Below are 288358 nucleotides of genomic sequence, written 5' to 3'. Positions count from 1 at the left end.
TGCAGGTGTATTAGGAACTGGGTGTATCACATAACTCACTCACTTGTTTCGAGCTGTGTGCTAAAAGGCCTCCGTCTTGATTGCTTTTACACAGAGAAAGTTGGTCTGATTAATGTGAAACATGTGATTCCTTATGTTTCAATGCTTCACTGAAGTGGTGGTTCAGACTTGTCCCCATATCAAGCCCTAGAAACTAAAACCGTATCATCTCTGCTTGCTAAATTAAATTGACCCCTGTACACTGCATGGTAACTTTACAATATTCATATCTAATCCCTCCATGGCTTTGCCTTTTCCATTTAATATGTTGGGGGAACACAGCAGGTCAGGCAGCAACTTTGGAGGGAAATTGACAGTCGACATTTGGGGCTGAGGCCTTTCATCAGGACTGGAAAGGAAGGGGGCAGAAGCCAGAATGAGAAGATAGGTGAGTCTAGGTGAGGAGGGAAGGTAGGTGAGTGGCAGAGAGGGATAAAAGTGATTGATGTGAGAAGCTAGAAGGCAGTAGGTGGAAGGGGCAAAGGGTTGAAGAAGAAGAAGAGATCTGACAGGAGAGGCCAGTTTACCGTGGAATAAAAGGGAGGAGATGGGGAAACAGAGGGAGATGATGGGCAGGCCATGAGAGAGGGCCACTAAAGTGAGGGAAAACAAAGGATAAGGTGAAACAAGAATAACGAGTTGTGGTTGTGACATTACACAAAATGGAATTCCTGTGCAGGTATTTATTGTCACCTCAAGCTTTGAGGTGCTGCACCTTTTCTCAATGAATAAGTGGCATTAGACTTATGCTGTTAAAGTGAAGTAATTGAAGTGCTATTTTTAAAGACAGCACTAATAAAAGTAGGCATATAGCATCTTACTGTAAAGCTGATCTATATGCAATGGTTATATCCTCAGTCTGAAAAAAAAACATACTTTATGCTATGAATTGATATTATATGAATCCTCAAATGAAAACAAGAAAGTGCTAAAAACACTCACTGTTTCCGTAGAAAGGAAAATGGAGTCAATATTCAGGATAAAAACCTTTATGTGAGAAATAATTCCATATTTTTCTACCTTTACATATTTCATCAATACTGGCTGTACAAGTATTGGAAATTTTATTTTAATTTCTAGGCTGAGGTTTCACAGTTTCTGACTTCCTACACAGTCATAAAGACACTGGCATCAACTTGTCATCTGAAGTCCATTGATTTTGATTTTATGGTCGTTGGCTTATATTATTTTCTTCCAAATGGTTTTTCTATTAAACAATTTTGGTTGTTTCGTTATAAGATAACTAAATAAATAAAATGAACTGGGAGGTTTTTAAAACAATCCGCAGCTCAGACAATATCATAAAAACAAGAGATTCTGCAGATACTGGAAGTCCAGTACAATGCACACAAGTGCTAAGGAACTCAACAGGTCAGGCAGCATCGATGGAAATGAGTAAACAGTCGATGTTTCAGGCGGAGACCCTTCATCAGGACTGGAAGGGAAGGGGGAAGATGCCAGATGAAAAAGGTGGAGGGAGAGGAAGGAGGACAAGCTGGCAGGTGATAGAAGAAGACAGGAGGGTGGGAAAGGTAAGGGGCTGGAGAAGAAAGAATCTGATAGGAGAGGAGAGTGAACCATGGGAGAAAGGGAAGGAGGAGGTGAGATGAAGAGGTAAGAGATCAGAGTAGGCAATAGAAGAAGAAGGAAAGGGAAGGGGAAAATATTACCGGAAGGAGAAATCAATGTTCTAGGAGGCTACCTAGATGGAATATGAGGTGTGCTCCTCCACCCTGAGAGTGGCCTCATCATGGCAGAAGAGACGACCATGGACTGACATGTTGGAATGGGAATGGGGAAATGAATTGAATTATGTTACAATCACCATCATTCTACACCAGCCCAAACACAAGCAACGGGTAAGCTCCCATTGTCTTTCCAATTCTCAATTGGGATTTGAGGTTTGAAAGTTTTTGCTCAGGCAGCTTGGCCAAAGATCTAAGCAAAACGATGTTCACCAAGCTAGTGACAAAACAAAAATCCTAGAACATCAGTACAGAAAGAGGTCAATAGGATTTAAGTGGTGATACCTGTCTGAGTGCACAGTATACTTTAATATCATTATGCCTGTTCTCTAGTGATTCCACTAGACAACAAATTTCATGTGAGATAAGTCAATGATAATAAACCAGATGCTGACTTTGGTTTTAATGGAGTCATACAGCATAAAAGAAAGCCCTTCAGTCCAACAAGTCTACACCAACCTCCAAGCACCTATTCAGAATAATTCTATTAGTCCTGCATTAATCCCATTTATTCTTGCCACCTACTCATCAACTGTCTCCCCACTCCCGATTCTATTACGCACCTAAACATTAGAGACATTTTTTTTTGTTTTGGGATGGTTTGGGATGATGGTGAAGCAGTATTATAGATTCTAACATAATTTTTGAATTGCATCAGTCATTTTAAAAATCTAAAAGAAAATAGATTGATGACATTTCTTGATAGGTTTCTCAGTTAACATGATAGCCTAGAATTTTGCTTCTACTGATGTGAAGAGACTGTGAGGGACATTCACTGTGCCTAAATGGATAGACCCAAGCAGCAATAATATTGAACATCAGATCTCACTGCCATCAGCTCAGCGAGCTACAGATAACTAAAGAGCATCCTCAGTGGGGACAAACTCTTCACAGCTCATGTTCTTGGGATTATTTTTAGGTCTTCTATTGCACATTGGTGCTTGTCAGTCATTGTTCATTTACATAGTCTCAAAAACTATATGAATCCATCATTAAGGACCCCAGTCACCCAGGTCACGCCTTGTTCTCATTGCTACCATCAAGAAAGAGGTACAAAAGCCTGAAGGCACACACTCAACAACTCAACCTTTCAGGAACAGGTTCTTCCCCTCTGCCATCCAATTTCTGAATAGACATTGAACCCGTAACCACTAACTCACTACTTTTAAATCTCTATTTTTGAAAGAGAGGGGTGGGGAGAGAGTGAGTGAGAGAGAGAGAGAAAGAGAGAGAGAGAGAGAGAGAGAGAGAGAGAGAAAGAGAGAGAGAGAGAGAGAGGAGATACTTACAGTAAATCACAGTTTTTTCTCTATTATTATGTATTACATTGTACTGCTGTCGCAAAGACAACAAATTTCACAACACATGCTAGTGATATTAAACCTGAATCTGATTTCTTTTCTTTTTCCTATAAATGGTTGCAAGAAAATGAATCTCAAGTTGTAAATGGTAAAATATATGTACTTTATCATAGAAATCTACAGCACATTACAGGCCCTTCGGCCCACAATGTTGTCCCGACCAAGTAACCTACTCTAAAACACGGCCTAGAATTACCCTACTGCATAGTCCTCTATTTTTCTAAGCTCCATGTGCCTGTCTAAGAGTCTCTTAAAAGACCCTATTGTATCCACCTCTACCACTGTCGCTGGTAGTGCATTCCACGCACCCACCACTCTCTGTGTGAAAAACTTACCTCTGACATCCCCCCTGTACCTACTTCCAAGCACCTTAAAACTATGTCCACTCGTGTTAACCCTTTCAGCCCTGGAGAAAAGCCTCTGACTATCCACACAATCAACGTCTCTCATCATCTTATACACCTCTATCAAGTCACCTCTCATCCTCCATTGCTCCTAGGAGAAAAGGCCGAGTTTGCTCAACCTATTCTCATAAGGCATGCTCTCCAATCCAGACAACATCCTTGTAAATCTCCTCTGCACCCTTTCTATAGTTTCCACATCCTTCCTGTAGTGAGGTGACCAGAACTGAACACAGTACTCCAAGTGGGGTCTGGCCAAGGTCTTATATAGTTGTAACATTACCTCATGGCTCTTGAACTCAATCCCATGGTTGATGAAGGCCATCACAACCATACACCTTCTTAACAACACTGTCAACCTGCACAGCAGCTTTGAGTGTCCTATGGACACAGACCCCAAGATCTTGCTGATCCTCCACATTGCCAAGGGTCTTACTGTTAATCATATATTCTGTCTTCAAATTTGACCTACAAAAATTAACCACTTCACACTTATCTGGTTTGAACTCTATTTGAAACTTCTCAGCCCAGTTCTGCATCCTATCGATGTCCCACTGTAAACTCTGACAATCCTCCAGACTATCCACGATACCCCCAACTTTGATAATAAATTTATGTTGAAATTTGAACTTTTAACTTTCAAAGAACCCTATAACTTTGGGCTGGGCCTATGGTCCTTAAAGTCTGCGATATCCTCTTAAATCACACTTGAAAGTGAAGAAATTGGATAAAATCTATTTACATTCCTTTGGTCTTTTATGCTTTGTTCTACAGAAGCAACAAAGGAAAATTTATAATACCGTCATACCAGTCTTATTTTTTTCTAAAGTAGAAAAGGAAGGCTATGCCTGACCATTTTAACCCACAATGGTCTTCCAAGTATTACCAGTGAAACCAAAACTATGATCTTAACTTTTAAACTATAAGCTATCAGTTTGCTGAATGTTAAAACAGTCAGAACAGGAAGTTGTATTAACATAATGCCAATAAACTAACTTATTTTTCAAAAAAGTATAGAGTGGAATGAAATCAACAAAATGGTTTGTTTACAAATTTGATTTTCTGCTAGTTCTAAGGAAAAAGTCTAAAAGATAAGGACATTTCAAAGTGACAATATCCTTCTCAATGACCTGCAATTATAAAGGTTTTAAAATTTGCAAAATCAACGTGGCCCATGTTATTACTTTTGATGGGAACAAATAGAGGCTGCATGAAGAGAGTGCAGTGGACTTATGTGGAAGTGCTTTGATCATCTAATTAGCATTAGACTTATAGATTGATGGGGTGTACTGATTAAACATATGTGGTGAATCATTATGACTTCCTTCCTGAATCCCCATCCACACACACACGAACTCAGAAACGCAGGATCACAATTTCCTGGAACTGGAAGCACTGACAAATTACATATTTGAAGAAAATTATATTTAGAATTTCAGAATCAGAATCAGAATCAGGTTTATTATCACCGGCATGTGACATGAAATTTGTTAACTTAGCAGCAGCAGTTCAATGCAATACATAATCTAGCAAAGAGAGAGAAAAAAATAATAATAAATAAAATAAAACATAACAATAAATAAACAAGTAAATCAATTATGTATATTGAATAGATTTTTTTTAATGTGTAAAAACAGAAATACTGTATATTAAAAAAAGTGAGGTAGTGTTCAAGGGTTCAACGTCCATTTAGGAATCTGATGGCAGAGGGGAAGAAGCTGTTCCTGAATCGCTGAGTGTGTGCCTTCAGGCTTCTGTATCTCCTACCTGATGGTAACAGTGAGAAAAGGGCATGCCCTGGGTGCTGGAGGTCTTTAATAATGGACACTGCCTTTCTGAGACACCGCTCCCTAAAGATGTCCTGGGTAGTTTGTAGGCTAGTGCCCAAGATGGAGCTGACTAGCTTTACAACCTTCTGCAGCTTCTTTCAGTCCTGTGCAGTAGCCCCTCCATACCAGACAGTGATGCAGCCTGTCAGAATGCTCTCCACAGTACAACTATAAGTACAAGTTTTTGAGTGTATTTGTTGACATACCAAATCTCTTCAAACTCCTAATAAAGTATAGACGCTGTCTTGCCTTCTTTATAACTACATCAATATGTTGGGACCAGGTTAGATCCTCAGAGATCTTGACACCTAGGAACTTGAAGCTGCTCACTCTCTCTACTTCTGATCCCTCTATGAGGTATCCTGATCAACTCTATCCTAATCAAGAAGAAATTGCAAGTATATGATTCATTCCTAAAATATCGCTCTAAATTTGAAAGCCTCTGCCTCCCAACTTCTGCCTCAGAGCTACGGTGACCTGAAACCATTCCTGACGCCTGGCGCTGTCAGTGTGGATTGTACACATTGGCACTGTGACTGCCTGGGTTTTCCTTGGGTGTTCACGTATCCTCCTGTATCCTTAAACTGTGCTGCTTCATAGGTTAATTGGTCCTTGTAAAAAAAATTGTCCCTAATGTGTAGGCGAATAATAGAATTGAGGGAAGTCGACAGGAGTGTGGTGAGAATAAATAAAATTAATGTATGATGAGTGTAAATTGGTGCTTGATGCTTGGTGTAGAAGTTCTGGGCTGAAGGACTTCATAATTCAATTAAATTTATTTTGTACTCAAATGGATAATTCTACCTAAATCCCATTAAATTCTTTATAAAAATAAATACCACCCAGTAACAAACAGATATTCAATCTTCATAGTAAGCCCATCTTCATTTTCTGAACATTTTTTGTATTTTCTTTCTTATTTGGAAAGAGAATCAGTCAGCTGCATCATGGGTTCTAGTCTGCCCACAAATAGGACATCTTCAGAAGGCAGTGCCTCTCGAAGCTGGCATCAATCATTACGGACCCTCACCATCTGGGACATGCCTGGTTTTCAATACTGCATTCAGTACAGGAGCCTGAAAACCCACATTTAACGTTTTAGGGACAGGTTCCTTCCATCTGTCATCAGATTACCAAACAATCCACGGACCCGTGATCACTATTCCTCTTTTGTGTTATTTACTTATTTTATTTTTATTGTAACTGTTCATGTCTTGGTCTGCACTGCTGCCACAAAACAACAAATACCATGACATACTCCAGTGATAACAAAACTGATTCTGATTCTGAAGGGAGGGTCAATGGGATTGGAATTATTGTTTCACAGGGACGGAAAGCACCAGCGTGGACAGTTGAGCCAAATGGTACATTGCGTTTTATGAATCATCTTCTGTAAGTGTAGATGCTTCGTTAAGGTGGAAACACATGCCAAATCATGACTCTCCAAAACTTTATCTCAATGGCCTTGTGAGACCAGATGGCTGACTACTTGAAGAGTGTTATGACCAAGCTGGATCTCATCCAGTGTTGAGACATGCACTTCCAGTGCATGAGTCAAAAACAGGAATCATGGTTATTTTTCAGCATTTTTGACTAATTTTGAGATCTTGTATTTTGTACTAACAGCTGTCTGCAAGGTCAACTCATTCAGAACTTGTCTGGGAATTAAACTGAAATCTTTGGGAGGACAAGGTAGGATCTGTGGAGAATGGAGCAAAGTTAAACCAAAGTTTCTCATCTATGGGCCATCACTTTGGAGTGAATCAGAAAACTAACTTTTTCTGCGCAATGTTGCCTCATCATTTTTTTTTTGTTTAATATAAGAATTCTGACATCGGCATTATTTTTGTTTGCTTCTGGTTTATATTGATTGATAACACACTAAATGTGACAGGGTTGTCACCATTCAAAGCGTAGGATAAGTCTGAACACTGGTACACCACCAGGTTGTGCATTGAGTCCCATACTCTACTCCCTCTTCACTTATGACTGCGTACCTGCATTTAACACCAATACCATCGTCAAATTCGCAGACGACACAACAGTGATTGGGTTGATCTCCAACAGAGACAAATCAGCGTACAGAGCGGAGGTACAGAACCTAGTAAGCTGGTGCTCAGAGAACAACCTGTTTCTTAATACAGCGAAGACTAAGGAGCTAATTATCAACTTTGGAAAGTCACGGGATTACCAGTACGCTCCAGTCTACAGTAACGGAGACACAGTGGAGAGAGTGTCCAGTTTCAGGTTTCTGGGAATACACATCTCAGAAGACCTTACATGGTCCACTAACACCACAACAATAGTTAAGAAAGTACAGCAAAGCTTGTTTTTCCTCAGAACGCTGAAGAAAACCGGTCTACCTGAACAGATGCCGGTGACCTTTTACCGCTGCACAATAGAGAGCATCTTATCATACTGCATCTCTGTGTGGTATCTCGGTTGTACAGCAGCTGATAGGAAAGCACTTCAGTGGGTCATCTCTAGCACACAGAAGATCATCGGGACACAGCTCCCTGCCCTGGAGGACACCTACAGCTCTCACTGCCTAATGAAAGCTACAAGCATCTGTAAGGACAATACACACCCATGCAATCATCTGTTTGAACTTCTTCCATCTGGCAGACGTTATAAGATTTTCTATGCCTGCACTCCCAGACTGAAAAATAGCTTTTCCCCAGGGCTATAATTGTTCTGAACCAATCGATCATCATCCATAAATTTGTTATATTGCTACTTTACTACTCGTTTTATGGCTGTCATGCATCTGAGTTGTGCTTTTGTACTGCTGGACGTTGCTTGTACTGGCTGGTTACTTGATTAATTTATTGTTTATTTATTTTATTTGTTGTTTTATAGCATTGAGTATGAGAGTTGCAAACTCATTTTTGCTGTATTGGTACATGACAACAAAGATATTTAATTTCAAAGTCTAGTTATACAGTTAAAAAGTGGTGTCAAAATGGTTGTTGTGACGCGCCTAGTGTGGGAGTGTAGTGGATAGTGCTTGTCACTCTCACTTTCAGCTTCCACCGCTGGCTAGCAGTCTTGCAAAAAGGAGAGCTGAGTGTATAAGTCTACCCCTGCCAGTACATAACATCTCCAACAGCAAGTCTCATGTAGTGCCTCCTCGCTGGTGACACACGGAAACTGAACTCCTTTCGGACTCAGGCTGAACTACAGAGTACAGGGAGGAGGTCTGGCCCCTGCACACGTAGCACGCAGGCCCACCAGTGTGTGGACACGCCCTGGTGCTCGTGAACTAGATCCACAGCTATGGGTAAATAGCCCCATGGCCCTGTGGGCAGCCTCAGGAGAGATGAAGGCTACGGGAGTAAACCCAGACAGCAAATCCAGAGTGGAGTCCCTAAGGCAGCTGGACGTCATTGAAAATCCTTCCGGCAGCTCCTGCAGCCAAGCTGGTGCCAAACGTATTGCTTCATAAGCTTTCCTTTCGACTACACTGGTGAGGCTGAGAGGGGGATCTCGATAACTGGGCATCTCAGGATCTCCATACCTTCCACCCAGGCTTGTGATGATAATCATCATTACCCATAGTTCTCCGAGACAGACAGATGCCAACCAACAGTTAAAAAATGTTTTCCTTTATTTATATGGAATTACAAAGCTATCATTGCTCATCACTAGGTACCTTGAGGAGGTAATGGTGGACAGTGAATACAGGAAGATCGGTAATACTCTCCTTGAATACTGTCATGCTTATGGTGCTACCTGCCCTGCTCACAAGTACAAGAAGCCCCAAGACATTTCCTCATTACAACCAGACCACCCATAGCTGTTTCTGCTATTTCCTCCTGCCAATCGAGCCAAACCTTCCTCCCAATGTTCTGTCAACGAGCCCACACGCGCCTCTAGTTTCTCCCTTATCTCTCTACTCTGATCTGATTTTTTCCATGAAATCTACCAACTCTTCCCTTGAGCCTAAATTCTGCTAAATCTCTGACCATCGAACCACAGTGGCTGGCTTCCAACTAACCAAGATCATTAATAGTTCAATATACTCGGGCACTTTTGTATTGGTTACAAAGTGGACATTTTGCCACCAACTCTTCCCTTGAAACAACCTCAGTCTGTATTTTTATAAACCACTGGTTAACTCTAACCTTCCTTTCCTCTTGTGAACATTCTAATATAGACCATAAGACATAGGAGCAAAATTAAGCCATTTGGCTCTGTCATTCCATCATGACTGATTTATTATTCTCCACAACACCATTCTCCTGCCTTCTCCCTGTCACCATTGATGCTCTGACTAATCAAGAAACTATCAACTTCCACTTTAAATATACTCAATGACTTGGCTTCCACAGCCACCTGTGGTAATGAATTCCACAGATTCACTACCCTCTGGCTAAAGAAATTCCTCTTCATCTCTGCTCTAAATGGACATCCTTCTAGTCTGAGGCTATGCTCTTGTCTGAAACTTTATCTTCTCTCTCTCAAACTGCAGGGTGAATTCTATCCTGTTATGATCACTGCTTCCTAAGTGTTCCTCTACTTTAAGCTCCCTAATCAAATCTGGTTCATTAATGAAACCCAATCCAGAACTAGGCTCAACCACAAGCTGCTCTAAAAAGACATCTCATAGGCATTCTCCAAATTCCCTCTCTTAGGATCAAGCACCAACCTGATTTTTCCAATTTACCTGCACATTGAAGTCCCCCATGACTATCATAACATTCCACTTTTTACATGCCTTTTCTGTCTCCCGTTGTAATTTGTATCCCACTTCCTGGCCACTGTTCGCAGGCCTGTATATAACTCCTATCAGGGTCTTTTTACCCTTGCAGTTTCTTAACTCTACCAGCAAATATTCTACATCTTCTGCTCCTATATCACCTCCTTCTGAGGATTTGATTTCATTTTTTACTAACAGAGCCACTCCACTCCCTCTGCCTACCTGCCTGTCCTTTCAATACATTGTGTATCTGTGCATTTAAGCTCCCAACTGTGATCTTTTTTCAGCAACGACTCAGTGATGCCCACAATGCTCCAACTGGTGATACAAGATCATCTGCCTTATTCTGCATACTGCATGCATTCACATATAACACCTTCAGTCCTGTATTCATCACCTTTTTGATTTTGCCCCCATATTACACTTCAACTCATCCCACTGACAGCAATTTTTGACCTGTCATTTGCCTGTGCTTCCTCGCGGTCTCACTACACACTGCATCTACTTCTATACCAACTACCCCATCCTCAACCCTATCACTCCAGTTCTCATCCCCTGCCAAAACAATTTTTAACATCCTCAGCAGCTCTAGCAAACCAGCCTACAAGGGTATTGGTCACCTTCAGGTTCAAGTGTAACCTGTCTTTTTTGTACAGGTCATACCTTCCCCAGAAGAAATCTCAATGATCCAGATATCTGCAACCCTGCCCCCTGCAGCAAATCCTCAGCCATGTATTTATCTGTTCTAGCTGGGCAGTCATTCATTGATTCTGTTTTTCAAATTTGTATATGGTGACATATATGTACCTTGATAATAAAATTTACTTTAAATTTTGAAAATTACATTGAAAGTTATCATCTTCCACCTCAATCACAGTTCAGTTATCACACTTTACCCTTTATCAAACAGTTGTGATCTCGGCGTTAGAGACTTAACCACATTATTTCTTTTGTTGTGGCAACAAAGAAAAAAAATCATTGTGGGCCGAAGAGCCTGTAGTGAGTTGTACTGTTCCAAAAATCTACTCAGTCAGTCCAGTGCACTACCAAGGGGCATTGCACTTGGTTGAACCAAGAGCCTAACGCCCCTCTCAGATGGTGAATAAGATATGATGCAGGACTACATCAAAGAGGAAGATATGAATTTATTGACCAATACTTATCCTTCAACTAACATTCTAAAAATAAAATATCTTGTCATTATCACATTACCATTTTGGACAGTTCTGTGCAAAAATTGATTTTAAATTATGCCAATGGTTCTAAAGCTTTTTGGGACGTACTGAAGCCATCAGAGAGTACATTTATTAATTTCCTTTTTTTTTCGTTAATCCTACACAACAAACTTAGGGCATTTGCCGCTGGCTCAAAGATGATATCTGGGCAGTGTGGTGGTGAAATAAGTAGAACTGTGACCTCACTGCTTCAATCCTAACCTCTGGTGATAACTGTGTGGAGTTTGCACGTGAACATTCTCCCTGCGATCGTGTGGGTCTCCTCTAAGTGTTCCAGTTTCCTCCCACATGCCAAAGTCACACCAGTCAGTAGATTACTTGGTCATTGTAAATTACCCTTAGTCTATAAGTTAAGTGATAGAAATTCAGGGGAATAAATGAGTATACTTTATACTTTATACTTCATTGTCGCCAAACAATTGATACTAGAGCATACAATCATCACAGCGATATTTGACTCCGCGCTTCGTGCTCCCTGGAGTACAGGCAGTGTAAAGTGAGAATAACGAATTGGATTAATGTAGGATTATTGCAAGTGGATCATTGGTGGTTGGCATGGACTCAGTAGGCCAAAAGCCTGCTTACCAGGACTCCATTCGCTTCCTTGAATATTCTTCTGCGCCGCCACATCATTCACCACTTCAACATTCAGTTTGACCCTGAGCCGCACACTGTTTCTCCAAGATTCTGAGAATGTAATCAACACGAACATCTTTTTAATTATAAACAAAAGAGATTATGCAGATGCTGGAAATCCAAAGCAACACACACAAAATGCTGGAGGAACTCATCAAGTCAGGCAGCATCCATGGAAAAGAGTACAGCTGCTGTTTTGGGCTGAGACTCTGCTTCAGGACTGAGAAGGAAGGGGGAGGATGCCAGAATAAAATGGTGGGGGGGGGAGGGGAAAGAGGCTAAACTGGAAGGTGATAGGTGAAGCCAGGTGGGTGGGAAAGGTCAAAGGCTGGAGAAGAAGGGATCTGATAGGAGAGGAGAGTAGACCATGGGAGAAAGAGGAGGAAGGGACCCAGAGGTAACTGATAGGCAAGTGAGAAAAGGTAAATGGTCAAAGTGCAGAGTAGAAAGGGGGGAGGGCATATTTGTTTACCGGAAGAATAAATCGATATTCATGCCATCATGCTTTTAATTGTTTAGTTTTTACTTTTGTAATCTGTTTACTGATCAAATGGGTAAAAATAAACTGCTAGAAGGGAAAGAATTGATTGGTTAAATCTGAATTGATGAACTTAAGCAGAAATGAACAGAAAAGACATTTGGTTGAGGGCCAAGCTTACTGTCTCCAATCTATTTGATTAAGTCACCTTGTAAAATTAGTTTGTATGTGCAATAATATATGCTTATTAAGACAAATTGTATGCAGATGAAATAAATGAATGATTACAATCTCAACTTGTAATACTCCTCCTTTTACATATCCCAACAGCCCCATTACCTTGCAGTTAAATCAAATCTTTAAGAAGATGCCAACATTAATCAATAAACAAACCATTTTTTAAAGTCCATTAACAATTATAGATTGCAACTAAACATGAGGCACAACATCACGGATAATTTTTATGAAAAATGACATAGCTTATGGATGCTACTTAAATGTAATTTTAAAATCTAGATGAAGAAAACAGGTTATATGAAAAGTGCAGCATTTCAGTCCATTCACTATATGATACATATCCTATAGAAGAGACCAGTGGGGGGCGGGGGGGCAGAGGGGCTGCAGTGGCTCTTTTGGTAAAAAAAAAATTAACTGATATTCTTGCAAAGAAATGTCACAACATCAAAAGAATCCATGTGGGTAGAGTTAGGAAACAGCGAGAGCAAGAAGATCCTAATGAGGATTATGTATAGGCCTCTGACCAGTAGCCAGCATTTAAGGTACAAATTACATCAAAAGATAGAAAAGGCATGTAAAAACTGTGATGTTTTGATGGGCTTGGGGGATTTCAATATGCAGGTAGTTTGGGAAAATTAGGTTTGTCCTGGATCCCAAGAGACAGAATTTGTAGAATGCCTGCGAGTTTGCCTTTTAAAGCAGCTAATGGTCGGGCCAACTAGAGAAGAGGCATTTCTGGATTTGGTGTACAATGAAACCAGATTTGAATAGGGAGCTTAAGGTAAAGGAACCCTTAGGAGTGGTAATCATAATTCGATAAAATACTCCTGGCATATTGAGAGGGAGAGCTAAAATTGCTTGTATCGCTATCACAGCTGAGTAAACATAACTACGGAGGCATGAGGGAGCGAATGGCCAAAGTTGATTGGAAGGGGATATGAGCGGGGATAATGGTAGAGCAGCAATAGCTTGAGTTTCTAGGAGTAATCTGGAAGACATGAGATCAGTTCATGCTAGAGACGACAAAGTATTCTTAAGGGAGGATGAGGCAACCGTAGCTGTAAGTTCAGTAAGATAACGGTGTGCTTGGACGCAGCAGCTTCTCCAGGTCCAACTAAAGGTGCTATTGTCTTTTTTAAGTGCTGTTTTTATGATCGCAAGACACTGCTGGATATTAAGAACTTCAAGTATTGCAGGTCAGCCCCATGTTGCTGCCGATTAGAAAGGCGTTGGAGTTGGTGCATGAAGGTGGTGTGTGGTCTAACAACAAATGATTGTGTTGGACATTTTTCTTGTGATCACAGGACCCTGGTGGACATTGGTAATGTAGAATACTGCAAGCCCAGTTCATGGTTGATTGGTGAGACCGACAACAGGAGAGTTGCATGGCCTCAGCTGTAACACTGACCAGGCCTCATGACGTGGGGCCAGCTGCTGCAGTCGCCCAGGAGAGGAGATACTGGGGTGTGTGGCATGGCGTCCATTTTGGGCTGGGGGCTGGCCTTTCCCATTAGTGCTGTCCTCCACAGATCGCCTGGTGGAAGACAAACCTGGCTGCATTTATCTGCAGACTCCAGCAGATGCTCTAGCTGACAACATCCATGCATCATCAATCTACGGGACATGACACTCAGTGACTTGAGCAATATTATATGACTGTATGTATGCTGCTATCTTATATGTGCTATATGTGCCATGTGCTGTGTGAGACTGTCGGTACTGTGTTTTATACCTTGCCCTGGAAGAACTCTATTCTGGGTATTCATGCATAGTTGAATGACAACTAAACGTGCACTTAAACTTGACAAGGGAAAGTCAAAGACAACATTAAAGCTAAATTAGTGGACTGGAAAGCTTTTAAAAAACCAACATAAAGCAACCAAAAAAAAAACAATAAGGAGAGAAAAGACAAAATCTGAAGGCAAGCTTGCCAATAATATAAAAAGGGATACCAAACATTTTTTCAGATATATTAAGAGTGAAAGAGAGGTGAGAGTGGACATCGTATTGCTGGAAATTGTCACTGGAGGGGTAGTAATGGGGAACAAAGAAATGGTGGATGTGCTGAAAAAGTATTTTGCATGAGTTTTCACTGTGGAAGACACCGACAACACGACAGAAGCTGGGGAGTCTCGGGGCAGAAATGTGCGTAGTTACTGTTAGTATGAAAAATGTGCATGGGAGGCTGAGACATCTGAGGTAGATAAGTCACATGGACTAGATTGTCTACACCCCAGGGTTCTGAAAGAGGTAGCTGATCAAGGAGGCATTAGTAGTGATAGAACATAGTACAGTACACTACAGGCCATTGAACCCACAGCATTGTACCAACCTTTCAATTTACTCCAAGATCAATCTAACCCTTCCCTGCCACATAGCCCTCCATTTTTCTTTCATCCATGCGCCAATCAAAGAGGCTCTTAAATATTCCTAGTTTATCCTCCTCAGCAGTGCATTCAACTCACTCACCACTCTCTGTATATAAAAAAACTACCTCTGACATCCACCTATACTTTCCTCCAATCACCTTAAAATTATTCCCTCTCATATTACCCATTGCCGCCCTGGGAAAAAGGCACTGGCAGTCCACCCTATCTATGCCTATTATCATCTTATATACCTCTATCATTAATAATAATAACTATTCATTTAACACCTTTCAAATATTAAGATGTAGAATCAAAGTGTTTTACATAGATTGTGAAGATATCAATATAGTCATAAAAGACAAAATTCAAAAACATAAGTAAAGACAAACATTATATAGAATAAACTGTATTTGAATATACCAAATTATATGAATGTAATCAACATCATTAGGCATTAAGTGATCCTATAAGTAGTCCAAATTTTTTAAAAAATAGATTTTTAGAAGTGTTTTGAAATGTTCCACAGAACACAGCCTGGTGTATTTCAGTTTGCAGAGTATTGCAGATTTTTGGTCGTTAAGAGCAAAAGGCCACATCACCAGTTCTTATATGCTTAGCTCTTGCAACACTAAGCAAATTAGTTTTCACAGACCTAAGACTGTGATCAAGTCATCTCTTTCAAGTATCCTCTCATCTATCAAATCAGGTCTCATCCTCCTTCGCAATAAAGGAGTAAATCTCCTCTGAACCCTCTCTAAAGCTTCCACATCCTTCCTGTAATGAGGCAACCAGAACTGAAAATACTCTGTGTGGTCTAACCAGATCTTCATACAGCTGCAACTTGTGTTTCTTGAACTTAATCCCCTGATTAATAAGGCCAACACACCATATACCTTCTTAACCACCCTCCCAACTTATGTGGCAACTTTGAGGGTTCTCTGGTTATGGACCCAAAGATCCCTCTGCTCTCCAAAACTGCTAAGAATCCGGTTATTACCCTGTACTTTGCCTTCAAGTTTGGCCTTCCAAAGTGAATCACTTCACATTTCTCTGGACTGAATTCCATCTCCTGCTTCTCAGCCCAGCTCTGCATCTTATCAATGTCCCGCTGTAACTTACAACAATGTTCTATACTATCCACAACCAACATTCATATCATTTGCAAACTTACTCACCTGCCTTTATGCTTCTTCATCTAAATCATTTATCAAAATCACAAAGATCAGGGAGACCAGAATTAATCCCAGCATAATACCAGCTATCACCGACATCCAGGTAGAACATGCTCTATCTACACTGACACTCCGCCTTCCGTGAACAAGCAAATACTGAATCCATGCAGTCAAGTTTCCCTGGTCTTCATGCCTCCTGACTTTCTGAATAAGTCTACCATGGGGAACCCTATCGAACACTTTAATAAAATCCATATACACAACATCCACTGCTCTACCTTCATCAGTTTGTTCTGTCACTTCTCAAAGGTGTCAGTTGGGCTCACAAGACATCACCTGACCCTCAGAAACCATGTTGACCATCCTTGACCAGATTACATTTCTCCAAAAGCTCATATATCCTGTCTACAAGAATCCTCTCCAATAGTTTTCCCACCACTGATGTAAGACTCACTGAGCTAATTCCCAGGATTACCTCCATTACCCTTTTTGAACAAAAGAGTAACATTTTTCACCCTCCAGTCTTTCTGGTTTGACTCTTGTAGCTAATGAAGATGCAAAAATCATCAGCAAAAGCAAAAGCACAGTAATCTGTTCGCTTGCTTCTTGTAGTAACTTGGGGTATCTCCAACATGAACCTGGGAACCTACTTATTCGAATGTTTTTAGAAAAGGTCCAGCACATTCTCTTTCTTGACGTCAACATGGTTCAGCACATATGTCTGTTCTATGTTGACCTCATATTGCACATATGTCTGTTCTATGTTGACCTCACATTGTCAAGGTCCCCCTCACGGGTTAATAAGTATTCATTATGGAATGGCTTGTTTGAATGTTTCACTGCTGAGGTAACAGTTTCTCTGTAGCAGCAATATTTGGTTTATGACTGGAGATAACAGGACCGTAGCATGCATGTTAGCCATTCGAGGGTTGGTGTTTTGTCTTGTGTATCCGGAAGGATGTTTTTGCAATTCTCTGGCTGCAGTCTCCATCATCATTTGTCTTTGTCTTCCTCTTGCTTTCTTCCCTTCAATGTTTCCCATAACTACCGTGCACTCTAACTCCTCTTTCCTAATCACATGTCCAATAAAGTTACGTTGCCTTTTCATGATCTCATACATTATTTCTCTTTGTGTTTGATCTGTTCATGATATCTTCGTCAGATATTCGTTTCATCCATGGTATTCTTTGCATCCTCCTCAAAAACCACATCTCTGCTGCTTCAATTCATTTCCTCATGTTACTAGATAGTGTCCAACATTCTGTGCCATATAACATAACTGGATAAACGTAACATTTCAGTACTCTGAGGCAGGTTGTCATGCCTAGTTTAGTGTTGGTCAGTATACTCTTCATTCTCGTAAAGGTGTCTTTTGCCATCCCTATTCTTCTTTTGATGTCCAAGTCGCACCTGCCATCTGATGTCACCCAGCTTCCTAAGTAGCAAAAGTCCCGTACTTGTTTTATGTCTTCCCCATTTATTCTCAGCCTGCAGATAGGATTCTCCTTCTTTTTGGATATCACCATACATTCTGTCTTTTTTCAATTGATAAATAGACCCATTTTTGCACTTTCTTCAACAATTATATCAATTGTTTTGTAGTTCTTCCTCTGTACTTACAATTAACACAATGTCATCTGCATATCTGAAATTATTGAAGTTTTCACCACCAACTTTGATTCCTAAGATGTCTCTTATTTTTTGTAATATTGTTTCACTGTACACATTAAATAAATCAGGGGAGAAAACACGCCCTTGTCTAACGCCGCTCTTGCTTTTCGTAAACTGACTCACTTCTCCATCTATGCTTACAGCGGCACTTTGTTCCCAGTACAGATTTCTGATTAGGCGGAGGTCTTTTGAATCTAGATCTAGAGTTTTCTGTACTATTTCAAATAACTTATTGTGCTTCACTTTATCAAATGCATTTGTGTAGTCAATAAAACAAACAAACAAATCTTTTTGCACTTGAATAGCTCGTTCTGATAGTATCCTTAACATCATTATTGCGTTTCTTGTACCTTTGTCTTTCACAAAACCACATTGTTCTTTGCCTATTTCAGCTTGTATCTTACTTTTAGCTCTTGTCATCAAAATTCTTAGAAGTATCTTGGTGATATGACTCAGTAAACTTATGGGCCTATGTAATTCACATTCTATTGCTCCAGCTTTCTTAGGAAGCGTGATAAATACTGATTTTTCATCTCTTCTGGTATTATTCCAGTCTCATAAATGTCATTGATTAAATCAGTAAGTTTTTCAATTCCATAATCTTCAAGGGCAATAATTTGTTCTATTACTAATTCATCAGGACCTGCTGCCTTTCCTTTCTTCATCTTATTTATTGCATTACAAACTTCAGATTTTAAAATACTTGGACCTTCAATGTTTTTCTTAATTTCTGATTTTTCACCTCAATCGTCTTCAAACAATTCCTGAATATACTCAGTCCATCTGTTCATAATCTCATCTTTTTCCATGATGATGAACAAAGAGCTTTTTACTAGTGATATTCTTGATTTGTTGATGTAACCTTTTTGGATCAGTAATAGGGATTCTTTCTATTTGCTCACATTCCTGGTTTAACCATTCGTCTTTGGCTTTTTGACATAAGCTTTTAACTTTTTTATCTAAGGACTTATATTCTATAGGGTTTGCTTTCTTCCATTAGATTTTTAACTTCATCTGTCATCCATTTATTCTTTGTGCTTTTTTCTTTTTTAGGAATCACTGACTTTGCTGATTCGTCCAAGGCATCCTTTAGAGAGTTAAATTTCATTTCTACATGATTACTATCATCTTCAACAGGTTCTATTTCTAGACTTTGAAATCCATTCCTTACTTCAATTGTAAATTTTTGTCTTAAGTTTTCTTGTTTAATTAATTGCAAGTCATCAAGGGATTGCTCAGGTTTTTGCTTCTTTAGTTTTTTAAGTTTTACTTTTAAATGACATACTACTGGGTTGTGGTCACTATTACAGTCTGCACCTGGATATGTTTTGCATTGAGTCACGGAGTTTCTAAATCCTTGGTTTATAGTAATAAAGTCAATCTGATTTCTAGTGTTATCACCTGGACTTTTCCAGGTCCACAAGCATCTTGGATGGCTTTTAAAGTAGGTATTCATAATGACCTGATTATTCATCTTGCACCATTCTACCCATTTCTCACCTTTTTCATTTCTTTCCCCTAGTCCAAATTTTCCTATGGTATTTCCATCAGCACATTGTCCTACTTTAGCATTTAGATCACCCATGACAATAACAATATCTTGAGATTTGCATCCATTCTTTGCTTGTTCAAGCTCCTCATAGAATTTATCTATATCCTCATTTGTTCCATCTGTTGTTGGTGCATATACCTGTGTAATTGCTAAATCAGATGGTTGTCCTCTGAATCTAACAAGGAGCACCCTTTCCGATATTGCCCAATGTCCTAAAACACCTTTTGCCATGTTTTCATCCATTGGAATTCCTACTGCATTAGTATGGGATGTTCCACAAGAATAAATTAATGTTTTATTTCTAGTCTGACATATTCCAGCACCTATCCAACGAACTTCACTAATTCCCATGATGTTAATCTTCAGTCTTTCCATTTCATTTATCACATTGTTCAATCTTCCTGCTTGATATAGGGTTTTTACATTCTAAGTGGCAATAATTTTCTTTTGTGAGCAGTAGCTTGATGACGGTCAGGGATCCCCTGCTGGCCAGAATCAACCCTACCGAGTGAAACGTCTTTGGAGTTGTCTTGAAGATCCTCTTGATGCTGTTGTTGTGTGATACATTTTGTGAGTTTGACCATGGCTTTTTTAGCAAATAGCAACGGTGGTTTGCTATTGCCTACTGTTGGGCGAATCAAAGAAATCGCCACTTCTCTTCCCAAATGTTCATCTGCCTGTACTATAGCCGTCGACATTTGAGGTCCTAGCTCATCCGCCTTCTCCGTCATAAGTTCAGTTATAAGATCAGATCTGCCGTTAGCCTTCGCTCGTATCCTCAGCAGGAACACTTGCAGGTGCTACCATTTTGGGTCAGAGCGGCCCTGGGAGCAATGAATGACTAAGGGGTAACTCCACTTTCACCAGAGCATCCACACAAATGCGATTTCCCAGTTTGGTGGGGCCGAAGGCTGTTTCCCTGGACGAACATGAGCTGGGTGAGCCTGAGGGTTACTTATCACTGATCAAAGTATTCATTCAGAATGTCCCCTGCTGCCACTGTCTCCAGGCACATGTTTCCACTTTACTCTCTGATCAGCCCTAACCTCACTTTAGTCATCCCCCTGTTTTTCACCTACATGTAGAACAGCTTGGGGGTTTCCTTAATCCTACTCACCAAGGTCTTCTCATGTCCCCTTCTAGCTCTCCTAAGTCCATTCCTAAGTTTCTTCCTGGCTATCTTGTAACACTGAAGAGTCCTGTCTGGTGCATGCTTCTTAACACTTAAATGTGCTTCCTTCTTGCTCTCGACTAAATGTTCCACATCTGTTGTCAGCTGCGGTTCCTTCATCCTACCATCCTTTTCCAGTCTCAATGTGACAAACCTGTTGTCAGTACCTTCAGTTGAACTTTGTCTTTTTGTGTGTTTTCCCCCTAGCCGTCAATCTGTGGTTTTGTATTGCTGTGTTCTCTTGTTTGTTTTGATACCCCATGTGCTCCTGTCCCCGCTCCTGCTCTACTCCGGCCCCTGTATTACTGAGTACTCCGTCTCTTACCTGTTTCTCGTTTTTACCTGTATTGCTGTCACCTGTGTCTCATTGTGCTCCACCTATCATCTGCCTCTCTGTTTATTGCTCAGTGTATTTTAGTCCTGTGTTGTTGCCAGATTTTGCCAGTGAGTTTTTCTGAGCTTTTCCGGCATTTGTATCTGAACTCTGTCCTTCTGAATATTGACTTGGCCTGTTTCCTGATTCTGGTATTTGGAATTCTCTGGAATTTTTGATCTCCACCTGAACTTTGACACCGACTTTGTTCCCCCACCGGAATTTGCTACTCAGTAAATAACACAGGGCGCACAGTATGTAGTCTGTGATTGGGTCCCTGCTTTAGCATCCTGACCCTATACAGAGTTGCATGCAAGTGCTCTCTGAACAATCTCCACATTTCTATTGTGCATGTCCTTGAGTACATCGTTCCCAATTTATGTTCCCAAGTTCCTGCCTCATAGCATCATACATCACTATTCCCAATTCAACACTTTACCATACAGTCTGCTGCTCTCCTTGTCCAAGGCTAAAAATGATAAAAGTCTTTAATAACACAACATCCACTGGTCTACCTTCCTCATTTTGTTCTGTCACTTCTCAAAGATATTATTCAGACTCATGAGACATCACCTGACTGACCCTCACTGTCACTGTTGTGGTCACCCACCGACAGATCTGTCACCTGACGAGCTTCATTGTCTAGAACCAGATCCAGCATGGCCTCTCCTCTATTCAGCCTGTCAGAAATCCTTGCTGGACACACCTAACAAATTCAGCCCCATCTAAACATTTTGCACTAAGGAGGTCCCAATCAGTATTAGGGAAATTGAAGTCAGCTATGAAAGAAGAAGAAGAAAGCCCTTAACTCCTAGTGGAGTCATCGCCGTCATGATGGCATTTTTTTTTAGCAGGCTTTCTTTAGCAGGCTTTTATGAGGCCAAGTTGCTAGCTCGACGCACAACCCAGCACAGATAGAAAGCATGCAAGGGAGCCAGCTGGATTCGAACTTGGGAGCCTTCGCTCCGAAGTCCGGCGCCGACGTCACTACGCCACCAGCCGGCTACAGCTATGAAAGCAACCCTATTATTTTCACTTCTTTTCAAAATCTGCATCCAACCTGCACCTCATTGTCTCCTTTGCTATTGAGAGGCCTATAGATACTTGCAACAGAGTGATTGTTCCCTCCCTGTTTATAAGCTCTACCCATACAGACTCAGTAGACGATCCTTCCATAATGTCCTCCCTTTCTGCAGCCCTGATACTATCCCTGATTAGCAATGCCACTACCCAACCTCTTTTACCTCCCTTCCTGTCCCTTTTGAAACATCTGAACCCAGTAACAACCCGCCTCCATTCCTGCCCCCGAGACAGCCTAGTCTCTGTAACGGCCACAATGTCATAGTTCCATGTACTGACCCATGCTCTAAATCCATCACCCCGTCACTGATACTTCTCGCTTTAGACCCATTTCAACCCATCCAACTGGCAGCATTTATGCCCTGTCCACTGTCTATCTTTCCTCACAGTGTCTCTACAGCCTGCATATCCCGTTACAACAACTGCCCCATCCACTGACCTATCACTCTGTTACCCATCCCTCTACCAACCTAGTTTAAACCCTTACCAACAGCTCTAGCAAACCTGGCCACAAGGACATTTTCCCTGCTCAAGACCAGGTGTAACTCATCTTTTTTGTACAGGTCATGCCTTCCCCAGAAGATGTCGTAAAGAACACAAATCTGGAACTTTTCCCGCTGCAGCAATTCTTCAGCTATATACTCATCTGCCAAATCATCTTATTCTTAACCCCATTGGCACATGGCATATGGCACACAGTACAGGCACCAGTCCAGAGATTACGACCCTTGAGGTCCTGCTTTTTTTTAGCTTCCTACCTATATTCGCTCTTCAGGATATCATCCCTTTTCCTAACTATGCCATTGGTACCAACATGTACCAAGAGATGTTTCAAGCATCACCAAGACTCTGGAATGGTTCCAGAGGACTAGAAAATCTCAAATGTCACCCCACTCTTTAAAAAGGGAGGGAGACAAAAGAAATTATAGGCCAACAACAGGAATTCTGCAGATGCTGGAAATTCAAGCAACACACATAAAAGTTGCTGGTGAACGCAGCAGGCCAGGCAGCATCTCTAGGAAGTCCTGACGAAGGGTCTTGGCCTGAAACGTCGACTACACCTCTTCCTAGAGATGCTGCCTGGCCTGCTGTGTTCACCAGCAACTTTGATGTGAAATTATAGGCCAGTTAGCTCAACGACAGTGATTGGTAAGATGTCAGAGTCCATTATTAAGGATGAGGTTTCAGGGGCACTTGGAGGCACATGATAAAACAGGGCAAAGTCAGCAGGGAAAAGTTGTGCCTGACAAATTGCTGGAGTTCTGCAAGGAAGTAACGTGCAGGATAGATCAAGGAGAATCAGTGAATGCTGTTTACTTGGATTTTCTGAAGACCTTCAACAAGGCTGCTTAACAAAATAAGATCTGAATAATAGAATTGGTGGCTTTGTAGCCAGTTTTATGGATAATACAAAATTAGATGGAGGGGCAGGTAGTGTTAAGGAAGCAGGGAGTCTGCAGAAGGATTTGGACAGATTAGGAGAATAGACTAAAAAGTAGTAGATGGAGTACAGCATAGGGAAGTGTACTGTATGGTCGTGTACTTTGGTAGAAGGAATAAAGGCATGGACTAATTCCTAAATCGGCGGGAGGAGAGAGAGCAGCGCGCCGTGCGTGCGCAGCCCTCCGGTGAAAAATGATATTGTTTCCGTTAAATAGGGCCGTGGACAATTCTGATTTGATGGAGACAGACGTGAAAGCACAGAGGAACATCTGGAGAAATTTCTGAAGCGGTCGTTCGCTGCTGTCGTTACTGCGCAGTCTGGAATCTTCCGGAGGGAGGGCCTCAAAATCCCCGGCTTTGCCTACTGTTGGCGACCGAGATTGAGGTCGAATCGTTCAGACAGAGATGGCGCTCAGTACTCGGTGTCGGAGAGCTGATCAGAGCTTGAAGTTTTCGGATGACTCGGAGTCGGATTGTGGCCGGCATGGCAGGGAGAGTTTTTCTTCCTTCTCCTGTCTGCGTGAGATGTGGGACATTTGAGAAACTTTGAACTTTACTGTGCTCATGGACTTCTTCATCAAGTTATAGTATTGTGCACTGTTGTAACTATATGTTATAATTATGTGGTTTTGTCAGTTTTTTTCAGTCTTGGTCCGTCCTGTGTTTTGTGATATCACACCGGAGGAAATATTGTATCATTTCTTAATGCATGCATTACTAAATGACAATAAAAGAGGACTGCGTGTCTTCATAATCTAAAGTGAGTGAATTCAGAAATTAGAGGTGCAAATAGACTTAGGAGCCCTAGTAAAAGTTTCATTTGAAGGTTGAGTCAGTGGTGAGGAATGCAAATGCACAGTTAGCATTCACTTTGAGGGGAACAGAAAAGCAAGGATGTAATGTCGAGGTTCATAAGGTGTTGGTCTGACTACATTTAGAGTATTGTGAGCAGTTTTGGGTCCCAGAGCAGGTTTACAAAAATGATCCAGGACTGAGTGTGAGGAGCATTTGATGCCTCTTGGCCTGCACTCGTCAGTGATCAGAAGAATGATGGGCATCTCATTGAAACATAACCGAATGTTGAAAAGGGCCTGGAAAGAGTGGACATGGAGAGGATGTTTTCAACAGTGGGAGAGTCTAGAATCAGAGGATGCAGCCTCAGAGTAAAAGGATACCCCTTTCAAGTAGAACTGAGGAGGAATTCCTTGCCAGTATGTGGTGAATATAAGGTATTCATTGTAACAGTCATTAGGTATATTTAAAGCAGAGATTGTTAAGTTCTTGATTAAGGACATCAATGGCTACAGGGAGAAGGCAGGAGAATGGGATTGAGTGCAAAAATAAATCAGCCATGATTGAATGTCAGAGCAGACTCAAAGGGGCTGAATGGCCTAATTTTGCTCCAATGCCTTATTGGCTTATGGTCTTATGATACTTTAAAGATTCAAGATTGTTGTAAAATACATCTTTTCGCCATTAAAGTAAGAAATGCGATCATTCTACGGGCTGAAGGGGAAAGATTACTAGAAATTTTAGGTAGTCCAAAGATAGCACTAATAGGGTGAGGAGAGATATCTATATTTAATACCTTAGAAATAATATTAAAAATATCTCTCCAAAAAGTTTCCAAAGTAGGGCAAGACCAAAACATATGAGTTAAAGAGGCTATCTGCCCCGAACATCTATCACAAAAAGGATTAATATGCGAGTAAAAACGCGCTAACTTATCTTTGGACATATGTGCTCTATGAACCACTTTAAATTGAGCTTAATGCTCCAACTACCTTTTTTTGGTTCTCTCAGACGATTTTATGTTTGAATCTGGAGAAAATTAGAAGTAACCTTTATGATTCTTCATTTAAATTTGAACAGATTTGGGGACCTTTTATTCGATATTTTCATTTAATGTAATATATACCCTTCTTGTTTTTTTTTCACTGTTTTTAATGGAGGTCGGGATTGAGGACGTGATTTTAAGTTTAACTCTGTTTGGTTTCAAGTTAGCCCATTGCTTTGCTTTGCTTTTAGTTAGTTGCACGGTGGGTTTTTTTGGGTTTTTTTTTCTTTTTTTCCATTGATATATATAAAATTTAGTATACTATTATGTTATCTTGGTTTCTTATGTTTAAATTACATTGTTTGTAGTATTTTTTTTGTATTGATACCTTCTGGAATTTTATTATATTTTAACATTGTATTAATGTTTATATGGCTTACCTTTTTGTATACTTATTCAATAAAAAGATTTGAAAAGAAAGAAAGAAAGAAAGATTCAAGATTGTTTGTTGTTATTCTTCAGTACATGAATGTAAAGGATAACAAAATGATTATTACTCCAGAACCGATGCAGCATAAAAAACACAATGAGCATAAAGAACACAATAGGAAACAAAAAAAACACAATGAATAGAAATATAAAAGCAATCCGATAAAACACAATGTACACATACATGGAGTTATTGTATGTATGCAAGGTGACACTAGGTGATATGTATATTGTGGTGGTGGAAGTGTTGTGATGGGTCAATGGGTGGAAGTGTTGATCAGCCTGACAGCCTGGGAGAGTAATTTTTTTACATTTACTCGATTAGCAATTGGAATATACACTCAGTGGCCACTTTATTAGGTGCGGGAGTGGCACCCAGAGTGGGCTTCTGCAGCTATAGCTCATCCACTTCAAAGGTTCAAAGTTGAAAGGTCCAAATTAACATGTAATGTATACAATATACTTCCTGAAATGCTGTTTCTTCGCAAACATCCACGAAAACAGAGAAGTGCCCCAAAGAATGAACGACAGTTAAACATGAGAGCACCAAAGTCCCCCCGCAGCTCCCCCCTCCCATGCATAAACAGCAGCGAGTAACAATCCCCCCTCCCCTCACCAGCAAAAAAAAGGATCAGCACTCGCCACAGAGTATCAAGCATGAGCAAAGATACAGACTTGCAGTTACCCCAAAGACTTCACGTTTCATCCAGCATTCGACACACCGCAGGTTCTCTCTCTCCCTAATAAGGGAAAGGGAGGAGTCTCCATTTTCCATTTTCCCATTGAGCAGGGAGACATAACAACAACTCGCTAGTTTACGATGTTAAAAGTCTGCTACGTCGCTTTTTTCAAGCTCTGTGCCTGAAGATCGCAAAGATCTCGGGTCTTCGGGCCCAGAGCAGTAGATTTTCCGACGACATATCGGTCTCCTGCCGTAACACCGACCCTTGATCCGCCCATTTCCAGAGCCCCAAGATCTTAGGCTTCCAGATATGAGCTGGACTCCCAGGCCAAACCCTTGGTGTGTCGAACAACAGCCAGTCCTGAAACCCCGAGAACGGATCCTGTTCCCACAAAGAACCAAAGTCTGCGTGTAACTCCAGGTCAGGGTCTTCAAAAGAACCCTGAAAGGGAAAATTGAAGATATTACAGATGGAAGTAGAGCTGTTTCCAAAGATGCAAGCAAAGGACTCACCGTTTAGCGCCATCTTAACTCTGCCTCCGTCATGTTAATGTTCAAGGTTTGATACGTACATTCAGAGATGCTCTTCTGCACACCAATGTTATGTTAAATGGTTATTTGAGTTACTGTCGCCTTCCTGCAAGCTTGAACCAATCTACCCATTCTCATTTAACCTCTCTCATTAACAAGGCATCTTTGCCCACAGAACTGATGCTCATTGGATGTTTTTTTTGTTTGTCGCACCTGTTACTCTACAACGAAAGGCTCTTGGATCCACCTTGGGTAGCCAGAAAGATGCAATCTTCAATCATCTACTTAAAACTATGTTTATTAGGACTGAACACAGCAAGCATTAAAATACTTGATATGTGTGGGCCACACTCACTGCAGCACACCTCCCACTCTGCACATCCACAGCACCATTCACAACCAGGCCGTTAGTGAAGCTGCAAAGAACTACCTCAAGCTCCGTGAATGGTCTACTTTTACACCAATACGTTAGCACCAGCTCAAATTCCCAAACCAGAAACCAATCATCTCTTGTCACCACACTTCACAAATCCTTGACTGTGTTCACCTGACTTTCATGTTCCCTCACCTGTGCCCCCATAATATATCGCACTCTCGTGCTGTCGTATTCTCACAGTGGCAATCAGAGCTCCTGCAGCTAGTTCTGTTACGTTCAAGGCCATGGTGCTGAGATGTTTGACAAGCACAAAGGTTAACCCTTTACAATACAGTACCATTCTCTGTAAACTCTAGATACTGTTGTGCATGAAAATCCCAGGAGATCAGCCGCTTCTGAAATACTCAAACCACCCGACCGACACCACCAATCATTCCATGGTCAAAACCACTTAGATCACATTTCTTCCCCATTCTGATGTTTGGTCTGAACAACAACTGAACCTATTGACCATGTCTGCATACTTTTATGCATTGAGTTACTACCACATAACTGGCTGATTAGATATCTGCATTAACAAGCAGGTGTACCTAATAAAGTGACCACTGAGTGTAAAACTCAAATTAATAAAATTGTTAGCACTTCAGTTGTTCTTGAAAAATGTATTTTTAATTAAATATTTCCATGTTGCAGATATTGATCAGTTTACTATGAGCGTCCAAATGCATTTTTTGTGTTTGATGCAAAAGTAAATACATGTTTAGTTGGAGATCTATTTCAATATAGATGGTGAAAGCTGAAAATAAATTTACTCCTTGAAGGCACTTGCATTCTATGTACTATAGCTACTAAGTAAACTCAGTCAAAATGTTCTTCTCTACATTGGAACATAGAAAAATAACTTTTTAAATGTGAATCTTTTAAGTTCTATTAACTTGAAAAATTGTCCATAGAATTCCATACAATTTTCAGTAAGGTATAGCAGCAAATTATGTTATCTAGTTCTTCTGATCACCTGCTTGGATGAGAAGCCATTTTGTAGATTTAATTCCCAAAATGTCTGTTGTCAGCTTTCCCAAACAAAATGGCCTCTTCTCTGCTAAACCTGATAAACTATAGTAAATAATGCAGAAGTCCTGGCCTGCTCTCACAACAAATAACATCACCAACAATAAATTATACATCTATTATCACAAAACTAGAGGGAATCAGTGTGCAAAGAGTTTTCCACATTACCTTTCAAAAGTCTATCATCGTCTTGTATTTTAGTGCCCTCAAGAAAATGAATCTCAGGTTTGTACGTGGTGACTCTGATAATAAATTTACTTTGAAATTGAACTTTAAATCCTAAGATTTGGGGGTTAATATAAATACAAGTTCTTCCTTTTGTGGAAAGGTGACCTGATTGGAAAATGTTTGCTTATCCTTCCCGTACAACTCTGAGTTTACTTCCAGCTGTTTTTGCAATGTAGATTTATGATGTCTTCCTCCCCAACCACACCCACCGTCACTTATCCAGTCACCGTGGGGGCTTCTCAGAGAATTGTATGGCATTATTATGACTTTATCATTGTATACTATTGTCAGAGGAAGAGCAGGCAAGATCGTGAAGAGAAGGCGGAATCATTTGAGAGACATTCATCCTACCAGATCTTACCACCCCGCCCCATAAAATATGCAGGCAGTACATGGCAGGATGTGCATTAGACAAATGCACTTCACAAATAAATAATTACTTCACATATTTCACAAAAAGCTGAAGCAACGTAGATCTGCTTGCATTAGTCGATGGCCATGAAAGTGAAAATTGTACTCAACCTTAATAGCAGCGGTTCTTTTCAAGATGCCATGCACAGGAATCCCTAAAATATCACTCAAAGTGAAGAACAAGCATGCATTTATCATGAGACTGATGTACTTTACAGGACGTTTTACAGAGAATTCATTCCAGGATGTCACAGCAAGATGAAATACGGCCAATCAATCTTCGGGAGTTGTTGGCTTCCCCAGATCCAGTGTGTAATAAATGACATCCACTTTGCTTCAAGAGCATGTACCGTTAATCCCACAGCCTCCTCAACAGGAGGATATTAATTAATGAAATTCAGCTCATTTAGCTCAAGGCAAGGAAGAAATTCTTGTCAATGGTTGACCTTTGAATGAGGAAACCTACTACTTGCTCCTGTAGAATAGCCCAAAATATTAGCGATGTTGTAGTTCACTAGGGAATTAGACTCTACCTGGGTTGTCAGTGAGAGAGTTTAAACAGGCTCCAGTACTGCAAACATGAGGAAATCTGAAGCAACACACACAAAATGCTGGAGGAACTCAGCAGGCCAGGTAGAAAGAGTAAACCCTTCGATGCTTTGGGCTGAGACCCTTAGAGTCTTAGCCGGAAAAGTGGACTGTTTCCCCTTTTCCATAGATGCTGCCTGGCCTGCTAAATTCCCCCAGCATTTTGTGTGTGAGGCTCTTGTGCTGGCTTGAGAAAGGGCCTTTTATCCAATTTTTCATGGAACATGGATGTTGATGGCAAAAGTGACGTTCATTGTTACTAGAGAATGAAAAACGCAAGGAAATTCTGCAGATGCTGGAAATTCAGGGCAACACATAAAAATGCTGGAGGAACTCAGCAGGTCGGGCTGTATCAGTGGAGGGGAATAAACAGCCGACGATTCTGGCCGAGACCTTTCATTGGGACGGGAAAGGGAGGGGGAAGAAGCCAGAATAAGAACAAGGGAGGATGGTCTCCTCCATCTTATTCTGTCTTCTTTCCCCTTCCTGTCCAGTTCCGATGAATAGTCTCCGCCTGAGACATCAACTGCTTATTCCCCTTCATAGATACTGCCTGACCTGTTGAGTTCCTCCAGCATTGTGTGTGTGTCTGTGTGTTTGTATGGTTAAGAATCAACTTTGATGTGTCAGGAGATACATTGAGGCCAACCTGGGTAAGGACGGGAGATATCCTTCCCTGAAGAACGGTGATGAACTGGAGGGATTTTTAAAACAATCTGGTAGTTTAGGGGTTACTGTTACAAAAGCAACCTTTTTCTCCCAGATTTATTTAATTGCTATGATATCAATTCCCCAGCTGTCTTGACAGGATTCAAACAGTTGTTTTTGTGTCAATCAGCCAAAACTTTGGCGACTAGTTCAGTAACCATGTTGTTGTACCCTTGATGTATTTTGCTTCATTTTAAGTTGCCCATGGACTTGAAATCTGGAGGTCAGAGGGAATGGCCTCCAGATCTGAAAGTAAGAGAATATTTCAATTTGTTCCAGTTCCCCAGTGTTTGGAAAGTAGGCCAACAAATTATCTGATAATTTACAGAAAACTTCAAAGTCAAGTCAAAGCAAACTTTATTATCAAAGTTCGTATATGTTACCATATACTACCTTAAAACTCATTCTCTTGCAGGCATGGTTTTATGTGCAGACTGGTTGGAAAGTGCTTCAGCTCTGAAGTTCCAGCTGCTATTGCTTTCAGTATGAAGACCATCCAGTTCTATCTGTATAATAGTACCCTCTGCCTCCGTGTCAACCCATCAGCTGCTAAAACTATCCTGTAGGATTTTGTTCCCTCTAGATTTCAGTTTTTCAATGTCCAATATATATAATGTTAACCCCACATTCCTAAGGTTGTCATTAGCTGGGGGTGATAGTGGAGATAAGCTCCCAATACCTATAAAGTGCTCCAAATGGCGTGCGTCTCTAACAGCCTCTGACAACCAAGTCCAACTCTTGGCCTTCACGTGTGGCTTAGCTACTAGGCCCAGCAGAACTGATTCTACTGACAAGAGAAAGGGCAAGGGTGGACCACTGGCACCTCAAAACCCGTTGCTTCAGGCAAGTGGGGCTCGTCAGCCTTGGACAGCAACCTGCCTAGGAAAAGGAAAACTCTGATTTTAAATCTCTGCTGCCTTGCAGCCACACCCACTCATGGGAAAGGCTTCAGGAGTAAACCCCGAGGAAGAAATCCGGAGCCGGGGTCATTAAGGCAGTTTGATGTTGTTTATAACTTCACTCTGGCAACCTCTGCGACGACAGTGGTGCTAAGCTGTATCAGCACTTGCCCTTCCTTTGGACGACATCAGTGATGTGGAGAGGGAGAACCCACTGCATGGGCAATGGCCAGTTCTTCAAATCTTCTCACCCAGGTTTGTGCCCTGGAGAGAAGACAGTCCACCAGAGATGCAAACCCATGATCCCCTGGGATCGACAGCTGCCTACTACTACTACTAACCATGCAAACCCCTCTCACTGATATATTAACTCATGCCAATTTTATTTGAATAAGCACTCCTTTGTTTGAATATTTAACACTTTTAACCCATCACTACCCTATTCATTCTGGCACTGCAACTCTGAATTTCACTAACTATGGTCTTGCTGCATCCTCAACATTTTCCATCTCCTCTCAATCAAATTATTGGAAATCTGAAACAAAAGAAGAAAATCCCGGTCAGTTATCTATGGGAAGATAAACATCTTTTACTTCTTAACCAAAATATTCTTTTTTCTCACCTAATCATTGACCACTAATGTTAAATTCTTGATTTCTGCTCAGAAACTTCTTCAATTCCCCATTTTTCCTCTTCCCATTGTTCTCCTTAGGCAGTCCATTGGCACTGAGGATGCCATGCTGCCTCTCTGGTTTTGTGGATTCTGAGGTGAGTGATGAGTTAAATGTGGGAACTGCAGAGCCCTTCACAGATCAGGCAGGATGTGTTTAATGGTCTGGGCAATGCCCTCCTTCTAAGAAGCAAGGCCTCTATGTACTCCCAACGCATGGACTCTGGGTTCTCAACACTATCCTGAATGGGGCTTCCCCACCTGGAGGCTGTGTACAAGAAGGGCCAGAGTCACCTCTACTTCCTGAGGAGACTGAGGTCCTCTGGAGTATGAAGACCTCTCCTTGACATGTTCTACCAGTCTGTTGTTGTCAGTACAATCTTCTATGCAGTGGTGTGCTGGGGCAATGGCATCAACAAGGATGATGTCAACAGGCTCAATAAATTGATTAGAAATGCTGGCTTTGTTACAGGAGTCAAACCGGACACACTGGAGGCTCTGGGAGAACAAAGGACCAGACAGAAAACCCTGGCAATTCTGGACAGTGTTTCTCACCCTCTGCATTAGATTAGATTATGAGGACATTCAGTCCTTGTTTATTGTCATTTAGAAATGCATGTATTAAAAAATGATACAACATTCTTCCAGAATGATATACAAGAAACACAGGACAAACCAAGACTAAAACTGACAAAAACCACATAATTATAACATATAGTTACAAAAGTGCAAAGCAATACCGTAATTTGATAAAGAGCAGACCATGGGCACAGTAAAAAAAAGTCTCAAAGTCCCAATAGACTCATCATCTCACGCAGACGGTAGAAGGGAGAAACTCTCCCTGCCATGAACCTCCAAGCGCCGCAAACTTGCCGATGCAGCACCATTGGAAGCACCCAACCGCAGTGGACTCTGAGTCCGTCCAAAAACTTCGAGCCTCTGACCAGCCCCTCCGACACAGCCTCTCCGAGCACCGTCCTCTGCCGAGCGCTTTGACCCCGCCCCAGCCGCCGAGCAACAAGCAAAGCTGAGGTCTCGGGGCCTTCTCCTCCGGAGATTCTGGATCACACAGTAGCAGCAGCAGCGAAGCAGGCATTTCAGAAGTTTCACCAAATGTTCCTCCGTGCTCTCACATCTGTCTCCATCAAATCAGGATTGTGCACGGCATCCTACTTGACAAATAATAGACATCACCACCGGAGTGGCCGCTGTGAACTGCATCGCGCCGCCATCTTCTCCTCCCGCCTTGCTGCCTTGGCTGAATAGAGAAGCACTTTTAAGACAACTGTCCTACTCCAAAGAGTGCTATATGAGGTCATTCTTACCCTCAGCCATTGGGCTCTATAATGAGTCAACCTACAGCCGGAGAAGTGATGACTCCCCTCCTGTTAGACTGTGATAACTTATTTTTTTCTTCTTTCTTACTTCTCTTCTAATATTTTTATATTTGTGTACTTGTAATGCTATTGTGACACTCTAATTTCCTTTGGGATAATAATATCTATCTATCTAATACCTTCAATCCTAGCTTAAATTGAATAAATATGTAAGTGTGATAAGTTAAGAGGTTATTAGCATAACTAAAACATTAATGACATTTGAACAATTTTACAATTGCAAATTAAATATTATTTTAGCATCACCGTGTAAATTGAGGACTTTACACAAAGGATTGCAGACAACTTGTTAGCTGTCTAAAGATGGTTAACCAAACCTCCGGGAAAAAAATGTGTGAATTTCTAATACACTTCATTAGCAATGGAAAAAATAAGGGATTCAGGGATTAAGAAATATACTATGAGCTTTGACTTGCTGGTCAATTTACATTGTCATTTATTACAAACACAAACATTATTCACCATGAGTTTCTTTCTTTTTTAAAACTTGCTGATTTTTGCACAGTAATTGTCCATGACAAGCATCCTGTGGAACGTTTGACCTCACTGCTAAAAGTACAACTTTACAATACCAATGTATCTCTCTGGCCCAGAATGATACTATCTAAATTATTTTTTTCTCATTCCTCTATGTAATCAATTGCAGTTAGAGATGTTTTAAAAACCAAAGTCTTCATTTTAAATACATTTCTTATTATCTTTCTTTTCTTCCTCCTCTTAATCTAATTTCTTCTTTGTGTACCTGGTTTCATTCTCATACATCTCTGAGGAATTGATACAGAGGAAGCATTTCAGATTTGTGGATCATTGGGATCTGTTCTAGGGAAGGTATGACCTGTATAAAAAGAATGGGTTACATCTGAACCCGAGGTAGACTAATATCCTTGCAGGCAGGTTTGCTAGAGCTGTTGGGGAGGGTTTAAATAAATTTGGCAAGAGGATGGGAACCAAAGTGATAGGGCAGAGCATGGGACAGTTTGTATTCAAGTAGATGCAGCAGGTAGTGAGAATGTGAGGAAGGATAAACAGTGGATAGAGCATAATTGTAGTCAGTAAGATGGATTGATATGTGTCCACTTTAATGTGAGAAGTATCAGGAACAAGGGCAATGAAGGTAGAGCATGGCCAGTACATGGAATGATGACATTGTGGCCATTACGGAGACTTGGCTATCACAAGGTCAGGAAAGGCTGTTGAATGTTCTGAGATTTAGATGCTTCAAAGGGACAGGGAGGAGGGTAATATGGGGTGGGTGACATTTATAATCGGGGACAGTATCACAGCTTCAGAAAGGGAGGTATCGTCTAGAGTCAGTGTAGGTGGAAGTAAGAAACAGGAAGGGGGCAATCACTCACTTCGGTAAATTCTATAGACTCCACCCCCCAATGGCCACAGAGACTCTGAAATACAGATTGGGAGGCAGATTTTGGAAAATGCAAAAACAACAGGGTATTGTCATAGTCACTTCAACTTCCCTAATATTGATTAGCACCACCTCAATGCAACAGGCTTAGATGGGACAAAATTTGTTAGGTATGTCGAGGGAGGATTCCCGACACATTATGTAGACATGCCGACTAGAGGAGAGGCCAAATTGGATCTAGTACTGGGCAATGAACCAGGTCAGGTGACAAATCTTTCAGTGGGTGAGCATTTTGCAGACAATGACCACAACTCCCTGATTTTTACCACAGCCTTCAGCAGGGATAGGAGCTGATGCTATAGGAAAGTAATTGGGGGAGGGAAAATTATAATACTACTGCAAAGGAAATTGCAAACTTAATTTGGGAATGAATGTACTCATGGAAATGCAAACAGAAATGTGGAGGTTATTTAGAGAGCACTTACATGCAGTTCTGTATAGGTTTGTCCCACTGAGGCAGGGAAAGGATGGTAGGCTAAAGGAATTATAGTTAACAGGAGATGTGGAACAGCTATTCAAGAGGAAGACCAAAATATATTTAAGGTTTGGGAAGGAAAAAAACAGACAGGGCTCTAGCGAGTTACAAGGTAGCTAGGAAGGAGCTTAAGAATGGACTTAGGGGAGCTAGAGACATATATGAGAAGGCTTTAGTGAGTAGGATTAAAGAAAAGTCCAAGATGTTTTTCACATACATGAAGAACAGGAGGATGACTAGACCCTTCATCAGGAATTATAATTAACTTTCAGAATGTTGGTTTTACTGACAGAAACCTTATTTATTGCCTATGCTTAAATTCTTTTTGAGAAGGTGATGGTGAATAAAGTTCCTAAACCCCTGGTGAAGATGCTTTCACAATGTTGTTGGGCACAGAGTTCCTCAATTTAGACCCAGCAACAATGGAGGACCAACAATATGTTCTTAAGTTAGGATGGGAGACATCTTGGAGAGGAACATGCATGTGATGATGTATGTTCCTGGTACACTTGTTGATTTTGGTGACAGATATGAAAGGTTCAGAAGGAACTGTTGGTTTGGATTTGTTGCTTTGCTCAGTGCATTTTGCAGATGTAAGCATTGTAGTCATGCTACGGTGGTGAAAGGGGTAGGACTGGGGTTGTGTGGTGTGGATGGAGGTCTATTCAAATGCGTGTTTTGTCCTGAATGGTCTTGGGCTTCCTGAATACTATTGAAGCAAGATTCATGCAGGAAAGTAGAATCTATTATTTTGCAGTCATAAATTGTTCAAGTTGTTTCTTTTTGTTGTTTGTTTTATCGCTTAGTCAGTCTATTTCCTCATAAGATGATTCGCCCATTCCAGTTATAGTCTGGTAAAATTTCTCTGAACTATTACCTATGCAGTAACACCATTTCACAAATAAGTAGAATATTTTTGTGTACCATGCTCCAGCTGTAGTCTCACCAGTGCCCTTTATTACAGACTCTTACTTCTGTATTTAATTTCCTCAACTGTAAATAATAACATTCCAAATGATTTGCAGTCCTTCCATTCTAGCTCTTTGTGTATACTGTACTCTCAGCATTTCAGAATTCTTTAATCTCTCCCTTTTTATGTAGTAATTTTATATTTTGGATATTGAAAATGTGCATTTTCAGATTTTCCCATGTTATATGACAAATGTCAGATCCTTGCCAAAAATTAATCTATCTTCTGTATCAAAGTTGCTGGTGAACGCAGCAGGCCAGGCAGCATCTATAGGAAGAGGTGCAGTCGACGTTTCAGGCCGAGACCCTTCGTCAGGACTAACTGAAGGAAGAGTGAGTAAGGGATTTGAAAGCTGGAAGGGGAGGGGGAGATGCAAAATGATAGGAGAAGACAGGAGGGGGAGGGATGGAGCCGAGAGCTGGACAGGTGATAGGCAGAAGGGGATACGAGAGGATCATGGGACAGGAGGTCCGGGAAGAAAGACGGGGGGGGGGGGCGGTGACCCAGAGGATGGGCAAGAGGTATATTCAGAGGGACAGAGGGAGAAAAAGGAGAGTGAGAGAAAGAATGTGTGCATTAAAAAGAGTAACAGATGGGGTACGAGGGGGAGGTGGAGCCTAGCGGAAGTTAGAGAAGTCAATGTTCATGCCATCAGGTTGGAGGCTACCCAGACGGAATATAAGGTGTTGTTCCTCCAACCTGAGTGTGGCTTCATCTTTACAGTAGAGGAGGCCGTGGATAGACATGTCAGAATGGGAATGGGATGTGGAATTAAAATGTGTGGCCACTGGGAGATCCTGCTTTCTCTGGCGGACAGAGCGTAGATGTTCAGCAAAGCGGTCTATAAGCCTACTGACTCTCACAACTATCTGGACTATTCCTCTTCTCACCCTGTCTCTTGCAAAAACGCCATCCCCTTCTCGCAATTCCTCCGTCTCCGCCGCATCTGCTCTCAGGATGAGGCTTTTCATTCTAGGACGAGGGAGATGTCTTCATTTTTTAAAGAAAGGGGCTTCCCTTCCTCCACTATCAACTCTGCTCTTAAACGCATCTCCCCCATTTCACGTACATCTGCTCTCACTCCATCCTCCCACCACCCCACCAGGAATAGGGTTCCCCTGGTCCTCACCTACTACCCCACCAGCCTCCGGGTCCAACATATTATTCTCCGTAACTTCCGCCACCTCCAACGGGATCCCACCACTAAGCATATCTTTCCCTCCCCCCCCCTGCATTCCGCAGGGATCGCTCCCTACACAACTCCCTTGTCCATTCGTCCCCCCCATCCCTCCCCACTGATCTCCCTCCTGGCACTTATCCGTGTAAGCGGAACAAGTGCTACACATGCCCTTACACTTCCTCCCTTACCACCATTCAGGGCCCCAAACAGTCCTTCCAGGTGAGGCATCACTTCACCTGTGAGTCGACTGGGGTGATATACTGCGTCCGGTGCTCCCGATGTGGCCTTTTATATATTGGTGAGACCCGACGCAGACTGGGAGACCGCTTTGCTGAACATCTACGCTCTGTCCGCCAGAGAAAGCAGGATCTCCCAGTGGCCACACATTTTAATTCCACATCCCATTCCCATTCTGACATGTCTATCCACGGCCTCCTCTACTGTAAAGATGAAGCCACACTCAGGTTGGAGGAACAACACCTTATATTCCGTCTGGGTAGCCTCCAACCTGATGGCATGAACATTGACTTCTCTAACTTCCGCTAGGCCCCACCTCCCCCTCGTACCCCATCTGTTACTCTTTTTAATGCACACATTCTTTCTCTCACTCTCCTTTTTCTCCCTCTGTCCCTCTGAATATACCTCTTGCCCATCCTCTGGGTCACCCCCCCCCCGTCTTTCTTCCCGGACCTCCTGTCCCATGATCCTCTCGTATTCCCTTCTGCCTATCACCTGTCCAGCTCTTGGCTCCATCCCTCCCCCTCCTGTCTTCTCCTATCATTTTGCATCTCCCCCTCCCCTTCCAGCTTTCAAATCCCTTACTCACTCTTCCTTCAGTTAGTCCTGACGAAGGGTCTCGGCCTGAAACGTCGACTGCGCCTCTTCCTATAGATGCTGCCTGGCCTGCTGCGTTCACCAGCAACTTTGATGTATGTTGCTTGAATTTCCAGCATCTGCAGAATTCCTGTTGTTTGCTATCTTCTGTATATCCCTTTGTAATTTATGTTCTTTTTCACAACTTGTTTTCCTATCGATCCTTGTGTCATCAGCATACTTAGCAACTATACCTTTGGTACTTTCGCCCAAGTGATTTACAAAAATTGTAAAATGTTGAGGCCCTAGCAATATTCCCTGTAGCACATCACCCATTGCACCTTAACTGCCAGAAAAAAAATCCATTTAAGCCTACTGTCCACTTCCTGTCAACCAGTCATTTCCTATCCATGTCAATGTCACTTCCTCCAACATTAGCTGTTATTTTCCACAATAATCATTGATGTGGCATTTTATCAAATGCCTTTTGAAGTCTTAATAATCTGTTGGTTCCCTCTTATCCATAGCACAGATTACTTTAAAGAACTTCAATAAATAGGTCAAACTCACTAAACCACATTGATTTTGACTGATTACCTTGAACTTAGATTAGATTAGATTAGGTTATGAGGACACACAGTCCTCTTTTATTGTTATTTAGTAATGCATTCACTAAGAAATGATACAATATTCCTCCAGTGTGATATCACAGAAACACAAGACAGACCAAGACTGAAAAACTGACAAAAAACACATAATTATAACATATAGTTACAACAGTGCAAGCAATACCATAATTTGATAGAAGAACAGACCATTGGCATGGTAAGAAAAAGTCTCAGAGTCTCTCGAAAGTCCCAACATCTCACGCAGACAGTAGAAGGAAGAAAACTCTCCCTGCCATGAACCTCCAGCGCTGCAAACTTGCCGATGCAGCACCCTGGAAGCACTTGACCACAGTCCGACCAGCCCTCTGACACCAAGCACCAAGCACCATCTCTGCCGAGCACTTCGACCCCAGCCCCGGCCACCAGCAACAGGCAAAGCCAAGGATTTGGGGCCTTCCCCTCCGGAGATTCTCGATCGCACAGTAGCAGCGGCAGCAAACCGGGCATTTCAGAAGTTTCTCCAGATGTTCCTCCGTGCTTCTCACGTCTATCTCCAGCAAATCAGGATTGTGCACGACCCCTATTTAACAAATACGATATCCATGTGCCTTTCTGTAATATTTGTAAAAATAGTTTCTAATGTTTCGTTGTGTCAGCTAACTAGCCTGAAGTTTCCTTTCTCCTGTCCCCTTCCCATTTTGAATCAAGGAGTCACATTTCCTATCTTTCAGTCTAATAGGACCTTCTGCAAATCTAGTGCAGTCTGGAAAACTTGCCATTTATTTTAAGACCCTGGGATAAAATGATGTTTGGGTGCATTTTTAGGAATGTGCTTGTTCATTCACAGGATGTGGGCTTGATGGCAATGCCAACAATGTTATCCATTCTTCATTGCCCCAGAACTGATGGGTGGTTAACCACCAATCAATTCAGAGTTAATATGGATCTGAAATCACACACAGGGCAGATGGCAGACAATGGTGAATGAGATTACTTGTTATAATGTTAGAATAATTACCAATGCCATATTTTACAATTCCAGAGTTCTTAATGCAATTGTACATAACTTCTCCAGCTTCTGTGATAGAATTGAAGTTCATATCTTCGGATACCAGTACAGTAATACAGACTGTCTGATTGCATGTAAGAATAGTAATTGTATATTGGAGTCAATAGCCTTGTTACCAGTGGAAAAACCTAAGTGACCATGTGGCTACCACTTGCTAGTTAAAATACAGATGTAAAAGTATCATAGCTACTGCTATCAAACCCGGCTCTGACAGGGTGCTTTGCTGCATAAAGTGTCTCTCTAACCGGAGGTTGAGTGAATGTACCTACTCTTGGTATAGCGGGGTTAACAAGTGTTCTCTGCTAAGCTATGTGTGTGTAGCAAATAACACTCTGCTCCATGGGGAAACCCTTGGACTACTGAAACCACACTCATGCCTAATGTTTTTCTCTCTACAACGGTTAATGAATGGAGACTGTACTTGACCTTCTGTTAAAGAAAAACAAGGAGAGTAACCTGTGAGATACTGCAGAAAGGGCGAGTTCCAAACAGAAAGGAGCCAAAATGAACTCACCTGACTGGCAATATGGTCTATACCCTGCTGTGAGGGCACTATTGTGACCGATAGATTTCAATGAGATTCACCTTATGGACTGAGGACATCTCACATATTGTCCTCACCAACATTAAAAAAATTACTCCCTGCCTGCCTTGGGTTGGCATGGTCTCCAGCTGAATCCCTGCCATAAATCCTAGCCCTCACTTCCAGCACACGTCATGTTCTGCATAGTTTTTGTTCAATTATTCAATGTTCCAAGGGTAATACTTAACCAAAGCACTCATATCCATGAATTTGAGTAGAGGACTTCAGCACTCATCACACCATATCCTACAGACCTCCCTAACTTGAAACAGTTATAGAAAGCAACAAACTGATGAATTGCAGCAGCAGTCAGGGTAGATCAATAGGAATGAAATGGTAAAGGGAAGACAATCTACTGAAGTTGCATTGCTGGGGTCTTATTCTTGCTGCAGAATGTGCACGTAGTCATGAAAGGTTAAGGGGAGATGCTGGCTGGAACTTTGATGCACATACAGAATAAAATGTGCCTCGTATATTGATTGATGTTGCTACCTGTCTGCACTGCATATGTCCAGTGTGCATTCACTGTGCACATTATAATAGTTTTAACAATATGAAATCCAGTACAATATGCCCCATGAGTTTATCAGTGTGTCACAAACTATTTTGGCACTCTACATTGCTGAAGTGATTTTTTTATGCACCTGTGTTAATTTCAGTGACCTTAATCACTTTTTCAAATCAATTTGAAAAATTATTCAATTTTCTGATGAGTTTTATTCATAATGTTGTATTCTCAACAAATGTAAATGGCCTTATCAACAACACTGACTTCGATCAATATTTTATCTAACAGTGGAGGACAATGAGTTCTAATAAATTACCAGAAATCCTATGACTGATCTTTGTAGGACTCAACTCATAATGATATTATCATGGTCCGGTCCAGGAAATCCACACTCCAGTTCACGGTCCGGTTCATCGATCCTTATTCTGGGTTTTCCTGTTTTCCCCTGTTCCATTGGGTGCCTTAATTGAGGCACCTGATTCTCATTTTGGGATGGCACATAAATACCTCTGAAAACCAAGGGTTCCCTGCTGGACTGTTCCCTTCCCCTGCCTACCTGAATCCCTGGCAGTTTACCTCAGCAGTGAACCTCGGCAAGTATCCTCATCCTGGCCCTGTGTCCTAGAAAGGGTCCCGGCCCTGCATCCAAGAAAGGGTCCTGACCCTGCAAAAGCATCCCAGCCCTGCCTCCTAGAATGGGTCCCGGCCCTGCGTCCTTGAAGGGCCCCGGCCCTACGCTCCAAGAAGGAGTTCCAGCTCCGTATCCAAGAGCCTAATCAAGACGAGTCCAAAAACTGAGCCAAACCTGGTCCAAGAGCCATGTCCTGTGCTGGAGTTCCTCACCCAGCCCAGGAGTACCTCACCCAGCCCGGTGCCGGAGTTCCCTCATTCTGTCCAGGAGTCTCTTGTCCAAGCCACGTCCAAGAACCTCGTCCAGTCCAAGCCACGTCCAAGAACCTCATCCCCTCCAATTCAAGGCTTTGTGTTCTCATCCTGTCCATGTCCCTTGTCCTGTGCAGGAGTTCTACGTCCAGTCCTGTAGCCACGTCCTGTCCTCGCCTAGATCCGGGGTCCGAGCCTGAGTCAAGACCCAGGTTCCAGGTCCCTGTCCAGTCTCTGGCTCGGAGTCCTAGCCCAGTCTCTTTGTTACAAGTTCCTTGACCTGGCCCCGCTTTCCTAGACTTAGTCCTAGCCCAGGCCTTGTCTCATCCAGGGCCTGTGTCCATGTCCAGCATCGTTTCTTCCTGACTCCCCTTGCTTTCTTGATAAACCTTGTCCTGTTCCTAGTACTTCAGTGTCTGTGTCTTGCAGTTGGGTCCACTCCCAATGCCTCCTTATGACAGATATTCCATTAACAAAGTCTCGGTAAATGTTAGCAATAGAGAATATTTCCTTAATTAGGTATACAAATACATACACTCAGTGGTCACTTTATTTGATACCTCCTGTACCAAATGAAGTGACCGTTGATTGCATGTTCATGGTCTTCTGCTGCTGTAGCCCATTCACTTCAAGCTTTGACATGTGTGTTCAGAGATGCTCTTCTGCACACCATTGTTGCAACATATGATTACTTAAGCTATTGTCGCCTTTGTCTTAGCTTGAACTAGTCTGGCCATCCTCCTCTGACCTCTCTCACTAACAAGAGATTTTCACCCAATGAGATCTAACTCATCTTGAGCTCTCCATTTACGGTCAGTATGGATTGGGGCATTGGCACTCCTCACCAGCGGGTCAGTGGACTCCCTCAGCTCAACGACCAGTCGGGCTTTCTCCTGCTCATACCCCAGGCTGATGGATCTCAGCTGCAACACGTTGTCCTGAAGAGGCCGATGTCCAAAGATCACCAGCTATTACTGGATGTAAAAGTTGGCTGTCCCATCCATATAACTGGCTGCTGATAAGGGAATTTTACACATTTTCAGGGGTCACATCACCCTTTAGTACAGTGCGGACTGGTAGTATCACACTTAATACTTTCTGGGTAGTTAGCTCTGGTCGATTCTGGCCAGGCCCTCTGTGAGCTGTTTCTGTGCTACTTTTCCCATCTGCCTGTGAGAGAGCTGTGCAGTGTACTGCCTCCCAAGGCTTTGGATGGGTTGCCTGGCCAACAGTTTGATTTCCCCGGCCCCCTACAACAAAGGTGATGTTGTCACTTCCTACCCCTTTTTGGAGGGTTAGGCCTCACAGCTAGCAGGGCTTGATCTTCATCTTTGCCCATGTCATCAGCTCATCCAGCCTCTTCAGCGGCCTTCTCGTGCATGCAGCCTGCTGAAGAGTGCTTGAGACGTCAGCCATGTAGCTCCTCAGTGGAAGAAGCCTCTGTTCTGACTGCAGCTTTATCCTCCAATCATCAGCCTTGCTGCAATAAGAATAATCTCAAAGATTGCCACAAACAGGGTGGGAGAGATGGAACACCCCATTGCTATGCCTACTTCGAACTGCTGCCACCCCCTTGTAAAGTCTCAAAAAGAGAAGCCCATCGGGAGGTCACTGAAGTAATTGGAAACCAGGCCTCTAATGCAGTGGGGAATGTAAAAGAACTCCGTCGCAAAGTTTATGAGCTGGTGAGGCACAGATCCACAGGCATTCGCAAGATCCAGCCACACAACGTGTAGGTCACCTTACGCTTGGCTCACTGGATCTGGTCCCATACCAATGATGCATGTTCCACACATCCCGGGAAGCCTGGAACTCCTGCCTTCTGGCAGCTGGGGTCAATGTATCCATTGCCCATGAGGTAGCTGGTCATCCTCTTAGCCACAACAGAGAAGATGATTTTCCCCTCGACGCTCAGCAGAGCAACGCTCCTGAACTGGTTGACGGAACTGGAGTTGTGCTCTTTGGAGACGGACAGCACCACAGCTCTTTGCCACTCTGCTGGGATGTGCTGGTTTTTCCAGCCTTCTCATTAGGTTCCACAGGATCTTTAGAGCTTTAAGGAATTCCATTTGGATCTGGCACTGACACTGACTTTGCCTTTTGATGATTTCTCAGACTTCGCTTAACTTGGGGTGGGGGGGGGAATTGTCAAACTGGATGGTTGGAGGAGCAGGAAGTGGAACATACCTTGGTGATCCAAGGGAAGTCTCCTTACTAGATCACTGTACTGCCCCTGATCTATGGCTCCAGATCCTCTTTGGTGGCTTCCAGCTTCCCTCCCTTTTTATCCGCTACCAGCTGTCAGGCTTCGTGAAAAAGCAGGGAATCCTAAAACAAAGCTATTTCTCTCTCTCTCTCCCCCCCCCCCCGCCCCCCAGGATCGCACTGAGGTCCATGACCAGCTTCTGCCACTCGGCCAGTTCATTTCCATTCGGTCCATTTGAACTTGTGCCTCCTTCCCGGTCTCTTCCTCTTAGCTTTGTGGTGTTGCTCCAAAGATCGTGGGGATGTCAGATGTGTCTGTGTGACCACACGGGGGAGGGGGGTTACCCTCCATTGTTGGGCCTTCTTCCCCTACCAACAAATGTAAAAGAACTCCATCGCAGAGCTGGTGAGCTGGTGAGGCACAGATCCACAGGCATTCGCAAGATCCAGCCACACGACGTGTAGGTCACCTTAATGTTGGGATCTTCAGATCGGTGGCTTTCTCTCGGGCTTTGGGCCCCTCTTGTCGATCTGCCGCTGCAGTGCAAGGTCACTGTCGGCCGTTCTTGCTGCGCCTCACTCTCCCCCGATGGATTTATAGCCCCCTATGTGTCGACACAGTCTCCCATCCACACCTGCCCTTCTGAAGGATCTTTATCTCACGGTCTATCTTCATTCCGGTGGTTGCTATGTAATCCATCCTTTTGGGCCCCTCTTTCATCCCACCTCTTGGAGGGTCTTCCGGTTGTCTCTTTTATTTCTCTTCATAGAGCCTCCACTACCAGAGATGAGTGGCAACATACATCAAAGTTGCTGGTGAACGCAGCAGGCCAAGCAGCATCTATAGGAAGAGGCGCAGTCGACGTTTCAGGCCGAGACCCTTCGTCAGGGTGATGAGTGGGTTGGGTGGTCGGATGTTTTTGAGTTAGCATTTCTGAATTTCTTTATTACTTAAAATCGTTTGAGGCAGCTTGTTTTGCCTTGAGTTCTAAGTTAGCCATGGATGAAGCATCAGATAAGATCAGGTTCTGATCATTTACATTTAGGAATATACCTTCCTGGATTCAAGAGCGGCTGGACCGTTTCGTGGGAGCAGGTTGAGCAAAGTAGGTTGTTAGGTGATCTGTTGTTTCCCAGGTCTCGAAAGAAATCAAGTACTTAAGGTTGTACCACAAATATATTTTGGTAGGATGTGCCACCATTGTTAGAAAAGAAGAATTATTACTTTGCAGCTACTAAAGAAAGTTAAGCTATTCTGCATATTGTGGAATAGGCAACCCCCAACAAGTGTTAAATTAGGTCCTCTTGATATATGGAAACATTTATATTCCTCAAGATCTTAAGTACATAAAGTTTTTTTTGTTGGGGGAGGTGATATCTCCCGCAATATTTTTCTGGTGAAGAGGAACAAAACCTGTGATTCTATATTAATATTTCTGCATTTTGAAATTAGTGATTCTAATGTATTGACTCCATTTCCTGCACCATTGGCTGTCGGGTAATGTTATGTCCCCTGGAATCTAAATGTTTCGTTTGGTTCTTGATCAGCCAAGTCAAAGTCCAAAGTTCAAAGTATACTTATTATCAAGGTACATACATGTCACCACATATTACCATGAGGTTCATTTTCTTGCGGGCATTTACAGTGACTACAAAGAAACACAATAGAAACAATGAAAAACCACACACAACCAACAAGAAAAAGGTCAGAATAATAATGTGATGAAACTATGGCCCCAAAAGGCTGGAAGGATAAAAGAAAGCTGATGGGTCACGCCGAAATCTATAAATCAAAAGTAATGAACACACAGAAAAAGAGCTGGAAACACTCAACAGATCAGGCATCATCTCAGGAAAGAGAAATAGTGTTAATACTTCAGGCTGAAATCTGTCAGTCTTAAATTATTGCAGGATTTTGAAGGTGATGCTTCGTTTAGTCATGTGGGGGGGGGGGCAATGAAATTGGCCTCAAGGCTAATGAAAAGACCAGAATCTTGTTCTTGTGGAGTTAATCTAGTCTGATGTTGATTTTTTTTTCATGGCAAACTTGGTGGAGTGAGCCTTTCTGAGATTCTTCCATTATAGCATAATTGGGGAGAGGTGTAATTGTCTTAATGGCGTCTTCAGGAAAGAACAGACTTGGTTGTTTTGTCTCTCTCCCAGTCTCTTGTTCTTTTAATCCTTGCCAAAATTATTTCATTCAATATCGCAGTTATTTTCCCAGCACCTGAAGGCGTCAGTAAAAAATCAATTATAACTCTAAAAAGTCATCAAATATTCTTGTGTAGTTAAAAAAAACATAAGGAGTTAAAAAAACTGGAAATACTCTATAGGAGATCGGGGTTAAAGATATTTTACAAAGCAAGAAACTATGGGAATCACAATAGCAGAATCTATACAAATGCTGATTTAATATTACAAATTAGATCAATGACGATTTGATTAAATATCTTTTTTTCATTTGTCAAAAATATCAGGAACTTTGATGAATTAACACAGATTTGATTTTAAACTTCAGCCTGCTAAAGCCCCCGGCGTAATTTCTATATATAATGGTGTTTAATTAAAAAGAACTCTAACTGTACCGGAAAATGAATGTCCTTTGGAAAATTAGCAATAAGGAACATATAAGTAACTAATGAATCAAGTGCAAGACAAAACGGCGAGGGGACGTTCTGGGGAAGCGGAGCAACATCGCGAAGGTTTCGGATGGGTGGGTGATCGAACAGGCGTTTGTCGCTCCTCCTGGGAAAGTAGTGCGCCGCTCCAGCGGGCTGCTACACGGCGAGCGCGGTGAACAGGCGCAGGCTGGCTGACGCCGGGCTCGGCGCTTTGCAGCTTGTTGATTGAGCCGCATATGGAGTGGAGGTGGCACAGGGCAGGCAGCCTCGGCGGCCCAGGTAACTCACCCGATACCAGTCGTCCCCAGAATGGCTGGTTCCTCATCGCGCTTTTGGCTCCCGTCTGCTTTCTTTCCGTGGGGGTGTTAAACGAGGAAAGTTGTCGCGTTCTTTACCTTCTTTTTCCAAAAGTACTTTTCGACCAACATGGCGTCACCGGGGAAAGGGGCAAAAAGTAGTCAGATCCAGAGGGAAAAAATGTAGCTGATCTCCGGGGAAACTTCGTTTTAGTTTCAACACTCCCCGCTTTCCAGCTGCTGAATTTGCTTGCTGGTCCTTTTGTGTAACTTTATTTTTACCTCCAGTGTTGTGAATTCTGCTGTGAAAGTTTTTCCCCCCTGAAAGTTAAAAGAAAGGATGATTTTTTTTACATTTTTGGAATGGAGTTGTAACAACCACTCACTCCAGTCTCCAACGATGTAAGCTAATGCATTGAATGATTGTATTTGCATTTAACAATTTCTGGTTGTGCGGCAAGTGCTGCTTTGCAGCTTTAAGAATCCTATCTTTTTGATCATATTTCATTTATGTACTTTATTAAATGAAACAGGTTTTGAATGTGATTCGTTTATATCCAGCTTTGATATAAATCTTGTGAAATCATCTTGATTCAATTTCCATTTCACGGGTCATCCAGTAAAACGCAAAGTATCAAAGATGCGGCACATTTATATTTGTAATTAAAGCATTTAGTCTAATACTACGATGAAGAATATTTCAAGTAAATATTCCTTAAAGAATGCCTGTGTTGTAAAGAGACAGAATTTAAATGATGAATATTTGAATATTATCTGAACATGGTAGAATATGGTTTTACGTTCTTGTCGAAGTCTTTTGAATTTGAATTAAAATAATCTTACGTCTGAAAATAACTTAGAGGTTTTGATTTTTTTTGTGTCTATCTCAACTGCAAATCAGTGCAATGACTGAAATGTCCAGTGTGAATTAACATATGCGTTACGATGTAATGTATTCAGTAGATTTCCTTTATCTGTATTGAGGACTTTTTTTGCATGTGGTAGTGCATTATCTGCCAAGCATCCTTTTTGGCATTTTGACAGGAATCGGTTCAAGGCAGAGATTCAGTTACCAAAAGGACAGGAAATTTGTCCTTGTGTTGTTTTTTTTCATTGTATCCTCTCACTATTAGTACCTTTCACCCTCATTTATGTTCTTCCTGCACACAGTGAGTTCAACTATTTATTGTAAAGTATTTTTTCAATTATTTTATCAATGTTACATCCTTAAATTTCAAAGTACATTTATTATCAATGTATACTATATCAACCTCGAAATTTGTCTTTTTAGGGGCAACAAAACCAAAGAAACCCAATAGAACCCATTATAATAAAAGACCTTCAAACACCCAATGTGTGAAAGAAGAACAAATTGTGCAAACAATAAAAAAAAGTAAACAAATAACACTTACTCAGAACTAAAGTTCATGAAAGTTAGTCCACAGCCACAAAGCCAGGTCGTCGCTGTAGCTGATCCAGGACCCTGTTAATTTTTAAAAATTTTAACCCATGAATGTTGGTTTATGTTTAATTAGGTAGTCTCTGATCAAGTTACTAAGCTGATCTACAGTTCATATGCACATTGGCATCAATTTCACCCTCGAATTGATAAATCTCTATATCTTCTGATTTTTTTGATTTAGGTAATTAATCTTGTATTTATTGTAGTGGTGTATTTTCTTAATAGCAAACTTCGTCTCCAGTAACTTTTGAAACCTAGATTAATTTTGGGCATTTAACAAGATTCCAGTGTAAAGTGTACATTGTAGTAATTGTGCTTATACATTCTCTTCTCTACTGGGTTTGTATAGGTTTTGCAAGCAGATAAGTTGCTTGTTGAATGGGCAGTAGAAAAGCAGTTTTGGTTAAGTATAGTAAGCCAGATGTTCGTTGTTTAATCTTTCTATCTGCATGGCTGTGCCAAGTTTGAAAGCATCATCTCAGGCTGGCTGATAAAATTCTCAAATGAATATGGATAATTGGATTTTGTACAAAGATTCTGACTTGGCTAGAAAATGCTGATGGAGTGGCATCATTGGTTCTTTACTACAATGGTGAGTAATTCATTTACTTGTTATTAACTAAAATTATAATTGAATTTGGTATTGAGGTCCTTGAAGGTGTAGTCTTATTACTGCTCAACTGAATGCGAGCAAATGCATTTCAGTTGGTAGGTATTGCAGATATTACTGTTGGGGAACTTTTTTGTCAAATTCTGATTTATGATCTGAATTTTTTTTAAAAAAAAGTCCCCCCCAGAATATTTTTTTAAAGCTGAACCATCTTTCTGGAATTACATCATCTTTGGTCTTGTAAAATTAGATGCAGTGCTGTAAAAAAAACTCAGAAGTTTTGCTAATAATATTGGGTCTTGGGAGACGATTTATCTCAGGATTTTAGTGTAAATGAAAACATAAATAGATTTCAGTGGGCAGCAGATAATTATTTTATTACTGAATGTGGAATTGTGATGTATTTCCCTTTAGTTTGTAAACTGCTATTGTATAGTGCCTATGTCACTTTTCCTCAGTTTGCTCACATTGTCACCTTCCTCCTTTCATTGGGTAGTACTGAGTGAAAAGGGAAAAAAGACTGAGTTTTAACACCATAGTTTATAGAAAACAGGAAATGTCATTTTACATCTTTAAAAATTACACCATGGGGCAAACCTAATGACAGAAGGTTTGATCTTTTATGAAGACTTGTTCTTTTATTGGGTGTAAGTGAGATTGTAGAAGAGCTTTTGCAGCAAATAGATATGTTTTACATCAAGCCTTTCAGGGTTTGAAAGCTCTCTTGCTATTGAAGTATTTTTGGAAATGTGCTGGAAAAGTCTGTTAAATAACTAGGCAGTAAGTGTTCTGAAATGGTAATGTGATAATGACCAGATAATCAGTTTTTAGTGATGTTTGTTGCATCTTAAATGTTGGCCAGTATGTTCTTTTCTAAATTCTGCCTTGGAAATGGAACTTTCTTGTTACTTCAATAAGGTGTCAGCCTAGAATTTGTGCTTGGGTCAATTAAGTGGGACTTTAAACTTGTGGCTTTATCTCAGGAGACCATGACATCAATTGGTTCATGGTTGACAATATATTGGGTGCTTGAAGCATCAAATTTTAGTCTGTTCGTTGAGAAAGTAGAATTGTAGATATTGCTCTGAGCGAAACAAACCAGGATAATTTTAAGTTTTCTTTTAGGTCATCTGCCCTCTTCCTCCTGTAAAATGAAATTTATGGTAATGTTTATTGAGAAAAATCAACCAGACTCCATTCATTATCAGTTGATGTTGGTTGAAGTGTTGTAACTGTATTTTCGGTATGTAAGACAAGACTATCTCAGACCAGTTTGTATCTTAGACATTTTTATCCTTTTTTGAACTAGTCCCAATGACTGAGTATGTTTAGGAGATAAAATTAAACATCAAATCCGTTTTGTAAAGACCAGTAGACAGGGTAAAATCTTGTACTCACTTTAATATTGTTGTGGAATTGTTTTAGGAATAAAATTATGTTAAAAGTATTCAACACTATTTAAAATGTTTTTTTTTCTAGGAAGACAATTTTAAGAAAAGATAACTTTCTCCTTATGGATGTATATGTCTTGTCCACTGAAGCTGTCTAGTGTGAGACCAGACAGTGAAAGGTGTTCTGTAAGCTCTAATCAGTAAGGAAGATGTACTAAACTCCTATTGGAACGCACACAAAATGCTGGAGGAACTCAGCTGGTCAGGCTGCATCAATGGAAAAAAAGTACAGTCAACGTTTCAGGGTGAGACCCACCGGAGACCCAAAACGTCGACCAAACTTATTTTTATTTTCTCTTGTTTTTTTATCCTATTGGGTCAGTTTTCTACAATTACCACTAAAATGAGTTCGTGTCAAAGCCTCCCAGAAGCTGAAATGCCCACATATCTGGTTTAATTGATAGATTTGGTGTCCTTTGAGCTTGAGGCTGAGTAGTCAGGTCTCTTTCAGAAAGCCCAAAATGTCAACAATTTCTTCCCTCTCACAGATGATGCTCAACATGCTGAGTTCTTCCAGCAGATTATCACTCCAGATTCCAATATGTGCAGTCTCTTGTGTCTGAATATTTGCATCTGAATTGATTTTATAATGCACTGTTGTGGATATGGTATCATTTTAGATATGCTGCTTTTTATATATTGAGATGCAGCATGGAGTAGGCCCTTCCAGACCCAGCAACCACTGATTTAACCCTAGCCTAATCATGGGGCGATTTACAGTGACCAATTAATCTACTAACTGGTATGTCTTTAGATTGTGTGAGGAAACCGGTGTGTCTTTGGGGTGGTGGGGGGGGTTGGGGGAGAGGTTGGAAACATGCATTGCACAAGGAAGATGGGCAGAGACTCCTTACACAACTTACAGATGGTGTCAGAATTGAACTCTGAACAATGCCACCCCGAGCTGTAAGTGTGTCGCGCTAACTACTATGCTACCGTGGTTTTGAATGAGACACTTAACCCTGGCTCCATTGTGATACTAATTTGAAGATCCAGTGTTCATCTCCATATTCTAGTGACATTGCAATAGTAACCAAGTACTACTTATTGGCTGTCATTAGCTTTGGGACATTGATGTGAAAGGTTTGTTCGTACTGATTGCTCATTCTAGTTCTACAACCTAGTGGGTTTTGTTTTAATTTTGTTGATATTTACTAGCTTCAGCCTGTTGGCTGTCAGTTTGTCACCTTGTTTGGGTAAAGACGAGGTCTTACCTGATGGTTCGGGTTAAAAATTCTGTGATATTCAGTAGAGTGAAAATGCTGAGCAAACTCCAGGAAAAATACTGGTGATCCTAACAATATCTATGCTACGATTAAACATTTTTCTGGAAACATTTTTATAATGCCATTTTGTGTAATGGGAAGCCACATCATCTGCAAGTACATCAGGAAATACAAGTTCAGGGACAATTAAAATTGACACAAGTTCTGTGAGAGCAAATATTCAACCCTGATCTCGTATTTTTGGTTGTGATTTGTGAATTTCCATTACCTGAACTACTGTAACAGGGTGGTTGCATGCAGCTGATAATTTATAATTGACAGGAGCTATGTAAAGAGAAAATTTAAGAGTGCAGCATAGATTGTGAGGGTTGAAATGCAAACACTCTTGTTTATTCTGAGCCTGAAAGCTTTAATGGACACACCAGCTACTCTTTATAAATAATGTACATTCCTTGTAATGTGGAATCCCAAGAGACTGCAGAGAGAGCATCATTACCAGGCTCTTCAACCTTCTTTGAAATCCTCAATTGATTTACAGCTCAGAAATGGTGCAAAATGATACTCTCGTCTACATCAGGTCAGTCAGTGAAAGTCAAGAAGTGAGCCCATTATCCCAGATGTAGTAATTAAACCATTTGATTGGACAGGAAATCAAAGTGTTTGGTGTGGCCTTAGTGTTCTGAGCAGTGGGTGGCCAATAGATTTGATTATTACTGAGATTTTTTTTTAAAAAGTGCTAGTTTAAACCAGTTTGGTAGATCCGATACAATTTTTAAAAAAGTCTTTGACCTGTGTAAATTAACATTTGGAATAGCAGACTGATAGAAGGTCAGGATAGCTTTGTTTTTAATGTTTGCTCAGGCTATGAAGCATTGTAGCTGAAAAATTGCTGTCCAAGGGGGTTTTGCTTCTACACGCTTGGTCCCATACTCTCATCCACTCCCACCTTTAAAGTGGTGAAAACTGTCATGAGCAATACACCATTGCGTCATTCTCTGCACTGTGGTATCTATATTCTATGCAAGGTAACAAATGTCTGGGAGTGAGTTACAGGGCTTTAGTTCAGTTGTGCTTTACTAATGCTGTACAGTGTGGGTGGTTGGTGAACATCAGATCTGAAAGATTGAATTACTCTTTGCCAGGCTTATTAGTGAGCTCTATGGCTCTAGCAACAGTATAAACTAGAGAGAGAAGCTTTGCTCTTTTGCCTGGTGTCAAGTTGGTTTCCGATTCAGGATCTACAAACAGCTTGACATTTGTGCAAAGTTAACACTTTTTGGTTAAGTCCGTGGTGTAAGTGCAGCTTGAATGCTTTCTACAGTACTTTTCTTTACATTCATATTTTAAAATTATGCTTTGATCACTTTTGGTCTTCAAATTTTAGTTCTTCGTATTTCACAACTATAATAGATGAAGTAGCTTAAAAGTTTCAGAATCAGGTTTAATATCACTGACGTGTGTCATGAAATTCGTTTTGTGGCAGCAGTAAAGTATAATATAAAAACTAAAAACTGCAGTAAAGTATAGTGTATATATTATATTATTAAAAGTGTTCAGCCCCCTTTGTTCACACAAGTGAGTATTATAGCCAGGGATTTTGATCAATTTAACTGAGAATTTTTATTGGTCAGTTGGTAAGGCAATATATAGTACTGCACTGGAGGAAAGTTAACATGGTAATTACAGGGGAATGAATACTTCTGCAGCCTCACAATTTTGATTTTTCATTTTAAGTAAACTGTTGACAAGTTTTTGAAATTTTCTTTTGGTCATGATGCACAATATTTTGATTTGCACAAAAATCCTTTATCAATATATTTTAAATTTAGAAAATAAGACAGTAAATGTGTAATAGTTTGGGGGCTGAATATTTCAAGGCACTGTGTGTACAGTACTGTGCAGAAGTCTTAGGCAAATGTAAAAAAATTCTGTAAAACGATGATTTCAAAAGTAATCAAATAAAGTTTTAAGTATCAAAACAATTACTGATCAGTAAACAAACTAAAATAATAAAACAATATAATAATAAAACTGTAAACAATAAAAAACAGTAAAATCCTGGATTTCAGTGCTTTAAAAGGGATGCGGGGGGAGAGGAGGTGGGGGTGGCATTACTGGTCAGGGATACTATTACAGCTACAGAAAAGATGGGTAATACAGCAAGATCCTCTCTTGAGTCAGTATGGGTGGAAGTCAGGAACAGGAAGGGAGCAGTTACTCTATTGGGGGTATTCTATAGGCCCCCTGGTAGCAGCAGAGATACCGAGGAGCAGATTAGGAGGCAGATTTTGGAAAGGTGCAAAAATAACAGGGTTGTTATCTTTAACTTCCCTAATATTGATTGGCACCTGATTAGTTCCAATGGTTTAGACGGGGCAGAGTTTGTTAAGTCTGTCCAGGGCGGATTCCTGTTACAGTATGTTGACAGGCCGACTAGGGGGAATGCCATACTAGATCTAGTATTAGGTAACGAACTGGGTCAGGTCACAGATCTCTCAGTGGGTGAGCATCTGGGGGACAGTGACCACCGTTCCTTGGCCTTTCGCATTACCATGGAAAAGGATAGAATCAGAGAGGACAGGAAAATGTTTAATTGGGGAAGAGCAAATTATGAGGTTGAGGCTATAAGGCTAGAACTTGCAAGTGTGAATTGGGATGATGTTTTTGCAGGGAAATGTACTAAGGACATGTGGTTGATGTTTAGGGATCTCTTGCAGGATGTTGGGGATAAATTTGTCCCGGTGAGGAAGATAAAGAATGATAGGGTGAAGGAACCATGGGTGACAAGTGAGGTGGAAAATCTAGTCAGGTGGAAGAAGGCAGCATACATGAGGTTTAGGAAGCAAGGATCAGATGGGTCTATTGAGGAATATAGGATAGCAAGAAAGGAGCTGAGGAGAGCAAGAAGGGGGCATGAGAAGCCCTTGGTGAGTAGGGTAAAGGAAAACCCCAGGGCATTCTTCAGTTATGTGAAGAACAAAAGGATGATAGGGGTGAAGGAGGACCGATTAGAGATAAAGGTGGGAAGATGTGCTTGGAGGCTGTGGAAGTGAGCGAAGTCCTCAATGAATACTTCTCTTCGGATTTCACCAATGAGAGGGAACTTGATGACGGTGAGGACAATATGAGTGAGGTTGATGTTCTGGAGCATATACTAAGGGAGAAGGGGTGTTGGAGTTGTTAAAATACATTATGACGGATAAGTCCCCGAGGCCTGACGGAATATTCCCCAGGCTGCTCCACGAGGTGAGGGAAGAGATTGCTGAGCCCCTGGCTCGGCTCTTTATGCCCTCGTTGTCCACGGGAATGGTACTGCAGGATTGGAGGGAGGCAAATGTTGTCCCCTTCTTCAAAAAAGGTAGTAAGGATAGTCTGGGTAATTATAGACCAGTGAGCCTTATGTCTGTGGTGGGAAAGCTGTTGGAAAAGATTCTTAGAGATAGGATCTACGGGCATTTAGAGAATCATGGTCTGATCAGGGACAGTCAGCATGGCTTTGTGAAGGGCAGATCGTGTCTAACAAGCCTAATAGAGTTCTTTGAGGAGGTGACCAGGCATATAGATGAGGGTAGTGCAACGGATATGATCTACATGGATTTTAGTAAGGCATTTGGCAAAGTTCCACATGGTAGGCTTATTCAGAAAGTTAGAAGGCATGGGATCCAGGGAAGTCTGGCCAGGTGGATTCAGAATTGGCTTGCCTGCAGAAGGCAGAGGGTCGTGGTGGATCGAGTACATTCAGATTGGAGGGTTGTGACTAGTGGTGTCCCACAAGGATCGGTTCTGGGACCTCTACTTTTCGTGATTTTTATTAACAACCTGGATGTGGGGGTAGAAGGGTGGGTTGGCAAGTTTGCAGATGACACAAAGGTTGGTGGTGTTGTGGACAGTGTAGAGGATTGTTGAAGATTGCAGAGAGACATCGATAGGATGCAGAAGTGGCAGATGGAGTTCAGCTTGGAGAAGTGTGAGGTGGTACACTTTGGAAGGACAAACTCCAAGGCAGAGTACAAAGTAAATGGCAGGATACTTGGTGGTGTGGAGGAGCAGAGGGATCTGAGGGGTACATGTCCACAGATCCCTGAAAGTTGCCTCACAGGTAGATAGGGTAGTTAAGAAAGCTTATGGGGTGTTAGCTTTCATAAGTCGAGGGATAGAGTTTAAGAGTCGCAAGGTAATGATGCAGCTCTATAAAGCTCTGGTTAGGCCACACTTGGAATACTGTGTCCTGTTCTGGTCGCCTCACTATAGGAAGGATGTGGAAGCATTGGAAAGGGTACAGAGGAGATTTACCAGGATGCTGCCTGGTTTAGAGAGTATGGATTATGATCAGAGATTAAGGGAGCCAGGGCTTTACTCTTTGGAGAGAAGGAGGATGAGAGGAGACATGATAGAGGTATACAAGATATTAAGAGGAATAGATAGAGTGGACAGCCAGTGCCTCTTCCCCAGGGCACCACTGCTCAATACAAGAGGATATGGCTTTAAGGTAAGGGGTGGGAAGTTCAAGGGGTATATTAGAGGAAGGTTTTTACCTCAGAGAGTGGTTGGTGTATGGAATGCACTGCCTGAGTCAGTGGTGGAGGCAGATACACTATTGAAGTTTAAGAGACTACTAGACAGGTATATGGAGGAATTTAAGGTGGGGGGTTATATGGGAGGCAGGGTTTAAGGGTCGGCACAACATTGTGGGCTGAGGGGCCTGTACTGTGCTGTACTATTCTATGTTCTATAAATCAAATATTGCTGTGATTTAGTTTTTTTTACTGTTTGTTGCTCTTTATAGTACTTTTTAATATTTAGAAACTTCACTTTTGCAGGCAGCTTCACTTAGAAGAATTTTTTTTACATGTGCCTAAGACTTTTGCTCTACTGTATGTGTCTGTATGATATATGTAGTTCAAAATGAGAGCAAAATAGACAGTGTTCATGGGCTGGTTCATTGTTCATTCAGAAATCTGAATGGCAGAGGGGAAGAAGCTATTCCAAAAATGTTGGGTGTGTGTTTTCAGGCTTATGTACCATCTCACTCATGGTAGCAGTGAACAGAGGGTATGTCATGGGTGATGGGGTTCTCAAATTTTGGGTGCTGCCTTTGAGACATCGCCTTTTGAATATATTGTTGATGCTGGGAAGGCTAGTGCCCATGATGGAACTGTCTGAGTTTGCAACCCTCTGAGGCCTTTTTCTGATCCTATGCAGGTCTGGTATGGAAACACCAGTGCCCTTGAACAGAAAATCCTACAAAAAGCAGGATGGTGATGCAACCAGTGAATTCCAGTTGCTAATACTTTAGTGTGCTAGTGGGGAGAGATTATTGGGATTGAAATTGGGTGGGATCACTAATGCAAACTTTATTGTAGTCCATCTTAACTTTTTATCAAGTGCTTTGCAATCATTCATGAATCCATAAAGTTTTCATTGTTTTTGAAATTCCATTTTATGTGAAGAAATACTTGGGCTTTAAATTTGCCTGTTACATCTGTTGTCCTCATCGTGCCATTTACTGTGGAAATAGTTCTCAGGATGCGTCCCATACCATGTCACTGAGAGCAGGTTCATGCATTCTATTTTCAATTTTCTTTCCCTTTCACTGGTATTATGTGACTCCCTTTAGTAGGCTTTCGTGCCTTGTGACATTTCCACCACAATCTCCATCAGCACAGGTGCACCACAAGGCTGTGTGCTTAGCCCTCTGCTGTATTTGCTTTACACTTATGACTGTGTGGCGAAACACAGCTCTAATGCCATATTTAAGTTTGATGACACCGCTGTCATTGGTTGAATCAAAGGTCGTGAAGAATCAGTATTTTGGGGGGGGAGTTTGAAAACCTGGCTCAGTGGTGCCACAACAACAACCTATTATTCAATGTCAGCAAGATCAGGTAGCTGATTATTGACCAGAAGGAGGAATCGAGGGTCCATGAGCCAGCCCTCATCAGCAACTTTAAATTCCTTAGTGTTATCATTTCAGAGGACCTGACCTGGGCTCAGCACATAAGTGCAATTACAAAGAAAGTATAGCATTACCTCTACTTAGAAGTTTGCAAAGATTCAGCATGGCATCTAAAACTGACAAATGTCTGAGGATGTGTGGTGGAAAGTATATTGACTGGCTGCATCACAGCCTGGTATGGAAACACCAATGTCCTGAGCAGAAAAACCTACAAAGGGTAGTGGATATGTCCTAGTCCATCATGTGGAAAGCTGTCCCCACTATTGAGCACATGTAGACTGAACATTGTGGCAGGAAAGCAGTATCCATCGTCAGGATCCACCACTGCCCAGGTTATGCTTCTCATCGCTGCCATCAGGAAGAAGTTACAGGAGCTTCAAGACTCATATTGCCAGGTTCAGGGACATTTATTACCTCTCATCCTTCTGGGCATAACTTTATTCAACTTGCCCAATCATTGACCTGTTTCCACAACCTGTGTATAGACTCACTTTCAAGGAGTCTTCATCTTGTGTTCCCGATATTTATTGTTACTTTATCTCTTGTATTTGCATATTTTGTTAGGCACTAGTGTGCCTTACAAACTCTGCAAATACAAGAGATAAAATACTGGAGTATTGTGAGTAGTTTTGGGTCCCTTATTTAAGAAAGGATGATATCCTGAGGTTTCAGAGGAGGTTCACAAGAAAGATGAAAGACTTATCACATGAATAATTGATGGCTCTGGTCCTTTACTTGCTGGAATTTAGAAGAATGGGGTGTGGGGGATCTCACTGAAAGCCTTTGAAGAAGTGGCTGTGAAGAAAATGTTTCCTACGGTGGAGGAGTCTAGGACCAGAGGGCATAGCCTCAATAGAGGGACTTTGCTTTAGAATGGAGATGAGGAATTTCTTTAACCACAATCTGTGGACTTCAGGTGGCTGTGGAGTCCAGGTCATTGTGTATTTACTTGAGGTGGAGGTTGATGGGTTCTTGATTAGTTAGGGTGTGAAAGATTATGGGGAGAAGGCGGGTGAATGAGCTTGAGAGGGAAAATGTATCAGCCATGATCAAATGGTAGAGCAGGTTCGATGGGCCAAGTGGCCTAATTCTGCTCCTATGTCTTATCGTCTTGTATGGTGACATAAGTAATTTGATAATAAATTTACTCTGAACTTTGCATCTCCACTTCCTGGTTATTGCCAACTGGTCTTGTGATGACTTAATGGTAGAGTTTTATTTTGAACCTTTTGGGTTGTATGGGACTTCCAAGTCCAGCAAAATAGTTTTTTTAAAAAAATATATACAATTCTTGCATAATGTTCTTTGGGAAAGGAAATGTATATTATACAATTGGTGATGATGTTTGCTTTTAATTTCTGGATATATTTATTGACCAGTCAATGAAAAACTGCAGATTCTGGAAATCTATATGATTGTGGCTGGTTTTTATCAGAAAAATATGGAGTAGTGTAAATTTGTTTGATCTGCTAATATATTACAGTGATTGCATTGAGTGGTAGGACTTGTGCTTAGTAAAAAAACGAAGTGAGAAATGACACTAATGAATAAAATAGGTACATTGGCTAGTTGTAACTTAAACATTTTTCTGATCATTTTAACTTGGAGTCTTGCATGTTTGGGGTTTTGTTTAAGCATGTAAGTTACAACATATGAACATACTGAATGACTTGCAAAGTCAGCAATGACTTATTCATATTCCAGAGATTTTCCAGTCATTCTTTTATACATGTTTTTAGTGTTATACTTCTGTTGCTGTTCTTCATTAGCACTTCCAATAACATGGAATACATTCATAGACTACATGGATATCTTAAATTGAGACCTTTGACCAATATTGTTACATCATATGGGAATAAGCCTGTATAAATTTTGCTAAAGATCTACTTGTGTTTGCCTTTTTGAAAATTATCAGCATTATTCTGTAGTTCTTGTGTTTCCAATTTCCAGTATTCAAAAGCATCAAAGAATTACTGAAAAGGTTTATGGATCTTGCACCATGTCCCACCTTAAATAAAATTGTGGAACAAATTAGCTAATGTAAATCCTGGGACTCTTTTATTGTTTAGATGCTTGGTTCCTGTGGATTGCATTGGTGTTCGATTGCTGGTGGAGATCAACCATCAACATGAATGTGATTACAAGGGACATTTGAACTTGCCAGCACATAGTACGGTGAATGTTGGCAGTTCGATTTAGAACTGCAGGCAAAGTCTGGATCAATATCAAAGGTGTCCTGTTAAATTGGAAATATGCCTAAATGTATATTTATGGCCATTGTAGTTGTTAACATGGAGAAATCTCTGAGCTGGGCAAAGAGGGCAAGAACAGTTCCATTACTTTGTGCTGAATGTTGTTGAGAGAGACTTTAAGATCCATGCCTAGCAGTAATCTGCACTCACTTTGCTGGTCCGGTGTAGTCCTGAGCCATGTATCTTGGTATTAGGCTATCATTTTGCATTAAAATGGACTTTTTTTGTTTTTTGGGTACAATGTGTATTTCATTTGTTTTTGTGAATGGTGCTCTACAGTGTGCTTGTGCTGCAGTGCGTTTCTCATTGTTTCAGTGCAATAATATACTTGTGTAAGTGACAGTAAGCTCTCACTTTGTTATTGCTCACTATGGTACACCTAGTCACAGGCCTCATAAACAATTGCTTGATCAGGCGTGAATATTTGCTGCTGGGACACCAGGTTCCTGGCACAACAGTGTATGGGGAGGTGGTGAGGGAAGAAGTTCGTCATGTTTTCAGTACAGCAGTACTGTCGATGTACACCAGCGATGCAAATTCATGGTGCTAATAAGTGGAGCTAATTTGTTTAACTTTCTTATTCCTAGGAGTGGATGTTTAATGCTAAGCAAGGTGCTAGTGATCTTTTATAGTCATTATGTATCTATCTTTTCCTTCAAGAGTTTATACCAAGGGAAATAACATTTTAGTTGATCAATGTATTAATACATTGTTTATATGATGTTATACAAACTAGTGAGGAGTATGAATGTCAAGTGGATATCCAGTAATTAAATTGGTACTTCATGTGCTTGCTCCTTTTGTCAGCGTGATTAGCTCTATTGTCTTCACTACTAGTTTTGTGTAACCAGAGAAGGCAAAAAGGTCTGGAGTGTTGTATACATCAGTAAATGCACCTTTTTCGTCATTGACTTCATTGATTTTTTTTATTTTCCGTCTTGGCAGGTGCATCAGTTTCCACTACTATAGAGTTCTTAAAGAATCGGGCAATTAAATCATGTCCAAAATTGACATGGGTATAAATTCCTCACTTTTGCGGGGAAGTTGATAATGGGATTAAGTTTTAGATTTCATTATTGGTTATTTTACTCTTTAGATTTTATTGCAAATTTAAAACTATAATTCTTTTAGGCAGGCACATACTTTTGTGAATTCAGTTATTTGCATTTATTTGAACAATCAAAACTTAGTTTTCAGAGTAAATGCTTTAGCTTCAGAGTTGATTGATTCTGTGCACACGAATCTGAATAGGAAGCAGGAGGCCACTCAGCCCATTGAGCCTGGCATCCCATCTAGTAGGGCTATGGTTTACCTGATAGTAAACTGTATTGCCATCTGTGCATAGTAATCTTACTGTTACTTTGCTTATCCTTGATCCATCTGCCTGGAAATCTTATGAGCGCTATATATATATTATGTTTTTTCTCTGGATCTATTGAATAATTTACTAAATTTTTTGTACGTTTTTCCTTATACTGGAACATGTGAGATTTAATTTAATTTCAGTATTAGACTGACTTTAATTTATTGGAAATTGGCCAAATCTGCAGATCATATTAGACTAAAGCGCAAGTTGTGTGATCTAAGTTTGGTTTTGATCATTAGTATTGATTTTAATTTTGCTATAGGCACTCATTGTTTTATAAGAACTAAAGCACCTGTCCAATTCTCAATAACAATTCTGGAAAGTTTCTGATAAATCCACTCATTTGTAAGGATTCAAGGCCCTTTAAATGGACACAAAACCATCAATAAGTGTGTTTAAATAGTAAAATATATTTACATTTTGATTTTTTGCAGATCAAAGAAGAATTAAGTGGTTTAAGATATTTATAAACCATATCGATAATCTTGATGTTTGCTCTCGGGTGCTAGACTAGACATAGATACTTATTTGTGATGAACATTTCCACCAATGTTGACATAATTGTGACAGTTTATCATTTAAATATGTCATTGAATTAGTTCATTGGGTTATGTTCATTAATGAAAATTAAAGTTATTATACATATAGTATTGTACAATGTTAAGTTCTACTTCATGAATTTGTAAAGTATACATACACATTTTGAACTAAATTGCTCAAATAATGTGGGCACAAAAGCAGTGTTTTCTCCATCTAATCTTGAGCACAATTTTCTAAGAGACCTTATCTGGTTTCTAATAGTTTTGGTTGAACAAAATTAAATTCTGATCATGTGCTTGGTCCATTCATATGCTGCAGCAGACTGAGTATTTAAATGTATTGGAGAGAGTACTTTATAACAGTCTTCAAAACGTGTTTTGTTCTTATTTTGGTTCTTGTCGTTTCTTGCTGACCATAGGTTATTGCTTGATAATTTGTGAATACCCTGATTTTTGAGCCCGATTAGGTAGATATCAGTCTTGGGGAAATTTTCATGAGAAGCATAGCACAAGCATAAATGTAATTTATTACTAAACAAATGCACTTTTATAAAAAGTCATTGTAGAAAGATGATTAGAATATCAGAAGTTTGAGCAAAGAAGTGACTTAAGGAGCTGTGTGTGTCACAAGGAAATTCTAGGGAGTGGATCTACTTGACTGTAGTGAAGTCATTATTGATGGGTCTTGTGAAAGAAACCAAATGGTTTCTTGAGGTGAGGTTATGCTTTTAAACTTGGAGGCTACAGATATAGAGGAAGGCAATATTTAAACAGGGTTGGGTGCTTTAGAAGATTGGGAGCCGATGTAGCATTGTGAGAATTGGATAGTGCAAGGTAAGTATATCTTCAGAGGTGAGGAGGGAGATCTTGTTGATTATCATTAGATTATCAAGTCTTGAAATAGTGACTAAATGAAGATACTGAAACTGAAAGGAGGCAGTCTCTGAGAGGGGAAAGTTATTGGACTGGAATGAGAGCACATGGGTTTCTCTGGTTGCATGCAGAGTAGTTTCTCCTAAGGAGGTGACTGGAGTTTTGATATAGAGAAAGTTTTCAGAGAATTGGATTTTGTCTTCAGGTACATATTGTTTATTTATGCATTGAGAGAAATGGGTGGTTTTGACAAAATAAAGATGATTGATCTAGATATTGTATGGTCAGAATAGAAACAGGTAGTAGCTCCTTGCTGGACCAAGTACTTGGATTGAAGATGGGAAAATATCAGGTAAGATACAAAACATTCCTGGAATTGTAGAACATAAGAACATAAGAAGTAGGAGTGGGAGTAGGCCATCCGGCCCATCGAGCCTGCCCTGCCATTCATTAAGATCATGGCTGATCTGTCCGTAAACTCAGCTCCATCTACCTGCCTTTTTCCCATAACCCTTAATTCCCTTACTATGTAAAACATATCTAACTGTCCCTTAAATATATTTAGTGAGGAAGCCTCAACTGCTTCCCTGGGCAGAGAATTCCGCAGATTCACCTCTCTTTAGGAAAAACAGTTTCTCCTCATCTCCGTCCAAAATCTTCTCTCCTGAATATTGAGGCAATGTCACCTAGTTCTAGTCTCACCTACCAATGGAAACAACTTTCCTGCTATCTTATCTATCCCTTTAAAAATGTTGCATGTTTCTATAAGATCCCCTCTCATTCTTCTGAACTTCAGAGAGTATAGTCCCAGGCAACTCAATCTCTCCTCATAGGTTAACCCCTTCATCCCTGGAATCAACCTGGTGAACCTCCTCTGAACTGCCTCCAAAGCCAGTATATCCTTCCTCAAGTATGGAGACCAGAACTGCACACAGTACTCCAGGTGCGGCTTCACCAGTACCCTGTATAGTTGCAGCATGACCTCCCTGCTCTTGAATTCAATCCCTCTAGCAATAAAGGCCAACTTTCCGTTTGCCTTCTTAATAACCTGTTGTACCTGCAAGCCAGCTTCTTGCAATTCATGAGCAAGCACTCCCAAGTCCCTCTGTACAACAGCTTGCTGCAACCTTTCACCATTTAAATAATAATCTACTCTTCTGTTATTCCTTCCAAAGTGGATGATCTTGCATTTACCAATGTTGTATACCATCTGCCAGACCTCGGCCCACTCACTTAACCTATCTATATCCCTCTACAGAATCTCCACATCCTCTGGACAATTTGCTTTTCCACTCAGTGTTATCAGCAAATTTTGCTACGCTACACTTGGTCCCCTCTTCCAAACCATCAATATAAATGGTAAACAGCTGCGGGTCCAGCACCGACCCCTGCAGCACCCCACTCACCACTGACTGCCAACTGGAGAAACACCTATTTATACCAACTCTCTGCCTTCTGTCGGTTAACCAATCCACTATCCATGCCAATACGCTTCCTCTGTCTCCATGCATCCGTATCTTATTTATCCATATCTTCTGCGGCACCTTATCAAACGCCTTCTGGAAATGCAAGTATACGACATCCATCTGTTCCCCTCTATCCACTGCACTCATTGTGTCCTCAAAGAACTCCAGTAAGTTTGTCAAACAGGACCTGCCCTTTCTGAATCCATGTTGTGTCTGTCTAATGGAACCACTGTTTTCTAAATTTTGCTATTTCTTCAAGCATTTTCCCGACTACAGATGTTGCGCTAACTGGCCTAGAGATTAGATTACTATAACAAGCAGGCATTAATTTTAAGGGCCAAATGACCACCACCTATGCTGTAATGTTTCTGCAGTCCTTTGACAGTACTTATGCCAGCCAGAATGAGATGTTGGGCAATTCTGCTATCAGTCTTATTTGGTGACCCCACTGCATTATGTGCATGAAATTGATTTGGGCACATAATGCATATTCCCTCAATTAAAATGTTCCTGGAGAAATTGCTCCACCTTGTATTGGAATGTTGTTGCATTTTGTTTTCTCCACTATTTAGTCTTGCTCTCTGTGAGAAGTAGTTTACTGTTCACTTTGCTGTGGATAATATGTTCATTGCATTGGTCGAAGATGTTATCAGCAGGTACCATTTGAGGATTCTAAAGAAGATCTTAAATGAGAACTAGGAAGTGCTTTCTTGTGCTTTAGTAATTAATTTATCTGGTGTGTGCCAACATTTTTCAGGTTCACTGTGATAAATTGCAAATATTTTTCCTTGAGAGCATTCTCCTTTGTCAAAAATATCTCTTAACAAGATGCAAACACAAGGAAATCTGCAGATGCTAGAAATTCAAGCAACACACACAAAAAATGCTGGTGAACGCAGCAGGCCAGGCAGCATCTATAGGAAGAGGTACAGTTGACATTTCGGGCATTAACGGAAGTTAGAGAAGTCAATGTTCATGCCATCAGGTTGGAGGCTACCCAAACGGAATATAGGGTGTTGTTCCTCCAACCTGAGTGTGGCTTCATCTTGACAGTGGAGGAGGCTGTGGATAGACATTTCAGAATGGGAATGGGATGTGGAATTAAAATGTGTGGCCACTGGGAGATTAATGTCCCACCTCCCCTTCATATCCCATCCCTTTTTTTAATTTATTATTATTTTTTCCCCCTTTTTTTTTTCTCTTTTTTTCCCCTCTGTCCCTCTCACTATAACTCCTTGCCCATCGTCTGGGCTTCTCCCTCCCTTTCTTTCTCCTTAGGCCTCCCGTCCCACGATCCTCTCCCTTCTCCAGCCTTGTATCCCTTTTGCCAATCAACTTTCCAGCTCTCAGCTCTATCCCTCCCCCTCCTGTCTTCTCCTATCATTTTGGATCTCCCCCTCCCACTTTCAAATCTCTTACTATCTCTTCTTTCAGTTAGTCCTGACGAAGGGTCTTGGCCCGAAGCGTTGACTTTACCGCTTCCTATCGATGCGGTCTGGCCTGCTGCGTTCACCAGCATTTTGTGTGTATGGTTCTTTCAACAAGAGTCTGAATCTTGTATATAATCCAGAAGGGGCTCTTTTGTAGTGCAGATTCTCAGCTGTGAAAGGGATTGATTTAGAAACATTTAATAAAAAGGGGTAAATTGAAATTTTATCAGAAATATAAAAGGGAAGTTACTTAAGGTGAATGTTAGTCACCTTGAGGGTGAGCCTTTCTTTGGAGCTAATACCAGAAAAATGGGAGATATTGAATACTTTTTTTTGCTAGGTGAAAGGTACCAAAAACATACCAGTAATAGAAAATCGGGGAGTGAAGGGTATGGAGGAACTTAAAGCAATTACTACATAGATACAAGTACTAGGCAAGTTCGTGGAACCGAAGGTTAACAGATCCATTGGACTTAGTCCTTCACTTATGCATAGAAAAAAATGTGATCTTCCAAAGTTTACTGGGTTGTAGAAACTTTACAGCTGGCTGGAAGATTACAAATGTAATGTCCCTATTTGAGATATTGATAAAGTTTAAGGGAATTGGATTCTCAGATTCATGTAAATAATGGGTTAAGTGCCCACTATGTCTGTGTATTTTGTGAGTGGCTGCTGTGAATGTGCTGTGAATAATGTCTCACAGCTGCTTCTTTGGAGCAAGACAAGGGTTAAAAGTCACACAGATACACATAAGATGTCTCCTGATTTTTCATACCTTTTGGTTTCAACAAAAGGTGGTACCTGATGGAAATTAGACAGGACATTCCTTTCTTAATTAAAGCATAAATTTGGTGGATGTTCTTATCTTTGTAATTAAGTTTTGGCTCCAACAAACCAGGTAGGACATTCCTTTTTTTAAATTAAAGTGGCTGGAGTGCCTATCAAACTAATTGTTCTTTTTGTATCGGTGGCCTTATAAATTGTAACAATTCTGGAAGTCGAACAGTGAACTTGTTGAACCATGGATGAGAACACTTCTCCCCTGATGTTGGGACCAAGTTCACTCGCTGGCTGAACTCGAAGAAATAAACTGGTGAAAAGATAAGTAACGACCTTTTTGTGCTGTCATTATTTGATCTGGCAAATTTACATTTACAGTTGGTGCTGTGACTTGGATCCCAACATAGGGAACATCTGTCTGGGCTGAGTAAGTGACAGGGGGCTTGAATCGAACACAGTTGAGTGGCGGGGCGCCCCGAGATAGTTTACCTCTGGCTACTCCTTGTGTCCGACCGAGTATTTTTGCCCCTCGCCCATTGGGACTGGTACCTTGACGGGATCAGGCAACCTGTCTGTCTGTATCTTGTTTTACGGCGGTCGGCATCCAGCTTAATGGTGCATTACCGCCACCCTGTGCTCCGGAATGTGCACTAGACATATATTCTAAATCCCTTCACCCAATTGCGCGCGCGTGTGCGCGCACACACACACACACACACACACCCCTACACTTTACCCACCCATCTTTGCCCATCCTAGTACCCTATTCCTGTTTATCCGTCATATCCTATAAAAAACCCCTGTACCCCTTAAAAACGCTAAAAATACCCGGACTTGTGCTCTCTCACCCATGCCCAGCAACCCTTTTAATGTGAATTCCTGCGTCCCCAACTCCCTTAATTTAATTCTCATCATCTCTCTCTGTCTCCCATACTTCCTGCAACACAAAACTACATGTTCTACTGACTCCTCTTCCTGACATTCCTCACACAATCCTGTCTGGTGTTTCCCTATCATTTTCAGTGTTTTGTTTAATGCACAATGCCCCAGCGTTAACCTAGTCCACACAATTTCCTCTCTTCTGTTTCCATTACCTACCCTAGTACCTGCAACACTCTTTTGTATTTGATATAAATGCCTCCCTTTCCCCTCCCTGTCCCATCTTTCTTTCCACATTCGGTTGACTTTTTCCCAGATTACACACTTAACCTCTGCTTTACTGATACTAATGTGCACGTCCACATTTTCTTTCTTTAACGCCCTCTTTGTCAACTCATCCACCCTCTCATTCCCCTTCACCCCTACATGTGCTGGAACCCATAGAAATTTTACCTGACCTCCCTGATTTGCAATTCTTGTAACTAACTGAAGGACTTCATAAAGTACATCTTGCCAACTGTTTGTGTGAAAAGACCTTAAACTTGCTAGAACTGAGGATGAATCTGAACATATCAATGCTTTGACTTGTCTGGCTTTCTGCACCCATTGCAACGCAACCAACACCGCCAGCATCTCCACTGTAAACACCCCTAACTTATTGGATGTTCTTCTGCTGATTCCAATTTCTTTTGCTGGTATAACCACCCCAAACCCTGTCACTCCTGTTTCAGGTTCCTTCGCACTATCCGTATAAATGTGAGTATAATCACTATACTTTTCCATTACATGACAGTTAAATGCATTTACCAAATCAGTTTTATATCTTTCTTTCCTTGTTACCTCTAACAAATGCCAGTCTATGTCAGGCCATACAAGCTTCCATGGAGCTACAACCGGATAAATTACTGAAGGACTTGTCCTCAGATCAAACACTCCACATTCTTTCGCGATATCATTCCCTACCCGACTAAAGGTATCCCTCTGAAACCTCCCATTTTCCCAGCACTCCTGCAACACTCCTTTAGCAGGGTGAGAATCATTGTGTCCCTGCAAGTTAGCCCAGTAGTTTGCCATCAGTTGCATCCTTCTTAGTTCCAAAGGCATTATTCCCATTTCTACCTGTAGGGCTGACACTGGTGACATTTTAAAAGCCCTACTGCACACTCTCAAGGCCTGAGCCTGAATCACATCCAGTTTCCTTATCAGAGACCTAGCTGCTGATCCATATGCTATATTTCCATAGTCCAACGCAGATCTCACTAAAGCCACATACATTCTCTTCAAAGTTGAACAACTTGCTCCCCATTCCCTACCAGTCAAACATCTCATCACATTTATTACTTTTTTACATTTCTCCTCAACTTTCCTGATATGGTCTGCCCCTGTTAATCGTGAATCAAATATAACTCCCAGAAATTTAAATGATGCAACCCTATCTAATTCAACCCCATACATCCTTAACTTCTTCCCTACCTCAACTCTTTTCCTGGTAAAAAAAAATACAGTCTGAGTTTTATCTACTGAAAATCTACATCCCCAATCATAATCCCACTCCACCACTTCATCAATTGCTTCTTGTAGTTTCCTGATTATATAGTCCATGTTCCTGCCTCTTTTCCACAAGGCCCCATCATCCACAAACAGTGACCTACCTATATCCACTGGTACCTTTGTGAAGACATCATTGATCATAATGATGAAAAGTAACGGGCTAATCACACTACCTTGAGGTGTGCCATTTTCCACTATGTACTGTTTTGATAATTCTGATCCAATCCGAACTTGAATTTTTCTACCAAACAAAAAATCTTTAATCCAATTGAAAACTCTCCCACCAACCCCCATCTTGTGCAGTTTAATTAATAATCCTTCCTTCCACATCATATCATAGGCTTTTTCAATGTCAAAGAACACTGCCACTACTGACTCTCTATTTGCCTGGGCCTTCCTTATTTCAGTCTCTAACATTATCACTGAGTCCATGGAATTCCTTCCCTTTCTAAAACTACTCTGGTAACTTGCCAGCATTCCCCTTTTCTCAAGCTCATACGATAACCTTTCTGTTATCATCCTTTCCATTATCTTACATATACCTGTTTGGATACAGGATTCAAGGTAAGTAGTTGTCTCTTTTACGTTGTTGCGGGTGACAGGATATAGCCGGTTGAAATTTAATGATTCGGAAAAGGGGTTGCGCAAGTGTCAAGATATGGCTGGTTGAAATTTGAAAATGATATGAGACTGGCAGCCCCGTAAAATTCTCACCTTGGCAGCAGAAATATGGCCGGTTGAAATTTAATGAGACAAATTCAGGATAAAGGAGGAAGGGCCTCCAGTGTATGTGAGAGTTGTTTTTTTTGCGAGTATTAATGGAAAATAGGCTAGCAGTTTTTGTGAGAATTAAAGGCTGCAGGTGACATTGGGTATTCTGTATTGTTCCTAAGGAAAGAGTCGGGATTGGGGTCCCCGGTCAGGAGAGGCGGCCACCGCTACCTGACAGATTTGACCATATCAGCTGCCTCCTGATGATATGGCCAGTTGAAATTGATTAAGGGGGAGGCAGGGTGGCTGAATTTCTCACCCAGTGGCATAAACAGAGACAGTTTTTTGGCTTGTGCATAGGCCCTTGCGTTGTGTTTTTTGTGCCTATAAGCTGTTTGCCTGGTTGGTTTGTCTGTGTTTTGTGTATTTGCGATTTTAGCTACTTGCTTTGCTTTGTACAGCACTTTGGTCAACATGGGTTGTTTTTAAACGTGCTGTATAAATAAACTTAATTTGACTTGACTTGATAAATAAGATTAACTGGTAATATAATAAGGGCAATAATGGGACAGGCCCTTGATACAGCTGGAAAGGGAACTCCCCTCCAAAGTACAAACGTATATGTGAAAAATTACCTAAATCAGAGGAGGATTTACGAAGATTAAGTTTTGCGCTTACTAAATGTTTGGGATCTGATATTTGGCCCCTTGGAGGGGGGGCGGCGGGACTTGGGATATAGAGTCATGTGAACAAGTGGTTAATTTAATCTGGAAAAAGAACCGTGGAAAGAAATGGGAATTCCTGATTAAAGAATGGAAAGATAAAGCTGATACCATATGAAATAATACTTTACTGGCCAGATAGAGAAACAAAGAAAACAGGCAAAGGCAGATATGGACAGGAAGGTTTAGATCGGCAGTGCCGCGTGCGAGATCCAGGGCAAATACGGGATCCCGAACCCATGTCTGGCGTACAGACCCTGTTTGAGGATAGTGACCGTGATGAGAATTGGACACCCACCGTATCCCCCCATCTTATCAGGGGCCTATTGCACCCAGTGCTCCCGAACCCCCAATCCTCCCAGTACTCAGATATGGTGGCCGCTCAGGTGAAACAGCAGCGAAGGGGAGGTTCTCTATACCCTGAGATTCAGAAAGGGAGTACCAAGAATTATTCCGAGACAGGGAGGGAAGGAGCCAATAAAACCCCAGAGTTAATGGCTCCACAGAGACAATTGCCCACCCGAATGCGGCCCAATCCATGAGCAGCCGAGGAGGGGCAGCCATCAGTGATTCCTGTGTATACAACCTGGAAGCCTCAGGAAATGATAATGATCATGAATCAGGCCCCAGATAGAGAAAAAAAACAACGCAGTTTGCTCAGTAGGTCTGCAGTACTATAGAAATGTATATTGCGACCCTGCAAAATTTATTTGGTCTCTGCTGCATGATGAGGGGTGGAAATTGAAGGCAGAATCAAGATACCAAATCTATCAGGTGAGAATCCATAATGAGAGTGAACAGACACACCAGATTACAGATAATCAGGAGCGATTTGTGGCCTGCGACGGCACTTTCGCAGGAGACCAAGCCTCTAATAATGGGAATTTGTTCCCCCCCCTTCCCCCCAGTTTAATGCCTTACTGCTCCAATGCTTACCAGTTAAGTTAGCCAACATGATTAAAACAAATGCTATGGATTGGCCTGACAATGATCAAAATCGAATACAAAGAGCTGTGACATATTGTTGGGGCTCGGTTTTCGAATCTGGATCAACCCCGGAGGGAACTAATATTAAAAGTGAAAATGTTCGGCAGGAAGAAGGATGCGAGCAGGCTACATCTGGGGGATTAGAAACGGGAACCGAAGCAAGGAACGCACGTATTCACGTCCCCAGCCACTGGGGTGTAATCTAGCAGAATGAGACTTGCTCTGTCCGTTGGAAGTCGAGACTCTATGCATGGACAAGGGTGTCACCCTGTGACTAGCAAACAACTGACAGCTTCCCCAGTTACTGACACCCCCCCGCCAGTGGTGAGCACTTAATTTGGACTCCACTTCCTTTGAACCCCCTCTGCCAGAGGCAGAACCTCATGTGACTCTGCTATGATCCTACAGGGTGCTCAACTGAGGAAAGCCAGTATTATGCACCCCTTCAAGGACAGAAGTTCCCAGTCACGGTGATTGGAGAGGTTAAAGGAAGAGAGGGCAGTGCATTACTGGCCGAAGTTCTGGATTTCCTTTGGCGACAGACAGGATTGGTGTTTCCCCATACCACTAGGCTTTGACCTGGGTTCAAGCCAAAGAGCCTGGGTTCCTTGCCCACACCCTGACAAAACAAGCCTCCAGCACTGAGGGAGACTGGCAAGACTTGGCCGCGGGCCAACTCCGATACTGGAAGGAGTCGAAGGTGAAGACGGGACATCCGGTAAGATACTCTTTTAATATTGACCGAACCCAAGACGTTGTATCACATCTCTGGGAAATTCCAGGCCATGAAGTCGACCGCACCAACTGCCCCCCCGCCCCACCCCGTACGGATCACCATGAAAGAAGGACAGACTCTCCCATCCCTTCCGCAGTACCCCCTCAAGCCCGAGGTGACATTTTATGAGGATGGAAGCTCTTTTGTGGATCCAGCAGGGAAACGATGCAGTAGTGTTGGACAGTGAAGCAATTGAGCAGGCCTCTTTTGAAACAGCTGTCTCCGCCCAGAAAGCTGAGCTGTTTGCTCTGACTCGTGCCTGTGTCCTAGCAACAGACTAAAGTGCGAACTTACAGACTCCCTTTATGCACTGACTACGAAAATTTGGGGATTTCCTGACTTCTTTTGGCTACTCCATTATAATGCTACCTTTGTAAACAACTTATTCACCGCTCTACTGCTACCTCGAGTTTTGGCTATTATTAAATGTGCAGCCCATACTGGGGAATCTGAGCAAGGGTAATGCTCAGGCTGATGCAGCAGCTAAACAGACAGCCTTGGACCCCACACTTTTAGTCCCCTCGGGAGCCCAGCAAACTCTTATTAGACAAAACCTAAGGACGGGTATGCCAGACATGGGGGGAAATACGTAACTAACGGGGACGCCCCTGAAGAAGAGTGCAAACTACAGTCCCAAATGGGTTGCCTCCTTGAACCTCAGACCAATTTATGGGTGACCCCTTGGAACAGGTGTGTTCCCTCTGTGTTCTTATCTATCTTGATAGATTATGTAAATAATTGTACACACTTGGGCAAGGAGGGAATGGTTACTATCTCGGTGGCACCCTGATTTCCAGCAAGCAGCTGAAAAGCGAGCCACAGCATGTAAAAAAAAACGAATGCTGGAAAGTTCTGTGGTTCTGGAACCACCCCCTTGCCCGGTGGGCCTTTTGCTTGTTTGCAATTTGATTTTATATAATTACCTGGAGTACATTGGTATAAGTCTTGTTTAGTGATAGTAGATGTATTTAGTAGATGGATTGAAGCTATCCCCACGACTGACAATCCTGCTACAACCGTGGTAAAAATATTGCTGAGGGAAATAATTCCCCGTTATGGACTCTCGGAAATGATGAGCTCAGACAATGGACTGCTCTTTGTAGCCAAAATAAATGAGGAAATCTGCAAGGAGTTGGCTATAAAGCAACACTTGCACTGCACTCACCACCCAAAGGCAGCTGGTATAGTGGAATGAGCCAATGGTATCTTGAAAGATAAGTTGGCCAAACTTACCCAGGAGACTGGGCTGACCTGGTTAAAGGTTCTACCCTTGGCCTTGTTCCACATGAGAATCACACCCTCAGTTAAAACGGGTTATCCCCCACTGAGATTATCTACGGGAAGGCCATGCAAATCCCACGGGGGTTGGAACTGGCCCAACCTCCCCTTCCTGAAAGGATGGACTTGCATACCTTAGGGGAGGAGATGGGAAAATATTTATGCAAGTTAGCTAAAACTCTCCAAAGCTTGCATTAACAGGTACGACAGACTTATTGAGAGGACAACACCCAACCTAAGAGTGACTACTCCACCATTGAGCCTGGAGATTTAGTCCTGATTAAGAACTGGGATCATAAGAAGTTGGAACCAACGTAGAAAGGACTGTACCAAGTGCTACTGACAACACCTACTGCAGTGAAGGTGGAAGGGCAGCTCCGGTGGATACATTGAACGGACTGTAAACACGTTACTGGCGGAATTGATGAGGACTGAAAAATGTATTGGTTAATGATGATTTTAATGACCCTAAGGGGACCTGCCCCTGTTTTGGGAGGCCCCCAGGTTAACACTTTTCTGTCCCTCTGCCATACCTACGCTAAGCAAGTAGAACAGGGACCATGTTGGGTATGTTTTGTATTATGTTGTAGAAGTGACGGTCTGTTCTGAAAAGTTATCATGTAATGATAAAAAGGAGGGAATGATAAAGTTTAAGGGAATTGAGGGATTTTCAGATTCCTGTGAATAATGGGTTAAGTACCCACTATGTCTGCATATTTTGTGAGTGACTGCAGCATGTTTGAATAATGTCTCACAGCTGCTGCTTTGGAGCAAGATATGGGTTAAAGTTCACACAGATCCACATAAGATGTCTCCTGATTTTTCGCACCTTTCAGTTTCGACAAAAGGCGGTACCTGATGGAAATTAGACAGGACATTCCTTTCTTAATTAAAGCATAAATTTGGTGGATGTTCTTATCTTTGTAATTAAGTTTTGGCTTCAACAAACCAGGTAGGACATTCCTTTTTTAAATTAAAGTGGCTGGAGTGTCTATCAGACAGATTGTTCTTTTGTATCAATAGTTCATTGACTTGGCTGGAATGTTTATCAAACTGATTGTTCTTTTTGCACTGGTGGCCTTATAAATTGTAATAATTCTGGAAGTCGAACAGTGAGTGAACTTGTTGAACCGCCGGAGGGATGAGAATGCTTCTCCCCTGATGACGGGACCAAGTTCACTCACCGGCTGAGCTCGAAAAAATAAACTGGTGAAAAGATAAGTAACAATCTTTTTGTGCTGTCATTATGATCTGGCAAATTTACGTTTACAATATAAATAAAATGGAGGGAGCTACAATCCATTAGTGAAAGAGGAGAAGTTGGATGTTTAGAAATTCATAATACTGGTTGATACAGCTTGATCATATGTTTTTTGAGATCTGGACATTCTAAGCAAGGCCAGTATTTATTGATTATTGGATGGAGTGAATCACATTCACTGTATGTTTCAGTGTTTCGATGTACCTGTGAAAAATGAAAGCTTCATCTTACCTGGGCAATTTTCCACATATGTAAATGCCTGTATTGTAAATTTATTTGGTTATTTAGCACAGGTTGTTAGACTGTTGCAAGGAGGTATTGCAGTTGAGCGCATGTGTACTTGTGCTTATGAGAATAAATTCAAATTTGAGTTTTGGTTTTGACTTTGGAACTTCAGAACTAGTTTGAGATATCTAATTCCATGTCATTTGTCATACCCAACACACAGCCATCACCAATCTCCTGTTATCATGTATGCTGATAGGGTGGTAAGAATTGCCAGTGTGGCTAGTAAGGGTCATCTATTTTTCTGTAATTCCCTACAGTGGTGGCTGTTTCATTGGATTCTTGACATCTATCGAAGCAATCCCTTTGATCTCTCTTCATCTATTCTCCTGTAACTTCACCTCCTCATGTCCATCAGTAGTCTGCTATACTGTCCTAGTTTTCCTTGCAGCTACTGAGAGCAGTGAAGTTAACCCAACTCCCACACCTTTGAAATGTGGGATGAAACAAGTGCTGGAGAAACTTGAAGTCACAGGGAGACATCCCAGTTCCACACAGTACAACAGGTTCAGTCAGAATCAATCTGGTCAGCTGTATTGTCAGTGTGTTACCCTCTTCTGTTTGGCATTATTGGGTGAACAAGGTTTAATAAAAGAGAAATTATTTGACAAATTTATCGGAGCTCTTTAAGGATGTTACATGTGTTGTGGATAAAGAGGAACTGGTAACTATATTGTATTTGAATTTCCTGAAGGTATTTTATAGCTGCCAAATAAAAGCTTAGTAAGTTGGGGGTAATACATAAGAATAGATAGAAAATGGCTAAGTAACAAGAGTCAGGATAATCAGTCATTTGCAGATTGCCAGACTATTTTTGGCTTTGTGCCATAGGGATAGATGTTGGCACATCAATGTTTGCTGTTTATCTTGGACTTGAATAAGGAGACTGAGTGTACTTAGTTAAATTGTGCCATGGTACAAAGGTAGGAAAACATTGAAGACAAGCAATCTGCTGGAAGAACTCAGCAGGTTGAGCTGTATTTAGGAGGAAAGGGATAGTAAGTGTTTCTTGTCAAATCCCTGTACCAGGACTGAGAGTGCAGAGTGAGGTGGCCAGTATAGAGAGAAGGGGAGTGTGGGAAAAGCAAGTTGTGAAAAAGACATAAAACTGCAATGGGAAATGGATTGTTTTAAGGGACTGGGCAAAATTTAAGCACTGTATTATGGGAACTGAGAGCTTGCCTGCTTTTGTAGAAAAAGCAGTTATTATTTAACTGGGGAAAGTCTACAGAATGTTTATAGAGATCTGATAGAAGAGAAGCAGCATTTTCATGGAGGTGAGGTAAGTAATTTGGAAGACAAATGAATGTTTTTATTGCTGAGTGAGGTCTTGCCGCATCTGTAGCTTTGCTCCACCTTAGTTAAGGAGGGGTTTACTTGAACTAGAGAATCTTCCATTACTTGATTCTTGGGATAAAGAGGCTGATATATGAGCAAATATTAGGCTGATAGGACCTATTCTTACTGAAGTATTGAGAGGTGAAATGAGCCAAATTCTATACAAGATACTGTTGATACTGAAGTGCATTAAAATCCCAGCTGTGTTCATTTATCTCAGTTGAAAGGAATCATTGTACATCTTCTAGAAATATTTGAAATAATTTTTCCTCGTTTCTTAAAGAGCTTTTGTATCTTTTTATCCACTCCTTGGAAGTACCAACCGATTTTTGAACTTCCTTGCTGGCTCAGAAGCCTTCGAAATCGTAACTTCGATGTTTGCTATTCTTCAGATCCATAATATGTTAGTAATAATTGTGACTTATTCTGGTGACCCAGTAAACCTCTGAACCAAGTTGGTGATTGTGTATATTCTCTGCCAAAAGCATTTTCATGTTGTCCCCATTCCCTCTTAAACACAAAGCTTTGTGTAAATTAGTTTTAGGATTTTGAGTACTGTTCACACCTACTATTTGTGAAGGGCTATAAAAAACTGATGGAAAAAAATTCATTTTTGCATGACTTAATTTTTGGTGGCATTTACATTTGATATATTTATAGTTTCAGACAAAGTATCTGTTGTTAGACACCACTACCAGTATTCTCTCTAATTTGTAATGACCAGTTTACGCAAAAATTTAGTGCTGTGCAATTTTTTGCGTAGTGACAACAACATACACACACTGATTTTTAAGTGGAAGGAAACCTGAAGCTATTCTAAGTATAATCTACCAAGCAACACACATCAAAGTTGCTGGTGAACGCAGCAGGCCAGGCAGCATCTCTAGGAAGTGGTACAGTTCACCAGCAACTTTGAGTGTTGCATGAATTTCCAGCATCTGCAGAATTCCTGTTGTTTGCGTTTTTAAAATAATCTACCAAGTCCAGTTTGTTCATTGTTTAAAAGAAATAAAATAACTGTCAATAAGAACTTTGATCTCCTTTGCAATTGCCTGGTTTTCTGCATTAATTACTCATAAAATGCATTCTGATCTTCATCGAAGCCACAATAATAGACAAACACATCTGTCTACGCTAATAGCACAAACAATTGTACTTTGCATGTCTTTATTGAACACATTGTTTAATCATTCACAGTCCAGGCTGGAGAAAGTATGTGAACCCTTGTCTTTAATAACTGCTAGAATTTCCTTTAGCAGCAATAACCTCCAAACATTTCGAACAGCTGGTGATCAAACTTGCACATCGGCAAGGAGGAATTTTAGACCATTCCTCCATACAAAACTGTTTCAGTTCATCAATTTTTCTGGGATACCTTGCATGAACAGCCTCCTTCAGGTCATGCCACAGCATCTCACTTGGGTTAAGGTCTGGACTCTGACTTGGCCATTCCAAAATTTTCTTCTTTTCAAACTATTCTGCTGTTGATTTACTCGTGTTTTGGATTATTGACTTGGTGCATCATCCAACTTCTATTAAGCTCCAGCTGATGGACTGCTACCCTGTCATTCTCCTGTAAAGTGCCTTGATACAATTTTGAATTCATTGTTCGCTCAATGATTGCAAACTGTCCAGGCCCTGAGGCAGCAAAGCAGCCCCAAACCATAATGCTCCTATCACCATGCTACACATTTGGGATGAGGTTTTGGTGTTGGCATTCAGTGCCCTTTTTCCTCCAAACATAGTGTTGTGCATTTCTGCCAGAAAGTTCAACTTTTGTCTCGTGTTCACAGAATATTATCCCAGAGGCATTGTGGAACATCCGGGTGGTCTTTTGCAAACTTGAGACATGCAGCATTTTTTTTTATTTTGGAGAGCAGTGGCTTCCTTCGTGGTGTCCTTCCATGAACACCTTTCTTGTTTGGTGTTTCCTTATACAGTAATGGACACATGAACAGTGACTTTAGCAAGTTTTAGAGATTTCTACAGGTCCTTTGCTGTTACCTTTGGGTTCTTTTTCACCTTATCTTCAGTACTGTATGTTGTGCTCCTGCTGTGATCTTTTTAGGATACCCCCTCTTAGGAAGATTAGTACCAGTACTGAATTGCCTCCATTTGTAGAGAGTTTTATCTTACTATTGACTGATGAGCACTCCGGTCCTTAGAAATGTTTTAGTAGCCTTTTCCAGCTTAGTGCATTGCTACAATTCTTCTAAGGTCCTCCGAAAGTTGTTTTGATTGAGACATGGTGCACATAAAGACATCTGATTTGAGAAGAGCAAGCTCTGTCAGTAACCTGACTGTGTTTGTTTTTCTAGGGCAGGGCACCTCTACAACCCGCACCTCCAATCTCATCTCATTGATTGGAACATCTGACTCCAAATACATTTTGTAGAGGGCATTACCCCAGGGGTTCACACTTTGTTGAACGTAGACGGTGATTGTTTAAATTGTGTACGCAGTATTGACGAGAGAAAGTACAGTTGTTTGTGTTATTAGTTTAGGCAGGTTGCATTTGTCTATTATTGTGACAGTTGAAGATCAGACCACATTTTATGAGCAATTAATGCAGGAAACTAGGTAATTGCAAAGGGTTCACAAACTTTTTCTTGCAACTGCATTTATTTGCTTACAATACTTGTTAAAATGTGTAAGATTGTGCAAGTTGCATGTACGTGGCTTCGTAAATTTTTGGATGATATTTATAAACTACATGTAATACATTAGACCAAGGCTGTATCAGACTAATGTGTAGTATCTGTTGAGTATTTGTGGTAGTTGTAAGAAAATCTAGATGCTATTCACAGGGCTCTGGTAATACAACACCCAAACTTTTGTGTACAGTTGTTCTGTTTGGGAAAGTGCCTCTGTGGTGTGGTGAAAATGAACTAGATTAATTTCCTGGATTTAATGGTTTGCTTTATGTGGAAGAATTGGCCTTAATAGATATTTGGATTTCAGATAACTGAGTTGCCACTTAAGGATTTGTAGTAGATAGTGTTGGGAAAATCTTTATTTTGGTGGGGAATCTGGAGCTTAACTGGGGTAAGATAGTATTAAGATAATGGATTTGATTATTTAAGACTGGTGAGAAAGTATTCTGCAATTCCACACCTTTATAATTTACCTGAGAGCTTATGGATGCTAAATCATTAGTTATATGCAATCTGAGCATTTTTGGCATACAAGAGAATTAAGCGTTATGGGGATTCGACAGGAAATAGAGTTGAGGTCAAAGATGAGATCAGCTGTGATCTTAATAACAAAGTATGCTTTAAAAGCTAAATGTTCATACTGTGTAGAAGCTTAGTTTTAAAATTTTTTAATCAATGGAAACTTTCTTAAGGAAATCCAGAGCAACGGTTCAGTTCAAACTTCATGCGATTCAAATTTCCTATTCCATTTGTTTATGATCGTGTTGATAATTTAAAATTGAGGTTAGAACAGTAAATACTGTAATATCATACATATAATCTATTTGTTATACCATAAGCTACCATTCAAGATGAATTTCAATAAAGCAGGGTAATTTAGTTCAACTGATTTTAATTATTGTATTCATGTGATCAGCTGTACCTAGGCAGTTGCTCCTAAGATCATGTGCAATTATTTGCTACTTGTGACTCATCTAAATGGGATTGGTTCCAAAGTATTGGGAATTCTACCATATTGGACTCTTGTGGCTATTTATTAGAGCATGGAATCATTTTAGTCTGCTGGGTCCAGGCCAGCTTTTAGCTGCAGAATCCCAGAACCGTTCAGTTTTCCTCATTTTCTTGTAACTGTGCAACTTACTCCCCTGTGCCATTTCATTCACTTTTAATTCTGTTGCCACTTACCCACATGTTGCTTTGCTGTAACCAATTAACTTGTATGTTTGGGATGAGTAGGAAAAATCCCATGTGGTCAGAGTGAGAACATACCAGTTCTGCACAAAGCATCCAAGTTCATGTTTGAACTTGGGAGCCCCGGAGCTGTTTTCACAACTACAGACTCACTTTCAATGACTCTACAGCTCATGTTCTCAGGTTTTTTTTGCGCAATTTGTCACACATTGATTGTTTGTCAGTCTTTGTATAGTTTTCTTTTCAAATTCTGTTGTATTTCTTTATTTTGTGGATGCCAGCAGGAAAATTAATCAAGGTAGAATTAGTTAACATACACTTTGGTAAATTTACTTTGACTTTGACTTTTGGCTATTGGGCAGCAGTGCTAAATGTGTCACCTGTCGCTAGTAGTAATTCAGTTTACATGTGGGTTGATTAGAAGAAGGGCTGTTTTAAGATTGAAATTACTTAAGAGTGTTGAATAAAAAATAGAATCTTTTGTCAATTAAGCAATCTATATTTAGATTGTTTGAAGGTGGAAAAACTATTGAGGAAATTAGAGAAAATGTAGATTCTTGTGCTGTAAATCAGGGTTGTTCTCAGTTTTAAGAATTATACACCAAAACAGGCCCTTCGGTTTAAAACATCATACTAACTAAGGTGCCATTTTACATTTTTGGGTACATTCTAGATGTACAATGGTTGAGACTAATGGTGCCTCTCCCACACTTTGTTCACTTCAAATGTACTAATCTTGTATTACTGGGGTAGAAATATTGTTATAGAAACATAGAAAACCTACAGCACAATACAGGCCCTTCGGCCCACAAAGTTGTGCCAAACATGTCCCTACCTTAGAAATTACTAGATTTAACCCATAGCCGTCTATTTTTCTAAGCTCCATGTACCTATCCAAAGGTCTCTTAAAAGACCCTATTGTATCCGCCTCCACCACCATTGCCGGCAGCCCATTCCACGCACTCACCACTCTCTGAGTGAAAAAAAACTTAACCCTGACATCTCCTCTGTACCTACTCCCCAGCAGCTTAAACCTGTGTCCTCTTGTGGCAGCCATTTCAGTCCTGTTTTCATAAGGCATGCTCCCCAATCCAGGCAACATCCTTGTAAATCTCCTCTGCACCCTTTCTATGGCTTCCACATCCTTCCTGTAGTGAGGCGACCAGAACTGAGCACTATTCCAAGTGGGGTCTGACCAGGGTCCTATATAGCTGCAACATTACCTCTCGGCTCCTAAATTCAGTTCCATGATTGATGAAGGCCAATACACCGTACGCCTTCTTAACCACAGAGTCAACCTGCGCAGCTGCTTTGAGCGTCCTATGGACTCAGACCCCAAGATCCCTCTGATCCTCCATACTGCCAAGAGTCTTAACATTAATACTATATTCTGCCATCATATTTGACCTACCAGAATGAACCACTTCACACTTATCTGGGTTGAACTCCATCTGCCACTTCTCAGCCCAGTTTTGCATCCTATCAATGGCCCGCTGTAACCTCTGATAGCCATCCACTCTGTCCACAGCACCTCCAACCTTTGTGTCATCAGCAAACTTACTAACCCATCGCTCCACTTTCTCATGCAGGTCATTTATAAAAAATCACGAAGAATAAGCGTTTCAGAACAGATCCCTAAGGCACACCACAGGTCACTGACCTCCATGCAGAAAATGACCCATCTACAACCACTCTTTGCCTTCTGTGGGCAAGCCGGTTCTGGATCCACAAAGCAATGTTCCCTTGGATCCCAGACCACCTCATTTTCTCAATAAGCCTGGCATGGGGTACCTTATCAAATGCCTTGCTGAAATCCATATACACTACATCTACTGCTCTTCCTTCATCAATGTGTTTAGTCACATCCTCAAAAAATTCAGTCAGGCTCGTAATGCATGACCTGCCCTTGACTAAGCCATGCTGACTATTCCTAATCATATTATACCTCTCCAAATGTTCATAAATCCCGCCTCTCAGGACCAAAAAAATTGCATAGCAGTCAGACCATTAAAGTAAATGGAAACAATCGTTAACACTTTAAAAATACATGAAATAAACTGTTTACTGCTTACCCCTGTGTTTGCATTGTACTGTAACACAGGGTTAAATCAATTCTTTATTTAAGTACTGTACATTGGACAGTATACAGCAGAGAAATGTACCTTTTTGTCCTGGCAGGCCCATGTCCACTATTTTGTCCCTCACCATTAATCCCATTTACTTGCATTTAAGTTAGTGAGATAGGATTTTCCCCTCCATAAAGACATGCTAACTATTCCGAATTAGTTCATGCCTTTCCAAATATCTTGTCCCTTAGAATTTTCTCCAATAAATTGCCTAGCACTGATGGGCCTTCATCGATGGTGAAGGTTCATCGGCATATCCCTGCTGCACTTAAGAAACACATTAGCTATCCTTCAGCGCAGAAATCTTAGGAGAAATCTCTTGCCCCAGCAACCTTCTTTGTTTCCCATACCATTCTGGGTTAGATCTCATCCCATTCCTGGAAATTTATCTAGCCTTGTGTGTTCCCAGTCATCTATAACACCTCTACTACTTTAATACTGCATTCTTCAGATTATCAGTACATCCTTCCTTCTCTCCAAGTCCTCCTCCTCTGTGATGACAGAAGAATTGATTTAGGACCTCACCTGTATCCTCTGGCTCCACACACAGAATACCCCTTTGGTGTTTGTTTTCTAATATATTCAGAGAATAATTAGGCTGGTCCTTCATCTTATTTCATGGGCTCTTTTTACCCTCTTAATTTATTAACTATCCCCTTGCACCCTCTATTCTTCAAGCGACTGGCTTGACTGTCTGTGCTTAGACGTGTTATATGCTTTTATGATCAAATCTAAATAACCCTTGCCATCCAAAATTCCCTAATTTTGCCATATTTGCTTTTCATCCTCAGCAGAAGATGCTAGCCCTTACTAATTATTTTTAAAATCCTTACATTTCCGCTGTTGTTTAAACTGTACAAGTGTGTTCCCAGTCTGCTTTCATCAGATGCTCTATTCTTCTGCTATCAAAATGTCTCTCTAGTTCCTTTCAGTTCTCATATGCTTTAGATGTTTAGTTGAAGACCAACTTTATCCCTTTTAATAACCACCTTGAAACTTAGAATTATGATCATTCCTCTTTCCCCTCTCCTGCCTCCCGCCCTTCTCTGGCTTCTGCCCCCTTCCTTATCAGTCTTAATGAAGGGTCTTTGCCTGAAGTATTGACTGTTCTATTCCTCTCCATAGATGCTGAGTTCCTCCAGCATTTTGTGTGTGTTGCTCAAGAGTGGCAGCATCTGCAGAATCTCTTGTGATTAGAATTATAGTCAGCGTTTCCATGGAGTTCCCCAAACAACTTTTCTGTTACACACTTGGTCGAATTTCCTAAGATTATGTACAGCTCCTCCTTTGGCAGGACTATCTTTATTTTGTGTTTTAAAAAAAAATAATGCTGATAATCTAGAAATCCTCAAGCTCTGCTCATTTAAGCTTCTTGTGCTAAGGCAATTCAATCAGGAAGGTTTTAGACATATGATTTTGTTGTAAAATCCCTCTAGGACAATCCTTTATACCAGTGATTCACAACGGGAGGGGTTACAAGGGGAAATAAATGTCGTTGGGGGGCATTGAAGATTCTTGATGGCGAGAGGACAGTAAATGGCACCTTAACTTGAGTCAGGAGACCTGGCTGACCATATTAGCTCACAGCCGTCATCATCGTACAATAGACATCCCTAGTTTGTCATCATTTTTAAATTTTAATTTAGCCCCATTAATGATGGATAAATACGTACAGTGCCATCTCGATGAGTCTGAAGGCAGTGAAACCTTGAATTCTAATCTTGCTAAGAAACAGAAACTACAGAAAGTTTGTCAGTACAATGTTACTTACCTAGTGTATGGTGTATTCTTGTTAGATCAGCGACGCCCCATGTGTCTTATTTGTAATACTGTACTGGCTAATGAAGCCATGAAATTATCAAGGTTGCAGGAACACTTCCATTAAAAGACACACTGAAAATGCTACTTATGATATTATTCAGTTCCAGAAGATGAAAGAACCATTTGAAAAGTGTTGCACACTCGAGTCATTTGCTGAGAAAGCTGAAAATGACCTTGATGGTGGTCTCATTCCTTCTTATAACATTTCCAAAACAATAGCAATGTGTGGAAAATCCTTGCAATTGGTGGAAGATTAATAATGCCTGCTGTATCAGAAGTGCTCACCACTGATCTCAAAATGGATACCAGTATTTTAAAATCAATTGTTCTGAGTAATAACTCTGTAATTCATACTGACAAAATGAATGAAGACATTGAGTATCAACTATGCACAGAGCTACAAAAAACAGGTTTTGGGAATCAACTGGGTGAGTTAACCGTGGAAGGCAATGAGGCATTGCTAATGGCATGTGTACAATTTATCAAAAATGGAAAAGTTTATGAAGAGAAGCTCTTTTGTAAAACAGTTTAAAAACAAATATCAACAGAGAATCAATCTATGACGAGCTCAAAATATATATTGAGGATGAAATTATTCTGATTAGGGACGTGATTTCTTGTGCAACAGATGGAGCACCATATATGACAAAACACCATGCTGGTTTAGTGGCATTTATGAAAAAATAAATTCCTGGTCTGTTTGCAAACCATTGTGTAGCTCATCATTAACATTGCGCATCAAAAAGCTCACCTTTTTTTTCAAGCATGACTCTTGTAATATCTTATCAACAAAATTAAAGCTCATCCATTAAGGAGCAGAATATGTTGACAGTTATGCCAAGACAAAGAGTGTAAACGGTTGCTGCTTCACACTGAAGCGTGATGGCTGCTGCTTAAAACTTTCACTAAGGGGAAAATCTGCAGATGCCGGAAATCCAAGCAACACACAAAATGCTGGAGGATCTCAGCAGGCCAGGCAGCATCTATGGAAAAGAATACAGTCGACATTCAGGCCAAGACCCTTCAGCGGGACTGAACAATCTGGAAGTTCTGGCCTGGGTAATTAACCCATTTCTTTGCAAGGTGGAAGAACAAGAAGAGAGCTTGCAAGAGGAAAGTATCGAAATTCAGAATGATGATGAAGCAAAAATGCTTTTCAAAAATGTTGGCTTTTGTGGTATGTGGCTACACTGTAGTAACATATAAATATTAAAATATCTAGGAACATGAGGAAACAAATTGTAGCAGCAGAGATGTGGTTTTTGAGGAGGATGCAAAGAATATGGACAAAATGAATATCTTAACGAGGATGTCATGAACAGAGCAAACACAAAGAGAAATAATGTATGAGATCATGAAAAGGCAATGTGACTTCATTGGACATGTGATTAGGAAAGAGGAGTTAGAATGCACGGTAATTATGGGAAAGATTGAAGGGAAGAAAGCAAGAGGAAGACAAAGACAAATGATGATGGAGACCGCAGCCAGAGAACTGGAAATAAATACCAATGAATTGATCCACTTGACCCGAAACAGGAGTGTGTGGGCCATGGCAGTCAAAGCTCAAACTGGGCATGGCACCTGATGATGATGATGATGATGGCTACGCTGTTATATAAAGTTTCCTGGTCTTAAGAGAAGAATCAAACTGCTCTTCATTGCATTTCTATCCTCCTACCTTATTGAAAGGGGCGTTGGTGCAGTGAACCACATACCCAGAAAAAACTACAGCTTACCTCGAGTTTTATCTTCCCTGCTGTATTACACCAGAGGAATGACCACAAGCAACTCCTGCACTATCTGCTTACCTGTAATGTTTGTTCATCTTTTTTTCTGGTATAATCAATTCGCTAAATATACAGTCTTATCATAATTTCTTCATCCACACACTCCATAATCCATCTATAGATCCATCTGCTCTGTGAGTTGGCTAAATTCTATTGCCTCTAGATACCTATTCAAAGGCAGTGATATGTTTGCATTTACAGTTCTGTGCAAAAGTCTTGGGTACAAATGTATAGCTAGGGTGCTTAAGACTTGCACAACATTGTAGTAATTTAATGTATAGCACTGTACTGCTGCCACAAAAAGAAACCAGATTCATGACACATGGATGATAAACCTGATTCTGATACGGGTCTAATGTGGACTGAGAGTGAGAAGGGGGACATGGAGAGGGGAATCATGGAAAAGGGGGGAGAGAGTGGGAATCACCAGAGGCATATTCTATAATGATCAATAAACCAGTTGTTTGGAATCAGATTACCTTGCCTGGTGTCTCAGGGCTGGGTGTGCCACGCCCCTCCCGCTGTACTCCATCCTTGCCATTCTCAACGTCCTTTGCTTCTGTCAAATTTACAAACTTGCTGTCCGCTCCATGTTGACAAACACAGTACAGTGCAAAAGTCTTAGGCAACCTTGGTGTGAGTGTGTGTGTGTACGTATGTGTACATGCACGGATGTATCTAAGACTTTTGCACAGTAGTACATGTTTCAAGTAAGTATGCCAAATGTAATTGTGAAACTTTTGAGGTTGGGTTGCATCTGTCTTCTGTAGTCTCACCTGTAAGCAGTTTAATTTATCAAGCAATGCTAAATGTGCTGTGACTTGTAAAGAATTTAACAAACTCTGAATAGAACATTTGATTTGATCCTGATGACATTGAAAGAATGTTTGTCTGCATATAAAAAGTGAAATCTGCAATGAGAATATTGTTCTAAATATTTTGGAGAAAGGCAACTTTAGCACTTGCATTTTTAGTTGAGTTTTAAGTTGCTATCTAGTATGTCCTTTTTAATTTCAAAGCAACTGCATGTTTCAGAATCACTGGTTTGTAATTCCTTTGGAGCATGTGAGTATGCATGTTATGGTGTCTACAAAATGTATTATACAAATTAAAGCCATTTTTATATGCAAACTTACTTGTAAGCAAAGTCAGTGTTCTGATTTCAGTTAACTCTATTCTTCCTTTGGTATATGTTCCTAAATGGTAAACAGATGTATTTATAGTTGACTAACATAATAAGTGTGACCTTTAGTTGTAGTCAGGGTACTTGTAGCCGATTCTTCTGTTTCTGCAAGGGCATTTCCTTGTTCACAAATTAGTTGTAGTCAGGCTACTTGTAGCAGATCTTAATATTCCTACAAGGACACTTCCCTTGTTCACAAGGGATGTATCCTTGACTCTGACCTTTTTACATGTATTTGTAATCTCTTCCTGCCATATGAACTGCTTGTGTTTATTTATCTAATTCCTAATCTCTGGAATTCACCTTGAGCCATGCTGCATTTCCATCTACCTCATGATCTTTAAAATATACATCTTGATTGTGCTATTTTTAAACTATCCTCTTCTAGCTTGGTATAACTGCTGTCAAGCACCTCATTGCTTATGTACATTGATGCCATGCTCACTGGAAAGCAAGGCCCTTGTAATTTTACTTTAATTGTTGAATTTGGATTTGCCTTTTAAATTGGATAGATGATTTAAACAAAGAATTCAAAGAAAAAAAAACTGTCTCCATTACTTCATAAATGCTATGGCAAAAGGCCAAATGTGGAAATGTAGATGCTGAACACATCTGTGTTTTAACTGGGTCTCAAAGATGCTGTCGCGTGTTTAAGAGAAAGGAGAGAAGGGAATTCGAGAAGGGCGCTTGACTCTCACTACCTATTTCTCAGCTATCCTTGTCCTTGCTTTCCCATAGCAGACAATGAAATTCAATATAAATTTCTCCCACTTATTGCAACCTCCTCCAGTTTTGATCTTCCTCTGTTGCTTTTGGCTGACATGGCATGCTGTCTATTCATAGAATTTGAGTGTGCCTTCCTTCAGTGAGCTTAACAGGTTGGGTTGGGTCATTTATCTGTTAAAATGAGTTTTTCATTTTAAAATAAACTAATCATAAATGTGTACATGTACAGAAGGAAAAAGAAGTGAGTCTATATGCTTAGTGTCATTCAAGTAACACCTGTGTAAGTTGAAACATTTTATTGTTAAACCATCAGTTTTTGTTAACACCCATTTTAACTCTTATCTAGCACCTTAAAAGAATAAAATATTCCAGGTTGCTTTCCAGCAACATTAACCAGTGAAATTAAACTTCTAAGGCAAATGATCTTGGAACAAGTCATAAGTTTTAAGAAACTTTTTGGAGAGATCCTGAAATAGATTTATAGTTCAGATAAAGCAACTGAAAGACCTGCTGATAACACTGGACAACAATTTATTTTGTAAGTGTTGTTTCCTCAGAATTTTGTTTTGTTTGTGACTTGAAGTTGAACACAAATACAATATCAGGCTACTTGTATCATGTAGGAATTTGGAGCAACAAATTAACTTTTATTGGAAGTACTGCGTTTAATTGCATAACGGTGCAGATGCTTTGCAATAGTACAACTAAGCTAAAATGTTTTGTTAATGATTTTTGTTTGTACTCAGTATCTGAGGCTTCTTGCTTAAGTATCCAGCAATAATCAGCCAGCATTGACGGATTCCGGTTGCCCTGATACCGTTGGTCATTGACCACAATGACCTGATGAAACCTATCACCATTCTCGTCACTGACAGTGCCAAGATTTGCAGGGAAGATGTCTAAATAGGAATGCAGAAAATTAATCTATAGTGACATGTTGCAATTCATGCGTGAAGCATGTTGTCAATCACCTGCACATAGTTTGGTGACTCTACAGTTGCCAAGAAAATTTACAGCAACATCCTTGAATGCTTTCTGTGTGTTTTTTCTCCAGTACCATTGGAAGTTCTTTGAATTGCCTGCCATTGATGAACTGTTTGTGTGGACCAACGAAAATGCCTTATCAGTTACTCTGACTTGAATTATGAATTGAAGTAACAAGTTTAGATTATTTTAAAAAATAACGTGATAGGGCAATTTCATGGTGATTTTAATGATCATCAGCCCATAATCCATGATACACCCCAAACTATTCAGGAAACAAAACCTTTGTTGTCCTGTGTAATGGAGGAGTACAGAAAGTTATGGGCTAAGAACACTACATGTCAGGAAGGATGCTATACTGGCAGAATTTGATAATAAAGATGGGAACTTTCAGATTGGTACACTGCTGAATTGGGAGCCATGCTAATGTGATTAATTGTTAATTATGACTGTTAGTAATGACAAGTTTACTTTAGTGACTTGTAGTTTGCTCAGAGACAACTTACAAAAACTTCGAAGACGGGATACTTTGCAAGCAGTAGAGGCCAGGAGATAATGTCAAGAATAATGGCACTGAGTCTGGCTCTGCAGTGCAGAAGGGAGGGGGGAAAAGAGGAGAGCGGTAGTGATAGGGGACTCGATAGTTAGAGGTGCAGATAGGAGGTTCTGTGGTCGTGACAGGGAATCCAGGATGGTTTGTTGCCTCCTGGGTGCCAGGGTCAAGGATGTCTCTGATCGATTGCATGACATTCTGAAGTGGGAGGGTGACCAGCCAGATGTTGTGGTGCACATCGGTACCAATGACATAGCAAGGAAGATTGAGGAGGTCCTGGAGAGTGAGTATAGAGAGCTTGGTAGGAAGTTGAAAAGCAGGACCTCGAGGGTGGTAATCTCAGGATTGCTACCTGTGCTACATGCCAGTGAGGGTAGGAATAGGATGCTCTGGAGGATGAACAAGTGGCTGAGGAACTGGCTGAGGAATTGGTGCAGGGAGCAGGGTTTCAGATTTCAGGATCATTGGGACCTCTTCTGGGGCAGGTGGGACCTGTACAAGTGAGACGGGTTACACTTGAACTACAGGGGGACCAATATCCTTTCAGGGAGGTTTGTTAATGCTATTGGGGAGGCTTTAAACTAGATTTGCAGGGGGATGGGAACCAGAGTGCCAGAGCTGACAGTGTGGCTGGGGTGAAAATAAATGATGTTAAAAGTTCAAGCAAATCTGCTAATAGAAAGGTTGTGAGTGGTGGTAAAAATCTTCTGAGGTGTATATATTTCAATGCTAGGAGTATTGCGGGGAAGGCGGATGAGTTGAGGGTGTGGATTGACACGTGGAATTATGATGTTATAGCAATTAGTGAAACTTGGCTACAGGAGGGGCAGGACTGGCAGCTTAATATTCCAGGGTTCTGATGTTTCAGATGTGATCGAGGTAGAGGAATGAAAGGTGGAGGAGTAGCATTGCTTGTTAGGGAAAATATTACAGCAGTGCTGAGGCCGGACAGATTAGAGGGCTTGTCTACTGAGTCCTTATCGGTGGAGCTGAGAAACAGGAAAGTTATGGCCACATTAGTGGGATTGTGTTACAGACCACCCAATAGTCAATGAAAATTGGAAGAGCAAATCTGCAAAGAGAGAGATAGCAGGCAACTGCAGGAAACAAAGTTGTGGTGGTAGGAGATTTTAATTTTCCATATATTGGTTGGGTCTCCCATACTGTTAGGGGTCTAGATGGTTTAGAGTTTGTAAAATGTGTTCAGGAAAGTTTTCTAAATCAATATATAGAGGGACCAACTAGAGGGGATGCAATATTGGATCTCCTGTTAGGAAACGAGTTAGGACAAGTGATAGAAGTCTGTGTAGGGGAGCACTTTGGTTCCAGTGATCATAACACCATTAGTTTCAACTTGATCATGGACAAGGATAGATCTGGTCCTAGGGTTGAGGTTCTTAACTGGAAGAAGGCCAAATTTGAAGAAATGAGAAAGGATCTAAAAAGCTTGGATTGGGACAGGTTGTTCTCTGGCAAGAATGTGATCGGTAGGTGGGAAGCCTTCAAAGGAGAAATTTTGAGAGCGCAGAATTTGTATGTTCCTGTCAGGATTAAAGGCAAAGTGAATAGGAATAAGGAACCTTGGTTCTCAAGGGATATTGCAACTTCTGATAAAGAAGAAGAGGGAATTGTATGACGTGCAGGAAACAGGGAGTAAATAAAGTGCTTGAGGAGTATAAGAAGTGCAAGAAAATACTTAAGAAAGAAATCAGGAGGGCTAAAAGAAGACATGAGGTTGCCTTGGCAGTCAAAGTGAAGGATAATCCAAAGAGCTTTTACAGGTATAATAAGAGCAAAAGGATTGTAAGGGATAAAATTGGTCCTCTTGAAGATCAGAGTGGTCGGCTATGTGCGGAACCAAAGGAAATGGGGGAGATCTTAAGTAGGTTTTTTGCGTCTGTATTCACTAAGGAAACTGGCATGAAGTCTATGGATTTAAGGGAAACAAGTAGTGAGATCATGGAAACTGTACAGATCGAAAAGGAGGAGGTCCTTGCTGTCTTGAGGAAGATTAAAGTGGATAAATCCCCGGGACCTGACAGGGTGTTCCCTTGGACCTTGAAGGAGACTAGTGTTGAAATTGCAGGGGCCCTGGCAGAAATATTTAAAATGTCGCTGTCTACAGGTGAGGTGCCGGAGGATTGGAGAGTGGCTCATGTTGTTCCATTGTTTAAAAAAGGATCGAAAAGTAATCCGGGAAATTATAGGCCAGTAAGTTTAACGTCGGTAGTAGGTAAGTTATTGGAGGGAGTACTAAGAGACAGAATCTACAAGTATTTGGATAGACAGGGACTTATTAGGAACAGTCAACATGGCTTTGTGCGTGGTAGGTCATGTTTGACCAATCTATTGGAGTTTTTCAAGGAGGTTACCAGGAAAGTGGATGAAGGGAAGGCAGTGGATATTGTCTACATGGACTTCAGTAAGGCCTTTGACAAGGTCCCGCATGAAAGGTTAGTTAGGAAAATTCAGTTGCTAGGTATACATGGAGAGGTGGTAAATTGGATTAGACATTGGCTCAATGGAGGAAACCAAAGAGTGGTAGTAGAGAATTGCTTCTCCGAGTGGAGGCCTGTGACTAGTGGTGTGCCATAGGGATCAGTGCTGGGTCAATTGTTATTTGTCATCTATATCAATGATGTGGATGATAATGTGGTAAATTAGATCAGCAAATTTGCTGATGATACAAAGATTGGAGGTGTAGTAGACAGTGAGGAAGGTTTTCAGAGCCTGCAGAGGGACTTGGACCGGCTAGAAAAATGGGCTGAAAAATGGCAGATGGAGTGTGAGGTATTGCATGTTGGAAGGACAAACCAAGGTAGAACATACAGGGTTAATAGTAAGGCACTGAGGAGTGCAGTGGAACAGAGGGATCTGGGAATACAGATACAAAATTCCCTAAAAGTGGCGTCACAGGTAGATAGGGTCGTAAAGAGAGCTTTTGGTACATTGGCCTTTATTAATCAAAGTATTGAGTATAAGAGCTGGAATGTTATGATGAGGTTCTATGAGGCATTGGTGAGGCCGAATCTGGAATATTGTGTTCAGTTTTGGTCACCAAATTACAGGAAGGATATAAATAAGGTTGAAAGAGTGCAGAGAAGGTTTTCAAGGATGTTGCCGGGACTTGAGAAACTCAGTTACAGAGAAAGGTTGAATAGGTTAGGACTTTATTCCCTGGAGCGTAGAAGAATGAGGGGAGATTTGATAGAGGTATATAAAATTATGATGGGTATAGATAGAGTGAATGCAAGCAGGCTTTTTCCACTGAGGCAAGGGGAGAAAAAAACCAGAGGACATGGGTTAAGGGTGACGGGGGAAAAGTTTAAAGGGAACATTAGGGGGGGCTTCTTCACACAGAGAGTGGTGGGAGTATGGAATGAGCTGCCAGACGAGGTGGTAAATGCGGGTTCTTTTTTAACATTTAAGAATAAATTGGACAGATACATGGATGGGAGGTGTATGGAGGGATATGGTCTGTGTGCAGGTCAGTGGGACTAGGCAGAAAATGGTTCGGCAGAGCCAAGAAGGGCCAAAAGGCCTGTTTCTGTGCTGTAGTTTCTATGGTTCTATATTCTTGGGTTGATGAATTTCTTGCTCTGTCTTTTTCTCATTTGCCTCCTTGGTTTATTAATTATTGTTTCTACTATTTTAATCACTGAAGTATGGTTGTGATCTTCTTTTGGGCAGAATAAGTGGTTTTAATTTGAAATTAGACCAAATCTTGGTGCAGCTGGCAGATTCTGTCAAACACCTGTGAAAATCCATTGTTTTTGAGGAGGAGGAAATTATATGAGAAGGAGAATTCCACATGGAATGTTCCCTTGAGTATTATGCCACAATGGAAAAATGTAATGGCACAGCCTGTCATTTCAAGGATATCTTCCATAAATATTTCCTTTGTTCTTAATGCAAATTAAATCCCATTATACCAGAAAGTTCACATGGATCACAATATCATGCTAGCTAATTAGCTCTGGAACATATTTTTCCTTTTAACATTGCTCATTGCAGCCTCACTTTATAGTGATGATTGCCCAGCCTGTTTATGTAAATAGCTACCACATTTTTTTTTAAACTGTGCTAGAAAGTAGAACTTTTGACAAATCTTAGCAATGTATGTGGTGGATTTGTAACTTCAGCATTGTAAAAGTCATCATGGCACAAGCACCCAATGCTGAGGGTGTTAACTCATCAGATAGGAGGCAATCATTGTCTGCTGAAAGGCACTTTAAAAGCCTTCTAAACTGTTATTCTCTCCTTTGATATGAGCGCCCATCCTGCAGAAACCTATTTGTGTAAGCAAACCACCACTCCTATCCAACAAGAAGTCAAAATGGCCACATTTCTACTCAACGCTTCAAATAAATGGTAGCACTACTGAGATCCTAAGTCTTAGTGTAGAGTATGTTACAAATCTACAGCTTTAACGCTCCCATCTGGGAAGGGATGATCACGGCTATCTTCAAGGATGGACAAGGTAGATTGAGAGGTCGCGTATCTGTTGTTTTATTAGGAGAAGCGAACAGTAGTGTCATAATAGCAGGATAGAAGCTATTCCTGAGCATGTTGATTCATGTATTCAGGCTTTTAGAATTTGATGCCCATGAATCCACAACAGCATGCAAGACTTCACCCTAACTGGTAGATGTACAGCAGAACCAGTCTTGGCAAAGACTGGTGTCAGTCAAGGCTACATCATTGCACAAAATGTCTTGATTTTGTCTCCAATGTACTTCTTGAGAGAGAGAGTTAATCATGAGAATTTCAGAAGTTGTTCAATCAACTGTAGTTCAGAATCCAAACTTCAGTAGTTGAACAGCAGTATGCAGATAATGGTTCCTTGTATCTCAAGTGGCTGAGCTGAAACCTTTGGTAACATTTTCACTCAAGCATATGAGAGCCTTGCACTTGGTCTGCAGGAGAGAGCCCTTTTCCAAACTACCCGTGCTGCAAGTGATTTTCCAGAAGAAGTCCAGCTCTGCTATCAGCTCTGAACTCGCGAGAACCTCTGGAACCCAAGTATACCCACCTACAATCAAGAGAAGGCTTGCCAGAAGTGGGTACAAAGCCAAGAGACTCACCTGTGCACAAGAACACAAGGACTGGGGTGCTGGACAATAGCAGCAAGTGTTCTGGACTGAGTGTTCTGCAAAGGCATAGTGAATAGTCTGTGAAGTAAGTAGAATTAATCCTTGTAAGGCAGTGATGTTTGCATGCCTAAATCTCTGGCCAAGATGGGCAAAGGTTTTCTATGAAGTGTGCAGCCTTATTGACTAGTCTTTAAAAGAAGCAGACCTATGAAGCAACTGGCCGACTATATCCCTTCGGCTGCTGAGGAGACAATGATTTGCTTTACTGAACTGGAGAAAGTAGATCAAGAATTGGCACAGATGAATGTAAAGAATTCTTATTTTGACAAAAATATATAGGATCTGTTACACTGGTCTAAGAAACACAGTAAAAAGGAAAGGTACGTCACATCTGGAGTTTCTCTGGTCAGCGGACGGTTTCTCTCCACGCCTCTCTGACGTAGTGGGGAACCGCGTACGAAGCAAGTTACAGCAGTGGTTTGCCACTGCCTTCTGCCGGGTAAGTTTCCAAAGAGATCACCAGCTCATAACCCAGCACGGATGGAAAGCGTGCAGGGGAGCCGGCTGGATTCGAACTCGGCACCTTTTGTCCCGAAGTCTGGCACTGATGCCACTACGCCTCCAGCTGGGTCAAGAAACACAGTATTAGCAAAAATTTTTTTTGAGCTAAAAAGCAGTAGCATAAGGTACTTCACTGTTAGATTACACCAAGTGATTCTTGGGTACAGTTTTACTGGTGTCGTTTGAGAATTTGTAAATGGACCAAAAACAGTAGGAATCCACAGGATATAATTACTTTGTGTCCCAGGGAATCAATAGCCCAGCTGTACTCAATCTATATTATTGATTTGGATGAGGATATCAAATGTGATGAGGAATGTAGATGAAGTGAATGGACAAATATATGGAATTTAGTGTGGGACGGGGAAATCTGAGATCATTCTCCATTTGATAAATAATTAAAGGTTGTGTTCTGAGGGTTCTATGTGTATGCATAGTACTGGAAATTAACATGCAGATTCAGCAGCAATTTGAAAGGTAAATGGTATGTTGTTTACTAAAGGATTTGAGTATATGGACATTGTACAAAAGTGAGACTTGGTCTGGAAAATCTTTTGCGTCTGCTTTCCCTGTCTAAGGAAGCACATATTTGTGGTAGAAGTAAGGAATGTAGCTGAGATTCACTGGATTGATCCCTGGGATTTGGGAGTTTTGTTTGAGATGAGATTAAGTGAACTGGAACTATGTTCTCTAGAACATAGATGAATGACAAATGATCTCATATAAGACTTTATTTTTATGGACTTAACAGGATAGATGCAGAATTAGTATTTCTTCTTGTTTGAGGTGTCTGGAAGCAAGGTCAGCCATTTGGGGCAGTTGAAATGAAATTTATTAATTGACTGCGCACTGAATCTTTGGAGTCTTCTATCCAGAGGGGCTATAGTTGCTGACCAAATTCAGTAGGTTAATAGATTTTTCTAAGGTAACCAAGGGATTCTGGATAAGATGATGGAAGTTGATGGTGAGGTAAAAGTTCAGCCATAACATTGAATGGGCTGGTAGGCATGAGCAACTGCACAACCCACAACTGTATCTACAGTACTGTGTTGAAGTCTCAGGTACATTTAAAAAAATCTATAAAGAAAAGATGCTTTCTCAAATAAGAAAATGAAAAATTCCTAAATATCAAAAATTATTGTGAAGAGTAAACAGAAAAATCTAAATAAAATCAATATTTGGTGTGACCACCCTTGGCCTTTAAAACTGTATCAATTCTTTTAGGTCACTGTTGTACATTTCTGTAAGCAGAAAACTGCACAATACAAACCAGAAACTCACCACATTTTGGGTTTCTGTTTGTGATTTTGATTGGGGCAAACTGGCTCTGTGGCCTGTAGTTTAACGAATGACACAGCATTAGGTTGGACTGAGCGAACTGAACATTCCTGGACTATTTTTATGACTTTGTAGTTTGATGTCTTATACTTTTTTTTGCTCATTTTTTTGTTGTTTGCGCTATTTGTTCCATGTGCATTGGGGGGGTTGATTTTCTTTGAACGGGTTCCATGGTTTTCTTTGTCCCGTGGCTGTCTGTGGGGAGGACAGATCTCAGGGTTGTATACTGCATACATACTTTGATAATAAATGTATCTTGAATCTTTGAGCTTGAAGATCAGCCGGTAGGTTGTTCCAAGCATCTTAGAGAACTTGCCACAGTTCTTCTGCAGACTTTTGTATGTCTCGCCTACTTTGGTCTTTCTAGGTAATCCCAGACAGCCTCAATGTTGAGATCAGGACTCTGTAGAGGCCATACCATCTGTTGTAGAACTCCTTGTTTTTACTGAAGATAGTTCTTTAAGACCTCGGCCACGTGTTTGGGGTCATTTTCCTGCTGTAGAGGTTAATTTGGGACGGATCAAATGCCTCCTTGATGATATTGCATGATGGATGAGAGTCTGCTTATACTGGCCATTGAGGATTCCATTAATTCTGACCAGATCATCAACCCTGCTTGTAGAAATGTTGCCCCATACTTGCAGAGAACCTCCTCCATGCTTCACTGTTGGCTGCAGACACTCATCCATGTAGCACTTATCAACTCTTCTACGTACGAACTGCTTCCTGTTTGAGCCGGAAATTTCAGATTTTGATTTGTCAGTCCAGAGCACTTGTTGCCATTGTTCAACACTCCAGATCTTGGGTGAATCTCTTGGCTTTGTTACCACTTCTGACAAGACTTTTCTGGACTGTAGAGGGATGTACTTGGGTTCCAGTGCTTTCTGTGAGTGAGTTCAGACCTGATAGTAGTGCTGGATTTCTTCTGATTAGAAAGTACGTCAGCTTGATGTATCTCAGCTGCACTCAGTTTCCATGGCCGACCACCTCGTTTCTGGTTTTCAGCCATGCTCGTTTCTTCATGCTTCTTCAGAAGAGCTTGAACAGCATGTTCTGAAACTCCAGTCTGCCCTGAAATTTCAGGAGAGACCTTGCTGGTACAGGATGACCACCTTGTGTCTTGTTGCTATGGTGTAAGAATCGATGATTTGAAGGTTAAACGGTCATGTCTGCCACACTCTCACCTTTTCAGTTTGGTTGTCCTTCACCAGTTTGATTCATTCTACACCCGTTTCTGTTTCAGTTAATTAGTTTAGTTCATTTTATGTCATCGATCATAGCATCCCGTTTGTCATCTTTATTTAATCAAGCACTGGGCTATATATCTACAAAGTCATCAAGCTATTATCTGAAAAGGCGGGAGGAGAAGATGGCGGCGCGCCTGCGTGTGCGCAGCCCTCCGGTGAAAAATGATATCGTATCTGTTAAATAGGGCCGTTGACAATTCTGATTTGATGGAGAACGGACGTGAAAGCACAGAGGAACATCTAGAGAAACTCCTGAAACGCCTGTTCGCTGCTGCTGTTACTGTGTGGTCGGGAATCTTTCAAAGGGTAGACCTCAAACTCCCCGGCCTTGCCTACTTTTGGCGACCGAGAAGGAAGTCGAATCATTCGGACAGAGATGGCGCTCAGTACCTGGTGTCGGAGAGCTGATCAGAGCTTGAAGTTTTCGGATGACTCGTAGTCGGATTGTGGTCGGCATGGCAGGGAGAGTTTTTCTTCCTTCTCCTGTCTGCGTGAGATGTGGGACATTTGAGAAACTTTGAACTTTTACTGTGCTCATGGACTTCTTCATCAAGTTATAGTATTGTGCACTGTTGTAACTATATGTTATAATTATGTGGTTTTGTCAGTTTTTTTCAGTCTTGGTCTGTCCTGTGTGTTGTGATATCACACAGGAGGAAATAATGTATCATTTCTTAATGCATGCATTACTAAATGACAATAAAAGAGGACTATGTGTCTTCATAATCTAGAAGTGGTTTATTAACTTTATAATAAAATAAACATCTAAAACAAAATTTGTATATAAAAAAAACTAGGGTGCCTAAGACTTTTGCACAGCACTGTACATCAAGTGACCAATAGTGATCTGATCTTAAGCCTTCCCAGATTTTTTTTACTGCATGACACAAGACATTTTAAGAGTAGTATCTGGATTCTGCATCTTGTATCATTTCTGCAAATAAACTAATGCCAAAATTGATGGGTGGGAGCATTTGTTGCATGACTACTCATATTTTTGGACAGGAGTTTTACTGTTTTCCTGTTTTTTTTTAAAAAAGGTTATCTAAAAAGGTTTAAACGGTTCCCTCTGCTGGACAATCCTCTCTCTTATCTGTCTGTCTATTGCAGAGTGGGCACTTCTGTTCCTTTGAGCCACACTGCCCCAGCAACCTCCAACAAACCCAATTAAACCTAACCTAATCACGGGACAATTTACAATGACCAATTACCTTACTAACTGGTACATGTTTGGACTATGGAAGGAAACTGGAGCACCCAGGGAAGGAGGTACAGACTCTTTACAGACGGCGCTGGAATTAAACACTGAAGCACCATGAGCAGTAATAGCATCGCGCTAACTGCTTTGCCACAGTGGTGTCCTTTAAAACCTTGTGACTGAGTTGCCTTTGATTGAGAGGCAGTACTTTGCTATAATTTGGCTTGAAGGCATGACGAGTGTGAGGATCAAAACTGATATTTTAAATTATTGAAAATCTAGTTTTGCTGCACAATTCTGAAGCTGCTGAATGTACAAGCGTTCTTTGATTTGAGCTTTTGTTCCAGATTAGGAGTATTCCAGGAATCCAGCAATGTCTGCTTCTAAAGCAATGTTTGTAAATTAAATTTTGTGAGAATAAATTTAGTTTGTTCTGGTTTATATTTCTTGAGTCAGCAAGGGGAACATTTAGATTGAAGAGTAGTTGATTATTTTGAAGATGTTCGGAGATGGTCTCTCGGGGTGAAGGATGACTGTTTCAAGAGCAAGTTGAGTCAGATTATAGTATATCCAGCTAGATGCTGCCAAGTAACGAAGCTGGGCTAGTTTAAAATATGAAAACAATGAACAGGAGATCAACATCACTCACGATTGCGGTTACCAAACTTGATTAACCGTATTTCCCAGATGCACACAAGTGTTCTTGCTATGTAGTTATTCTAAATTGCAAGTCTTACTGCAGTACTCTACTAAATATTTCAATGACCAACGATGTCAGTTAATGGCTCTACATATTAGAAAGTATGTACATATCAGTTGTCTGACTTATCTTTTGTGGGAGTGGGTCAGGTTTGTGGGGCTGAAGTGCAACTCGAACTTGAAGAACAACCTCTTCAAAATATTGTACTCAAACGGTCTGCGGCTTCTTGTGTTTCATTTAATTATGAAAGATGACTCTTCCAGGTCACTGTTTTCTGTCAACTAACTTTAAAATCTGTTGCCTGAGACTCCGCTGTCCACCTTGGACCCCTGAAATAAAGGGGGTGGGTTCACTTGTGGATACACCTTCACTTGCTGGCTGATGGCAGAATGAACTATCATGGCATGCTCAGACAGCTGACAAAAACAAAGCATTGGCAAATATGCAGGAGCAGTCTATAGGAAATATTAGTGTTATCTAGACAGGGCCACCCTAGGCAACACTGCCCTCTTTGCTGTTCCCCTGCTGCCTTGAATAAAAGTACAATTTGACATGAGAGACATATTTTACTGCTAGAGTTTTGATTTTAACTTTTTGATTTCTTATGACTTGTATCAACTTTTCAGTCTTTGGAGTTGCTTGGTATATTTGAACTGGGATTTGTAATTATAAATGCCAATATTCTTGCTTTCAGAAAACCCATTACTTTTACTACATTTTGGCACTAATAGATGAGTGTAGCTGCAGTTTTGTGCTTGCTTGACAGTCCACTTTTTTATTGGAAGATTCTGTGATTTGGTATTTTATTTTGGTCAATCTGATTGCTTATCTTCATTGACACATCGAAATTTAACAAAAGAATTGCAGTGCTGTCCTTTTGGGGAAAATGTTTTATTTCTCTCCTCGAATCTTACTTTGAAAGGGTGATGTTGATACACTGAATGGGTAAAGCTTGGGTTGTTAAAAAATTGAGTAACTATCAAATAAAAAAAACTGAGAGTGAATGCTAATGTAAAATAATACAGAATAAATCCTGAGAACTATGTGCACTGACTGATTTGGTTTTGCATTCTTTGGTTTGCTTAATACTATAAGGTAAGCAGATATAAAACAGAAAGGAGAAAAAAAAATATTCCTAGTGATTGTTTCTCAGCCATGGGCAATGTTGCATTTTTTTGGTGAAAGTGCACTCATTGCTTAACTGCTGGTCCCCTCTGATTAGAGAGGAAAAATACTGCTGAAATCTGCCCTTGCATTTATTTGAAATATTTTAAATTTTTATGCAGGATTTCAATTATTAGGGCTTTTTTGGAGTCAAAGATGATGGGATGGTTGGCAGGTACTCCTTTTGCACCTACATGTAAACTAATATATTTTGTGTTTGAGTAGTCGTGTTGACTTTTAAAAATACTGCTTCAAAAAACAATCATTAGGACAAATGAAGTTTGTACGAGTACAATTATATTTTTCCGAAATGTTAATTTGACAAGTACAATTTGTTTACTGGAATCAAAATGCAACTCAAATTTAATTAATAAAAGTAGAGTCCCATTGAATCTTTGATTCTACCATTCCATCCTTGTTAGCAAAAATATAAACTAAAAGTGAGGCCCATATAATAGTAGGGAAGATGACTTTGAAATTGTGCTTAAAATAGTCAGGGTGGGAGTGAATGTAGAGTTAATTTTGAACTAATTTCTTAATCTAACTTTTTGCTCTTATTTTTTTCATAGATCTGGAAGAAAATTACCTGAATACATTCCAAAACCGATTCAAGATTCTTTTACCCTGTGGATTTTAAACTGGACTTTTAGGGACAATCCTGCTGAAACAGAGTTCATATCATAGGATTGGTTTGATGCCCAAAATAATATTCCTTTTTAAAATACTTCAGAACTACTGTTGATCTCTTAAAACACAATAGCAACCCTGCTATTGGTTTCAAAACTGGTTGAGATGACTACAATGGCAAGTTTATTCTCATTCACCAGCCCGGCTGTGAAACGCCTACTGGGCTGGAAGCAAGGAGATGAGGAGGAAAAGTGGGCTGAAAAAGCAGTTGATGCATTGGTGAAAAAACTCAAAAAGAAGAAGGGAGCCATGGAAGAGCTAGAGAAGGCATTAAGCAGTCCTGGTCAACCAAGTAACTGTGTCACTATTCCTCGGTCTCTAGATGGTCGCCTTCAGGTATCGCATCGAAAGGGCCTTCCACATGTTATTTACTGTCGTGTATGGCGTTGGCCAGATCTTCAAAGTCATCATGAACTGAAGCCATTAGAATGTTGTGAATTTCCATTTGGCTCAAAGCAGAAAGAAGTCTGCATTAATCCATATCACTATAAACGAGTAGAAAGTCCTGGTAGGTGGCTAAGAAAATGTGTATCTTAGATAATGTTAACTCCTTGAAAGCATGTAATAAGATGAAAAATGCACTACCAGATTGTGTTCCCTCTCCCCTTCTCTATTGGAAATGATTATCTGAACCAGATCTAGTCTTTGCCAGTTGCATTTATTTTTTTCACAAGACTTTTAATTATCATGTTGTATGGTTTATTAAAAGATATGTCAAGTCCTGCAGTGCTGTGGGAGCAATTGCAGAATCACTGCTGTGATTCAAAAACAGCTCATCTACCATTTTGTCAGGGTTAGTAAGGGAATGCTGACCTTGTGATATCCAGATCCTTCCACTGAATAAAAAGTGTCATGGGGGTAAAACTGCCTCTATGATTAAATTGGGCAATTCTTAAATTTACTTGGGCTCCATGATATTTTACCTCTGACCTTTTTCTATATAATGAGGCAAAGTTTCCAAATTAATTTCAATGAAAATCTCCTGGAAACCTTCAACTGAAGATATGAGTTATTTTTACGTTTCCCCCAAGTTTAGAAGGATGTGCAGGAGAGCACCTGAAAGCTGTTTAGACACTTGCGGTGTAATACAAGGTTAAACAAGTTGCAGTGGTCCTTCCGATTGCAATTAATCCCATTATAAGAAATGACATTATTTAATTTCTTGAAAATAAAATTATATAAATGGCTCAAACAGCCTTGTTAGAAAATTCTTAGCATTGTCAGAGTTAACCATATATTTTATTTATGGTTATTTATTTTTATATGTAGTTACCTGTGTACTGTGAGTATTTGAAATGAGTTAGCTTGGTCTAATATATGTTCACCACTGTTTACTGGAAACTGAATGAATGCATTTTAGCTACAAGTAGATCTCTGCACTGACCACCTGATTTGTGTTATTTTTAGCAACTAAGTTGAGACGTAATCTTAAAATACAAGCAATGAATGAGAGTAGCCTTGTTCAAAGGAACCTCAAGTTCTGCATACAACACTAGTTGGCTGAATTTAAATATTTGTGCTGATTTGGTTGTTGTATAAGATTTTCTGGGTTTCGATCGAGATCTTCTGGAAATCATCTATTTGGCATTACAGATTGGATTAAGATAGCACTGCGGGCAGACGACTACACAGAGAAGCAACAACACCAGTCCAGAAACCTGAAGGGCAGGAGAAGGCTGCAAAGTGAAAACTAAAGTGTGCAGGCAATAAATTATCTTTGCAGTTCATTGCAAAGCAATGTAAAGAAGTTCCACAGTCCCATGAGGCAAATCAGTACCTGATTGCAAGTTGTCCCTAGTCATGGCCTAGAGTTTTATAGTCTGAATTGGGTTTTTTTGGGACGTTCCAAGGAATAAGTATTGAATAACCAACAGGCCACTAGCTGTATGTTTGCATCACACAGGTAACTGTCTCCAGCAGAAGGCATAGAACATAGAGTATAAAACACTACAGCACAGGAACAGGCCCTTCAGCCCACAATGTTGTGCTGAACCAATTAAATTAGTAAATGACCAACTAAACTGATCCCTTTTGACTATACATGTCTATACCCTTCCATTTCCTTGCATCTATGTGCCTATCTAAACATCTCTGAAAAGTCACTGATGTATCATCTTCTGCCACCACCCCAAGCAGTACATTCCAGATACCTACCACTGTTTTCTTCTTTAAAACAAATAATTTGCCTCATCTCCTTTGAGCATCCCCCACCCCTCCTTCCTTCACCTTAAATGTATGGCATTGGTATTTAAACATTTCAACCCTGGGAAGAAGATGCTTTCTGTCTCTTCTATCTATGCCTGTCATAATCTTATTAACCTCTATCAGATGTCCCCACAGCCTTCGTCACTCCGGTGAAAACAACCCAAGTTTGTCCAACCTCTCATTATAGCACATGCCCTCTAATCCAGGTAGCATTCTGGTAAACCTCTTCTCCAAAGCCTCGACATCCTTCTTATAATGAGGCAACCAGAAATGTTCTGTAGTAATCCAGATGCAGCCTATCTAGACTTTTGTAATGCTGCAACAAAACTTACTATTAAACTCAGTGCCTTGACTAATAAAGGCAAGCATGCAGTATGCCACCTTGACCACCATATTAACCCGTGCAGCCACTTTCAGGGAGCTATGAACTTGGATCCCAAGATCTTTCTGCTCACCAATACTGTTAAGGGTCTTGCCCTTATCAGTGTACTGTCTCTTTACATTTGACCTGCCAAGGTGCAACACTTAACATTTGTCTGGCCAATTCCCCATAGATCCCAAGCATCTTAATCCTCTAGATGATACTCCCTTGAGGGACCTTGTCAATGCCTTAAGGCTGATTTATACTTGTGCGTCAAATGTATGTCGTAGGTATCGCGTACCCTACGCCGTAGGGTGAAGTTCACCGCCCCAAAAATGTAATTCACGCATCGCGGTGATGCAGGCCGCAGCAACTGTGACTGGTCCGCTTGGTAGCATCGCATTTCCGGTTGCTTTTCTCTGCCATGTCTGTACACTGATGCGAAATAAATGGTTGGAAACGATGAACCAAATCATCAAATCTACCTGCGGACACCCGAAAATATTGAAATGCATTTCCTCGTCCATGTCTCTCACGGAGCAACTCAACACAGTGGCATAGAAACCCCCCTGCCAACTAGCGTTTTGGCAGTGAATTGCGGAGCGACGCAGACACAACTACGCATTCTCGCTACGGCATAGGGCTACGCAAAAGTATAAATCAGGCCTACAGCGTAGCCCATACACAGAAGTATAAATCAGCCTTTACTAAAATGCATGCAGACAACAACCCAGCTTCATCAACTCAATAAAACTCAAGTTAGTAAGACACAACTGGCCCTGCACAAAGCTATGCTGACTCTCTCTAATTAGGCCATGGTTTTCCAAATACTCATTAATCCTATCCCTAAAAATTTTCTCCATTAACTTTCCTAACACTGTTGTGAGAATCGGCAGTCTTTAATCCTACTTGCTAAGGACTCTTCATGGCCTCGCTTCTTGAGTTCTTTTCTAGCATCTTTATAATCCTCAAGGGCACTGTTTGATTCTAGCTTCCTAGAATCTAGTACATACTTTACATTTTTCTTAACTAAGTTCATTAACTCCCTTGACATGAATGTCAAAGACTTGGATGACAGAATTGTTGGCGTTGTGTTCAAGTTTACAGATGCTACAAAGGTTGGTGGAGTTTGGCAGAAGGAATAAAGGCATGGCTTATTTTCTAAAACAGGAGAAAATTCAAAATCAGAGATGCAAAGGGACTTGGGAGCTGGGCAGCACAGTAATGTGGTGGTTAGCACAGCGCTTTACAGTTCCAGTGACCTGGGTTCAATTCCTGCCACTGTTTATAAGGAGTTTGTACGTTCTCCCTGTGACCGGGTGGGTTTCCTCTGAGTGCTCTGGTTTCCTCCCACAGTCAAAGTTGTACCAGTTGGTAAGATAATTGATCATTGTTATTTGTCCTGTAATTAGGCTAGGGTTAAATCAGGATTGCTTGAAGAACCAGAAGGGCCTATTCTGGACTATCTCAATAAAGATAATAGGGTGACCATAACTGTATGGAATACTCCAGATATGGCCTGCTAGAGTTTTGTAAGGCTGCAACATAACTTCCTGACTTTTGAACTCGTATCACCAACTGGTAAAGGTAAGCATACCATATGCCACCTTAACCACCCTATCAACCTGTATAGCAGGGAGTTATGAACTTAGACTCCAAGATCCCTCTGCTCATCAGCATTGTTCAGAGTCTTGTTCTTAAGTGTATTATCTCCTTACTTTTGACCTACTAAGGTGCAGCATTGCACGTTTGTCCGGGTTAAACACCATCTGCCATTTCTCTGCCCATATCTACAACTGATTTATGTCTCGCTGTATTCTTTGCCGGTCTACGCTATTCATAACACTAACAATGTTTGTGTCATCTGCAAGCTTACCAACGCACGCATCTACATTTTCATTCAGCTCACCAGTGTACATCACAAACAGTGAAAGTCCCAGTAGAGATCACTGCAGAACTAATTACAGACCTCCAGCTAGAATAAGTCCCTTTGACCACTACAGTCTGTCTTCGATGGACAAGCCAGTTCTGAATCCAAATGGCCAATTCACCATGGACCCCATACATCTAAATCTCTGGATGTGCCTCCTATAAGCAACCTTGTCAGATGCCGTACTGAAATCTACGTAGACAACATCCCCAGTTCTACTTTCATCAATTGCCTTCATCATCTCATCAAAAAACATGGGTAAGATACGACTCACCCCGCACAACGCTGTGCTGGTTTTCCCTAATTAGGACACGGTTTTCCAAATGCTCAAATCCTATCCCTAAGAATTCTCTCTTCAATTGGTTCCTTTCTACAACTACAAAATAAAATAGAAGGAAGACAATGCTCTTTGTCAGTTGTAGAACATTTTTGACAACTGTTATCTCTGGAAGCACTTTAGTAAAATTGCCCCCCTTCTTTCCATGCATTAACAATCTTTCAATTTCCAGTGGTATAATAGAGTTGCACATGACCTAAATTACACATTCAGTCTCAAGTTTTTTGAAAAGTTGGGATCATTTGGGAGGCTGTCTTCCTGAGAAGACGTGACATGCCCTTTGTTACCAGTGTCACTTGCAGTATTTTATGTGGCAGTCTGAAACATGCCTGTGTAAATTCTGGAAGCTAGACCAAGAAAGTGACAGTTAAGCTTTCTTTGAAGCTTCCACAAGAAACTTTGAGGACTCTAGTCCAACCTTCGTTTTTGACTGCTTATAGGATTGCCTTAATACAATGCTTGATCATCCCCTGCTCTTTCTCCACCCATCTGATACACTGCATGTGATTGTCAGCAAGCCTTCAGGTGCAAGCTGCTTCTTGCCATAAGTCTTCTAAATGCTGAATCTTGGAAAATCATCATTGTTGTGAGGCAAAGATGCAAGGTGTGTTTTTGTTCTCACCTGTGCACAGAAATCATTCTCTAAAGATCCTTGAAAGCAATTCCACATGATGTACCTTTCAGCTGGCTAATAGGAGAAATTATGGTACTTCAGGAAGCACTTCATGGTGTGTGTGTGTCCCCATCAGATTGTCAGATGAAACATGGTATATTTAAACTTGAGCTTCTGACTCATCTCTGTTCTGACTAGGACTGGCTATTATCACATCTTAACATTAGCTCATTTTTTTTTGTATTGTTGACTTCAAGTGTCATTCCTGTGAAAAATTCTCATCCTTGTTCTCTAGTTCCTCAGCCCCTCATTTTCTTCTACTTTTTCATCTATGATTTTAATTACTCCACTGCTGCAAGCTGAGAGTTCCAAGCTTCATAATTTCTATCACCTTCCTCCTCCATGTTCCCTAATGCCTATTTTGACCAAGGTTTATTGTTTGTCCAAAGCTGTTTTTATCATTTTCGTAATGCATCTGTTAAATACTTTGGGATATTCACTATGTTAACAGCTATACAAGATTAAAGTTGTTAAAGGTTGCATACAGTATGGTTATTTCTCAGATCAGTGGCAAGTATACCGGTTTCCTCCCAGATGTTTGAAACGCTGGATGAGAAAGTATCTTTTTGGTGTTGCAAGTTACATGATACTGATCTGAAGTAAATGCTAAACTGAGTGAGAGTTTTGGAAAACTGATGAAAAGTTATATCTACTAGTCGTCATTGACTGCACCGGCACAGCAATTGGACATTTATATCAGTGTTGTTATGTGAGATTTTGCTCTGAGCTTATGAACTCGTGCATGTGAATACAACTGTATGTGAAGTCAGTGGCTTGGGATATCCTGAGAATCTGAAAGGCATTCTTTTAATTCATTTTACTGAATCAGAATATCCATTGGAGGGGAGAAGAAAGGAGTAAGGTTTAATTCTGTGGTATTTGGCATTTTTGTCCCATCCTACTTCCTCACCAGAATTAGAAACTGAAGCACGTGCTTTTATGATCTCTCACATTGGAACTAATTAGGACTTTCAAATCACTTTGGTTCACTTTTCACCTTTGGAAGATGCAGATTTGTCAAATTTTGAGCAACTGTAACAGTGTTTCAAAAGTTACTAATACTTGTGGATTTAGAATGGTAGCAATATGTAAAATATCAAAAGATAGAATTTACGCTAAACCCTAAACCAAAGATTTACCATTACTTTTTAAAATAAAACTCTATATACAAAGGTGTGCCTTCAATTGACATTGGTTTGTATAGTTTATTTAGGCCAGACTCTGTTGTTCTGAGTAGATTAAACATGGTTCCACCTAAATGGTGCTGTAATAGCTCACAGTGATTCTCCCATTCAGAAAATAACAATTCTTAATTTAAAATGTTAACTTCAAATTATAAGATGAATTATACGGTTTAAGAGGGCACTGGTGAAGCATAGTGACAACTTGCTGACAGCAAATGCAACCATTAACCACTTTATTACTCACACTTGTTTTGAAATGATCACTGCAATCGGTAGCCTGTAACATGCCTTTTGGATATGAGCTTTTGAACTGCCTGTACACCCTGGCATTTGTGTGGTGTAAACTGAAGTCCTGAAGGTGGAAGATGGTGTGTGCAAGCTGAATCAAGGCAGCGGGACCCAGATGAGAGAGTGGGGAGTGAGCTAATGTTTAGCTGCTGGAGTGGATTTGGAGGCAATTTGAAGCAGTAGAACCGAGGCTAGGCAAAGACAAGGCAGCAGGGACCAGGCCTGAGAGAAAGAAACAAACCTTTGTTTGACCAGTTTAAGTGCAGTGCTGAATTGGAAAGGTCGGGTATGAGGCAAATCGAGGCGCTGGGTCGGTCCTGGTCCTGGTCCTGGTCCTGAGAGCGTGAAATGACCTGCTGTTTAGCCAACTTAAGTGCTGGGCCAGATTGAAAAGGTCAGTGTGTCAGGGCCGGAAGAGAGAGACAGGCCAGTGTTCAGCTCGCTGCTGGTGAGATTTATTTCTGAATGTTATTTGTTTACTTTTATTGTTTCTATTATGGATTTGAGTATGCCTGCAAGAAAATCATTGCCTGAATCCTGCTTAAACATGTCTTAATGGCTAAAGAGCTGTTCCCTAAATGAAAACTCACTAAACTGTCCTTCCAGGTAAGATTGTGTTCACCTGCGAATCCATCTCATCTACATCAGTGAGCCCCAACACAGATTGGGGAACCACTTGGTTGAGCATTTTCTCTCCTTCTGCAACCACCAGGATCTCCCAGTGACAATCCATTTCATTTCCACTGACACATCTGTCCAAGACCGTCTCTGCTGCCATAATGAGGCCAGATGTGGGTTGGAGGATCAATTCCACATAATCCATCTTGGTACTCTCCAATCTAATGGCATCAATATTTGAGTTCTCTAGCTTCCAATAACCACTCCCCTCTGACTTCCTTCCTCACACCACACACCTCTTCTCCTTCACCCCTCATGACCTGTCCAACACCTCGCTCTATTTCCCTTTATCCTATAGTCTACTAGCTTCTTTTAGCAGAGACCACCTTTAGCTCTGTGTCGCTTTCACCACCTAGCTTCATGCATTGTTTCCTTTCATCCCTCTTCTCCCTCCCCTCCCCCACCTATCTTCTATGTTCTCACTTGGACTTGCCTATTATCTGGCAGCTAGTGCTCCTCCCTTACCTTCTTATTATGCCTTCTGCCTGCTTCCTTTTCAGTTCTGGTAATAGGCTTCAGCCTGAAATATCAGCAGTTCATTTCCCTCCATTGATGCTGCCTGACATTTCTCTGGCATTTTGTGTGAGTTTCACAAGAAAATGGGTGTAAGAATAAGCATCTGACCCCCTTAAGCTTGCCCCAACATTCAGTATGATTTGGCTGTTTTATGCTGAATTGAATACCTCAGTGCCAGTTCTCCATAGTTCTTAATTCCCTGATCCATCACCACATTAAATACTTAAAGGAAGATGAGGAAAAGGGGTGCTAAGAGGACAGAATTCCAGAGAATTGACGCCCTCTGCAAAACTTTCTATGCAACTATGCTTTATATGAAAGCATATTTCTTCGGCAAGGACTCTTCCACCCCCACCAATGACCCCTTCTCCCGTCTTCAACCCTCCTCTTCTTCATGGACACCCCGCTCTGGTCTTCTGCCTGCTCTGGATCTCTTTATTGCCAACTGCCGACGGGACATCAACAGTCTCGACTTCACCGCACCTTGTCCCCATTCCAACCTCACTCCTTCGGAACGCTCTGCTCTCCACTCCCTCCGCACTAATCCTAACCTTATTATTAAACCCGCTGATAAGGGGGGTGCTGTTGTAGTCTAGCGTACTGACCTCTACCTTGCCGAGGCACAGCGACAACTCGCGGATACCTCCTCTTATTTACCCCTCGATCGTGACCCCACTAAGGAGCACCAGGCCATTGACTCCCACACTATCACCGACTTTATCCGCTCAGGGGATCTCCCATCCACTGCTACCAACCTTATAGTTCCCACACCCCGCACTTCCCGTTTCTACCTCCTACCCGAGATCCACAAACCTGCCTGTCCTAGCCGACCTATTGTCTCAGCTTGCTCCTGCCCCACCGAACTCGTTTCTGCATACCTCGACACTGTTTTATCACCCCTTCTTCAATCCCTTCCGACCTATGTTCGTGACACTTCTCACGCTCTTAAACTTTTCGATGATTTTAAGTTCCTTGGCCCCCACCGCTTTATTTTCACCATGGATGTCCAGTCCTTATATACTTCCATCCCCCATCAGGAAGGTCTCAAAGCTCTACGCTTCTTTTTGGATTCCAGACCTAATCAGTTCCCCTCGACCACCACTCTGCTCCGTCTAGCGGAATTAGTCCTTACTCTTAATAATTTCTCCTTTTGCTCCTCCCATTTCCTCCAAACTAAAGGTGTAGCTATGGGCACCCGTATGGGTCCTAGCTATGCCTGCCTTTTTGTTGGGTTTGTGGAACAATCTATGTTCCGTGCCTATTCTGGTATCTGTCCCCCACTTTTCCTTCGCTACATCGACGACTGCATTGGCGCTGCTTCCTGCACGCATGCAGAACTCGTTGACTTTATTAACTTTGCCTCCAACTTTCACCCTGCCCTCAAGTTTACCTGGTCCATTTCCGACACCTCCCTCCCCTTTCTAGATCTTTCTGTCTCTGTCTCTGGAGACAGGTTATCCACTGATGTCTACTATAAGCCTACTGACTCTCACAGCTATCTGGACTATTCCTCTTCTCACCCTGTCTCTTGCAAAAACGCCATCCCCTTCTCGCAATTCCTCCGTCTCCGCCGCATCTGCTCTCAGGATGAGGCTTTTCATTCTAGGACGAGGGAGATGTCTTCATTTTTTAAAGAAAGGGGCTTCCCTTCCTCCACTGTCAACTCTGCTCTTAAACGCATCTCCCCCATTTCACATACATCTGCTCTCACTCCATCCTCCCACCACCCCACTAGGAATAGGGTTCCCCTGGTCCTCACCTACCACCCCACCAGCCTCCGGGTCCAACATATTATTCTCCGTAACTTCCGCCACCTCCAACGGGATGCCACCACTAAGCACATCTTTCCCTCCCCCCCTCTCTCTGCATTCCGCAGGGATCGCTCCCTACACAACTCCCTTGTCCATTCGTCCCCCCCATCCCTCCCCACTGATCTCCCTCCTGGCACTTATCCGTGTAAGCGGAACAAGTGCTACACATGCCCTTACACTTCCTCCCTTACCACCATTCAGGGCCCCAAACAGTCCTTCCAGGTGAGGCATCACTTCACCTGTGAGTCGACTGGGGTGATATACTGCGTCCGATGCTCCCGATGTGGCCTTTTATATATTGGTGAGACCCGACGCAGACTGGGAGACTGCTTTGCTGAACATCTACGCTCTGTCAGACAGAGAAAGCAGGATCTCCCAGTGGCCACACATTTTAATTCCACATCCCATTCCCATTCTGACATGTCTATCCACGGCCTCCTCTACTGTAAAGATGAAGCCACACTCAGGTTGGAGGAACAACACCTTATTTTCACTCTGGGTCGCCTCCAACCTGATGGCATGAACATCGACTTCTCTAACTTCCGCTAAGGCCCCAACTCCCCCTCGTACCCCATCTGTTACTCATTTTTATGCACACATTCTTTCTCTCACTCTCCTTTTTCTCCCTCTGTCCCTCTGAATATACCTCTTGCCCATCCTCTGGGTCACCCCCCCCCCCCTGTCTTTCTTCCCGGACCTCCTGTCCCATGATCCTCTCGTATCCCCTTTTGCCTATCACCTGTCCAGCTCTCGGCTCTATCCCTCCCCCTCCTGTCTTCTCCTATCATTTTGCATCTCCCCCTCCCCCTCCAGCTTTCAAATCCCTTACTCACTCTTCCTTCAGTTAGTCCTGATGAAGGGTCTCGGCCTGAAACGTCGACTGCGCCTCTTCCTACAGATGCTGCCTGGCCTGCTGTGTTCACCAGCAACTTTGATGTGTGTTGCTTGAATTTCCAGCATCTGCAGAATTCCTGTTGTTTATGCTTTATATGATTTGCTTTGTACAAGTGAAAGTATCTTGGCATCGATACTGCCATGTCCCTTCGGGTGTTGTATATCTCTAAGGTCACATTCTAAACTCCAGTGATGCAGACCCAAATTGATTAGCTTCTCTCTCATCTTAGGAATTAGTGAATCTCCTCTGGGCTCTCTCTGATTCTATTACAGCACTTTTTCCCACAGATGAGACCAAAGTTTGCAGTACTTAAGGTGTAGTCTTGCCAACATTCTGCAATTCTAACAAAGCTTTGTTTAAACTCCCAACTTTGCATTAAAGGGCAAAATGCTATTTGCTGCCTTACCCATTCATTAAACCTGCATGCTAGCTTTGTGGGATCCAAGCACTAGAAAGCCTATTTTCAAACTCTACATTTTGACAAGAACCCACTTTTTCCTCCTACAGAAGTGTAGTTTCCTACTTTAAACTCCATTGCCAGTTTTTGACCAATTCATTGTTAGTCTCAATATTCTCATCAAGCACTTCCTTGTATTTTTATTATTCACAAACATGGATATGTTGCACAGTTATCCTTTTACTTTGTTCAAATAATTGACAGTCAGGAACTGATCTCTTTGGTACATCAGAACTGAAAATGACCCATTTATTTCAACTCTTTCTGTATGGTTGGCAGTTTACAATCCATGCTCGCACACTTTCTCCAATACCACGAGTTCTAAATTTATGCACTAGCCCTTCTATGAAATGCCTTTTAGAAATTTAAATGCTTTATGCTAGAAGGTTCCCTTCTATTGATTCTCCCTGTTAGTCCTCAAAAAACTTGATCAGATTTGTCAAACAATTTACTTGTTTCTATTATATTAAATTTTCCTGAATGATTAAGTATTTCCTCTGTTTATCAACTTCATCATTGCCAACAATGGATGTTAAATGAACTGGCATAGGTCCCTGCCTTTTGTCCTCTTCTGTTGAATAAGAGAGACACAATTTGCTGTTTTCCAATCCTCTGGGATTCTTTTGGAATTTAATGAGTTTTGTAAAATTTAATTGTTGTATGTCTTTGCAGTCACTTTCTTTAAAACCCTTGAGCGTAGGCAGTCTCGTACTGCGAATTGTCTGTGTAAACTTTTTCGTTTGGTCTACTTCTGCCATTTTCATTATGTCAACCACCTATTAGAAGTCCAACCTCAAGCACCACAATCAATAAAGGGGGAAAGCCATGACATCATAATAGCTCAGGCAAAGCATAACTCTCTACTTCAAGGTATATAAGTAGGGCAGCAATATCTCAGTTGAACCATGGGCTAGGGAAATGTGGTCAAGACCATTCAAAAGACCAGATTCTGAACTTTACCCCATTGGATGCCATGCCCTAATACACAGGAATTGAGTCACTTGGTAATTAGAGTATGGGAATTGTACTAGTTAACACTATACTACAGTAATGAATGGCAATAATGCGCAGGATGGGCCCGGAAAAGCACAATTCCAAATTTTTCATGGTATGCCAAATACAGAAGTGTCACACAAGAAATGCTGGTGAACGCAGCAGGCCAGGCGGCATCTATAGGAAGAGGTACAGTCGACGTTTCGGACCGGGACCCTTCATCCTGACGAAGGCTCTCGGCCTGAAAAGTCAATGTGCCTCTTCCTATAGATGCCGCCTGGCCTGCTGCGTTCACCAGCATTTTTTGTGTGTGTTGCTTGAATTTCCAGCATTTGCAGATTTCTTCGTGTTTACCGAAGTGTCACATTGCTTTTCAACAACTATAGCGTATTTTGAGTAAAGTCTTAAGAGAACGGTGGATTAGCAGGAGATGAGGTGAATATATGATCATTAATCCGTTGAGGCACTGAGAATCAAATTCTTATAAGAAGTCATTTTTAAATTAAGCCTGTAATTGCTCAGCTGCCTGCTTTGCTACCGAGTGCCCACCGACTGGCTTCTTTTCCTTTATCGCCCCCTTGGGGGCAATATCGCCCACTTTGGGAACCAGTGCTCCAGGCAAATCTACCTTTATACCATTACATGCGAATCCACTAGGTAGGATTTAAGTACAGGAATAAAGAGAGACATTGAGGGTACATGGACAAGCGGGTTGTATGCCAGATAGAATACAACAGGGAAATTAAGTGGGATGATCGACCTTAGTACACACAAAAGCAGAATATTTGTTAAATTCTTATTTAAGTTGAAGACCTGTTGTTGGACATTTATTTTGGAGTGGAACTAATCTTAAGAATTAAAGGTATAATGTTCAAGCTATGGTACCTAGATTCCAGAACCTAAATTCAAAGCCTTTCATTTAACATCAGCATAATAGATCCCCTATTGACCTGTCCTCAAATGATTTATGGAAAAACACATCAGCTCTCTTTTATTTTTGGAGCTATCTCTCAGTAAAGGTAGATATCAATGGTGACATTTTCCATTGCCTTCAATGTGCAGAAAGAAATTTCTCCTTGTGGCTTTATTTTGAATCAGTATTTCCTGGTCATGGACTCCTCAACCAGAGAAATCTCCCTGCATCTATCCTGTCAAGAACTTTATAAGCTTTGTGAGGTCTTGTCTCTTCCTTCTAGGATATAGTTCCAGTCTACTCTTGCACTCTCTCTATGCATCATTTGATTGTTGTTTCTGCATAGTGGCCTAGATTGTCTTTTTGTACACACGCTCCTAGATCCATTTAAATGCCAGCACTACTCAAATTCTCATCATTTAACAAATATTCTGCTTTTGTGTGTACATGTATTCCATCTGGAAGACAGCTGCTTGCCCATATACCCTCAGTGTCTCTCTTTGTTCCTGTACTTAAATCCTAGCTAGTGTAATATCATCAGCAAACTCGGAAATAAAATGTTTAATTTTCTCAGCCAAGTCATTAATTGCGGAAAAGCTGGAATTCAAATACCAATCTGTGTAGTGCTCTGTTAGTCATATTCTGCCAGACTTAGGATGATCTGTTTCTTGTTCTTCACATTCTGTCCAGTGAACAATTCTTAATCGATGCCATTGTTACCTCCCATTCCTTCTTCCCTCCCCCACCCCCAAGTGCTCTAATCCTGTTAGTTTCCCCCTCCCTGGTGAAATCCAAATACACCACATCCTCTGGTTTCCTGTTCATCTCATCACATTCTCAAAGAACTTGAAATACAAAGTAAATTTATTATCAAAGTACATCATCATATACTACCTTGAGATTCGTTTTCTTTCAGGCAGTTACAGGAAAATAAAGTACTGTTGAATGTATGGAAAAACTAAACATAAAGACTGATAAACAACCAATGTACAAAGGAAGACAAACCATGCAAGAAAATACTTTCATAAAACATGCATACATAAATAATACCGAACGTGAGTTGTGGAGTCCTTGAAAATGAGTTTGTAGGTTGTGGAATCAGCTCAGAGTTGAGGTGAATGAAATTATCCATGCTAGTTCAGGAGTCTGATGATTAAAGGATAACAACTTCCTGAACCTGGTGGTGTGGGACCTCAGGCTCCTATATTTCCTACTCAATGGTAGTAGCAAGAAAAGAACATTGTTTGGATAGTGAGGATTCTTGATTGTGCATGCTGATTTCTTCTGGCAGAGCTCCCTGTAAGTGTGCTCAATGGTGGGGAGGGCTTTGCCTGTGATGTATCCAGAATCAGGATTGATACCACTGGCATTTATTGTGAAATTTGTTGTTTTTTGGTGGCAGTACATTGGAATACATAATAAACTTTTAAGTGACAATAAGAAATATGCAGAGCTTATAGAAAGTATTGTTCCCCCCCCCCTGCAAGTTTACATGTTTTATTGTTTTACAACATTGTATTGCAGTGGATTTAATTTGGATTTTTTGACACTGATTAATAGAAGAGGACTCTTTCATGTCAAAGTGAAAACAGATCTCTACAAAGTGATCTAAATTAATTACAAATATAAAACAGAAAATAATTGATTGCTTAAGTATTCACCCCCCCCCCCCTTAATATGACACACCAAATCATCACTGGTGCAGCAGGCTTCGGTGGCTGAGGTGGGAGAGACTGCACGTTCAGCTCTTGCCCGGGTACTTCACTAGTCACAGCTTAATGGGAGAGTGGCAAAGAGAATACCACTGTTTGAAAAAAAAACTCACATGAAATCTCAGCTAGAGTTTGCCAGAAGGCATGTGGGAGACTCTGAAGTCAGCTGGAAGAAGGTTCTATGGTCTGATAAACCAAAATTGAGCTTTCTTGCTGTCAGACTTAATAACTGTTTGGCATAAGCCAAACACCGCACATCATTAAAAACACACCATCCCTACCATGAAATGGTGGCTGCAGCATCATGCTGTGAGAATGCTTCACTGCAACAGGCCCTGGAAGGTTGGTGAATGAATGCAGCAAAATACAGGGAAATCCTGGAGGAAAACCTGATGCAATCTGCAAGAGAACCTGTGACTAGGAGAAGATTTGTTTTCCAGCAAGACAACGACCCCAAACCTAAAGCCGAAGCTACACAGGAATAGCTTAAAAACAACAAAGTTAATGTTCTGGTGTGGCCAAGTCCTCAATCCAATTGAGAATTTGTGGCTGGACTTGAAAAAGGGCTGTTCACTCACCATCCCTATACAATCTAAAAGAGCTTGAGCAGTTTTGTAAAGAAGAAAGGGGAAAAGTTGCAGTGTCCAGATGTGCAAAGCTGATAGAGACCTATGCACACAGACTCGAGGCCGAGCATGCTGCCAAAGATGCATCTACTAAATAGTGACTTGAAGGGGGTGAGTAATTATGCCATCAATTATTTTGTGCTTAATGATTATAATAAATTTAGACCAATTTGTAGAAATTTGTTTTCTTTGACATGAAAGAGTCTTTCTGTCGATTACTGTCAAAAAAGCCAAATTAAATCCACTGTGATTCAATGTTTTAAAATAATAAGCCATGAAAACTTCCAAGGGGGGTGAATACTACTTATAGGAACCGTATATCTATATAAATTGAAATAAGTAGTAAAAAAAAATCAAAACAACAAAAAAACAGTAAGTTAGTGTACATGGGTTAATTGTCCACTTAGAAATATGATAGTGGAGGGGAAGGAGCTGTTCGTGAAACATTGAGTGTGTGTCTTCAGGACTTTGTACCAACCTTGATGGTAGCAATGAGAAGATAGCATGTCCTGGGTGATGGGGTCCTTTATGATAGATGCCACCTTTTTGAGGCTTTGCCTTTTGAAAGTGTCCTCGGTGCTGTGGAAGCTGGTGCTCATGATGGAGCTGGCTGAGTTTGTAACCTTCTCCAGCTCTTTCTGAACTTGTGCAGTGACCTCTCCACTCCAAATGGTGATGCAGCCGGTTAGAATGCTCTACATGGTACATCTGTAGAAATCTACAAGAGCCTTTGGTGATATCAAGTCTCTCTAAGTCCTAATGAAATATAGCCATTGTCATGCCTTCTTTGTAATTGCATTAATATGTTGGGACCAGGATAGATCTTCAGAGATATTCACCCCCTAGGAACTTGAAGCTTCTCACCCTTTCTTCTGCTGATCACTGAATGACTACTGGTGTGTGTTTCCTTGACTTCCTCTTCCTGAAGTCCACAGTCAATTCCTTGGTCTTACTGACATTAAGTGCAAGGTGGTTGTTGCGACACCACTCAACCAGCTGATCTGTCTCACTCAAGTACGCCTCCTATCACCACCTGAAACTTTGCTAACAATAGTTGTGTCATTGGCATATGTATAGATGGCGTTACACCACTGCAGACTTTTCTGTTCCTGGGCATTGGTATTTGCATACCAGGCGTGATGCAGCCAGTTAGGATAATCTCCTTTGTGCATCTATAGAAGTTTGTCAGAGTTTTAGATGACAAGCAAATCTGCACAGACTTCTCAGAAAGTAGAGGTGCTGCCATGCCTTCTTTGTGATGGCACTTGTGTGTTGGTTCCAGGACAAATCCTCTCATATGGTATCACCAAGGAATTTAAATACTGACTCTCTCCATCTCTCATCCCTATTGAGGACTGGCTCGTGGACCTCTGTTTCTTCCTGCTGTCGTTGTAATCACCCCCTTGGTTTTTCCGAATACAAGATTATTGTGGCACCATTCAACCAGATTTTCAATTTCTCTTTTATGTGCAGATTCGACCAACAACAGCAGATTAGTCAAACACTATTCTCCCTTCAAATATTCAAATGAACTTTACTCTGTTTTATTCTTTTCAAGACACTTTAACTGACAGTGTTGTTAAGCTAATAGGCCAGTAGTTTAATGTTTCTCTTCCTCCTTCCGTATACAGTAGAATCACAGTTGCTATCCTCAGCTCTACTGGAAAAAAAAAATCCCAAGTTTAGAACTTTAGCTATAACCATTTCGGATCATGCTCCACTTAAGCTTTCTATTAAAATTATGGCCAATATACCGAACAATAGACAATGGCGTTTTAATTCGCTGTTGCTTCAGGACTCGGACTTTGTTAATTTTATGAATGAACAGATTGAGCTTTTTTTTACAATTAACCATACAGAAGATATTTCGGTTAACACTCTTTGGGACACTTTTAAAGCCTATATTCGGGGTCAGATTATTTCGTATTCCGTTGCTTTGAGGAAGAAACAGAAGCAGGAGGAGATGGCAATTGTGGACAAGATTAAAGAAATTGATAAGAAATATGTTATGGCTCCTTCTGAGGAACTATACAAACAAAGAACTGAACTTCAAATGGAATACAGTTTACTACTCTCGTCCTCGATTGTAAACCAATTAAAGAAAACAAGAAGTGATTTTTATGTTCACAGTGATAAAATTGGCAAGCTGCTGGCTAATCAATTGAAATCTAATTATGTTAAATCTCAAATCAATCAGATTTATAACCAAAATGATCGATTGATATTGGATCATGTGGGGATTAATCAAACCTTTTGTGATTTTTATTCTTCTTTATATCAATCAGAGTCTCCTCGAGATTCTAAATATATGAATGATTTTTTAGATAAGTTAGACTTCCCTCAGATTTCACAGGATATGTCTTCTTTATTAGATACTTCCATTACAATGGATGAGATTAAGAATGTTATTTTTTCTATGAATCTGGGGAAAGCTCCTGGCCCTGATGGGTTTACTGTTGAATTTTACAAATGTTTTGCTTCTTTATTGATTCCTTGGCTCTATAAGGTTTTTGAGGCTTCTTTGAAACTTGGTAAACTTCCGGAATCTTTTAATAGAGCATCAATTTCTTTAATACTAAAGAAGGATAAAGACCCTGCTCAATGTGCATCTTATAGACCAATATCTTTATTAAATGTCGATTCTAAAGTTTTTTCTAAGTTATTAGCAAATAGACTAGAAAAAGTACTTCCTTCTATTATTTCGGAAGACCAAACGGGTTTTATTAAAGGTCGTTACTCTTTTTATAATATTCGTACATTGTTAAATATCGTTTATACTCCCTCACAAAATGTTCCTGAGTGTGTTATTTCTTTAGATGCCGAGAAAGCTTTTGATAGAGTAGAATGGCCTTATTTATTTAAGGTGCTTGAAATGTTTAATTTTAGCTTGAAATTTATATCCTGGATTAAACTGTTATATCACTCCCCTCTAGCCTCGGTTCGTACTAACTCTTTAAATTCACCTTTTTTTCCTCTCTTTCGTGGTACTCGACAAGGCTGTCCTCTTAGTCCCCTATTATTTGATATTGCATTAGAACCTCTTGCAATTGCTATTCGAGAATCTTCAAATATTACTGGGATAACTCGGGGATTAAAGTCCCATAAATTATCACTCTATGCTGATGATTTACTTTTATATATTTCTAATCCTGAGAGATCTATTCCTGCTGTTTTAGAGTTATTAGCACAATTTGGTCTTTTCTCAGGTTATAAATTAAATCTTAGTAAGAGTGAACTTTTTCCGATTAATAAACATCTTCCCTTATATTATAAATTTCCATTTAAATTGATTAATAATTACCTTTCATATCTTGGGATTAAAATTACTTGTAAACATAAAGATTTATTTAAGACTAACTTTTTACCATTAATAGACCATATTACTCAACTTTCATCTAAATGGTTTCCCTTATATTTAACTTTGATTGGTCGTATTAATGCAGTTAAGATGTTTTTTTTGCCAAAATTTTTATATGTGTTTCAGGCATTACCAATTTTCGTTCCTAAATCTTTTTTTGATAAAGTTGACTCTAAAATTTCTTCATTTATTTGGCAGAATAAGAATCCGAGACTGGGTAAAATACATTTACAGAAAGCTAAGAGAGATGGAGGTTTAGCATTACCTAACTTTAGATTTTATTATTGGGCTATTAATATTCGACATATGAAATTTTGGTTACTTGACCGGGATATACTATCTATTCCTAAATGGGTAGCATTGGAATTACAATCTGTTCAGGGTTATACACTTGGTTCTATTTTAGGTTCATCTCTTCCTTTTGATTCGAAACGCCTTAAGCAGATCTCTAACCCGATCGTTAAATATGCTTTGCGTATTTGGTTTCAATTCAGAAAATTTTTTGATCTTAATCAATTCGGGTTAGCGATTCCTATTTTAGGTAACATATTTTTTCCTCCCTCTTTTACGGATCGCGCTTTTCAAACTTGGAAGACTAAGGGTATTTTACGGTTTTTGGATTTATTTTTAGATGGTTCCCTTATGTCTTTTGAACAATTATCTAATAAATATAACTTATCAAGAATACATTTTTTTAGATATTTACAAGTTAGAAATTTCCTAAGTACTATACTTTCTTCCTTTCCAATGCTTCCTCCTATATATATTTTAGATTCGATAATTAACCTTAATCCATGTCAGAAAGGTGCATCGGCTATGATTTATAATATTATTATGAAACTTAGGAAAGCTCCATTTGATAAGATTAGGGTAGATTGGGAACAGGAATTGGGGCTTACCATTTCTGTGGATGATTGGGGGCAGATTTTACAATTAGTTAATACTTCTTCTATTTGTGTTAAACATTCCCTAATTCAATTTAAAGTGGTGCATAGAGCACATATGTCCAAAGATAAGTTAGCGCGTTTTTACTCGCATATTAATCCTTTCTGTGATAGATGTTCGGGGCAGATAGCCTCTTTAACTCATATGTTTTGGTCTTGCCCTACTTTGGAAACTTTTTGGAGAGATATTTTCAATATTATTTCTAAGGTATTAAATATAGATATCTCTCCTCACCCTATTACTGCTATCTTTGGACTACCTAAAATTTCTAGTAATCTTTCCCCTTCAGCCCGTAGAATGATTGCATTTCTTACTTTAATGGCGAAAAGATGTATTTTACAACATTGGAAAGAGCTTAATGCTCCAACTACCTTTTTTTGGTTTTCTCAGACGATTTTATGTTTGAATCTGGAGAAAATTAGAAGTAACCTTTATGATTCTTCATTTAAATTTGAACAGATTTGGGGACCTTTTATTCGATATTTTCATTTAATGTAATATTTACCCTTCTTGTTTTTTCTTCACTGTTTTAAAGGAGGTCGGGATTGAGGACGTGATTTTAAGTTTAACTCTGTTTGGTTTCAAGTTAGCCCATTACTTTGCTTTGCTTTTAGTTAGTTGCACGGTGGGTTTTTTTTTGGGGTTTTTTTTTTCTTTTTTTTCCATTGATATATATAAAATCTAGTATACTATTATGTTATCTTGGTTGCTTATGCTTAAATTACATTGTTTGTAGTATTTTCTTTTTGGTATTGTTATCTTTTGGAATTTTATTATACTTTAACATTGTATTAATGTTTATATGGCTTACCTTTTTTGTATACTTACTCAATAAAAAGATTTTAAAAAAAGAACTTTAGGAGGTTAAAACTTAGACCGTCCAAAGTCTCGGCCTACAGAATAAGTTGACATTAGGATCTTTTGTCTTACTTTGAAATTGGAGCATCAGGACCTCGGGGCATTGGAAAAATACCTCTTTGCCAGTGCAAAATCCTCTAAATTCAGTGGAAGAATAAGGGAGCCGATACCATTGTCTTCTGGCAGGCTAACATCGTCAGTATTGTAGCCCTAAGTATACACAGTTCGTTCTAAAGGACAGGCCACTTTGTTTGCATGCCAAATACCATAATCCTGAAAATGTGCTCTGAGATCAGAGTCAGATTTATCCCTGACTTTGGTGATGTGAAAATTATTGTTTTGTGCTAGTAATACATTGCTAAGACATAAAATTACTATAAATTACCAAACAGTACATATTGAAAGAAGGAATAGTAAGATATTTCAAGGGGTCTTGGGCCATTCAGAAATCTGATGGCAGAGGGGAAGAAGCTTTATCTGAATCATTGAGTGTGGGTCTTCAAGCTTCTGTATCTTCTCCCTGGTGTTAATAGCAAGAAGGGAGTATGTCCTGGATGGTGAGGCTCCTTGGTGTTGGATGCTGCTCTCTTGAGGCACCATATCTTGAAGATGTCATCTGGGGGACATGATGGGAAACTTCTTTACTCAGCGGGTATTGAGAGTGTGGAATGAGCAGCCACCACAGGTGCATACGAGCTGGATTTCAATGTTTAAGGACGTTTGGATAGTAGGGGTATGGAAGGCTATGGTCCCAGTGCAGATTGATAGGAGTAGGCTGTTTAAATGGACTAGATGGGCTGAAGGGCCTGTTTCTGTGCTGTACTTCTCTATGATTGTATGGTGGTTTGTGCCTCTGACAAAACTGGCTGAGTCTACATACCACCTGCTGCCTCTTTTGATCCATGTGCCAGAATGCTCTCCACTGTACATCTATAGAAATTTGTTAAGTATCTTTGACATTTTGAATCTCAAACTCCTAACAAAGTAGAGCTGCTGAGGTGCTGCCTTTGCAGTGACATCACTATCATAGGAAGAGATTGTCATTGCTTTTCCTTTGTCTTAAGGATTGTGGCCAGAAAGAAATGGAACATCTCATTGATCCATGGGAATCTGGTCATGACCCTTCAAAGTGGGGAAGGAACTCTTGAGACCCCTGGTTCATTTAATAATAGGAATAAATGGGCCCTGAATAAATGACAGAAAGAGGGCACAAGCTACCCATATATCTGTTCCATCAAGTACCTTGTAGCTCATCTGTAAAATAGTCTATGGCTTCTATAATAAAAATGGAAAAAGTTGGAAATACTCAGTAGGTCAGCCACAGGAAAGTGAAACAGCTCATGATTCAGGTCAGAGACCCTTTAACTGGGAAAGATTTCATTCAAAGAAGAAAAAAAGATTTTTAAGTTGCAGAGAACTTGGTGGGAGGATTGGATAGCTTTATTGTTGTAAACTCCAAGCCAAAATCAAAGCTGAATGACTTCAATTAAAATTCTGGTTGGTTGTTAATTCAGATTTATCACATGCCATCAAAACATTCAGTGAAATGCATCATTTGCATTAACAACCAACACAGCTAAGGATGTGCAGAGGGCAGCCCAGAAGTGTCACCATATACCAACATGGCATACTTGCAATACTCAGCAGAACAACACAGAACAAAACAAAAGAGAACACAACAAGGAACAAAACAACAGAGAACAAGCTCCAATCGATAGGAATTTTAATACAAAGAGAATCAATGAAGGTTGGGAAATTTAATGTCAGGTCATGAATGCAGCTACATTCCCAGGCTGCCTTCTGTGGTTCCTAAATTGATCTCATCACTTACCTCATGACCTTCCAACTAGAGTGGAAGCAAGTTATCCTTAAAAGCAAGGGATTGCCTGAGGAGCTGGAGGATGGTAGAAGTTGATCAGAAATAAACCTACGTAATTATTTTTTAAACAGGTGTAAAAAGAATAACTTGCAACTACAAACTTATTAGACTTGATTCTGTTTACATAGAACATAAAATAGTACAGCACAGTACAGGCCCTTCGGCCCACAATGTTGTGCCAACCCTCAAACCCTGCCTCCCATATAAGCCCCCACCTTAGATTCCTCCATATACCTGTCTAGTAGTCTCTTAAACTTCACTAGTGTATCTGCCTCCACCACTGACTCAGGCAGTGCATTCCACGCACCAACCACTCTCTGAGGAAAAAACCTTCCTCTAATATCCCCCTTGAACTTCCCACCCCTTACCTTAAAGCCATGTCCTCTTGTATTGAGCAGTGGTGCCCTGGGGAAGAGGTGCTGGCTATCCACTCTATCTATTCCTCTTATTATCTTGTACACCTCTATCATGTCTCCTCTCATCCTCCTCCTCTCCAAAGAGTAAAGCCCTAGCTCCCTTAATCTCTGATCATAATGCATACTTTCTAAACCAGGCAGCATCCTGGTAAATCTCCTCTGTACCCTTTCCAATGCTTCCACATCCTTCCTATAGTGAGGTGACCAAAACTGGACACAATACTCCAAGTGTGGCCTAACCAGAGTTTTATAGAGCTGCATCATTACATCGCGGCTCTTAAACTCTGTCCCTCAACTTATGAAAGCTAACACCCCATAAGCTTTCTTAACTACCCTATCTACCTGTGAGGCAACTTTCAGGGATCTGTGGACATGTACCCCGAGATCCCTCTGCTCCTCCACACCACCAAGTATCCTGCCATTTACTTGGTACTCTGCCTTGGAGTTTGTCCTTCCAAAGTGTACCACCTCACACTTCTCCGGGTTGAACTCCATCTGCCACTTCTCAGCCCACTTCTGCATCCTATCAATGTCTCTCTGCAATCTTTGACAATCCTCTACACTACCTACAACACCACCAACCTTTGTGTCGTCTGCAAACTTGCAAACCCACCCTTCTACCCCCACATCCAGGTCGTTAATAAAAATCACGAAAAGTAGAGGTCCCAGAACAGATCCTTGTGGGACACCACTAGTCACAATCCTCCAATCTGAATGTACTCCCTCCACCACCACCCTCTGCCTTCTGCAGACAAGCCAATTCTGAATCCCCCTGGCCAAACTTTCCTGGATCCCATGCCTTCTAACTTTCTGAATAAGCCTACCGTGTGGAACCTTGTCAAATGCCTTACTAAAATCCATATAGATCACATCCACTGCACTACCCTCATCTATATGCCTGGTCATCTCTCCTCAAAGAACTCTTATCAGGCTTGTTAGACACGATCTGCCCTTCACAAAGCCATGCTGACTGTCCTTGATCAGACCATGATTCTCTAAATGCCTATAGATCCTATCTCTAAGAATCTTTTCCAACAGCTTTCCCACCACAGACGTAAGGCTCACTGGTCTATAATTACCCGGACTATCCCTACTACCTTTTTTGAACAAGGGAACAACATTCGCCTCCCTCCAATCCTCCGGTACCATTGCCATGGACAACGAGGACATAAAGATCCTAGCCAGAGGCTCATTTAGTATAATGTTACTGGATTGCTTATCAATTGAAAACCTTAGAAATAATTGTTCCCTAGTAAACTAATGAATTGTTAATTTGTATGACTTCAGAAGAGAAAGTTCCAATTGCACTAACTTTCTTTAGTCCATTGAGGAAATCATTAAATTGAACTCTGGTGAGACTGGAATTCGAACTCAGGATAAGGGGCTGTCCACCTAGGACTAAGGTGCAAATTTCTTACTTGAGATTTGTGAATCCTTTGTATTATCTACTCCATAGTGAAGTGGGGTGTATTTATCAGTAAATTGGTTTAATACGTATAATTTTGGCCATTGAAACAATTAATGAATTCACTAATCATAGTTAACATTGTACAACTCCATGCCACATGACAGTGCAGTTCTACAATTTTAATTATGACCTTAGTGAATCGTGGAACAAATTCTGTGGGCTGTGATCTAGTTTATATTCTAATACATTGTATGATGTTAACCTCTGTTACAATTAAGGACTTGGTTAAAGTACTTTGTGTAATGTTGGGGTGATTGTGAGGAACTGGCAATGAGTTTTTTTTTGTGATACAGTATCACTGGTTTAATTAAAAAAAATGAGGATGGAGTCTTTCATCCTTGCTGCACTTTTCAACTCCCAGTTCCTTGGGGCTGGAAACATTTTGGATTTAGGATCTTATCTGATTTTGGATAATGAGATAACTTGGGATTGCCATCATTTCTGACTCTGAATTTATGTGCTACCAGTACGCAGTCTGTCTTACACTTCATCACACGTATGTACCTATGCAACCATTCAGCATGTAAGATTTTCATCAGTGCTGATTTAATATTTCCCCCCTTTTTTCTCTCTTTTTTTCTCCCTCTGTCCCTCTCACTATAATTCCTTGCCTGCTCTCCACCCTCCGGGCTCCCCTCCCCCCTTCTCTTTCTCCCCAGGTTTCCTGTCCCATGATCCTCTCCCTTCTCCAGCTCTTAGATCCACCCCTCCCCTCCTATCTTTTCCTATCATTTCAGATCTCCCCCTCCCCCTCCCACTTTCAAATCTCTTACTATCTCTTCTTTCAGTTAGTCCTGGCGAAAGGTCCGGGCCCGAAACGTCGACTGTACCTCTTCCTATAGATGCTGCCTGGCCTGCTGCGTTCACCAGCATTTTTTGTGTGTGTTGAATGGATTTCTCAACTGCTTTGTGATCAGGAGATGCTTTATCACCACAAATCTTTAAAAATTTAATGCCGTGCCTTTTCTTAAATCTCTACAACCAGCCAGCTGAATATTCACAATTACCTTCAATTTTCAATTCATGTTTCATGATCAGTATGCTATTAAGTGGCATATATTCACTCCCATGCTCATGAATCTACTCCTTCAATACACAATTAAGATCTTTATTTTTCACTTCATTCAGTGGTTTTCTAATTTTTATCTACTTATATTCAGTATGTGCATGGGATCACTTCTCAGAATAGTCTGTGATGCGTATCGCCTGTGATGCTTCCCAGCACCTTGTGGAATTTTCCATCTGTAACGAAATGTCAGTGGTCAAAATGATTTTGGATAAGGGGTATGCAACCTGTGCCTCCCAATCTCCTTCCAACTTCATTTTCTCCCACATGTACTCCTGGATGAACCTTTCTCCTTTGTTTGAGACATTGGCATGCTATGTAAACTTAAGTAATTGTCAATTTGCTTAACTATTCCATCTCTCCCTTTGTGGTTTATACCCCCAAATTTCCTGTCAGGTCACCTAAATTGTTGGCCCCTCAATAACTATGTATGGTGCATCAACAGTGTAGATGGGTAATGTCAAATTTTCAACCTCTGCACCTGGAAATGGCAGCAGAAAAAGATGACCTCCAAAATATTTTCTTCATACTTGAGAAGTTCATGAACATCTTTGGTAATGATGTGATCATCCATTTAGTGCTTTCCTTCCAACAGCAAACTACTAGAGGCTTTCTTTGCCTCAACATTTCCTATTTTAAGTTTTTCTAAGCTGGTTTTGTCTACAGCAACTCCTTTATGATGAATAAGTGGCTGACTATTCTTCCTAATGCTTTCTCTAGCTGCTAAGTAAATGTTTTTCACTCTACATGCATTGTCACTCTCCCTTTGAAAACTGACATAGTGAGCTCTCTTGGAACTCTTTGACTCCTCAGTGCTTGTAAACTACTATCCATCTTCATCCTCCATTTGCAATATTTGAATACTATACCATATGCTAAATTCATATCAATCTTTTCCAGGGTGAGAATATATTACAATATGTTTGGCCATATGACAGCACCTCTGGATGAATTGTGTTAAGCATCATTTGGTTTTGTTGACTTTTTGCTTAAACTGATTATCCAGGAGATTAAAGGTAAACCGCGGGCTTTGAATCTATCCACTTTTTTCTCTACCCACAACATTGAAGCAAATGTTATTCTTTGCTATTTTTGACATAGAATAGGAGTTAAGGCCAGCTGAAATCAGTCATGATCATATTAAATGATGCAACAAGTTTGAAGGGTCTGAGGACCTGCTCCTGCTCCTAGTTGTTTGTACTCCTGGGTTATGTATCAACCCAAGCCTGGACTTTGCTCAGATGTGCTGCAAAGCCAAATTTTTGAAATCTGGTCATTTGCTTTATTTCTACATGTTTTCTATCCCCTCTATATAAAATGGGTGTAATCTTGTCCTACCTAATTTTAATCCAAACAGTTTTTAAAAAATAAAACTTAGTACTATGTAATGGAACTCTATCTTTTGGCATGATTTGCTATGGAATTTCATATTCACTTTATTTATCAACCTGTTGACCTGTGTGACATTGAACACATGAACATTGGTCTTGATGTTGTTATTTTTCTTAGAAAGTAATAATACTAGTAGTGAGTAAAAGATTATCTGATTTGACAGGGACAGCTGGCCAGTATTGAATGGGTAGGATTTGCCAACTTAAAAATTCTTTGTTTTAAGTGCACGTTTTGGTAGGTTCTTGCTTGTGTGCGGCACAAGATCTGATTCATCAAGAATGCTATATATACTCAAAATATGCAACCAAAGTCTCTTGGTATTGACGTTTGTCATCTTAACTGTTTGTTTGATTCTGCACAAATGATGAATCAGGAAGAAGGGCGATGAACTTGTAGCATGGGTCAGTACATGAAGCTATGTAGATAATTGCCATTACAGAGTCTGGGCTATCACAGGGGCAGGAATTGCTGCTGGACATTCAAGGGTTTAGATGCTTCAAAAGGGACAGGGAGGGAGATAAAACAGGTGGTCAGTGGCATTGCTAGTCAGGGATAGTATCACAGTTGCAGAAAGAGAGGTCACTGGAGGAATCATCTACTGAGTCAGTGTTGAGTGGAAGACAGCAACATGAATGGAGCAATCACTCTGTAGGGAGTATTCTATAGACCACGCAACAGCAATAGAGGCACTGAGATTGGGAGACAGATTTTGGAAAGGTGCAAAAATAACAGGCTTATTAGTATGGATGACTTCAGCTTCCCTAATATTGATTGGCACCTCCTTAGTGCAAATGGTTTGATGGGACAGAATTTGTTGACTGGATCTGGTGTTAAGTAATGAACCAGGTCCGGTGTTAGATCTAGCACAGCTGGTATCAGGAGGAGGGGGAACTATGACACTAATACGGGGAACTTGGGAGTGTAAACTGAGAACATCTGTATTCAGGGAAATGACCAACAGAAATATGGAGGTTGTGTAGGGAACATTTGTATGGGGTTCTGGATAGGTTTGTCCCCTTGAGGCAGGGAAAGAATGGTAGGGTGAAGATGTTTATCAAGAGATGTGGAACATCTAGTCAGGAGGAAGAAAGAAGCTTTATTAAGGTTTAGGAAGCAGGGATCAGACAGGGCTGTAGAGAATTGCAAGGTAGCCAGGATAAATCTGAAGAATGATCTTAGATCTCAAACAATAATGAGGCAGCCTACAGAGAAGAAGTCATCACCCTGACACAGTGGTGTCAGGAAAACAACCTCTTCCCTCAATATTGCAAAAACAAAGGAGCTGGTTGTGGACTACAGGAGGAATGGAGACAGGCTATCCCCTATTGACATCAATAGATCTGGGGTTGAGAGGGTGAAAAACTTCAAGTACCTTGGCATACACATCACCGAGGATCTCACATGGTCTGTACATACCAGCTGTGTGCTGAAAAAGACAACAGCACTTCTTACACCTCAGACGGTCGAAGAAGTTTGGTATAGGCCCCCAAATCCTAAGAACTTTCTACAGGGGCACAGTTGAGAGCATCCTGACTGGCTACATCACTGCCTGGTATGGGAACTGTACTTCCCTCAATTGCAGGACTGTGCAGAGAGTGGTGTGGACAGCCCAGCGCATCTGTAGATGTGAACTTCCCACTATTCAGGACATTTACAAAGACAAGTGTGTGAAAAGGGCCCAAAGGATCATTGGGGACCCAAATCACCCCAACCACAAACTGTTCCAGCTGCTACCATCCGGGAAATGGTACCGCAGCATAAAAACCAGGGCCAACAGGCTCTGGGACAGCTTCTTCCACCAAGCCATCAGACTGATTAATTCATGCTGATATAACTGTATTTCTATGTTATATTGACTGTCCTGTTGTACATACTATTTATTATAAATTGCTATATTTTGCACATTTAGACGGAGACGTAACGCAAAGATGTTTACTCCTCATGTATGAAGGATGTTAGTTGTAAGGTCAATTCAATAGAAGTAGGCATGAAGGGGCCTTTGCAGGTAGGATTAAGGAAAACTCCAGGGCATTCTACACATGTGAAGAACGTGAGGATGAGTAGAGTGAAGTTAGGATGATCAGGGATAGAAGAGGAATCATGCCTAGAGTTGGAGGAAGTAGGGGAGGTCCTTAATGAATACTTTGCTTCAGTATTCACCAGTGAGAAGGATCTTGACATTTATGAGGACAGTGTAAGTTAGGCTGACATCCCAGAACATATTGAAATTAAGAAAGGGGATATGCTGGAACTTTTGAAAAACATTAGGATTAATAAATCCCCTGGGCCAGACAGGATATACTCCAGGCTACTATGGGAAATGAGGGAAAAGATTGCTGTGTTTTGGCGATGATCTTTGCATTCTCACTTGCCACTGGGCTGCTGCCAAATGATTGGAGTGGAGGGTGACAAATGTTGTTCCTTTGTTCAAGAAAGGGAGTTGGGATAACCCTGGGAGTTATAGACCAGTGAGTTTTACTTCAGTGTTGGGCAAGGTCAGTTAAGATTCTTAGAGACAGGATTTACTTTTGAAGGTTGAATTTGAAGGCAGGATGTAAGGTTAATCATAAACACAAGTGATTATGGAGATGTTGGAAATCCAGACTAACACATACATATCTGGAGGAAGTCAGCAGGTCAGGCAGCATCTATGGAGAAGAATAAAGAGCTGATGCTTTGATGGATATCCTTTGTCACAATGCCTGACCTGTTGAGTTTCTCCAGCATTTTGTGTGTGTTATACAAGGTTCACGGAAGGATTCTTAGCATTATGGAGGAACAGAGGGATCTTGGGGCCCATGTCCGTAGATCCCTCAAAGTTGCTACACAAGTTGGTAGGGTTATTAAGAAGATGTAGGGTGTATTGGCCTTCATTAGTCAGGGGAATGGGTTCAAGAGTTGCAAGGTAATGTTGCAACTCTGTTAAACCCTGGTTAGACCACATTTGGAACATTGTGTTTAGTTCTGGTTGCTTTGTTATAGGAAGGATGTGGAAGCTTTAGAGAAAGTATAGAGGAGACTTACCAGGATGCTGCCTGGATTAGAGAGCATGCCTTATGAGCATAAAAGTGAAGGAGAATGAAAGGTGACTTGACAGAAGTGTACAAGATGTTGAGACATAGATGGAGTGGATAGTCATATAGTTCTTAACAGTGTGGAAATGGCTAATGAGGGGGGCATATTTTTAAGATGATTAGAAGAAAATATGGGGGCGGGGGGTGGTTGTCAGAGGTAGGATTTTTGCACAGAGTAGTGAGTGCATGAAGCACCTGCCAGGCCTGATGTTCATTTAAGAAATTCTTAGATAGCCCTCCATATAATCCATGTGCCTGTGTAAGAGGGAAGGGTTAGGTTAATCTTAGAGTAAGTTAAAAGGTCAGCACACTATTGGGGGTGAAGAGTCTGCACTGTGCCATAATGTTCTAATGTACATGATTATATACAAGTTCCAGCTTTTAGAGGTGATGTAATTCACTTTTACTGAGAATCTAGAAACCTGTAAGATAAATTTGAAAATCTGCATTTCTATGTGAAGCCCCTTTTTTCTGGGCGTCTCTAGAGATGCAGCTCATTAGCCCCTTGCAGCCACCGGGCTCTGCGGTGAGAAAACCACCTTTCTCAGACTCCATGTGTCTAGGGTCGATATGGCTTGGGTCCTGCCAAACCCATGAGGTTGTGGTGTCTCACCCACCCGAACCCTGATCTACATGAATACTGTGCAATTGCCCATCGGCAAAAAGTAACAGTCCGTACACTGCATACAATTATGAAGAAAGTATATTTATAAATGTTAGCTCAACCAAACAGTTATTAAAGAAAGCAAAAAAACAGAAGGGCCCAACGTAATTAAGCAGTCAAATGTGCACATAAGTTGAAGCTCATCTTGAAGTTGTCTTTAGCTCACACGCTGGACCCTTGGTCTGCTTGAAAGCACACACCACCTTCAGAATGTCACTCAAAATCCATCTCAAGAGTATGGACTCCTCCACAGGAGTATTGGTCCTTGAAGCCATTTGCCTGCAGAAAGCCCCTTGTGCAACAGGGGCGGCATCCTCAGCCATCTTCCCTCCTGTCTTTTCCCAGCTCCTGCCAAATAGACTTCGACCCACACCAGTGTCCGTCGTAAAAACCTCTCCGCCCAGCGTTCTCCAGAACTTTCTTCCAATTCCACCATCCTGATTGGTGACACAATATTCCTAAGCTGAACAACAAAGCCCCATATCTCAGCTCAAACCCAACATGCTAAAAGCAGAACAGATTGCTCCTACGTAAGTGCTAAAATGAAATACCTATAGCATGGCAGTAAAAATCTTAACCAGGGCGTTACACATGTCTCTCAAAAAAAAACAGACTTAGATATACAATGTCATGTGTAATTTGTGCAAACATAGCATTTAAGTTGTAACCAGCATAAGTCAGCCTGAATCTATAAAAAGTTCCATTCCTCTGCTTTGCTTGTGCCTCCCTTCACTTGGTTTCATATTTGATTTGAAAAAAATCTGCCTGACCACTATCACCTGAGGAGACTCAAAAGGATTCTTGGATCTTTGGCATTTTTGTGATATGCAGATACCTGGTTGGATTAGTTTCATGACATTAACATGACTTTCTGCTTTTTACTACTACATAAATTTTCCGGCTGTGACACACACAAGATGCTGGAGAAATTCAGAATGTAAGGCAGCATCTATGCAGAGACATAACCATTTGATGTTTCATGCCAAGATCCTTTGGAATATCAGGACAGTGTTTATAAGCATTCTAGCTTACAATTGTTTGTCCCTACTTGCCTACCAGAATGCCTTGGCTGTTGGTTGATTTGATGATTATTGAGTCTTGTATTGATATTATTTTCTCTAGGTGAACATTGGGGGAAAAACATGCCATAACTCTTCTCAGGCTAATGAAGAGGGTGTGGTAGAATAACTTAAGTGTTCTTAGGAGCTTCAAAGACATCTATAAAAAGCACCATAGATGTTAACAAAGACAACTGGAAGACAGCTGCACAGAATTTCATTCAGTGGAACTGCAAGCTCTGCAAAGACCTCCAAAGTAGCAGAGAAACAAACTTCTGTGCACAGGGAAGGCGAACCCACAAAAAGATCTGCACAGGATGTAATTAAGCTCATCTTCAAATGCAACAGCTGTAACATGAATTTCTGCTCTGGTGGGGGCCTCAATAGTCATAACAGATGCTGCACCACAGCTGATTGAGTGCACTATATAGGGAGTGAATTCACAATCTCTCAAGCCTGAAGGAGGCCATGAGGTCAATGACTTATCTACAGCTGTATTATCTAATGAAGACATGAATACAAGAAATTGTAATTACTCAAACAGGGGCTTGACAAAGGGTCTGCACAATGGGAGCAAAACTACCAACCCTTCGTCTTGAAGGAAACTGTGGGCCTTACAGGCTCTAAAAACAGGTTCATGTCTGGATATTAATTTATGTCATCAGTGTGAATGTGGTGAGTGGTAAAAAGTGAGCCTTATTAGCTAGAATACAAGGAAACAAGTAGGCAACGGACAAACATCCTTAATGCCAGAGGACAGACTGGAGGATAATTCTTTACCTCTAGACTGTTTGTTTATTTTCTGTAATACAAGGTCAATGCATAGCTTCAATTTGTGGAACATTCTCATGTAAAATGACACTTTTGTGAATCATAATAGTTCTGTATGAATTTTTATAAATCGGTCACTTACATTGTCTCTAGTTGTTAAGCACTTGCTGCTGTGCCAGTAATATTTAAGGTACTGGCATATATTTGGGGTTTGCAGGAGATATTGCCACTGAGCCAACACTGCTGCCTACCATTTACTGCCTTGTTCAAAGTAATGTTGATAGTAAACACTGTAGAAAGATTGATGATGAATGCAAGATTTAAAAAAAAACATGATGCTGCACAGCCTGAAGATCCACTTGAAGCAGGACGATATAGATAGCCGTGATGAAGGGTTTCAGGCCGAAACATCAACTCTTTATTTCTTTGCATAGATGTTGCCCTTCCTGCTGAGTTCCTCCAGCACTTGCAGCATTTTGTGTGTGTTACTCTGGATTTCCAGCATCTGCAGAATCTCTTGTGTTTGTAGCATTGATACTGCTTTTTGACTGTTCAAGTTAGTGGTTCCACTCCATTTTTGCTAAATCACTTATCTGCCAAGCAAAATTGACCATATCCCAATTTAGACACTTTACTCTGTCTTTATTTTTGTCCATTGGCGTAACTGTGCTAAATATAACCAAATCATGATCTCTACCACAAGTGTTTACTTCACTGATATATTCATTCCACCTTGCACTCCCTACATGCAGTCTCTCCACACCCCCCCCCGCCTCTTGTTTAACTCCCTGCTTACTGGCTAAAATGCAGATGAGTCATTCTGTGCCCTCTATACCTTCTGACAATATTTTGATGATGAAAATTTTTCCACTTTTATAACCCAAATAATGTTGCACTTGTGAAGAGCTTGCCTTCAATCTCTCTCAGACTGAAGGTCTATAGTATACTCACAACATTGTGGTTTCCCCTTTGTCTTTTTTGTCTTTTAGTTTAGCTCATGTAGCCCTAGTTGATGATCTTTCCACCATCTGTTCTCACAGCTGTCTTTGTTTTGTGAATCAATATGACCACTGTACACTACCATTTATGTTTGATTGGAGTAAATTAGGCAGATTATTTTAATTAGAGATGCTGCCTGGCCTGCTGCGTTCACCAGCAACTTTTATGTGTGTAGATTATTTTAATTATTAGTTATTTTAATATTGGTTCATTTGTGGAGTGCCATGTCATATGATGTGGGCGATCGTGGTCTTTCCATGGCCATGATTGTACTGGGCAGATTTTTCTACTTATGTGGCTTGCCATTGCCGCCTTCTGGGCAGTGTCTTTACTAGACGGGTGACCCCAGCCACACTCAGTAGTCTTCAGAGTTTTCCTGTCTGGCATCAGTGTTCACATAACTAGGACTTGGGATGTGCACCAGCTCCTCATACGACCATCCACTACCTGCTCCCATGTCTTCATTTAATCTTGATTGGGTGGCTAAGCAGGTGCCCCCTTGCCCAAGGGTGAGCTTCAGGCTAACAGAGGGAAGAAGCACTTTACAGCTTCTTTGGTAGAGATGTATCTCCATCCCACCACCCAATATTGGTGGTAGGAAGAACTGGAATCTTTTCCAAGAAAGATGTAATAATTACCCAAAAATCAAACATTGCTGTTGGTAGTGAGCACATATTTCAAAAAGAGAGTCTTGTCTGTTGTTACTGGTTTTTTGAGGAAGAAACCATTGACATACAGTTGCAAGAAAAAGTTTGGAACCCTTTGCAATTACCTAGTTTTCTACATTAGTTACTCATAAAATGTGGTCTGATCTTCATCTAAGTTACACTAATAGGCAAACATAATCTGTCTAAACTAGTAACACACAAACAATTGTCCTTTTCATGTCTTTATTGAATACATTGTTTAATCATTCACAGTCCAGGCTGGAGAAAGTACATGAACCCTTGTATTTAATAACTGGTAGAAAGTCCTTTAGCAGTAATAACCTCCACCAAAAGTTTCTAGCAGTTACTGATCAGTCTTGCACAATGATGAGAAGGAATTTTAGACCATTCCTCCATACACAATCTGCTTCAGTTCATCAATATTTCTGGGATACCTTGCATGAACAGCCTTCTTCAGGTTATGCCACAGCATCTCAATTGGGTTAAAGTCTAGACTCTTGACTTGGCTATTCCAAAACACAAATTTTCTTTTTTTGTTACACCATTCTGTTGCTGATTTACCCTTGTGTTTTAGATCATTGTCTTGTTGCATCATCCAACTTCTATTACGCTTCAGGCGATGGACCGCTACTCTGACGTTCTCCTGTAAAGTGTCTTGACACAATTTTGAATTCGTTGTTCTCTTAACGATTACAAGCTGTGCAGGCCCTGAGGCAGCAAAGCAGCCCCAAACCATGATGATCTTTCCATCATCCTTCACAGTTGGGATGAGGTTCTGGTGCTAGCGTGCAGTGTCCTTTTTCCTCTAAACATAGCAGTGTGCATTTCTGCCAAAAAGTTCAACTTTTGTCTCATCTGTCCATAGAACATTGTCCCAGAAGCGTTGTAGAACATCCAGGTGGTCTTTTGCAATCTTGAGATGTGCAAAAATGTTTTTTTTATTTTGGAGAACAGTGGTTTTCTCCATGATGTCCCTCCTTGTTCAGTGTTTTTTCTTATAATGTACACATGAACAGAGACTTTAGCAAGTTCTAGAGATTTGTGCAGGTCTTTTGCTGTTACCCTTGGGTTATTTTTCACCTCCTTCAGCATTGCACGTTGTGCTCTTGATGTGATCTTTGCAAGACTGCCAGTCCTAGGGAGAGTAGCAACAGTACTAAATATCCTCCAATTGTAGACAATTTCTTTTACTATGGACTGATGAACACTCAGGTCTTTAGAGATGCTTTTGTAGCCGTTTCCAGCTTCATGCATCTCTACAAGCGTGCAGCTCTACAATTCTTCTAAAGGTCCTCTGACAGTTGTTTTGATCGGGGCATGGTGCACATAAACAGATCTTTCTGGAGAAGAGAAGGCTCTGTCAGTAACCTGACATTGTCTTTTTTTTATAGGGCAGGACACCTCTACAACTCACACCTCCATTCTCATCTCATTGATTGAAACACCTGACTCCAAGTACCTTTTGTAGAAGGCATTACCCAGGAGGTTCACATTTTTTTGAACATAAACTGTGCTTGTTTGAATGGTGCTCTCAGTATTGACGAGAAAAAGTACAATTGTTTGTGTGTAATTAGCTTAGGCAGATTGTGTTTGTCTAATATTGTGACTTAGGCTACGTCCACACTAGACCAGATAATTTTGGGAAAACGCCGGTTTCGAGTAAAAATGACAGGCATCCACACTAAGCGTTTTTCAAAATATCACCGTCCACATTAGAACAGATATTTGGGCGAATCTCCTTCTACTGGGCACGCGCAGGACACAGAAAACAAGCAAAGAGGAAACGGTGCATGTTTGTCCAGTTACAGACTAGAAAAACTTCAAAAGAATCACTGTTGGCTCTCGCGCAGGAGGGCTTAAAACTAAAAAAAAAACAACAAATACTGCAGCGTATGGAGACAACTGACGGAGTTCACGGACAGTATGACCCGGCTGACGACGAACATTGGAAAACTGACTAACTCTGTGGCATTAATAAAGCACGTTATTAAATGTATAAAACATCTGCATCAGCGTTATCTTGTATTTCCATACAATGTCACATTAGGCTGTTACAAATCTATTCTCAGAGAAGTACTTGCATAAATAGGTAAACCACCTTCATACAAGCAAGGACAGAAAACAGGGCAAAGTGAGTACAGTATACTTATTTATTCAGTAAGCCATGGGTCAAAGTATTTGGTGAGTACATTTCTAACTCTTCTGGCTTCAGTCTCGTTGCTGTCTGTTCTGAAATTATTAGATTGTGTGGGGGGTTGCATTCAAGAAAACAACGAAATGCCGCGCTGTGGCCATCTGTTCCGGCACGTCATGACAGCGTTTTTAAATAGTCAAAAAAGCTCACTTTACAATTTAACTCTCACACCGTTCACACCGACTGTGCGTTATAACAGCTGCCGGCAGTGCTTGCGCAGTACCAAGCAGAAGCAGAGAAAAACATCGTTGTTGTGGTGTTGTCATGACAGCATTTTTAAATATGTCCGTTTACCCCATCCACACTACAATGCGCAACAATCGTTTTCAAATTTACACTCTGGAGAGTGTTTTAGAAAAGCTCCGTTTTCGGGGAGTGAAAGCGCCGTTTCAGTGTGGACGAAGAGAAAAGGCTTGGTTTTCAGAATTATCCGGCGTAGCGTGGACATAGCCTTAGTTGAAGATCAGACCACATTTTGTGAGTAATTAATGCAGAAAAGCAGGTAATTGCAAAGGATTCACAAACTTTTTTCTGCAACTGTATACAGTCCTCTCTCTGGGGCCTGTACACCAACTTGGCTCATTAGCTGACTCTGCTAAAAGCTACATGACTAGGTTGTGAGAAGGCTCTCCTTCTTAAGCAAGATACGTCTAGGGTCAGTATGATTTGGGGTTCAACCACATAGGATGGTTGGGATGTTCCGAATAAAGGAACCTCTTACCAGCAGGACCCACATTTGAGTGAATGCTGTGTAAATACTGCTCATACACAGTTATGGTAGCCCAGAAATGACAGACCATACACCAGCATAGAATTATAAAGGAAGTATATTTACCAATTTTCACCGTTATCAAACAGTTAACAGGGAAAAAAAAGGAAGCTGTAAGAGCTCAAGACAGTTAAACCAGTGTAAATGTGCACAGAAGCATTGGAGCTCATTTCTGTAAAAGTTGGGTGTAGCTTTACTCATGGCACTGAATTCTCCTCGCCAACCACAGGTAGAACATCCCTTCTTGGAATCCTCCACCTTGTGAAGCACTCCTTGCAATTGTGTCTCCCATTTGGATATCCTCCAGGCATTTTCCCTAGTGCTCTTCTCTCCACACCTTCCACCAATAGACCCAGTCAGACTACTGTCCTTCAGAAAACTCTTCCCACTGAGCTCTCGAGAATGTTCCATGCCATCCCATCCCATCCCATCCCACTCCTGATTGCCTGATACAGCATTCCTAAGTTGGACAACATGGCTCTTTATCTTTAGCCGATGCCAAAACACTCTCACTAGCAGGACACACTGCTTTTACAGAAGACTGCTCAAATAAAATATCTCACAGCATAGCAGTAGAAATCTTAACTAGGGCATTACACGTAGATGATTAAAATGCATATTTCTGAGGTATATTGGATTCATAAAATTGGAGCATCTGAAGTTGCAAAAACAAACTGGATAGCAAACTGACAACAATTCAGGAGGAGTCAGAAGTATTTGCTCAGGTTGACAGGAGCTGAGAAATTATTTTCCATGGGAATCACTGCTGTTTATGTGGTTTGGATTATTCAATCAGTTCAGTGTATAATTTCATTGAGGCAGCCAAATTGGAGGGGTATTATTAAAATGAAGGAAGAGTTTAACAAAAGACGTGTAGAATAGCTGACCTGATTTTGTGGTAGTGGCAAATGAATGGTATTCTTTCAGCATGCTGCTGGTTGCAATCTTTGTATCAACTTTGAGTCATGAGTAATAGCATTTCAGGGCATGTCCCCTTGTTCTTAAGATATAACCTCATCTAAGCCAATATATATTTCCTAAGTTTCACTATTCAGAAAATGAATGTCACACATAAAGAGCATCTTGTTTTAAAAAAAATTATCGTTGAACTATACAATTGATAATACTTGTAGTTGGTGCTAGTTTTAATTTTCTTAAAATCATGTGTAATTAATATTTCTGTAGGTATAACATAGTGAATAAATTGTGTAACGTACCCCAAATGATTAACTTTTCCCAGCTCTTCTTGCCAGTAGTGAATTTTATATTGATGTTATGATTTCAGTGGTGAGAAACTTGAAGGTCTGCATGTATGATGTATTATCTAGACAGCACGTAAGCCAATAATTCAGAAATAAACAAAAGAATTAGTTATGTTCATGAGTGGAATTGCAAGAGTGAAGGTCGCATGAGATGTAATCTTTTTAAAAGTGGAGTATGTATATTAACTCCAGATGAATTAATGAGCAATTTATCTTGCCCTTGAAAATGTGAAACATAGACTCGATATATGGTGTGGTTTCTATGGCAATTTGAAATGTGGTCGCGGTGGGATTGAATGTATTTGGGGTCTATTTCTGAAGGGTGTGAAAAGTAGTATCATTAACCAATCCTGCTGAAGGATTTTGGGCCAAAATGTCGATTGTACTACTTCCAGATGCTGCCTGGCCTGCTGAGTTCCTCCAGCATTTTGTGCATGTTGCTTGGATTTCCAGCAACTGCAGATTTTTTCTTGTTTGTGATTAATCAGTATTGCTGACTTACTCTTGATGCTTTATTACTTTAACTGCTTTTCGTACACAGACTCCATATTGATTTCTTTTACTATGGCAGAGAAATGGCCAATTGATTGCAGTAGGTGAGATGATCATCAGATAGCTTTGTTAGCTAATATCAAGGTTCTGTACAAACTCATTGGCAAAGGATGGCATGGTTTCACTGAGTAATGCAATCAACAGTAAGTAATAAGGATCCTATTTTGTTGAACAGTGGATAAAAGGCTTTTTTAATTGTGAGTAGTCAGCTAATTTCATGCAGTCAAAGATTAAATGCATCCTGTTTCTCTAAAGCAACATGCACCTTCCTCAAATGATTATGGCATTTTGTAAATATGTGCATTCTGTAAAGTAATGGTTGAAAAAAATCTGTCATTAAACACTGAAATTTAATCCATATGATCCTTAATATTAGAGTTTGAAGAAGGACAGGACACAGCAATCTTTCAGGCTCCTATTTGCCTGAATTTTGGATATGTTTATTGGAAGTTACTTGTCAATGAGATGCCCACTTCTGAAACCTGTAGGGGCATGGCATTGAGGGCCTTTAGGAAATGGAACCTTGAGGAGAACATAATTTTCAAGTTGTATGGCATATGAATGACATGCTGTTTTTGGAATATTTTGTATGTTATGATATAAAGTCCATACAGCAAATGAGCCACAGTAATTTTTAAAAATAAATCTTCACAAGATAACCTCTGGAGAATTTGTAAGCAAAGATTAGTGTAGCTTACTTGCATGTGTTTTAATTTTGATTTCCCAATAAAGAAAAGGAAATGGGACTTTTTAGGGAGCCAAGTTGTCTGGGAGTATGGTCAAATTTTAATTGTCATCATGTGTTCAGAATATAAGTTTTGAGATCAACTAGGAGCTTCCTTTGAGATTAATTCATTCTTCACCCAAATACCAAGACTGTAGCATCTGAAATACGATTACGCTGTTACTTTCATCTTCCTAATTGCTCTTTCCTTGGCAGATTTCTAAGTTAAAAGGTCAGAATCAGAAGCAGGTTTAACGTCTCTGGCATATGTCATGAAATTCGTTGTTCTGTGGTAGCAGTACATGGCAATACATAATAAAAATCTAGGTTACATTAAGAAATATATATCTATATAAATTAAATAAGTAGTACAAAAAGAGAGCAAAAAATACAAACAATAGTGAGTTAGTGTTCATCACCATCAGATTTCTGAATGGGCAGAGGTGAAGAGCTGTTCCTAAAATGTGTGTGTGTCTTCAGGCTCCTGTACCACCACTTTGATGGTAGCAATGCTAAGAGAGCATGTCCTGAGTGAGCAACACACACAAAAGTTGCTGGTGAACGCAGCAGGCCAGGCAACATCTATAGGAAGAGGTACAGTCAACGTTTCGGGCAGAGACCCTTCGTCAGGACCCTGAGTGATGAGGGTCCTTAATAACGGATATCATCTTTTGAAGATGCCCGCAATGCTAGGGAGGCTAGTGCCCGTAGTGGAGCTGGCTGAATTTGCAACTTTCTGCAACTTTTTCTGATCCTATGCAGTAAACCCTTCCATAGCAGACGGTGATGCAACCTGCTAGAATGCTGTCCATGGTACACCTGCAGAAATTTGCAAGAGTCTTTGGTGACGTACCAGATTTCCTCAAACTCCTAATGAACTATAGTAGCTGCCATACCTTCTTTGTAATTGCATCAATATATTGGGCCTGGGATAGTTTTTCAGAGATGTTGACACCCGGGAACTTGAAACTGCTCACCCTTTCCACTACTGATCCGTTGATGAAGACTGGTGTGTGTTATTGGCATATCCTGCCTCATTTATCAGTAGAATATTAGCCCATGCTTGGTCTTCTAGGTTGGCTGATATCTCTTAATGTTGTGACAGGAAATGCTGATACATTGTTCCAAAATTTTGTTTTAAAGGTTAATTCAATTGTCTCATACTGTTTTTTTTGCTAGATTCTTCAGTCTCTGATCCACACAATAAATTAATTCAAGGTCATTCAATGTATGTGGTGAGGATATACAGATAGGGATAGTACAGTAGGAGTTTAAACTGTGCTGTAGCAGAAATATTATATGAGCTTGAGGGCATTTTAATCTTCCTACAAATGTGCTCTCAGTGTCATTGTTCAATTCAGTTTAATGCAGGAAATCACAACCTGGAGTCCATAGAGCCCTTGCTTAAGGGTATTGGTTCGTTGCATAAAAATGGTTGGGATCTCCTGGTTTAATGGAACTGCTCGTCTTTGGGTAGTGGGAATAAAGTTTCTTGCGTTGGCTACATGCTTGTTTTAAAACTGATGTAGTTTTAGAGAAGCTATTTGAGTATTTTACAATCTTTCAATCTGTATTTGCTTCATTTTCTTGTAAAATATTTAATATTTGTATTTTCTTTCTAGTTCTTCCTCCAGTGTTGGTTCCGAGGCACAGTGAATTTAACCCACAGCATAGCCTACTTGCACAGTTTCGTAATTTGGGACATAGTGATCCTCCTATGCCACAAAATGCTGCCTTTCCAGTTTCCTTTCAGCAACCAAACAACCACCCATTCCCTAACTCTCCCAATAGAAGCTATCCAAGCTCCCCTGGAAGTAGTACATATCCTCATTCTCCGGCAAGTTCTGGGCCAAGCAGCCCATTTCAGATGCCAGGTAAGAGCAATAACGTTCAACTACAATACGGTGTTATTACCCTTCATATTTGTGTTAACAGTCAACTAGACCTTATCCAAGCCAGTACATTTTGATTTAGGAGTAATTCTCCAGAAACAGACTATGATATTTTAAAAAAGTGGTCTTGAAGCTCCTGTCCTTTTTAGAAGATGCAGAGGAAAGAAGATGGTGATCGATCAGAGCACACAAATAGTAACATTTTTAGAACAGTAAATGGATGCTTAAAATTCATTGTTGTAAACTAGTCTGTTCTCTGTAAATGTGACATGGTATTTCATTGTTACACCAGATTTATCAGGTACAATTAATTGAATACTTTTCTATTGTAATGAAAATAAACTGATTTGATGAAGGTTGCAGTCATATTAGTTCCATCGTTGAAATTGATTTTGGGAAGAACAAAACAAGTAAAATACTAACAAGAGAAAATCTGCAGATGCTTGAAATCCAAGCTGGATTTCTAGATGCTGCCTGGCCTGCTGAGTTCCTCCAACATTTTGTATGTGTTGCAGAGGTAAAATACTATATTCCAAGTCAAAATTTGGATATGTTTAGGGTAAAAATAGTATCCATGATCATTTAGTACAGACTCAGACTAATGAATGTAGAATTTTGAATTACTACAATGTTACAAGCCTCTCATTTCACTGAAGAAACTAATGCTGTGCTGTCAGTCATGGAACACTAAGACAGTACAGTACATAAGAAACATCATAATACTTAAGATGTTACACTTGTCTGTGTTTACTGTGCAGCCCATTATTTAATTTTACATTTGCAATTATTTTATATCATGATTTACTTAAAGTTTATTTTATGCATTTGTCATGGACCTGTTTAAAAAGTTAAATACACCTTTGAATACATAGTGGTTGTGGTAGATTAAAGCACAGTCTTGACAGGCTAAAGTTAAATATCATTATTATTTCTATAATCTTTATCCATTTATATACACAATACCCATATGTCCATCTTAGATTGTATAAACCCCACAGAACTTAACCAATTTCCAGCATGAGCTATTTTCCCGTTGTTTTTCTCCACTATCTGACTAAGATGTTACTTAATTTTGTTTGTAGAAGTTCTAGATAGCAGTTATAGATTTCCTCCTTTGTATTGCTTGATCACTTCCTCAGTTCCATTCCACCATCTTGAATTAATTTAGAGTGTTAGAAATTACTTTATTCCATATGGTGTTTTGTGTCCTTGGGGCCCTATCAGTCGCCGCTTTTCCAAGATGAAAATTTCAAGGTGCAGCACAAAAAAAAATTCCAGGATTACAGTGGACAGAGCAAAGATGCTCAATTCAAGGTATTCCTTTTTTAAAATCAATGTTCTACTAGAATCATGGCTAGCTTATTATCCTCTCAACCCCATTTTCCTGCCGCCTTGTAAATTTTGATGCCCTTACCAAGTCAAGAACCTATCGGCCTCTGCTTTAAATGTACCCAATGATCAGCCAATAAAGCTGTCTGTGACAGTGAATTCCATAGATTCACCACCCTCTGGCTAAAGAAGTTCCTCCTCATCTCTGTTCTAAAGGGATGTCCTTGTATTCTGAAACTGTTCCCTCTGGTCCTAGACTCTCCCACTATAGGAAACGTCCTCTTCACTCCCTCTCTACCTAGGGCTTTCAATATTCAAATGAGATATCCCCATCATTCTTCTAAACTCCAATGAATACAGGCCCAGAGCCATCAAATAGTCCTCATACATTAACCCTTTCATTCCTGGTATCATTCTCGTGAACAACCTCTGCCAGCACATCCTCTCTTACATAAGGGGCCCAAAACTGCTCACAATACTTAAAGTGTAGTCTGAGCAATGTCTTGTAAAGCCTCAGTGTCATACCAGTGATTAAGTGCATAGATTTTCTCCAACTTGATGGGCCTCTTTCCACCCATTGCTTTATCTATGCTTTGTTAATCTCAACAAAATCTACATTATTACAATGCGTGTGTAAAAAATATTATTTATTTTTTGTTAATTATCTCTTTATCATCCTTTAACATCCTTAAAAGTGAAAAGGTTATCTTGACCACAATTTTAAGTGAACATATAATGGTATTGAAAATAACCGAAACTGCAGATGTTGGAAATCTTGAAATAACAGATATTCTGGACGTAGCAGGTCAGGCAACACCAACCGAAGGGGAAATAAAGTTATTGTGCTGGTTGAAGACCTCTTCTCTGTGATGTGTGGTTTCTGTTCTTCCAGTGAATTAAATGAAATCTATTTAACTGTTTGTATTCTGTTGACCTTAGCCTTCATTCATTTTGCTAGAGCTGCTGATTTAGTGATTTATAATAATTTTATAATTCTTTCAATCACTTTTGTAATACAGTTGTTAAAATCTATCCTCCAGCCTACTATTTCATTTATGGCAGAATCTAATTTAACACGTTCAGGTATCTGGCATCTGAAAGGCACCCTATGCAAATCTGACTGGCTAGTAGTGAAACTAATCTAACTGTACTTAGGATGCACTGAAGTCACATGGCTGAGCTCTAAGGCACTTCATGTACTGGCCCTAAACTCTATAATGCTTCACTTGTGGCTCTTTCCCCATTTGATATATCTCTTAACAAGTGTTGACTACTTCCTTCCCCAGGTTCATAAGGAGTGTCATGATGTTAAGTACCTGTAGTGTTTAAGGAATTAGCGTCTTCATAATTCTCCTACTTGTGCATCTACATCACACATCCCGTTTATGCTGATATAATGATTTGTAACTACCTGGTTCTTACTATTTTGCCTGTTTACAGCTGATACACCACCTCCTGCATATATGCCTCCAGATGATCAGATGACACAAGATGGCTCACAACCCATGGATACATCAAATGTTCTTGTATCTACAGTTCCGCCAAATATATCCAACAGAGCAGGTAAAATATGTGAATTGTAAAGAAATGAAAAAAAAATACAGCTTTTGTTTCTTATGTATATTAAAATTGTAAACTGGAAAATTTGAGCCACATAGGGGCTATCTGTTTGTGTTTGTAGGTATATGCCAGTTGGTTTAAAATGATATTTTTCACTAAATACTTAGTATATCTTAATTTCATTCTGATATTAGGGATAAAGACCTTTTTCAGTGTAGAGCTGAGGTAAAAGAATTCCAGATTGCTACTATTTATCTCAATTGATAAAACATGAGAGCACTCTAATTAAGCTAGACTGAGGGATTATATCAGCTAGGGTTCTACTGTTGATTCAGCGATAGTGGGCAAGAACAAGAAATGAATTCCAGTTGAGCTTTATGGTAACTAATTTTTAAATGAAGTTTTAAAAAATGTATGGTCAGTTATAAATTCTTTATTTGTACTGAGCTAGAAAATTCATTGATTTGGTTACTCCGTCCCATGTAAGTTTACGTTGTTTTCTTTGGGATGAAGCCACCTTGGAAAGTCAGGCTCTTCAGCCCAACCAGTTCATGCCAACCAAGATTCCCATCTAAGCTAGTTCATTTAGCCCATAGCCCTGAGCCTTTCTATTCATGTACCTATCTGACATACCAGTCACTTCTCGAGCAGCTTATTCAATTTACTGATCAGAGTAGGTGAAAAAGTTGCCCTTCAGGTTCGTATTAAATCTCCCCCCTCTCACCTTAAACCTAAGCCTTGAAGTTCTTGATTCCCCAACCTTGAGAAAAGTATTGTGCACATTCCTAATGTCTATGCCCATCAATTTGTACATCTTTATAACATTACTTCTCATTCTCCTATGCTCCAATGGAAAATAAAAGTCCCTACCTGCTCAACTTCTCTCCATAACCCAGTCCCTCAAGTCCTGGCAATATCCTCGTAAATCTCCTCCACACTCTTTCCAGCTTATTAGCACCCTTCCTGTAGAAGTGTGACCCAAAATTGAAGACAATATTCCATATGTGGCGTCACCTACTGTTGTTTAAGGAAATGGAATGCCTACCCCTTGAATTGTATTCCCTGTTGTGACAGTAATGTTATAAGGAGGTTATGTGTGGAATTCCAAAATTGATCCAATGAAGTCAAGGCATATATGGCAATGTAAGTATGATAGGCAATTTTGAGATGTTTTAGTGGTCATTTTCTGCCAGGTTTTCTGGCAGGTAGAGAGCACGGGTAGGGGTACCATTGAATTAAGTTTTGTCCTTTACAGCCATTCAGTAGTTCACGCATCTCGTGGACACTGGGATAAATTATGAGAGTGAGTACAGCTAAGTGAAGTATGCTTAGATGTTGTGCCTCATGAATGGGTACAACTAAAGTGCCATTCGCTAATATTAAACATTCCGCTTGATTGGAATCTTGTAGATGGCAGAGAGGATTTCAAAGTTCCGTGAATGTCCTAATAGCTTTAAAATAGCTGGTCTAGTTAAAATTTGTAGACCTTGGTAACTTTCAAGAAGTTAGCGGGATGATAGGGACGACAGTGGTTCTGTTGATGCAATAGGTCAAGTTGGCTGGTATAGTATTGATGTTAAATTCTTTAATTTGTGGGAATTGGGCATTGCACGTGAGGCCATACATAAAAACATTAATGCAGATTTTCCTCCTTACAGATGTTCAACCAGTTGCTTATGAGGAACCAAAACACTGGTGCTCCATTGTCTATTATGAGCTAAATAATCGTGTGGGAGAAGCTTTCCAAGCCTCCTCTACCAGTGTCTTAGTTGATGGTTTTACTGATCCCTCGAATAACAAGAATAGATTTTGTCTCGGTCTTCTTTCCAATGTGAATCGTAACTCAACTATTGAGAACACCAGGAGACACATTGGCAAAGGTAATCATACACTCCCCATTTTATGGCAAAGTTTGGCAACTTGACTCTGAATTTGATGCATCAGATCAATTTTACGTCTCTTCTTTGGATTGAATGCTGCACTGTAAAGATAAAGTTGGAATTGTTGAAGATGCTATACTTTTAAAAAGAAAAGCAAATAATGCTTTGAGGGTATTCTGCTGATAAAGATCACTGCTAAAGCATTTTTCAGTTATTCATAATGATTAAAAGTTCTGGAGCACATTAAGGTTCAAAATGTTTGAAAGTGTATTCTGATCCCAGATAGAGACTGATAGTATAACACCTTTTACAGTTATCTAAAGCCCATTCTTAGATGTACTTCATAATCTTCAAATCCAAAATAAGTGTGACCATTTGATTTCCAAATTGAGGTTGGGGCGACCACTGAACTTTTTTTCCAAAAACAAAATCATGATGCCATCAAGATTTGAGGATATAACTATTTATTTCATTCTCTGTTCAGGCTTTTGGCTTCAAATTTTGTTTTAAGCAATGTGAAAATCTAAACAGTATGGGGTTCCTTCCTGGAGCAGCCCATACATAAGGTTCCAAAAGCCTTGAGTAAAATTGTATCTTAAACGAAAGGAGAAACTGGTTTCGTTCAGTAAGCATTCTGTTTTTTAAAAAAAATAGATTTCTATATCACTTTCAAGGCCTGTGCTCAACAAAAGTTTTTTCGCTATAAAATGTTAAATGCTGTTTAAAAAAAAATTAATTGCAATATTAAATAAGAATAGTGCTCAATCTGACCCATCATCTGTACCTGCAGTTGAGTCATTTGCTATCAAAGGAATTCATTCTTAAGTGTCCCTATAGAAAGGATTAATTTTTTAAAATTACCATGCAGTGAAATAAGTAAAGTTTAAGACTACATCTAACTTTTTCATATAAGCTGACTAGAAGCTGCGGATTCAGAAATGAGTTGCATTTGGCACATCAGTTCAGTACATTCTGGAGCTATTTGATGATAGCAAAGGCAGACGTAAAACAAGCTGCAGAGGAGAAGGTCAGATGTGCTCTAATAGTAAACAGTGGTGCAAGTTGAAGATGTTGAATTGCAGATGATCTGATGGCAGTTATATAAAAAGCGTAATGATTCTCTATAATTTTTGAATGCTCTAATGAAAAACACTTTAACATATAAGCTTTCAGTATACTTTGAAGTTCTCATTGTTAGATTTTTCTGGGCTTTCCATCATGTATAACCTTTCCTAGTACTACATTCCATGGATCTTGGTGTTCCTCAATACAAGCCTCTTACATACTTATTCCCTTTGCCTTGCCTATTGGGTGACCTTGTGGTCCTTTATCACTTTGGTTGGTTGTGCATTTATAAAAGTTGTTTTTTTCTGGATGAGGTGCTGCCAGGGAAAGAAAATGTAGAGCCTAAGTAAATCAGTCCAAGTCTGGTAAAAGTTTGACTGAACTCAATAACCATTATTTGTTAGTAATGGACTAAAATGAGGGCAAACTTCCATTTTTGGATGAAATAAAGGATGCAAATCAAACTCAAATTGTTGAGGATCCAAGTTGCAACCTAAAGTAAAACTGATTTTCTTCAGTCCCAGTGGTTGCTGATTGCCTTAAACATGGTGAATTCTTGAGCCATTAGCTGAAGAGCTGACATCAGATCTCACTGAGTACTGCCATTTCAATCACAAGAACCAAGTGCAGGTGTCTGTGCCACAGTGAGGATGGACGTTGGTAACATTTTGTACACTTTTGCCCAGCTCAGTCTCTTACCAGTTCCTTCCCATTCTAATCTCCACTCTTGACTATCAATCCCACCTGCCCCTTGTTAGCCCTCAGCCTTCCTATTACATAGCTTGCAGTAACAACATGCAGGAATGGTGGAAGAGTTTAAATTAGAGTGGCAGGCTGAAAATGGCCCTTGTGAGGGTAGTGTTTCACTTTTATATCTTTATTTGCCATTAATGTTTAAAATATTGTCGCTTTAATTTGTAATTGAAATAATTATGTGTACTAATAGCAAGTGGCTGATGTTCCTACCTGAAAAGCAGCCACAGCTGTGTGCTGTAATGCAGGCAGGTTACACAAAACGTTCACAAGATTTACACTGTTATCTGAGGATAATGTTGGCCAGGGAACTAAAATTGCCATGAAATTTTTTATCTCTACACTTGATTTAAATGGGAATTATTGGCCAGAAAAGAGCACATAAGCCAGACTAAGCCTTTATTGTAGAACCTTTTAGTGTTGCCTTTTGGAAATGCATAAGAGGGAATTGGGATATAGGTAACTGCCATATAATGAATTTTCACTTATTGGCAGAGAACGTTAAGGGTTTTTTTTTTAGTTTATTTAGTCAACTTTTAAGCCTAGTGCATGTGCCTACATTAAGCACTTTGGGCAAAGACCTTAAAGCAAGCATTGTTCCTACTAGCAAGCTAGTAGGGCTAAAATATGTTAAAACTGAGAGGAATAAAAGGGTGATCATCTGCTCCTTTCTAAATGGTACCATAGGATCTTTACTTCCACCATATTATTTGCAACACATGGCTTCTGAGATAATAGCATTTCCTTAAAATTATACTGATTGTCTCCAAGCATTGAACTGGATAATGTACTTTTATTAATGCTTGTATGTTCTGTGCCATATTTTGCCCATGTAATATTTTTGAATATATGAACGTTTGTATTTTGGAAGATGTGTTTCTGCATATTGCCATAGCTTAGAGGAGTATGAATGTATCATAAATTTTATTGAACATGTATCAAAGCATTTTGCAATCGCTGAAATATTTTTTATCAGACATAATTGGCAGTATTTTATAGAAAGCAAACTTGTATCTATTGGCTTTCAGGTGTTCATCTTTATTATGTTGGTGGAGAAGTCTATGCTGAATGCTTAAGCGACAGTAGTATTTTTGTACAAAGTCGAAACTGCAATTATCATCATGGATTCCATCCAACAACTGTCTGCAAGATCCCCAGTGGATGCAGTTTGAAGATCTTCAACAATCAAGAGTTTGCCCAGCTTTTGGCCCAGTCAGTAAACCATGGTTTTGAAGCGGTTTATGAACTAACTAAGATGTGCACCATACGAATGAGTTTTGTAAAGGTAATAAAATAATTCAATATAAAAGAAACATACATTGCTAGTTTTATAAGTAAAGGGGAAAATTAAATAAATAGAATGAGACGAGGCTGTGTTCACACTGGTATCTTTGCATTGTAGTTGTTAGTTCATGATGCTGAAGTGAAACTTCTTGGCCCAGGACGTTTTGGGTCATTGGGCTCAGCTCATTGAGTCGTGCTCTAGACTGAATGAACTGTTTGTAGAATAATACAGCATGAGTGCAGGCCCTTTGGCCTAACAAATCCATACCACCCATCTAGTCTCTGTTTCCTCAGTTCAGCCCATATCCCTCCAAGCTGTGCCCCTGCGTTGACCTGTCCAAAATGCTGTTTATATGCTATTATTGTACCTGCCTCAACTGCTTCTGGCCGGTTGTTTCTTATACTCACCATCCTCTACCTTTAAAATGTTGCCCTTCCAGGACCTTTTTCTTTTTAAATCTTTTTATTGAATTAGTACACAAAAGGTAAAACATATAGAAACTAATACACTTGCGATATAAATTTACAAGAGATATTAATACATTAAAAAAAAGTAGTACAAACAGTGCAGTTTAGTTATAAAATAACGAGGTAATATAATAGTATACTAATTTTCCATATATATCAATAAAGAGAAGAAAAAAAACCAGAAAAAGACCCCCAAAAAAAACCCACCGTGCAACTAACCTAAAAAGCAAAGCAAAGCAATGGGCTAACTAGGTATCAAGTAGACTTAAACAACTTAAGCAATCACGTCCTCAAACCCGACCTCCATTAAAAACAGTTAAAAACCAAAAAGGGAATGTAAATATGGTCAAAGAGAAAAAAACGTTACATTAAATGAAAATGTTGAATAAAAGATCTCCAGGTCTGTTCAAATTTAACTGAAGTATCATAAAGATTACTTCTGATTTTTTCCAAATTTAAACATAGTATTGTCTGAGAAAACCAAAAAAACGTGGTTGGGGCATTAATCTCCTTCCAATGTTGTAAAATACATCTTTTCGCCATTAAAGTTAGAAATGCAATCATTCTACGGGCTGAAGGGGAAAGATTACTGGAAGTTTTAGGTAATCCAAAGATAGCAGTAATAGGATGGGGAGAAATATCTGTATTCAATACCTTTGAGATTATATTAAAAATGTCTTTCCAAAAAGTTTCCAAAGTAGGACAGGACCAAAACATACGAGTTAAGGAAGCTATCTCCCCATGACATCTATCAGAAAGAGGGTTAATACGAGAATAAAAACGAGCTAATTTATCTTTAGACAAATGTGCTCTATGAACAACTTTAAATTGAATTAGGGAATGTTTGGAACAGATAGAGGAAGTATTGACTAGTTGTAAAATATGCGCCCAGTCATCCACCAAAATAGTAAAGCCCAATTCCTTTTCCCAATCGGACCTAATCTTGTCGAATGGAGCTATCCTAAGTTTCATGATAATATTATAAATAATAGCTGTTACACCTTTCTGACATGGGTTAAGGTTAATTATAGTATCTAAAATATATGTAGGGGGTAAAGCCGGAAAGGAAGAAAGTATGTTACTTAGGAAATTTCTAACTTGGAGATATCTAAAAAAAGATGTATTCTTGGTAAGTTATATTTGTTAGATAATTGTTCAAAAGACATAAGGGAGCTATCTAAAAATAAATTCAAAAACCATGATATACCATTGGTCTTCCAAATTTGAAAGGCACGGTCCGTGGAAGAGGGGGGAAAGAGTATGTTGCCAAAAACAGGAATCGCTAGCCCAAATTGATTAAGATCAAAAAATATTCGGAATTGAAACCAAATGCGTAAGGTATGTTTAACTATCGGGTTACAAACCTGTTTATGGTGTTTCAAATCGAAAGGAAGAGAAGAACCTAAAATGGAGCCAAGTGCATAACCTTGAGCAGACTGTAATTCCAGTACTACCCATTTAGGAATGGCTAGTGTATCTTGGTCAAGTAACCAAAATTTCATGTGTGAATATTAATTGCCCAATAATAGAATCTAAAATTAGGTAATGCCAAACCTCCATCTCTCTTAGCTTTCTGTAGATGTATTCTACCCAGTCTCGGGTTTTTATTTTGACAAGTAAATGAAGAAATTTTAGAGTCAACTTTGTCAAAAAAGGATTTTGGAACAAAAATCGGTATTGCCTGAAATATATATATATATAAAAGTTTTGGCAGAATAAACATCTTAACAGCATTAATACGACCAATCAAAGTTAAATAAAGTGGAGACCATTTAAATGAAAGTTGTGTAATGTGGTCAGTTAAGGGTAGGAAATTAGTCTTAAATAAATCCTTATGTTTACAGGTAATTTTAATCCCAAGATATGAAAAATGATTATTAACCAATTTAAATGGGAGGTTCTGATATAAGGGAACTTGCTTATTAATCAGGAAAAGTTCACTCTTATTGAGATTTAACTTATAACCTGAAAAAAGACTAAATTGTGATAATAAATCTAAAGCTGCAGGAATAGATTTTGGAGGATTAGAAATATATAAAAGTAAGTCATCAGCATAACGTGACACTTTATGAGACTTTAAACCACGAGTTATACCAATAATATTAGGAGATTCTCGAATAGCAATTGCAAGAGGTTCTAATGCAATATCAAATAATAAAGGACTGAGAGGACAACCTTGTCTGGTACCTCGAAAAAGAGGGAAAAAAGGTGAATTTCAAGAGTTAGTATGAACTGAGGCCATAGGAGAATGATATAACAATTTGATCCAGGATATAAATTTTGGGCTGAAATTAAACATTTCAAGCACCTTAAATAAGTAAGGCCATTCGACCCTGTCAAAGGCTTTTTCAGTGTCTAGGGAAATGACGCATTCAGGATCATTTTGTGATGGGGTATAGACAATGTTTAAAAGTGTACAAATATTGTAAAAAGAGTAATGATTTTTACTAAAACCCGTTTGGTCTCCGAGATAATATAAGGAAGTGCTTTTTCTAATCTGTTTGCTAATAATTTAGAAAAAATTTTAGAGTCAACATTTAACAAGGTTATTGGTCTATAAGATGCACATTGAGCGGGGTCTTTATCCTTCTTTAATATTAAAGAGATCGATACTCTATAAAAGGATTCAGGTAGTTTACCAAGTTTTAATGAGGCCTCCAGAACCCTGAATAGCCAAGGGATTAATGAGGATGCAAAAAATTTATAAAATTCCACGGTAAACCCGTCAGGACCAGGAGCTTTCCCCTGGTTCATAGAAAAAATGACATTCTTAATCTCATCAGTGGTAAAGGAAGTGTCTAACATAGAAGATATAGTGTGTAATATCTTAGGGAAATGTAGGTTATCTAAAAAGTCACACATATGTTTAGAATCTCGTGGAGACTGATTGATATAAGGAGGAATAAAAGTCAAAAAAGGATTGATTAATCTCAGCTTGATCAAATGTCAGTTGATCTTTTTGATTATAAATCTGATTAATTTGAAATTTAGTAGAGTTAGTCTTCAACTGATTAGCCAACAGTTTACCAACTTTGTCACTGTATATAAAATTCGCTGCTTGTTTTCATTAATTGATTTGCAATAGAGGACTAATAAACTGTGTTCCATTTGAAGTTCAGTTCTTTGTTTATACAACTTCTCAGAGGGAGCTGTAGCATATTTCTTATCAATTTTCTTAATCTTGTCCACAAGAACCAGCTCCTCCTCCTTCAACCTTTTTCTCAAAGCAGCAGAGTACGAGATGATCTGGCCACGAATATAAGCTTTAAAAGTATCCCAAAGGGGGTTCATGGATATATCCTCTGTACAGTTAATTGTAAAAAAGAGATCAATCTGTTCATTCATAAGGTTAACAAAATCCAAGTCCTGAAGCAACAGCGAATTAAAACGCCATTGTCTATTATTTTGTGTATTGGCCAATATTTTAATAGAAAGCTTAAGTGGAGCATGATCCGAAATGGTTACAGAGTCATATTCACATTTAACCACTGAAGAAATAAGATGAGAGTCAATAAAAAAAAAAATCAATTCTTGAATAGGAATGATGAACATGTGGAAAAAAAAGAGAAGTCTTTTTCCTGAGGATGCAAAAATCACCAAATGTCCGTCGACCCGGAATCTGAGAGAAATGAATTAATCAAGGTTGCGGATTTATTGGGTACAGTCCGTAAAGGAGCCGAACGGTCCAGTAATGGGGATAAACAAGTATTAAGATCTCCGCCCCAGAGTAGTGCAAACTCATTCAAATTCGGGAACAAATTAAATAATGATTTATAAAATTCCGGACAGTCCAGGTTAGGAGCATAGACGTTAACCAAAACTACCTTTTTATTAAAGAGTAAACCACTAACCAATAGAAATCTACCATTTGGATCAGAAATAATATCGTGTTGCACAAAAGTGATTGAGCGATCTATAAAATTAGAAACTCCTCGAATTTTGGTGTTGGAATTCGAATGAAAGTGTTGATCCTTCCAGATCTTAAAAAAAAACGTAATCTGTCCCCCCTCCGCACATGGGTCTCTTGTAAAAATAGAATATGTACTTTAAGTCTCCGGAATACTTTAAAGATTTTTTTCCTTTTTATTGGATGATTAAGTCCGTTAGTATTCCAAGAGACAAAATTACTGGTAGGCTCCATAATGCCTAAAGTCAACCCTCAAATGAAGGAGGTATTGACAATAGGTTCGACCCAAGAATCCGGAAAGGGAACAGAATAAACAAGATAACAAGAAAGAGAACGCGACAAATACTTGGATAATAAAGTAGCCCAAAAAGAAAGAAAAACTAAAAAGTGAAGCCCCACCCACCCCCCCCACCCCGTGACCCCAAAGCTAAATCTAAGATAGACTAGCCAGAAAGAAGCAAGCACTAGATCTACCCCCATGACTTCCGATAGACGCTCACTAAAAAATTGTATATATAAAAAGATCAGCTAAAGTTATAGAACAGTAAAGGAGTAAAAAAAAGTACACCGATTAAAACGAAAACTATATAATACAAAGAAAAAACAAGTACATATAAAGAAAACCGTTAACCTACAACAGACCATATTATTAAACAAGAAAATAAAATACCAGCATAGACTAGCCAAGAAAACTACAAAAGTACATTTGAAAACTACAAAGTTTAAGGCCTCCAGGGATGTGCGTAAAATGATGCTGTGGGAATGGCCACCCAGAATCCCCAGGGAAGAAGAAAGGCATGACGCAGTTAAAAAAAAGTTTGGCAACCATATTAATTAAACCGAAAAAAAAATTTCTGCCCTCATATAAAGCAAAAGAAAGAAATTAAACCCAACAGATTAACTGCCTCCGATCAAACAGAGATGATTTAATAGTGCGATTAGGATGTTGAAGGCAAACGTTGATCCAGGTAGCTCTGGGCTTCCGACGGAGAGTTGAAAAAACAGGAAGACCCATCAGACAATCGAATCCTCAAACGTGCAGGATAAAGCAACACTGGTTTTAAATCCATCTTGTAGAATTCGGACATCACAGATCTGTAACGGACATGTTGATCATGAACCTGTTTACTAAAATCCTCCACCAATCGAAAGCGGAGATCCGAGAAATCAATATAACCTTTAGGTCGAGCAAAGCAAAGCAGCTTCTCCTTGTCTTGAAAATAATGAAATCGTAAAATAACATGCCGAGGTTTATCTGACTTAGGCGAATATAATGGGACTCTGTGAGCCCTATCCAATAGTGGTGGTTGATCAGGAAATAAGGTGGGAAATGAATCTTTTAAAAGTTGAGAGAAAAACTTTATAGGGTCATCAGATTCAGCAGCTTCACAAAGACCAATAATCCTTATATTCTGACGTCGCATTCTGCATTCTAAATCAGAATTTTTAAAGGTCAGAAAGTCAAGTTTTTTCTTCATTGTGGTAATTGTTTCTTCAATTTTCCCCATCTTGAGTTCATTCTGTTGCGTGGATACTGGAGGTTAGATATAGCAGTCTGATGTTCCGTGATAGATGTTTTCACTTTATCAATTTCATCGATGATTTTCTGCAGTTTAGGTGAAATTTCCGCACAAATCAGATCCGATAAAGTTTGCATAGTTAGCGCTGGTTCAATCGGAGGAGGGGTCGGTAACTTTCGGTCTAACCGGAGGTTTGCCGTCTTTCCCGTTCTTAGACATAGCGGACCTTAAAAACATCCAAATATATAATAGCAATCCGCTGCAAGGTATTGTAAAAGTCGGTGCCTTAAAAGTTAGCTTAAATGTAGCTGATCATAGGATAAAGCTCAGAGGTAATGGAGCGAGTCAAGAGCACGACTTCACACCATGAGCTCTACCGGAAGTCTCCTCGACCTTTTTAAATCTTTCTTCTCTCATACTGAATCCTTAACCCTTGTTTTGCTTTCCACTACCCTGGGGAAAAGACTGTTGTCATCCACCTTAAATTTGCCCCCTATGATCTTATAAACCTCTATAAGGTCACCACCCATTCTCCTACATTCCAAGGAATAAAGAACTAGTCTGGCCAGCCTCTTCCTATAACTCAGGCTTTCTATACTTGCCAACTTATCTCATAAATATTTTCTGCACTCTTTCCAGTTTAAACATATCTTTTCTACAACAGGGTGTCCAAAGCTGTACATAGTTTTCAAATGTGGCATTCACCAGCAACTTGTACATCTGCAACATTATGTCCCAATTCACTTCCTCTCGTCATTGCCCTGATGAATGAAGGCCAGCATCCTAAACACCTTTTTCACCACGCTGTTTACTTCTAACATTGCTTTCAACAAGCTATGTGCTTATACTCCTAGTTCCTTATCTTCTATTACATTCCCTAGTGCCTACTATAGTATAGTTTTATGCTGGTTTGACTTTCCAAAATGCATTACCTCACACTTGTTTGTATTGGAATCCATTTGCCACTCCACCACCCACTTCCCTAACTGAAGTAATCTACAATAACTTTCTTCACTATCAACAACTCCTCCTAATTTTGTCATCTGCAAGCTTACTGATTAAACCTTTGTATTTGCCATCCATGTAAGACCATAAGATATAGGAGCAGAAGTAGGCCATTCAGCCCATCGAGTCTGCTCCGTCATTCAATCAAAGGCTGGTCCAATTTTTCCAGTCATCCCCAGTCCCCTGCCTTCTCCCCATACCCTTTGATGACTTGGCCTCCATAGCCTCTCGTGGCAACAAATTCCACAGATTTACCACTCTCTGACTAAACTAATTTCTCCGCATCTCTGTTCTAAATGGACGTCTTTCAATCCTGAAGTTGTGCCTTGTCGTAGACTCCCCTATCATGGGAAATAACTTTGCCATATCTAATCTGTTCAGGCCTTTTAACATTCGGAATGTTTCTATGAAATCCTCTCTCATTCTCCTGAACTCCAGAGAATACAACCCAGGAGCTGCCAGACATTCCTCATGTGGTAACCCTTTCATTCCTGGAATGATTCTCGTGAATCTTCTCTGAACCCTCTCCAATGTCAGTATATCCTTTCTAAAATAAGGATCCCAAAACTGCACATAATACTCCGTGTGATCTCACAAGTGCCTTATAGAGCCTCAACATCACATCCCTGCTCTTATATTCTGTACCTCCAGAAATGAATACTAACATTGCATTCACCTTCACCACCACCAACTCAACCTGGAGGTTAACCTTTAGGGTATCCTGCACAAGGACTCCCAAGTCCCTTTGCATCTCTGCATATTGAATTCTCTCCCCATCTAAATAATAGTCTGCCCATTTATTTCCTCCACCAAAATGCATGACCATACACTTTCCAACATGGTATTTCATTTGCCACTTCTTTGCCCATTCCCCTAAATTATCTGAGTCTCTGTGCAGGCTCTCTGTTTCCTCAACACTACCTGCTCCTCCACCTATCTTTGTATCATCAGCAAATTTAGCCACAAATCCATTAAACCCATAGTCCAAATCATTGACATACATTGTAAAAAGCAGCAGTCCCAACACCGACCCCTGTGGAACTCCTGTAGTAACTGGCAGCCAGCCAGAATAGGATCCCTTTATTCCCACTCTCTTGTTTTCTACCAATCAGCCAATGCTCCACCCATGCTAGTAGCTTCCCTGTAATTCCATGGGCTCTTATCTTGCTAAGCAGCCTCATGTGCAGCACCTTGTCAAAGGCCTTCTGAAAATCCAAGTACACCACATCTACTACATCTCCTTTGTCTACCTTGCTTGTAATTTCCTCAAAAAATTGCAGTAGGTTTGTCAGGAAGGATTTTCCTTTCAGGAAACCATGCTGGCTTAGGCCTATCTTGTCATGTGTCTCCAGGTACTCTGTAATCTCATCCTTAACCATTGATTCCAACAACTTCCCAACCACTCTTGTCAGGCTAACAGGTCTGTAGTTTCCTTTCTGCTGCCTCGCACCCTTCTCAAATAGCGGAGTAACATTGCAATTTTCCAATCATCCGCTACAATGCCAGAATTTATCGATTCCTGAAAGGTAGTTGTTAATGCCTCCGCAGTCTCTCCAGCTACTTCCTTCAGAACCCGAGGGTGCATTCCATCAGGTCCAGGAGATTTATCCACCCTCAGACCATTAAGCTTCCTGAGTACCTTCTCAGTCGTAATTTTCACTGCATAAACTTCACTTCCCTGACACTCTTGAATGTCCGGTATAGTGCAGATGTCTTCCACTGTGAAGACCGATGCAAAATACGCATTCAGTTCCTCTGCCATCTCTGTATCTCTCATTGCCATATCTCCAGAATCATTTTCTATTGGTCCTATATCTACCCTTGACTCCTTTTTACCCTTCGTATAGTTACAAAAGCTTTTAGTATCTTCTTTAATATTAGTCACTGGCTTCCTATCATAATTCATCTTTTCCTTCCTAATGCCCTTCTTAGTTTCCTTCTGCAAGTTTTGAAAAGCTTCCCAATCCTTTATCTTCCCACTAGTTCTGGCTTCCTTGTGTGCCCTCGCTTTTACTTTGGCTCTGACTTCACTTGTCAGCCATGGTAGTGTCCTTTTTCCATTCAAAAATTTCTTCTTATTTGGAATGTATCTGTCTTGCAGTTCCCTCATTTTTTGCAGAAGCACCAGCCATTGTTGCTCTGCTGTCCTTCCTGCTAATGTCCCTTTCCAGTCAACTTTAGCCAGTTCCCGTCTCATGCCATTGTAATTTCCTTTACTACACCGAAATATAATTTAGATAGTTAACAAAGATTCCAATGCTGATAACTGTGGCACACTACTAGTCACTAGCCTCCATTCTGAGAAATAACCACAACCGGTACCCTGTGCTTCCTACCTCTCCTTAGATTCCATGGGACTTAACATTCCAGAACAGCCTATACCATACAGGACCTTGCCAAGGGCTAAAGTCCAAATAGATGACATCCACTGCCTTATTCTGTTCTACTTTTTGGTTACCTCTTCAAATAACTCAAAGATTCATCAAGCACAGCTTCCCATGCACGTAGTCATACTAACTCCTTAATTTTTGCAAATGCTAGCAGATCCTGTTCCTCAGAATTCCCTCCAGTAACTTCCCCATTGCTGATGTCAAACTCAGCAATTGTAGTTCTATGGCTAGCTCTTGCTACCCATACAGCAATAGTAGCTACCTTCCAGCCTTCAGGAACTTAGACAGTGACTAATGATGAAGCAAGTATCTCCTAACAGCCTCTGCAGTTTCTCCGTGGTCTCCCACAAAATCCAGTAACACATTTGGTTAGATCCTGAAGATTTTTCCAACTTAATGTGCTGTAAAACTGCAAATACCTCCTTCCTGGTAATACAAATGTCCTTCAAAACATCCCCACTTGTTTCTTTTACCTATTGTTACTCTCCTCAATAAGCAGAAGGGATATATTAAAAATCCCACCCTTCTCCTCTTTACTGATCTATACGGGGACTTGCTCTCTCCCAAGCCACCCTTTTACTCTTAATGTAGCTATAGAATCTCTGGGGTTTGTCCTTAACCTTACATGTCAGAGCGATCTTTTTGTAGTCTTACCTGAGAGATTCATCTTTAAGATCCTTAATCCTTTTATAGTAATCAAGAGATTCACTCGTCCCCAACCACCTAAACCCGATGTATGTTTTCTCCCATTTTCTTCACCAGAGCTTCAATATCCCCTGTCAACCAAAGTTCCCTAAGTTTGTCACCCTTACAGAAACAGCTGCTCCTGGACACTTGATATCACACTCTAAAAGCCATTTGTTCCATTCATTTGGAAAAGGTTCACCCAATCAACCTCTGTTAGGTCTTATCTGATTTCCCTAAAATTAGCCCTGCTTCAGTTTTAGACCCTAACCTTTTCCATCACTAATAGAATTATGGTCATCAGAGTCAAAGTGCTCCCTGACTATCACTTCAGTTATCTGCCCTGCCCAAGAGGTCTGGTATTGTACCCTCCAGAGTAGGGCCCTAAATATTGTTGGCTCAGGAAACATTCCGGGACATGTATCGTAAATTCCACCTCATACATGCCCTTAACACTTTAGATAGTCCAGTTAAAACTGGGGAAATGAAAATATCCCACTAATATAACCCTATCATTTTTACAAATATGAGCAATTTCTCTACAAACCTCATATTTTGCTGACTATTGGGGTGTCTATAATTCAGCCCCACTAGGGTGACCCTCCCTTTGTTGTTTCTAAGTTCTACTCATATGATTTCACTGGATGTTCTCTCAACAATGCCATTTCTAAGTACTAATGATAGGTCATCCCTATCAAAAAGGTAGTAATCCCATTTTACCTGTATTTCACAAGCCTGTAGCATCTGTATCCTAGAATATTGAGTTGCCAGTACTGCCTTTCTCTCAGCCATGTTTCTGTTATGGCTATAACATCCCAGTCCTGAGAATCAATCCATGTTCTGAGTTTGTCCACCTTACCTGTTAAACTTTGAGCATTGAAATAAAATACACTTTAACTGATTATTCCTTTCCCTGCCTTTACTGCGACTCTGGCTATCCTGATTACACTTTGTTTTTTTGAATTCTATGGGTTATAGCACGGAAGTTATAAAATTCATTCAGCCATTTCAGCATTAGTAAGATATTTGTCTCCCCAAGTCTGCAAAATGAATGCTGTTGTAACCTCATGAACCTTTGCTGCACTTCTTCCCTTCTGGGTTTGCCTCTTAGAGCTTTATACAACTGTAGCAAACTTGTAGAAGTTAATACGGGTTGAGTATCCCTTATCTGAAATGCTTTGGGCCAGAAGTGTTTCGGATTTTGGTAAAATATAATGAAATAGCATGGGATCACCATCATTTCCAGTAAGCTGTATTTTGACTTGCACACATTAACTTAACAGTAAAAATTATTACATACCATCAACATAATGAAAATATAATGCTTGCAGGGTAACAAAAGCAGCATGGCAGCATTGAGAGAATACCTGAATGAGCTGTGAAAAACAACAAACAACAGCAGGCTTTCAGTCTCCACCTACAATGCCATGTTTTGATTAAAAAGGTTACAATTCATTGTATATGTTTTTTTTTAGGTTTTATGTAAGCTATAAAAACAACCAGCATTGTAGACTTGTTCTGATAGATTTTCATCCACAACAATCTTCACCAATTCATCAATGAATTTCTCTGCTGCTTCGTGATCAGCAGATGCTTTATCTTTAAAAATTTTTAAATCTATAAAAATTAATGCCTTACCTTTTCTTAATTTTCTACAACCAGCCTGCTACATTGTATATTCACAGTTACCTTCAATTTTCAGTTTGTCATGGTAGATTTTTGCTTGTTTCTCAGCATACTCTTAAGAGGCATATGTTCACTCTGATGCTGATGAATTCACTCTTTCAACACGCGATCGAGATCTTCATTTCTTGCTTTATGCAGTTATTTTCTATTTTTCATTTAACTTCTGTTCATTACATATGAGAAGTCACTTCTCAGGAGTGTCTGTAGTGCACAGAGATCTGTACCTTGGGAACCTTCCCAGCACCTTGTGCAATTTTCCATTTGTGATGTCATGCAGGTGCTCAAAAAGCTTCAGGTTTCAGAGGTTTCCAGATTTTTGAATTGCACCCTGTAGTTCATTAGTTTTCTAAAAATTTGTGCCATTTTCCCATTTTAGTGACCTTTCTATGGCAAATTTCTGGATTCACTCTATCTCTAGCTTTTCACTATTTAAAATATCTATCTTTTCAGTCCAAGATTGATAATTTCATACCTATTAATGGTTGTCTACCAATTTTTTCTCTACTCATTTATATATCAATATCTCATTTTAATGCTAAGTTCTTATCTATACTCTTCTGTATCATTTAGCAAACTCAGACAAAGGGCTTTGTTATGCTAGCTAATTCATTAATTACAGTAATTAATGGTAATAGTATATTATCCTTGTTGGATATTACTCCTTCTGATCAACTTTCAACTTTCTGTCTCGGCTTCCTAACCAATCCTCTAGCTTAACAATTTGCCTTACATTTTTAGCTTTAATTTAAGACAGCAGAGAATACAATTCTTTTCCATCTTTTGAATGTCTTCTGTAAGTCAATATATAACAAAATACCCAAAATGATGTGTAATCTTGCTAAGACTGCAGAAGGCTGCACATGCTAGATTGATCACTTGGTTTTATTCTTTACATAAAATTAGTTGTTAGGTACCTTTTTAGCACTTGAATAATTTAACATTCAGAACGTGTTTCATTTGAGGCAAGGTTCGTTCTTTTTTTCTCCAATCTCTTTCTCTTTCTCTTCTCATCTCCCTCCAACATCTTGGTTACGTTCTTGGCATTCTGTAAAGTGCTGTTTTACCCCAAAGGAACACTGGGGTAAACCAAAGTATTGGTATCTTATACATTATTTTATATGCAGGAGGAACTAACATTCGTATTCTCATTTACATTCCTTATCCTACTATTGGTTGTATGTGCCCAATGGGTTACTTGTTTTGAGTTTAGAATCAGCAGATGGAACGCAGAATAGTTCAGCACACGAACAGGCTCTTTGGCTGCATTGTTTTCCCCAGATACAATACTGAATTAAGCTAATTCTTTTCTGCCTGTGCATGATCCATATCACTCCATTCTGTACTGTATATTCAAGGATGTTGTCAGGACTAGAAAGCCTGAATTATAAGGAGAGGTTGGCCTGGCTAGGTTTTTATTCTTTGGAACATTAAAGAATGAAGAGTGACCTTATAGAAGTGTTTAAAATTGAGAGGCATAGATAACGTGGATAATAACAGCTTTTTCCCCAGGGTAGGAGAGTCCAGGACTAGAGGGCAAAGGTTTAGAGTGAGAAGGGAAAGATTTAAAAGGGACCCAAGGGACAATTTTTCCACTCAGGGTGGCAAGTCTATGAAATGAGCTGCCAGAGAAAGTGCTTGAGACTGGTAAAATAGTGTTATTTAAGAAGTACTTGGATAGGTACATGGAGAGGTATAGGAAAGGTACATTCCTGTTAGGAGGAAGGACGGGGATAGAAAGATAAGAGAATCATTTGTAGAAATGACGGATGGAGTTTAACCCAAATAAGTGTGAGATATTGCACCTCGGTAGGGCAATTGCAAAGAGACAGTACACTGTTAAGGGCAAGATGTTTAACAGTGTTGCTGAGCAGAGAGATCTTGGGATCCAAGCTCATAGCTCCTTGAAAGTGACTACAGAGGTCATTGAGGGAGTTGAGAAGGCTTATGGAATGCTTGCTTTTATTAGTCAAGGCATTGGCTTCAAAAGTCAGGAGGTTATGTTGCAACTTTTATATAAAAAAAACTCTGGTTGGGCCATATCTGGAGTATTGCATACATTTCTAGTCACCCCACTATAGGAAGGATATTGAAGCTTTAGAGAAGGTGCATCCTGGTAAGAGGTTTACCAGGGTGCTGCCTGGTTTAGAGGCCATGCGCTATCATGAGAGGCTGGATAAACTTGGGTTTTCTTCTCTGGAATGTCGGAGGCTGAGGGGAGATCTGATAGAGGTTTACAAGATTATGAGAGGTGTAAATAGAGTGGACAGAGAGTATCTGTTTCCTAGAGTTGAAATGTCTAATACCAGAGGAGTGGGGTAGGTTCAAGGGGGATGTGCAGGGTAAGTCATGGATGCCTGCACTGTTATGTTTTAAGAGATGTTTGCATAGGCACATGGATATAAGGAAGATGAAGGGATATGGATGTGGTGTAGGTAGGAGGAATTAGTATTTGGGTGTTTCTAATGTGCTTTTTAGCTGGTTTGGGACAACATTGTGGGCTGAATAGCCTGTTCCTGTGCTGTATGTTCTATGGAGGGTGGGGCTTAGCAAGATATGGGCCAAATACAGGAACTAGGGACCACCTGGATGGTCAATGCGCTCAGCGTGGATGGTTGGGGTGAAGGGCTTGTATCTGTACCATTTTGCCCTGAGTCTGTATTCATGTGTCTGTCTAACAACTTAACACCACTATTGTGTCTCCTTCCACCACCCCCCTCAGCAAACTGCTCCAAACACTGACCACTCCGAGTATAAAAAAAAACTTGGCCCACACATCTTCATTAAAATTTCCCCCTCTCACCTTAAATGCATGTACTAAAACCTTAACATTTCTACTCTGGGTGGTGGGGGATATTTCTGATTACCTTTCCTGTTATTGCTTATCTTATAAACTTCTATCCAGTCTCCCCTTGGCCTGCTGTCCAGAGAAAACTCAAGTTTGTCCAACCTTTCTTTACAGTTATATCCTCCAGTACAAGACAGCATTCTGGTAAACCTCTCCTGCACCCTTTCCAAAGCTTCCACATCTTTCCTGTCATGGGGAGACGAGAATTGCAGAACAGTCCTTCAAGTACAGCCTAACTAAAGTTTTATATAACTGCAACATAATTTCCTGACTCTTATACTTTCAGTGATCTACGGACTTGGCCCCCAAGATCCCACTATACATCAGTGTTATTGGGAGTCCTATCATTTACTGTATACTTTCCCCTTAAATTAAGCTTTCCAAAGTATACACCTCACACTTGATGGGATTAAATTCCATCTATCATTTCTCTGTCTATATCCCCTTCAAACTGAAATAGAAGGAAGGCATTTAAGGCCAGAATCAGGTTTACTGTCACTGGCATATGTCGTGAAATTTGTTGACTTTGCAGCGGCAGCGCAATGCATACATAATAATAGAGGGAAAAACTGAATTACAGTAAATATATGTTTAGTTAAATTGAAAATGGTGCAAAACAGAAATAATTTCAAAAGTGAGGTTTTGTTCATTGGTTCAATGTCCATTCAGAAATCAGCAGAGGGGAAGAAGCTGTTCCTGAATCGTTCAGTGTATGCCTTCACACTTCTGTACCTCCTTCCTGATGGTAGCAGTGAGAACAAGGCATGACCTGGGTGATGAGGGTCCTTAATGATGGATGCAGCCTTTTTGAGACATCGATCTTTGAAGGTGCCCTAGACCCTACAGAGGCTAGTTCTCATGATGGAGCTGACTTAAGTTTTCAACTCTCTGCAGCTTACTTCAATCCTTTGCAGTAGCCCTCCCCATTACCAGACCATGATGCGGCTAGTTAGAATGCTTTCCACCTTACATCTGTAGAAATTTTCGAGTGTTTTTGGGTCACATACCCAAATCTCCTTTAACTCCTAATAAAATATAGCTGCTGTCATATCTTCTTTGTAGCTGCATCAATATGTTGGATCCAGGTTAGATCTTCATAGATATTGACACCCAAGTATTTGAAATTGGTCACTCTTTCTACTTCTAATCCCTCTATGGGGACCCGTGTGCGTTCTCTCATCTTACCCTTTCTGAAGTCCACAATCAGTTCTGTGGTTTACTGACGTTGAGTGCAAGGTTGTTGCTATGACACCACTCAACTGATATATCGCACTCTTTTACACCCTCTTATCACTGTCTGAAATTCTGTCAACAGTGGTTGTATCATTAGCAGATTTATAGATGGTACTTGAACTGTGCCTAGCCACACAGTCGTGTGTGTAGAGAGAGTAGAGCAGTGGGCTAAGCACACGTCTTTGAGATGCAACAGTGTTGATTGTCAGTGAGGTGTAGATGTAGTCTCTGATCCGCACAGATTGTGGTCTACCAGTTAGGAAGTCGAGGACCCAGTTACAGAGGCCCAGGTTCTGGAACTTTTCAATCAGAACTGTAGGAATGATTGTATTAAATAATTCTGAAGCATCCTATGCTAAAAAGACAAGAAACCAAGCTTATCCAATTTATTTTGCAATGTTGGGAATTCTCAGTCCTAGCAGTAGCTACATAAAGCAAAGTTGCTGGTGAACGCAGCAGGCCAGGCGACATCTCTAGGAAGAGGTACAGTCGACGTTTCGGGCCGAGACCCTTCGTCAGGACTAACTGAAGGAAGAGCTAGTAAGAGATTTGAAAGTGGGAGGGGGAGGGGGAGATCCAAAATGATAGGAGAAGACAGGAGGGGGAGGGATGGAGCCAAGAGCTGGACAGGTGATTGGCAAAAGGGATATGAGAGGATCATGGGACAGGAGGCCCAGGGAGAAGGAAAAGGGGGAGGGGGGAAAGAACCCAGAGGATGGGCAAGAGAAAAAGGAGAGAAAGAAAAAGAATGTGTGTATATAAATAAATATACCCCATCCGTTATTTATTTATATACACACATTCTTTTTCTCTCTCTCCTTTTTCTCCCTCTGTCCCTCTCACTATACCCCTTGCCCATCCTCTGGGATTTTCCCCCTGTCCCCCTTTTCCTTCTCCTGTCCCATGATCCTCTCATATCCTTTTTACCAATCACCTGTCCAGCTCTTGGCTCCATCCCTCCCCCTCCTGTCTTCTGCTATCATTTTGGATCTCCCCCTCCCCCTCCCACTTCCAAATCTCTTATTAGCTCTTCCTTCAGTTAGTCCTGACGAAGGGTCTTGGCCCGAAACATCGACTGTACCTCTTCCTAGAGATGCTGCCTGGCCTGCTGCGTTCACCAGCAACTTTGATGAATGGTGCTTGAAATTCCAGTATCTGCAGATTTCCTCGTGTTTGAGTAGCTACATAAATGTCACTTCTGTCCTCTGCAACATAGACTAGAACTTAGCTTGTTAAAATGACATCAAGATGAGTGGCTACTCCAGGCTCTACATACTGAGAGGTTGTGTTTGACCAAGAAGACGTGCAGAACCTGAGGCACCTAATCTGAAATTGGGATAAACTGGATGGAGCAGCAGTTAGTGCTGTTGCTGTTCAGCTTTAGATTGCCAGGTTTGAACCTAGCCTTGAGTGCTATGCATGTTCTCCATGTGACTACATTTTACTGAGTATTTTGGTTTTCTTGTACATACCAAGGTGTAAGTTAATTGGCTACCAAAATTGCTCTTGGTGTAGCTGGGTAGTAGGAAAACAGAGAGAGAAGGTGATGGAGATATGAGGAGAAAATGGGTTGTTACGGGATTAGTGTAGGTGGGTGCTCCATAGCTGGGGCAGGCTCAGTAGGCAGACAGACCGCTTTTTGCAACGTTTAACTGTGTTAGCATATTGATAATGAATCTTATCACATATCTAATCTAACAATTGTTTGCTTTCTTGGTTAAAGAAATATTTCATGTGTATTTGAATATTTTAGTAGTAAAATGAATTTTGCTTTTGTTGCACTTTTAGGGTTGGGGAGCTGAGTATCATCGACAGGATGTAACAAGTACCCCTTGCTGGATTGAGATTCATTTGCATGGTCCTCTGCAGTGGCTGGATAAAGTTCTCACCCAGATGGGTTCCCCACATAATCCTATCTCCTCTGTGTCATAACAGTGCTTGTTATGCTGCCTCATAGTGCTCATAAATTTTTGTGTTGATTTTCTGGAGTTTGTAATATCTTGAAGGACTAATAAAATGGGTACATTCTGGACTGTAATGAATGGGAATCTGGAAGTTACTTGACCTTTTGTGACCAATTGTTGGAGAAAGATGATCAGTCTTTTTAGTATACTGCTGTTCTTGTGAAAGTGTTCAGTTTACACTGTAGTATTCCACTTCTGCCTAATCTGAAGAGCTTGTATAGATTATGATTTTAGAATGCTAAAATGATGAAAGGTGACCAAGCATAGATAATTCACTTGAATGTTAACTGATGTTTTTAAATGCTAGTTTGTGGACAAAAAAGAGATGCAACGTCTTTTTTTCATTCATTGTAGCACAATTGCTGCACAGTTGGTATGTTAAAATTGAAGGTATATTGCATGGATGACTTGCAAATCTTCTATACATTAGGTCACTTTACATCTAAAGTACAAATGTGGAAGTGGACAAAAGGAGCCTTGTATGCAGCTCTGTCTTAAGTGCTGATGTCAACTTTTTTAAAACAATAATTAAATCAGAATAGTGTCAAGTTACAATTTAATTTGCAGTGGATTTCCAAGGTGTGTATGGATGCACAGATACGTTGAGATTTATAATTGTTACATTTGTCCTCATTTCAATTTTTTGGGACTTCAGATTTGATAATTGAAGAAGTAGGTAAGTGGGCAATGTGACCTGTGCTGTTTGGTGAGTTCAGTATTTTTAACGATTACATACTGTATAATGTGTACTTTATCAAGTCTATAAAGCTACTGTTCAGTTGCTAGTAGCTAAGCATTAGTTTTGAGGTTGTTAATTAAAATTTTTTTTTAAAAAAACACCATTTTGGTAAGCAAGATTTGTAGTGTATACCTTATTCTGGCTTTGTCACCTTTTATGTGCTAATTTCTCTTTGAAGAGAAGTATTGAGATATTTCTATAAATCCTCTGAGTAGCTGATCAGTGGATACCAACAAGTTAGCTATTTATACAATGATAAAGATAGTCTTGTACATCTTCCAGTTTTATTGGTTAAAGTTGGCTGGATGTTTGCAATACATTGTGGTTTTCCAAATAGCTTGTTTTATAAATAATGCCCAATTCTTTTCAGTTCTTGTATATGCACTTTTACACAGACTTTTGCTGTTGTGCTGTGGAATTGGGAATCAACATTTGTTTTGAGGATCACAAGTCCTTTACTAGAAATCATGTAATTTTTTTGGCCATTATTTTTAAAATACCTTTGACGTTTTGTAACAAATTTGAGAATTGCACCACAACAAATTCTATATGGTAACATATCTCTAAAATTCTATCTTTGAAGACATTGACTTTTATCAACTAACCCAGATTTGCAATTACTTTGACTTATTTGTTTAAATATTTTATCTAACTATCTTTAGTTTACTATCTACTTTTTGTGTGCATGCTGGGTGGGATTGAGGGAGTTATACAAGGGAAAAATTGGGTTTTCCTAAGCAAGATTGTATAGATTGTCACCTTGTTCCCAGACCTGTGCAAAATAATTAACACGACATAGGAGCAATGAGAGACCATAGTCTGGAGTTTTTAAAACAAAAGCATATTTGATTAATGTTTGGTGCATGGTTCATAATAGGAAATTTCACCATGATTACATGCTCAAAATATTACAATAAACCACATAACTTTGCACTACAAATGTTGTAATGGTTGAATTTACCATTATTTAGTGATATTAATACAAGCGTGCTGCAAAAAAATGAAAGCATTCTAAAAGATAGTTGAAAACTCTGCAATGAATCAGCATCCATGTGTAGAGTACTTCACTTACACAATAAAACAACCACTTTCCAACATTTTGGACAAGGTATTGGCACAAATTCTGCAGATTGTTAGGAATTTTCTGTTTGTGTTTGGAGATCCATATCTACATTCCCCATGTGGTTTCAAGGATGGAGTCATCTCTGCATATGCTTTGATGTCAGTCAACTGCAGAATTTTTGTCATTGTTAGATATATTTCTTAGAATGTTATTCAGCAGGCTGTATAACTGTTTTCATTTCTTAAGGGGACAAATAGTGTTGGGTTGCAGGTTCTGGTGGTTGCCAGAACATTGTTATAGCACAGTAGTCTTCTCAATGTTGTTGGGTATTTGAGATAGGTGCTGTATAGTTTGTGACGGAGTTTGCTTTTCTAAGTCTTACTCCTCTATAGATTAGTGTTTTGGAGCTTCCTCGTAAACAAACCAGTACAAAGAGTATTCCTTCTAAACGTACTGGTTTCAAAAAGTCTCCTCCAGCTAGGGATAGCTTTTTGATACCCATGTGCCTCGGTCACTGTTCATGAGATTATTCTGTGAACTCAGATTTTCATACCGTTGATCATGGGAAGCCAGCCCAACTTAAAGAGATGCAAGTTTCTTACCCTAGCTTTTATAGGGACAACTCTGGTTGAACCTGTTAAGACTTCACTAAATAAGTATGACTTTGTGTTTCTTTTGCCCTGTGATCATCACACATAAGCTGTTTGCATACTGTGAGCTACGGCTTTTGCTGAGGCCTTGTTAGTACCATTAGGAAACGTCAAAGGTATGTTGTTGAAGGGTTAATGAGTGTCAGCGAAAATGACATTCTAGAAACTAATGGTATTAGTAGATTGCCCGCATGAAATAGGTCAGTGTCCTGCTTGTGGTGCTTATCAGTAAGATGTGTGCACTAATGCAGTCTTCAGCCAGCTTGAGAACCAAGGCTTATTGTGTCTGCCTGGTGCTCAATAAGTGACTGTCAGCTGAAACATGGTTGTGTTGTCATCTGTACATTAGGATTTTTCCATCACTTACACCCTGTCTATTCACCCTCTTACTGACAAAATGTCATATACTGATTATTTTGCTCAGGTGGTTTAGCCTTTCAATTTAGATCAACATAGAAACTGGTTGGAAACTAATTGAGAACTTGAAGTTTCATGGTAGTCTAAGATATATCAAGATTCTAATGGTAAAAGGGCAAGTCTTGCATTATTTATGGATTTATTTATCTTCATTTCAGCTATTTTACATATAAATAGGACTAGTTTAGCCAATTCAGTTCACTAAAATGCCCTCAAATGACATCAATGAAAGGATTTCACTTTTTGTACTATTATATTGCAGACTATCTATTTCAATCATGTTCATTATTTTGGTAAGCATGTAATATGATCGACTTTCTGCTTTGTTTCTCATGTCTCCATCCCACAGTGGACCAGTATGTAAATTGATGTTCCCAGAAATCAAAAGACTTGAAGACAGCAAAGAAGTGTTTTGCAGAAATAACGTACAAAATAAACATACTTTTCACTCAACAATTTGAGATATTCTTGAGTACTGTGTTGTGCTGTGATCAAATTGCATGAAATGTTTCAATAAAAAAAAATTCTGTGAATTACCCTAGACCATTTCTTCAATGTGACATTTGGCTTCAAGAAGTAATTAATATTATAGTAACATTAATTTATTTTACATGCTGCTTAAAAGAGAATAATTAAAGTTTAAACTTTCATTGGTATGTTTATGTTTGCCTTTTGTCTTCACGTTTAGTTTTTCTTTTGTATGGTGTTTGTAATCTAGAATTGGAAAGTTCTGAGCCCAGATTTTCCACATACACAGAAGCGAAGTATTTAATGCAGCTGACAATGTAATGCACCCTTTCACCTCGGTAGACATTTTACAAAATTAAATATTCATTATAGATGTACAGTATGGTTTTCAAATAATCAAGAGTATGTTGCATATTTACAATTGGTACATTTCTAATTAGATCTTTCTGTAAAGCTTATCACAAACCATGGCATCTTGTATAAAAGCAAAAATTGATGAAAACTCAGCAGGTTAAGCAGTGTCTGTGTTGAAAGAAACAGTTGGCATTTCAGAGTGAAACTTTCAACAGACAAGGTTTATTTAAGGGAAGAACAAAAGGAACTTCTTAGACTGGGTGATAGCCAAAAGGACTGAATTAGATCTCTTTGTGCCATCTATGAGAAGGTGCTTAAGATTTGTAAATCACAACCAGGAGGAGTTGAATGAAAAGGGAAGAGACAAAACAAAAATGCATAATAGGGCTTTTAATATTTTCTATTTTTTTTTATAACTATGGTTTCCTCTTTATCACTGTTCACAAGGGTATCATCCATATCTGGAATATCTTCCTCTCTATTGCTCTCGTGGCCTTCATCCAGGACAAGAATTGAGTTTCCCTTGTCCTCTCCCTCCATCCCACAAAATTCTGCATTCGTCACATTATCCTTAATGTCTACCACTTTCAAAATGACAGCACCACCAGTCACACACACTCAGCATTCTGTGAGGACTGTTTCTATTACATCTCCTTGGCTCTTCCAAATTCACTAAGATCTATCCTATTTCTTTCAGTACCTATGCCCACCAATCAGTGAGCCATATATTGCTTAATGAAGCAGTGGTTAACATGTACATACTAGCATTTGGTGTTTCTATGATGTGGTTTAAACAAAAATGCAACTCGGGTCCCTGCTTTCTAGGATACCTATGGAAGGCTGACATTGAGCTTCCCCCTTGCAATTCTCTTGTCTCATTCACTTCCAGTAGTAAAACAGCATCTTGACTTCTGACTAGGCAAGCTATAATTCTCAGGACTTGTTATTTCATCCAACAACTTTGGACACCATCCTTTTCACTTTGTATCAGAACTAGGTAGTTCTCAAAGAATTGCAAGGGTCAATACATAGGAGTTAAAGGGAGGCATTCACATCTAGGTTACAGAATGCTGGTAGCTGGGTCATTGTCAGGGGAGGAAAGGAGTCAGTCAGTGCAGAGTACCTTTGTGACTGTTCCCCTCATTAACTTTGGATACTGCAGGGGGATGACCTACCAGGAGAAAGCTCCAGTGGCTAGGTCTCTAGCACTGAGTCTGGCTCTGTGATTCAGAAGGAAAGAGGAGAGTGATAGGGAATTCATTGGTTGGAAGATTCTGTGGACAGGAACAAAACTCACTGATGTATTGCTGCTCAGTTTGCCAGGGTCAGGGAAACGTCTTGGATCGAGTCCACAAATTCTTCAGAGGGAGGGTGAGCAGCTAAAAGTCATGGTACACATTGGTGCCAGCAACATAAATAGGAAAAGGGATTGAGGTCCTGAAGAATGTAGGGAGTTGGTAAGGAAGCTCAAAAGCAGTATCTCAAGTGTATTTATATCTGGACTGCTGCTTGTCCCAAAAATAAAAATAAAATACGGCAGACAGATGTGGCTGAAGAGTTGGTGCAGAGGGCAGGGTTTCAAATTTGTGAATCATTGGTGAAGATAGGACCTACACAAAAGGGATAGGGTACACCTGAACTTGAGAGAGACCTATGTCCTTGTGGGTAGATTTGCTAGAGCTGCTGGGAAGGATTTAAACTAGGTTAGCAGAGGGGTAGTTGGGTGAGTGTTGTCAGATGATGGAGCAGTTGGACAAGAGAAGCACAGGTGCGCTTACAGGACTGCTTTGAATCGGTGCACTGGACTGTATTCAGGGATTAATCTTCGAATCTGAATGAATATGCTGCAGTTGTTACCGGCTTCATTAAAACCTGTGTGGATGATTGTGTGCTGATAAAGACTTACTGTACATTGGAAACCAAAAGCTGTGGATGAACCAGGAGATATGTTGGCTGCTGAAGGCTAGATCTGTGGCATTCAAGTCTGGTAACCAGAAAACCAGGTATGATTTGTGGAGGGCTATTTCAAGGGCAAGGAGACAATTTTGATTGAGGTTGGAGGTGACATTGGATGTACGACAACAGGGTTTACAAGACATTACTTTCTACAAAGCGAAACCCAATAGCATGAATGGCGGTGATGCTTCACTACCAGATCAACTCAAAGCCTTCTATACCCGCTTTGAAAGGGAGAATGTAACTATAGCTGTGAAGATCCTGCTGCACCTGATGATCTCAGAGGTCGATGTTAGACTATCTTTAAAGAGGATGAACCCTCGCAAGGTGGAAGGTCTTGATGGAGTATCTGGTAAGGCTCTGAAAACCTGTGCCAACCAACTGGCAGGATTATTAAAGGACATTTTCAACCTCTCACTGCTATGTGCGGAAGTTCCCACTTCAAAAAAGCAACAATTATACCAGTGCCTAAGAAGAATAATGTGAGCAGCCTTAATGACTATCGCCCAGTAGCACTTGCATCTACAGTGATGAAATGCTTCGAGAGGTTGGTCATGACTAGACTGAACTCCTGCCTCAGTAAGGACCTGGACCCATAGCAATAGGTCAACAGCAGATGCAATCTTCAATGGCTCTTCACATATCCTTAGTCCACTTGGACAACACAAACACCTATGTCAGGATGCTGTTCATCAACTATAGCTCAGCATTTAATACCATCATTCCCACAATCCTGATTGCGAAGTTACTGAAACTGGGACTCTGTACCTCCCTCTGCAATTGGATCCTTGACTTACTAATCGGAAGACCACAATCTGTGCGGATTGGTGATAACATCTCACTGATGATCAACACTGGTGCACCTCAGGGATGTGTGCTTAGCCCACTGCTCTACTCTATACCAATGACTGTGTGGCTAGGCATAGCTCAAATACTATCTATAAATTTGCTGATGATACAACCATTGTTGGTAGAATCTCAGGTGGAGACAAGAGGGCGTACAGGAGTGAGATATGCCAACTAGTGGAATGGTGCTGCAGCAACAACCTGGCACTCAATGTCAGTAAGACTAAAGAGCTGATTGTGGACTTCAGGAAGGGTAAGACCAAGAAATGCATACCAATCCTCATAGAGGGATCAGAAGTGGAGAGGGTGAGCAACTTCGAGTTCTTGGGTATCAAGATATCTAAGGACCTAACCTGGTCCCAACATATCGATGCAGTTATAAAGAAGGCAAGACAGTGACTATACTTCATTAGGAGTTTGAAGAGATTTGGTATGTCAACAAATACACTTAAAAACTTCTATAGATGTACCGTGGAGAGCATTCTGACAGGCTGCATCACTCTCTGGTATGGGTGGGGGGGGGGGGGGCGGGGGGCTACTACACAGAACCGAAAGAAGCTGCAGAGGGTTGTAGATTTAGTCAGCTCCATGTTGGGTACTAGCCTACAAAGTACCCAGGACAACTTCTAGGAGTGGTGTTTCAGAAAGGCAGCATCCATTATTAAGAACCTCTAGCACCCAGGGGATGCTCTTTTCTCACTGTCACCATCAGGTAGGAGGTATTGAAGCCTGAAGGAACACACTCAGCAATTCAGAAACTGCTCTTCCCCTCTGCCATCTGATTCCTAAATGGACATTGAACCCTTGGACACTACCTCACTTTTTAAAATATATATTCTGGGTTTTGCACAATTTTTAATCTATATACATATACTGTAATTGATTTACTTATTATAATTTTATTATCTTTTCCTTCTTCAATATTATGCATTGCATTGAACTTCTGCTAAGTTAACAAATTTCACAACACCTGCCGGTGGTGATAAAGCTAAATCTGATCCTGAGTTGGTATAAAGATAGATGCAATGTCTAGAGAGACTGAGGAAGGGCATAAATGCAGTCAGTTGGATGAACTGAGATGTATTAAATGTGGGAAATATTAAGAATAAAGGTGACAAACTTAAACATGGATTGGTACATGAAATTATGATGTGACCATTACAGAGACTTGGCTATCACAAGGGCAGGATTAATTGCTTGATGTTCTAGGGTTTTGATGTTGCTAATCAGGTATGGTGTCACAGCTGCAGAAGGGGAGGCTGTGTGGAAGTCAGAAACAGGAAGGAAGCAATCACTCTTTTGGGAGTAATCTATAGAGCTCCCGATACCCACCATGACACCAAGGAGCAAATAACAGGCAGATTTTGGAAAGTAACAGGGTGGTTGCCAAGGTTGACTAAAACTTCCCTAATATTGATTGGCACCTCTAGTGTAAAAGGTTTAGATGGACCTTTCTATGGGTGAACATTTTGCAAATGGTGACCATAACTCCCTGACATTTAGCACAGTCATGAACAGAAGCAGATGATAATGGGAAAGTATTCAATTGGGTAGGGCTAACTACGATGGTATTAGGCAGAAACTGAGTGTAAATTCAGAACAGATATTCTAGGGAAATACACAGCAGAAATATGGAGATAGTTTAGGGGACCACTTCTATGGGATTCTGGATAGATTTGTTCCACTGAGAAAGGGAAAGAATGATCGGCTAACCACCATTTGTGGAACATTTAGTCAAGAGGAAGAAGGAAACATGCTTAAGGTTTAGAAAGCAAAAAAAAAAAATCAGAGCTTTTGAGGATTATAAGGTAGCCAAGAAGCTTAAAAAAGGAAGTAGGAGAACTAGAAGGGGACATGAGAAGGCATTTGATGAGTAGGATTAAGGAAAAACCTAGGTGTTCTACACATACGTAAAGAACAGGAGGCTGACGAGAGTAAGGATAGTACCGTTCAGGAATAAAGGAGGAAATGTACTTGGAGGTGGAGGTCGGGGACGTTCATAATGAACATTCTGCTTCAGTGTTCATAAGCAAGAAGGACTTGGAGGTCCATGATTAGTGCTATTCAACTGGGATTTAGTTTGGGACCCCTGCTCTGTGATTAATTTCAATATAAATGATGGGTGAGGAAGGGGAGAGTTGGATTAGTAAGCTTGCAAATGGCACAACACTTGGAGGTGTTGTGGATAATGTAGAAGGTCCTCATAAGTTACAATAGGATATAGTCAGTAATCAAAGGGTGCCCAAGAAGAATGTGGTAACGTGCCTCAATAACTATTGTCCAGTAGCAATTACATCTATTGTGATGAAGTGCTTTGAGAGGTTGGTGATGAAACATACCAACTCCTGCCAGAGGAGCAACTTGGACCTGCTCCAATTTGCCTACCATTGCAACAGCAGATGCCATTTCATTGGCTCTTCACTCAAACCTGAAACATCTGGACAGTAAAGATGCATATATCAGGTTGCTCTTCATTGTCAACAGTTCTGTATTCAATACTATCATCCCCTCAAAGCTAATCAATAAGATTCAGGACCTAGACCTCAATAATACTTTGTGCAACTGGATCCTTGTTTTCCTCACTTACAGACCCCAGTCAGTTTGGATTGGCAACAACATCTCCTCCGCAATCACTATTAGCACAGGTGCACCACAAGGCTGTGTGCTTAGTCCCCTGCTCTACTCGCTTTATTTATACTTATGACTGTGAGGCTAAGCACAGCTCCGATGCCATATTTACATTTGCTGATGACACTGCTGTCATTGACAGAATCAAAGGTGGTGACGAATCAGCACATGGGAGGGAGATCAAAAATTTGAATGAATGCTGCCACCACAACAACCTCTCACTTAATATCAGCAAAACCAAAGAGTTGATTACTGACTACAAGAGGAGGAAACTGGAGGTCTATGAGGCAGTCCTCATCTGGGGATTAGAGGTGGAGAGGGTCAGCAACTTTAAATTGCTTGTGTTATCACTTCAGAGGATCTATCCTGGGTCCAGCACGTAAATGTCATTACAAAGAAAGCTCTGCAGCTCCTCTACTTTCTCAGAAGTTTGCAAAAAAATTGGCAGGTCATCTAAAACTTTGGCAAACTTTTATAGATGTGCGATGAAGAACATACTGACTGTTGCCTCGCAGCCTGATATGGAAACACAAATACCCTTGAACAGAAAAGCTTACAAAAAGTAGTGGATACAGCCCAATCCATCACGGGTAAAGCCCTCCCCACCACTGAGCACATCTACAAGGAATGCTGTCACAGGAAAGCAGCGACCCTCATCAAAGACCCCCACCATCCAGGCCATACCCTCTTCTTGCTGCTAGCATCAAAAAGAAGGTACAGGAGCCTTAGGACCTAAACCATCAAGTTCAGAAACAGTTATTACTCCTCATCCATAGGCTCTTGAACCAGAGGGGATAACTTAATTCAACTTGACTAATCCCAAAAAAGAACTATTCCCACAAATTATGGACTTACTTTTAAGGACACTTCATCTCATGTTCTCAATAGTCATCTCTCTATTAATTATTATTTTGTTTGTTTTTCTTGCACGCTGGTTGTTTGTCCATCTTGTGTGTGGTTTTTCATTGATTTTATTGTGTTTCTTTGTATTTACTGTGAATTCCTGCAAGAAAATGAATCTTGGGGTAGTATACAGTGCCATATATGTACACTGATAATAAATTTACTTTGAACTTTGATCAGACTTGGACAGAGAAGTGGCAGATGGATTTCAGTCTGCAAAAGCGTCAAGTGATATATTCTGGAAAAGCAAACTTGAAGGCACACTGCAATTTTAATGACAGTTTTTGACTGCGTGAGGAACAGAGTGAACTTGGGTCCAAGTCCATTAATCCCCTAAAGCTGCCGCAGAAGTTGATATGGTGGCAAAGAAGGCATATGGTGCATTGGCTTCATTAGTCAGGGGGAATGAGTTTATGATCTGTAAGATAATGTTGCAGCAATATAAAATTGATTAGATCACACTTGGATATTTGCTCAGTTTTGGTCATCTCATTATAGGAAGGATGTGGAAGGTTTAGAGAGGGTGCAGTAGAGATTTACCAGGATGAGAGAATGTCTGCACCCTGGCATTCTCTCACCAGGGTTAGAGAAGGGCTACTGCACAGGACCAAAAGAAGCTGCAGAGAGTTGTAAATTTAGTCGGCTCCATCTTGGTACGAGCCTACAAAGTACCCAGGACATCTTCAAGGAGCGGTGTCTCAGAAAAACAGCGTCCATTATTAAGGACCTCCAGCATCCAGGGCATGCCCATTTCTCACTGTTACCATCAGGAAGAGGGTACAGAAGCCTGAAGGCCACACTCAGCGATTCAGGAACAGCTTCTTCCCCTCTGCCATCCGATTCCTAAATGGACATTGAACCCATGAACACTACCTCACTTTTTAAAAAAATATTATTTCTGTTTTTGCATGATCTTTAATCTATTCAACATACATAATTTATGTATTCATTTTTTTCTTCGGTGTTATGTATTTCATTGAAGTGCTGCTGCTGCTAAATTTCATGACACATGGTGGTGATAATAAACCTGATTCTGATTCTGTTTTATGAGGAAAGGTTGAACAAGCTCAGACTTTTCTCTTTGGAGCAACAGAGGATGAGAAGTGACTTGATAGAGGTGTGTAAGATTATGAGAGGCACAGATTGAGTGGACAGCCAACACATTTTACCAGGGCACCAATGGCCAATACTAGAGGACATCCATTTAAGGTGAGTGGAAAAAAATTAGGCGAGATGCCAAGTAGGTTTGTTTACAAGAGAGTGATGGTACAGGCCAATACAATAGGGATATTTAATTCCTATTTTAATATTTAATATTCTTAGGCACAATGTACGAAAAATGGAGGGTTATGGGCTGTGTTAGACCGATCATGGAGTAGGTTTATATTGATCAGTACAACACTGTGAGCCAGATGGCCTGTACTGTTCTATATTCTATTCATCTGCCTGTAATGTTAACCTTTCTCTCACCATGGTCACGTCCAGACCTGGTTGCAGCATGTTCCGCTAATTAGGATTACAAGATGTACAGTTTGTATGCTTCTTAGTTATATCCTCTAATGTATTGTGTGCAAGACATTAATGCCACCCACATTAGCTTTCCCTCAAGGTCCTTTACATAAATAGCACCTAATCTGTGTCCTGCAGCATATATACTGTTGGACCTCAATGTGCTTGTCAATAATGTTATGTCATGAATACAAATCCAACAATCTGCTCTCCTATGGTTAGAAATCCCAATGGTTTGGCATCTGCTTACAGCATTCTCGTTCACTTGAACTCTTCAAACACGCTTGGTCCTGCACTCACTGTAAGAACAATGGAGTCCCAACTCCTGCACTCCCTTAGAATTTAACTGCGTTCACTGGAAAATATATTTTACTAATGGAAATAAAAAAGTGGATGAAAAGAGTTGGGATACGGAAAAACATTCAATAAAGAAAAAGTACGTCGCATCCGGAGTTTCTCCGGTTAGCGGACGATTTCCCTCCATGCCTCTCTGACGCAGTGGGGAACCGCGTACAGGGCAAGTTACAGCAGTGGTTTGCCATTGCCTTCTGCCGGGTGGGTTTCCAAAGAGATCACCAGCTCGTAACCAACATCCAATAGTCTGGATAATTTACCAGTCCGACAGCAACAAAGTTCCTAAATGTGCCAGATTAACAATTTTCCTGTAGTTTCTTCTTGATAGTTCCTCCTAAAAGACCAGAAAGCTTTAAATGGACCAAGGTGTCTTTTGCTGGTTTAAAGTGTCAAGCAATTGATCTGTTCGGATAACAAGAATTATGTATAATTTAGCTGTGAGAAACAAATCAGTACAATACCAGTTCATTTACCCCAGGAATATCAATAGGCTACATCAGAGCCTGTAGTGGCAATGTGGTTTTCCCTGGCTCCCAGAATTACTGAGGACATACAGTATAGTGCTTGGTCCTCCCACGTGACTGGAGAGAAACGCGGGTCAGAAGTTTCTCACCCCTTCAATGATCTTGTTTTTGGATGTGCCTGGATTGCTGGAACGAGGTCATAGGCGATAACGCTTCTAGCAGCGTGCCGAGGAAACTTATTCTTGCTTAAAGTAATTCTACCCTACTCCCAAATTAGTGTGAAAATACATGTACTGTATAATGGACCGTGGTTTAACATACAGTGTTTCTGGGTGTTTTGGGCACCAAATTAGATTTAAGTTGCACTTCAGCAGGGTTTCAAATTTTCAAAGTAAATTTATCATCAAAATATGTTTACTGTATGTCACCACATACTACGAGATCCACTTTCGTGTGGGCAGTTAACAGGAAAATAAAGAAATATAATAGAAATCATGAAAAAGCTATATACAAAGACGAACAAACTACCAATGCGCAAGAAAAAATCATGCAAATAATTATAAAAATGTAAATACTGAGAACATGAGTTGTAGGTTCCTTGAAAGTGAGTCTTGGTGTGTCTGTACAAACTACATATACATTAAATAAAAGCACGCACGCGAGAGATGGTTTCACGTTACAGCGAGAGTGAGAACAAGGCGCACGCGTGGACAACAGATCAAATCGTAGAACTAAGGGGGGGGGTCATTGCTCTAAAAGATTCGATCCATACATTACACTTCCTCCCCATTTAGATTAATGCATCATAAAACTGTGTATGTACAAAACATTCATTTTCCCTTTCATAAACTCATATTCCAAATAAATACGCTTTCACAATAACAGTCCATAACAACTTCACAGTTCTGAAGGTATAATAATTCGGAGCCTCAAAGCTCCTCCCAGGCGAGCTGACACTCCATGAGCGAGTCTGTCGGAGTCATCTACTGTATCCAGTGCGCCCTGTGCCACCTCCTCTACAGCGGTGGAACCTGACATAGATTAGGGGCTGTTTCATCAAGCAGCTTCACTCCATCCTTTGCGAATGGCAGGGTCTCCTTTTCAATTCGACTCCCCGTTCTCATACCGACACCCCGCTACTGCCACAATGAGGCCAAACTTAGGTTGGAGTAGCAACACTTCTAAGTAGCCTACAACCTGATGGCATGAACATTTATTTTCCTAACTTCTGGCAATTTCTCCCCCTCTCCCTTCTTTTTCCATTCCCCCTTCTGCTTCTGCTCTCACCCATTCTCTTCTTATCTGCCCTTCACCTCCTTCTGGTACCCCTCATCTTTCCCTTTCTTCCATAGTCCACTGTCCTCTATCAGATTTCTTCTTCTTCAGCCCTTTACCTTTTCCACTTGTCACCTTCCAGCTTCTTACTTCAACCCTCTTCCCCCCCCCCCAGGTTTCTTCTATGACCAGCTCGTATTCCTCCCCCCCCCCCCCACTATCACCTTATTCTAGCCCCTGTCCCCTTCCTTTTCGGTCCTGATGAAGGGTCAGCCCAAAACGCCCACTGTTTATTCTCTTCCATAGATAGTATCTGTTCTGCTGAGTTCTTTCAGCATTTTGTATGCGTGTGCGTGTTGCTCAAGATTTCCGGCATCCGTAGAATCTCGTGTTTATCAGTTTTTCCCTTTGTCTGTATAGTCTGATTCGCTGACAGGCTACATCACTGTCTGGTATGGAGGGGCTACGGCACAGGACCGAAAGAAGCAGAAGGTTGTAAATCTAGACAGCTCCATCTTGGGTACTAGCCTACAAAGTACCCAGGACATCTTCAGGGAGCGGTGTCTCAGAACGGCAGCGTCCATCATTAAGGACCTCCAGCACCCAGGGCATGCCCTTTTCTCACTGTTACTGTCAGGTAGGAGATACAGAAGCCTGAAGGCACACACTCAGCGATTCAGGAACAGCTTCTTCCCTTCCGCCATCCAATTCTTAAATGGACATTGAAGCTTTGGACACTACCTCGCTTTTTTAAATATACAGTATTTCTGTTTTTGCACATTTTAAAAATCTATTCAATATACGTAATTGATTTACTTGTTTATTTATTATGTTTTATTTTATTTATCATTTTTCTCTCTCTGCTAGATTATGTATTGCATTGAACTGCTGCTGCTATGTTAACAATTTTCACGTCACATGCCAGTGATAATAAACCTGATTCTGATTCTGGACATTACACATACAAAAGCGTATCAAATCATAATCACGAGAAAGTCTGCAGATGCTGTAAATCCAAAGCAACACATACAACATGCTGGAGGAACACGCCAGGTCAGGCAGCATCTATGGAAGTGAATAAACAGCTCGACGTTTATTAAAGGAGCTTGACTGTCACATAGTTTCACCCTATTCTTCCCCAGCTAATCAAATTTGATGGAAATGTTGTCACTGTCTACCCACCCCGACCATCATTCGTATCCGACCCATGGTCTTTCAGGTAAAATGGAAGGTCAGAGCGTCAAGGAGGCGCATGCGTGCGAACTAACAATGCATCGGAAGTATATGCGGGGCGGTGTATGCTGGGTACCATTGACCCGGCTTCGTCCGGCAGCTGAGCGGGCGGCAGTGTTCCCGGCCCCGGCCGAAGGATGATGTTACGGGCGGTACGGCCGCAGCTGCTGCCGGGCGGCTGGGCGCGCTGCCCGAGGGGAGGACCTTCGCGCCAGGGTCCCGCGCACCGGCGCGCGACCGGGTCGGAATTCCGGGTGTGGGCGCGCGGCATCGCGCACCAGGGTCTCGGCCCGGCACCGGACGGCCTTGCGAGCCTGGGGACGGAGCAGGAGCGGGTGTCCGACTGGGAGAGGAGGCTGCTCGACCGTTTGGGCAGCGGGCTGCTGAGTGGAAGCAGGTCGTGCCTGGCTGAAGGCATCACCCTGGTGGAGTCGACTCACAGACAGAAGAAGCACCTGGCGCAGCTGCTACTGCAGAGAGTGCTGACCTGCCAGAAGGAACGGGAGCGGCTGAACGGCGGGAGACCGCTGGCCTTCAGACTGGGTCAGTACTGAGTGGCCTTTTGAAACACCATCGCAGCGTCATCAAGTGAAGTCTTAGTTGTTATTATTATACCAAACGACCTTTTATTCCTCAAAATAAAACCACAATACCGTGGATCTTGGAAGTCCGAAATGCCAAGAAATATTTGACATCAGCTGGGAAAGACAAAAGCAGTTAAAGTCATCCAAACTTCGAAGAGGTGATTTTTCAAAGGTAGTATAAGGAAAAAAAGAATAAAAGTAGTGTGTGAAAGGGTGGAAAACAGGAGAGATTAGACGACAAAGGTTTGATGATGTAAGGTGAAAAAAAGTAACAGAAACAAAATATTGGTCTAGAGGTGGTGTAAATGGGAGAAGCAGAATAATTCTCAAACATTTCAATGGGTAGCTACCCATTTCTTTGGCTATTTAGATTTTATTGTAAAAGGTATAGATACTCTGTTTGAGCCTCCTTTAGATGGCTGGATCCTTGCTTCATAAAGAACAGGTCTGTCTGGTCATGGGAGGATCTCCAATGTCTTGATTTGGAAACCTCTAATTTGAATCTGGCCCTTTCTCAGTTGGAACAATACTTTGTGCTGCCACATCTGAAGGACCATTATATATTTGATCTGTGAAGTTTTAGAATGAGGGACATACACAAAATCACTGAGGAGCTCAGCAGGTCAGGAAACATCTGGAGGGAAATGAAGAGTCAAGGTATGGGGCTGAGACCCTTCATAAAGACTCAAGAAATGGTGAGATTTGAGGCCACATCTGTGGATCATTGATCAGGTGACTGACCATGAAGGTGTTGACATTTTCATAATGAAGGATGGAACTTGGGTCTTTTTATGATGAAACTGTTGGCAGAACCAGGTCTTGGGCATCTGTGAGCATTTCTAGAGCCATAAAATCATACCGTGCAAAAACAATCCCTTTGGCCCAACTCATCCGTGCTAATCAAGTAGTCAACCTGAATAAGTCCCATATGCCTGCATTTGGCCCATATCCAGCCTTTCCTATCCATTCAAAATGCATTTGAAAGTTGTAATTTTACTCAATTCTACTACTTCATCTGGCAGCTGTCCATCTGTCCACTACTCTCTGTAGATGAAGTTGCCTTCCGTTCCCCTTTAAATCTTTTCGCTCTCACCTTAAACCTATACTCCTTAGATTTAGATTTGCTTAGGCTCGGGGAAAAGACTGACCATCTAAATAATCTAAATGTTTTACATATCTGCATAAAGCCTCTCAGAGAAAACAGTCCCAGTTTATTTAGCCTCTTTGGAACTGGACAACTTGTTATATGATAACATGCTTCTGAATCTTTTCTGCATCCTTTCCAGCTTTATGGTAGCTAGGCAATGAGAATTGCACACTCTACTCCAAGCATGGCTTCACTAACAACTTGTGCAGTTTAACATGTTGTACAAGGTGCCATGACCAAAGAAGGCAAATGTATCAAACACATTCACCATCCTGTGTTCACGTGTCTGCTTTCAGGGAACTATGTGCTTGTACCCCTAGCAGCCTCTGTTCTACAACACTCTCTAGGTCTCTATCATTTATTGTGCATGTCCCCCCCCCCCCACCCCCAGTTTAACTTACCAAAGTAAAATACCTCACGTTTGAGGGTTAAATTTTATCTGCCATTTTTTGGCCATCTCACTCTGTTTATTTAGAGCTCATTCATTGTCCACTGTACCACCACTCATCTGCAAACTTACTAACCATGCCCAACTACCGTACTTTCTCATCCAAATCAACAGATAGGAGACCCAGTATTGATCCCTGTGGCAAATCACTGGTCACAGGCTTCCAATCCATGAAACAAGCATCCAAAACCACTTGGTGGGTTTCTTCCACCAAGGCAATTTTATATCCAAATTGCTGACTCATCTTGAATCCCATGTAATCTAATCTAGAGTAGACTATCATGCAGGTACCTCTCGGTAGTCTTGTTGAATTGTCCACCACCCTGCCTTCATCGCTTTTCAACTGAGAAACCGAATCAAATTTGAGGGGTGCACCATTTCTTGTAGCCAGCCATGCTGACTCTCCCTAATCAGTCCTCGTCTTTCCAAATACTGTTAGATCCTGTTCTTCATAATCCCGTCCAGTAACTTTCCCACCACTGATGTAGGCCCACCAACATGTAGTACGCTAGCTTGTCCTTACAGCTGTTTTAAGATAGAAACACAATATTTGCCACCCTCCAATCTTCTCGTACATCACCGATGGCTAAAGATGGAAATATCTGCAAAAGCCCATGCAATCATTTTCCTTTTAAGTCAGGCCCTGGGAACATGTATGCTTTATATTTGAATGCGCGCGGTATAAGGAATAAAATGGACGATCTTGAAATTCAGCTATAGATTGTCAAATATGACGTTCTGACCATCTCTGAAACTTCGCTAAAGGATGGCTGCCATTGGGAGCTGAATGTCCAAGGATATACGGTGTATCGGAAAGATAGGTTAGTAGGCAGAGGGGGTGGTGTGGCTCTGTGTATAAGAAATAATATTAAATCATTAGAAAGGGATGATATAGGATTGGAAGGTGTTGAGTCTCTATGGGTTGAGTTAAGAAATGGCAAGGGTAAAAGAACCTTAATGGCAGTTGTATACAGGCCTCCAAACAGCACCCAGGATGTGGATTACAAATTACAGCAGAAGAGGTGTATCATGATAATCATAGGGGATTTTAACATGAAAGTGGATTGGGGAAACCAGGTGAGTACTGGACCTCAAGAGAGAATTTGTAGAATGTCTAAGGGATGGCTTTTTAGAACAGCTTGTTGTTGAGCCCACTAGGGGATCGGCTGTGCTGGATTGAGTGTTGTGCAATGATCCAGAGGTAATAAGAGAGTTTAAGGTTAAGAAACCCTTAGGGAACAGTGATCATATTATGATGGAGTTCACATTGAAATTTGAGAGGGAAAAAGTAAAATCCAATGTGTTTGTATTTCAGTGGAATAAAGGAAATTACAATGGCATGAGAGGGAAACTGGCCGAAGTTGTCTGGAAAGGGACATTTGCAGGAAGGACAGCAGAGCAGCAATGGCTGGAGTTTCTGTGAAAAATGATGAAAGTGCAAGACAGATATATTCGAAATAAGAAGAAATTTTCAAAGGGAAGAAGGACACTACTGTAGCTGGCAAGTAAAGTCAGAGGTAAAGTAAAAGCAAAAGAGAGGGCATACAAGGAAGCCAGAGCTAGTGGGAAGATAGAGGAATGGGAAGCTTTTAAAAAATTGCAAAAGGAAACTAAGAAGGTCATTAGGAAGGAAAAGATGAATTATGAAAGGAAGCTGGTGACTAATATCAAAGAAGATATTAAAAGCTTTTTCAAGTATATAAAGGGTAAAAGAGAGTCGAGGGTAGATATAGGACCAATAGATAATGACGCTGGAGATATTGTAATGAGAGACGCAGAGATGGCCGAGGAACTGAATGCGTATTTTGCATCAGTCTTCACAGTGGAAGATGTCTGCAATATACTGGACATTCAAGAGTGTCAGGAAAGTGAAGTGTATGCAGTGAAAATTCTGACTGAGAAGGTGCTTGGGAAGCTTAATGGTCTGAGGGTGGATAAATCTCCTGGACCTGATGGAATGCACCCTCGGGTTCTGAAGGAGGTTGCTGGAGAGATTGCGGAGGCATTAATGATGATCTTTCAAGAATCGATAGATTCTAGCATTGTACTGGATGACTGGAAAATTGCAAATGTTACTCCTCTATTTAAGAAGGGTGGAAGGCAACAGAAAGGAAACTATAGACCTATTAGCCTGACATCAATGGTTGAGAAATTGTTGGAATGGATTGTTAGGGATGAGATTACAGAGTACCTGGAGGTACATGACAAGATAGGCCACAGCCAGCATGGTTTCCTGAAAGGAAGATCCTGCCTGACAAACTACTGCAATTCTTTGGAGAAATTACAAGCAGGGTAGACAAAGGAGATGCCGTAGACCTGGTGTACTTGGATTTCAGAAGGCCTTTGACAAGGTGCCGCACATGAGGCTGCTTAGTAAGATCAGAGCCCATGGAATTACAGGGAAGTTACTAGCATGGCTGGAGCATTGGCTGGTCGGCAGAAAACAGAGAGTGGGAATAAAGTGATCCTATTCTGGCTGGATGCCGGTTACCAGTGCAGTTGCACAGGAGTCTGTGTTGGGACTACTGCTTTTTACGATGTGTGTAAATAATTTGGACTACGGTATTAATGGATTTGTGGCTAAATTTGCTGATGATACAAAGATAGGTGGAGGAGTGGGTAGTGTTAAAGAAACAGAGAGCCTACAGAGAGACTTAGATGGTTTAGGGGAATGGCCAAAGAAGTTGCAAATGAAATGCAATGTTGGAAAGTGTATGGTTGAGCACTTTGGTGGAAGAAATAAATGGGCAGACTATTATTTAGAGAGGAGAGAATTCAAAATGCAGATATGCAAAGGGACTTGGGAGTCCTTGTGTAAGATACCGTAAAGGTCAACCTCCATGTTGAGTTGGTTGTGAAGAAGGCAAATGCAATGCTGGCATTCATTTCTAGAGGTATAGAATATAAGAGCAGGAATGTGATGTTGAGGCTCTATAAGGCACTCATGAGACCACACTTGGAGTATTGTGTGCAGTTTTGGGCTCCTTATTTTAGAGAAGATATACTGACATTGGAGAGGGTTCAGAGAAGGTTCACAAGAATGATTCCAGGAATGAAAGGGTTACCATATGAGGAACATCTGGCACCTCTTGGGCTGTATTCCCTGGAGTTCAGGAGAATGAGGGGGAATCTCAAAGAAACATTCTGAATGTTAAAAGGCCTCAACAGATTAGATATGGCAAAGTTATTCCTATGATAGGGAATCTAGGACAAGAGGGCAGAACTTCAGGATTGAAGGATGTACATTTAGAATAGAGATGCGGAGAAATTACTTTAGTCAGAGGGTGGTAAATCTGTGGAATATGTTGCCACGAGCGACTGTGGAGGCCAAGTCATTGGGTGTATTTAAGACAGTGATAGATAGGTTCTTGATTAGCTAGGGCATCAAAGGGTATGGGGGTGAAAGCAGGGGAGTGGGGATGACTGGCAGAATTGGATCAGCCCATGATTGAATGGCAGAGCAGACTCAATGGGCCAAATGACCTACTTCTGCTCCTATATCTTATGGTCTTAATGTATTATATTAATATAATATTAATATTAAATGCCTTAATGTGCTTTAAGACTCCCAGCATCTCCTTTGCAATGTGGATATATTACAAGACATTGCTATTCATTTCCCTTAATTCTTTAACTTACGCCCTTCTCCATGGTAAATATAAATGAGAATATTCATTTAGAATCTCAGCCAGTCTTCCTTGGCTCCATTCATTGATCCTTTAAGAGTACTCATTCTCTTCCTTGTTATCCTTTTGCTTTTAATGTACTTGTAAAATCTCTTCTTTTATTTGTCTGCAAGAACCATCTCTTGTTGTTTTGTCCTCCTGTTATCCCTCTTGTGTACTCCTGCATCTCTTGTACGAAGGATTTTCTAGATCCCAGTTGCTTCTGTCATATGCTTTCTTTTTCCTGAGTAGAGTTTCAATATTTCTCTGCAACGAGAGTTCCCTACTCTGCCACCCTTGCCCATTATTCGAACGGAACTCTCCCTACCTCACTTTTCAAAGCCTCCCATTTTCCAGGCATCCCTTCACCTTAAACTATCCATTGCAGATTCCTAACTAATGCCTTCAAAACTTGCCATGCCCCAATTTAGGACTTTAGGATCAGTCCCATCCTTCATAAGAATTTAAAAACTAATGGAATTGTGTTTACTGATCCCAAAATGCTCCCCACTGATATTTTGGTCACTTACCCCACCTTATTTCCCAATGTGTTGCCCCTTCTCTTAAACTGTCTACATATACTTTGAGGAAACTTTCCTCAAAATTCTGCCCCAATCAATCTTTTTGCACTATGGCAGCCTGGTCAATACGAGGGAGGTTGAAATCACTTAACCTTGCAACCCTCTTATCCTTACAGCTATCTGCAATCTCTAATTCCTGCAGACTATTGAGGGGACAATAATGCAATTCCATCGAAGTGATCATCCCCTTTGAGTTTCACCAATGTAACCTTACAGTACAATTCCACCCAAGATATCACACATGTATAGACACACCACAAAACATTTTTCCTTGTCTATCCTCCCACTTATCTTCCTTGCCCTCCTCATTCTTGATCATTCCCATCCCTGAACTTCCCGTCCGTTATTTAGTATGACCTCATTTCATCCCATCCCCATTCTCTGCTTGCTGCCTAGTCTCCTCCTGCCACCCTCAGTCCCACACCCTCCAACTTTTACTCATCATCACTCTTAACACCCTGCTGTTCAGCATAATCCTTTTTCCTGATTTTTGTAACCATCCCCTTCCCCGTCCTCCACACTCCCCCCCCCCCCCACCGATCTTTCCTCTGGTCTCTTACATCTCTCCCATGCATCTTCACTCCATCTTTGAACAGTATTCTCGTAGCAAGGGGCTAAAATTTTGCGTGGCTAATAGTCATAGGGTTGGACAGCACAGAAACAGGCCCTTCGACCCTCCGTGACCATGCTGACCTTTGTGGCCCATCCACACTTATCCCATTTGCATGCATTGGGTCCATATCCTTTTGTGTCTTGCCTATTCATATTTACTTGTTTAGTGATACAGTGTGGAGTAGCAAGTCCTACTGGCCCTTTGAGCCACACCTCCCCAGCAACCCCTGACAAACCTGATTAATCCTAACCCAATCACGAGACAATTTTACAATGACCAGTTAACCTACTTTGGTCTGTGGGAGGAAACCCATGCATTCCATGTGGAGGACATACAGAGACTGCTTACAGAACAGTGGCAGAATTGAACTCTGGAATGCCCTGAGCTGTAATAGTGTCTGGCTAGCCACTACGCTACTGTGGTGCCCAAATGGCTACCTAAATGTCTCTTAAGGTAGCGATTGTATCCGATTACATCATCTGCTCTGAGAGCGTATTCCAGATTTAAACCACTGTTCAAAAACAAACCTTTTGCTAAAATACATTTTAAAACCCCGTTCATCTTACATCTATGCCGTCTGTTTTTGATGCCCCTATTTTTGATATTGGCAACCTTAGATTGGTGACTTGGCAGAGTCATGGTCCTTAGGGTCACTATTGTAGCAGAGTGTAACGAGGCCAAAAGAAGGAAGGAGTGTTGGAGACACCCGGATTAAGAGTTTGGTAATGTACCTGCGTCATTCTTTACCTCTATAAGTTTGATACCTCTATAAATTTGACAACCACTGATTTGGTGATTAATTTCCATGTGCCGTTAGTCCAAGGAAACCTAAAGTTCAGAAGATATTAGCTAGTCATCCACCCTATCAATCTCTTGCAGTTTTTGAGTGTAGATCCATAGATAGCAAATCAATATTATAACATGCGTATTTTGTATTTTATGTATTGAAACAGAAGGATTATGAAAGATATCACTGAAGTGAGATTTGAAAGAGTAACGTACAGTACAGTGGCATAGCTTGTAGAGCTCCTGCGTCACAGTACCAGTAATCTGAATTCAGTCCTGCCCATGAGTGCTGCCTGCATGGAGCTCGCAGATACTCCACGTTACTACATCTGGTTACTCTGGGTGTTCCAGTTTCTTCTCACATGAGGTGTTGTCGGTTAATTGGCCATGTAAAATGACCTAGTGTTACATGAATGCTAGAATCTGGGGAGAGTGTGTGTCGATGAGATTGTGTGGAGAGTAGAAATTGGAGCAAGACAGGATTGATAGCAAACTGGTTGTTGATGGCCATACTAGATTTAGTAGGCTGAAAGGCTTGTTTCTATGCTGTATCTCTCTGACTAAAACAGTGATAATACCTTGGCTACTAAGGGCTTCTGATTAGACTTCGCCAAGCCTATTTCAAAGCAGTAACTTGTATTCAATCATTTTATTCCATACCCTTTCCAATAAAATGTTTTTGTTCAATGCTACTGGACTAATTGGAGGAGAATTCAAAGACCTGAAAACTATTCTAGCCTGTGATGACTTAATGTACTCATTTGCTCTTCAGGACTGACTGGCCCGCCTGGAGCTGGGAAATCCACATTTATTGAAAAATTTGGGACAATGTTGACAGGAAAAGGGCATAAAGTTGCTGTACTAGCTGTTGATCCATCTTCTAAAACTTCTGGAGGTACGTAGAGTTGCACATAGTAAGATACCTTTAAGGCAGTTCAAGATCATACATTTTTCCCTCCTATACTCAGCCAGCTCAAGTTCCACAATCTATATTTTTTGATATTTTAACTGCAAGCTGTACTGAATTTCAGAAGAAAATGGAGAAAACATTAATGTATTAATATTAAGTAATTTCCGTGTTTTGACAGATCCTTAGTATTTTTCTTTAAAATGTACCTGTACATAAGTTTTTATTGTATTAGTAATCGGGATATTTAATGAAATTAATGCTTCAAGGTTGCTATTTATGTAGAGCTTATTCAGTTGTTTCAAGAATTAGATTTGAGGTTATTTACAATACTTTTGTTTAGTCATTGAATACTGTAAATTCCAGTGTATAAGCCGAGAATTTGGCCCTAAAATTAGGGGGTCGGCTTATACAGAGGGTGCCAACTTTGGAAAAACGAATACACGGAAGACAGGTTGTATTTATTGGCTGTTTTTGAGTCAAATTTGTTCCACTGTCGATGCATAAATTCTTTGAGTGGTTTGTTTAAACTCACATCTAGTAGCTGGAGCACGGACATCAAACCACTGGGGATGACTGCGATATCTGTATTTTCAGCTTTCACTGCTGCTTTTGTCTCACCTGACGAGTGTGCTTTGAACATGTCCGAGACAAGTAACGACTTTTCCTTCCGGAAAACTTCGGGATGTCGACACCACACCTCTTTAACCCACTTCAAGCAACCCGCTTTGTCCATCCAGCAGCGTTTTTGGACGTAAACAACACCCCACGGGAATTTTCTGAACAATCTTTGTTTTTTGTCTCAACACAAGATCACGTCTATTCATAAATCGGATGCACCAACTTCGCGTAGCTTTGAAATTTTCGCTGACCTCATGGTGCTTTTCATCCCATTTCAATGCTTGAACTCGAATCATTTCTTGGGTAGCAGTGTATCCAGACGATTGCTGGTGATTCACCTACTCTAAAACTTTTTCTTCCAGTTCTGGCCACTGGCATATTTTCCCGCAGTTTGCACATTTCGTCTTTGGCATTTTCCCTCAGCGTGTCCTCTGCCTTTCTCCACTCTCTCGCTTGTTTCTCGTTTACACTAAACTTATTAGCAGCTGCAGAATTATTTGTTCCTTTAGCAAAATCAACAACCTTCAGCTTGAAGCCAGCATCATATCGCATTCATTTTAATATTTTGTACATGGTGGTCGCAAGCTCAATACTGAGTACACATACTGATCCCACCACCCCGGGTTATGTTTTAACGAGATTACGATGGGCGCTAAATGGTTTCACGGGGGTTACATTTCAGAGGATTCTTTACCGTTGGAGACCTAATCCAAAATTTCCCTCCCTGATTTATTTATTAAGAATTTGCTTATAACGCTCTACAATATGTGGGCCTGTTTTCTTAGCAGATACTGGTTCACAAAATTTCCAGGTTCCGGATCCGACAAAGCTGACTACTGACATGTGAGATCTTGCGATCTTTTCTGGTTAAATCAAAAATCTCTACAAAAGGGGTCAGCTTATACAAAGGTAACTTGAAAAAGTCACTTTTTTAACCTTGAAAATGGGGGGTCGGCTTATACTCCGGAATATACGGTATATTTTAAAAATATCAAATTTTTTCCTCCTCTCCCTTCCTTCATGTATGTTCCTGCAAGTCCTTTAGTATTTCAGAGATGACCATGCACAAGTATCTTAAAACCATAATCTGATAATCTTGCAGTTGTCCTGAGATGTGGGCTGATTGTCAATACTCATGCTTCCACAGGTAAGAGTGGCTCAAAGCTTGACTTTGTTCATAGTGTCTGGAAGCAATAAAGGCAAAGAATAATACATTACAGAAGCAGGCCTTTTGGTCCAACTGGTCCATGCTGACCGCAGCTAGTCCTTATTTCCTGCATTAGGACTCTAACCCTCCAAGCCCGTCTCCTCCATATCCAAATGCCTCTTAAATGTTGCAGCTGTACCTACCTCAACCACTTCCACCTTAACCATACCCCTCATTAAGTAAAGATCCAGTTTGTGTCCCTATAACTCAAACCCTCTAATCTAGGTAGCATCCTTCTATATCTTCTTGCACACACTCAACTTGATATTTTTCTTATAGGAATATGACCTACACTGTACACAGTCCTCCAAGTACAGTCTCATCAATGAGTTGTATAACAACAACATAATGTCCCTACTCCTCAATTGATGCCCTGACTGATAAATACCTTTTTTTACCACTTGTGCTTTTGCACTGGTGTTGCATGGCTGTTTTTGCACTTGTACTCCTAGGTCCCTCTGTTCCACAGCACTCATCAGTGCTCTGCTTTTGACTGTATGTGTCAACCCTAGTTTGGATGTCCAAAACACGTCACCTTGCACTTATCCAAGTTGAAATCCACTTCTATTCCTCAACCCTTGTCCCTAACTGATTAAGATATTTGTAATTCGCTGTAACCTAGTTCACTATCAATAAGATCTCCTTAATTTTAATATCAATAAACTTGCTAATTATTCTAATGTACATTCACATTGAAATCATTTACATAAATAATGATTAAGAAAGATCCTAGTACCGACCCCTGGGGCATCTCATTAGTCACGCTGTCAGAATCAACCTTCAACCATCACAGCCTGCTTCTTATTACTTAGCCAATTCTAAATTCACCTCACCAGCTCTCCCGAATCCCGTGTGACGTAACCTTCCAGATTAGCCTGCCAGGCCAGAACTTGTCAAGGGCCTTAGAGTCCATATAGACAACCTTCACTACCCTACCTTCATCTATCCCCTTAGTTGCCCCTTCAAAAATCACTAAAAGCCTCACTTGCCCATTCACCTCTTCCCTCAGCTCCATTCAGGGCTCCAAACAGTCTTTCGGAGTGAGGCAACACTTCTCCTGTGAATCTTCTGGAGTCATCTATTGCAGGGGCCCCCAACCTTTTCTGCACTGTGGACGGGTTTAATATTGACAATATTCTTGCAGACCGGCTGACGGGGGATGGGGGGTGTTAGTCACGACCGGAATATAGGTGATAAGTCAACTATAAGTCACTTGTAAGTGGCAAATACACTCAATTTCGTTTCTAAAAAGGTTTATCTAACAAATTTAATATTAAACACACAGTGCATATTTTCCTCGTATAAAATCATTGCAACACACCAATATCGGTGAATCAGTGGGAGGCCTGGGCTTGTTTCCCTGCAACAAGAGGGTCCCATCGGGTGTTGGGAGACAGCGATATTCGAAAGGGGTTCCTTATGTCTAGTCTATTCTGCAATTTAGTTTTCATTGCATTCATTGCAGGAAATCCTGCTTCACAGAGATATGATGTTGGAGATGGAAGCAATGTTTTCAGTGCTTTTGTGGCTATCTCAGGATATTCAGCCTTGATTTTGATCCGGAATGTTATGTCAAACATACTTTTCAGCCCACTGTCATTTGCAAGCTCAAGGAGTTGATCTTCTTCCCGCACTGACCTGGATGATTCACTGGGACATTCACAAATGGGTTACGGACCCATTCCTTTGCACGTCTTGGGTCATTTGCGGTTGGGAAGTAACGCTCGAATTCTGTCGACAGCAAAGGTAGGTGATCGTGCCCCAGCTGTGAGGATGGTGCAGCCTCAGTCTCTCCCAAAATCCCAGCTAATGTTGGGAACATGTCAAATATGCCTCTGTCCACTCGCCGTCCCCACTGTTCCAGTTTGGCTTTGAAAGCAGACACTTTATTGTCATTCTCCCCTGAAGTGACAAATTGAGTTCATTGAGCAGGTTGAAGATGTCACACAGAGTTTTGCTATCCACTCCTCGTCACTGAAGTGTGCTGCCAGTGGTGACTTTTTTCCTGAAAGAAATCTCTATAGCTGCTCTCTTAACTCAAAAACCCTGGCCAGGGCTCTGCCCCTTGATAGCCACCTGACTTCAGTGTGTAAGAGAAGTCGTTTGTGCTCTGCATCCATTTCCTCGCTAAGCTGCTCAAACAGACGTGAGTTAGGGCTTTTGCTTTGATGTGATTGATAACTTCAACAACATCACTCAATATGCTGTTAAGATCAGGTGACATTTTTCGGCTAGCTAGCATTTCCCTGTGTATGACACAGTGTGTAGACTGGCATTCAGGAGCAAACTCTTTGACTCGGGTAGTGAAACCAGACAACCGTCCAGTCATAGCTACAGCCCCGTCTGTCCATATTCTAACACAGAATGTCCAATCCAGTTTGCCTGACATGTAGTCATTCAAAGACTTGAATAGTCCTGCCCCAGTTGTGTTAGTTGTCAGCGGCAGTGCACACAACATATTCTCATGCACACAGTCTTGAAATATATATCGCACATAAACGAGCAGTATTGCCTTGTTGTCGACATCGGTAGACTCGTCAACCTAGATAGCATACCATGGTGACTCGTTAAGCTGTTCCAACAGCTGTGCTTCGATGTCCTCCGTTAGATCATCGATCCTCCTTGAAACTGTGGTAGCTGAAAAAGAAACCTGTGCCATCTTGTTTGCTGCAGATTCTCCCAACAGTTCACGGCACATGTCCTTGGCAGCAGGCAGAATCAATTCTTCACCAACAGTGAAAGGCTTCTTAGCCTTAGCAATACGACTAGCCACCAAGTACGATGCTCTCAGAGCAGCAGCATTGTGGAGGTGGTGGCTCTCAGCACTTGCTTCTGTCCCACTTGCCCATGTTTTTTCTGCTTAAGAAGACTCAACGGGTTTGTCTTTAAGTGCAGGCTGCTTGGACTCAAGGTGCTGAAGCAGTTTTGAGGGCTTCATTGCCTCATTAGACAGCTTGTCTCCACATATCACACACAGGGGGCTTGGAGCGTGCGAGTCACCGATCGCAATAAAACTATATTTTATGTACGACTGGTCATATTTTCTGTTGAAGGAAGCTTTCTTTTTTTTTTTGCAGTCTTGGCCTCAGCTGTCCCTGCGTTATCATTATCGTTAGGCTTTTTATGTCCCCTACCACCTCTTCCAAAGAAACTCTCAAGTGACGTTTTTTACTCATCAAGTAGTTGTAGGTTAATGACTAACTGATGACCTCGTGTGCGTAATGACCTCGCGTGCATTCAAGTTCAACAGTGGGCGTAACAGGGAATGAGGAAAGGAGCAGCTGACTCATATCGTTTCATATCGCCAAATCATATCGTTTCCTCTCGGCCAGTAGTACATGCTTTGCGGCCTGGTAATGGTCCATGGCCCGGTGGTTGGGGACCACTGATCTATGTACCTGGTGCTCCTGAAGTGGCCTCCTCTACATCGGTGAGTCCCGTCGTAGATTAGGGATTGCCTTTGTCGAGCACCTCCGCTCCATCCACCTGAAGTGGAACTTCCCAGTGGCCAAACATTTTACTTCTGATTTCCATTCCCGTTCTGACATGTCAGGCCGTGGCCTCCTCTTGTGCCATGATGAGGCCATTTTCAGGGTGGAGGAGCAGCACCTTGTATTCCATCTGGAAGCCTCTAACCTGATGGTATAAATATCAATTTCTCCTTCCCCCTCCTTCTTCTTTTATTTCTCACTCTGGCCTCTTATCTCTTCTCACTTGCCTATTACCTCCCTTCAGTCCCCGCTGCCTCTCTTTCTCCTATAGTCCACGCCCCTCTCCTATCAGATTCCTTCCTCTCCAGCCCTTAACCTTTCCCACTTGCCTGGCTTCATCTTTCACCTTCTAGCTATCTTCCTTCCCCTCCCCTCACTTTTTTATTCCAGTTCTGAAGAAGGGTCTTGGCCCAAAATGTTGACGGTTCATTTCCATGGATGCTCCCTGACCTGCTGAGTTCCTTCAGCATTTTGTGTTGCTTTTTGGATTTGCAGCATTTGCAGAATTTCATGTGTTTGACAATTCCTGATCAGGTCTTAGCTATCCAAGTGATGGTTGATCTTGTCTCTCAGAATTCCCTCCAGTAAATTTCCTAAACGGAAGTAAGGCTCAACAGCCTGTATTTTTTTTTCAAGAGTCAGTAACTGCAACCTTCTCCCCACCATACAAAGCCAGTAATGCATGAAGTTTTCTAACTCCCTCCATTTTCTATATCGTACCCCAAACTTCCCCTACTTGGATCTCTTTTCCAATGCTATCACTGTACATTATCCAATACTTTTTCTTTGCCTTTCTTACTACTTTTCTAACTGTAGCTTGAGCTCTTTTATATTGTATAAAAGATGAATAGGACTAACACTGCCCAACTTTCCTAAATCTTTATAACACACATTCACGGCTCTTTTACATCATCCATCCACCAGGGGACAGCTTTTCTTTTTATTATCTCCCAATGATCTGGGAATTGATTCCTTAGCTATTGAGTTGAGTACATAGCACAAGGTATTATTACTGAACTCAATATCCTCCAAAACCATATGACCAGGTAATTTACTTTCACATAAATCATCAAATACATCCCAATTTGCCCTTTTAAAATTCTATCTGGGGATATAAGAACCTTTCCTCTGATACGCATCTATTTCCATTGTACAGATAATGGGGAAATGATCACTCCCCACTCTTATATCACTGCGCACTTCCCAATTATACACACTGCTATATCCTCAGATACCCGGGTAAGGTCTATAGCAAAGATAGTGTTGTTAAATAGATTTAAACTTGTATTCCTACCATTGTTCAAGAACACCAAACACTTTTCTTCCAGGAAGCTGTCTAACACTGTCCCATTCACACTTATGTCATTACAACTCCACATAGTACTATGAACATTGAAATCCTTCCACCATATAACCTTATTTCTCCCATTTCCACCCACACTTTTCAATATATCAGGTCTTTCACAAGGGTTTTTAAAAATTATCCGTACATTAATATTCTTTCCCCAAATTTCAACCACGGTTGACTCATAAGGAACCCCAATTTCCAAAACTCTCTGCTATTTCATTATTGACAAAGGTAGCCACTCCTCCATTACACAAACACGAGGAATTCTGCAGATGCTGGAAATTCAAGCAACACGCATCAAAGTTGCTGGTGAACGCAGCAGGCCAGGCAGCATCTCTAGGAAGAGGTACAGTCGACGTTTTGGGCCGAGACCTTTCTCGGCCCGAAACGTTGACTGTACCTCTTCCTAGAGATGCTGCCTGGCCTGCTGCGTTCACCAGCAACTTTGATGTGTGTTACTCCTCCATTACCTGTTTTCCGATTGTTTCTTATATCAACGTAAATTCTGTATCTTAAAACTTCGACACGATTTCACCCAGGTTTCCTGTACACATCCTGTTCAGGTTTACTTGGTAAGTCTTCAACAAATTTCTTAAATTCTTGACCATTACCTAACAGGCTTCCAGCATTCCATTGTAAGATTAGAAAAACTGTTAACAATCCTCCTTTGAAGTCGGAATATTGTTTACTTCTTGTAAGGCATCTTTAATAACTTCTAGAATCTTTTATCTCTAGTTGTTTTCCTGCAGCTTTTAATATAATTTTGTAGTGGTGTGCTACACACAGCACTAAAATAACCACACGTAGTCGGTGAGTTAGAGTTGCGATGAAAAAGATTTATTCAAACTTCGCGGCCTACTTTAAAGCCTTCCCGTTCCCGCCCTCCCTGGGCGGGACTGCTGTGGGGAATGCATATTCCCAGACCCTTTCCGCACACGGGATTTTCCCCCTGCTGGTGAAGATAGCCTGGCGCCCTTTTTGGGGCCGGCCTCTCTGCCTGCGCGTGCTGTTTCGTGAGCCGGTTCGTGTGTGCTAGAAGTGGGTCGCCACAATTTTACTTTTTTCTGTCCTCCTTTTAGTTTGTGCTGTATTCCTCCTCCTCACCTCCCCCCCACCCTTCATCTTTTGTGCTATGTTGGCTCGCATCTATTAGGAAGGTGCATTACCACCACCTACTATAATGGAGTATGAAGGGAACCATGACAGACATTAATCTCCCTCCTATATGCTGATTCGTCACCTCCTTTGATTCGGCCCATGTCAGTGGTGCCGTCAGCAAACTTAAATATGGAATTGGAGCTGTGCTTAGCCACAGTCATAAGTGTAAAGCGAGTCGAGCGGGGACTAAGCACTTGGGGTGTACTTGTGCTGATGGAGATTGTGGAGGAGGTGTTGTTGCTAATCTGAACTGACTGGGGTCTTCAAGTAAGGAAATTGCAAAAGAAGGTATTAGGCTAAAGTATGAAGCTCATTGAGTTGTTTTGAGGGGATGATGGTATTGAATGCCGAGCTGTAGTCAATAAAGAACATCCTGATGTAGCATCTTTGTTGTCCAGATGTTCTAGGGTTGAGTGAAGAGCCAATGAAATGGCATCTGCTGTGGACTTCTTGTGCTGGTAGGCAAATTGGAGTGGATCCAAATCACTTCTCAGGCAGGAGTTGATATGTTTCATTACTAAGCTCTCAAAACACTTCATCACTATGGATGTAAGTGCTACTGGATGATAGTTATTGAGGTAGGTCACCACGTTTTTCTTGGGCACTAGTATAATTGAAGTCTTCTTGAAGCAGGTGAATACCTCAGACTGCCAAAGCTAGAGGTAAAGATCTCATTGAACACTCTAGCCAGATGATCAACACAGGTCTTTAGTACTCAGTTAGGTGCCCCATTTGGGCCGGATGCTATCCCTGGGTTCACCCTCCTGAAGGATGCTCTCATGTCAGCCTAAGAGACTGAAATCACAAAGTCATTGGGGGCTGTACGGACTTGTGTTGGTTCTTCAATATTTTGATGGTAAAAGCGAGCACAGAAGACATTGAGATCATCTGGAAATTGTGTCTTGTTGCCACCTATGTCACATGGTTTCACTCTGTAAGAGGTGATACCATTCAAACCCTGCTACAGCTATTGAGCATCCTTCATTGATTCAGGTTTAGTCTAGAATTGGTACTTCGCCTGCACCTCTTGTAACTTCCTTGGTAGCTAAACTTGAATGTCCCTGATCTGGCCCTCGGCAGATTATGGATCTCATGGTCATTCCGGGGTTTCTGGTTGGGAAAGACTCTGAATCGTTATGTGTGGACACACTTGTCTACAACTTTTTATAAAGTCCTTGACAACCGTGGTGTATTCATTCAGATCCACAGGTGAGTTCTTGAATGCGACCAAGTCCACCAACTCGAAGCTACCCCATAGCTGTTCCTCTGCCTCCTGTGACCACTTCTTTGTTGTCCTAATCTCTGGAGCCTTGCTCTTAAGCCCCTGCCTGTATGTAGGTAGGAGAAGGACAGCCAAGTGATCAGATTTCCCGAAGTGTGGTCTGGGCATGGAACTGTAGGCATTCCTTATCTTAGTATAGCAGTAGTCCAGTGTGTTAGAACCTCTGGTGTTATAGGTTATATCCTGATGGTAATTGGGCTGGAAATTTTTTCAAATAAGTCTGATTGAAATCCCCAACCATGATATGAAATGCGTCGGGATGGACTGTTTCTTGTTTGACAGCATCATGTGGTATCTCAAGCGCTTGATTATAGTCTGCCGCTGGTGGTATGTAAGCTGTGGTCAAGATCATAGAGAAGAACTCTCTTGGTAAATAGAATCGTTGTCATTTGATCGTTAGGTGTTAAAGGTAAGGGAAACATGAATACAGCAAACCTGCTACATTGGAGCACCGCTGAGAGTTTATCATGAAACACACACATCCACCTTTTGCCTTTTCTGAATCAACAGTTTGGTCCATCCTGTGTAATTGATGTAATTTTGAATAGTTTTTAATATATACAGTACATAGTTGATGGGTGTTATAATAAATCAGGAAGCTCTATTTATAACTGGAGAATTCAAAAGAGATTCAAAAGGGAGAAAGGGCAACTAATTGGCTTTGTATCAGTAAAAGAGAAAATGCTGGAATCTGGAAGTGGTAGCAAGTTATTTAAATAATAATAGGGAGCCTGCAAAAGGACTTAGACAGATTAGGAGAAAAGAAGTGACAGATGGTATACAGTGTAGGAAAATGTATGGTAATACACGTTAGTAGAAGGAATAGGGCATTGATTATATTTCCAGATGGAGAGCAAATTCAGAACCATTGGTGCAAAGATACTTGAGCATCAAGTGCAGATTTTCCTCAAGGTTAACTTGCAAGTTGAGTTGGTAGTAAGGAAGGCAAATGCAATGTTAGTGTTCACTTTGAGAGAACTAGAATATAAAAGCAAGGATGCTAGGGCTTTATAAGACATTGATCAGATCAGATCAAATTTGGAGTATTGTGAGCAATTTTGGGCCCTCTCTCTAAGAAAGGATTTACTGGCGTTGGAGAGGGTCCGCAGGAGGTTAACAAAAATTATTCCAGGAATCATTATATGAGGATTCTCATATATGAGGAGCATTTGATAGCTCTGGGTTTGTATTTGCTGGAGTTTTGATGAATGAGAGAGGATCTCATTGAAACATACCCTATATTGAAAAGCCTAGAGAGAGTGGACATGGATAACAAAGAACCAGAGGGCACAGCATTAGAATAGAAGCATATCCCTTTAAAACAGAGATGAGGAGGAATTTCTTTAGCAAGGGGGTGGTAAATCTGTGGAATTCATTGCCACAGATAGCTGTGAAGACCAAGTTATTGGGAAAGTTTAAAGCAGAGGTTGATAGGTTCTTGATTCGTAAGGGTGTCAAAGGTTATGGGGAAAACGCAGGAGAATAGAGTTGAGAATGAAAATAAATCAACCATGATTGAATGGCAGAGCTGACTCAATGGGCTGAATGGCCTAATGCTTTTCCTATATATTACAGTCTTCTGGTTTAATTGTATTAGACAGTCAGGACTGTGTAGATTTATGAAAGGAAGGTTTGCAGTATGTTTGACAAATGTTACTTTTTTGTTATTGTACCAAGCGGAAGAGTATAGATGAGTTGATGAATGGGGCATATGCATTTTAACAGATTAATGAAAGGATACACTTTAGAGGAAAAGCAACTCCTGGAGGCATGATGCTAGTTTGAAGGAAAATTGATCCTGAGATTGAACGTTATTGCATTATTACTGTTGGCAGGCAAATGATCAGATAATTAAGTAGTCAGCATAAAATACTTAGCTTTATGTATGGAGAAATGATTATAATCATGAGAGTCATACTCAAGCTTGTTAAGGCACTAGTTAAGCTTCAGCTGAAATGTTATGGACACATAACAGAAGCACAGTCACTAGAGCTGTTGCCTCAGTGCAGAAACCTGGATTCAGTCTTGACCTCAGTTGCTGTTTGTGTGGATTTTGCACATTCTCCTTTTGACCATGTTGGTTTCCTCTGAGTGCTCTGGTTTCTTCCCTCATCCCAAACACGTGCGAGTTGATAGGTTAATTGGCCACTAACTAGCCCCTACCTAGTACATAGGTGAGTGGAATCTAGTACTGAGATGATGAGCTTGTAGAAGAATTTTTTAAAAATAGGATTGATGTAGGAGTATCGGGTAGTTAATAGTTGGTACAGATGTGGTGGGCCAGTGATCCTGCTTCCGTACTGACTATACAGGTGTCCCCCGCTATTCGAACGGTCACTTTATGAAACCTCACTGTTACGAAAGACCTACATTAGTTACCTGTTTTCGCTCACAGAAGGTGTTTTCACTGTTACGAAAAAAGGCAGCACGTGAAAAAAAGCAGCGCGCAATAAAAGGCAGCGCATGCCCCGAGCAGCTGCTCTCCTCCGGATTCGGAATGGCATTCTCACTGGCATTGCTTAAACACGTGCCTGTGAGCAGCCGTTTGCAAGATGAGTTCGAAGGTATCGGAAAAGCCTAAAAGAGCTCGTAAAGGTGTTACACTTAGTGTAAAACTAGACATAATTAAGCCTTTCCATCGTGGTGAACAAAGTAAGGACAAAGTGAGTTTGGCTTGTGGAAGTTGACGAAGATGATGTTGAAGAGGTTTTGGCATCTCATGACCAAGAACTGATAGATGAAGAGCTGATGTAATTGGAAGAGGAAAGGATAACAATCGAAACAGAATGCAGTAGCGAAAGTGAAGTTGTCCAGGAACTGAACGTGAAGCAACTGCGTGAGATTTTCGCTGCAATGATAAAGTACGACTTTAATTTTGAAAGGGTATGTCAGTTTAGGGCATATTTGCAAGATGGTTTGAGTGCTTACAAAGAACTGTATGATAGAAAAATGTGCGAGGCTCAGCAGTCAAACATACTGTCGTTTTTCAAGCCTTCCACATCAGCCACAGCAGACGACGAACCTCGACCTTCAATATCGAGGCAGGCACTCATAGGAGAAGATGAGCTGCCTGCCCTAATGGAAACAGATGACGATGAGATGACACCCCAGTGTCCCACCACCCCAACTCCCAGGCCACGGACAGGTACCGATTCGCGGAGAATGCAGCGGTAGCCAGGAGGCACACAGCACATCTTTAAGAAAAAAGCCGAAATAAACATGCTAATTAATTAGGTGCCGCCCAGCACCTAATTAATTAGCATGTTTATTTCGGCTTTTTTCTTAAAGATGTGCTGTGTGCCTCCTGGCTACCGCTGGACCACTGCATGCTTCGCGGATCAGTATCGGTCGGCGGCCTGGAGGGTGGGGGACACTGCACCACCCCAACCTCCAACGACTCAGTCTAACACACCATCATCAGTGTGCTCTGTGCTGTCTTCCCGATTCCCGTAAGTGATACTACACTGTACATACATTATTTCTACTTTATATCGGTTGTGTATTTTTACGTGTTATTTGGTATGATTTGGCAGCTTCATAGCTTAAAGGTTACTGGAGAGTGTTTTTGCCAACAGCGCTTGCGTGAGATTTTCTGCCGACTGCACTTGCGCCGTGTTTTTGCCGAGAGCGCTTGCGTGAGATTTTCGCTACGGAGAGCAGTGCAGTCCTGCTTTTACTATATGTTACTGTTATTTTAGGTTTTGTGTGTTATTTGGCATGATTTGGTAGGTTATTTTTGGGTCTGCGAATGCTCACAAATTTTTCCCATATAAATGGTCATTGCTTCTTCGCTTTACGACATTCTGGCTTACGAACCATTTCATAGGAACGCTCTACCTTCGGATGGCGGGGGAAACCTGTAATCCCAAACACTATATTTGGAGTGGTGTAGATGGTGATTACCAAAATGTACTAACGAACGGGTGGCTTCAGTCTGGGGAGACTGGAGAAGTTCGAATTGCAGAGGATACTAAAGAAAGGCCAGTTTCATGCATGGAAAATGAGTGAATTTTTAATAATTGACACATGAATTAATGTCAAATGAAAATTTATTTTGTATTTAGAATTTTTGTACAATTGATTTGTATGTATTATCTGAATGTGTGGTGTAATCAAATATCATAGGAATTCTTAAAGGATGTTTGAGGATGTGTAAAAAAATTAATTTGCATTGTTCCAAAAGAAGGAGAAGTGGAAAGTCCGTCATTGTGGCCGACGCCGGCCCCCTAGGCCTGAGTCCACATAGTAGTAGTAGTAGTTCTTCTTCTTCCTCTTCTTCCTCCTCCTCTTCTTCCAAAAGCAACAAAAAACTGAGAATGCTAAAAATCAGAATCAGAAACAAAAACAGAAATGCTGAAAATTCTCCCCAGGCAAAATTCTAAGCAGGATCTGTGGAGTGAACAACAGGATTAATGTGTCACATTGATGATCTTTCAATAGAATTTGCAGTTTTTAAAAAAAGCACTAACTTTAAATAGCTCTTTCAGAGGACCAGTAGAGTTTGCTTCTGTTTTGTAAAATTTTTGTTGTTCTGCACTATGCTTTCTTTAGCTTGATAGTTTTAACAATTTTAGCAACCCTTTGTACATCTTCTCTAGATACTCGAGGTCTGCCTGGAAACATGTTACAAAGACCCTTATTTTATTCCCCTTTCGGAATACATAAAAGTCATCTATATTAAAGCATGTTGCAGATTTATGAAAATTTGTCATATGCACTACTATGTTTTGTGAAAGATTTTAATAAATGTTTTGCAATTCCAAATTTTAGGATCACTTTTGGGTGACAAAACTCGTATGACTGAACTTTCAAGGAATATGAATGCTTATATTCGTCCGTCACCCACTTCGGGTACTTTGGGAGGAGTTACCAGAACCACCAATGAAGCAATTATTTTATGTGAAGGGGCAGGATATGATATAGTTCTTGTAGAAACTGTAGGTGAGTTATTCTGTATTTTTATCTTCAATTTTGCACAATTTAAACCTTTTGAATTGTATTTTGAATCATCATTTAATCAGCCAAAATGAATGTAATGTTTTGGTCTGGCAATGTCATTATTACAGGGCACATTTTGGTGAATTGGTTAATCTTGTGCTATGCTCTGTTAAACTGTGTTCACATGTTTATATAATTTAAAGAATTGCCTAGAAGTTTACTGGAAGTAAAGTTGACAATGGTTCAGAGAAGCAGCAAGTGTCTAGGACCTTGATGAGTAACAAGATAAATTTCATATTTCAAGAGCCTTTGTAATTCAAGGACCTTGAGGAGGGGAAACAAGAATGAAGGAGTGAGTGGGTGGGTGGAATTTGGAGAGAGTGATATTTAGTTATATCAGTTGGAAAAAGAAAATAAGAGACTGGTTGAGCAGGGAGAGATAAGGAAAGATGACAATGTGTTAAATATATTGTCAAATAACATTTTGTCTTTTAACCTTTGTCTACAAGTTTATTAACTGCATTGTGCTTGGACCACAGTAAACACAATGGAAAATTTAAGTCAATTTATTATTAATATTGCAGCAAAATTTTGATGCCTATTAAATTTGCCTTTGACTGCTTTACCAACAATCCCATCTTTTGAGACTTAAGTACCTGATTACAAACTAATAATTATCCTCTTCATTGTCTTTAAGGCTTTTAAATGCTTCCTAATATACAGGGCCCAGATGTGGAGACAGTATTTCCACTAGAGCCAAATAAGTGATTTTATAAAGGTTTGGATTAAGTTCCTAACTTTTTACAACCCAAAGCTCGTTCAGTTTTCGAGCAGCCAGAACTAATGCCACCTTCAACATTGTCTACACTGCTTTCTTAAAAATTGCACATTTTACAGAATGCAGCATTTCCTAGCATTTGCAAATTTTGAAATAATTCCATTTATGCCCAATTCAGTGTTACAATTAGGTATTGATAGTGACTTAGTAACTACCCCTCAGAGCACTGTGATATATTCCCCTTCAGTTGATATAACAACCAGTTGCCATAGCTCTGAATGTATCCTAGCCAGTCATATTCTATACCTTTGTCAAATTTTATTATTTGGTATTGTATCAAAAGATTTTTGAGCCAACATTGACTATAAAGCCCTTTAATTGTTTTTCTGTTACACTTCCTGAAATATTTCAGTCATGTCTATTAGATGCAACTTAAAAATCCTTGGGAAGGTTGTTAATAAGTGACCCATATTTTACAGATTAACAATTTTGTCAGAGATTTGAAGTTAAACATTTCATACTATAATCATTTGACCAGCCTTCAGTTATCAGATATAATTATCACCCTCTTAATCTTTTTTATTGAAAGATTTGCAAACCTCCACTCATTTGGCATTATTCTTGTGTCCAGGGGAAACTGAATGATTGTGGCTGGAACTTGTACTATTTTCACTGTTACTCCCCTCAGCAATCCAATATATTCTATTCATTTGGTTAAGTTTTCTACCTTAACCATTTAAAATACTAATTTATTTTACCCATCTGGTTTCTCTATAGTCTTTCTTCTTTACTGTGGCATTGACAGCATTCTCTTATGAGGCAGGTGCAAAATACTCATCTAGAGCTTCAGTCTGTACCCTTTTGTTTTTAATTTTATACAGCAAGTCAGTATTCCAGTTTTCTCAAATAACCCCTTTCCCCTTCATGTTTCCCTTTTTTACTTTCTGTATTTTGTTTAATTCTGCACCATTGTGAATCTGGCATTGCTCATGAGCAGACCTTTTCTGTTTAACTTTAATGTCTATATCTTTAGTCATTCAAGGAACTCTTTTCCACATTGAGAAATTCTCTGATTTAACCTCTGATTGTTTGGACCTACTGTCAAACTGAGCAATACCCCTTTTCAGCCTATGAAATCAGCGTACTTTAAATTAAACATCATTGATGTTTATAATACTTTACATTAATCTAAACTAATTACAATCATTGCTTCATTGATGTTCTCCCACTGAAGCATGTCATATGCTAGAATTAGATTGAGTGCTTTTTCCTTCTTCAGTGACCCAACTATTTAACATTAGCCTAATCACAGGATAATTTACAATAGCCAATTAAACTACCAACCAGTATACCTTTGGACTGTGGGAGGAAACCAGAGCACCAGAGGAAACTCTCATGGTTCACGAGAAGAACCTGCAAACTCCTTACAGAAGGTGTCAGAATTGAAATCTAAACTCTGGAATACCCTGAGCTGTAATGGCATTGTGCCAACCATTACACTACCATGGCACCCAGTATTGTATGTTCCTGAAAATTAAGATAGTAAAGGCTTCTCTTTTTTTCTGATGGAAATTGGACTTCTAGTCTTGGCTCCCTCACTTGTCATGTAACTTCTGTTGAATGTGACAGGTAATCATGGGCATCCATCCATTTGTTAGCCCTGAGACTGATGTCAACCAATTTTTACACAATGAGTGATAGTATTTTCCTGTTCACACCGTTCCATTTTATCACATCTGTTACAGTAATGTCACAGCAAGAATAATGTTGGAATCCGTCTTAAAAACCAGAAGAAAAGGGGAAAGAGAAAAAAGGTCTTAATCCTAAACAGATCCAACTGAAATTACAGTTTTGCCATTTCAGCAGTTCACTTCAACAGCATGTTTCTGAATTATAGTGTTAATATGAATTTTGAATCTTCCTTATCATAGGATCCTTCTGTATAAAACATAATGTGGGAAATGAACTGTTCCAAAAATGGGGATCTTGTGCAGGATTAACCTAAGCAACAAGCCAGCACTTTCTGCTACTGGTTGGAGTGTGTGTTAAACACTACTTAATATAATTTTAATATGAAATCACTACTAACTACACAACTGGTTGCATACATCACTAGTAGGCCAACCTTGTGGATGTCTAGCACTACTGAAAGCCAGCCTACTTATCTTCAAGTGCTGGTGGGGCAATTTTTGGCATTTATTGTATCAAGAAAGTACAATAGCATAACACAGAAGATAATAGGCTCCAATATTTTCTAATTTGAGGGTATTTGTATGGCAGGTAGAGAGAAGGTATTTATTCCATGGAGGGCAGGGAGGCTCTCTGGGTGAACTCATAAATGGAAAAGGCACTAAATAGCTGTGATCTTCAATTCAACGAGCCCTGATTCAGTGCTGCAAAAGTTTTAATGACATTATATGTTTCAATGTCTGAATGCACTATCACATAGCCTATCCTCCTACCTTCCAATAGACACTCAGAAAATATTTAGTGCACCACTCCTATTAAGTTTCTATCAATCAGAATTTAGCAGCAACCTATTGTTTGCCAGCTTCTTATCTGAGAGTAATTGCTTCAATGTGTGCTGCTCAGTGACTTCTTAGTAGTTTCAACAAAGAAATCCTGTCCCATAGAACTTCAAAGTCTGCATAGGACGTCATAAGACCCAAGAGTGCTGATCAAGTTCAAGTATATTGCCATCTGACTGAACATATATACAATCAAACAAAACAGTGTTCCTCCAGATCACGGTGCATCCACAAAATTTATCTCACACAGCACATAAAACAAAATATTACCACAAACAGTGAATAAAATATTCAAATTGCTTGTAGTGTGCAGCACAGTTGAACAGTGATGGCAGCAGGGTGTCATTAGTCTCACAGGCTAAGGGAAGAAGCTGTTAGCCAGTCCGCCATTCTAAGTGCTGATGCTCCTGTACCTCCTTCCTGATGGTAGTAGGTTAAAGGGATTCTGGAATGGGTGGTTGGGATCTTCAACAATGTTTCAGATCCTTCATATACAATACTCCTGGTAAATGTTACAAATTGTAGGGAGGAAGACCCTGGAATATCCTCTGTAGGCGCTTGTGGCCTGAGCCTTGCAGCTTCCGTACCACACAGTGATGTGGCCAGACAGGACACTCTTGTTGATGCTCGTTTAGAAAGTTGTTAGAATAGGAGCTGGGACACTTGCACACCTCAGTCTCCTAGAAAGTATAGATGCTTTGTGCTATCTTGACTAATGAGGGGGTGTTGTGGGTCCAGGTTAGAACATCTATTATGTGCACACCAAGGAACTTTCTGCTTTTCACTCTCACCACGGCAGAACCATTGATGTGCAATGAAGTTTTTCAACCTGCACCTTCCTGAAGTCTACAATTATCTCTTTTGTCTTGTGCTCACACCATTTGACAAACCTCTTTACCTCCTCTCTGTATGCTGACTCATTGTTACTGATGAGGCCAACCACTGTAGTATCATCAACGAGCTTGGTGATGCGGTTTGAGCTGGATCTGGTAGTGTACTCGTGAGTCAGCAGCAGGCTGAGCACACAGCTCTGACAGCACCGTTACTCAGTGTAATGGCGCTTGATGCCAACTGGGACTGACTGATCCAGTGTTGAAGGTAAACCAAACAAAGACATTTAAAAAAAATTAATAGGCAATATTATTTCTTTAACTGGCTTAATTTGTTTAATATTTAGGAATTGTAGAATAAAAGTACATCAGAGCCAAATAGGACAGTTTATTTTAGTTGAACGTGGTCTAGGGGACAGACCGGTAATAATTGCATCACAAACAGTTCAAATGATTTCCAAACATCAAAAAGTAATAGCGCATTGCCTCCTTCAAATTTACAGCACCTGTAAAATATATAATACGATGTATTCCACAACTGGAATTACGAAAACTCCAGATGGGAATTACTGTACAATTATTCCTACAAATCCAGCACAGATATACTTTTGGAAGTTTGTTATGTCGCTTTTTGTATGAGGTGAATGTTGATAAAGAATATGCTTTGGATGGAAAGGATGGAGGAGAAGTTGGACCTACTCGGCCATTACGTCATTCACAGTCATCAGCCTCATGCATCCCAGATCAGCAATCAGACTAAAAATAATGCCTTTGTTGCCCAATTTTCATTGCAGAATTAGGTAAACATGCTGATTAAAATAAACATTTTTGCATCTTTTATTGTTTTATAGATAAATTACAGGATTCTCAAATTATGGCAGCTTTTCTACTACTGCTTATTCCAAGCCACAGGCATGCAAAAGATTGAGTTCCTTAATGGGATTTCACTTAGCCAGGGTACTCTCACATTAAGTGGTCCAGATACTGCAGAAATTCTTGGCAGAGTCAGGATGCTAGCTGGGGAGGTTGCCTGCTGATGCAAAGGTGAAAAAGTTCCAATTCACAGCAATTTGGTGGGAGACCAGCTTCACTGATGAGCATATGTGCAGCTTGAAAATATGCATGTGTGTCCACTAACCATCCTTCTTCTGTCTTGAAACACATTAGTAACAGCAGTAATTGATGATGTATCACGCAGTCAGGCCCAAGATTCATAAACTTACCTCATCCTAATGTTGCAAACTGCAAATGTACATCTCAGAGCTCCCATATACTGTCAATGGTCAAACTGTGATAGTCACATATTATACACATCGTATAACATTCACACAGGTAAACTTTACTTGCACAGGAGACAGCATAGCAGGGTACCTGCATACTATGTTCTCTGAATCCAAGGATGAGATGATGTGTGCTTAAATTGGAGCAACCATTATTGAGGTTGTGATCAGCAGTGGGGTTAAGACAATAGAAAATACAGGTGTTGCATACACAACCCCCCTTCTCAGAAGTGCTTCTCCCTTGTTCTCCAGTCCTTCAGGTTTAGACACTTGGATGCTGTAAGCTTTCAACTTTTGCTTTTTCTTGCATTTTCTCTCACTTCACCTGTAATTGTGCTTTTTCATTTTGTGTTCAAAGAAGTGCAATAAGACAGTGTTGGGAAAGAATGTCACCAAATAATTACACACCTGTAGACACCATCTCAGATACTGCAGCCATAATCTAGATACTGACACTGTGTAGATTAAAGGAAGTAGTTTAAAGGCAGGATCAACATGAGGTGAAACACTATGCATGGGTAGCCAACAGGCGGCAAGGTTAACACAGGTGCTAGGTCACTGAAAGGTGAGGTTGCCTGCTGAGATTCCAGATTACCTCTTAAATAGAACAAAGGTTAATAACTACGGACATTGACTTGCTTGTCACATCTGCAGTCCTCCCAGAAAGCTTATCAAGGAACGTGGAAGAGCTGAGTGACAACTTGATCTGAGCTCTCTCTTGTGTGGAAGAGGCTGAGAGCTCTCTTGGCATGGTTGTTGACCCAACCATGACAGTACATGTCTTGGTTTTTTTTGTAAATCAAGCAAATCTCAGTTTCTGAATACTTCGATTAATGCTGAGATTCAACTTTTTCCTTGCTAGTAGTCCAAACTTGGTTTGCTGTAACAGAAACAACAGGAATTCTGCAGATGCTGGAAATTCAAGCAACATACATCAAAGTTGCTGGTGAATGCAGCAGGCCAGGCAGCATCTATAGGAAGAGGCGCAGTCGACGTTTCAGGCCGAGACCCTTCGAAGGGTCTCGGCCTGAAACGTCGACTGCGCCTCTTCCTATAGATGCTGCCTGGCCTGCTGCGTTCACCAGCAACTTTGATGTATGTTGCTGTAACAGAAGCTGAGAATACTATTGTGTGCAGCAATTCCCAGTGTTTGAGGTGGCTTTCAGTGTATTGCAACAATACTACAGCCTATCCTCTAATAGATCCCTGGGTACCTCAGTGAGCCTAGTAATTGATATATGAGAATGCCTTCATTTCCTATCGTTTCAGCCCCATTGCTGGCCATCATCTATAATGGCTCCTCCAGTCTTAGCATACATCATCTCTTCCTTGGAATTCAGAAAATGCAGCAATGCTAACACCCTGGTTAGCTGCTGCTACCTCCTGTGATCTGCAGATGAGAGGTAAGTGCATAGCTAATGAATAATGTGTTTAAGATGTGATTAATACTGTGATAACAACTGTCCTGTTTCATGACAACAGGACTTGAATTTATACTACTCCCACTTTGAGTGGTAGCAATAACACTGGCAGCTAGCCTTTTCAATTCCTAATGGGATAGTAACTCAGCTGATGTGGTTATAATTCATTATCCCATTGTGTTACCTCGGATGGACACACTCCACTGCTAGTTACCTAGTATCAGAAAATTGTCCTTTCTCTGCTGTAGGAATCCCCTCAGTCCGCTTTCTGCTCCCACTATCCTGATTGCTCATGCGGGATTGAAGGCCCACTTACCTATTAGACTAATTACAGCTTTTAGGTAACTGATCATTTCAAGCAAATGGTTTTCTTCTATTTCACTTAACCACCATGGAGAAAGATAACTGGGGATCTAGTTGCTAACAGGTATTGAAGATTGTTAGCTGGTGAAGAAAACTTCTGTTAAACTAACATTGAATGTCTGACAAAGAACCTATCAATATAGAGACAGTGCAAGGACCAAGCAATGAGGTGTCATCAAGATGGAAACTAATGGTCTTGGACGATGCTGCAGAAGGTTGACATATACAGAAGAAACAGGTATGAGTCAAACACGGATGCTTGAGAGAAATCAGATTAATTCAGAATAAGAGGACATTTCTGGAAAATCTCTGGCTTTATCTGAAGAAACGAGAATGGAACCAAGTTCTTGTCCGCATAATGCTTATGGGCGACAGCTTAAAGGATTTCAAACAAGGCATCTGGGAAAGATGGGCATGAATATTGCAAAATAAATTGATGAAGGTTCACAGAAAGGACATTGAAGGAAAAGCCTTGAAGATTAGTGGAAGATTATAGGCAACATGCAAGCTTTGATCTGTATATTTTATTCGAAATGTTTGATTTCAAATTCTATTTTTCATTATGGAAAAGTGTGGTGGACAACAATTATGTAGGGACCACACCCAAAATGTTGTGTATTGGTCTGGCCTCCATATCTAAGGAATGATATTCGAAGAATAGAAGGTGCAACAAAGATATAGCAGGTTAATTCCAGAGACTGTGAAGTTTGAGTGTTGCCCCATGGAGAAAGAGAAGGCAGACTGGGCCAATGATCTCTGGAGTTTAAAAGAACAAGAGTTGTTATCATTGAAAAATATAAGGTTACAGAGATTGGCCATCTTGTAGGGATGACCAAAGCTTGGGTTACAATTACCAGCATGGCATAGTGATGCAGCATTTTTGTGCTATTGCTACACAGCTGTAGTGACCCATGTTAAACTCTGATCTTGGGTGCTCTTTCATCTTCTTACCATGTGAGTTTCCTCTGCATGCCCTTTGCTCATGTCCCAAAGGTGTGCTGGTAGATTATTATAAGTTGGCCTTTGTGTAGGTGGAATTAATGTGCATGTGAGAGAGAATAAGTTACCAGTGAAGGAAGTGGGACCAATGTGAATGTCCTGAAAGCTGGCATTGGTTCAATTACAGAGTGGTCCTCCAGTGTTACAAGAAAGTATGAGAAAATATGAAACTAAAGTATCGGTTATTCAGGACCAAAATGGAAGAAATTCCTTCACTAGCGTTTGGGAATCTTTGGAATTCTCTGTCCAAAAGCATCTTGTATATATTCAAATGTGAAAACAAAAATGCTGGAAACACTTAGCAGGTCAGGCAACAACCACAGAAAGAGAAGCAGTTAATGTTTTGGGTTAAAAGCCCATCATCAAACTAAGAAAGTGTAAAGAGGTAGTTTTAAGTTGTAGTGACAATTGGGTGTGGAATTAGTAGGGGATAGGAAATTTTTTGATAAGACTAGGATTGTTTGGATGAGCTTAATGTTTATGGAGTCATCTGGTTAATAGGCAATTTGATAGAGAGAAACAAAACAAAGAAAGGAACATGTTAAAGCCAAGTCCGCTGCTGCTAAAACAAAAAGAGACTATCTGCAGAACGAGCACTCTGAGGAGAGAGAAAAAATAAGATCAGTATTACAGATGGATAACTTATACCTTCTGGTAAGATGCGGCACACATGGTCGCAGTGACCTGCTCCTGCTCTTGTTTCTTATGTTCATTCCCACTTTGACCTCTCATAATTTCTAATGAAGCCCAGCATAAGCTTGAGGAATAGCTCGAAGATGTGAAGGACAAATAATTACATCTTTGGTTGGATCCGGAGAAGCCACTGTGACCACGTACAACATTAGCCATTCGCCAGTCCTCTGGGATTTCCAGTTTTTCTGCAGATTTCTCCTCTATTCTCTGTAACGTTCTCAAACTATTTTAGATTCTAGCATTCTTTTAGTTCTGGGCATTTCTATTCCAGTTCTAATAAACTGGCCCCTTATTTTACTCCAATAAAATCAGAAAGCTAACACAACTCACTGCTGCCTGATATTGTGATCAGTGACATGAATCACTCAAAACACTTTTTTTCTGCAGTGTACTGTATTATACATCTCTACCAAAGGAGGTGTGAGTCGCTCCTTCCTTCCACGAGCCTGCAGGTCACCCTTGGGCAAGGTGTAGCACCTGCTTACACCCTGATCAGGGTCATGTGAAGCCATGGGAGCAGGTGGTGGATGGTCGTATGACCAGCTGGTGCACATCACAAGTCCTGGTTATCAGAATCTGAATTAGGTTTATTATCACCCATGATTGTGTAGCCAAGTTTCCATTGAACTCAATATATAAGTTTGCTGATGACACCACAATCGTAGGCCATATCTCGGATAATGATGAGTTTGAGTTCAGAAAGGAAATTAAGAACCTGGTGGCATGGTGCGAAGACAATAACCTATCCCTCAATGTCAGCACGACAAAGGAATTGGTTGTTGACTTCAGAAGGAGTAGCGGACCGCACAACCCCATTTACATCGGTGGTGCGCAAGTGGAACAGGTCAAAACCTTTAAGTTCCTTGGGGTCAATATCACAAATGACCTGACTTGGTCCAACCAAGCAGAGTCCATTGCCAAGAAGGCCCACCAGCGCCTTTACTTCCTGAGGAAGCTAAGGAAATTTGGTCTGTTCCCTAAAACCCTCAATAATTTTTATAAATACACCGTAGAAAGCATTTTCTGGGGTGCATCACAACCTGGTATAGAAGTTGTCCTGTCCAAGACCGGAAGAAGCTGCAGAACATCATGAACACAGCCCAGCACATCACACAAACCAATCTTCCATCCTTGGACTCACTTTACACCGCACGTTGTCGGAGCAATGCTGCCAGGATAATCAAGGACACGACCCACCCAGCCAACACACTTTTTGTCCCTCTTCCCTCCAGGAGAAGGCTCAGAATCTCGAAGACTCGTACGGCCAGATTTGGGAACAGCTTCTTTCCAACTGTGATAAGACTGCTGAATGGATCCTGACCCAGATCTGGGCCATACCCTCCAAATATCCGGACCTGCCTCTTGGTTTTTTGCACTACCTTGCTTTCCCTTTTCTATTTTCTATTTATGATTTAAAATTTAAATTTTTAATATTTACTATGGATTTGTACTCCAGGGAGCACGAACAGCAGAATCAGGTATCGCTGTGATGATTGTACGCTCTAGTATCAGTTGTTTGGCGACAATAAAGTATAAAGTATAAAAGTATCTCCTCATTAATGATCAACGTTAGCGCACCTCAGTGATGTGTGCTTAACCCACTGCTCTACTCCCTCTATACCCATGACTGTGTGGCTAGAAGAAGAAAGCCCTTAACTCCGAATGGAGTCATCGGGACACCGTCATGACAGTTTTCTTTTTAACAGGCTTTCTTATTTTTACGAGGCCGAGTTGCTAGATCGACGCTCAACCCAGCACGGATGGAAAGCGTGCAAGGGAGCTGGCTGGATTCGAGCTCAGGAGCCTTCGCTCTGAAGTCCGGCGCTGATGCCACTATGCCACCAGCCGGCCAAGGGCATGAGGAGAGTGCGGGAAATGACAGGAGATTGGGGCTGAGAGAAAAAATGGATCAGCTATAATGAAATGGTGGAGCAGACTCGATGGGCTAGATGCCCTAATTCTGCTCCTATGTCTTACGGTGTTACAGCTGTACAAAATGTTGATGAGACCACACCTGGTATACTGTGTGTTGTTCTGATCCTGTTCTATTGGAAAGATGTGATTAAGCTAGAGAGAGTACAGAAAAGATTCACCAAGATTTTGCTGGATCTGCAGGACTTGGAGGGTTTAAATATAAATTGTTGACAGGTTTTGGAACTTTTCTTTTGATTTGATATGATGCACACTAGTTTGTAGATTAGCTCAAAAAATCCTACTTCTATATATTTTAAATTTAGAAAATGAGACATTAAAATATGAAAATAGTTGTAGGGGCTAAATACTTTTTGAAGGCACTGTATATGGAACTAGTTGCCAGAGGAAGCGGTACAGATCTCTGAACAGGTGTATGTTCAGGAATAGTTTAGAAGGATATGAGCAAAATGCAGACAAACAGGGCTAACTCAGGAGGACAACTTAGTCAGCATGGCCGATTTGGGCAAAGGACGTGACTCTGTTATGTATCTCTATGAATCTATAAATGTTGGAGTTTATCAACATTCTTAAAGTCAAAAGTAACTGTCCTCTGTTTATCATTCTAATTGAAACGATTATTGAGCTTTTATAAAATGTCAAGGAGCCAAGATTGAATAAGCATATGGAAGGATTTTATTGAATAGGCTCAAGGGATTGAATTCCTATTACAAAACATAGATTCTCATAATTAGCTCATCCTTGTGAAAGGTTGACTTAAAATGCTTTCATAATTGAATAATACGTTTCATCCTTTGGTGAGAGGAGGGGGAAGATGTCAAATTTTATAGCATTAAAATAGATGCTGAGCAAACTGAATCTGGGGTTAACTTGAAGGTATACAAAAATAATTACAATATATCGATGATCACGCCAATTATTCAGAAATCTTGATGGTCTGCGACCCTGACAAAGAGTCTCGGCCTGAAACGTCGACTGTACCTCTTCCTAGAGATGCTGCCTGGCCTGCTGCGTACACCAGCAACTTTGATGTGTGTTGGTCTGCAGTCTGTTTTGTTAGATTTCCAGAATGTAAGCCAGGGTTGACAGTGCAACCAGGACGGTGTCCAGACTGTGGGCTGGGTATGTGGCCGGAGATGGCATTGAGATGTGTAACTCCAGGGGTTGAGAGCTTGGAGATTTGTGGCCAAAGCCAAGGCCTAGTGTGCATATATATTTATTGACATTTAAAGATTCCGGATTGTTTCATGTCACTTCTGGTACACAAGTGTAACGGAGAACAAAGTAACTGTTATTCCAGATCTAATGCAGTGCGAAAAAAAGCACAAAAGATTAAGAACACAGTAATTAATTAAAAAAACACAATAAATAGAAATACAGAAGATTTCTTAAGTACATAGATTGTATGCCCATAAAGGTTCTCTGGAAAATTTATTATGTTGTTATTTAACGTACAAATTAGTGAAATAAATCATATTTATCAGAGTAACTTCTGTAGTCAAGAAAATCTACCTTGTCCTCCTTCCCCTCACCCCACCTTTTTATACTGGTGGTCTCCTCCTTCTGCTCCAGTCCTGATGAAAGGTCTCAGCCTGAAAAGTTGACTGCTTAATCATATTCATAGATGCTGCTTGAACTGCTGAGTTTCTCCAGCATTTTGTGTGGCTACTCTGGATTTCCAGCATCTGCAGAATCTCATGTTTAAGAAAATCTACTTGCCTGGCACAACCAAAGTCAAAAGAGTGCTAACAGGCCCTCTATTGAATGTACTCAGTGAATCAGTGAATTTAGTAGTTGCTCATGTTTGAATTGTATGAGCATGGGGGTTCAGTCTTCTACTGAATTTACAAAGGGAGCAATGAATTTATTCTTAAAATTCTAACCATCAGTACAAACTCCACAACAATAAAGAAACTTTTAAAATGATACTGCAGTAAGGAAGACCAACTAAAAGTGTTGAACATGAGCAACATCTTTTAAGGCTTAGAAAAATGGAAAGATGAAAACTGAACATGAATGCCATATGATCTGGTTGTAGTTTCAGTGATACAGAATTTCAAGACCTGTGCCCGGCTGGAAGCACGAGAAGAGTTTATTCAACATTGTAATGGTTTCTTTGGCTGAGGGCATCCACACTACTAGTTATTTATTCTTTTTTTTCTTCTTCTACCAGATTCTATGATCTTTATTTCAGGGCTTACAATCCTGGATCATATTTGGTGCTTTCCAATTCCAAAATTGTTCCAGGTGCAGAAAACCCACAAAATCATCTTTAATATTCCTTGATGGTTCGGTCAGTGAGTGTTAAAAGATTATTCATTTCAAGGAATGTTGTAATTGAGTAGAAAGCAGTATATAATTGAATGCAATCAAGGAGGAAATTCAGAGCAGAAGACCTTGGATGTTGGAATCATAACTACGATAAATACTTGTAAGATGCCAGAATTAGATGTGCAGGAATCCCAGAGAATAATGGAGTAGAGGGGCAAACCCAAGGAAAGAATTTGAGCTATGAAGATATTTTACAAGTTCAAGCATTTTTATTCTGAGATCCTTGTAATAAACCTGCCCTATCACTTCAGATTTGCTTGCCTGCATAAACACACATATCCCATGTTACAGTAAAACAAAGCATTTGGACTTGTTCTCATTTCTTTCTTCACATTCTCTTTTTTTTTGATTAGGTGGCGGAGCAAGAGAACTCCTGATCACATTTTCCAAAAGTTAATGTGAATTCATTTTACTGCTCTTCTAATTCATTTCTGTCACTCTTCTCTCCTCCCCACCCTCCAAGGTTCCTCTTGCTGTTTCCACATTCCATTCAATCTCATATTCCTTTTTGGTCTCCTTTGCTTCCCACCACCTCTTCACTCCCTTCCACTTTGCATACCCCAGTATTCGTGCCCCTCACTCTTTTGTTTTCTTCCCTATCATTCCTTTGAGCTTGAGACTCAGTTCACTTGCCCCTTTAAGTTTATTGGTATGGTGGCTGGAGTGGAAGGAGAAGTGAGCAAATGAGGAAGGAAAAGCAAGTGAATAGATGGGTGACTGAGGGTACAACAATTTGTAATTGCAATACTAAGTAGATAGGTATTACTAAAAGAAAAAAGAGAGGTTTTTATTTTTTGAAGATTTGGTATAGAATTCTTAATATTCAAATAATTAATCCTTTTAGGTTTTGCAACTTCCCATTGTTAATAATTTCAGTTAGCCCTGGTTATTGAACTTCTTCAGCAATATGAAAGTAACTAACTTCTCAAATCTGAACCAAAATTCAGGGTTTGATTGCCTGGAGATGTAGTTGTTTTGTGAATTTTCTCTATAAAGTGTTAAGATAAATTTGATACAGATTCTGACATAAGGTAATGATCATAAGAATGTAAATATTAACTCTGTTTTTCTCTCCACAGTTGCTGCATAGTCTGTTGAGTAATTAGTATATTTTCTTTTATTATTTCAGGTTCCTAGCATCTACACTATAATCATATTCTTTGATGTCCAAGAAACTAGTAAACTAAATTTGGTCTGAAACCATTATAGGAATTATTAATCAGAAAAAAAACGCTCATCAAAATGGTGTGAGATTTCATTTTGCAGTTATTAGAAATTAGGATTTTCCAACTTTGCCATTGTTTCAGTAGATGTAGTTTGAAAAATTTTACCCTCATGTTCAGTTGTTTATCACTGAAACTATTTCCTTGCTGATCATGCTTTTCAGCAATTTTGTTGATTGATAAACCTTTCAGTTTCCACTTGCTTGATGCAGTTTAATTAATTCAGATTTGGTAAAAGCAATGCCATTGTGGTTTTGTCTTCTGCTCAGGTGTGGGCCAGTCTGAGTTTGCAGTAGCCGACATGGTGGATATCTTTGTACTGTTTATTTCCCCAGCAGGGGGAGATGAACTTCAGGTGAGATAGAAACTACTTTTTTATCGCCGGATCTTTTTTAATGCATTGCTCCTCGACTTGTGAAATTAAAGAATAAATAGAAACAGCATATGATATGATTTTCTTAAGATTTCTTTAAGAAAATCATTCTGTGTGGCTTTTCATTTTTATAGAGGGTAAAAAGCCCTTGAGTTGCAAAATAGTATTGAAATTATGATTAAGATAAAAGATGTGGTGCAAGTGTGCAGTGATGATTTGCAGCATGTTGCTTGGATTTAAGCTTATAGGATCCAGTGCAGATTGGCACACTGGATCGGAAATTGGCTTGGCAACAGGAGGCGGAGGAAATGGAGGATCGTTTGTGTTTGGAAGCCTTCAATCTGTGTTGCACCACAGGAGTTGGTGATTGGACCTTGCTATTTGTTATATAATATAAACAATTAGTTACAAATGTAGAAGATATGATTTGCAAGTGACAGATGACATGAAAGTTGTTGGTGTTCATAGTGAGGAAAATAATATTAGGCTAAAAGATGATATTGATCATTTGGTAAGATGGGCAGTGCAATAGCGGATGGAATTTAATTCTAATAAATGCAAGTTAATGCATTTTGGGAGGACTAATAATAATATACCAAGGAAAATTGAAGAACAGAGGAACCTTGGCATACAAGTCCAAATATTTTTGAATATGACACATGGTAAATAAATTGGCAAAGAATGCTTGTTTTTATTAGCCAGAGCAAGAATATAAGAGCATAGAACAACTTCATTAAATATTGATTGGCATACAGCTGGTACAATGTACAATCTGGCTATCACTCTATAGACAGTATATGATTGCAGTGAAGTGTGGGCAGAGGACATTGGCCAGGATTTTGCTCAACATAGAAAGCTTCATTTACGAGAAGAAATTGGGTTTGCTCTCCTTGGAGTGGAGAAGGCTGAGGGGGATATAGAAAATCACAATGGGCATAAATAGGGTAGAGATTAACAAACTTTTCCTTTCAGCAGAAGTATCTAATATTGGAGAGCATGGATTTAGGATAAAGGGTAGAAGGTTTAAAGGAGATCTGAGGAGGATTTTTTCTCTCATCCAGGGGTTGGTAATAATTTGGAATACATTGCTTCAGTGAGTTGAGAATTTGCTCAGTTGAGAGTAGCTGAATAAGCACTTAGATTGTACAGTTCTGATAACTGGCAAAGAATAGGTGGATATGGTCATTGTGGACATGGTTAGCAGAAGTTTCTGTCAGTTCTGTATTATTCTGTGATTCTTTCTACTGGTTTCTTATCCTCTGATTTTATAGTAATCTGTTTGTCCTGCATGCTCATTCTTTTTTGTATTTATGCTGAGTGCTAAATGCCTTTAAAGACTTTTCTGATTTTTAAAAAATTGCTGCCTGGTCAAGTTAATTTTTTTTCTATTTTAATTATATAGCCAAAAGCTAAATCTTAGATTTTAAAGAAATAGCTTTGAAATTGAGAGAAGTTGGATGTACTAAGTATATAATTATTTATTGATCCTATGTTGATTTCTATTTAAACATTCTATCTTTCTATAAGCAGTTATGCTGCTACCAAGGAAGTATTTTCTTCATGTGTTTATCTGTTAAATCTAAATCAGTGACCCACAGTCCAGTATTCTAATTTATCGAAGTGCATACTCTTCAGCAAAAGCCACCTGTATTGAATTGAATTGACATTTTTTTACTTACATCCTTCAGATACATGAGTAAAAATCTTTATGTTACGTCTCTGTTCAAATGTGCAATGTGCAATTATAATAATTTATAACAAATATTATGTACAACAGGATAGTCAATATAACATAGAAATACAGTAGCATCAGCTTGAATTAAGCAGTCTGATGGCCTGGTGGAAGAAGCTGTCCTGGAGCTTTTATGCTGCAATACCATTTCCCGGTTGTAGCAGCTGGAACAGTTTGTGGTTGCGGTGATTCAGGTCTCCAATGATCCTTCGGGCCCTTTTTACACACCTGTCTTTGTAAATGTCCTGAATAGTGGGAAGTTCACATCTACAGATGCGCTGGACTGTCCACACCACTCTCTGCAGAGACCTGCGATCGGGGGAAGTAGTTCCCATACCAGGCAGTGATACAGCCAGTCAGGATGCTCTCAATTGTGCCCCTGTAGAAAGTTCTTAGAATTTTGGGGGGGCCATACCAACTTCTTCAACCGTCTGAGGTGAAAGAGGTGCTGTTGTGCCCTTTTCACCACACAGCCGATATGTACAGACTATGTGAGATCCTCGGTGATGTTTATGTTGAGGAACTTTAAACTGTTCACCCTCTCAACCCTAGATCCATTGATGTCAGTGGGGTTAGCCTGTCTCAATTCCTTCTTTAGTCCACAGCCACTGTATCAGGGTGATGACTTCCTCTCTGTAGGCTGCCTCGTTATTATTTGAGATTTGCCAATCAGTGTGGTGTCGTCAGCTGTATAATTGTTAGGAGAGGAAACAAGGATTTTTTTTCCCTGTTTTCTTGATTTATAATCCTTTCACTTCATGGCAACTTTGTTGCGCACTGTGGATTCTTTCAGCCAAATAGATTATAGATTCATAGAGTGCAGTGGCAAGCCTGTTGACTCACCAAGTCCATGCTGATCATCAAGTACCTGTTTATACTAATCCTACAGCAATTTAGTTTTCCACATCTCCATTAGTTCCTCCCAGATTCTACCACTGACTTACATGCAATAATTAACTACTGACATGCACTTCTGGGATGTGGAAGGAAATGGGAGCACACAGGGGAAGCCCAAGTAGTCAGAGGGAAACCCATACAAACTCCACGTCGTGCAGGAAATCTGGATCAAACCCAAGCCACTGCTGGTCTGAGGCAGCAGCTCTACTGGATGTATTAGTTTTAACCAATGTAGAGTAGTCAATAGCCAAGATTATTACCTCTTCCGTGAAAGGGAAACTGGCTTGCAGCAGAAAATTAAGAAAATAAAAGATTGAAATTTGCACTCAATGTCCACTGTTTCTTTAAGTTCATGTGCTGACCATGAGGACGAAACTGGTGTTTGGTTATGTGTAATTTTGATGCCAACTTAAAATGAACACTGGGATTCCCAAATGCCTTTTATAAGTTTCCACAGTAACTTGCAGGAAAGGATTTAAAAATGTAGACAATATTATTTTAAATTTACACAGATTTCATGAGATGATTTTTTTTCTTCTTTAGGGAATTAAACGTGGTATAATAGAGATGGCAGATTTAGTTGTTGTAACAAAATCTGATGGAGATCTCCTTGTTCCTGCACGAAAAATACAAATCGAATATAGAAGTGCTTTAAAATTGCTTCATAAGCAGTCCAAGATCTGGAAGCCAAAGGTATGTATAAATTATGGATGATGCATAGCTTACAAAATGAATTCCTTAGCTTGATTTTAGTCTTATACCAGTACTATTAATGGCAGGAGAAGGAAACATACATATATTTCTTCAATTTAAGGCTTATTTAAAGCAAATACAGGTTTGAGTACTACAGATCCAAAATTCGAAAATCTGAATTTTTTTTGATCACTGACATGACATCACATATAGAAAATTACACAAGGGACTAGGTAGATTCCCAGGTCTCTGCACTTCACAGACAGTTCTGAGAAATGACCTGACATCAGTATTGTGCAAAAGTCTTAGGCGCGTGTATATAGATAGGGTGTCTTAAGACTCTTGCATGGTATTATATTTCTCAACATGGAGTGGAGAGCAAGTCCATAACTCTGGTGGGAGAAAATGATGTTGGGAATGGTGAGGGTGGGATCCCGCAGGGTGTGGTACAGATGGCAGAGAAGGAGTGCCAGGGGCAGGGGGTTGTCTGGGTGCAGACATGTGGGTCTGAGTCACCAGGCAAAGTCATTTGATTTAAGCAGTTAGTTTATTGATCATTACAGAATGTCTCTCTGGTGCTTCCCACTCCCTCCCTTCTCTTTTCCCTTTTCCCCAACCATGATTCCCCTCTCCCTGCCCCTTTCCCACTTTCAGTCCACAAAAGAAACCCATATCAGAACCGGGTTTATCATCACTCACATATGTCATGAAACTTAGATTTTTTTTTGTGGCAGCAGTTCACTGTAGTACATAAAATTACTACAGTACTGTGTAGAGGTCTTAGGCACCCTAGCTTTATATATGTGACTAAGACATTTGTATAGTACTGTAGTAATGAACAGAAGTTAATGAAAAATATGAAAACACTGAATAAAGTGAAAAATAAAGATCTCAAAAGGGATTTGTCAGCATCGGAGTGAACATATGCCACTTAATGATACGCTAATGAAATAGGTAAAGATTTATCATGAAGAACTGAAAATTGAAGGTAATTGTGAATATCCAGCAGAGAAGACATGACATTAAATTTTTATAGATTTAAAAAAAATTAAAGATAAAGATGTCTGCTGATCACAAGGCAGCTGAGAAAATCATTGAGTTTGTGAAGATTATCCGGATGAAAATCTTAACACCAGAGCAAGTCTACAATGCTGATTGTTTTTATACCTTACATAAAATCTGAAAAAAATGTAAAATATTAATACAGTGAACTGTACTAATCAAAACATGGCATTGTCGGCAGAGACTGAAAGCCTGCTGTTGTTTGTTGTTGTTCAACAGCTGGTTCAGGTATTCTCCCAATGCTACCATACTACTTTTGGTGCCCTGTACACATTATATTAATGGTATGAAATAATTTTTACTGTTAAGTACATGTGTGATGATCAAGTATAAGACAATGTTGCTTACTGGTAGCACATCCGTTTGTAAATTCAGATTTGGAAATGATGGTGATCTGAAACTATCTCATTATATATTCCAAAATCTGAAAAATCCAAAATCCTGAAACACTTCCAGCCCCAAGCATTTTGAATAAGGGGTATTCAAACTATACCAGTATGTCCGGACTCTCCACAGTGCAGAGGCAGTTCTTAAGTAAGCGGTCAGCCACTGTCAAAATTGAAATACTTTATGAAGTAGAAAGGAGAAGGTAGCTGGATTGGAAGTAGTTGGGAATACTGGAGGCATGGGTACAAATACAGCCGCTGTGAACATAACTATGGAGCATCCACTGAGAGAAAGGAAATCCTACCCAAACAAAGCAAGTGCAGATAGCCTGGAGCTACTTCCAATCCCATGGAAGCAAGTTGTTCACAGTTTACTTTATACTCATAATTGGTATTTGAAAGAATGGATGCCATTCATTGTTCTTACTCTCCAACAATATCTTCAGCCTCACAACTGTGAAATTATGTGCACAATGTTCACTTCCATTTCCCATTCAAAGCAATTTTTTTCCCAGAATGCGATCTTGAATTTAGTCTAGATTAGATTATTACATAGGTTTTTTTTATCATGAAGATTCTTGCCCAAAGTTCTAGAAAGAAACCTTATAAAGACTTCATTTATAAACTGAAGTACTATCCAAAGATCAATCTAGCGATTGAAAGGCAGACTGATGTTCTGAACCAGGCACTATAACCATTGAAAAGTTTGAGGAAGTTATGAACTGGACAGGTATAACTACACTTAATGGCCACTTTATTAGGTACACCTGTACAACTACTCATTAATGCAAATATCTAAGTATCTAATCATGTGGCAGCAACTGAATGCAGACACGGTCAAGACATTTAATTGCTGTTTAAACCAGACATCAGAATGGGAAAGAAACGTGATCTAAGTGACTTTGATAGTGTAATGATTGTTGCTGCCTAATGAGATGGTTTGAGTATCTCAGAAACTGGTGATCGCCTGGAATTTTCATAGTCTCTAGAGTTTACAGGGAATGGTGCAAAAAATAAAAAAAACATCCAGTAGCAATAGTTCTGTAGGCAAAAATGCCTTGTTACTGAGAGAGGTCAAAGGAGAATGGCCATATTGGTTCAAGCTGACAGGAAGGCGACAGGGACTCAAATAATCATGCGTTTCAACAGTGATGTGCAGAAAGACACCCCTCAACACACAACACATTGAACCTTGAAGTGGATGGGCTATAGCAGCAGAAGACCACACTGCGTTGCACTCCTATACCTAATAAAGTGGCCAGCTAGTGTAGACTGTAATCCATTTAGGTCTGTTCTTTTTGAATACTTGTACATCTATGTAATTTGATGTTGGATTCACCACACATTAACAATGTTTGTAAAAACAAAATTTGCGTTTTGTTCTAAAAATATCATTTTTACTCTTGATTAACTCAAATAACTGTTGTCTGGGTCCTAAATTTCTGCTTTTTGTATAAAGTCAGACTAATAAATTAAGTTGTTCATTTATTTTCAAAGCTTCCAATATCAACCTAGCAAGGTTTATGAAATTAAAAAAAAAACGTGATGACTAAGACATCTTTGTTTCCTATTCCTTTACTCTTATTTCAGTTGGACCAATACAGTTTATTAGCCTTCAATAATTTGTAAGAATAAGGGTGCAGGCAGTAGGTTGTGTGCTGGTCTATCCTCTGCATCGTAAAATACTAACCTCGGCTTAATTCGTACTTCCCTTCTCTTAGTAAAGCAGAATCCGTTTGTATCTATTCATCAGCCAAACCCTAATACTTTTTTTCCATTTAAATATCCTATGAACATCAAAAACCTCTTTTCTTTCTGCTCATAGACTTAACATGAATGTGGCAAGTCTACAGAAATGTATCTTTGTCTCCTGTTTTAATAGCCGAGAAGCCAGTAAAGGGTTATAGCAGAGAATACTCCCTTTCCATTCTCATGGAATTTTAGAGTTGTAAGCCCAATTTTTTTTCAGTCCTCTGTTTTTTTCTAGTAGCAGAGTACATCTGTAAAATTATATATAGTTATCCCACAAAGGCAAAGGAGACACTTGCAGAGTTAATAATATAAACACAATGAGAAAATAAATATCAACATGGAAAAAAGTTCATCACATCCAACCTAGTAGGATGAAAAGACTAATGGTTTATAGAAAATTAAAGAGAAGTTGTAAAATAGTTAAGAAAATAAATGTTTTTGTAGAGACCAGTATTGTAGTCTAGGAACAGACAGCTAAAAAACTCTATGTTAGAAATCTGAAATAAAAATACGTAATACTAGAAGTACCTGAAAAATATAAGTTCCAGAGAAGGGAGTATAGACCAAGATAGGTTGAATGGAACACATTATTTATAATTCTGGAATCTTCATCCTCTTTTATTACCACCCCATGCTTCAGGTGTCTTCTTTTATTTTACTACCATAGATGAAGATTAGTTTTATTTGAAAATATTATATAACTATAATAAAATTTTTACTTTCCAACCTGCAAAGTCATGCTATTTCAGTATTTACCTGATGGTATGGATTTGGATTTACAGTTGGTAACATATTAAGTTTGAATGTTACTTTATTTGAGATGTTGTCAAACATTCACAAATGTTTGCACTTTCCAGAAACTTGTTTTTTTTCCATTCACATAACTGTCTAGAAGAACAATCCATTTGTGAGCCAAGTTTATACTTTTTCTTTCTTTTTTAGGTGATGCGTGTGTCTTCAAAATATGGAGAAGGGTTTACTGAACTTTGGGAGAAAATAGCAGAATTCCACAACACAGTAGTTGCGAGTGGTGACTTGCAAGTAAAAAGACAAAATCAGCAAAAGGTGTGGATGTGGAACATGATCCAAGCGAATATCACTGAGCATTTCTGTAATCACCCAGCTGTCAAGAATCAAATTCCCAGTTTAGAAGATAAAGTCGTCAGTGGTGATCTGACTCCTGGACTAGCTGCAGATATTCTTCTGAGGACATTTTTATCAAAGGAATAAATACTATAATTGTTGTAAATGCTGATTGACTATAGATTATATATTTATAATAAGTGTCATATTTGCAGTGGTAATTTCTACTCATTCAAAGAGTAGTGAAAAACCTTCCTGGGTGACTTATTGGAATTTTTATGTTGCACATCTTTATAAAGATTTTTTGTATTTCCATCACTCACAAATTTAAATAATCTATTGTATTCATACAGAATATTTCTTGGACAAGCATGGAAAATTTTTTGGTTTCTGTGCTGAGTCACCATGATTGTATTTTAATTTTTCTTCATTTCAACATTGTGCTAAGGAAAGACATCCTTGCCTAGAGGGAGTACAAAGAAGGTTCACCAGATTGATTCCTGGGATGGCAGGACTTTCATATGAAGAAAGACTGGATGAACTAGGCTTGTACGCGTTGGAATTTAGAAGATTGAGGGGGGTTCTGATTGAAACGTATAAAATTCTAAAGGGATTGGACAGGCTAGATGCAGGAAGATTGATCCCGATGTTGGGAAGTCCAGAACGAGGGGTCACAGTTTGAGGATAAAGGGGAAGCCTTTTAGGACTGAGATTAGGAAAAACTTCTTCACACAGAGAGTGGTGAATCTGTTTAATTCTCTGCCACAGGAAACAGTTGAGGCCAGTTCATTGGCTATATTTAAGAGGGAGTTAGATATGGCCCTTGTGGCTACGGGGATCAGGGGGTATGGAGGGAAGGCTGGTGCAGGGTTCTGAGTTGGATGATCAGCCATGATCATAATAAATGGCGGTGCAGGCTCGAAGGGCCGAATGGCCTACTCCTGCACCTATTTTCTATGTTTCTATGTTGAACTATAAATTGTATAAAACTAATTTCCAAAAAATAGTATCTTTATAAATGTAGAGTTTTAGTATATCACAATAAACTTCCATACAGAACGTTAAGAAAAGATATTTTAGGTGAATTTAGTTTTTTATGTATGTATTAAGAAAATAGTATTTGGGAATGATGTCTCCCTACGACTTTTTGAAATGCTTTGCAAGATTCTCTACTGCTGATGTCAGTTTATCTGCCTTCCACCCCAGATATATTAAATCCTGTAGAATAGTATTTAGGATGAACCTTAAGCGAAGTGCTTTCTATCATATGATTTAATTTTGTCAACTTTTACCTAGGGAAAAAGGAGCATTTATTTCACTTGTAAAACCTCTGCATTAGGTTTATTTTATTGGTTGAAGTGACAGTCATTTTGGAGCTTGTACATCATTTTATCAGTTGTCATTCTTATGACATAATATAAAAAGACTAATTTTTGATATTTTTTGTGTGACGAATTTGAAGCGACAGTTACACTATTTCCACTTCATTGGGTACACCTGTACACCTGCTTGTTAATGCAAGTATCTATCAGCCAATTATGTGGCAGAAACTGAATGCGTAAAAGCATGCAGACATGTCCAGAGGTTCAGTTGTTTATACCAAACATCAGAATGGGAAGAAATGCAATCTAGGTGACTTTGACTGTGGAATGATTGTTGGGCTGATTTGAGTATCTCAGCAACTGCTGGTTTGCACAGAATCTAGAATGGTGCAAAAAAAAAGTTCGTGGGCAAAAATATATTGTTAATGAGAGAGGTCAGAGGAGAATGGCCAGACTGGTTCAAGCTGACAGGAAGGCAACAGTAACTCAAATAATCATGAGTTATAAAACTGGTGCACAGAAGAGCAACTCTGAATACGTAATATGTCAAACCTTAAAGTGAATGGGCTGCAGCAACAGAAGACCATGAACATACAGTTGAAGTCAGAAGTTTATATACACCTTAGCCAAATACATTTAAACTCAGTTTTTCACAATTCCTGACATTTCATCCCAGAAATCATTCCCTGTCTTAGGTCAGTTAGGATCACTATTTTAAGAATGTGAAATGTTAGAATAATAGTAGAGAGAATGATTTATTTCAGCTTATATTTATTTCATCACTTTCCCAGTGGGTCAGAAGTTTACATACACTTTGTTAGTGTCATGTACCCCATGATGGGTTAAAGAACCAGCAGAAATGGAAAACACTTTGGAGTCCAGTATTGCTATTAACTAATGGCATTTATTAGTAACTATGCAATACAGTAATATATATGCAGATAAATCAAACAGGTTAGCAATGATTATATATAAATAAGTGTGGAAATATATGAAAACCAAGCTTCTTCACGTCTAGGGGTAAATAGTCTTAGGATGATGAGTGAAGTTCAGTTCAGTTTGTGGTATTTAGTTGAGTAGTGATGGAGAGGGAAAGATTTGAGTCTTCTGGTGAGCTGACGACGTCGATCTTCCCGTTGTCCTCCGAAATCCTTTAGAAGTCACCGACTGTGACCACAACAAAGGGGACCGTTCTTCTGTGGTGGAATTATCAACCCAGGCAAGGGTTGAACACACGAATAACTCCCCACCGGTCACACCCTTTTCACACTGCGAGAGCCACTGATCGATCCTCCAAAACCCACTTTTTCTGTGGGCACAACAAAGCTCATTCAGTGTCCAAAACCATGTGTCTGTAGGTCTAACAGCTGACTTATTTATCTCACCATGCTGAATACCAACTGTCCATCAAGCAGCTGCTCCCTTCTCTCTGTAAGAACTTGGAAGCTGCTGGTGTCCTTGCATAAGTGTAAACATGCTACCGAAAAACCATTAACACCATCTCAAAGCAGTCTTCGCCTCTCTCTTTCTTTCTCTCTCTTTTAACAAGGTGTCTGTGTTGGACACCTCTCTCTCTCTCTTTCCAAAAGCACAGTTCATAGGGGTAATTCATAGAAACAGAAAATACATGCAGGAGTAGGCCATTCAGCCATTCGAGCCTGCACCGCCATTTAGTATGATCATGGCTGATCATTCAACTCAGACCTCTATACCAGCCTTCCCTCCATACCCCCGATCCCTTTAGCCACAAGGGCCATATCTAACTCCCTCTTAAATATAGCCAATGAACTGGACTCAACTGTTTCCTGTGGCAGAGAATTCCACAGATTCACCACTCTCTGTGTGAAGAAGTTTTTCCTCATCTCGGTCCTAAAAGGCTTCCCCTTTATCCTCAAACTGTGACCCCTCGTTCTGGACTTCCCAACATCGGGAATAATCTTCCTGCATCTAGCCTGTCCAATCCCTTTAGGATTTTATATGTTTCAATAAGATACCCCCCTCAATCTTCTAAATTCCAATGAGTATAAGCCTAGTTGATCCAGCCTTTCATCATATGAAAGTCCTGCCATCCCAGGAATCAATCTGGTGAATTCAGGACCCCATCACAGTTTGCACTTGGTAGCATTGCCTTTACATTGTTTAACTTGGGTCAAACGTTTTGGGTAGCCTTCCACAAGTTTCTCACAGTAGGTTGCTGGAATTTTGTTCCATTCCTCCAGACAGAACTGGTGTAACTGAATCAGGTTTGTAGGCCTACTTTCTTGCACGTGCTTTTTCAGTTCTGCCTACAAATTTTCTATTGGATTGAGGTCAGAAAATGATGTCAAGTCTGGTTCATCCTTGGAAGCAATTTCCAAACGCTTGAAGGTACCACGTTCATCTGTACAAACAATAGTACACAAGTATAAACACCATAGGACCACGCAGCTGTCATACCGCTCAGGAAGGAGACGCATTCCGTCTCCTAGAGATGAACGTACTTTGGTGCAAAAAGTGCAAATCAATCCCAGAACAACAGCAAAGGACCTTGTGAAGGTGCTGAGGAAACAGGTAGACAAGTATCTATAGCCACAGTAAAACAAGTCCTATATCGACATAACCTGAAAGGCTGCTCAGCAAGGAAGAAGCCATTGCTCCAAAACCGCCATAAAAAAAGCCAGACTACAGTTTGCAAGTGCACATGGGGACAAAGATCTTACTTTTTGGAGAAATGTCCTCTGGTCTGATTAAACAAAAATTGAACTGTTTCCATCATTATGTTTGGAGGAAGAAGGGTGAGGCTTGCAAGTCGAATAACACCATCCCAACAGTGAAGCATGGGGGTGGCAGCATCATGTTGTGGGGGTTCTTTGCTGCAGGAGGGACTGGTGCACTTCACAAAATAGATGGTATTATGAGGAAGGAAAATTATGTCGATATATTGAAGCAACATCTCAAGACATCAGCCAGGAAGTTAAAGCTCGGTCGCAAATGGGTCTTCCAAATGGACAATGACCCCCAAGGACACCTCCAAAGCTGTGGTAAAATTGCTTAAGGACAACAAAGTCAAGGTATTGGAGTGGCCATCACAAAGCCCTGACCTCAATCCGATAGAAAATTTGTGGGCAGAGCTGAAAAAACACGTGCGAGCAAGGAGGCCTACAAACCTGACTCGGTTACACCAGTTCTGTCTGGAGGAATGGAACAAAATTCCAGCAACTTACTGTGAGAAGCTTGTGGAAGGCTACCCAAAACATTTGACCCAAGCTAAACAATTTAAAAGCAAAGCTACCAAGTACTAACAAAGTGTATGTAAGCTTCTGACCCACTGAGAAAGTGATGAAAGAAATAAAAGCTGAAATAAATCATTCTCTCTACTATTATTCTGACATTTCACATTCTTAAAATAAAGTAGTGATCCTAACTGACCTAAGATAGGGAATGTTTTCTAGGATTTTTCTAAGGCATCCGTCAGTCTGCGAGACAATGGATCTGCGCCTCGAAAGTCTTCACTCTCCAGGGCGCAGACCTGGGCAAGGTTGTATGGAAGACTGGCAGTTGCCCATGCTGCAAGTCTCCCCTCTCCATGACACTGATGTTGTCCAAGGGAAGGGAAAGGGCTGATACAGCTTGACACCAGTGTCATCGCAGAGCACTGTGTGGTTAAGTGCCTTGCTCAAGGACACAACATGCTGCCTTGGCTGGGACTCAAACTCACGACCTTCAGATCGCTAGTCGAATGCCTTAACCACTTGGCCACGTGCCCACACTAGGATTAAATATCAGGAATTGTGAAAAACTGTTTAAATGTATTCGGCTAAGGTGTATGTAAACTTCTGACTTCAGCTGTACACTCAACGGTCACAAGTGCCCCCTGAGCGTATGAATGTGTCTTAAAGTCAACTATTGTAATATTGTAGAAGAAAATGTGTAAAATATCTGGACAGAGTGATATTAAATAGTTCAGATTTTGATTACTGTCATCATCCTATTTTGTAGACATTTACAGCACAATTTTTGCATCAGGTGATGTGGTCATGGGTCTGAATTGTATTGTGACAGCTCTGTTCAGTTTCAGGTGGCCGGAGCCATGGCAGATTTTTTTTAAAGAGCTGAGTTTTGAGGCTTTATCTTCATTACCAGGTAACAGGACAGTAAAAGAGGCGCAGCTTCAAGTTATCAGTTGATAATTGATTGGATAATTAGCTAATTGGGAAGAGCCAATAAAAAGAAATAAGCATCAAGCAGCGTAGCCCTTTGTTAGTGTCTAATACCTTGGCTGGCATTAGTAACTGGGGAGTTTGGACTGCTTCAACAGTAGGCAGTGATCACTACCCAGTTTTGTGTTCAGTGGGTGAAAGAGTGGAAGTAAGACCAGGTGGTGGAACCCCAAAGTGGGTGTTTGAAAAAGCTGATTGGGGTAAGTTCTAGAAATTGAGTGAAGAAGGGTTGACAAAGATTTATATTTCTGGAAATGTAGATGAATTAAACAGTCAGGTGACTTCAGCAATTATCATGGCAGCAGAAGGATCTATACCTAGGAGTAAAAATAGGATGAATAGAAAACTGGTACCATGGTGGACAGAGGAATGTTGTCAGGCTGTAAAAAAACAGAAATAGAGCATTCAGGCCAGTTAAAAGAACCCATAATATGCAGCATTTGGTTCAATATAAGAAAGCACAGGCAGTGGTGAGAAGAACTATACGTCAAGCTAAAAGGGCAAGTTGGAGGAGTTTTTGCGACAAGGTAGGAAGAACAACACCTGTGGGAGAGATATGGGGAATGATTAAGAGGATGGAAGGAGATAGAAGGGAATGGGAATATCCAGTAATGATATCTGAAGAGGAAACTGCAGTCTCCAGTAGGGATAAGGCTGAGATCATGGCCAAGTCATTTGTACTGATACACAGTTCAGAAAATTTGTCTGAAGAAGCGAGAAGAAGAAGGGAAAGAATAATGAGCCAACACCCAGGTGTGTTAAGCAGGAGGGAAGGAACAGATGATATAATTGATGATCCATTTATATTAGCAGAAATGGTGAGAGCAATAAAGAGATCGAGACCAACCTCCCCAGGGAAAGATCTGATGTGCTCTGTGATGCTAAAAAATCTAGGAGAAGGAGTGCTCTTGAAGTTGCTGCATTTTTATAATAGAGTGTGGGAGGAGGGAAGATTACCAAGTGCATGGAAAGAAGCAGTAGTAATTCCAATAAGGAAGCCTGGCAAGGATCTGTCAAAACCCACTAGCTACAGGCCAATTGCATTAACATCAAGTATATGTAAGATAATGGAAAGGATGATAACAGAAAGGTTATCATATGAGCTTGAGAAAAGGGGAATGCTGACAAGTTATCAGAGTGGTTTTAGAAAGGGAAGGAATTCCATGGACTCAGTGATTATGTTAGAGACTGAAATAAGGAAGGCCCAGGCAAATAAAGAGTCAGTAGTGGCAGTGTTCTTTGACATTGAAAAAGCCTATGATATGATGTGGAAGGAAGGATTACTAATTAAACTGCACAAGATGGGGGTTGGTGGGAGAGTTCTTAATTGGATTAAAGATTTTTTTGTTTGGTAGAAAAATTCAAGTTTGGATTGGATCAGAATTATCAAAACAGTACATAGTGGAAAATGGCACACCTCAAGGTAGTGTGATTAGCCCGTTACTTTTCATCATTATGATCAATGATGTCTTCACAAAGGTACCAGTGGATATAGGTAGGTCACTGTTTGCGGATGATGGGGCCTTGTGGAAAAGAGGCAGGAACATGGACTATATAATCAGGAAACTACAAGAAGCAATTGATGAAGTGGTGGAGTGGGATTATGATTGGGGATGTAGATTTTCAGTAGAAAAAACTCAAACTGTATTTTTTACCGGAAAAGGGTTGAGGTAGGGAAGAAGTTAAGGATGTATGGGGTTGAATTAGAAAGGGTTGCATCATTTAAATTTCTGGGAGTTATATTTGATTCACGATTAACATGGGCAGACCATATCAGGAAAGTTGAGGAGAAATGTAAAAAAGTAATAAATGTGATGAGATGTTTGACTGGTAGAGAATGGGGAGCAAGTTGTTCAGCTTTGAAGAGAATGTATGTGGCTTTAGTAAGATCTGTATTGGATTATGGAAATATAGTATATGGATCAGCAGCTAGGTCTCTGATAAGGAAACTGGATGTGATTCAGGCTCAGGCCTTGAGAGTGTGCAGTGGGGCTTTTAAAACGTCACCAGTGTCAGCCCTACAGGTAGAAATGGGAATAATGCCTTTGGAACTAAGAAGGATGCAACTGATGGCAAACTACTGGGCTAACTTGCAGGGGCACAATGATTCTCACCCTGCTAAAGGAGTGTTGCAGGAGTGCTGGGAAAATGGGAGGTTTCAGAGGAATACCTTTAGTCGGGTAGGGAATGATATCGCGAAAGAATGTGGAGTGTTTGATCTGAGGATAAGTCCTTCAGTAGTTTATCCGGTTGTAGCTCCATGGAAGCTTGTATGGCCTGACATAGACTGGCATTTGTTAGAGGTAAAAAGGAAAGAAAGATATAAAACAGATTTGGTAACACACATCAAAGTTGCTGGTGAACGCAGCAGGCCAGGCAGCATCTGTAGGAAGAGGTGCAGTCGACGTTTCAGGCCGAGACCCTTCGTCAGGACCCAAACAGATTTGGTAAATGCATTTAACTGTCATGTGATGGAAAAGTATAGTGATTATACTCACATTTATACGGATGGTGCGAAGGAACCTGAAACAGGAGTGACAGGGTTTGGGGTGGTTATACCAGCAAAAGAAATTGGAATCAGCAGAAGAACATCCAATAAGTTAGGGGTGTTTACAGTGGAGATGCTGGCGGTATTGGTTGCGTTGCAATGGGTGCAGAAAGCCAGACAAGTCAAAGCATTGATATGTTCAGATTCATCCTCAGTTCTAGCAAGTTTAAGGTCTTTTCACACAAACAGTCGGCAAGATGTACTTTATGAAGTCCTTCAGTTAGTTACAAGAATTGCAAATCAGGGAGGTCAGGTAAAATTTCTATGGGTTCCAGCACATGTAGGGGTGAAGGGGAATGAGAGGGTGGATGAGTTGGCAAAGAGGGCGTTAAAGAAAGAAAATGTGGAAATGCACATTAGTATCAGTAAAGCAGAGGTTAAGTGTGTAATCTGGGAAAAAGTCAACCGAATGTGGAAAGAAAGATGGGACAGGGAGGGGAAAGGGAGGCATTTATATCAAATACAAAAGAGTGTTGCAGGTACTAGGGTAGGTAATGGAAACAGAAGAGAGGAAATTGTGTGGACTAGGTTAACGCTGGGGCATTGTGCATTAAACAAAACACTGAAAATGATAGGGAAACACCAGACAGGATTGTGTGAGGAATGTCAGGAAGAGGAGTCAGTAGAACATGTAGTTTTGTGTTGCAGGAAGTATGAGATACAGAGAGAGATGATGAGAAATAAATTAAGGGAGTTGGGGGCACAGGAATTCACATTAAAAGGGTTGCTGGGCATGGGTGAGAGAGCACAAGTCCGGGTATTTTTAGCGTTTTTAAGGGGTACAGGGGTTTTTTTATAGGATATGACGAATAAACAGGAATAGGATACTAGGATGGTCAAAGATGGGAGGGTGAAGTGTGTGTGTGTGTGTGTGTGTGTGTGTGTGTGTAGGGATTTAGAATGTATGTCTAGTGCACATTCTGGAGCAGAGGGTGGCGGTAATGCACCATTAAGCTGGATGCCAACCGCCGCAAAACAAGATACGGACAGACAGACAGAGTAGTCCTTGTTGGAGTGGAGAGCTGAGGTCTTGGAGGTTCTGGTAAGTTCTCTTTCTTTTTGAAGTTAGAGCAGTGGAAATGGCAGACGGTGATATGCTCCTCTTGCAGAATGTAGGAGTCAGGGAGTCCAGATTCCCTGATGTCTGCACCTGTGAGAAGTGAATCACACTCCATATAGATCACACTAGGGAGCTGGATGATTTGCAGGTCATTTGTAATCAGTCATTCATCACTGAGGGACTGATTGACAAGAGTTGCAGGGAAGCAGTTACATCTACAGTAAGTTGCAGGATGCAGGCAACCAGATGAAAGTTGAGGGCAAAATGGGATAGGCAGCCAGAGCAGGGAACTGCTGTGGCAGTTCTCAGTAGGAAGTGTAATGTTTTGGATACTGTTAGTGGGGGGAATCTAGCAGAGGAAAGTCACAGCTGTCAGGTCTGACACTCTCTGGCACTGTGGCTCAGGACAGAGGGGGAAGAAGATTATTCATTAGTTAGGGCAACAGACAGAGCCTGTGGACAAGAACGAGAGTAAAGGATGGTATATTGGCTCCCAGATCCCAGGGTCAGAGACATCGCAAATGAGTCCATGACAAGTGAGAGGGTCAGTAGCCAAAGGTCATGTTTCACATTGGTACCTATGATGTAGGCAGAGAAGGTGATAAGGTCCTGCAAAGTGATTTCAGGGAGCTTAGTGCTATGTTAAAAGTCAGAAGCTCCAGTATGGTGATCTCAGGATTACTACCCATGCCACATGCTAGTGAGACAGAAATAAGATAATAGTGCAGTTTTACACATGGCTAAGCAGATGGTGTAGTGTAAGTATGAAAGCTTCAGATTTTTGGATTATTGGTTTCTGCTCCAGGACAGATGGGGCAGTGCGCAATGTAACCTGAAAGGGGCCAAGCTCCTTGCTGGAAGGTTTGCTAGAGCTGCTCTGGGAGGGGAGGAGGTATGGGTGGGAACTGGCTTGTCAGGACAGCAAGTGGAGTGAATGTAGGGAAAGATTATCTTAAGTCTCAAGCAAAGACAAGAAATTGAAATCTTGATGTTGGTGGGATTAATGTTCTAAACTGTGTCTATTTCAATGCAAGGTATATTGTAGGAAAAACAGATGAGCCTAGTGCATGGATCAGCAGGTGAATTATGATGTAGTCATTAGTGAGACTTTTATGCAGGAGGGCCAGGACTGGCAGCTCAGAGTTCTGGGGTTCTGATGCTTTAGACATGATAAAGGGGGAGGTATTAGTGGGGCATGGGTGGCATTAATCATCAGAGAAAATATCATGGCCATACTCAGTGAAGACTAGTTGGAGGTCTTATCTATGGAGGCAATGAGGTGGAAGTGAGGAAAAAAGGGATGATCACAGTAATGGAACTCCAATAGCAAAATTTGGAGGAGCAAATTTGTTGAGGTAACAAATGGTTGCAAGAAATACAGGTTGTAATAGTAGGTGATTTTTAACTTTGCACATATTATAAAAGGACTGAATTGAATAGTTTGTCAAATACGTTCAGGAATGTTTCGTCCATCAATATATAGGGGTCTCAAGTGGAGAGCACCATCCTGGATCACCTCTTAAGTTATGAGAGCGGGCAAGTGACAGAAGTGTGTGCAAGGAAACAGCTTGGATCTAGCAATCATAATTTCATTATTTTCAAGATAATGGAAATTGGTCCTCAGGTTGAGATGCTAAATTGGAGAAATACTGTCAAAATTGGCCTTTGAAGGGATCTGTCAGATGTGGGTTAGGTTGGCTGTTTTCCAGCCAAGAGATGCTTGGTAAGTAGGAGGCCTTCAAAAATGAGATATTGAGAGTACAGAATCTGTATGTTCACATTAAATATAAAGGCAAGGCTAACTGGTTTAGGGAGCATTGGTGAATAAGTGAGCCATGGTTTTAAAAAAAAAAGAGAGGCATATCAGATATAAGTATTTAGAATCAAAAGAGGTATTTGAGTACAAGAAACGTAAAAGAACATAAGGGAGATGAAGGGGGCTAAATGTGGACATGAGGTTGCTCTGGCAAACAAGGTGAAAGAGATTCTGAAGTGTTTCTAGAACTATATTAAGAGCAAGAGGATTTCACTGTTACAAATATCATTCCCACAGGAGTTACCTTTTCTCCAGTATAAGTTCTTAGTTGAAACTTATTTTGTGGAATGACTGAGACAGACAAGCCAGTGTCCAATTCCATTTGAATTAATTTGCTCTTCACTTCTGGTGTAAGCCATATTGCTTTGTCTATTGTTAATTTTCACATTGGAAATCTTAAGGCTACTCAGACCTATGTCACTCTCATCATTATCAGACTTTTCATCAACTGCATGCAGATTAGTGTTCTTTTTGAAACTGCAACTTGGCTTGCTTGTCTTTTTATCTTCCGGGGTATTTCATTTGTTTTTGTCTGCCTGACATGCTCTTCCTATGTGTCTGACTTATTGCATTTTCTGCAAATTTCGCCTTTAAATCTGGCGTATGTTTGTCACTGCCTAATGGTAACACAGTTTGTTCGGCCAGGCAGGTACCTGTTTAGACACTGCAGTTTTGTTCAAGCTCACTTTCAGTCCTGACTGCAACTCACTTGCGTCTGTTGTTTCCATTGATACATTGATTTCGATCACACTTTTAAATGTGTTAGGAGTTGTTTTAATGCTTTCTTGTAAGATTCTGCAAACAATCTCCCAGTACATTTTTACGCTCATCATTGAACTGACAATGCTTACATAATTTCTTCAATTCAGTCATGTAAACTGAAATGGACAACCTTTTGATTTCACTTATGAAAATTAAGGCATTCTGCAAAGCAACAACAGTTTCAGTTCTAAATGTTCCTGCTTTAGTATCATGATATCAGCATGGCTCATCTTGGCTGGTTTGGTCAAACTTCTAAGCAACATGTATGTTTTTGCACCCACTGCATTCAGTAACGCTGGCACCTGCTTTTTATTGGCTATTTCATTTGCTTTAAAATACTGTTCTATTTGTTCATAAACATCATCCAGTTATCTGTTGTACCATCAAACATAACCATCTTTCCAATGTAGCCAGCCATTGTCACCCAGTACTCATTGTTTATGAACCTGCATATTTAGTCCATTTCCTGTCATTTTTTTTACTTGACCGTCTCTCTCCTCTTGCGAGGAAACACGTGCTGCATATCAACAGATAGTCATCTCATGTTCATTTTAAAATTTACTCATTACCACTTATGTTTTGTAACTCCAGAAACTAATTGAAAGGAAAACATGGGAGTCGGGATAACATTGTCTACTTCACTATGACTTTCAGTGAGGCACTCACATGTGATGTGGCATCATGACATATTCTATCTGCATGCAGACCACCCAGCAGTCATAGAGGAACAAATTTGAAAAGAGATTGCAGACTGTTTGAAGAAACATATGGTTGTTACAGTAGGTGATTTTAACTTTCCACATATTGACTGGGAATCCCATACTGTAAAAGGACTAGATGGGATAGAGTTTGTCAAATGAGTTTGGGAAATTTCCTTCATCAATATGTAGAATTCCCAATGAGAGAGCATGTGAAACTGGATCTGCTATTTGGAAATGAGACAGGGCATGTGACAAACGTTTGTGTAGGGAAACATTTTGCATCCAGTGATCACAATCATTAGTTTCAAAGTACATATACAAAAAGAATATAGTGTTGAGGCTTTATAAGGCATTGGTTAGATCACAATTAGAGAATTGTGAACAGTTTTGGGCTCTTTATCTAAGAAAGAATTTGCTGGTATTGGAGATGGTCCACAGGAGGTGCATGAGAACGATCCTGACAATGAAAGGTTTAACATATGAGGAGCGTTTGAAAGCTTTGGGCCTCTGCTCACTGGAATTTTGAAGAATGGTGGGGGGGGGGGGCGGTGGTGGAGGGGTGGAATCTCTTTGGAAACTGTTGACTATTGAAAGGCCTAGGTAGAGTGAACAAGAAAAGTGTGTTTCCAATAATTGGGAATCTAGAACCAAAGGGCACAGCCTCCGAATACTAAGACATTCCTTTAGGGCAGAGTTGAGGAGAAATTTCTTTAGTTGGTGAACTTGAGGAATTTACTGCCACACAGTTGTGGAGGCCTAGTTGGATAGATTTAAAACAGAGGTCGGAGTGCTCTTGTTTAGAAGGATCAAAGGTTATGGGTAAAAGGCAGGAGAACTGTTCTGGGGGGGGGGGTAATAAATCAGCCATGATTGAATGGTGGAGCAGATTTGATGGGCTGAATGGCCCAATTCTACTTGCCTTATGGTCTCATTCCCATTGACTCCCTACAGAGTTAGGTACATACTATGGCAGCTTACAGTGACCAATTTACTTACCAACCTGTACTTTTTGAATTATGAGAGGAAACCAGTACAAGTTCTGTCTCCTTACAGACATCATCAGAGGTCAAGACTGAACACTGATTACCAGAATCTGACTGACTGTGTCATTCTGACAGCCTTCTGTATTTTGCAGATTTTTAGTCAGTGTGGTTTGTTAAATCTATAAACCGTAAGTCTTCTGTTTGCATCAATAAGTAGGGTTTTCAAGTTCAAGTTTATTGTCATTCAACTGTATAACACCAAACAAAATAACGTTCCTCCAGACCACAGTGCTCAATACAACACATATAACTCACCCACATAACACAAAAAGTAATATTACTACTAGTAAAGTAACAAACAATGTGTATTTGCAGCACAAGGCAGAAGGTAAACAGTATAACTCTACTGGCACTTCATACACGATGAGACCTGGGTGGTGGCAGTGAGTTCAGTAGTCTGACAGTCTGGGGGAAGATGCTGTTTCCCAAATAGTTCTTGTCCTAATGCTACAGTACATCCGGCCTGAGCGTGGGGGAGGGGAATCAAAAGGATTGTTAGACTGACGGGACGGATTATTGACGATGCTAAAGGCCCTGTGTACACAGCACTCCTGATTAAATATCGATGCTGAATGGAAGAGAGACCCCAGTGATCCTCTCCGCAGCCGTCAAAATCCCTTGTAGGGATGTGGTCAGGTGCCTTACAACTCCTGTACCAGACGGTGATGCAGCTGGTCAGGACACTCCTGTAAACATTGGTTAGAATGAGCAGGGGTTGATTGGGGGCGGGGGGTGGGGGAAGCCTCACTTCAGTCTCCTCAGGAAGTGCAGACACTGCTATGCTTTCTTGACCAAGGAGGTGGTGCAGAGGTGTCTGTTATGTACATTCCCAGAAGCCTGGCTCTCCTAACTCTCTCCACAGATTGGTGCAGTGAGAAGTGGTCAACCTTCACTTTCCTAAAGTCCACAGTAATCTCTTTGGTCTCGTACACGCTGAGACTCAAGTTGTTGTGCTCGCACCACTCTACCAGTTGCACTACCTCCTCTCAGTATGCCATCTCGTCGTCGTCATTGTTGATGAGGCCAACCACCGTTACATTATCAGCAAACCTGATGATCTGGTTTGAACTGGATCTAGCAGGACAGCCATGTGTCAGCAGCAGGCTGAGCTCATGGCCCTGGGGAACAACAGTGCTCAGTATGATGGTGCTCGAGATGTTCCATTTGTCTAGGCCTCTCTACTTCCGCAAAACTACCTTCCCCCTCCCCCGCCCCAATCTATCTTCATATTGCATGTAAACTTTGCAACAAAGCCGTCAATTCCATCATCCAAATCGTTGATATATAACATAAAAAGAATTGGTCCCAACACAGACCCCTGTGGAACACCACTAGTCAGCAGCAGCCAAACTGAAAAGGCTCCCTTTGTTCTCACTCTTTCCCTCCTGCTAATCAGCCAAAGCTTTATCCATGCTAGAAGCTTTCCTGTAATACCATGGGCTCATAGCTTGTTAATCAGCTTCATGGGTGGCACCTTGTTAAAGGCCTTCTGAAAATCCAAGTACACAACCTTAACCAATTCTTCTGCCTATCCTACTTTTTTTTTCTTCAAAGAATTCCAACCAATCTGTCAGGCAAAATTTTCCCTAGAGGAAGCCATGCTGACTATGGACAATTTTATCATGTGCCTCAAAGTACCCTGAGACCTCATTCTTAATAATCGACTCCAGCATCTTCCCAACCTCTGAGGCCAGACTAACTCGCCTATAGTTTCCTTTCTTCTGCCGCTCTCGCTTCTTGAAGAGTGGAGTGACATTTGCAATTTTCTAGTCTTACGGAACCATTTCAAATCTAGTGATTCTTGAAAGATCATTACTAATGCCTCCACGATCTCTTCAGCCACCTCTTTCAGAACCCTGGGGTGTACACCATCTGCTTCAATTGACTTACCCACCTTCAGACTTTTCAGTTTCCCAAGAGCCTTCTCTCTAGTTATGGTAACTTCGTGCATTTCATGACCTCTGACACCCAGAACTTCCACCATATTGCTAGTGTCTTCCACAGTGAAGACTGACACAAAATACTTATTCAGTTTGTCTGCCATTTTATTGTCCCCATTAATACCTCTCCAGCATCATTTTCCAGTGGATCAATATCCACTCTCACATTTCTTTTACACTTTATGTATCTGATGGAAATTTTGGTATCCTCTTTAATATTATTAGCCAGCTTTCTTTAGTATTCCATCTTTACCTTCGTAATGACTTAGTTGTCTTCTGTTGGTTTTAAAATCTTCTAAATCCTCTAACTTTATACCAATTTTTGTTCTATTACATGTCCTCTCTTTGGCTTTTATGTTGGCTTTGACTTCTCTTGTTAGGCATGGTTGTGTCATCTTTTCTTTAGAATACTCCTTCCTCTTTGGGATGTGTTGGCCAGAAAGAATGACAGTCTACAAATCAGTGAATTCATCTGAATCAAGGATAGTGGAAGCAGACAGGCCAATTGTCTTTGTTCTTGTCGCGTGCTTGGGGATGGAGGCTGCTGTTTTGTGAAGACACTCTTCTCCATTTTGTGAGCTTGACATATTGCCCTTTTGGCATGCATTTTCCACCTCCCGTTGTTGGCTTCAAACTTACCACTGTTTGGAGATCTGTATACAATTCCCCTCAGGGTCTGTTTACCCCTGTAGTTCCTTACCTCTATCCACAATGATTCAACACCTTCTGAAACTGTTACTTCTTTCTAAGGATTTGATTTCATTTTTTAATCAACAGAGTAACACCACCCCCTCTGTCTTCCTACCTGTCCTTAAGATACAATGTGTATCCTTGGACATTAAGGTCCCTGTGCTATAGCCTGTTGGTTGGGCTAGTAGTGCTGTTGGTTCTATTTGATGTTATGGTTTCAAATTGTATCCCAGGATCCTGAGCAGAAAAGTCTAGGCCAAGAGACTTTGCTAACGGAGTAGCAAATCATAAACACAAGCGATTCTGCAGATGCTGGAGATCCAGAGCAACACAAAAAGTGCTGGAGGAACTCAGTGTATCAGCAGTGTCTTTGGAAATGAATAAACAGTCAATGTTTCATACTTCAGGTCTGGAAGGGAAGAGAGAAGATGCCAGAATAAAAAGCTGGGGGAGGGGAAGGAGGATAGATAGAAGGTGAAGTCAGATGGGTAGGAAAGGTAAAAGGCTGGACAGGAAGGAATCTAATGAGAGAGGAGAGAGGACCATAGGAGAAGGGGAAGTAGGAGGAGACCTGGGGGAGGTGATGGGCAGGTGAGAAGAGGTAAGAGGCTAGAATGGGGAATCAACAAAGAGGTGAGGTGGAGGGAATTTTTTTCACCAGAAAGAGAAAGCAATATTCATCAGCTGTCCATTATTCAGTCAAGATATTACACAGAATCCCTACGGAGTTTCAAGGGAGTAGGTGACCAGCAGCCCAGAGCTTTATGATGTATCCATGCACCCAACTGCATCATCCTGATAGGTGAAGTGAAATTAGCTGAAGAATGGAATCTCTGATACACCTCTCAGGAGAAGGCTAAAATAAATTGTACGCATCAGACTTGTTGAAGATGATTGTAAACATTCAGCCTTGCCTTCCATGCATGTGGCGACTCATTTGATCCTTTGTTTCATTGTCCACGGCTGCTCGAGCTGGAGAGGAAGGAATCGAATAGGAGAGGAGAGTGGACTATAGGAGAAGGGGAAGTAGGAGGGGACCTGGGGGAGGTGATGGATAGGTGAGAAGAGGTAAGAGGAAAGAGCGGGCATTAACAGGAGTGGGGCACAGGACAGAAATTCCTAACCCTGATTCATAGACATAACATAATAGCAGAGATCTGTGCTAATTTGTCAGTAGTAATGCAACTTGAAATACTTTATCTATCATTTATGCTTCTGGGAACAGGAATGATGAAATAGGAAAATAAAAGGATTGAAAGAACTGTAATTTGTTGACACTAGACTGTTTGTGAGTAAGCCTGCCTGAATAGAGAGAAAAAGACTTCGTGGTATGCACAGAGAGCTGCCGGCACCCTTTATCTCCATCAAGTAACCCTGAAGGTTGAGTACCCCTTATACAAAATGCTTGGGGCTGGTGGAACTGTTTCAGATTTTGAATTTTTTCAGATTTTGGAATATATAATGAGATAGCTTGGGATCGCCGTCATTTCCAACTCTGAATTTATGTGCTACCGATAAGCCATCTTTGTCTTACATTTGTTCATCACACAAACTGTATGTATTGATGCAGCCACTCAGTGTGTTAGATTGTCATCAGCGATGATCTTGGCAAACTCATCAATGGATTTCTCTGTTGCTTCATGATCAGTAGATGCTTTATCACGATAGGTCTTTAAAAATCTAATGCCGTGCCTTTTCTTAAATTTCTGCAACCAGCCTGCTGAATACTCGCAATTGCCTTCAATTTTCAGTTTGTCATGGTAGATTTTTACTTGTTTCATGATCAGCATACCCTTAAGAGGCATATGTTCACTCTGATGCTGAAGAATTCTCTTTCAATACATGATTGAGATCTTCATTTCTTGCTTTATGCAGTGTTTTTCTATTTTTCATTCATTTCTGTTCATTAAGGGTCATTGAAGTGACCTTTATTATGTAAGGTCACTTCTTTGAACTGTCTGTGGTGTGCAGAGACCTGTGTTTCGCCTGGGAACCTTCCCAGTGCCTTGTAAAATTTACTAATTGCTCAAAAAATAGTCAGATTTTGGAATTTCAGATAAGGGGGTACTCAACCTGTATTTACAATCCTCGATAAAACATACTGGTACACAATTCAGACATGAGATGGGTTGATTCCAAAGTCAATTGTATCCTTGCAACTTAAATCAATGAAATGAAATACAGAATGAGTCTTTGTGCATAAACTCTAAACTGGCAGAATGAAAATCAAAGTAAATTTCATTACACAAGTACGACAGCAACTTTTTTTCAAAGCGAGTCACCCAACAGCAGATGTTGCAGTTCTTTTATAAAACTAAAACCGAGCAATCCTTAAAAATGTCCATGAACATTTACTATAAGTAAGTGAAGATTTGGTCATAGTTTAAGAATCCAAAACGCCCTTGATCTAAAGTAGAAATTTGTAATTTTTATTGTTCCATTAACTGAACTGAAAGTCTTCTTCGTTTCCCTATCCTAAAATGTCTTCAGGTCATTGCGTCATTCTAGACCCGGTACAAGGTATGAGATTGGATTAATTAAATACCTGACTACTTGGGTACGATAACTATATTATGAATTTTACATTTTGCTGAAGGAAAGAAGAATGAGTCCAGAGCTAGTATTGTCTTTTAAATTTAAATAAGGGGAACTATCAAAGTATAAGTGTACTGGTAAACTAGGTTAAGGGTTAAGATGCAATGACGACATTAGATAGGTTCTTGACTAGAAAGGGCATCAAGGGTTACGGGTATTACGCTTTGTAACTCTAGAAATTAATCAAAAGCAGAACACAGGGGTCCGGGATATCACCTGCTTAGTTTTACTTGTAGTAAGGCACTCACATGTGATGGTGGTACTGCAATGACAGATGCCATTCACGTATTTTTACATACGAGGGATGACTGATAAGTTTGTGGCCTAAAGTAGAAGTAGTCAATTTTAGAAAACCTAGCACATTTGTTTTTTGCTACATTTACACACTTAGTCCAGCGGTCGTGGAGCATATGGATCCCTTCTTTGTAGAAGTCGGCTCCACGACCACTGGATTAAGTGTGTACATGTAGGAGGGGACTATGTTGAAAAATAAATGTGCTACGTTTTCTAAAATTGACTCTTTTTTACCTTAGGCCACGAACTTATCAATCACCCCTCTTATAACCCATAATGAATTGTGTAAACAACAAATAATGATTAATTTAACAAATTTACAACATTACTCAAATATTACTGAAATATGAAATACACTATACTCCTCCCTGCTTAGCTATAAACTCCAATTCAGTACAGAAAGCATCTCATCTCAGATCTGTAATGTAATGCTGTCTAGTCATCTTATACACAGTATACTATATAGACTTCCTCAAAATAGTATATTAAAAATTGTCCCATTCAGGTCGAAAGATTTATACGCTAAATGATAACCTCCATCTGGTCTACAAGCTTCTTTGAACAAAATAATTTAGCCAGCGTTGTCTGTTTTGAAGCGAGCCAAATTAAATAACCCATTGTTGTCTTGAGAATCAGTCCAGATGCTATGAGCTAGCATCCTGTATTTTCAAGACATTGTGTCTGTTTGCAATGCTGTCTTTTCAACTACAAACTGATTACTCCTTGTCATCTAGATTGAGAACTGAAGGCTGGCTCCCATTTATGACCAGAAGCTCAACAATGAATATTGGTTGGAAGTTTAACTTATTCAAAAACAACACTTCAGTCTTCAGCTGCTGTGTTTAGAAAGCTGAGCTTGGTTTAAAAAAAAAACAGACAAGGAGCCCCCAGGCCCAGAACAGTGAATATCTATCACAGTTCCTTGGAACATAGGAGAATGACCTTATAGAAAAGTTTAAAATTATGAGAGCAATAGATAAGGTGGATGGTAACAGTCTTTTCTCAGCACAGTGAAATTCAAAGCTAGCAGCATAGTTTTAGGGTGAGAGGGGAAAGACTTAAAAGGGACCTGAGGGGCAACTTTTTTCATATAAAGGGTGGTGAACATATGGAATGAGCTGTCCGAGGAAGGAGTTGAGGCAGGTATTTAAGAAATACTTGGAAAGTTACTTGGCGGGGTAGAGTTTAGAGGGATACAGGGTGCCTGCAGCAAATTGGGACTAGCTGGTTGCCATGGACTGGTTGGGCTGATGAGCACATATCTGTGCTGTATCTCTCCATGACTCTAGCCGTAACTGGGTCTGTCTCTGGTGGGGAAGATTAAAAGGAGTAGTGCAACATAAGGATTTGTGCTGGGGCTTCAACATGTCACAATTTATAGAAATGATTTGGTTGAAGGCATCAAATTATGATTGATAAATCTGCTGTGGAGACAACGATAGACGGGAAAGTAATTTTTCCTAAAGAGGACCTAAGGAAGCTACAAAGGAACATAGGGAAGTTAGTGCAGCAGGTGTTACTATTTAAAACACTTGGGAGAGATGAGTAAAATGGTTTTGCTAGGATTAATGAATCTTCGTACTCAAATTCTCAAAAGGTGCTGGAAGTAGAGTCCTTGAATGTTTTTTATGACAAGGTAGTTGGATACATGTCAAGCAAGGAGTTGAAAGATTATTGTAGGTGTATAAAGTATAGAATTGAGCTTCCATTATCTTATGGAATGGTGGAGCATGTCTGAGGGTTACATTACAGCTAAGACTAGTTGCACCTACTCCCATTGCAGCTCAGACTAATCACCATAATCAATCAAATTACTATTTCTTTTAGAAATGGCATTAATACCTGCAATAGAAGGAACTCTCCCAGGCTGACAGTCAAAAATTGACAAAAGATGGTGAGCAATAATTTTACTTTAATTTTTAATTTACTTCCTGATATGGGTTTACTTTTTCAGATCATTACTATTGTTGCCTGTTAGTGGTTAGCATGGAGATTGATCTAAAAGTCTCACATCATTCTGCAACCAGACTGTTGCTCATGCATCATCTTTTTAACAGATGGAAAAAGTTTTTGACTATTCCGGGAACTGAATTAAGATTTGATTTCATCTAACTCTGTCAAAAGTAGTGAAAAACAAAAACCACACATGCAGAAATTGCTGGAGATACTCAGTATAGCAGGCTGCATCTGCAGAGAGAGAAAGGAGGTAATATTTAAAATCAATGACTTTTTTTTTTGGAAACTATAACCAAAGGAAAGATAACGGAACAAGGTAAGCTGTTTCTTCCTCCAAAGATGCTGATTGACAAAATGAGAATACAAAGCACTTTCTGTCTCTTTCAAAGGAATTCTACAATTCAAGTACAGGTCGACCTTCACTAATCCAGCACCACTGGGACCTGAGGAGTGCCGGATTAGTGAAAATGCTGAATTACAGAAGGATCACATTAAGCATAATTAGTGCTGGATTATCGAAGGAACCGGATTACAGGTAGTCGGATTAGTGAAGGTCGATTGTAATGGTTTCTGATTTTGGACAAAGTGAAAATGTTACCTGTGTAAAATTACATGAACTTATGGAAGCCAATCTTTAGCTGGAAGTTTTTATCTGAGTTAGTTTTGATGGAGAAATAGCAATCTTGCTTTGAGAGAATGTTATCAATATTACCAAAGTGACACTCGCAGCATTGTTAACATTATTTCATGTTCAATGGATTCAGATTAGTTGGGCTAGCAGTTAATCGGGGTAGCCACTTGTTTGGGCCAACTTTTAAAGAACAAAAACTAATCAAGAAAATTGCTGGGATTCCCTTTGTTTATTTGCAACACTCTGCTGTTTAATTGCACAGGAGACTGTTGCCAAACAGGTTCTAACTAATGAAGATTTGGAGGAAACAATCGATGGTAGGATTGTATGAAGGCAGTCCATTAGCTGCATTAGGTACCCAAGCTGATTTTGTTCTTTGCTAACACTGGATGAATTCATCCATCATAACTATTAGTTTTATAGTGCTGCAGTATTGGTAGTGTTCTAATGTGTTCTGTATTTTGTTTAAATATACAGTGGTATGCAAAAGTTTGGGCACCCCGGTCAAAATTTCTGATACTGTGAATAGTTAAGTGAGTAGAAGATGAACTGATCTCCAAAAGTCATAAAGTTAAAGATGAAACATTCTTTTCAACATTTTAAGCAAGATTAGTGTATTTATTTTTGTTTTGTACGATTTTAGAGTGGGGGGAGAAAAGCAAAGGAGCGCCATGCAGAAGTCTGGGCACCCCAAGAGATTTGAGCTCTCAGATAACTTTTACCAAGGTCTCAGACCTTAATTAGTTTGTTAGGGCTATGGCTTGTTCACAATCATCATTAGGAAAGGCAAGGTGATGCAAATTTCAGAGCTTTATAAATACCCTGATGACTCAAACTTTGTCCCAACAATCAGCAGCCATGGGCTCCTCTAAGCAGCTACCTAGCACGCTGAAAGTTAAAATAAATGATGCCCACAAAGAAGGAGAAGGCTATAAGAAGATAGCAAAGCATTTTCAGGTAGCCGTTTCCTCGGTTCCTAGTGTAATTAAGAAATGCCAGTTAACAGGAATGGTGGAGGTCAAGTTGAGGTCTGGAAGACCAAGAAAACTTTCCAAGACAACTGCTCATAGAATCGCTAGAAAGGCAAATCAAAACCCCCATTTGACTGCAAAAGACCTTCAGGAAGATTTAGCAGACTCTGGAGTGGTGGTGCACTGTTCTACTGTGCAGCGACACCTGCACAAATATGACCTTCATGGAAGAGTCATCAGAAGAAAACCTTGCCTGCGTCCTCAACACAAAATTCAGTGTCAGAAGTTTTTAAAGGAACATCTAAACAAGCCTAATCCATTTTGGAAACAAGTCCTCTGGACTGATGAAGTTAAAATAGAACTTTTTGGCCGCAATGAGCAAAGGTATGTTTAGAATAAAAAGGGTGCAGAATTTCATGAAAAGAACACCCTTAAAACTGTTAAGTATGGGGGTGGATCGATCATGCTTTGGGCTTGTGTTGCAGCCAGTAGCATAGGGAACATTTACTGGTAGAGGGAAGAATGAATTCAATTGTCTGTAAAAAGGCTGAAGATGAAAAGAGGATGGCTTCTACAACAGGATAATGATCCTAAACACACCTCAAAATCCACAATGGACTACCTCAAGAGGTGCAAGCTGAAGGTTTTGCCATGGCCCTCAGTCCCCTGACCTAAACATCATCGAGAATCTGTGGATAGATGTCAAAAGAGCTGTGCATGCAAGACGGCCAAGAATCTCACAGAACTAGAAGCCTTTTGCAAGGAAGAATGGGTGAAAATCCCCCAAAACAAGGATTGAAAGACTCTTAGCTGGCTACAGAAAGCGTTTGCAAGCTGTGGTCCTTGCCAAAGTGGGTGTTACTAAGTACTGCCAGACATGGTCCACAACAGCCAAGATGGGCCCAGATGGCGTCTCAGGACGGGTTCTCAGGGCCTGTGCAAGCGAGCTAGCTGGAGTGTTTGCTGACATCTTCAACTGCTCCTTGCTTCAGTCTAAGATCCCCTCGTGTTTTAAGAAGGGAACGATAATCCCAGTGCCGAAGAAGAGCAAGCTGGCATGCCTGAATGACTATCGACCCGTGGCTCTGACATCAATTGCTATGAAGTGCTTCGAGAGATTGGTTATGGAACACATCAACCACAGCCTACCAGTCAACCTCGATGCTTTGCAATTTGCCTCCCAGAGCAACAGGTCAACGGCAGATGCCATCTCTCTGGCCCTACATTCCTCCTTAGAACACCTGGAGAATAAAGATGCATACGTAAGGCTCCTTTTCATTGACTACAGCTCTGCCTTTAATGCCATCATTCCAAATAAACTGATTCCTAAGCTCCGGAACCTGGGCCTTAGCACTCAGATCTGCAGCTGGATCTTCAACTTGCTCACAGACAGGACCCAGGCTGTAAAAATAGAGGACAAGCTCTCCTCTACAATCACTCTGAGCACCGGTGCCCCACAAGGCTGTGTACTCAGCCCCCTGCTGTACTCACTGTACACCCATGATTGTGTTGCCAAGTTTCCATCAAACTCAATATATAAGTTTGCTGATGACACACAACTGTAGGCCGTATCTCGGGTAATGAGGAGTTTGAGTACAGAGAGGAAATTAAGAACCTGGTGGCATGGTGCGAAGACAATAACCTGTCCTTCAATGTCAGCAAGACGGAGGAATTGGTTGTTGACTTCAGAAGGAGTAGTGGACTGCACGACCCCATTTACATCGGTGGTGTGCAGGTGGAATAGGTCAAAAGCTTTAAGTTCCTCGGGGTCAATATCACAAATGACCTGACTTGATCCAACCAAGCACAGTCCACTGCCAAGAAGGCCCACCAGCACCTTTACTTCCTGAGGAAGCTAAGGAAATTTGGCCTGTCCCCGAAAACCCTCACTAATTTTTATAGATGCACCGTAGAAAGCATTCTTCTAGGGTGCATCACAACCTGGTATGGAAGTTGTCCTGTCCAAGACCGGAAGAAGCTGCAGAAGATCGTGAACACGGCGCAGCACATCACACAAACCAATCTTCCGTCCGTGGACTCACTTTACACCGCATACTGTCGGAGCAGTGCTGCCAGGATAATCAAGGACACGACCCACCCAGCCAACACACTTTTCGTCCCTCTTCCCTCCGGGAGAAGGCTCAGGAGCTTGAAGACTCCTATGGCCAGATTTGGGAACAGCTTCTTTCCAACTGTGATAAGACTGCTGAACGGATCCTGACCCGGATCTGGGCTGTACCCTCCAAATGTCCGGACCTGCCTCTTGGTTTTTTTTTGCACTACCTTATTTTCCATTTTCTATTTATGATTTATAATTTAAATTTTTAATATTTACTATCGATTTGTACTCCAGGGAGTGGGAAGCGCAGAATCAAATATCACTGTGATGATTGTACGTTTTTGTATCAATTGTTTGGCGACAATAAAGTATCAAGTATATGTTATGGAATTGACAGTACCATGGGAAGATGGTGTCGAAGAAGCTTATGAGAGGAAAAAGACCAAGTACTCTGAACTGGCAACTGAAGCTGCCCAGAATGGCTGGAAGACCAAGATTTTCCCTGTAGAAGTGGGATGCAGGGGATTTGTTGCTACATGTATGACTAGTCTATCGAAGAAGGTGGGGGTGAGAGGTCACTCTCTCCAACAAGCAATCAAGTCCTTGTCAAATGCAGCAGAAGAAAGCAGCAATTGGATTTGGATTAAAAGGAAAGACAACAACTGGGCTGCAAGATGAAGACAGGAGGGTATGGAACTGAGGGGGGTGTATCTGGGACGCCAGGTAGCACCGTTGAACCCTCTGGAGACGTCGCGGGCTTATCAACGAAACGTCAAAGAAGGAGGGTGCCCACCTGATGACCCCGATGACGTACCTACCCTCTCTCCTTGTCACCACTCATAGTCATAGTCATACGTTATTGATCCTGGGGGAAATTGGTTTTCATTAGTTGCACCATAAATAATAAATAGTAATAGAACCATAAATAGTTAAATAGTAATATGTAAATTATGCCAGGAAATAAGTCCAGGACCAGCCTATTGGCTCAGGGTGTCTGACCCTCCAAGGGAGGAGTTGTAAAGTTTGATGGCCACAGGGAGGAATGACTTCCTATGATGCTCTGTGCTGCATCTCGGTGGAATGAGTCTCTGGCTGAATGTACTCCTGTGCCCACCCAGTACATTATGTAGTGGATGGGGGACATTGACCAAGATGGCATGCAACTTAGACAGCATCCTCTTTTCAGACACCACCGTCAGAGAGTCCAGTTCCATCCCCACAACATCACTGGCCTTACGAATGAGTTACAACATCGAGAGTGCCGACTTACCATAGGGATTGAAACATCAAGTCCTAGTAGCTCTACTAGTGACCATGCAGGGTGTCCAAACTTTTGTTTTGGGCCCTTCTCCTTTTTGTTATTTTGAAACTGTAAAAGATGGAAATAAAAGTTTTCTTACAATATTAAAGAAATGTCATCTTTATGCCTTTTGGAAATCAGGTCATCTTTTACTCAGCTATTCACAGTAACAGAAATTTTGACTGGGGGTGCCCAAACTTTTGCATGCCACTGTATATTTGTTACTCAGTTTTGTCTTTTCTATACTACCTTTTTTACCTATTTCCATGAAACTTCAGCTAACTAGGGCAGCCGCTTAATTGGGCCAAAATGTATTGGTGCCAATGTGTCCCAATTAACTAGAATCCACTGTATATATTGCAACTGGAAAATTTAGTTGTGAAACAATAATATGAATATTTAATTATGCTATTGTCAATCTTCTGGAGAAGCAAATAACAATTTAGACCTATTTAGGAATAGTGTAGTGTAGATAAGAAGAGAATGAGTATATTAGTAAAGGGGTCATTACATGTTGCCAAGAAATTTAGATTCATTTTAACAATAAAGTCATTATCACTGAAGAGGGATGATAGATTGCTCATGGATATTTCATATTGCATTATCGATTCCCTAATTTTGGGAGAAATTTGTGGATATCAAACAGCTGAGGAGGAATAAGATCCCTAAAATCAGAATATAGAGGGAAAAGGTGGCACAAGATGCTGATCTGGCTGAAACCTGATTTCAGAGAGTTGAGGGATGAGCCAATTGGGATCAGGTGAGGAAACAGTAATTGGTGTATAGAATCACAAAAGGATTGTATTAAAATATTGCAGAAGAATATCAAGATGTAACAAAATGAAAGACAAGCAGTTTCATGATTTGAGGGAATCTTGAAATTCTAAGAATTTAAATTGGAAGGAAGGGTGGATAAAAATAACGATCTTAATAAAACTCAAGTTGCAGCATTTAATGCAGATCTGTGCTCCTTACTAAAGAAAGGATTTCATAACCTTTTTATTTAAAAAAAAACTTGCTAGAAATGCTATTTTCCCTCTCAAGAAATCTCTAAGCGTTTACAGCCAATTAGTTCTGAAGCGTAGTCTCTCTTGCTGGGTAGGTACAGATTTACTCGGGTGCATCTAGCTTTGAAGATTGCAAGTACAACATCTTTCTTCAAGAGCAGATTGTATGTTAGCTAATGGATAGTAATTATAATTATGGGATAGGATAAGCTGGATAGAAATTGTTTCCTGTAACTGAGATTTTCATAGTGCAGGAAAACAATAAAATTAAATGCAAGAAGCTTTTAGAAAAGCTACACTTGTGAGTAACAATAGTGATTGAGCAGAGATCACATCCAAAAAAAAATTAATAAATGGGTTAATAGAAGGATGGGGGAAGGTGAGGGAAGCGAAATACAACAGACACGTGATTAGAACCATTTCTTATGAGGAAGACAGTATCAAGATCTGAATGCTTATAAAATAGCTGTTTATGATGCTTTTATGTGAGGCCTTGTTTTCGATGTTCAGCCTGCTTCTAATATTATGGCTTTCTCCTAGGAAGCACAAGCTGTTTATAATTACTGTGTATTCACAAGAAGCGTGACCTCTATTCTTAATGACATTTTGAAACACACATACTTGTGGATTCATTGCTTCTCACATTCCATCTAAATACTTAGCAATCTACAAGTTATGTTTGTGAATCAGGGATGAACATGCAGGTAGATTTGGGGGAGGGGGGGGAATTAGGTTGGTAATAGATCTCAAGAGTGAGTTTGTTGAATGCCTATGAGATGATTTTTTACAGCAGCTTATCGTTGAGCCTACAAGGTGATCAGCTATACTGGATTGGGTGTTATGTAATGAACCAGAGATGACTAGGGAACATAAGGTAAAAGAACCCTTGGGAACCAGTGGTCACAATATGACTGAGGTCAACTTGAAATTTGATAGGGAGAAAGTAAAGTCTAATGTAGCAGTATTTCAGTGGAGTAAGGGAAATTACAGTGGTATGAGAGAGAAGATGGCCAAAGGATTTTGGAAGCAGATGCTAGCAGCAGATATCCCACCCTGCAAAAACTCATTTCAGGGAGGTAGCACCATCAATTTGCGGGAGACTCCCGGAACTTCCAGGAGAGGAGGTGGGATGTCTGCAATAGAATAGCTCCTTAGCAGCTAGCCAGCTAGTTTAAATAACGTTAGCTATGCTGATGAACGAATAACACCTGTTAATCTCACCTCAACATGTCTTTTACAGTCTTAACCCAACATGGGCAATAGAAAAGTCACTGTTGCAAACAGGGCAGCGAGCAACACTGTCATTATTTTTGACCCCTATTAGCCAGGGGTACACTTTAGTGTAGTCTGGGGTGACGTACGTTGTATATTTTTTTTTTGGAACACTCTGCTGTGTGTGTCTCTGTCTCATTTATTTATTTCCGGGACATTGTATATAATTTGCGGGCCTTGGAGCCACTATTAATATGCGGGAGACTCCCAGATCTTCCCGGAGGTGAGATGTCTGTGGCAGGGATGATAGCAGAGTAGCAATATCATGAGTTTCTGGGAAAAATGAGGAAGGTGCAGGATAGATGTATTCCAGAAACAAAGAAATACTCAAATGGCAAAATAGTACAATCGTGGCTGACAAGGGAAGTTAAAGCTAATGTAAAAGCAAACCCGAGGGCATACAACAAAGCAAAAATTAGCAGGAAGATAGAGGGTTGGGAAGCTTTTAAAAACCTACAGAAAGCAACTAAATCATTAGGAGGGAAAAGATGAAATATGAAAGCAAACTATGTCAAGGTGGATAGAGAAAGCTCTTTCAAGTATGTATGTACGTATAAATAAATAAAAGAAATATGAGACTGAATACAAGACTGCTAGAGAATGAGGCCAGAGAAATAATGGGAGACAAGGAGATGGCAGATGAATTAAATGAGTATTTTGCATCAGTAGTCACTGTAGAAGACACTACAGTATGCCAGGTATTGAAGATTGTGAGGGAAGAGAAGTGAGTTCAGTTACTATTACAAGGGGGAAGGTTCTCAAAAAGTTGAAGACCTAAAGCTTCCCAAATCATCTGATCAGATGAACTCTTCCCTAGGGTTCTGAAAGAGGTAGCAGCAGAGATTATGGAGGGATTAGTAATGATCTTTTGAGAATCATTGGACTCTGCCATAGTTCTGGAGGACTGGAAAATTGCAAATGTCACTCCACTCTTTAAGAAAGGAGGGAGGCAGCAGAAAGGAAATTAGATCAGTTAGCCTGACCTCAGTGATTAGGAAGATGTTGGAGTCAATTGTTAAGGATGAGGTTATGGAGTACTTGGTGACACAGGACAAGATGGGACAAAATCAGCATGGTTTTCTTAAGGGAAAATCTTGCCTGACAAACCTGTTGGAATTTTTTGAGGAGATTGCAAGCAGGATAGATAAAGGGGTTGTAGTGGATGTTGTATATTTGCACTTTAAGAAAGGCCTTTGATAAGGTGCCACACATGAGGCTGCTTACCAAGTTAAGAGCCCAAAGTATAACAGGAAAGTTTTTGGCATGGTTAGAGCTTTGACTGATTAGTAGGAGGCAGTGGGTGGGAATGAAAGGATCCTTTTTTGGTTGGCTGCCAGCGACTAGTGGTGATCCCCAGGGGTTGGTGTTGGGAATGCTTTTTATACTGTATATCAATGATTTAGGTGATGGAATAGACGGCTTTGTTGCCAAGTTTGCAGATGATACAAAGATTGGTAGAGGTGCAGGTAGTGTTGAGGAAACAGGAAGGCTGCAGAAGGACTTAGACAGATTAGGAGAATGAGCAAGAAAGTGGCAAATGAAATAATATGTTGGAAAATGTATGGTCATGCACTTTGGTAGTAGAAATACATGTGTGGACTATTTTCTAAAAGGGGAGAAAATCCAAAAATCTGAGATTCAAATGGCCTTTGAGTCCTTGTGCAGAATACCCTAAAGGTTAACTTGCAGGTTGAGTTGGTGGTGAGGAAAGCAAATGCAGGCTCTGGTGAGGCTTCACCTTGGGTGTTGTGAACAGTTTTGGGCTCCTCATCCAAGAAAAGATGTGCTGGAGAGGGTCCAGAGGAGGTTCACAAGGATGATTCCAGGAATGAAAAGGTTATTATATGAGGAATATGAGGTTATTATGAGGCTCTGGGTCTGTACTCACTGGAATTTAGAAGGATGAGGGGGGATCTCATTGAAACCTTTTCGAATGTTATAAGGCCTAGATAGGGTAGATATGGAATGGATGTTTCCCATGGTGGGGAAGTCTAGGACAAGAGAGCCTCAGGATAGAGGGGCATTCATTTAAAACAGAAATGTGGAGGCATTTCGTTAGCCAAAGGGTGGTGAACTTGTGGAATTTGTTACCACAGGCAGCTGGGTGTATTTAGGTGGATTGATATGTTCTTGATTGGACATAGCATCAAAGGTTACGGGGAGAAGGCTGGAAGTGGGGTTGAGGAGGGACAAAGAAAAGGATCAGCAATGATTGAATGGTGACGCAGAATCGATGTGCTAAATGGCCTAATTCTGCTTGCATGCCTTATGATCTTCATCAGTCATTATATTTATTTCCAAACTTGGTGTTCAAAGGCATTAAGATTTTAATTTACTCCATTTTTGCTGTCTCATTAAAAGCCTAATTAACGAATACTGAGATAATTTAGAAGAAGAAGAAAGCCCTGAACTCCAAGTGGAGTCATCAGGACTCTGGCATTTTTTTTTTTTTTTTAAACAGGCTTTCTTATTTTTCGAAGCAGAGTTGCTAGCTTGACGCTCAACCCAGCACAGATGGAAAGCGTGCAGGAGAGCCAGCTGGATTCGAACTCGGGAGCCTTCGTTCCGATGCCACTATGCCACCAGCCGGCTGAGATCATTTAAATCCCCTTTAAGTTGTTCCTGAAGAAATCCAGAAATCTCAATTTTGAAATTTTCAATTGATCTAGCTTCAGCCAATTTTTTTTTTTTTTGTTGGATGGAGTTCCATATTTGCACTATCCATTGTAAACCACAAAATAGCTCAGTGCTAATTTAAAAAAAAAAACCCAATTTTTTTTTCCAGCTTTAAGTTCCTTGGCATACACATCACCAAGGATCTTACATGGTCTGTACATGCTGGCTGTGTGACGGGAAAAGACACAATAGTGCCTCTTTCACCACAGATGGTTGAAGTTTGGTATGGGCCTCCAGATCTTAAGAACTTTCTACAGGGGCACAACTGAGAGTATCCTCTCTGGCTGCATCACTGCCTGGTATGGGAACTGTACCTCCCTCAATCGCAGCACTCCACAGAGAGTGGCGTGGACAGCCCAGCGCATCTGTAGGTATGAACTTCCCACTATTCAGGACATTTACAAATACCGGTGTGTAAAAAGGGCCTGAAGGATTACTGGGGACCCGAGTCACCCCAATCACAAATTGTCCCAGCTGCTACTATCTGGGAAGTGGTACCGCAGCATAAAAGCCAGGACCAACAGGCTCCGGGACAGCTTCTTCCACCAGGCCATCAGACTGATTAATTCATGCTGACACAACTGTATTTCTATGTTATATTGACTGTCGTGTTGTACATGCTATTTATTCCAAATTACTATAAATTGCACATTTATTCAGAGATGTAAAGATTTTTACTCATATAGATGAAGGATGTGAGTAATAAAGTCAATTCAATTTGATTCCTGTGAGCTCCAACCAATCTGGCTATGACTTCTCTCATTAACAAAGCATTTTCACCGACAGAAATGTCGTCCACTGGATGTATTTTGTTTCTCGCTCCATTCTCCATAGACTGCTGTGTGTGAAAATCCAGGTGACCAGTACTTTCTGAGACTTTCTAGCCGTCCCACTTGGCACCAACAATCATTCCACAGTCAGAGGTGTTCTTTGTTCTCAGCATGTAGGAGGGAGATTGAAAACCTGACTGAATGGTGCCACAAGAACAACCTCTCAGTCACTGGCAGCAAAACAGAAGTGCTGATTATTGAGGTGGAAAATGGAGGACCACCAGCCAGTCCCCATCAGGGGAGGAGGAAGTCAGTAACTTAAAGTTCCTCAGCCTTATCATTTTTAGTGGATCTGTTCTGCATCTAGCACAGAAGTGCCTTACAAAGAAAGCATGGCATTGTCTCTACCTTTTTAGATTTTCGTGAAGATTTGATGTCATCTAAAACTCTGACAACCTTCCAAAGATGCATGGTGAAAAGTATACAGACTAGTTGGCATCGAGGCCTGGTACGGACACCCCAATGCCCTTGGATGGAAAAGTGTATTTAAAAAGTAGCAGATCCAGCCTAGTCCATCACAAGTAAAGCCCTCGCCACCATTGAGCATATCTACAAGGAGCACGGTTGCAGGAAACGGCACCCATCATCGAAGACCCCGCCATGCAGGCTATGCTCTTTTCTCATTGCTACCATCAGGAAAAAGGTGCAGGAGCCATGGGGTCCAACACCACAAGATTCAGCAAGAGTTACTACCCCTCAACCATCATGGTTCTGAACCAGAGTGGATAACTTCACATACCTGAACACTAAACTGTTTCCACAACCTGTGAACTCACTTTCAAGAACCCTGCAACTCTTTGTTCTCAATATCTATTATTTATTTGCTATATTTTTCTTTTTTTTTTGGCTGGTTGGTGGTGCAGTGACATCAGCGCTGGACTCCGGAGCGAAGGTTCTCAAGTTTGAATCCAGTTAGGCCGCTCCCGGGCACACTTTCCATCTGTGCTGGGTTGAGCGTCGGGCTTGCAACTCGGCCTCGGGGGAAAAAAAAAACCCACTGCACCGTGAGAAGGACGTGGGGGACCACTCACAGAATCTTTCCTCCATGACAACCACTTGAAAAAGTGTTTGCCGAGGCTCTGGGAAGAGTATGGCACACAAAAAAACAAAAAAAAATTCTTTTTTGTATTTGCACAATTTGTTGTCTTTTGCACACTGGTTGTTTGTCCATCTTTATGTCCAATTTTCCATTGCTTTTGTCTTTGTGTTCTTTTGTGTTTATTGTGAATGCCCACGAGAAAATGAATCTCGAGTTAGTATATGGTGACACATATGTACTTTGATAATAAATTCACTTTGAGCTCTCAAAATCTGAACAACTGAACCTCTTGACCACGTCTGCGTGCTTTTCGGCATTAAGTTGCTGCCACATGATTGGCTGATTAGATATTTGCATTATCGAGGTGTATAGTGTACCTAATAAAGTGGCCATTGAGTGTATGCAGAAAGGTGCCGGAGAAAGGCCAACGATATCATGAAGGATCACGCCCACCCTACCGGGGGACTGTTTCTCCCACTCCCATCAGGGAGGGGACTGCAGCACCCACGCCACGACATTCGGCTCAAAAAACGGTTACTTCCTGCAAACTATCAGGCTGATCAGCCCATGACCCCACACGCACACCACATATCACCCACTCTTCTCTACAGCTCCTTGATGACCTTCAACTCCCCAATGTATTGCCATTTTACAGTACTTGTACATTGTCCTTAATAGGATTCCTTTTATATTTATATTTGTTTTTTTATGCTGCATTGGATCCAGAGTAAGAATCACTTTATTCTCCTTTACACTCGTGTACTGAAGAATGGCAATAAACCGTCTGGGATTCTGAATCTTTGTAGTTATGTGATGACTTGCTGAGGAACAATTCTTAAACAATAGATTTCTCCAGTCTCTCTTCATCTCCCGCACTGTGTTCTTGTTTGCCAATGCCTGTGGCAGAACATGATTCATCCAGACTGTGGGAGGTGCTTTGCTGGCTCTGTTGCTTAGCAATTGATCAACAAAGCCTACTCCTGCAGCAAAAGCAGAGGAACCACTTCAACATCTCTGAAAACAAAGTCGTACTCCAACAAAACCAAATTTCTGCTCATCAGCTGGTCATTTAAAGTGGCAAATAATTGTCTGCAATTGCTCTCTGATGACACGAACTTTCTGAAGAAAGCTTTTGCTCAAATAGAAACCATGTCCTTTCAAATGCCATTCAGATCTTTAGATCATGAAGAGTTTGAAAAAATCAAGCAAAAAGCAAGTACTATGTGGAGAGAAGAGCACGAGAATCGACTGAAAAGTGCTACTACTTATTCAGCTGAATACAGAAAAAAGCAGCTGGATGAGCCTACTCAGAACCTGGTCCGACTTCACTCCCCTACTAGACTACACAAACCCCATCCACCAGAGTAAGGAATAATTCCATCATAATTAACAGCATTTTATAGTTTTTAATGTATGTATTCAGTTGTATTTAAAATACTTGGGCCATTCAGATGATACATTATTTGTGTAGTAACAGAAAACTATCTTGTCTTTAGACAGAACAATCACCATCATCATCATCATCAGGTGCCATGCCCAGTTTGAGCTTTGACTGCCATGGCCCCCACTCTCCTGTTTCGGGTCAAGTGGATCAATTCATTGGTATTCATTTCCAGTTCTCTGGCTGCTGTCCCCATCATCATTTGTCTTTGCCTTCCTCTTACTTTCTTCCCTTCAATCTTTCCCATAATTACCATGCATTCTAATTTCTTTCCTAATCACCTGTCCAATGAAGTTACGTTGCCCTTTCATGATCTCATACATTATTTCTCTTTTTGTTTGCCCTGTTCATGACATCCTCATTAGATATTTGTTTCGTCCATGATATTCTTTGCATCCTCTTCAAAAACCACATCTCTGTTGCTTCAATTCATTTCCTCATGTTACTAGATATTGTCCAACATTCTGAGCCCTATAACATAACTGGATAAACGTAACATTTCAGTACTCTGAGGCGGGTTGTCATGCCTAGTTTAGTATTGGTCAGTATATTCTTCATTCTTGTAAAGGTGTCTTTTGCCATCCCTATTCTTCTTTTGATGTCCAAGTCACACCTGCCATCTGATGTCACCCAGCTTCCTAAGTACCAAAAGTTCTGTACTTGTTTTATGTTTTATGTCTTCTCCATTTATTCTCACCCTGCAGATAGGATTCTCCTTTTTGGATATCACCATACATTGTCTTTTTGCAATTGATAGACTCATTTTTGCACTTTAGTTTTGTAGTTCTTCCTTCGTACTTGCAATTAACAGTGTCATCTGCATATCTGAAATAATGAATAAATGATAAAGATTGTAAAATTTAACAGGAATCTTAAAATTATTCAAAGATGGAGTATTTACAGTGGCCCACAAACACATTTTGGGTTGTCCTGTAAATTAAATATGAAAATAGTTTCCACACTGGCGATTTTTGACTCATCACGATGTAGGAACTATCTTCATTATGACAAATGACTAAACATTGTGCAGTGTTGTGATTTAGAATTAAAATAACATCAAGAAGTAATTTTGAAAATAGTTGTAAAATTTGCCCAAATCAATTAAAGAATATTTTGTGGTAAGCAATAAAATAAAAATAAAATTCCCTTGAAGTGTTTGGACAGTTTTGTGCTTTTAATTGAACTCAGTGTGGATATGGCTCATCTCCATCGGAGCAGTGTTAGAACTATTAAAATTTACCTCAGCAATTAAAATGGGAAGTTAATTTTTAACTTGTTCCCAATTTTTCTCCAAAAATGCAAAACCAGGAGATGTTCTTTGTGATCCAATAACCTTCCAGGAGCCACCCAGATTTTCATAGGACCAGGGCCAAATGATTACTTTGATCAGGAGTGTGGGCACATGAAAAAGTCAGAATATTCAGATACAGCTGATACCAGTCAAGGCTGTGTGTTTTTGATGGAACCTTGAGAACACAAGTTTTCATCAATCCAAACATTAGACATGACAGAACCAGAGGGACATAAATTCTCAGAGTGAAAAATTTGTTGGTTCTACTTTCTCACACTCAGAGATTCTACCATCAGAATGATCTGCTTGGGATCCAGATAATATTCAAGTATTCTTTCCACAATTGTTTCCTGTCATTAAGTGCATTTTATTAATCTGTTTCTCAGTAGTGACATGATCGACATAAATAAGAACTTTCTGTTACCTCTACTATTGAGGAGGCTTTTGTGTGCGAGGAGGCCAAATACTAGGAGCTAGTAGAGTAGTGCCAGAGACTGGGGTGGAGGGTACATTGTGGGCCTATAGAGGTGGGATGTAGAGGTTTTGCTGGCAGCTTGCTCTGCTGAACCAACTCTCGCTGCGGCATTATAGGGGCTACAGAGAAAAGAACCATCAGGACTGTCACAGAGGCTGCTGAATGTGCCTCCAGATGATTAAGAATCAAGAGGTGTAACACAAGAACATAAGAAATAAGAGCAGGAGTAGGCCATCTGGCCTGTCGAGCCTGCTCTGCTATTCAATAAGATCATGGCTGATCTGGCCATGGACTCATCTCCACCTACCTGCCTTTTCCCCCATAACCCTTAATTCACCTACTATGCAAAAATCTCTCCAACCTTGTCCTAAATATACTTACTGAGGTAGCCTCCACTGCTTCATTGGGCAGAGAATTCCACAGATTTTCCACTCTCTGGGAAATGCAGTTCCTCCTCATCTCTGTCCTAAATCTACTCCCCTGAATCTTGAGGCTATGTCCTCCAGTTCTAGTCTCACTTACCAGTGGAAACAACCTTCCTGCCTCTGTCTTATCTATCCCTTTCCTAATTTTATATGTTTCTATACGATCTCCTCCCATCCTTCTGAATTCCAGCAAGTACAGACCCAGGTGACTCAATTTCACCTCATAGTCTAACCCCCTCATCTCTGGAATCAACCTGGTGAACCTCCTCTGCACCGCCTCCAAAGCCAGTATATCCTTCTTAAAGTAAGGAGGCCAGAACTGCACACAGTACTCTTGATATGGCCACACCAGTACTATGTGCAGTTACAGCATAGCCTCCCTGCTGTGAAATTCAACCCCTCCAGCAATGAAGGCCAACATTCCATTTGCCCTCTTGATAGCCTGCTGTACCCGCAAACCAACCTTTTGTGATTCACGTACAAACACTCCCCAGCCCCTCTGCACAGTAGCATGCTGCAATCTTTTACCATTTAAATAATAATCTGCTCTTCCATTTTTCCTTCCATAGTGGATGACCTTGCATTTACCCATAAGACCATTAGACAAAGGAGCAGAAGTAGGCCATTCGACCCATCGAGTCTGCTCTGCCATTTTATCATGAGCTGATCCATTTTCTCCTATTTAGTCCCACTGCCCCGCCTCCTCACCATAACCTTTGATGCCCTGGCTACTCAGATATCTATCAATCGCTGCCTTAAATACACCCAATGACTTGGCCTCCACTGCTGCCCGTGGCAACAAATTCCATAGATTCACCACCCTCTGACTAAAAAAATTTTTTCGCATTTCTGTTCTGAAAGGGCGCCCTTCAATCCTGAAGTCATGCCCTCTCGTACTAGATTCCCCCATCATGGGAAGCAACTTTGCCACATCCACTCTGTCCATGCCTTTTAACATTGAAAATGTTTCTATGAGGTCTCCCCTCATTCTTCTAAACTCCAAGGAATACAGTCCAAGAGCGGACAAACGTTCCTCATATGTTAACCCTCTCATTCCCAGAATCATTCTAGTGAATCTTCTCTGTACCCTCTCTAACGTCAGCACATCCTTTCATAAATAAGGAGACCAAAACTGCCCACAGTTCTCCAACTGAGGTCTCACCAGTGCCTTATAGAGCCTCAACATCACATCCCTGCTCCTATACTCTATTCCTCTAGAAATGAATGCCAACATTGCATTCACCTTCTTCACTACCGACTCAACCTGGAGGTTAACTTTAAGGGAATCCTGTACGGGGACTCCCAAGTCCCGTTGCATCTCAGAACTTTGAATTCTTTCCCCATTTAAATAATAGTCTGCCCATTTATTTTTTCTGCCAAAGTGCATAACCATACACTTTCCAACATTGTACTTCATTTGCCACTTCTCTGCCCATTCTTCCAATCTATCCAAGTCTCTCTGCAGACTCTCCGTTTCCTCAGCACTACCGGCCCCTCCACCTATCTTCGTATCGTCAGCAAACTTAGCCACAAAGCCATCTATTCCATAATCTATAATCTTTGTACAATGTAAAAAGAAGCGGCCCCAACACTGATCCCTGTGGAACATCACTGGTAACCGGCAGCCAACCAGAATAGGATCCCTTTATTCCCACTCTCGGTTTCCTGCCGATCAGCCAACGCTCTATCCACGTATGTAACTTTCCTGTAATTCCATGGGCTCTTATCTTGTTAAGCAGCCTCATGTGTGGCACCATGTCAAAGGCCTTCTGAAAATCCAAATATACAACATCCACTGCATCTCCCTTGTCTAGCCTACTGGTAATTTACTGTATTGTATTCCATCTGTCAGATCCTTGCCCATTCACTTAACTTATCTATATCTCTAATCTGACTCTCCATATCTTCTGCATAATTTGCTTTTCAAATCAATTTAGTATCATCAGCAAACTTAGATACACTGTACTCAGTCCCCTCTTCCAGATCATTAATGTTCATCGTAATCAGTTGTGGGTCCAGCACTGACCACTATGGCACACCGCTCACCACTGATTGCCAACAAGAGTAACACCCATGTATCCCAACTCTCTGCTTCCTATTAGTTAACCAATCCTCTGACCATGCTAATACATCACCCCCAACTCTATACATCCCGCTCACCACTGATTGCCAACAAGAGTAACACCCATGTATCCCAACTCTCTGCTTCCTATTAGTTAACCAATCCTCTGACCATGCTAATACATCACCCCCAACTCTATACATCCTTATCTAAGGATAAGTCTTTTATGTGGCACTTTATTGAGCACCTTCTGGAAACCCAAGTAAATAACATCCATCTGTTCCCCTCTATCCACTGCACTTGTTATATCCTCAAAGAACTCCAGTAAGTTTATCAAACAGAATCTGCCTTTGCTGAATCCATGTTGTGTCTGCCTGATGGATCCATTTCTTTCTAGATGCTTCACTATTTAATGATAACTTCAAGCACTTTCCCAACTACAGATATTGAACTAGCTGGCCTATAGTTACCTGCCTTTTGTCTACATCCTCTTCTGAACAGTGGCATGACCCATAGACCAGTGCTACTGGGACACTAGCCAGGGCCTGATCAACCCTAGTTGGGGCGAGAGTGTCTGATGTTGAAAGACTTGAAACACCTGATGGATCCAGGTTACAACAGTGATGATGTGTTCCAGTGCATCCCAGCAACCTACCTCACCATCATGTCTGCTTCCAAGTGTTAAGGATGTGCCACGAATATTTTCCACCCGCCGAAGATATAGTGTGGAAATTGTGATATTGTCCATGTTGGGAGAAAAATAAAAAAAGAAGCAAATATTGAGCCACAAGAGACAGCAAATGTTGGATTTTATGAAAGCAAGCTGTTGGACAAAATCAGCAGGTCAAGGAGCAACAGTGGGGGGGGGGGGGGGAAACAACTATTGTTGATGCTCCATGCCAAGATCCTGTATTAGGACTGTAGAGGGAGGATAACCAGCATTAAGAGTAGAGGGGGTGGTGTGACACAGGGGCCTACAAGTGAGAGTCTGCAGGATGAGAGGCAGAGGGGGAGAGGATGGGGGATGGGTGGAGCTGGTAAACAGGCTGAGGTGTGCTAATGGAAGCAAAGAAGGGCATATGGAGGTAGGTAGGGGGAAGAGGAGGGTGATTAGTGAGAAGATAGTCTAGCTGTGCTGGAATCTGTTAATCAAAGAAGGTGATAATGGGAACAACTAGGTGAAACTAGATGGGGGATTCACTGGGTGAAGTAAGTGGATGTGTTCAGGAGGATGATCAGCAATATAGATGGATTGAAAGAGAGGGTGGGGCGGGATGGAGGGGGGGGTAAAGTTATCTGAAATTGCAAAGTTCAGTGTTTCTATCATTGGGTCACAGACTATCCAGCACAATACCTAAACAGTGAGAGATTCCATAGTTGTGCGATGGAGAGGGAGCTGGATGTTCTAGAGCAGGGATTCCCATATTGGGCTCCACGGATCGCTTGCTTCATGGTATTGGTCTGTGGTATAAAAAAAGCTTGCGAACCCCTGTTCATTATTTTCAAAAGGCCTGTAGGCAGGTTACTCAGAAAATTAAAAGTATTATCGTTTATTTTTAGAGGAATAGGAAAAAGTAGAGACATAGAGAAGTACAACAGAGAAACGGGCCTTTTGGCCCATCTAGTCCATGCTGAAACCCTTTAAACCGCCTACTCCCATTGACCTGCACCAGGACCATTAGGCCTCTATTTCCTACCATCCATGTACCTAACCAAACTTCTCTTAAATGCTGAAATCGAGCTCGCATGCACCACTTGTGCTGGCAGCTTGTTCCACATGCTCAGGGCTACCTGAGTGAAGAAGATTCCCCTTGTGTTCTTCTCACCTTTCACACTTAACCCATGACCTCTGTTTGTAGTCCCACCAAACCTCAGTGGAAAAAGCCTGCTTGCATTTGCCCTATCTATACCCCTCATAATTTTGCATACCTCTATCAACTCTCCTTTCAATCCTCTACATTCTAAAGAATACAGTCCTAACCTATTCGATCTTTCTTTATAACTCGGCTCCTCCAGACCTAGAAACATCCTTGTGAATTTTCTTTGTACTCTTTCAACCTTGTTTTCATCTTTCCTGTAGGTAGGTAACCAAAACTGTACATAGTGCCCCAAATTAGGCCTCACCAACGTCTTATACAACTACTACATAACATCCCATCTCCTGTACTTAATACCTTAATTTATGAAGGCCAATGTGCCAAAAGCTTTTTTATGACCCTATTTAGCTGTGCCACCACTTTCAATGAATGATGGACCTGTATTCCCAGATCCCTTTGTTCTACTACACACTTCAGTGCCCTACCGTACACTGTGTAAGACCTTACACTTTCCTACATTAAATTCCATCTGCCATTTTCAGTCCATTCTTCCAGCTGGTGCAGATCCTTCTGCAAGCAATGACAGCCTTTCTCACTGTCCATTACACCCCAGTCTTGGTGTCATTCACAAATTCGCTAACTCGGTTAACCACATTATCATCCAGATCATTGATACAGATGACAAACAACAAAGGACCCAGCACCGATCCCTGCGGCACTCCACTAGTCACAGAGCTCCAGACAGAGAGGCAACCCTCTACTACCACTCTCTGGTTTGTCCTTCATGGATATGCTTCTGGAGTATTGTGTATAGTCTCCTTGTTCAAGAAAGGATGCCAGTTCAACAGAGATCTGTAATGGGCAGCTTGTCTTATGAGGAAAGATTGTCAGGATGAACTAGAGTTTAGAAGAATGAGAAGGGATTTGGATTGAAACATGAAAAATCCCAATGGCTCTTGAATGGATCGATGTGGAGAGGATGTGAGGGAATCTAAAACTAGTGATTATTGCTAAAAGCTAATGAATCACAAACAGTGCAAAGATTGAAGTGACATTTTCTTAGTCTCTCAAACTTGCTTTCTTGAAGAGGGTGAAAGCAGAAGTGTTCAACACTCACAAGGCAGAAGCAGGTAGATACGCAAAGTTAATGAAAATCCAAAAGAAAACTGCAAATGCTGGAGAACTGAAATAAAAGCAAAATGTTTGAAACTCTCAGCCGGTCAGCAGTATCTGTGGACAGAAATAAAGAGCTAATGTTTCAGGTTGAAGTCCTTTATCTGAACTGGAAAATAAAAAGAATACGTATTACATCCAGATTTGTCCAGTTGTTCTTAAGAGTTAGGGTAGGATTGAGGACCAAGTGACCTTCTCCTGGTTGGTAATTTGTATGTTTGCATGCATGTTATATTACTCAGGTGGGTGCAAGTATTGGAGTCTGTTAAGCTGAAAAATGAACACACTGTAATTTGTCTTTTTTTTTAAGGATATTTTTAGTGACTCGGCTTCATAAAATTCCAAGGCACCACAATATATCCGAAAGTACAATCACTCTGTCGTCCCAAGGTAAGGGGTTATATGTATCTTCAATCACGGGATTCAGGCATGGGGATTGTTCATTATATCTCCAGCACACTTATTTTGCTTGAACTTCCAAATCTAGGTTTACTCTGTGTGTGCAATGTAAAGAAATATCATTGAGCCAGACAGCACCACAGCACAGAAACAGGCCGTTCGATCCATCTAGTCCATACCAAGCTGTTATTCTGTCTAGTCCCATTGATGTGCACCTACACCATAGCCCTCCAAACCTCCCCCATCTATGTTCTTATTGTAATTTCTCTTAAATGCTGAAATCAAACCCAAGTCCATCACTTCTGCTGGCAACTCATTCTACATGCTCACCACTCTCTGCGTGAAGAAGTTCCCACTCATGTTCCCCGTAGATATTTCACTTTTAACCTATGACCTATACTCCTAGCCTCACTCAACCTCGATGGAAAAAGCTTGCATTTATCTGCATAATTTTGTACATTTCTGTTAAATCTCCTCTCATTCTCCTGAGCTCCAGGCAATAAAGTCTTATCCTATTCAACTTTTCCCTATAATATTCTGCACATTGACAGAGAATGTGATTTTACATACATTGCTTATCCTTTTCATAGATAAATGGGAAGTAGTTCTCAGACAGTCACCAGGATGGTGCAAATCTAATCTTCTTCCGCAGACACCAGTAAAAATCAGCAGATCGAGAGAGGTATTTAAAAAAACTATTTTGGACATTGACACTTGTAAAATTTAATGGTTTAGACCATACACTTGTCTAAAAAAGCAGAATAAACAGAAGGCAAGAGTAGAGAGCAAATGAGGCAGTCACAAACAAGACCTAAAAAATATTATTGACACTGGAGGCTAAATCTTTTGAGGATCTACTGTTGCAAAAGTGGTTTCAGAATTTATCCTGGTCAAAAATGGCAAGACCCTGCATGGTACAAGCACCCGGTGTGACATAATACCGTGCGATAATTACTTAGTGTTAACATTTGAGAGGATCTGTCCTGGGACCAGCTTGCAAGTGTCATCATTAAGAAGGCACAACAGCGCCTTTACTTTCTTAGAAGTTTGCTCAGGCTCAGCATGTCAGCAAAAACACTTTGCCAAACTTTAATAATTGCATAGTAGAGAGTATCCTGACTGGCTGCAACAAACAGCCCAGTCCATCACAGGAAAGGTCCTTCCACCATTGAGTACATTTACGTGTTGCACTACCAAAAGAAGACAGCATCTATTATCAAAGGCATTCACCATCCAGGTCATGCTGTCTTCTTGCTACTACCATTGGGTAGAAAGTACAGAAGCCTTATGTACCACAGCATCAAGCGCAGGAACAGTTATTGCCCTGAACCTGCATAGATATCTTCAATGACCACAATTCTGAACTGATTCTATGATCTACAGACTCTTTTACAACTCGTGTTCTCACTATTATTTTCGTATTTGCACCATTTGTCTACTTTTGCACAGTAGTTGTTTGTCAGTCTTTATATATGTTTGTTTTTGTAGATTCTATTTGATTTCTTTATTCTCCTGTAAATGCCCACAAGAAACTGAATCTCAGGGCAGTATATGGTAACACGTGCATACTTTGATAATAAATTTACTTCGAACTCTGAAATTTGTGCATATTTTTGATAGGCACAAATATTGAAAAACATGCAAACAGAATAAAAAATGAAACAACTTAAGAAAACATTCAAATCATTAAAAATTAAGACACTTAAATAACTCAACACATTTTGCAAATAATTTGTTGTCATTGAAAAACACAACTTTGAACGAATGGCATTTGTCCAAATTTGCTCCCAGGTTGCCTTATCTGTTGTGACCAGACCGCTCCATGCTTTTTTTGTGCGCCAGGTTAAATCTGGTTCAGGCAATAGCACATTTGCTGATGATCATAGTGAGGTCCACTACTGATTCACGGGAGGCCATGATGTTGCTCACTCTTTGTAGATGCTCCTTTTCGTATCTGAGTGCAGCTTTCAGTGTCTACAAATCCGATCATTCTCAGCGTCTTGATAATTATTTCAATGGAACCTTTGTACGTATAGGCTAGTGTTACTGTCCGATCCTGTGTCATGAGTAGCTGTATTCCTTTCTGATCTGGGATTTTATCCTCTTTCAGTGATGTTTGCTTGTCAACTATATCCTGTCTGTTTATCCCAGTTGCATTAATTGTCTTTTCAAACATCTTCGCGCCTTGGTCATGGGTTGTGGAGTCAGAGGTCATATAACGTGCAAACAGACTCTTCAGCTCACCTGGTCTGCACTGACCATCAATAACTCAATTTACACCAAACCTCATTGATTTTTTATTCTCCATCCAGATTCTGCCACACATCTACATACCAGGAGCAATTTGCAGTGGCCAATCAATCTATAGTAATTAATCTTCAGTAATAATTCAGCAACAATTTTGTAATTTCTTTGTCAATTTAATTTGGTTTTCTCAATTGATCTGTGGTGGTCCGAAACCTACTTTGATTTTTCTTTACCTGTTATGTGCCCAAAGAATGCTTTATTTCTTTTCACAACTTTGATGAGATAATTTTGTAATTTCTTTTTACCCATCTGATCAGCAGAGAGTACACAAGGCGGAGTACCCTATTCTTTGATGTATTGCTCTTCAGCATTTCATTTCATTTCATTCCCATCTGAAGTAAGTAAAGCTGACTGATGTAATCCTGTTCTGTTCTGGTCACTTCAGACACTCCTCAATAACTCAAATGCCGTCAGGCTTGCAGAAGGCCGGACAAAGCTTACCACTGAGAGAAGTAAGCAATAGTGACTCTGAGCCAAATCCAACTAAAACCATTGTTTTTGAAAAACCTCTTCTGACATTTTCATATTGAATGCTTGACAGAGATTGTGACAGTGTAACTTATCTCGGCTCTTTAGATCACCAGGCTGTGAAGAAGAAGATGGACTGCATCACCAGTGCATCAGCGGATATGACAAGAAAAGACGCTCCAAGACAACGCTACATCAGTCAGGTAAGTAACTGAAGTCTCAAACTGAGAATAAATTATTACCGGACCAGATACACACAGTTTGTTTTTCACCTTCTGTTTCTAGTGCTATCTAACCACAATGTGTGAGACCTTCTCAGGAAAACATGGCATCCATTTGAGGTAGCACTCAACAAGAGGGGAGCAGATATTCCTGCACATACAATATACCATTCATGGTGCTGGTTGTTATTGGAGTCGTATTGCTGCAGAACACTAACTTCACAATTCCTTTATTTTATGAACTGCCAGTGAGGTAGGACTGCGTCTCTAATTTCATTTTACCACAGCCAGACCCTTTATGCCTTTCCATTTTTCAGACACCCAAAGCCTGCACTGTCAGATAATGCAGGAAAGGCAGAATGGTTCACAGGGACAGTCTACAGAGGAAGGCTGATGGGTCAGAACAATGAATTGCTGGTTCCTTGTGAAATTTGCCAAAAGTTCAGAGATCAGCCCCAATCCGTGTTGTTGGGTTGGGAATGCAGTTGGAGAAGGCTTGGCTTTTCTCATGGGCTTCAGCTGTCAGGGTGCAACTCTGTTGACACCACTCAGTATATTCAAATCAGGACAATAGTTTTAACTTTGGAGAACTTTTCTCAAGATTGTATTCTTAGTTATGTTATTGGTAATATTTGCATTTTATATGCTCAATTTCTGAGTGAAAATTGTACTTGTGTTCGGCCATCGTCGACGTCGATGAGGACCTCGACACCATAATGATGGTGTCGAGACTAGCGCGTGATTTAGGTTTGAGTGAGGGAGAGTTGCGCAGCATCAGCCTCACTCTCTCTTCCCAATTCCCATATGGATCCAGTGGCAAGACAGAGTGGAGACGGCTGGAGATGGGACTAGGCGCAGTGGATGACCAGGACATCTTCTGTGTCTTGTCCTGCTCTACACATTCCATGACGCTTGCAGAGACCGCCTTCTTGTCCGTTGGACCTTCCATTGGTCTCGTCCGCTCAGTCTGCCGGAATCTGTCTTCACATGCTGGGATAGACAACTCCCTATCTCACCGAGGGTTTGAGACCCGTCAGCTACCCTCACCTGGTTTAGGTGGCTTGTCAAAGCCGTTGCCCGGGGTGTGGCCGCTGTCGCATGCAAACAGCTACGGGGAGCCACAGGTGAGAGCTGAGTGCCAGGTGGGGACCAAAAGTGGACAAACCGCCTTGAAAAGGTTGCGACATGTTCCCCCACCAGAGGTGCTACCCCTCCCTGATACAATTGGGGTGTATGGGGTACTTGTACAAAGGCAGGAATGACGGCTATTCTGAATGTCCTTTACAGCTACAAATAAAACTACCCTTTAACTTGTATCGGCAAGTTTAACAGTAACTTTGAATCATCATTGGGCTTCTCCAGATCCAAATAAATCAAATTCTATCATTTGACAATATTAAAGACGAAGTATAAAAATCAGGTGAACGGCCTTATTAACAAACATCAGAGAGACTTTGTAGAACGAGGAAGGATAAACATGACCTCTGTCTGGATTGCTGCCTGTGCCACGTGCCAAGTGAAAGTAAGAGAAGGATGATATGGCAGACGAATGTGTGGCTGAAGAATTGGTCCAGGGAGCAGGGATTCAGAATTGTGGATCATTGAGTGGTTACTTCCCTTTTGTCATCTTACGTATTTCCTGTGCGGCCTTAAATTTTGTAGTTTTTTTTAAATTTTATTCTGTTTTGCTTTTTATAATCATTTTATGTTAATAATCCTATTTTTTTTGTTGCTGTGTCTATTCATGAGTTTGAGGTTTATTGTGGTTTTTTTTTAATATATACTTTCCGGCTTTTGTTCTGTTCTGTGTGTATTTTAATTGAGCTAACTTTTTTTTACTTATTTTTTTTACTGTTTTACAATTAGCTGATCCTTTTCATATTTATACCTTTTTTTTAGGGAGCGTATACCGGAAGTCATGGGGGTAGTTTTAGCGCTTGCTTCTTTCTGGCGGGTCTGCTTTAGATTTCGCCTTGGGGTCCTGGGGTGGGGGGTGGTGGGAGGGGCTTCACGTTTTAGTTTGTTTCTCTTTGGGCTATATACATTATTGAAGTATTGGTTACGTCCTTTTCCCCGGTATCTTTTGTATGTTCTGTTTCCTCTCCGGGTCTGTGGGTCGCGCCTATTGTCAATCCTCCTTGTTATGGGTTGACTTTAGGATTTATGGAGTCTATTATTAATTTTGTCTCCTGGAATACTAATGGTCTTAATCATCCTATTAAAAGGAAAAAAGTTTTTAAAGTGTTCCGGAGACTTAAAGCACAAATTTTATTTTTACAAGAGACCCATGTACGGAGGGGGGACAGACTACGTTTTTTCAAATTTTGGAAGGGACAACAATTTCATTCGAACTCCAATGCTAAGATTCGAGGCGTCTCTATTTTTATAGACTCCTCAGTTACTTTTATACAACAGGATATTATCTCTGATCCGAATGGTAGATTTTTATTGGTTAGTGGTTTATTATTTAATAAAAAAGTAGTTTTGGTTAATGTTTATGCTCCTAATATGGATTGTCCGGAATTTTATAAATCATTGTTTGATCAGTTTCCGAATTTGAACGAGTTTTCATTGATTTGGGGCGGAGATCTTAATACCTGTTTATCTCCAGCTTTGGACCGTTCGGCTCCTTTACGGACTTTACCTAATAAATCTGCAAATTTGATTAATTTTTTCCTTTCTGATTCTGGGTCGACGGACATTTGGCGTTTTCTGCATCCTCAGGAAAAAGATTTTTCCTTCTTTTCACATGTTCATCATTCCTATTCAAGAATTGATTATTTTTTCATTGATTCTCGTCTCATTCCTTCAGTGATTAAATGTGATTATGATTCTATAACCATTTCGGATCATGCTCCACTTAAGCTTTCTATTAAAATTATGGCCAATATACCAAACAATAGACAATGGCGTTTTAATTCGCTGTTGCTTCAGGACTCGGACTTTGTTAATTTTATGAATGAACAGATTGAGCTTTTTTTTACAATTAACCATACAGAAGATATTTCGGTTAACACTCTTTGGGACACTTTTAAAGCCTATATTCGGGGTCAGATTATTTCGTATTCCGTTGCTTTGAGGAAGAAACAGAAGCAGGAGGAGATGGTAATTGTGGACAAGATTAAAGAAATTGATAAGAAATATGTTATGGCTCCTTCTGAGGAGCTATACAAACAAAGAACTGAACTTCAAATGGAACACAGTTTACTACTCTCGTCCTCGATTGTAAACCAATTAAAGAAAACAAGAAGTGATTTTTATGTTCACAGTGATAAAATTGGCAAGCTGCTGGCTAATCAATTGAAATCTAATTATGTTAAATCTCAAATCAATCAGATTTATAACCAAAATGATCGATTGATATTGGATCATGTGGGGATTAATCAAACCTTTTGTGATTTTTATTCTTCTTTATACCAATCAGAGTCTCCTCGAGATTCTAAATATATGAATGATTTTTTAGATAAGTTAGACTTCCCTCTGATTTCACAGGATATGTCTTCTTTATTAGATACTTCCATTACAATGGATGAGATTAAGAATGTTATTTTTTCTATGAATCTGGGGAAAGCTCCTGGCCCTGATGGGTTTACCGTTGAATTTTATAAATGTTTTGCTTCTTTATTGATTCCTTGGCTCTATAAGGTTTTTGAGGCTTCTTTGAAACTTGGTAAACTTCCGAAATCTTTTAATAGAGCATCAATTTCTTTAATACTAAAGAAGGATAAAGACCCTGCTCAATGTGCATCTTATAGACCAATATCTTTATTAAATGTTGATTCTAAAGTTTTTTCTAAGTTATTAGCAAATAGACTAGAAAAAGTACTTCCTTCTATTATTTCGGAAGACCAAACGGGTTTTATTAAAGGTCGTTACTCTTTTTATAATATTCGTACATTGTTAAATATCGTTTATACTCCCTCACAAAATGTTCCTGAGTGTGTTATTTCTTTAGATGCCGAGAAAGCTTTTGATAGAGTAGAATGGCCTTATTTATTTAAGGTGCTTGAAATGTTTAATTTTAGCTTGAAATTTATATCCTGGATTAAACTGTTACATTACTCCCCTGTAGCCTCGGTTCGTACTAACTCCTTAAACTCACCTTTTTTTCCTCTCTTTCGTGGTACTCGACAAGGCTGTCCTCTTAGTCCCCTATTATTTGATATTGCATTAGAACCTCTTGCAATTGCTATTCGAGAATCTTTAAATATTACTGGGATAACTCGGGGATTAAAGTCCCATAAATTATCACTCTATGCTGATGATTTACTTTTATATATTTCTAATCCTGAGAGATCCATTCCTGCTGTTTTAGAGTTATTAGCACAATTTGGTCTTTTCTCAGGTTATAAATTAAATCTTAGTAAGAGTGAACTTTTTCCGATTAATAAACATCTTCCCTTATATTATAAATTTCCATTTAAATTGATTAATAATTACTTTTCATATCTTGGGATTAAAATTACTTGTAAACATAAAGATTTATTTAAGACTAACTTTTTACCATTAATAGACCATATTACTCAACTTTCATCTAAATGGTTTCCCTTATATTTAACTTTGATTGGTCGTATTAATGCAGTTAAGATGTTTTTTTTGCCAAAAATTTTCATACACTTTCCAACATTGTATTCCATTTGCCACTTCTTTGCCCATTCTTCCAATCTATCCAAGTCTCTCTGCAGACTCTGTTTCCTCAGCACTACCGGCCCCTCCACCTACCTTCGTATCATTAGCAAACTTAGCCACAAAGCCATCTATTCCATAGTTCAAATCGTTGATGTACAATGTAAAAAGAAGCGGCCCCAACACGGACCCCTGTGGAACACTGGTAACCGGCAACCAACCAGAATAGGATCCCTTTATTCCCACTCTCTGTTTCCTGCCAATCAGCCAACGCTCTTTCCACATATGTAACTTTCCCGTAATTCCATGGGCTCTTATCTTGTTAAGTAGCCTCATGTGTGGCACCTTATCAAAGGCCTTCTGAACATCCAAATATACAATATCCACTGCATCTCCCTTGTCTAGCCTACTTGTAATTTCCTCAAAAAATTGTAATAGGTTTGTCAGGCAGGATTTTCCTTTAAGGAAACCATACTGAGTTCTGCCTATCTTGTCATATGCCTCCAGGTACTCCGTAACCTCATCCTTGACAATTGACTCCAACAACTTCCCAACCACCGATGTCAAGTTAATAGGTCTATAATTTCCTTTTTGCTTCCTTGCCCCCTTCTTAAATAGCGGAGTGACATTTGCAATCTTCCAGTCCTCCGGAACCATGCCAGAATCTATCGACTTTTGAAAGATCATCGCTAATGCCTCCGCAATCTCCACAGCTACTTCCTTCAGAACACGAGGGTGCATTCCATCTGGTCCTGGGGATTTATCTACCTTTAGACTATTCAGCTTCCTGAGAACTTTCTTTGTCGTAATTGTGACTGCGCACACTTCTCTTCCCTGCCACCCTTGAGTGTCCGGTATACTGCTGATGTCTTCCTCAGTGAAGACTGATGCAAAATACTCATTCAGTTCCTCCGCTATCTCCTTATCTCCCATTACAATTTCTCCAGCATCATTTTCTGTCAGTCCTATAACTACTTTCACCTGTCTTTTACTCTTTATATACTTGAAAAAGCTTTTAATATCCTCTTTGATATTATTTGCTAGCTTCCTTTCATAGTTAATCTTTTCCCTCTGAATGACCTTCTTAATTTCCTTTTATAAGCTTTTAAAAACTTCCCAATCCTCTGTCTTCCCACTAATTTTTGCTTCCTTGTATGCCCTCTCCCTTAACTTTGGCTTTGACTTCTCTTGTCAGCCATGGTTGCATCCTTTTTCCATTTGAAAATTTCTTCTGTTTTGGAATATACCTGTCTTGCACCTTCCTCACTTCTCGCATAAACTCCAGCCACTGCTGCTCTGCCGTCTTTCCCACCAGTGTCCCTTTCCAGTCAACTTTGGCCAGTTCCTCTCTCATACCTCTATAATTTCCTTTACTCCACTGAAATACAGACACATCAGATTTCGGTTTCTCTTTTTCAAATTTCACAGTGAACTCAATCATGTTATGATCACTGCCTCCTAAGGGTTCCTTCACCTCAATCTCTCCAATCACCTCCAGTTCATTACACAATACCCAATCCAGTACAGCCGATCCCCTCGTGGGCTCAACAACAAGCTGTTCTAAAAAGCCATCTCGCAGACATTCTACAAATTCTCTCTCTTGAGATCCAGTGCTGACCTAATTTTCCCAATCCACTCGCATGTTAAAATCCCCCACAATTATCATAACACTGCCCTTCTGACAAGCCTTTTCTATTTCCAGTTGTAATTTGTAGTCCACATCACTGCAGCTGTTTAGAGGCCTGTATATAACTGCCATCAGGGTCTTTTTACCCCTGCGATTTCTTAGCTCAACCCATAAAGATTCTGCACCTTCCAATCCTATGTCATCTCTTTCTAATGATTTGATATCATTTCTTACCAATAAAGCCACGCCTCCCCCTCTGCCTACCTTCCTATCCTTCCGATACACCGTGTATCCTTGGACGTTCAGCTCCCAGAGATATGCATCCTTCAGCCACGTCTCAGTGATGGCCACAATATCATACCTGCCAATCTGTAGCTGTACGACAAGATCATCCACCTTATTCCTTATGTTGCGTGCATTTAAGTATAACACCTTAAGACCAGTATTTGGTACTGCAACTTTATTGCACTGCAACTCATCCCAATGGCTACAAATTTGCCCCATCACCTGCCTGTCTTTCTTGGCATCTTTACTGTTCACCATCTTAGATTTATTTCTGTTTTCTCCTTCCTCCGCTCTATCATTCCAGTTCCCATCCCCCTGCCAAATTAGTTTAAACCTTCCCGCCAGGATATTGGTCCCCTTCGGGTTCAGGTGTAACCTGTCCTATTTGAACAGGTCATATTTCCTCCAGAAGAGATCCCAATGATCGAAGAATCTGAAGCCCTGCCCCCTGCACCAGTCTCTCAGCTACGCATTCATCTGCCTGATCCTACTATTCTTGCCCTCGCTAGCACGTGGCACAGGTAGCAATCCCAAGATTACTACCCTGGAGGTCCTGCTTCTCAGCTTCCTTCCTAACTCCCGGAAATCTCTCTTCAGGACCTCCTCCCTTCTCCTATCTATGTCATTGGTACCAACATGTACCAAGACAACTGGCTGCTCGCCCTCTCCCTTCAGAATATTCTGGACCCGATCCGAGACATCCTGTACCCTGGAGCCTGGGAGGCAACACACCATGTGGGTATCTCTATCAGGCTCTTTATGGACTGGCTGACTAGAGGAGAGGTCATACTGGATCTGATGCTAGGCAACGAGCCAGATGAAGTGTCAGATCTCTCAGTGGGAGTTCATTTCGAAGACAGTGACCACAATTCACTGACATTTAGCATAGCCTTGGAGACGAGTAGAAGCAGGCAGTATAGAACTATTGAAGTGGGGGAGGGCTATTAGGTATGAACTCGGGAGTGAAACTTGGAAACAGATATTCTCAGGGAAATGTATAATGGAAATGTGGTTGTTTAGGGAGCACTTGTTTGGGGCTCTGTACAGGTTTGATACTTTGAAGTAGGGTGAAGGACCCAATAGTTGACAAGAGAAGTGGAACACCTAGTCAACAGGAGGAAGGAAGCATTACTTCAGAGGAGACTTAGGAGAATTTGAAGGAGACATGAGAGGGTCTTAGCGAGTGGGATTAAGGAAAACCGCAAGGCATTCTACACATGCCTGAAGAAGAGGAGGATGGCAACTCAAGTGAAGGCAAAACCAGTTAGAGATAAAAGAGAAAGCATGAACCTTGAGTTGGAGAAGGTAGGGGAGTCCTTAGTGAATACTTTGATTCAGTATTCAGCAGTGAGAGGGACTTTGAATGTGAGATCAGCACAGAACAGGTGCTGTTACATAACCAGGTTAAGAAAGGATATTTTGGAAATTTTGAAAAACATTAGAATGGATAGGTCCCTGGGGCTGAACCTCAGGTGACAGGTGAGGGAAGATATTGCTACACCGTTGGTGATGATCTTTGCATCCTGAGTGGCCATAGCAATAATACATCAGATTAGAGGATGGCAAATGTTGTTCTTATTCAAGAAAGGGAGTAGGGATAACCCTGGGAATTATAGAGCAGTGAGTCTTACAACAGTGGTGGGCAAACTACTGGAGAAGATTCTTAGAGACAGGATTACAATTATTTGGAGAAGCATAGTCTGATTAAGGATAGTCAGAATGGCTTTGTGAGGAGCAGGTCATGCCCCACAAGCCAAATTGACTTTTTCGAGGAAGTGACAAAATAACTTGATGTAGAGTGGTGGATGTGGTGTATATGGATTTTAGGAAGGTGTTTGACAAGGTTCCCCATGGTGGGCTTATTCAGAAGGTCAGAAGGCATAGGATCCAGGGAAACCCGGGCTGTGTGTGTTCAGACACAGGTGGTTATAGGTGAAGCATTTTCTGCCTGGAGATCAGTGATCAGTGGTGTTCTTCAGGTTTGATCTGGGACCCCTGCTCTTTGTGATTTTTATAAGTGGCTTGGATGACTAAGTGGAAGGATGGGTTAGTAAGTTTGCAGATGGCATGAAGGTTAGTGGAGTTATGGATAGTGTGGAAGGTTGCTGTAGGTTACAACAGGACATTGATAGGATGCAAAGCTGGGCTGAGAAATGGCAATTGGAGGTCAGTCCAGAGAAGTGTGAAGAGTTTCATTTTGTAAGGCTGAACTGGATAGCAGGGTACAAGATTTCTTAATAGTGTGGAGGAACAGAGGGATCTACACATCCCTCAAATTTACCATGCAAGTGATAGGTCTGTTAAAGAGGTGCATGGTGTGTTGGGTGATTGAAGTCAAGAGCCATGAAATAATGTTACAGGTCTATAAAACTGGTTAGAGCACACTTAGAGTATTGTGTTCAGTCTGATCGCAATAGATGTGGAAGCTTTAGAGGGAATAGAAAGGAGATGTACAAGGATACTGCCTGGATTAGAGAGCATGTCTTATGATGACAAATGGAGCAGGTTGGGGCTTTTCTCTTTGGATAGAGGTGTATAAGATGAAATGATGCACAGATAAGTTGCACAGTCAGCACTCTTTTCCCAGGCCAGTAATGGCTAATATGGAGGGCATACTTTTCAGATGATTGGAGGAAAGTACAGGGAGAGTGTCAAAGGTAGGATTTTTATAGAGATATAAGTGCATGGAATACCATGCTAGGGATGGTGGTAGAGACAGATACACTAGGGACATTTAAATGATACTTCGGTAGGCACACAGATGAAAAAAATGGAAAATAATGTGACAGGGAAGGATTAGATGGATCTTGGAGTAGATTAAAATGTCGCACAACATTGTGGGTTGAATTGCTGACACTGTATGTTCTAATTCTCTAACAATGGAGAACAAATTCTTTATGTTGTTAAGTTGATGAAGAAGCAGTCTGATCTGAAGACTAATAGCTGATCAGCAATATTACATTTCATGAAATTGGTTACATCACTTGCTGATTCTTTATGTGGTGATATTTATCTTGTGGTGATTAATTCTTTCTCTTCATGTTTAATATTGTCAAAGTGCTGCAGTTCATTTTCTTAAAAGCATAAACCTAATGGCTTTATTAATAGATCAAGTGGATGCTGTTGTTTGGTTGTTCTGAAAGCTGAAGTCTACTCAGTGCTGGCCCAGCATTTCAGTCATTGCTCTGCCTTATTTATGGTGAGGACGAAATTATTCATCTGCAGCCATAAAGTCCTAGATTTATACAGCATGTCGGGCCAAATTGTCCAGGATGATAACACTGCCCACCCGAGCTAATCCCATTTGTCTGTATTTGGCCCATCTCTCTCTCTAAACCTTTACTGCATCTTTTTGACACTGTAATTGTAATTGTGGCCACATTTACAACATCCTCTGGCAGCATGTTCCATGTACACACCACACTCTGTGTGAAAAATTCCCCCCTTAGGTCCCCTTTAAATATCCCCTCGCCCTACCTTAAACCTATGCCCTCTAGTTAAAGACTGACCTATCCTAGGATAAGGACTGTAACCATTTTAATTATCGATGCCCCACTTGATTTTAAATATACCAATTCACCAAAGCCTTCTTGAGCTGTAATATGACATCCCAACTTTTGTACTCAGTGCCCTGACTAAGGAAGGTAGATGGGTCAAATGCCCCCAAAGTGCATGTACCTCAAATTTCTCCGTTCCACAACCCTCTCCAGGGCCCTGCCATTTATGTGCAAGTCCTGCTCTGGTTTAACTTCCCAAAATGCAACACCTCACACTTCACAAGGTCACAAGAGCAGAAGTAGGCCATTGGGCCCATCAAATCTGCTCCTCTCCCCCATGAGCTAAACTATTCTCCCATCTAGTTCCAATTTCCAGCTTTTTCCCCATATCCCTTGATACCCTGACTAATTAGATACCTATCAATCTCCTCCTTAAACACCTTCAATGATCGGGCCTCCACAGCTCCACAGGACTGGAGAAGGCTCTCAGCCCGAAACGTGGACTGTTTACTCTATTCCAGAGACGTTGCCTGGCCTGCTGAGTTCCTCCAGCATTTTGTGTGGGTTGCTCGGCTGATGACAGTGTTGCTGACTAGAATAAATGAAACCCAAACCATTACAGAACAGCCTCCTGCGCCAGATGATTATGAAATAAAATATAACTTTACAAAACACAACTTAACAAAAGAATAAAACATTAAACATCAATTGGAATGATGTTTCTCTCACTCTGCGTGATTCCAGTTGACCACAGAGTAACCCTGTTCATGCATTTCAGTCGGGTGGGGGGGGGGGGACAACATAGATAAGGTGAATGGTCACAGTCTTTTTCCCCAGAATAGGGAGGCTAAAACTAGACGGTATAGGTTTAAGGTGTGAGGGGCAAGGTTTAAATGGGACTGAGGCACAAGTTTCTTACACAGACAATGGGTTACAGGAAACAAGCTGAGAGAGGAAACTGTAGTGATGAGTGCAGTTAGAAAATTGAAAAGACTTTTGGATGTACATGGAACAGGAAGGAAGGATATTCAAAGTAAATTTATTATCAGAGTACATGTACGTCACTATATACAACCCCGAGATTCATTTTCTTGTGAGCATTCGCAGTAAATACAAAGAAACACAATATAATCAGTAAAAGACTGCACTCAGCATAGATGGGCAAATAACCAGTGTGCAAAAAAACTCAAGTTGTGCAAATAATAATAAAAATAATATTTAATAAATATTGGGAACATGAGTAGTATAGTTCTTGAAAGTGAATCCATAGGTTGTGGTAATAGTTCAGTGTTGGGATGAGTGAAGTTATCCATACTGGTTCAGGAGCCTGATGGTTGACGGGTAATAACTGTTCCTGAACTGAGTGGTGTGGGCCTGAGACTCCTGCACCCCTTTCCTGATGGCAGCAGTGAGAAGAGGGCATGGCCTGGATGGTGGGGGTCTTTGATGATGGACGCTGCTTTCCTACAACAGTGCTCCTTGTAGATGTGCTCAGTGGTGAAGAGGCCTTACCCGTGATGGACTGGGCTGCATCCACTAATTTTTGTAGGCTTTCAAGGGCATTGGTGTTCCCATACCAGGCCGTGACGCAACTAGTCAATGTGCTCTCCACCACAACATGTTGAATTGTTGCAAGCTTCTAAGTAGGAAGTGGAGGTGCTGCCATGCCTTCTTTGTGATGGGACTTGCCTGCTGGGCCCAGAACGGACCCTCTGAAATGATAACAGCGAGGAATTTAAAATTACTGACCCTCTCCATGTAGAGGACTGGCTCGTGGATCTCCCATTTCCTCTTCCTGTAGTCAATAATCAGCTCCTTGATCTTGCGAACATTGAGTGAGAGGTGGTCGTTGTGACTCCGCTCAGCCAGAATTCCAACATGCTGATTCATCACCATCTTTGATTCGGCCAACAGTGGTGTCATCAGCAAACTTGAATAAGGCACTGGATTGGAGCTGCGTCTAGCCTCATAGTCGTAAGCATAAAGCGGGTAGAGCGCGGCGGGGGGGGCTGAGCGCACAGCCAGGTGCTGCACCTGTGCTGATGGTGATTGTTGTTGCCTCTGGCTGATAGTGAGGTGGGTTACCACACTCTTCTCAGGCACTGGCATGATTGAAGCCTGCCTGAAACAGGTGGGTACCTCAGAGTGCCGGAGCGAGAGGTTAAAAGACCTCAGCGAACACTCCAGCCAGTTGATTAGCACAGGTCTTCAGTACTTAGCCAGGTCCCCTGCCTGAAGCAGGCCAGATGCTCTCCGTGGGCCCACCCTCTTGAAGGATGCTCTCAAGTCCTGTCGAGGAGAAAGGAAACGACAAACAGAGGATGTGACACACCCTCTATTACTTAGTCATTGAGTCACAGATCACCACGGCACACAGACAGGCTCCGTGGCCCACATACAGCAGTCCATGCTGAACTGTTATTCTGCTTGAACCCACTAATCTACACCTGGACCTAGCCCTCTATTCGCGCATCTTCCATGTAGTTATCTAAATTTCTCTTAAATGTTGAATTCAAGTCGACGTGCAACACTTCCACAGAGTCCACCAGTCAGGAAACAGCTGATGCACGGCTCTGCTACGATAGCCAAGACTTTCAATCTCTAGAGCAGTCTCACTCCACTTGTGTCACGTGTGAGATCACGTCTGAAACACCGAGAGTATCGGTGATCAAGAGTGCAGCAAGTACTCACCAGATTCATTCCTGGGATGGTAGGCTCATCGGTCAGGAGACCACGCTCTCAGGTTTGGAGGGATGAGAGGTGGTCCAGATGAGGAATCTATAACCACAGTATCGGAATAAGGGGTCAGCCAATGAGGACAGATATCAAAGTAAATAACCACCAAGATGATTTTAAATCTTTGGAAATTTGTCCCCCCCCCCCCAACTACCCCAAGTCCCAGTCGATCAGGACTATTAATAATACGAAGGAATAGATAGACAGGTGGATCAAGGGTCTGTGTCATGGCAGGAGACTCGTGTGTTGTCAGGGAGGCTAGAAAATCTTTTGCTGTGGGCCCGAAGACCCGAGATCTTTGTGATCTTCAGGCACAGAGCTCATAAAAAGCAATGAAATGGACTTATAACATTGTAAACGTTGTTGTTATGTCTCCCGCTCGCTATGAAAATGGGGAACACCTCCCTCCCCCTTATTAGGGAGAGAGAGAACCTCTGGTTTGTTGAATGCCAGATGAAATGCGAAGTCTTTGGGGTAACTGCAAGTCTGTGTTTTGCCATTGCTTTGCTCACACTGAGTGCGCGGTGGCAGTGCTGATGCTCGCGTTTTTTTGCTGGGGGGGAAGGGAATTGTTGTTCACTGCTGCTTACGCACAGGAGGGGGGAGCTTTGAGGTTCTTATGTTTAACTGTCATTCATTCTTTGGGGCACTTCTCTGTTTTCGTGGATGTTTGTGAAGAAAAAGCATTTCAAGATGTATATATGTATACATTTCTTTGGTATTAAAATGCACCTTTGAACCTGTGAATATGAGGTTAGTGTAGTGTTAGTGTTAGTGCACGGAGGGGAAGAAGCATGAATGAAAGGCTGATTGCTTTCTTCTGCTTCTATTCCTTATACTCTTACAGCACTGGCACTCTGAGTCAAAATTCTGTGCACCGATACATGAAGATTTAACTGATACTGTGGATTTGATACAAGGATGGATTTGTGTGGATGGTAAGAACACACAAGGAAATCAGAACAAGAAGCTTTCCATCTATTCAATATAGGACCATAAGATAAAGGAGCAGAACTAGGCCATTTGACCCATTGAGTCTGCTCTGCCATTTCATCAAGGCTGATCCAATCTTCCTCTCAGCCTCAGTCTCCTGCCTTCTCCCTGCATCACTTCATGCCATGACCAATCAAGAATCTCTCAAACTCTGCCTTAAATATACTGTATATAAAGACTTGGCCTCCACTGCTGCCTGTGGCAAAAAATTCCACAGATTCACCGCTCTCTGGCTAAAGAAATTCCCGCACGTCTGTTTTAAAAGGATGCCCCTCCGTTCTGAGGCTGTATCCTCTGGTCTTTGACTCTCCAACCAAAGGAATCATTCTCTCCACATCCACTCTGTCAAGGCCTTTCACTATTGGATAGGTAATCAATATGATCATGGATGTTCTGCTTCAGGCATCCACACCTCTTCTGTGACAGTCCTCAGTCTTTCAAATATCTTATCCACCTCCAATGATGCAGCCTTTCCCAGCTTCCAGGAAGAGAATTCCAGAGATTCACCATTCCATGTGAGAAGAAATTCCGATGAAGCTCAGTTATGTATATCTGCACCATTGTCTTGTTACCTCAGCTGAGACTCTCTGAGCAGCCGAAACATCTCAACATTTATCCTTTACCTCCAACCCCCTCTTAATCTTACGTTTCAATAAGATCATCCCTTGCTCTTATAAACTCCAAAAATGAGAAAAATAACCTTTTTATTTGTTTGTTATGACAATCCTCTCATCGGAAGAAATAGCTATGTGAATTTCTTCTGGGACTGGTTCTAATATTAATATTAATAAGGGGATCCAATTTATACACAGCACTCCCCAGGCAACTTGCCAGTGTCCTGTACAACTGTAACAATACTGCATCCATCCCACCATCTGGAGCAAACCCTCTTCTCAGGGAGGAAGTGCAGGAGCCTGAGGACCCAAATCTGATTCAGAAACGTCTTCCCCTCTGCTACCAGATGTTCTGAAAGGCAATTAATTCCAAGCAACAGAGCCTTATTATGAGATTTAAATGACTAGTTTGCCTTGGCTAAGGTTTCCTGCTTCCCTTCAAACCAGCAGTGTCACGTTGGGGTGAGATTCCAGGTTTTAACAATTTTCCATCTTTCCAGTCCAAATTTACACACAGAATCACATTGTTATGCAACATGGAAATGTGCCAGTACTGACTATAAAGTCACAAACTGAGTCAGCACTGACAATAAAGTTCCCATCTACACTAACCCCATTTTATTCCCCTCACGTTCCTATCAACTCTCTCACCTCCCTATCCCAGACTCTCAGAACAATCTGCAGTATTAACATGCCAACTCACATGCCTTTAGCACGTAGGGAACTGGAACACCAGGAATTAACCCACGTGGTCACAGGAAGAATGTGCAAACTCCACATAGACAGCACCAAGGTCAGTATACATGGGTCCCTGGAGCTGTGAGGCAGAGAGTTGCTCCCAATGTAGTTTTATTGGTTAAACTTCCCCCATGTGATTGA

The 288358-nt window shown here is 40.6% G+C and overlaps 2 protein-coding genes across 4 annotated transcripts; both read left to right on the top strand.

Moving 5' to 3' along the window:
- The first annotated feature begins 46806 nt into the window (after positions 1-46806).
- Positions 46807-171839, top strand: smad1 (SMAD family member 1). 3 transcript variants are annotated; one of them, XM_063046443.1, is made up of 7 exons: positions 46807-46931; positions 101042-101667; positions 142478-142729; positions 145517-145639; positions 147295-147516; positions 150363-150619; positions 168145-171839. In XM_063046443.1, exons 2-7 carry the CDS (start codon positions 101265-101267, stop codon positions 168286-168288), a joined length of 1401 nt encoding a protein of 466 aa, XP_062902513.1. In that variant the 5' UTR covers positions 46807-46931; positions 101042-101264; the 3' UTR covers positions 168289-171839. The 3 variants fall into 3 exon arrangements, with proteins under 3 accessions (XP_062902513.1, XP_062902515.1, XP_062902514.1); XM_063046445.1 differs by lacking the exon at positions 46807-46931 and adding an exon at positions 71657-71927; XM_063046444.1 differs by lacking the exon at positions 46807-46931 and adding an exon at positions 75826-76090.
- An 11406-nt stretch (positions 171840-183245) lies between these two features.
- Positions 183246-230254, top strand: mmaa (metabolism of cobalamin associated A). Its single transcript, XM_063045037.1, has 6 exons — positions 183246-183722; positions 191776-191898; positions 205788-205958; positions 220603-220688; positions 223879-224028; positions 228171-230254. The coding sequence occupies exons 1-6, from the start codon at positions 183317-183319 to the stop codon at positions 228456-228458; spliced, it is 1224 nt and encodes a 407-aa protein (XP_062901107.1). The 5' UTR covers positions 183246-183316; the 3' UTR covers positions 228459-230254.
- Positions 230255-288358: the final 58104 nt, after the last annotated feature.

Source organism: Mobula hypostoma, chromosome 4, assembly GCF_963921235.1.
Source record: "Mobula hypostoma chromosome 4, sMobHyp1.1, whole genome shotgun sequence".
NCBI lineage: Eukaryota > Metazoa > Chordata > Chondrichthyes > Myliobatiformes > Myliobatidae > Mobula > Mobula hypostoma.
Note: the sequence above shows the minus strand (reverse complement) of the source record. Positions and strands in the feature narration are given on the sequence as shown.

Coding starts and splice junctions, on each gene's coding strand:
- smad1 (XM_063046443.1), top strand. CDS start 101,265: ATGACTACAATGGCAAGTTTATTCTCATTCACCAGCCCGGCTGTGAAA. Junction 101,668..142,477: donor TAAACGAGTAGAAAGTCCTG/GTAGGTGGCTAA, acceptor TTTTCTTTCTAG/TTCTTCCTCCAGTGTTGGTT. Junction 142,730..145,516: donor CAGCCCATTTCAGATGCCAG/GTAAGAGCAATA, acceptor GCCTGTTTACAG/CTGATACACCACCTCCTGCA.
- mmaa (XM_063045037.1), top strand. CDS start 183,317: ATGATGTTACGGGCGGTACGGCCGCAGCTGCTGCCGGGCGGCTGGGCG. Junction 183,723..191,775: donor ACCGCTGGCCTTCAGACTGG/GTCAGTACTGAG, acceptor TTTGCTCTTCAG/GACTGACTGGCCCGCCTGGA. Junction 205,959..220,602: donor AGTTCTTGTAGAAACTGTAG/GTGAGTTATTCT, acceptor TCTTCTGCTCAG/GTGTGGGCCAGTCTGAGTTT.